This window comes from Lygodium microphyllum, chromosome 2 (genome assembly GCF_053477565.2).
Source record: "Lygodium microphyllum isolate KBCC chromosome 2, Lygodium_microphyllum_v1.1.10, whole genome shotgun sequence".
Taxonomy (NCBI): domain Eukaryota; kingdom Viridiplantae; phylum Streptophyta; class Polypodiopsida; order Schizaeales; family Lygodiaceae; genus Lygodium; species Lygodium microphyllum.
Genome location: NC_141136.1, coordinates 131,319,733 through 131,608,090, shown reverse-complemented (window position 1 = coordinate 131,608,090; position 288,358 = coordinate 131,319,733). Strand labels below are relative to the sequence as shown.

Genomic DNA, 288,358 nt, shown 5'->3' with positions numbered 1-288,358 from the left:
CTTGGTTCATGGGAGAATGGAAAACGGGAGGGATGAGAAGGTCAACCTCTCTACCATATGGCATAGTCCCATTCCTTTTCCCTAAAACAGAATAAATCGGAAATTCTACATCTACTATCTTATTATCTCATCATTTGAGAAAAGTTCCCAGCTAACCGGGGCCACCCTTCCGTAGGTCGACCTAAGTCAAGTCCACCGCACTTTCCTCAGTTTGCTTTAGTTATCTAATTACCTAACACATCAAGTTTTGACATACAAAATTCAACTTCCTTAATTAAACAAATTAATCACGGGTTCCTTCACGTAACTCAGGCATTGACACAAAAACAATGCCAAGCAAGTTCCTTTTTCTCCAATAACTGCTTTTTATTTATCAAAATCCTGGAGTGCATCCAATATCATGCCCGAAGGCTATCCCAAAAATCTACAGGATTGCTGCCCCAAGTTCCACCTGTTGACTAGTACACGGGCCTCGAGATCCCATCTCGAGTCATGTCGGCATCTTGCGCCGGAGGCAAGGGATTTACAGCCAGAGCCTCCCCTGGCACCCAAGCGTCCTCCCGCTCCAAGCAGTACCCATGGAGAGACCTCTCATGGCGGGTTAGGTCTATATACTAGGCGCGGCTAACAACCCCCTTGGGGATAGGGCTAGGCAGACAGTTAGAGGTAATTGTTCCTGCCTCTCCCTCCAGGCTTTCAACATGAAGTATTAAGGGATTTCCTTGAACTAGTTCCTTGAGCAAAGAGATCAATTAATGTACCTAAGTACAAGCACGAACATTTCGGAGGTCATTTGTACGATTGCTAAGCTGTGACTTCTTTTCTCCCGGATGCTCGCAGCATCCGATCTTGGGTCTTTTCGTGACTTGGCGAGATCCCAATAATTTCAAACAAGATACGCAAGCAAATGGTCTTGGTAAGTTGACTTATACTTGCCATTTTCCCCTAGGTTTTTCCTTAGGGTATCCTAGTCCCTAACTCCCTAACTCAAGCATTAGCTAGTCAGTCAAGGCAATGGACATGCCTTATTCGCAACCTAACCAAGGGTTTTTTTAATCTCTAATTCCAACTAAGCTTAGTTAACACACATGGCAACACATGATTCTTCGTTTAGAACTTCAAGATGCAGTCTAGATGCATGCGATCCTTCCAGTTCTCTTAGTGCGGTTCTATGTAGGATTTCCCAATCAGCCTTAACCATCGGGTTAGAGCTAAATCTTCTAATCTTTTCTTCATTCTACCATTGCCAAAATTTAGCTCCAATGGAGAACCAGTTTTAGTTGCATGAAATTTTCCATCTTTTCAAAAGATGAGCTTTTGTGCTTCAGCCTCACGGAAGGTAGAACATTCCCTCTTGTCATGTTGTTGGCTGTCACATCAAGTACAATGCCACTTATAGCCTTCTCTCATGGGTCTTTGAGTTGATGATCATCCTCGTTCTTCAACTTTGACATCCAGCTTCTCCACCTTGGAACTAATTTTTGTAAGATTTAGATGAAGGTCATGCATGCTTTTAATGAGTTCATCCATGACATCATTTTTAGAAGGAACAGAAGAAGAAAGAGTTGGTTGATTAGTCAAAGGAATAGGGGATTTTGAAGGTGGAACAAGCTCCATCAATGGAGTTGTTGAAGTTGAAGTAGAGCCCAATCTTAGTCTCATCCGCTCTCTTTGAGCAATCATGTTAACTGCATCAGTAACATCTATCCATGCAGTCTTGACTCCTGATTTGGAGGTAGCATCTTAGTAGAGCCCAATCTTAGTCACATCCTCTCTCTTCAAGCAATCATGTTAACTGCATCAATAACATCTGTCCATGCAGTCTTGACTCCTAATTCAGAGGTAGCATCTTCTAGGCGATCAGCAATCTTCTCTTGCAGAATGGGATCTACAGCCTTAAGGAATAATTCAATCTTCTGACCTTCCATACTTTGTTGGTCACATCAGTATTAAGTTGTCCAAATTTACTTTCAAACTCATGGTATAAAGTTGTTGCAGCTAAATCTTTGTTGTGAAACTTTTCTTTGTCATTAGGCCAAAGTCTTCTAAGAAGAATTCTTCACGTAGGGCTTTTTTGAATGCAGTCCCCAAATTTGCATCTCGTTGAAAAAGAGCATGGATTCTTTCTTGAAGACCATGCTTGGCTAGTCTGGCAAAATAGCGGCTCCATGCATATTGCGGTACACCAAAGAAGAGAAATTTCTCAACATACAAGTGAATGAAAACATAGATATTTTGACTATTAAATTGTTTTAATTCCCGTCCAACTTCCTCTAGGGCCTTGATAGCTATGGAATCAGTCTTCTCTTCATCTTGCCTTTGTTGTTGTTGTTGTAACATTTAGATTTGTTGTTGCTGAGTCTGTTGTAGTATGCACACCAACTGTTGTAGAGTATCTCTTGAAGAATCCCCCATCTTGGAGTTCTCTTACACTGACCTTCACGTCAAGTTCACCAATGTCACATCACGTAGAGTTGAAGGTCACCACAAGGGTTTGGCAAGAAAATTGGACAAGATAGATAGAGATGTGTCTTCATGAGATAAGTAGATTACATTGAATGTTGAAAGGTTCAAGAGGTACTTCATGGTCAATCACAGAGGTTTGAGAGAGAAGAATGTATGGGGGTTCAAGAGCTTAGACTCCGAAGATGGTAGAGATAAGAGAAGGGTTGAAGGTTTCAAGCCAAGTTCTTGAAGATGTTAATAGAGCTTCCAACTGCATCTTCTTAGTAAAGATCACAAGAGTATTATCTCATAAGTTCTAACTCAAATCAAGCTTGTTTTCTTGACCGTAAGAGCAATCACAAATTATAAAATCAAGTACAATATGCCGTCATGTATCATAAACAACTATGCATCCCACCATTCATACATGATGCCATATCATGAATCAACTTTGCATGATTCCATTCAATGTAGACTGTTAGGGACAAAAGATTATGAGTCAATTACAAGGCTTGTAGGGCAAAGAGCCTTGCTTCAACAGAGCTTCAAATTGAGTTCCTGATAAGGATAAGTTACCACAGTCAAGAAATGAGAGAAAAAGCTCCTCTTAATTCAACTCAAAGCATCTATGAATGATCTACAAACATTGCCCTGCCATAGGGGCACATAATACTTGCATATTTTGATAAGATGTCTTCTGTAGAGTAAGAAATGAATTAAAAGAGCACTACTATAGCTAATTCTTTGAATATGACTGAAGATATCAGCCCTAAATTAGCCGAAATATATTTTGAAATTCACCTCTAATGATAGCATAAACTTTCCCTAACACGGTGTCGGTGCGTTTGATGTTGAAAGTCTACCACGGGGGTAAGAGACAGTAGGGTGAAGGGAGATTCAGGGAGAGGAGTAGATGGAAGAGAAGGGGTTCAATGAAATAGAAGACGTAGAAGAATACTCATAGAAAGAAATAGAAAATGTAGAAGAATACTAACAGAGATGAAGCCTGTTAGTTTATTTCTACATTATGAGAAGATAAAACTCTTGTAGACAAAAACATGTATAAAATAATACCTTCCTCTATGCTACTCAAATTGCCAATCTAATGCTTCCATTGGCTCCAAAAGGGGGGTAAAATACTAGCACACCTGGCCAGAATTTTGCCAGATCACTCCCTCTTCATCTCCCACTTCTTCAGAGTGTTGTTCATTTCTTGAAAACAACAATCGCACATTGTGCAATTTCGCTAATCTTTCTTTTTACATAAAATCCTCTCAAAATAGCTGAAAGCTACATGCTTTCTTATACATGTTATCCTAATCTAGAAGTTGTCTACAGTTTTATGGATTTTTACAAGAGATAATATCTAAAATATCAAAAATTGGCTAAAACTTGTCCAAAAATCTAATATTTTTGAGCCATGGACACTAACACTAAGGCCTAAAGTGGCATTGGCTCTATAGATCTATAAGGAAGCTACACTCTAGAGTTTTTCACACGATGTGCACGTAGCAGCACGACAATAGGTATTGCCAGAGATATAGGAGTGCTTGAGGTTGCCGAAGTTGCCACTATCAACAGGAAACATCAGGTGTGGCAAATGCAAGCGCGAGCAAAGTCAAAATTCCCAATATTGTCGTACCAAACCAAGTTATTCATTACTAGGTTATTATTTCTCCATATAAAATAATAAGATTTATACCGAATTTCTACAAAAAATAAATGTTAGCCTTTGCATCAAACGGTACAAGAGCTACTTGTTAGATTGCATGGACAACATCGTATAATAATTAATTATGTAAAATATTAATTCTATATTTTACACTTACATGAATTGACAGTTTCATCTAGAAAGCATACTAGTACATGCATAAACAATTAATTGCTATGATTTGTAGTTAGATTAATTTAGATTCTAAATCGTGGAATCATGATGGAAATAGTTACAAGAGGTTATTGCACATATGAATTTAGGCGCACTCAAGACTAGTAAAATAACTCAATATAATTATTGTCAAACATGACACCGTTAAGTGTTGACTAACACTTAAAAAGTGAAACTCTATTTAAAGGATCTGTAAGTCATCTCATTAAGTTATTGCCATAATATATTTCTTTAAGGAATTTCACTTATGTTGGGTAAGACAACCCAAATGGGAAATTCATGCCTTGCTTAACATGTTGTAAGAGATATACTTAACACTTCTTTATGGGGAGGAGAATCCTCATTAGAATATAAGGTTATCGGAGGATAAGGTCTACCTTGGCTATGGAAGCTGTGAATTGCATGATGGTTGATTGCCATTGCGTCATTTGATATATGTTTGAAAGGACTATTTGTGTTTGCTAGAATCTAGATCTTTGATTGAAAATATTAACAAGCAGGATAAAAGGAAGGATCGCACTAGGCTACCCCCAAGCTAGTTGCGAGACCCTACTCCAAGGGGGTCATAGTTATCACTTCATGAGGCTTCGATCGGCTCCATTAGCGAAAGGTCTGTCCATAGGGATAGTCTCGGGCAGTAGGAAATGTGGGTGCTAGGGGGGTTCTGGGCGTAAATCTTGCATCGTTCCTAGAATCTAACGAACCCCTTCATGACCCAGGTTGGGATGGAACATAAATGTACTGTAGGTAATTAGAAAAACTAAATATGATTCCATCATCAAAGGAAAGTGGGTGGGCGTAACCCCGGACGGGTTCGTCCAACGGTAGGGTGGTTCGGGCTAGCTGGGAGCTTTTCTAAATCGGAAATAGAAAAAGAAAGACAATAAATTGACCAACTAGTTGTTAGGTAGAACCAACTTGCATTGTTTTAAGGGGCCGGAATGGGATTTTGCCTTATGGGCAGGAGGGTTGACGTACTGCACTCCCCTCCGTCTCACATTCTCTTTGAACCAAGTGCAATGGCAAGTCCGCTTCAGATTGAGTAATCCTGTAGAAGTTGGAACTAAAAATTACTGATGCTAGCTGGTTGCTAGGAGACCCATCTGATTTTAGAAACCGGGAAATTCAGGTCGATCCTAGTGGGGGTTTGGCCGGAACTCTCCCGTTGCGAAGTAGACTCAGTAGGGCCTAAGTGACAAACCCCACGACATTCCAAGGGAGCACCAAGCAACATCATTTTTGGAGAACCTACTGATGGACTACTGAAAGGTGTGCCATGGATTAAAACTGGTGGACAACTCACACTTTCAAGAAGTCCAAGAGCTTCATCAAGTCCAACTTACTTGTAGGTATATGGTAGGACATGCTATCTTGGTGTGGGGTGCCATCATGCAAAAAAGAATCAAAGGTGGTGTTTGGTTTAAGGCATTCTTAGTTTCTCCTTATTTCTCCACAATAGTGGCTATATCGACTACGCCCTTCTCTATTCCCTCCATTCAAGCCCTTCTCTCTCCACCCATACCCTCATTCAAGCCCTTCTCTCTCCAACCATATCCTCATTCCCTTCTCTTCCCCTATCATCACCACAACCATGCCCCAACCCCCACCATAGCCAACACCTCTTCCTAACTCTATTGCCACAAAGAAGGAAAATAGTCACATGCCTCCAAGGAAGAAGCCATCATAAGAAGAAGAGCACCCATGACTATCATCGCAAGTGGAGTTGTTGTTGGAGGACATAAGCAAGGAAGAAATAAGGGGCTACAATCAAAGGGCTATGATTAGTTAGAGGTACTACGAAGTTAGTTGTGCCCTTTTAATTTTCTTGACTGGTGACTGCTTGGGAAATTGTGAGAGATGAGGAAGGTGGACAACAAACAAAGAGCATGTCAGTGTGAGTGGGGGAGGAAGTGGAGCACTTAATGAGTTGGTTGTAATAGAAATTGGTTGCCTCAAGGTGTCACTTTGGTCTTACTTTATCTTTCTTGAAATATTCTAAGAAGATTCTATATAACTAAAGACATGCCATTTATCAATTGTCCAAAACACTAACTCATCAATTGTCAATTGTCAATCACCAATTGTCAATTGTTAACCCACCAACTCATCGATTGTCAACTCATCAATTGACAATTTGGACATACAAACCCCAAGATAGAACTCTTCAATTTATCAATTGTCAACTTACCAAATCATGAATTGTCAATTGACAACGTATCAATTCCCAACTCTTAAACCCATAACCCATCAATCTTCATCAACTCATCAATTTTCGATTTCGTTAACAATTTCTCAACTCATCAATCAACACTTGCACATCACAAACTTGTCAAATTATAACCCATCAGTTTTTAACAACTTGTCAATCTCAGCCTATTAATCATCAAGTCATCCATCCAAAGCCTATCAATCACTAATTTGTCGATCACCAAATCATTGATTGCCAACTGCCAATTGTTAACTCATTGATTAACAACCTATCAATCATTATCTCATTGAATAACAAGTTGTCAATTAACAACTTGTCAATCGTCAATTTCTCAACTCATTGAGCATCAATTTGTCGATCATCAACTGTTCAATTGTCAACACATCACTACGTGAAGATTGGTTTCTCTCACGACTTCTTATGGTTATGCCAAGCAAGGTCAACAATGCAACTTTCAGGACTAAGAGAGTATTTATCAAATAGGTATAGACAAGTGGGACGATAGTTGTGTTAATTGGTAGAGGTTCCAATTAGCTGACAATTTCATGCTAACGGTTGATGAGTTTTTGAGTTGACACTTGACAAGTTTATGCATCCAAAAATTAATCCATTGACAAGTTGATGTGCTGACAATTGACAAGTTCCAAACTGTCAAGTTTTGGTTTCAAGATGACTAGTTTAAGCCCCTAGTGATTCGATCAGGTGTTAAGATTTCTATGATAAGTTTTCCAGCTAATAACTCTTCCAATTGACAAGTTTATGGATCGACTAGTTATCAATTGATGAGTTCACAATTGATGAGTTTATAAGTTGACGATTGGCAAGTTGATAAGTTGGTATTCGATGAGCTATGCTTTGATGATTCCCATGGGTTGACAATTGACATGTTGGCAATTGTCAATCAAAGGGTTGATGAGTGGATATTTTAGGGTTTGATAAGTTTTCTAGTGATAAGTCATGGTTTATTGGTTTGACAATTGATGAGCTTCCAATGGTGTCATCAATTGAGAGTTTGCACAAGTGAGGATAGATGAGTTGGAAATTGACAAGATGTCAATTGATGAGTTGATTTTGTAAGTAATGAGTTGAGAGATTGGTGATTGAGAAGTTGGGACATTGAGAATTGAAAAGTTTAAGCTTGATAGTGATGGATTGAGAAGCTGATCAATTGATGGATTGGGAAATTGTCAATTGGCGAGTTGCCAATTGACATGTTGTGATTTGATGAGTTGATGTTTGATGATTGACAAGTTATCAATTAACGAGTTGACCAATTGATGATTTTCCAGTTGATAAATGATGGGTTGTGAATTGATGCATTGTGGTTTTAGAAGTGGTTAATTGTTATAGGTTGACAAGTTGATGATTGACTATGAGTAGGTGATTGACAAGATGATTGATGATTGGTTAGTTTGATGATCGACAAGTTGGGGGTCGATGAATTGAAAATCGACAAGTGAGGGTTGATGAATTGAAAATTGACAAGTTTAATCCTCAAGTAGTGATTAGTTGAGAGGGTAGCAATCAACGAGTTGAGAAGTTATTAATCAATAAGTAATCAATTGACAAGTTGATCCAGTACTAAGAGCACCACTACTGCTCCTTAGACTAAGAAGGTTGCAACCTAAGTGTAAGGGAGCACCCAATGTTGAGTGATGGTTGGTGGACATAATTGACAAGGTCAAAAAGTGGGTTCAAGGAACCCAAGAAGCTTAAACTCTACATTTGACATGAGTGCCATTGGGTTGCTGAGTACCACATCATGGTCATACCCAAGACTAAGAACTAAAGCCAAAAAAGCCTCCAATCCACTTTGGAATCAGAGCAAGCCAAAGTCTCATGATCCAAGGGAAAAGTGGTAACCAATCAAATCATTAATTTCAATCTAAGGTGTGAAACTCAACCTCATCACCACATTGGCTTTGATTAGTGTAGCAATGCCACTTATGTTATTGTTGGCATAGTATTCCTAACTTTTAGAAAGCGTTTAAATGAATAGAGGTGGGGGAAAAACCATAGGAACAATTATTCCATATGTAATTCAAGGGCACAAGGCAAGCTTTGAAAAAATTAACCCTTCACCAAGAGCTCTTGGAATTGATACTTTTTGGGAAGAAGCTGAGCATCACGTTGTTCATCTTATGGAAGCTCTAAGAGACTCCCCAATGAATGAAATCATTGATAGATGTACCAAAGTTAGCATAGTGAATCAATTAGTGCTAGAATCATGGGGAGATCTACCCATTGAAAATGTTCACTTCAACCTAACAATGGTGATTGATAGCTACAAAGTCCAACCACTAGGTGTATTGAAAGATTGGCTGATTAAAACTATAGGTGTTAAATTCACCGTGAATTTTGTGGTTTTGAAAGAATTGTATTATAACTTGCTTCTGGGTAGCCCTTGGATGTGGAATTCCTGATTAATTGAGGATTGAAGTAATTGACTAGTCTTCTTAGGGAATATGCAAGATGGAGTAAGGGTGGAAATGGAAAGTTGGAAAACTTCACATGTGGATGTTATCACTATATTGAACGTGCTTAAGGGTAATACAAGTCGCACTACCAATGCAAAGTCATTGAATAAATATAATCCCTGCCTTGATGATGAACAAGATTTGATGCGCATCTTTCCACAACTGATCTACCCTTTATGGAGAAAGAAGAGTATAGAAAGGCAAGCAAAACATTGAGTCAAGGTATAATTAGGTATAGGTTCACATTGACACAACCAACACAAAATTGACTTCAACACAGAATGGAGGGTGTATGTGTACATCATTATGCCCTTTGAATTAACAAATGTGCCCACAACATTCCAATGCCTAATGTGTATAATCTTTAAGGACATGCTTTGGCAACATCATGAAGTTTTTGTTGGTGACCTCTCCATAAATTCCTTATGGGAGGAATATCTAGAGAAACTTTGATAATTCTTTCAATGGTACAAATAATATCAACTATCCTTAAATCCACTAAATTGTCAGTTTTGGGTCAACAAACATGGAATCATTCCAGATGGTGTCAAAGAATGGTATCACAAGTGACCATCAAAAGTCCAAGTTATCTTGGAACTTCCACCACCAAAAAACATAAAGGGAGTGTAGTGCTTCCTCTGACATGCTACTTACTATATAGACATTTTATGCTTAACTATGCATCCATTGCAAGAACCTTGTATGAGCTCTTAGTCAACGAGGACTAGACCAAAAAATGCCAATGAGCTTATGAAGCTTTGAAAATGGTTGTAATTGGAATGCCTATTTTATGAGCCCCTCACTAGAAAGTAAGATGCCATATAAACATGGATGCATCCAAAATTGCCATGGGAGCAATGCTTTGCCAACTAGGAGAACACAACATGAATTTTCCTATCAGCTTCACAAGTTAGCAACTCACAAAAACTAAAATGAATTACTCAACTACTATTGAAGGTGAAGGACTTGGCATAGTATATGTAGTCAAGAAATTTCACCAGTGTCTCCTTGCCACTCTTATCACTTTCTTTGTGGACCATCAAGCTTTATTGTTATAGTAAATAAGGCGTGCGCAACAGGATGCATTGCAGGATGCTTACTCCTATTATTAATATTTTATGTCAACATTTTCATGAGAAGAGACAAGCAATATTAAATTGCAAACCATCTATGAAGAGTGAAAAGTGCAAAAAAACTAATTGGGATCAACACGGTTGCTTGTTCTACGACAAGAAGCTCAACTTTTTAAAGTTGACCTAACACCTTATGAGCCCGATGATATTGTTGATATATTAACTAATGAACTACCTAAACATCCAATAGAAAAGGCTCAGCTTGCGTGCTTGCCCATAAAAAGAGGCCTTATTAGCTAATCGTAGGATAGTTGTATGGGCTAGGGCAAGATAGATTGTTGGGAAGATGTATATGAGTATGAGGTTGAGGACATGTTGCAAGAAGCACATGCAAGAATAGTTGGAGACTATTGATGCCACAAACACATCACGAAAGGTTTTGCAATCACAACCATTGTAGCTAACACTATTCAAGGACGCAACAAAATTTATAAAACATTGTGACAAATGGAATGCACAAAGGTGCCTACCAAAAAGGATAGAATGAAACTTGTAGCAATTCTTGTCTATCAACCCTTTCAGAAATGGAAATTTGACTTCATGGGACCTGTCAACCCTACTACATAATAAGCTAAATATACCATAGTCTCCATAGACTATATAACGAAATGACTCAGGCTCAAGCCATACAAAAAAATGATTCAAGAACAACATAAAAATTCCTATGGAAACAAGTGATATCAAGGTTTGGATACCTAATAGAAATTACAAGCAATTGAGGAAATCATTTTATAAATGAATTACTAGAGCATCTACTCTTTAATTCCTAATCATCCATAGAAAGTCAACATGCTATTATCCAAAGGCAAATGGCCAAGTCAAATCGACAAACAAAACCTTGATCAACATACTAACCAAAATAATAGATTGAGGCCTTCTTGTACTCACTTTGTTGATCTATCAAATGGCCACAAAACTAGTTGGTAAGATCAATCTTCTAGATGTGGATTGTTTCATCCAACTTGATAGTACATTCAAAATGCTTGCTCATGCATATGAAATGATTGATCTAGGAATTGTTGGCAAATAGATGATAGATCTTGTCTCCCATTGGATAACTGCATGGGAGGATAGATATGCACATTTTTTGTAGAAATGGAGCAATTCATAATATTCTCATGACGCTCCTTGAAAAAAGTGCTAAACCTATGTGTCTTGTCTCCAATTGGCCACCACTCCCCACCATGAAAGCAAAGGACCCTACTAAAGTGGCCGAGATGACCAAAGTGTGAACTGAAATGTCCTTTCCTGATAAGTTGGTACAATCACAACCTCAACATTGCCCATAACTTCAATCGATTAATGACCAATGCAAAACAATGATGTGCCATAAAGATCCTATAGTATGACCCAACCTATTACAATGGAATTTCACTTCATGCAATTCTCATCACATGTAATTTGCCTTACCCCTCCAAATTGTAGCAATATCCCTTATTTGATAAAGTCTTTCTCAAAGAGGAACTTCACCTCGCAAGTTTTCTTGAGGGCCCAAACTTGTTAATGGACCTAATGAACTATCTTTGTAAACTTCCATGCTAACCATTTGATTTGGAGTGGTTGTTGTTGAGCTCCGATTTAATCCCAACTTTTTTGAATTGTGACTATCATGAACCATAGTGTAAACAATTGCTCTTAAATTTGCTAAACCCTTATACCTACAAACAATATACAATCTTTCAAAAAACAACAAAAAAACAAAACCAAAAGGGACAAACACACACAATAAGGAACCAAGTTATAGTTAGGAAGTTGTTTACCATCATTTTCAGAAATGAGGGAGGAACTATTGAATTGCTTGTTGACTTTATGAGCCATTGAATTGTATGTTGAGTTTGTATTCATAAAGTTATTTAAATCTAAGAGCATTACTTTTGTTCCCATAAAAGCATTACTTTTGTGTTCATCTCTTGGTCATTTTGAAAATTGTGCAAATGTTAATGCTATCCGTTAGAATGACTGATCCTAGATTTCCAATTCTAATCAATGAACCCAAAAACAAAGAAAAAACTTGTCCTCACCATAAATCAGTGTAAAAAGTACAACTTACAAACCACCATGTGGAGCCTGAGGAATCTTAAATTCCAACAAATTAAACTTTGAAGAGCTACTCAATGACAATGGAATGGAGAAAGACCTTGGTGAATGTTGTGGGCTACAACTTTATGCTAAATTGTGTAGTGAACTAGCTAGCTCACATAACTACATGCATGCGTGTTGGGGGTAAAGGCACACATGCCTATGCCACCCATGTATTCACTACACTTATAGTACGAGCATGCATGTATACTACAGGTAACAGGAACCCATCACTGTCACTTCATTCTTTATTCTTTCAATGACTAATAAATAAGAGAAGGCCGATCACAGATTGTGACTATTGGAGTTCCCACATCTCTCTCTCTCTCTCTCTCTCTCTCTCTCTCTCTCTCTCTCTCTCTCTCTCTCTCTCTCTCTCTCTCTCTCTCTCTCTCTCTCTCCATAGTTTGCACCTCTCTTGCTTCCACTTGCTCGTGCTCCTACTCGGGTTTCTCCCTTCAACTTGTATGAGAGTTGAGATTGAGGAGCTTAACCCACTATTGCCTCAACTCAAGTTCAAATATCTACAGTCCATTCATTTATGGTAACCATGCCCGAGGAATCCACTATATGTATACCCTCTATATCATTTCATTCAATGCCTATTTATTAAGTAACCCCTTTATATGGGATCCTTTTGTATGTAAAAAATGTGTAAAAATTGTATTTTTAAAATCTCTTATATTGAACCCAAGTGATACATACATATATTTATGACTAATCTCCATAGGCGACCATGGCTTCAATTTCAAATGTATGCATTTGATCGTCCATGCTTAACCAAGGCTTCTTTAGGGAATTATAAGGATTTCATTGAGCTCCCCTTGAGCTTTCTTATGCCACATTTGCTCCATCTATAGTAGTAGCAACCTTAGTAGCAATAGTGTGATTTGCAATTGCTGTTGCTAGTCCCATTTTAAATCTTGTTCACCACTCCTCGAGCTCTTGGATACATAGGTAACCATCTTGGAGACTCCCTGACATTGGCATTTGCTCCCAAAATTTTTCGTGAGCTCCCTGAGAGCGGAGTTTTGACGTGCCTAAAATTTGCCAAAAAATCCAAAATTTAGGGGAAAAATATTTAACATCGAAGGCGGCGGCTGCAGCTAGGACGATTTTAAGCACCAAGTGAAAAATGGCTTTCAAAAGGCGCCCGAGCGACACTTGTGGATTTTTGATAATTTTTTCGACTGCCATGTGGGATGCTAGGAGCTGCCAGTCAGTGCGAGACGTCGAGACGGATGCCCAAGATTTTTCAGAGGTTGAAACGGAGCCCGGACGAGGAAGAGGCCAAAAATTGGCAAAGATTTGAAAAGGTGGACCAAAACTTGGACCAAAGGGCACCCCCCCCCCCCAATTGTTATGAAGATTTTCGTGAGGAAGCGTGAAGAAATGGCGTGGAGCAGCACGACGAAAAATGCGCCCTCCCCCTCATGGATCATGATGTCGGGCTGTGGAGCAACCCATCTAACAGAGATTGGGCATCAACTTCTTCCTCTTGGCTAACTCTATCGCCAATCTTTGTGCAGGATATGGCTATCTGGATGAAGAGATCAGAATCTAGTCTTTCTCTCTCCTCCCTCTCTCTCCCCTTCATGTGCACCATCTTGAAGGAGGAACCATGAAGGAGAATGAAGGAAATGGTAATGGAGATTGATGGAGATGCTGAAGATTGATGTACAACATTGGATTGAGAGCAATGGAGGCTCCGTCTACTGGTTATGCAGTCATTCAAGGCATCTCGGGTTACGTAGAAATACGGTATGATCATTTTTATGAAGAAAATGAAGGATTTTTGATAATTTATGATGATAATTATGTTCTTATTGGATGAAAATTTGTTTGTGTGTTGGTTGCATCATGAGTAATTGCTATTCATCAGAAAATCTTGATTTTACAATGATTTACATGCTCTATTTAATTCCCGTAAACCCGAAATGCGGTTTTTTTAGCGGTACAATGGTAGTTTTTCCGTTTTGGGTGGGTGAGAGGTGTTCCCATGGGGGGGAAATGGAAGATAAATTGAATGTTAGTATGCTGAAGTGATTGGAACAAGAAAAACCAAAAAATAGCATATTTTATTGCCAAATAAATCAAGAAAATGGAAAAAATAAGGAAAAAAATAGAAATACGTCTTACAAAAATAAGGAAAAATATAATGATTGTTTGTGGATGTATGGTAGTGGCAAAGCATGAGGTTTAGTCTCAGTTTGCCCTATCTCTTTATCAAAGGTTGTGATATATCGCTTTTTAATACATCAAAACATGACAAAATGAACGTGCAACGAAAGTAATACCTAAACGTAGGGGGTTGGGATGTTTGAATGGTGTGGTTTGCATGCTGATTGTTGCTGATTCTCTGATGCATATCATGACATAGAGTTCGTGTATTTTAATTAAGAGGATAGTAGCACGAGTATTGTCTCGGTGCTATCCTTACATCGCCGCAACGGGTTAGTGAATAAGCATTTGAAAGCCTGGTTGTGCACAGCACATGTTTCATTGAAAATTATGTTTGAGCACTTTAGGATCACCCACCTTTGCATGTGCATGTAAACCATGGTATCAGGAAAAAAGGACTGGATGCATAGCACCTGTTTTCAATGACCATGACCTACGCTTGAGTGTGGAAAGGCATCCTAAGCAGTAGGATAGATGTTCGTTTCTTGGGGAATTATTTGGTAAGGACACATGGTATCTCTTGGGGTACTTTCGAAATGAAAGAGTGGAGTTTGTTCGTTTGTTCTATATGTTGAGCAGCGCATCAAGGGGCCAATCCCTATGATGTAGGAGAGCTGCAGTGGGGCCGCGGTGTTTCTACCGAGAGGTTGCCTCCCATGTATGTGATTATCGTGGCATTTACTGCCAAAGTGTATGGGTTCTCCCTCTGAGGAGTTTATGGAAAAGGAAATGTTGGACTACAAAACTATAAACGCATAGATTAGGCTTTAGGATAGTTTGTCCTTTAGCAACAGATTGACGCTCGTGGCCCGCGAGGCCATGAGGGTGTGCTTGTCTGTTATGAGCATGAGGTCTGGCTAGTGCCATAGCCAGGGCCTGCCCATTTGAGGTCCCATCAGTGGTGCATCTGCCAGGAGTTGCCAACAAGTGATGATTCTCGAATCCAGGGTTTTTAGGAACCAAAAAAATTGGTTTATGTCCTCTGACAAGGACCGCCAAGCCGAAATACAAAAAGCAGAACGTGCTGAGAGGGCTAGACGGCGGTTGGAGATTGTGAGTCACTATTCTCCTCAAAGGAGTAGCCCGATATGCATAAGAGGCAGTGCTCTTAGTAACCCAACTGCTGCACATAGTCCTTTAGGTGCAAAAGGAAGCGCAAGTTCTTCCTCTCTTCCACCAAGTCAACCCACTTCAAGTGGGGGTGTGATCTCATCAGTTCAAACTCCTATTGTCAATCCGATTGTCGTCATGGCACAACCCATTGCAATTCCTGCAGGGATGCCGGATCTACCAGCTTTAGGAGTTCCTTTGCCCATTTTTAATGGGTTAGCCGAAGAAGATGCAGAGTTTCACATTTGTGAATTCCAAAGATTAATGTTTAATTACCGCATCCAAGATGAGGGACATCTTATGATGTTCTTTAACATGACATTAAAAGGAAGGGTTGCAGTATGGTATCATAGCATAGAGACTGGAACCATTACTACAATCGACCAATTTTATGCAGCTTTCCGAGGAGAATATGCCCCTGAAAGAGGTGGCCAATACTGGTTGGGTGTTTTGAATGTAACACGAGAAGACCCCCATGAGAATGTGAAAGCCTATGCCAAGAAGCTTAAGGAAGTGTTTCGTAAGTTACAAACTTACATTCCTATACTTCTTGCATGGATTGGATTTCAATATTCAGGTACAATTGAGTAGTGTGGCTTTGGCTGATATAGACACCGCCATCACGCGGGCAGAAGGAGTAGAGTCACGAAAGGAGTAGAGTCACAATTACAAACGGCCTACTCCTCTCGAATAAATCTTAATGCGGGTCTAGTACCTGGAGGAAATTTACCATTGATGAATGGAAGTCAAGGGATGCCTATGAATAACCCTAATGGGAGAGGAAGCATGGTTCAAAATGTACCTTTGCTGCCAGCTCCTCCCAGTGTGACTATGCCTATGGCTAGTCAATTGGCTCCACCAAATGTTGGAGGCCAAGCTTCAAACCCTAATGTTGTTCCTGTGAGTCAACAACCAATGCCCAATCAAATTGTTAGGCCAATGGAACGACGGATATACGATCAAGGCTATGAGTCGAGTGCCTCCAATGTCCTTGGCGAAGTTAAGGATATGATGGACACTTAGCCGCTACCTGTTGGAGTCAATAACCAATGATTCTTGGACTTTAGGGTAATAAGATTTGCAGGATGTCCTAGCTATCGAGTCTTACTAGGTAGGCCTTGGATCTTACGAACAGACTTTCAAGTCGATATACCTGCCAGTCGAGTGGTCCTAGGTAGAGGTGCTAATCGAGTAATAGTCGATGCTTACCCTGAGTCTCCTCAGAGTGAGAGAGCTCCTTTATCCTCTACTGAATTAGAGACACCAGATGATCCATCTGGTAGTGAGACATCATCCAGTGATGAATTTAAAGAGGGGTCCACTACATAGGATATTTATCAGATAACTCTAAATGAGCTGATAGAGCCGCAAGATAGGATAAGAGACGCGGATGTGATTGAGTTGGACCTTGGCACGCCAAATGATTCGCGGCCAATTAAATTAGGTTCCAAGCTTAGTTCAGCAGAAAGGGAGGACTATGTGTCCTTGATTCAAGAATTCTGCAATATCTTTGCTTGGAGTTATGACGAGCTGAGAGGCATTCCTCCCAGTCTCGCTGTTCATACTATTCCTGTAAAAGAAGGCATCGTCCTATGCGTCAGAAAGTAAGGCATATGCCTTTTGAATTGAGGGACGGGCCGTTTGAGAAGTTACAGAAGTTACGAAAAGTTGGTTTAATCTTCTCTGTACAGCACACAGAATGGCGTTCACCAGTTGTCATCAGGAAGAAGAAAAACAACCAGATCCGACTTTGTGTAGATTTTAGAGAGCTGAATAAGCAGACGGTTAAGGATTACTACCCGTTGCCATTTATTGCCCAGATTTTGGATCAATTAGCGGGTAGGGAAATATATTTGTTCATGGATTTCTTTGCGGGTTATAACCAGATGGCAATTGTAGAAGAGGACAGGTTGAAAACGACTTTTATTACTGTCTTTAGTACTTCTGCGTACCATGTGATGGCTTTTGGTTTGTGCAATGCACCTGGATCATGGCAACGAACAGCGGACAAGACCTTTGGTGACATCTCCTCAGATGAGCTAAAAGTATTTATCAATGATCTAGGGGTAGCCACTATAAGGGAAAGGATGTTGATTATCTTAAGAAAGTGCTTTGAGCGTTGCACACAATTTTCTATCGCTCTTAACCCACGGAAGTGTCTTTGGAGTGCCTTATGGGCTATTGCTAGGCCATGTGGTCAGTTCAGTAGGGATCGCAACTGACCCTGAAAAGATCAAGGTTATAGTCGTTATGAGTCCACCACGCACTCCAAAAGAGGTACATAGCTTTCTGTCATCGATAGGGTACTATCGGAGGTTTATAAATGCCTTGGCAGAAAGGACATTGCCACTAACAAACTTATTATCCTTTAGCTATCTATTTGTATGGAGCGAACCTTGTAAGGTAGCTTTCGAGGATGTGAAACAGGAGCTAGTAAAAGCACCAGTTTTAAAAGCACCTAAAAGAGGCGAGGTATTTTACATATTTTTAGCAGTCACCATGCATAGTATCAGCTTTCTGCTGTTTAGCCCAAATCTGGGAGGAAAAGTGGTATCATCCGATAGCTTTTGCTAGTCGAAAATTGGGCATATCAGAAATTAACTACACCTACATGGAGAAGTTGTGCTTGCGATGGTCTTTGCGACTAAAAAATTCATGCACTACATCCTCTATGAGAAGGTAGTTTTCTATACGAAGGCGGAAGGGCTTAGATTGCTTATGAACAAGCTACAACTACCTGATCGGTCTGACAAAGTGGTTAATCACTTTGCAGGAGTTCGATTATGAGATTAAGAGTAAGCCACCGAGGTTGCAGGGGATTGTGGAATGCCTTGTGGATTTCGGGTAGCCGAAAGAGACTTTGGTTGAAGGAAGTGATATTGAAGAAATGTTTAAAATTGATACAACTTCTATCCCATCTTGGTATGCTGCTATCATGCATTATCTATCAACGGGAGAGACTGGAGCTGGTTTATCAAAATTAGAAAAGAGGAAAATTAGACAACAAGCCTTGAAGTTTTCCTTGATCATAGAAACACTATATCGCCAGGGTGTTGATGATATCTATCGCCAATATGTGATGCTTGACGAGATTCCTTTCATCTTGGAGGAGTGCCATGACTCTGCATGTGGAGGGCACTTCGCTGGACGGTTGATGGGACAGAAAGCTTTAAGAGCTAGATATTGGTGGCTGTCCATCTTCCAAGATTCCTTTGAGTACGTTAAGAGGTGTGATACCTGTCAAAGACATGACAGCAAAGAGAATAGGAAACGCCCACTTATGCCTATCATGGCTATCCTTCCATTTGAGAAGTGGAGTATTGACTTTGTGGGTCCTATCACCCCGTCGTCTACTACTCAGAAGAGGTACATTATAGTAGCAACTGATTATTTTACAAAATGGTCAGAAGCGCGGGTGACGAGGCAGGACAATGCAAAAGAGACTGCAAGTTTTCTTTTAGAGCAGATTATCTACCGTTTTGGTCCACCGAAGGAACTAGTGTCGACCGTGGAACCCACTTTTTGAATAAGGTGATTAAAAGCCTGGCAAATCAAGCACAACAAAATGACCCCCTATAATCTGTAAGCAAACGGACAAGTCAAAAGTAGTAATAAGCAGCTTGTGGGTATCTTGTCTAAAATAGTCTTTGAGAAGAAACGAGACTGGGACAGGAAGTTGTATGTGGCAGTATGGGTGTACAATACAACGTTCAAGCGAGCTACCAGCCATACTCCATTTAAATTAGTTTATGGGAAAGAGTGCATGTTACCCCTCGAAATCGAGTTGCCAACCATACGGTTTGCAATTAACCACTCTTTGGGAGATGAGGATGCACTCTTTGAACGGTTCACGACCATAGCCTACCTGGATGAACTGAAATTGCAGAGCCTATTACACCAGGAGGTAGCTAAACGTCAGATGAAGCATTTGCATGACCTTAAAGCAAAGAAGTATACGTTTAAAAAAGGGCAATTAGTTCTGTACTATGATGCGCATAGGGAGCTGTTTCCAGGAAAGCTGAAACCTAGATGGGATGGCCCCTACAAGATTGTTAGGATAGGGAAAAATAGGTCTACAGCTCTACTAGCTGATCTGCAGGGAGTAGAATTTAAAAGTAAGGTTAATCTTAATAAGATTAAACCTTATTATTTCTAAGTATGCTAACACGGAAAAATGCATTGCAGATCCATGCTAGGGCTAATTTGAGACCTGCAAAAGAGCTTAAAGCTGGTTGATGGGGCAGTTAATTCCTTATTTAGAGCACCCATATCTAGAGCAGAGATACCATCAGGGGAAACTTATCTGGTGGAGCAAAGGATACAGAGTGATTGAGCAAGAAGATGGAACCTTTGTGTGGGAGATCAAAGTCTTCTGCCATCACTGCTTACGAATGTTGACAAGTATCCCTGTTGAGTTTAATGAAGAAGGTGGGATGGAGCCGTCAGTTCACCCTCTAAACATGTTAAATTTTGACTATCATAATTACGAATAGAGGAGTTTGTGATGGCAGGCTATGTAAACCCATTGTGGACGTACACATTGTATTTTGATTGAGCGTCCAGGGGCCCTAATAAAATAGGGAGTGTTGGAGTAGTAATCCGAGATCCCCGACGTAGAGTTACGATGAAGTTAGCTGCTTATCTCGGGGCAGGATTCACTAACAACATGGCGGAGTATAAAGCCTTGATTATGGGACTGCATATTGCCAAGAAAGGTGGTATTCGGCAATTGTTAGTAAAAGGGGATTCCCAGTTGATCTTGAATTAGCTAGATGGGACATACACAGTGCGGAATCCCATCCTTTGTATGTATCATCGAACTGTCATGACCCTACTTGAGGAGTTTGAGAGAGTGTCTCTTCAGCTGATTCCACGTTACTGGAATCAGTTTGCGGATTCAATGGCAAACCTTGCTTATGAAGAAGACCTTTTCTTCAACTGTGGTCCTAGTTTGGATATTGCTATCAATAATGAGACAGGACCCGGTCGCTTGTGGGGAATGTTATCAGAGTATGCAATATATGGCAGGCGATGGTTGATATGGGTGATGCAAAGAGTAGCTGAGACCAATCTACCATTGTTATCCTGGACCCATAGGTTGATTAGACAACATATTATGCGTACACCTCTTGCTATATATGCAGGAGGGATGGGTCATAACCTTATGCATTTAGCTTAGGGCTGCGAGCCCTATTTTTCCTCCTTGGAACGGAGCATATTATTGTATATTTGTACTATTTCGGGGAGGGATGTATAGGTGCTATTCTGTTTGATCTCGTTTCCAAGAGGGCCAGTTTCGCAAGGTTTTAGAGTTTTATTTCATTAGGCCAAGAGGGCCAATCAGTTTTGTAGTGAAATGCTTTATTTCATTAGGCCAAGAGGGCCAATTTCGTAAGGTTTTAGTGTTTTATTTCATTAGGCCAAGAGGGCCAGTTGTCTGTTTAGTACAGGTGCGGTTAATGGTTTCTTGTTTTAGTCCTGTGCTAGACAGGTTTAAAGAAGAGCTTGGAAGGAGCCTATGTCACGTGGGAGCTTCTCGTGGCCCTATCCAGGTGATATCTCTCCTTTATGAGTACCGTGTTTTTATGCTATATGTGTCTGTTTACTTGTAGGGGATTTTCTTTTCTTGATTGGGGATCGGCATCCAAGGCATGAAGTCCCAGGTTTAGGTTAGGTATGTCTAAGGGAGGACTGAGTAGTCGTTGCCTCCTGTAGTGACATTGCCAGGCCACCGAAAGACCTATTTCAGAAAGTAGTCCTAGTGACCCTGTTCTGCTGGCCTGCTAGGCAGCCGTTCTAGGAGTTCTTGCTTAGTTGTGAGGCAGTTAGAGAAGCCTGCCGAAGGAAAATGATGATGAGAGAGGGAGAAATAACCTGAATATCTCAAAGAAAATAAATATATACAAAGGTGTGTAAAAAGGGGTTCTAACCCCTATAAAAATAGAAAAGAAAGAAATGAAAATTTATAAGCAGTTGATCATCACCTTGCGAAGGCCTGGTAGGTTCCTGGGGACGAGTCAGACCTGGGGCCGATGCCTTGTCTTCCTAGGGGTGGCATCTTGCTGGAAAAGAAGAAAGGAAGGTTGGAGCGAAAATGAAAAGTGAGCGTCAGAAAAGGATTAAGTGTCGCCTCGCGAGGGCTTGGTAGGTTCTTGGGTACCGAGACAGGACCTGAGGCCGATGCCTTGTTCTCCTTGGGTCACTATGCTCAGCTCCCTCCTTTTTACACGTTTGAGTATGGGGAAAATAAAAACCTAAAAGAAGAAATGTGCTAAAAGAAAATACTTCTTGATCAGGCTATAGGAGTCCTCGCCTAGTAGGAGCTCCTGGTTGTGTTGTCCTTAGTTAGGTAGGTAGTTCAGACCATCACTTAGGGCGACCTCTTTAATAGTTCTTTTTAGTTTAGCCGTGTTGGAGGAGTCGGTTAGTGACTAGCTTCGGACCTTCTATCAGATTATGCTAAGCCTATTCCTTGTGGATTTCATGCCTTGGTTTTGTCAGGGGGTAGGGTGAGCATTGTGCTGTGTTTTATTATGTATCTATTTTGTATCAGTTTGATGCTTCCTTTGGTTGGTTTTGTGCAGATCTGTTGTGGGATTCGACGGGCTGAGTCACCCTATCCCGTGGTCACCAATTAGAGCGGAGTTTTGTGCCTGGGATGTGCCTAAAATTTGCCAAAAAATCCAAAATTTAGGGAAAAAATATTTAACATCGAAGGCGGCGGCTGCAGCTAGGATGATTTTAAGCACCAAGTGAAAAATGGCTTTTAAAATGCGCCCAAGCGACACTTGTGGATCTTTGATAATTTTTTCGACTGCTGTGCGGGATGCTAGGAGCTGCCAGTCAGTGCGGGATGTTAAGATGGATGCCTAGGATTTTTCAGAGGCTGAAACGGAGCCCGAACGGGGAAGAGGCCAAAAATTGGCTAAGATTTGAAAAGGTGGACCAAAACTTGGACCAAAGGGGGGGTGCCCTTTGGGGACTTTAGCCCCCCCCCCCCCCCCCCCCCCCCCCAAATTTTTATGAAGATTTTCGTGAAGGAAGCATGAAGAAATGGCATGGAGCAACACGACGAAAAATGCACCCTCCCCCTCATGGATCATGATGCCGGGCTGTGAGCAACCCATCCAACAGAGATTGGGCATCAGCTTCTTCCTCTTGGCTGACTCTATCGCCGGTCTTTGCGCGGGATATGGCTGTTTGGATGAAGAGATCAGAATCTAGTCTTTCTCTCTCCTCCCTCTCTCTCCCCTCTATGGGCTGTTCATGTGCACCATCTTGAAGGAGGAACCGTGAAGGAGAATGAAGGAAATGGTGATGGAGATGCTGAAGATTGATGTACAGCATTGGATTGAGAGCAATGGAAGCTCCATCTGCTGGTTATGCAGTCATTCAAGGCATCTCGGGTTACGTAAAAACACTGTATGACCATTTTTATGAAGAAAATGAAGGATTTTTGATAGTTTATGATGATAATTATGTTCTTATTGGATGAAAATTTGTTTATGTGCTAGTTGCATCATGAGTAATTGCTGTTCATCAGAAAATCTTGATTTTGCAATGATTTACATGCTCTATTTAATTCCCATAAACCCGAAATGCAGTTTTTTTAGAGGTAAAATGGTAGTTTTTTTGTTTCGGGTGGGTGAGAGGTGTTCCCATGGGGGGAAAATGGAAGATAAATTGAATATTAGTATGCTGAAGTGATTGGAACAAGAAAAACCAAAAAATAGCATATTTTATTGCCAAATAAATCAAGAAAATGGAGAAAATAAGGGAAAAAAATAGAAATACGTCTTACAAAAATAAAAAAAAATATAATGATTGTTTGTGGATGTATGGTAGTGGCAAAGCATGAGGTTTAGCCTCAGTTTTTCCTATCTCTTTATCAAAGGTTATGATTTATCGCTTTTTATACATCAAAACATGACAAAATGAACCTCTACAGCTATGCAACAAAAGCAATACCTAAACATAAGGGGTTGGGATGTTTGAATGGTGTGATTTGCGTGCTAATTGTTGCTGATTCTTTGATGCATATCATGACATAGAGTTCGTGTATTTTAATTAAGAGGATAGTAGCACGAGTATTGTCTCAGTGCTATCCTTACATCGCTGCAACGGGTTAGTGAATAAGCATTTGAAAGCTTGGTTGTGCACAGCACGTGTTTCATTGAAAATTATGTTTGAGCACTTTAGGATCACCCACCTTTGCGTGTGCATGTAAACCATGGTATCAGGAAAAAAGGACTGGATGCATAGCACCTATTTTTAATGACGATGACCCACGCTTGAGTGTGGAAAGGCATCCTAAGCCATAGGATAGACGTTTGTTTCTTGGGGGATTATTTGATAAGGACACATGGTATCTCCTAGAGTACTTTCGAAATGAAAAGAGTGGAGTTTGTTCATTTGTTCTATATGTTGAGCAGCGTATCAAGGGGCCAATCCCTGTGATGTAGGAGAGCTGCAGTGGGGCAGCGGCGTTTCTACCGAGAGGTTGCCTCCCTGTACGTGATTATCATGGCATTTACTGCCAAAGTATATGGGTTCTCCCTCTGAGGAGTTTATGGAAAAGGAAACGTTGGACTACAAAACTATAAACACATAGATTAGGATTTAGGATAGTTCATCCTTTAGCAGCAGATTGACACTCCTGGCCCGCGAGGCCGTGAGGATGTCTTTGTTTGTTATGAGCATGAGGTTCGGTTAGTGCCATAGCCAGTGCCGGCCTATTTGAGGTCCCATCACTCCCCAACCTTTGTGTGTGCTGTAATAAGTAGTAGACTGGTTGTTCACACATCTAAGACATCATACTCTCAATGTCTGGCACTCATTCATGATCAATTTGATGCCTATTTTGTGATGGCATTATTCAAGATGCTTGGGTGATGCCTTGAGATGCTTTGTGGGTTGCTTTGAGATAAAATATATTGGGTTATGCATAGATATTCACTACTATAATAAATAAGACAGTAAGCCATTTATTAAAAAATCTCAATGATTATTAGTACTTGATGCTTTGGAATGTATTGATGCTTAGCCCTGAGCCACTTACTTGGATATGGTCTTAAGAGCTTTTGAGATTGGTGGCATTCATCTTGGAAGTGGTTACATGCTTTGGTTGCTATAGTGGCTTACACAGTACAAGCTTGAAGACTTTGTTGGATTTTATGCTTCCAGCTTATGCTTCACGTATCTTGGATGCTCGAATGTCATGTATATGATCTATTGAGCTTGTATTGCTGAATGGGCATTGTTCCAATAGAAGTCACTTAACACTTGGATATTTTCATTGAGCTTTGGATTCATACAGTTGAGCTTGAGCTTCTTTGATTGAGAGAATGGGACTCATTAAGCTATGCACATGCTCTCTTGATACTTATTGGATGCGGTTACTCTTCAGTGGGCTGATTTGATTACATGTCTTGGATGTCGACATTGATCTCTATCACCATGATGTCAGTATACATGCTTCCTAACTATGTATTGAGCTACATTACCTTTTTGCTCAGTTGGTTGTGCATTTGGGAGTTCTCTTCTATTACCTAGGAGGCTACTACATGCATGATGTCTATGCAAGCTACTAGATGTATGGTTTACTAGCACATTGAGGTTGTGACAAATTTGGGTACTAGTTGCATGCATATTCACCACTAGTTGCTCTTACGTACCCTATTTGTTGTAGGATCTACCTAGCGGTATGAGCTTGGATTTTCCTAATCAATTGTCCACGATTGATTTTTGATTCATTACTCCATTTATTATAGCAGTGCTCTAATTGCAAGTTTGTACATTCTTTATGAGAGTAGATGCTTGATTTGACAACTCAGTTTTGGCTCAGTTATTAGTGGACAATCTTGCACTTTTGTGTTTTCTTCTATTTAGATCTTGACTTGGCTATGATTTGGGGCTAATTTGTAGTCATTTGCAGTAGCATGTCTTCTTGTAGTATGGTTTCATTTGTTAATATGATGGCTGGTGGATCAAATGGCAGTGCTATCTTTAACATTGACAAATTGGATGGCACTAATTATAGCTACTAGAAGGCACAGATATGGCAAGTTTTAGTGTAGAAATTGTAGATTAATCCATGGAGATATGAGGTGTAAAGCCCAAAGGCTTTGGTGAGGAGGATTGGGTTGAATGGGATGACTTACATAAATCTACAATCATTTTGTCACTCTCTAAGAATGTATTCTACACTGTTATCTCTAAAGGGCAGATTGCATGAAAGCTATAGGAGTAGATCCATGATATCTATGATAAGTAGAGCCATGTCTCTTTTGATGTATTGGTTGAAGAAACTCATGGAACTTCATATAAAGGAGGGGACTTCCATGTCCACCCACTTAAATGAGTTTCACTCTATTTTCAACCACTTGTCTTCATAGGGGAATGACTTTAAGGAGAATCTTCCACCATTATTCTTGTTGACTACATTGTCTAAATCATGAGACACATTTCATATTGTTGTGTGTGCAAATATTCTTGTTGATGGGTTGAAATTGCAAGATGTAAAGGGTGCATTATTGAATGAATAAGTTAACAAAAAGAATGTTGATGCTTCTCGTAGCTCTTATGCACTGACAATCATAGGCTGTAAGGATGCTAAGAGTGGTAATGACCGACTGTGTGAGAGACAGTCTCGCAATAAGTCCCATGGTCGTAAGGCTTCATTGACTTGTTATTATTGTGGGAAGCCAAGTCATATTCAGCCATAATGGCATAAAAGGGGCAATGGCAAGCACAATAAAAGTGTAGGAAAGAATGATGATTGTAGCATTGTCCTCAATAAGTCCAGTATCAAGATTAAAGAGATAAATGTAGTGTAGAGACTGATTCAGATGGTGATTACATACTTGCATCTTCTTCTCTTGATGTTTCACAATTGATTGATGTCTCAGCTGCTTATTCTTAATGTTAGCCAATTGATTCAGGGGCTTCATTTCATGTTACCCCTCATTGAGAGTGGTTTTGCCACTCTGCCAATCATAGCATGACAGGATCTGTCAAATTGATTAATGACTTGCTTGTTGGTATTGGAGATGTTTTCCATGAAGAGAAAATCCATAAGAAGCCTAATCATGTAGTTGAGGTACACATGTGATATTTCAAGAGGAGCCTCTTGCTCCTATACAACTATTAGACAGCCTACAACTAATGCTCTAGTGGTCCATAACCATTATATTAGATAAGACATACATATCCCATAGTCGGTTTTGAGAAGTTTTACTAGAGATATATATCCTCCTGAATGGTTTGAGTCCTCCATTTACTATTTTATGGTGATAGATGTTGGTGACCCTCTTACTTATGGTGAGGCCATGTGCAGAGGTGATACTCCCTGTTGAGAGGCCCATGCAATTAGAGTATGACTCGTTGAAGAAAAAACATACGTTGGATTTGGTTTCTTTGCCTAGTGGAAAGCATGCTTCACCATGCAAGTTGGTGTATCAGTTGAAAAGTACCCATGCATGCCCCAAGCCGACATATAAGGCTAGATTGGTTGCTAAGGGTTTTAAGCAAGAGCATGGTGTTGATATTGAGAAGGTCTTTTCTCCTATTGTCAAGATAACTATGCAACACTTGGTACTAGCTTTAGTTGCTCAATTAGATCTGAAACTTTATTAGATGGATGTAAAGACAGCTTCCTTATATGGGGACTTACACGATGAGATTTATGTGTAGTAGCCTGGCACCAAGCACATCTCTAAGACATTGAGCCCATAATGGACAAAGGGCTGCAAGACTTGTCGACAATGAGGACATCTGCTTCTCCTACCTACACGAGAGTAGAAGAGAATTCCAGGCCCAATGCAACTCCTCTTCAAGCAAGCAAAGCCATAGCTCAACATCAACTACACAATGACCACCATTGGAAACAAGACATCGATGAATATGTGCATGAGAAACTAGATGCTAGCTTGCTAGCTACTTTGACCTCCTCAATGCCGGTGTCCCTACTATTAGGGTTAATATTGAAGCAAAGCCCTTCAACCTTGAATGCATTGAAAAAGTATATCGAAGGACCAATGCAACTGGAAGCACCAATCCCCCGAGACAACCCCATTGACACATACATACCTAGTTTAATACTCAATCCCACAATAGAGAACCTGTTGCAGTACTTCCTATTGTTGCATTGGGAGTTGCAATCTAAGGGGATGGAGAAGGCTAGGAAGGAGAGAGGTGTTCTCATGTGGTTACATGTTCAATGAAGGAAAATGAAGGAAAAGACTCATATATACTTGTGATGTCCCTCACTCTCTCACTTTCCCTATTTCACATGCTCTCACTATCACTTTGCATTACATTTAGTGAATAGATTGAGAAGAAGAAGGGAAGGATGCAAGAGCTCCTCACATAATGCCTCTCACTTTGATCCTATCTTCCTCCCTCTCCCTTACTCTCTCACTTGCATAAGAAGATAAGAAAAAGCAATAGTACCATAAGTTTTCACACACATGAATGGCTTCTTCCATTATCTATCATCATGTTTATGCAATAGTTCTAGCCTCCCCCCTTTTGGAGCATGTAGGTTGTATGTGCCTAGATGCCTACATTTACTTATTTATAGACATGCATACCTATACATTGCAGGTGGCATGCACCCATCACTATTATTTTATTCTTTATCCTTTTAGTGACAAATAGAATAAGTGAAAGCATATCACACATTGTGATTGTTGGAGTTTCCACACACCGGTCTCTCTCTTCTTGCTTAAGCCTCTATAGATCTTGCTCTCTTCTTACTTTTGTTCCTACTTCTATCTTTTGCTCACCTTTCCAATTGGCATCATAGCATGCATTTGAGGAGCTTCACCAACATTGTATTCAATCTGGAAAAAGAGCTTGACTTATAGCTTTCATGGAAACCCCATTTTAGTCCATTTGAGGTATGTATTGGCTTGCCTACCTTTTCGACACGTGTTTCAAGTTGGTTGAGAAGCTTCCCATGGCTTAGCTAAAGCCTGGTTGAGTGCTTATTGAGCTAAGAAGCAGCCATTCTATCCATTTTGAGTGGATATAGAGCATGCTACAAAAGTCATGGGCAGTTATGGCAGCTTGACATTACTTTTGCATTTTGGTCATAACTTTTGCATATGATATAGGATTTGGGTGTTCTATAGCTAGAAACAAAGAGTACCACAAGAACTAAAGATTTGAATGTCCATAGAGTTGATTTTGTGAAGCCTCTAGTTCTCTATTTTACACAAAAGAGAATGGTTCTGGTTTGGATAGCAAGCTTGTAGGTTACAGAGCTTTATGTATTACATACCTACATGCCATTTGGATCTTCCATATACTTATGTTGATGCTTGACTTCGATACTTATGCATGGATCTCTTTATGGTGACCTTTCAAGTTTTGGACTTGAGCTCCGTTGGATGTATTTGGTTATTAGCCATTTGCTTAAGGGAATCTTCACTTATGGGTTGAAGACATATTAGATGTATATGTTGTCGAATGTATCAATGATATGCTTGGGATTTGTAGGTGTTATATGCTTGATGCACTGAACCTTGTTATGCTCTTGAACATTTCTGATTCACTTCCAATAGGAGACACTTGTATTCACTTGTAGTAGAGCTTGGTTCTTTAGAGACAGTGGGAGTTTCTTGCTCATGTATATGGTCAGTTATGATTTATGTATACACTGTTCTTGTAGATATTGACTCTTGAGGACTAATTTGCTTTTGAGAATTTGGATACTCATTACATTTATCATTGTCAGTGGGTTGTTAGTGGTGGATACTTGATGCGCATTGGGTGTATGCATCTATGTATCTGGCATTCCATATGCTTTGATAGTTCTTGGCACTTGGTTGCTACATTGCTAGTTGCATTCTATATATCTCAGATTGCTACCTGGATATTCTTAGTAATGAAATCTTACTCTTTTTGACATTTTTCTATTGATACATGGTCATTTACTATAGCTTTATGGAAAACAATGCTAAACATTACTTACAAGTAGTTTCTTTGAGTGTAGACGCCTTGTCTGAGCACTCTACTACCACAACTATATACTTTTTTGTTACCCACCTTTTGCCCACCCTTTTTAGCTCACATTTGGGACTATTTTGTTGTAATTATAGTAGCCTATACTATTGTACTTTGCAATCATTATGGAAGGTGCTTCTCATACATTAATCGATAGTGCTCTTTTCAACATTTATATTGGTTGAAGATGCTTGGGGACTTTTGCATGAAGGAGGGCACCCCTACATGTACTCATTTGAATGAGTTCCACTCTATTTTCGATCAAATTGTCTCATGGGACATTAAGTTTAAGGATAATATAAAGTATTTATTCTTGCTTGTTATACACTAACAAAGCCATGGGACACATTTTGTACTATAACAAGTGCTAATCCTCTTGAGGGTGGTTTTAAATGTAGTGATGTAGAGAGTGCTTTACTCACAAAATAAATAAATAGGAAGAATATTGATATAGCCCACACTTCTTATGTACTTATTGTTTTAGAGATAGAAATGATAAAAATGGTAATAACAATCATGGTCATAACCCAATAGGTGCAAGTCTCAGTCTAGTGGGCAGTCTTGTATTAAATCATGGGTCATAAGTCCTCTGTGATGTGCCATTATTGTGGGCAACAAGGTCACATTGCAGTGCCATAAATGCACAATGATAGGTACAATGAGAGAGGGAAGGGAAAAGTACAAGAAAATGTGACGTCCACTGAGATTGTACCTAAGTCTAATACGAAGATAGAGGAGATTAATGCATTGGAGTATAGTTCTAATGATTACATTCTTGTAGTTTCATCTCTTGATACTACTCATTTGACTGATTCACTTACTCTCAATGTTGGGTTTTTGTTTTAGGGGCTTTATTCCATGTTACCCCGCATATTGCTATTGGTTTCATAGCTACCATACTAATATAAATTCTATTAAACTGCGGGATGACATTGCATTGGATATCGTTGGTATAGGTAACGTTAGACTCCCGACGAGTCTACCTATAAGAAATCATCTATATAACGTGCATTCAAAGGATATTAAGAAATACCCTTTCTTTACATGCTATAAGGCCTTAAAATGACCCTTTTTACTTTACTAAACTTATGGATTTTTTTTCAAATTATAATTAAAAAAACCCTTTTTGTGAATATAATCTTGTAAATTTTACTAAATATAATACCCTTTCTTTTGAACTCACGTGGTGTCTTACATGTTCTATAAGGTGGACTACCTGGGAGACTGTAGTTTGATATTGGTGCTTCTTTTATGCTTTATGATGATGTCACGCCTCGGCTTTGATGAAAAGCATTATTTCAACTGGACATTTGGATGATGACAGGTATTACCATGTATCTTTTGTGATTCTTCATGGAAGATCACCCATGGAAATTTTGTTTTTGCTATAGGTGCTAAGGTTAGTAACCTTTACCCTTTGCTTGTTTGTAGATCTAATGACCATATCTTGGCTGTGACCGATCTTCCACATGTATCGTTATGGTATCACTATCTTAATTCATGTTTTAATTCATGAGATCATTGTCTTTATGGCAAGCAAACTCGTTATTCACATCAAAAGTTTGGTTCTACGTGTGTAGATGAGCCTTTGGCTCTTATGCATTCAAATGTTTGAGGCCCCATACCTTGTCAGTCCTTGGGTGGCACAAAGTATTTTGTTATGTTCATAGATGATTTTTCTCATAAGATTTGGGCTATCCTATTAAGAAAAAATCTGATATTTTACCTACATTTTAGCACTTTATCACCACCATGGTTGAGAACTAGTCTGGGTATAGGCTAAAATGCCTACGATCTAACAATGGAGCTGAAAATGTTGTTAAGGATTTTGAGAAACTATGTGATGAGAGGGGCATTAATGTTAGTTGGCTGCCCCATACACCCCATCCTAGAATGGTATTGTAGAGCACATGAACATGACTATTTAAGAAAGAGTTTGTAGTATGCTTAGTCGGACATGCTTACGACAACATTCTTGGGCTGAGGCAGTTACTACTACCATGCATCTCATTAATAGATCCATGTGCACTGTTCTTGGTGGTAGAGCTACAAAGGACATATGACTTGGAAAATCTCCCTCATATTTGGATATGAGGCTTTCTGCCATATTCCCAAAGACAAGCACAATAATTTGGATCTAAAGTTTGTAAAATACATCTTTGTTGGATATGGAAATGCATGTGAGATAGACTATCCTCTTTGGGATCCGTAGGCTCGAAAGGTTATCTGCAGCCATGATGTTATCTTCCATGAGAGAGGATAAGATGCATATGAGACTAGAGTAAGTGATTGAGATACATAGGGTGACCTTTCAAGAGGATCCCTACTATCATATAACCAACCTAGTGAGACAGCCTGCTATAGTTGTTGATGATGCAGTAGCCTAGGATCTAACTATTGTGCAAGATCATGATGTTAGATATAGAGAGAATAGACCATACACATCACATTGTGCGTGCTTAGGATGCATTTGATTTTCTTTAGCTTCGATTTCATTCACCCATATTAAATAGGATTTGCTACCTTTTCGTAATGCATGTTTAGCCTGTGTATGACTAAGCAATGGAAAATTATCGAAAGTGTGCATACCATGCAATGTGATTTGTTTCCCATTAGAATGAATCTTCATTGAATGCGTGGAATAATCTATATCAAGATTGTACTGATGACACCAAGGCATTTCTAAGATAATGTCACTAGACTACAAAGGCACAATTAAGAAATTTCTACGTTCAACATAATCACCAATTTTAATTTCTAAGTCATGCACTTCTTGTGTTCCATTGTATCTAGCTAGGAATGCAGCCTTGATGCGATAATATGTCGAAACAGTATGTAAATTCAATTCTTTAACCAATTTTGCAAAAATAAAGTCGTGTGTGCTCCTTTCATCATGTAAAACAGTCTTTTCTTTACCATGTACAAGACATTTCATCGTTAATAAAGAATGGAAATTTGGCATACCTGGTAAAGTATATGAAGTAGTACCAATATTGTCATCGTCTTCCGTGAAATCTGGCATTTCTTCATGTTCTTCATCTTCTGTCGCTCCCAAATAATTGATGTGTACAGTTGGCTTTTTGGATTGATAATTCACTGATAGATGTCCAGGTTGATGACATTTGTAACATACTATGGGTTTGGCTTTAGATACATTATTGGTAATAGTGAGAAGTTTAGGAATGCTGAGATTTGGTTGGAGAGATGGCTTAGGGTTTGGATTTGTGTTTGATGGTAAAGCAGGTGGTCGTGTCTAAGATTTACGGAATGAAGATGGAAGGAAATGGTTTTGATTGAATCTTCGAAAATTTGAATTGAATTGTTTTGAACCAAAGTTACCATTATTTTAAAATTGTTGCGGTCGCTTCTCTCATCCTCGAATTTTGTCTTCAGTGTCATGGGCCAAGGAAATTGCATCTTCGAGAGTCGTGTCTAAGTAAGCCAGACATAAACTTGTGTTTATGGGTTGCTTCAGGTATATCTTCGAGCATTCGAAGTTGCAATAAAGCATTCCAAAAACGCTCGGTATATTGTGAAATAGGCTCACGATCCCTCTATTACAGAAGATCCCATTGTTTGATTGTTTTTTCGTGGAATTGGGGTGGAAGGAAATTCGGCAAAAATTTCTTAATACTAATAACTCAGATCACATTGATTCTCTTGATTAATAAGAAGTCGGATGATGATGCATTCTATACTTTTTCACACTGTGTCCTCATAACATCACGATAACGTGACCCATTGAAAGTACGAAATTTGAAATTTCTTTTACTTATCTTTGTTTCTTTCCGAATAGATTGCGCTTCAAGTATTGCATCGATCGTACATCGTATAAGATCTTCAGATTCCGGTCCATCTTGGTCGGTGGTAGATCGTTGCAGATTGGCCAATTGAGCTTGCAAAGTTTGACATGCTCTTCATTCCTCTTGAAGCTGCATCATAATCAAATCCAATTTTTGCTCCATCGTCGGTTCGGGTAGGTCACCTTCAGCCATAAAATCTTCCATGGTTTGATTGGACATCCTACAAAATTCCAAAAGACCTTACTCACTCAAAATCTTGTTAGCGGGATGAGCGTAGCTCAAAGTCGGGTTTACAAGGCTCTTTTTTTTTTTAAATGGCTTTTTGTAGTATTTCTTCTCTGCGGATGTAGAATTTGATATCACGGCCGTCTTCCAAGAAGATAATTCGTGCGAATAGATTGCGTATAGCAATCTGCTTGCTGGAATTTGGCTCTGTCAGTCCACAGGTGTGAACAGGGGCTTCGATGGAAGTAAAAACCCGTCCAGGACTAACTGTATACGAACAGTCGCTATGGGAGAGATTGAATCTTGAGATTTTGACCTTTGTGACTTAGTAGACTTGGAGCTTAGTAAGCTTAAAGCTTTAAGCTTTAACTTAATCGTTTTTTTTAAAACCAGGACGTCGAAATGTTTTAAAGGACGTCGACTTCAAGCAGTACATCCTACCGTCACGGACGTCGAAATTTGTTGAAGATAAGCTTTTTTTAGAAAGCTTATTAAGCTCTCTAATGAAACTTTATGAATTGAACTTATCTGCTTCTCTGGTCTTTGAAAAAAAAAAGCGTTGATGAAGAAGCTTCCCGCGTGGTCCTTCGTGATCCAACAGTGTAGCAGGGGGTTCTTCACTACCAGGAACACGCTGGTATTGATAGATTGCCACGAGACTGACTGTAGAGCTCAATCATTCCAGGAGCGCTGCCTTCGCGTGAGATAGTAAGCGATTGTAAGCTCTCAATCTCAGCTTCGCTCTAATACCACTGATGTGCAGATCGAATGCTGTATGCGCACGTAGTGAGCGCCGGAAGGTCCCCAAGAACAAAAGAACTCTACTTTTGCACAAAAAACAAGAGAAAAGACTTGCATGACATGAAGCAAAAGACTAATTGGGTACAATCTCCCCCCATGCCCTGTGTGAGTGCTCCACAAAGCATGTATTTGATATATTATTCATCTCCAAGCTCAAAAAATAGCCCAATTTACAATTAGCACGCTTTAGCTTTTGTGTTTGCTTTTGTCCCACTAAAGAATTAAAGCTATTGGGCACCCAAAGAGTCGGGCGGTGCCCAAATACAATGTCCAATAATAAATATTTAAATCGTGTGCCCATACACATACAAAATAATAAATAAATGCCAGGTGCTTCAATAAATAAGCACGTCAAAATAAACATTGGCGCCATGCCTAAGATGCACGCCCATCAAAAATGATAATTTCTTCTAAATAACTTGAATACACGCTATCGCCCAGTGCTTCCCAATGCCACTGCTGTGCCTGCTCTACACATCAGCTGAAGCATTCACAATTGTTAGAAAATAATAAAATTAAACTGACAAAAGTAAATACCTAGCAGTCTTCAACTACAAAATAAATAAATTGGTTAGAACTCAATCCTAACCTTAATTTATTACAAGTGTGCACTCTAAACTCATAAACGTCTATTAATTTAAATATGTATTTTGCGGAATCACCCGCTATGGAATCACCTACTTGCACATTAAATTAACAAGACACCCAAAAAGGACAAGCATACCCATCGACTTTTCGCACAAGGAATCCACCTTGTGTATGAGCCTCGGCAATAAATATAATTTTATGAAATCCACCGCAAAACCTCATGGAATCCACTGTGGAATATGTCTCTTGGCATCATCTTTTGTTCAGGGGTAAGTACCCCCTTTTACACACCTCCGTATACTATAATTTGCAGATATAGACATTGTTTCTTCTCTTTCTTTAATTTAGTAAGCTTCTCTAGCTTCCTTTTACAACTAACAGAAACTTCTAGAAACAATTGCCTAGCAGACTAATATGACATGGTCACTAGGACTACCTTCAAAAATAGTTCTTAGAGTACTCGACAATGTCTTTATAGGAGGCAAGCAATTGCTTAGACCTCCTCAGATATATCTAACCAAACCGTGGAACTTCATGCCTTGGTTACCAGTTCCCAACAAAATAAAAATCCTCACATACATATAACCATTCAGCATAAAGGCAAAGACTAATAAAGAAAAGATATCAACTGGACTTGACCACAAGAAGTATCGGCATAGCAAGAGACTCACTCCAGGGTATTTAATCAAATCTATTTGGTACAGTACTAAAATAAGAAATATTAACTATACCCGCACCATACAAATACATGGCCCTCTTGGCCTAATGAAATAAAATATTAAACTCCATGGAAATGGAGCTCTTGGCCTAATGAAATAAACCATTAACCACATCATTCAGTTGACTACTGAAAACAAACCCTTGGTCCCCACATAACTCTACTAAAGCACGAAACTAGACCAAGGATATGGGCTGCTCAAGCCCTACCCTAAGTGCATCAAATTATTGGCCAACCCCCTACATAATTGGAAAGGTGTGTTCGATGGCTGTGACATTGAACGATCCTATGAGTCCACGATAAAATAGGAAGGTGATCAAGTGCTACCTGACTCATAACCCAAACTAGCCATCGGCAACCAAAATAGAACATGTCACCAAGAAGTCTCCATAGTAGTCCTGGGCTAATATCTAAAGGCAATTGTAAGAGCCCCTAAGGACCACAGTTGAAGAAGATATCTTCAACAAAAGCATAATTAGCTAGGGAATCCACAAAGTGATTCCATTGTTGAGGAATCAGCTAGCAAGTCATTGTCTCAAAAATTTGCAACATATCCAAGGTTACATGATGGTACATCCGCAAACTGGGACCCCTCACACTATAGGTCCCATTCAATTGGTTGATCATTAGTTGGAAGTCACCTTTTACTAAAAAATGGCGGATACCGCTACATCAAGCTATATTCATCCCCATGATTAAGACCTTGTATTCTGCCATATTATTAGTAAAAGAGTTTTCTAAATATACTCCCATTTTCATAACAATTCTACGTCGAGGATCTTTAATGACCACTCCCACACTCGCATGTTTAGTGGGCCCTTGAGAAGATCCATCAAAATACAAAGTATAGATTCAGTCTTCATTGATAGGCCATGCCATATCGATCAGCCTACTCATACTTATGATAATCAAAGTCGAGTCAAGAGAAAGGATGTATAACAGGTACAATTCTCCTTTCTCACCAAACTCAATAGGGACGCTAACAAGAACCTTGTGACAATGGTGGCAATAGATTCCAATATCCCAAGTAAAAGATCAGTCTTGCCACTGAGTTATATGATGACCTTTACTCCACCAGATCACTCGACCTTGGTGGTAATGCTACTCTAAATATAGATATTCAAGATAAAGAATGATTCTACCCATCTAATTGTCTTAGTACCCACTACAGTTTAAGATGAATCCTGAAGGACTTGTAAAGGCACCAAGTCTGGCATCAGCCTTTACACATAGTAAGGCTTCAACTTATTAAAGTTCACTTTCTTTTTAAACTCTACACCCTGCAAATCCACTAAAAGGGATGTAGAGCCATTCTTTCCTATCCAACCGATCTTATATGGGCCATTCCATTTAGGTTCTAGCTTGCCAAGGAATAACTCACAATGAGCATCATAATATAGCACCAACAGACCCTTCATAAATTTATATCTTTTAGCTCGAAAGTCATGGAGTACTTTCATCCTCTTTTTCCCTACTTCTTGATGTAACAAAGTCTGTAATCGTATTTCATCAAGATGCACAAGAGAAGTGAACCTTTCTTGCAATGCTTCTGTCTTACCTAATGAATGATTTAGAGCAAACCTCATAGTGGATAACTCAATTTCCAAGGGTAAGTCATGCTCCTCCCCATATACTAGCTTGAATGGGGTGTGGCTTGCTGCTCTCTTAAATGTCGTGTTATAACCTCACGGTGGATAATTTGATCTCCAAGGGTAAGAGACACTCCTCCCAAATAGCCACATGTGCTTACCCTCAGATACTGTCTTGGATAAAATCCCCACAAGCTGTTTATTGGTACTTTCTACTTGTCCATTCGCTTGGGGATTATACGGGGTAGTTTTTTTGTGTTTAATTTTTAGTGGTTCCTTCAAAGCTTCTATGACCTCATTCAAAAAGTATGACCCACGATCAGATACTAAATTTTTCAGTGGACCAAAGTGGCACACAATTTGTTCCATAATAAAATTGGCCATCTCCTTGGCATTATCCTTCATCGTAGCTCAAGCTTCAGACCACTTTGTAAAGTAGTTGGTCTTGCCACAATGATATAACGCTTCCACGTAGTTGACAAATGACATATATGTTCAACAAAATCAATGCTCCACTTCTCAAATGGTAGTATAGCCACGATAGGAGTCAGTGGTGGGATGACGAAAATACCATATTTCCTTTAAAGATATGCTTTTCGAGTTTTCAAAAATTAATAACTCATAATTACGAGTACAAATTCTGAATTTTACAACACATAGCCTTCAAACATGTTGCAACCAAGCATCAAACAAATTTTTGTGGAAGATAAACAAGAATTGTATCATGAATTGTCAAAAAAGATTTGAATTTCCATTGAAAAAGGGCTTACTGCCCTTTCTCAGGTTTTGAGAATTAATATTTGCATTTTCGAGTAGCGAACCTACGATTTGATTCTCAAATTAGGTTGGCCATGATTCCTCGACATCCAGATGATCCCATCATGATCGAGTATAAGCTGGACAACTGGTCTTCATTCCAATCTATTTCCATTTACTTGCGCATGAACCAGCTTCAAGAGGAGAGAGAAAGAGTGATTTTTGAATTCCCTCTAATGTCCACCATTTATCCCATGGAGACAAGCAATTGGGAGCGAATAAATGGAGAAGGAGGCTAGCATGGTCAAATTAGTGCATTGTTTTTAGCCTCCCAACTCTCCTCTCCCCCAAATCGTGGTCATTGACAGGGCAGCCCTCTCTTTTTTTTTCCACGAAAAAAAAAAAACGGTCCCCCCCCCCATGATTCGTCAAATTTTGGTTGGGGGTTAGCCTAAGGGTCATACCCTCTCATGTCTCCCCCCCCACCCCCCCCAAGTCACTTTCACAATCTTCCTTGGTCCTTTGTCCGACTTCCGACTACTCATGCATCCAATGCTCGATTTCACTTCCAAAAAATTTTGTATGTTCCTCTTTAAGTCCCGAACCACTTGGAACTTGTCTTAATTTAATCCAATACTTGAAAAATTTATGAAAAATCCCCAACCACTACAAGGTCTGTCTTTTGAAGTAAATTGAATTCATGTCTTCCACAGCCACTTAAAATTGTTGGATCCACGTCTTTTGCTTCTGTCGAACTTTGAATTTCACCTTAAATTCTCATCATTTCGCACTTGTCTGGCATTTCCCCGATGTTTAAATTTGGCTCTCACATCTCTAAGATGTAGATGTACATATCTTTTAAACAGAAATATTTGTACCTATACTTCTTTGGCAAAAATGCAACAGATGAAAGGGCCCATTTCCCAAGAATACTCGTATAAATGTCTATGCTTATAGCTCTTAAACCAGATCATGTGAAGACATGCATGGATGTGGGGGGGCCAGAGACTAGCCTACTGAGATTGACGAGAGAGAGAGAGAGAGAGAGAGAGAGAGAGAGAGAGAGAGAGAGAGAGAGAGAGAGAGAGAGAGAGAGAGAGAGAGAGAGAGAGATCAGAGGTGAAGGGGGTTGTTGAATAGTTTGAAGCCCTTGATCTTTCACATAGAATTGTGAAACTCACTCACTCATAGTTTCTCTCAATGGGAGCGTATATTAGGAACCAACAACAACCTCACTAATTATGAAGCTAACCTTTGCTTCTCAATCTACATTGCACATTACTTTCTATGAATGAAGAAGGAAATCATCAAGTTTATAACCCACTCCAATGTATGATTAGGAAATGAGGACCAAATATTTATTGAATGTGAGAAGACTTCAACATTTTGAACCTAAAGGTTTCTCAATACAAGCAAACTAATAAGATAATTAAGCCAATCTTTGTTTGTACAATTGGCAGACTCACTCGTAAGTTAATAGTGCAAGTGTTCACAAAATGGTGCATTGACCCCCTTACAATCACCCCTCTAATTTTAGCTACACACACATACACACACGTACGCACTAGTAGAGCACATTATTCTAACCTATACATGCAAAGAAAACTCCGAAATGAGGGTCTTTCCAGTCATATTTAACTTTAGGTGCTACTTATTGTAAAATTGAGGTGATTAGCCCGATTGCTGATCAAATAGCATGTAATTGGGTAGCTAGTTGTTCATGTTTGTAGGATCACCAATATTAGGATAAATATTTGGCTTGGCTCTTATTTGTATGTAGGAAACTTCACTTTATGGTTTGTAATACTATGGCAATACTCTCAACTTTATGATATGATGATAAATTTTGAAGGTGGCAATGAGTTTTCAACATTTAATGTAGTGTGAAAAAAGGGCAATTGATTTTTCTCACACTAATATGAGTTACATACTTCACACATGATTTCTAATATGTAATGGACTCATACCTTGCACCTTTATGATTAAAATTTGCATTTTGATACATGTATATAGCACATGCAATTTTTCTTAGAGAGAGAGCAAATCTCATATATATCTTACATATTAGGAAGAAGTTTTGGGGGGTTTGCCATGTGGTGCATGCACACTTCTCTCTCTCTCTCTCTCTCTCTCTCTCTCTCTCTCTCTATATATATATATATATATATATATAAATATAACCTTGTATGTCGATGACGCTAGAGGAGAGAGAGAATATGATACGTTATGTGCGTGTGTGTATTATTAATGACATTATTAATAATATTATTAATATATAATATTGACATGATTTGGTATTATATATATTATTAATAGTTTACATATACAATGTTAATATTATTTATGTATATGCTCGCCAATTGCCACACATGTACTCTCTCTTTTTCACACATTTCAATGTTTTTTTCTTATGTATTAATTTTGCTTATTATAGTTCTCTCTCTCTCTCTCTCTCTCTCTCTCTCTCTCTCTCTCTCTCTCTCTCTCTCTCTCTCTCTCTCTCTCTCTCTCTCTCTCTCTCTCTCTCTCTCTCTCTCTCATAGATTCAATATTTTCTCAAATTCAATATACTTTAATATATATGATGGTGTGAAGCATCACCCTAGAATTAGTGTGGAGCACATGGATAACCTATACACATTGCTATAGCCTTCTGATGGATAGAATAGTTGGTCATTTCATGCTTCAGTGAGCTTCATATTGAAGATTCTTTAAACCAATAGTAGTAGTGGTGCTTCAAAGTTTGGTGCAAAGCACCAAACATAAGTTGGCATGTAGCACCAACCCTGACGCGAAGCACTGAGAGGAGACTTAGTGCAAAGCGCCTCTAGGCACAGAGTGCCTAGTATGTATTACAAGGCACTATCCAAACCCATCGTAACAAACTGAGTGATTATAGATTTGTAATGGTAGCTCCACAATTCAATATAAAAGCGATTTTGAGGCTAATGGCATAGTGGCTCCTTTTCATCTTGCCTTACAATGGGTTTTCAAGGAGACACTAATGTGACCTCAAATTCAACACAAGAAGCAGCCAAAATTGTATTGATTTTGTTTGGGGCTTTGGGGGTGTTGGAGGTGCTAAAGCTTTTGTTTGCCATATGCAAATAGAAGCCAAATGTTGTTGTTTTTTGTGTTGGCCTTTTATGACTGTCACTAAGGTAGGCTATAGTTTCTCATTTGTCAGCAGTGTAGTGTAAAACAGCTTCTACACTTACCATATGCTTGTGCTAGTAGACGCACGATGGGAGTTGGCAAACTGTGCGGTCCATTCCCTCTTTGTTTGAGTAGGCGGGAGTTGTGTCGGGTTGTGTCAAACTATACTTTGTAGGAGTCTTACAAGTAAAGCGAATATTGTGTGACATGTTTTCTTGCCTCCTAATTTATCGATAATATGACTATCTTTACTTTGAAAGTCTGGTTGAGACTTTGGCTATCCCTTTTTGTGTGAGCAGGTGGGAGTTGTGTAGGGGTGTGCCACGTGTAGCTCAGGCTATAATTTGTGGGAGTGTTACAAGTAAAGCGAACATGGTGTGACATGTTTTCTTGCCTCCTTACTTACCAAAAATACGACTATCTTTACTTTGAAAGTATAGTTGAGACTTTGGCTATGGCACTACCCTTGCTTCATTCATCCTCTCCGATGTCTTGCATGGTGTGACGTGGCTCTAAAAACAGTGAAAAAGGTCACATCATTAGCAACACGATATTGGATGCCATCTAGATATTAAGATGTCCACGTGGAGGACATGGAGATATTTCCACGTGGACTCCACGTGGACGGCAGCTTGGTTACATGTGTTGCCTTCTGGGTAAGGTTGTACAAAATACAGTGGCTAAGGTTTATTCACTCACAGTCTCACGCTCTCCTCTCTCTCCCTCTTTCTCCCCCGCCCGGCCACCCCCACCAACTCTCTCTCCCTCGCTCTCTCTGTGTTTCATGATCTGCAGATAACGTACACAGGTTTTGCAGCCATTTTTCAGAGCAAGGTGCCATTGATTTGCTGTCTTAGGCGCCGTGAATTGTTATCTTCATGGAGGCGACTCTCCTTCTCTCATCTCTCCCAGCTGCCGCTTCGTTCTCGCAGTCTTCTTCCATCTTGTCACTCGCTTCTTCTTCCTCGGGCACTTCTTGTTCTGCATCATCAGCTAGTGCTTTGGTGGCGAGAAGGAAGTTGCCGATATGCTTTGCAAAACAAGAAGACCAGGACTCCTATGTTATGTACGACGAGAAGAAATCGTAAGTGATCACAACACAGACAAGGGGGGGGGGGGGAGAGAGAGATAGAGAGATTGATTTTCGATTCTTGAATTCTTGCAGAGTCTTTCCTGCAGAGGCTTGTGAGGAGGTAGGAGGAGAGGCCTGCGACGCGCTGGGAGTAGGGCCCGAGGTGAAAGGCAAGTCATCGTCTACCGCAAGTAGCAAGGCTTCTTCTTCTTCTCCCTCCCCGGCGGGCCAAGATCGGGAATATGTGGAGTACAGCAAAGAGGCCAAAACGTGAGATAATACTCTTCCTTGTGCTGTGCTGCTGTATTTCTAGGGTTCTGCTGTATAGCTAGGGTTTTGCTTTTCTGTTTCCCTTGCCGTTTCACCGCACAAGGGATGTGTTACCTCTTTATTATGGCGTTTTACTGGATGTTGTAGGGTTTGGTTGTGCGGCTGCGCGACAATTTTATGTATTGTCATGCCGTTTGACTGCAATTCTGTGCGTGTAGGGCCATGTCTTGCCTCTTTGCTGTGTTTGTAATCTTTCTTGATGTATTGCTGGTATTACTCTGTGATTTTATGGTTGGCGTTGCGGCAGCATCGTATCCTTTAGGGTTTTCATAATGTTTTCTACCTGGCATTTGCAGTGTGTTTCCGGGAGAAGCTTGTGATGAGCTTGGCGGGGAGTTTTGTGAACCCGAGTACCAGGCCGGGGTGTTCCCGGAGAAGGCCAGTGCGTCGTCGAAGTAAATTGTACCTCTGATAAGGGACATGGCATCCTTGTGATCATGAAAGAGCCCCTTAGACGCACATCCTTCGGTCTGTATTGTATCATAGCCCCCTTTCTCAGTGAATTCATCACACACATATAGTAATTCTGGTAGACATCTCAAACATGAGAGCGCAAATGTTAAGTTTGTCAAAGCTTGTAAGCCTTGATCTTATGTTGCTGTAATATTATTGCAATGGATACCAGTGCGAGATGATTAAAGAAGAGTTCGTTTTACAAATCTACAAAGAAACGTATACTCTCTCTCTCTCTCTCTCTCTCTCTCTCGCAAAGAGGGCAATCCATTGATTTATTTATTAGTTTCCAACGAGACAACTCCCAAGCCTATGTGCACAAGGAGGGTAAGTTTGGTATCCAAGAAATATAGAGGGTTATTTAAAAATGAGGAGGGTTATATTTATTTTGTCTCTCTCTCTCTCTCATCCACATACATTTTCCCTTTCTCTTTTTAAATTGAACATAGCTCATGCTCATGGAAAGGTGAAATGTACGTCTTTGAAAAATTGTATGTGGCTCTCTCTCTCTCTCTCTCTCTCTCTCTATATATATATATATATATATATATATATATATATATATATATATATATATATATATAAGTTAATTTCTTTTTTGCTTAGATTTGTAAAATGATGTATTCTCTCTCCATCTATAAGAGATGATTTTTTTTGTTTGGATAATATAAAATGAAATTATATCTGAATGATTGAATATGTAAATACACTTTGGAGATATTCTTTTAGAATATTCACCAATGCACATATACTATTCAAAAATAGTTGATTTTTTTTAAAAAAAAATGTATATAGAGGACTAGAACTCGTGAACAATACAAGCATATACATGTACATTTGCACACATAGATGTAAACAAATACACATGTTATACACACAAACATAGATATAAGTATGAACTAATGAAGATATAAAGCTGTATATGTAAACACACACCCCCCCCCCCCCCCCCCCCCCCATATACGCACAAATACATAGATGTATATATGTAAACACACACACACAAACACCCCCAAAATCAAGAGGAAAAAAGAAAACAATGTACAAGTGTGCACTATCATTTATTCACACACACACACACACACGCAATGTATGTCCCTTGTTGAACTTAATGGTGGCAATTGCGGTTTATGATGTTGGCTCATCTTATCTTTCGTGTTTAAGGCTGACTTTGTTGACGCTTCTTTGTAACACACTCATTTGGAAGAGAGTAGTTATCAGCTCATCCTTGCAACTTGAAAACCCCATGACGATAATCGAGCTACTTAGCAATGAATTTCTTTTGTGGTCTGCAATATGGCACCTTGAGCTCATTGCTCTAGGGTAACTTGAACCATTGCTACCTCCTTCTATGTTTGTGCAAGGCATAATGTGCTGCATCAACTCCATGAAGTTACACAAAACCATCACAAGACATCAACATGTTTGCATTGCAAGGTCTTTCTGATTTAGAAAGTCCACTTTTAATCCAGCTGGACATATCTAATAGGCCAAAGACCTACCATATTGCACTCACTTGTGGGAGGTGTAGCTGCAAAGGTCACTTTTGCTTGACAACTTGGATACACTTATCAAAGAAGATGAAAGCAACCATTGCCAATTGATGGAGTCTTCCAAAGGCATCATTCGGAATCTATTTCCTCTTACTAATATAATGTTTGTAGAGGAGAATCCTAGACCAAGGAAGTCCATAGAAGTGGCTACCCCTTCTACAATGGATCCTACCCTTAGACTTCTTGGTAATGCCTATTTCAATGGAAATGTGGCTTCTAATGCTTGTGTTGGGGGAAGCTGCCAGTGTATCAGCTACATTAAAAGTTTCCAAGTACCCACACACCTATACACTACAGATGGTTGGCGCCTGTACTGTCACTTCATTCTCTCTCTCTCTCTCTCTCTCTCTCTCTCTCTCTCTTCCACCATAGCTCTTGATTTCACTCGTTGCTTCCACTTCAAGACTCGCTCCCTTCAATTGGTATCAGAGCCATTGCATCAGCATTGAGAAGCTCAACCTGACATTGCTTCAACTTGCATTCGAAGGTTTCTTCACTTGATAGCCATGACTTCTCATTCGAAGGTATGGCTTTGATACTTTGTGTATTCTAGGCTAAGGCATGCTTTTTGATACTCGGAGTCTTCTAGGCTACTTCCAGCTGCATTGGACCTCTTCCTTGGCAACCCTTGGAGCTTGCATTGCCCCCCATTCACCCCATTTCACCCAATAGAGGCAGCAAGAGTGGCTAGTAATTCATCATGAATTGCACTTGTTTGCTACTTCTCTTCCCTGACCAAACTACTTCATCTTGACTCAGTCTTGGCATTGCTCCCGCCCTTTGGGCAATCACTTGGCATTGTACCCAACATCTTTGGCGTGAGTTTGGGCATCAATTGGGGCTCTTGGGTTCAGCCATTAGCTCACTATTTATGATACTTTATTGTATTACAATTTTGGATAGCCCTTCACTCATTGTTTGGAGGTCACTTATGCTTCCCGAGATGTCTATTTGATACCAAATCATTTTGGGTTGTATGCCAATGTATTGGAATGCTATGGGACAGATTTGAGCACTCTTTTGCTCAGTTTTTATAGAGGTTTTTTATTGTTGTAATAAGTAGAGTTGAATGTTATTTTATAATTGAAAGTATATGCTTATTGCTCTTGGGTGCTTACTGATTATTCAAGGTGATGTGTCAATGCTTATGGTTCATGTTACATACTTGGTTATCCTCCCAAATTGCTTTAGAGCTGAGATTGGAGCTTTGAATCTTGACATTGGTTGTCACTCTCATTGTTTTGCATGGTTATTTGATGCTCCAATAAGCAATTTGCAAGTTTGTTGGGTCCAATGCTCCCAGATATATGCTACTTGGATCTTGGATGTATGGATGCCTTCAACATGATGTTTTCAACTTTTTTTGCTCCTCTAGAATTCGAATTTTGTTCTAGTAGGAATCACTACTTAACACTTGGATGTTACATTGAGCATTTGGTTACACACTTAAGCTTGAGGGTCTTCTAGTGAGACTCTGGGACTTGGTGGCATGTACATGCTCGTCATGTTTTATGTACACAGTTGATGCTTAGTGGGTTGATCTGACATTCCTCTTGGGTCAACACCCATCTCTATTACGATATTGTCAATGATGTATGCATCTTGATTGGTTATGTATTGAGCTTTTGTTACATTGCTCAGACCGTTGTGCCTTTAGTTGGTCTCTTCTATTACCCATGAGACCCACTCTATGCATGACGGTTATGCCTATGGAATGTATCTCAGTCTTACACACTAATCCTTTAATAATTCTCGATGCCAGTTGCATCTTCACTCACTACTAGTTGGAGCTATTTATTGGCATTTTTGAAGCCTACCTTATGTTAGTGATTGCCCTTCTTTTGCATTGATTTCATACTAATGTGCTTCATATTTAGAATGTTGTAATTGTAGTTTATTGTATTTTTAATACGAGCAATCACCTCCATTTGACAGTTCTTTGCATTTGGTTTGTGAACAGTTCATTGCATGGTCAATACCCCTTGCTTTCAGCCTAATGTAGCAGTGGTTTTAGGGTTATTTGTAGTAATTATAGAAGCTACTTTGACACTTTGTGCACTTGTTTTCCTTCATTATGGCTCATGGCTCAAGTGATAGTGCTATCTTTAATATTGACAAGTTGGATGAAACTAACTACAACTAGTGGAAGGCCTAAATCTAGCAAGTTTTAGTGCAGAAAATGCAGTTTAGGCCTTTGAAACCTAAGGGTGTCAAGCCTGAACTTATTGATGTAGAGGTTTATGCTCAATTATATGAGTTATGTAAGTCTACCATTATACTATCCCTCTCTAAGAAGGTGTTCTATAATGTTGGCTCTCTGATGGTGGGCAGTCTGCATGGAAATTATGGAAAAAGATTTGCAATGTCTATGACTAGTAGAGCCCTGCTTCTCAAATGTATTGACTGAAGCAACTCATGGACCTTCGCATGAAGGAGGGCACTTCTATGTTAGCTCACTTAAATGAGTTTCATTCCATTATTAGTCATTTGTCTTCGCAGGGGATTGAATTTAAGGGCACTCTTTTTCCCTTGTTCCTCTTAGTTACATTATCTGAATCATGGGATACCTTTTATACTACTATGTGTGCCAACATACCTACTAATTGGTAACAGTTTCAAGATGTAGAGGGTGCACTCTTGATTGAATAGGTTGATAAAAAGAATGTTGATGCTTCTCACACCTCTCATGATTTGGTAGTTAAAGGCAATAATGGTAGGGGTAGTAACGATCACCATGGGAGAGACTCTCAATAGTCTCGCTCTCAGTCATGTGGACAATCTCGTAATAAGTTCCATGGCCATAAGTCCTCATTGACTTGTCATTAATGTGGGAAAGCAAGGCATATTTGGCCATAGTGCCATGAGATGCGCGAGGACAAGGACAAAGAAAAGGGCAAGGGTAAGGTACATGACAAAACTAATGATCGCAACATTATCCTTAGCAAGTCTAGTACTAAGATTGAAGAGATTAATGTTGTGCAGACTAATTCTGATTATGATTTCATACTTGCAGCTTCTTCTCTTGATACTTCATAGCTAATTGATGCTTTGTCAAGTGTTGGCTCATAGATTCAAGGGGTTCCTTTTATGTGACCCTCAAAGAGAGTGGTTTTACTTCTAATGTAGTTTGATTGGATATGTCCGTTTGGATAATGACCTGGCACTCAAGATAGTTAGTATTGGTCATATCCATCTATAATTTGGTTTAGGTCGCATGTTTACTCTTCATGATGTACGTCATGTACCGACTCTCAGGAAGAGTCTTATCTCTACTGATACTTTGGATGATGCAGATTATATAGTGCCTTTTGGTGTTTCCTTATAGAAGATTACATGTGGGAATCTTTTCATTGCACGTGGTGCTAAGTTCAATACTCTCTACCCCTTGCTTGTATCTAGGTTAGTTGACCATATTTTGGTAGTGGATGTAATTTCACATGTATCTCTTTGGCATCGTCGCCTTGGGCACATGTCCTTGAAAGGAATGAAAATGCTTACTCATTTGTAGTGTCTTTTGCCCCTTGACTATAAGTGCTTTCAGTCCTTTAATTATTGTTTATATGGCAAGCAGACACGTAATATGCATAAAAGGTTTGGTATGATATGCATGGATGAACCATTGGCTCTTGTTCATTCCGATGTATGTGGTCCCATGCCCTACAAGTCGTTAGGTGGTGTGAAGTATTTTGTTACTTTCATTAATGACTATACGCATACGGTCTGGGTATTGGCTTACTTTGGCTAAGAACCGGTCTAGATATAGTCTAAAATACATAAGGTCAGATAATAGGGGTGAGTATGTCTCTAAAGCCTTTGATAATTTTTGTGATGAGAGGCGTATTAAGCATCGGTTGATCGCCCCATGCACCCCACCCCACCCGAGAATGGTATGGCTGAACTCATGAATCGGACCATTCAGGAGTGAGTTAGTAGTATGCTTAGCCATGCAGGCTTACACAACACTTTTGGGCTAAGATAGTTACTACTATCGTATACTTGATAAATTGGTCCTTATGTACTACTTTTTACTATCAAGTTGCCAACGAGGTATGGTCTTGAAAATCTATCTCATATGCTCATTTGCGTGTCTTTTGTTATGAGGCTTTTTGCCCAAGGACAAATGCAAGAAAATGGATCCTAATTCTAGAAAATGTATCTTTCTTGATTATGTGGATACAAATGAGATAGGCTATTGCTTATGGGATCAGCAGGCTCGAAAGGTTATGTGAAGTTACATGATGTTGTTTTCCATGAGGAAAAATGCATAAGCAGCTTGAGCATGTCATTGAGGTATGTAGGGTGATGTTTCAAAAGGAGCCTCCTACCACTATACAACTAGCTAGACAACATGTCATAGCAGTTGATGCCCCAATGGCCTAGGTTCCTAATGCTCCATAGGATGTATAGGCCCCGCAGCTAGTTTTGAGGTGGTCTACTAGAGACGGATGATAACCTGCATGGTTTGAGCCCTCTATGGATTATTCTATGGTGATAGATGCTAGTGAGTCTTTTACTTATGATGAGGCCATGTATAAAGGTGATAATCACTCTTGGGAGAGGGCCATGCAGTCAGAGTATGACTCACTGTAAAAAAATCATAGGTGAGATTTGGTTCCTTTGCCTAGTGCCAAGCGTGCTTTGCTATGAAAGTGGATGTACAAGTTGAAAAGTACCCCTGGATCCCCCAAGTCGAGATATAAGGCCAGATTGGTTACTAAGGGATTCAAGCAAGAACATGGTGTGGACTTTGATGAAGTCTTTTCTCATATTGTGAAGATGACTACCCTATGCTTGGTACTGGCTTTGGTTGCTCAGCTTGACTTGGATCTTTATCGGATGGATGTCAAGATGGCTTTTCTTCATGAGAACTTGTATGATGAGATTTACATGGAGCAGCCTAAGGGCTTTGGAAACATGGAAGGGAACACCTAGTGTGTAGATTATGAAAGTGCCTTTATGGCCTTAAGCAGGCACGTAGGGAATGGTATCACAAGTTTGATGCCTCTATGCATTCATAGGGATATTCTTACAATGATATGGATCTGTGTTTATACATGCAGAAGGCTTGTGATGGCAACCTTATGATTTTGATCCTCTATAACACTATATTAGGGAGCTTGGAAATTTTCATATACTTTGAGAATTTATATAATGATCGTTATTTGGTCACATGATCAAATTATTACCCTATTTTTGAAGGTGAAACTTTTTCTAGATATTATATGGATGATAGTACCCAGTTCCATCTTCAAAAAAGGACTAAGATTTAGCCACATGGTCACATCTTTATTTCTAATTTGAGAGTGGAACTTGGGAAATTCCCAATTTCTCTAATATAGTGTTCTCTGTGCATGATATGTTGATTGTTAGGAGTGCTCATGATGAGTTAGATGCCTTGAAAGGTAAGGATATGGGATAGACCTCCCATATTCTTGGGAGACGCATTATGCGCGGTCGCTCTAAGAGGCTCCTCTACTTGTCACAGAAGGATTGCATCCATAAGGTCCTTGAGTGGTTTCATTTGTAGGATGTTAAGCCTATTGGCTATCCTTTACCTTCTCGGGTGAAGGTTAGTCAAGCCGATTGTCTATAGTCTTATGAGAACAAGGCCAAGATGGCCAAGAGACCCAGGAACTTTGGATCAATAAGTATTACTACTTCTGTACCACATAATTTTAAAAAAAGGGGTTTTGTTGGGTGATTGTAGCAACGATTTAAAAAATGATGTTTGATTAATGGTTGCAAATAATAATCATTCTGCCACATGGACTGAAGAGTATTTTTCCAATGAATTTAGATGTTAGAACCCTACACATATCTCTTTTTGTAATGGGTTATTGGACCTAGTCAAACCAAAGAATTGCTTTAAGGAGTATTCTACCTAGTTAATTGATAATCGACTTCTAGTCCCAAATCTTTTTGGCAACCTCATCCTTGGATGGAATTTTTTTCCATCTCTCAAAGAATTTCTCTATAATCCCATAGATACTTTTTGTGGTGTTTCCACTTTTAGTTGTCATTCTCACCTTGTTAATAGTGATTTCCATTCAAGAACACACATCATGTGGGTATCTTAGACCTAAACATTATCATGGGCAAGAATGTTAGGCTCATTGTCTCTAAAGGTTTAAATCATATCCCCTCTAAAAACTCTAATGTGAAGGAGGCAAATTACGCTTTGCTTGAGGGTTTCATAGAATTCCTATACACTTGGTATTGGGAAGTAGGAATATGAATAAAAATTCTCCTAGGCCCAACAATCTCCTCCACCTGGTCAACCTATGGGCTTAAAGTCAATCAAGATGAATTCTCTAATTTACTCAAGGATTCAATATACTTTTTGAATTGATGAATCCCCTAACACTGCCCCATTCTTCTACAAGCAGTTAGTTACTTCCCTTGCAAGGGAAAGATTCAACAAAGAAGACTTTGAGCATTGTGACCTAGATGCACGCATGATTAATAAGAAGCAACTAACTTCACTTCATGTCCTACAACTGAAAGAAGAACACTACCAAGAGCATCTACCCTTCTTGATGGGCATATACAAGGCACACAAGCAAGACTTTAGATGGATTACTAATTCTTCCCACTGCACATACTCTCAAAGTTCATAAATCCTCTCTTTGATACTCTCCTTATGCAAAATTGAATTAATGAGACTATGTGTTAAATTAAATAGAAGAGTTACTTTCATTACTAGAATCAACATACAGTCCTTCTGGATAGCCAATTCAAGCCAGCATGTCTTTATCAGCATGCCTAACAAGTTGTTTAGTGTTTTTTGGCTGACATGAAAAGTGATATGAGAACATCTCATGCAATGGGCAATTTGGCATCGTTAATGTTATCAACAATGATTATAAAATGGGCCTTCCAACATGCTTAAAAAAGCTCTCTCTCCACCATCAACAAGACCTTAGTAATAGAAGTATTGGAATGTTGCTCCATGTATTGCATGAGGATGCGCTTACACTACCCAAGATCATGAACAGAAAGCCCCCACCTCTTACTGTGATCCAAATAGCTCACGCATCCAGTGAGACTACACCGCATGCAGTTTAGCAGGGCAATGGTGGCGTTGCTAATGTTTATTTATTCGTTATTATACTCTAGTCCGTCTCCCTCACAATGCCATGACGTATGCCGTCTACGCCTGATCAATCCACACACAGACTGCGATGGCAACTGCTGCAATGCTGTATACTTGTTGTGTGCGACAAACTATATACTCGTTGTGTCATGATATTTAGATGTGTAAATCATGAACATAATAGACATATGATGAAGCCACGCCTTCTCATTCCTTTCCTTTCTTGTTGCTCATTTTTAGGCCTTAGCAATGCTCTAAATATCCAAGTTTGATTGTGCATGTATATCACATGTACACATTGGATCATTTACGTGTCCAAAGTATGCTTTATGGGGTCCAAAGTGTTGATGTATGTAAGTTGTATAGTTTTCACAACCATCTACTTCATCATTAGGGCCGAAAAACGTTAAAAACGGCACTTTTGTTAGTCCATGAATTAAGGAAAGGGCCAAAGAGATTTTGTCACGTGGACAAAAATATAGTATTCTTGTCTCCTCTGCTTTTAAACTCAAGATGCCTGATGAAGCAACAATGGAGAGTTTTAAACTCAAGATTGCTCAAGATTTTCAAAAGGCTATGACTCCAAGAAGGATCTCGAGTAGAGTACACTTATCGTGGTTTTTACCTTTGCATGTTTTTATAGCTTGCTTTAAAACAACATATTTACAACGGCCGAAGGTTTCATGGCTAAATAAAAAATTTTCAGAGGAAGATTGGGACAAAATTTTAGGTCTATGTTGGAAAGTCAAGGAATCTGACCACAAAGATGACTTTATAAGGTGCAATGTGTGCCCTCAATCATTGGGTTTATCCGATAATATATCTCGACAATCTCTTATCATAGGTTTTGATTACAGAAGATACAAACTTAGATTGGGTGATTGGGTGCCTTTAGATTCAGATATTGATTGTAAGACATTGAGACTTACAATACAAGTTACCACACAAGAAGTAAAGGAGGTGAACATTACTTCAAAGTGAAGTCTTAAGGATGTAAGAGACACCTTGGAGCTTCTAGAGAATGTTACTCCTGGATATAAGTTCAAGGTAAATGGTGCTATAATTGGAAAAAGAGCTGACAGCTCTATATCATGTATGAGTTGTTTGCCTCCTAGTGTTGTGAGTTTTGGACCATAAATATGCATGTATAAATAATTTTGAATCTTTCTTTTGCTCACAAATATTGCTGCTAGAAACATGGAATTATACACATTGATAGGTACTATTTAAAAAAATCTTGGTATAAGCTTTGCAATGATTCTGTGAATAACAAATCGTCGTTTGTGGACTAAAATGATTTCATTATATCATGAGTTACAAAATTGCAGTACAATTTAATAGGAAAGACTTTGTACAAGCTTTATAATTCTCTATGATTCTATGAACAAAAAATCATCTTTCGTGGGTAAGATCAAAATGACATGTCATTACATTTTGGGTTAGAATATTGCACTATAGATGTATACATAAGGGGAATGTTACTTCAGTACAAATAGACAAATATTCTTAGTTTCTCTTTGATCTTTGGCTTTTCCATCCTCGAGCTGTTCTTTAGCTTCTCCATCCTTAAGACTTCTCTCTTTCTTTGGAAAAGTGGCTTCATCTTCCATACTTTCATCCGTTATCGCTAGTTTTCTCTTAGTAGGTGTTTTCCTTGGTCGCTCAAAGAACTTAATTACCTCAGGCACTCTTTTTTCCTTGGGCTTTAGAGGGGATGGACTAAATTTCAATGGAGAAAGCTCAGGCATACCCTTCATTTTGGGTCCCTTTTGTTATGTATGACTCAGGGTAGTCTCTACACTGTATCAAAGCACACAAGTTATTTGAAGTAGCAAGAGACTTTCACTATAAAAAGGATAAAGCATAGGAAACTTACATTCACCCCCTCTACATTTAGTAACTTTGAATCTATTATCCTCGAAGCATTTGAAACTATTCTCCAGCCACCACAACTATGTACATCATTTTGCAATGGGACCTCTTGAAGCAGAAACTTGAAAGGTCTCTGAGAATCAACAATGCTTTGAAAGCTGGTGCCCAAGTGAGTAGTAACAAGTCTAGCAGCACTGCACATATTAACTTATTAGCGAATACTATAAACTTTATCCAATAAAAGATAAAATGAAGAGTGTTTATTGACAATATATCTTTGATTGGCCATGGATTCCTGAAAGAGAATTCATAAAAATGACCTCTCTTGTAGGAATGTCGATATAGATTAGGCTCCAGTGTCCTCTACAAACCAAAACACAAGTGAGAAATGATCTTAAAGACAAATCATCAAGAGATAGAATGTTGAAGAAAGTATCTTTCAATCTATGGAAAAAAAAATATGACGGTTTGTGACACTATCGAAGTCCTTCAAAAACTTTGCAATATTTGAATCAGATTGAAAACAAATCCACCGAGAGAAGTGGATCAATAACAAATATACCCTTAGCAATATCAATGCTAAGAGAAGCAAGATATACCCTTTATACAAAGTAAAGAATGAATAAGAGAATGACTGTAATATAAGGACCCTTGGAAAAATTCATTATAAATAAAGAGAAGCAAAAGACCTTACCTCAAACAACAATAAACTACTGAATCTGTTAGTTGAGTATCATTTTTCTCAAATAGGATCTTAACCTCTGGAGAAATGCTGATGTAGTCTTCTTTCTCAAGACTAACAGAAACATTCACGACCATTTGGTCGTACACTTTTCCCATCCTCTCGTAGTTCACTTGGCCAAGAAACAAAATATTTTTCTATCAGATCAGATCCTCATTTTCTATTACCTCTTTCCTTTTCTCCTCCAAGACAACCTCCTACTCACTTGCAACCCTTGTAGGATACAAATGGGTAACCTCTTCAATCTTGGGTGTGCTGGTGGCTCTTTCTGCTTTCTCCTAGGTGGAACATTGAGGATTTCAAATGCCTTTTGATCAGTTGATGGAAGGGGCTTCAAAACTTTGTCAAATCTATATCTGAGTCTGCTAACCATACTAAAGTCTTTATTCATTAATGTAATTTGATACGCATAGGCAGCTGCAATATAAGCATCATTCATAAAATCTATTAGAAAATCCTCTGCTACCTCTTGCAAGCATAGCAGGGTAGACAGCTGCCATCTCTTGTTGAAGTCATCCACAGAAGCAACAGAGGACAATCTATCAGATATCTCCTTGACCAGTCTTAAAAATGTAGCCTTAGGAATGAGGTGACTAGTTGACTTTTGAGCTTTTCTTATCTCTGCAAAACATCTCTGCATGTAAAACCATCTCGACTTTCTCTTTTTCCTCATAGGGGCTTCCTTGGGAACCTGAGAGTGAGGAGAAGCTGAGGGCTCAAACTCACCAGATAACTTGTTCTCTGAGGATTCACCTAAACAAACTTTACCAGCTGGTGTAATAGGGACAACAATTTCTTCGATTGTCTCCTCAACAGTTAGCTTAGGACCTTCTTCAGAAGATTTCTTCACCAAGACCTTCCTTGCAGTTTGTTTTGTCTTGGCCATCGAGACCCACATGGCATGATAAGGAAGCTAAACACGAAGACAATTGACTCCCATCGCACCATAACAGAGACTAGATGGAAGCCTTGAACTCCTCGCTTTGCAATAAAGGCAGGAACAATACAACGCAATAGAGAAAATTTGAGTTTCTGCTTTACCCTAATCGCTTTGTATTGGCAAATTCTTACGCAATCGAAAGAACGAGTTCCCCGGTCGCAATAGTGAAGTCTGATACAATGCGATTGAGGATGTTGCAAAGGTGCTGATGAATGATATCGTGATGTTTCGGAGATTTGAGGACCATACAACGTGATGAAGGTTCATGCTTAAGCTGCTGAAGTATTCTATCACGTTGTTTCAGACAATTCAATAGCTTTCGACGTCACTAACGTCGAACGTACGACACCTCTGTCGGTCGGATACGTCAGAGCTGTCGGACAAATAGCAGTCGTGATGTAAGGTGTGAAATCGCGTTTGCGCCAACCGAGAAGTTCTTATATACTCGCGGGTATTGATCTCCACATGTCATGTTCTCATTGGTCGTTTAATTAGGGTTTCTCGAATATTCCTTGTTCCCGCCCTCGTGCCTATTTAAGGAAACCCAAAATTTTTTGCACACTTTTCTTCTCCATTTCCTTGTGTATTGAACCGTCTCCGTCAATCCCTGCATCACCCCCTCTGTCTCATTGTTCATCAACGACCCCCTCCATCACCCCCTCCATCACCCCCTACATCACCTCCTCCGTCACCTCTTGCATCACCCCCTCCGTCACCCCCTACATCCCTCCGTCACCCCCTTCGTCCATACTCCGTCACCCCCCTCCGTCAAGATCGTCCTCATCGTAGGCACAATAATATCATGTCATATTCCTAACTCATCCTATTCCTATATTGTCCAACATAGCGCAAGAAAATAAATAGAAAGCTTTTGATTTTCTTCCTATCGTGTCGTAGTGCTGACTCATCCAGCACTAGTTTTCCTACTCTCGTGGAAATGGCATGATATTGGTGTTTGGAGATTCCAAAAGGCTCGCATTCGCATCGTATTCCTAGATCCTCCAACACTGAGCGAGTGCACCACTTCAAAAGGCTTATACCTTGATATTCGCGTTGTATAGACAAGCAGTCTTGAGCTATTGAATCTCAAGAAGATGTCTGGTACAAAGATGTCACACATGTCTACCTCCACATCTATGAAGAGGAAAAGAGTCCTTGAGCCCACAATGACAAAGGAGTCAGTTGCCTCAAATGTTTCAATAGCATCTCGTATGTCTGTGACAACTAAAGGTTCAAGCAAGCATCCAAAGAAGGGAAAGGCTTTAAAGTCTCCTGTGAGGATCCCAGGGCTGTCTCAAATTACAGATGTCACAGCCTCTGAGAAGCTTTTGGATTTTCTCATAGAAAACAATATTGACATTGGTTTATATCCAACAGCTAGGGAGATTTTCAATCTAGGGTGGGACCTTGATCAAGTTCTCAATTTCTCAAATGAGTTTATCAAGGAAGATTTTGTAGAGTTGGAAGATTTTGTAGAGTTGGATTCCAAGGAGTATGTTCACACCCCAGTTGGAAGGTCAGGCACTGAGAAGTCCTTGTTTACCAAGAAATGTGGTTATCATTCTCTTGATAGATTTTATGCACCTAAGTTATGTTGTTTACACCCAAAAAAACGCAAGCTTATGCTTAAGTCTACTGCATTCATTGTATTTGCCCTTGTGAAATACCCTCTAAGATCTGATGAAAAGCATAAAGAAACCTCAAAATTATCTAGTTGTTTCCTTCTTGAAGAGATTGTAGATGAAGTTGATGTTGAGGAGCAACTAGACACCCAGAAGCATTAGTTGATGTTGTTGAATTCAGAGTAGAGACAGTAATTGAAGAGACCACTATAGAGGTTGATGAGCCATCTGACACTCCTTCAAGCCTTATTGTTCCATCTTTGCCTACTTTCCCAATTAAAGACAAGGAGTACATAATATTGTCTAATCTCCAAATTCTTTTCAATTTGAGAGAAGATTATTGCTTGGTAGTTATTGCAGAGGCATCTATAGATGCAAAAGGCATAGTGGATGTTGAAAATGAGTCCAAGGAGGACTTACTCAAATTAGATACTCAAATGTCTGATGATAAGTTTATAGATGCATCAAATGCTTTTTCCCTATGTTTAAGCAAGGTTAAAGATGCTGAGAAAGAGTTACAGGCTGCTGACAAAGAGTTTGACCAATTTCAAGAGAAGCTTGGAATCTCCAATTTCGGAAGGGAGGAGTCAGAATATGTAAAGGAGCCCAAGGATGTCAATGAGACATGAATTAGCTTATGGAATCCAAGTAAACTTGAGAGTGATGAAAATCAAATGTTAATGCATTCTTTTGTCTTTGTGGAACCACATACATATTTTCATTTTTTTCATTCTGACTGTTGCTTTTACAGTTGGAGATTGCAGATGAGGATAATTTCTTGGGAAGAGCCAAAGGATCGATTGTTGATGGTAGTTCCCTAAAGGATGTTACACTTGGGCATTATATATCGAAGATTGATCCAAATATTCTGTTGGTTTTGCATAGCACTTTCTCAGAGGAGGCCTCGTGGCCAATTGTCTGTGTTAAAGCACTTACAAGGATTCTTGGATACTCAGGTTTATAGTACAATACGTAGAAAGTTATGTTTTTGGAAAAGACAGAAGCCATCCGAATATTTGGTTATGGTCCTAGCTTCTCTGCCTCAAGGGCTGGATACTTCTTAGCAGACTCATCTTATGCTTTAGCATCAAACAAAACAGATATCAAATCCATAGCTAGATACAAGAGAAGAAAGTTTTTACGTTATAGAGGAAAAATGCCTAAGGAGGATGAGGGTGTAAAGGCTCTTAAATCCTAGCCACGTATATAATATTTTGAAAATAGTATCGGTACTTTAGATTCCACCGCACTTATTGTGTTCTCGATCTTTGAAGTTATCTTCGAAAAAACCAATTGAATAACTCCTGAAGGGCATTGGTTTTTATTGATCCTCCTCCATGTCTTGTGCTCCGAAAGAAACACATATGTGCTTGGTAGTGAGATTTATCCATACCTTGGCTACTGTAAGTTGCTAGGGACCCTTGTTCTTCCACAAAATAAGGCCCATGAACAAGAAGAATATGATGTGACAAACCAACAAGAAATAATCAATTTAAATCATTAAACCTTGTTTTCAAAGCAAAAAGGTTCAAATTTATGTCTATCTTACCAAGTAGAAAGTAATATCCTTTTCTCCCCAAGCTTTCTTAATTGCTCGAACAAGATTCACAATTGAATGTTTGTACTCTTTTGAATAGTTAGATGCTATCTTTTGTTCCCTGAGCATTTTTAAAAATATGTCAAGGTGTCTCCAAACCTCCATTCGTAGGAATGCAATTCGTTGTGTGCTAGCCACATTTGTTCTGATTGCACACAACTCTCTCCAGCACTCCCACAATGCGTTCATTTGTTTACCAGTATGATTTCTTAGAAATCGTCTAGATTTTGCACCCCCCATAGAGACATCTGCTAAGACCTCTCTTGTTTTCCCTGAGGCTATTGGATCATTTCTTAGGTGAACTTAACCTCCATGAAAACCCATTTTTGGTAGTAAAGCCTCACGTTTATCAATGCAGTCATCTGACAAAGATACTAGTTTTATTGAATATGTATAGTCAAGATGCAATCTAAGCAACTTATCAATTATTCTAATCTATGCATGTAATGTACAAATATAAACCTTCTTTAGAGAGATTGAGAGAATAGGATCCCACAAGCCATCCATGTTTTTGAACTTGCTCAAATCTATAGAGTTCCGAGTCAGGGCTCTTCTTGCTAGCTGCAAAGTACTCCATTCTTTGGATCCCAAACTCTCCATGCAATAAATACAATGATATTTTGTATTGGCCCCATTACTTAATCCAAGCATACATTTGATACTTTTTAATTCAGCACTCATATTCCATTCAACATTAAAACTACCAACACCATTGACTATCAACATTTCACCTTCACTTTGAGACTTTATAAATCAGGAATACCTATATGAGAGAATAACCATTTCAAGCTTTCATGACTTTCAATTGGTACTTGGGCCGCACCAATCCACCAAATCTCCATCTCGGATTGTATCTTAAACTATTGTTCTTGCCCCCTACCAGTACTGTAATCCAATGCCCTGTTCATGATACAGATGCTTACTCTTTCTATCTTTTGTTCCTTTTGAATCTGTGCTTCATCCAATTTTAGTGTGAACTTCAAAATACCACCACATTCTTGGATAGTAAATTTATACATATGTACCATTGCAATCTGGACTCTTTTAAGATCAATCCAAATATTATTAAATATGTTGTATTCAAAAAAAGCATTTGCTTTATGTTTTTCATAGGGCATAGATCCTTCTATATGGATATACTCTCCAAAAACATCTGGAATCCTACGATTCATAGCTGTCCTAGCAAATGAAGCTACAAGAGGCCGAGGCAAACCAAATGCACTTATTCTATGATATTTAAGATTTGTAAACCACAACTTAGAGAGAGCACGATAACCTCTATGACTAATACCCATACTGTCACATGTCTCCACTATTTCATTTGGTTTAACTGTTCCTTTTAAATATTTCACTGACTTTTTCAGAGTTTGGCTTCTCAAGTCTACATTTTCAAGTGATTTAAGAATCCTTATAATGTCCTTCTTTGTCATGGTTTATTTAATAAGCGTAATTCTCTCATCATTCTCTTGAATATTAATACCTGAAATATTAGAGACACATCTCTTTGCAAGATTTAGTCTCCTTTTCTTCACCCGACTACACAAGTCCATTATATTTTTAAGTGGTCTTTTTCTCTGTCTAAATCCTATTGGAGTTTCTTTCAAGTGCAATAATTTTTCTTGCAATGACTAATTAGAGTTTTCTAGATTATCAACCTTGTACGTTAGCTCAGAAATAGTTTTTTGTGCCAATGTTAATGCTTCCTTCATTTCATGCATTTGTTCTCTAAATGTAAAAGATGTAGAATATAGCCTCATGCAATAGCCAAGCATCCCATCACCACCATCCCTAACATACCTTATGAAGTTGTGAATATTGTAAAAAGGAGGATATTTACCTGTAGAAGGGTCTAGAGGATAAATATTTCCATCCATCCATAAGTCTACATGCTTCTTTCCTTGTAATTGTAACATGTTAGCTTCATCCTTGTCCAACAATGCTCGATGGTGTATACTCCTCCAAGATGAATAGACAGGATCTAACTGAACAGTAAGTTTATACTTGCATGGTGGGGCTGCGGTTGTATTGCTAGAAGAGGTACTGGTAAACATTTTGGTAGGGAACCCTGACCATGGCAACAATATCACAGAGAAGGAAATAGAACCACATGAAAGAGAGGTGAAGAAAATGAATGTCGAGGAATAAACGAGCGACATCTTTTGGTGCAAAAATTCAAAAATACAAGATTTTGCAATTTCCAAGAGAATAAGACTGAAAAGGTGACACTTAACGTCCATTAAAGATTGATGATATGTAATACCCGACCTCTTAAATGAATCATACATTCTCTCATTAACCACATTCAGGAAGCCAAATTTGGAGGGTTTTTCTCTTCTAAACTTCTTCTAATTAGCAACTTAATCATTTTCTTACGAATGCCGCTTTGAAACGTTTTTGGCCCTAATGTGTGTTTGCATGCATGGACTATGCATCCATATTGTTTCACAACTAAAGATATGTAAATTTGGATGTTTGCATGTTGTAGGCACATGCATACACACAAAGGGAGGAAGATAACCTTATCTAGCTAGGAAGGTTGTCTAATTTCTTTTGTAGACAATCAACTTTTGAAAATGGAAATTTGTATTACTAAAATTTCCCTTTAAAGTCATAGAAACACATAGAGGGTATTGGTAAGCATTCTAATAGAGCAGCTTGCATCATTAATCAAGTCATACCCCTTACCTTTGCCTTACCTTACCCTTACCCCCCTCCCCTTGGAATTGAGAAGAATTCTTCCTAGGATTCAAGGTAAGAGTGTAAGGACGCGTTGCGCATGGGTATAGTGTGTTACTTCCGCATGAGCCAAGCATAGAAGTTTGGATTATATTCCATGTGAGCATATCGGTCCATGTCGAAAACTCGGATGCCGAATTGGGTGATGTAAGTAAGGACATCGAGTAAGAAGTCATCGGAGTCCATGCAACTAGCAATGTGCAGCTCCTCCTCGGTAAGGATACGATCTAAGTAGGGATGTCCCTGAATATTCTCTTCCATGGGTCAAGCACACGAATGGTCGTTAATACTCTATAAGAGGTTGGAGCAACATAAGTTGAGTCGTATTTCAATGTTTTAATTGTGCGTCGTTGCTCAGCATTTGTCATTACCTGACATCCCTCGAGCTCCTATTGGAGGCGAAGAGTGTACCATTTTTTCAAGAAATGGGAGTTGTTGGCTACAAGCTATTTCAAGTCTTCTATCTTTTGATCGTTGGCACAAGCTATGCATTTGTCATATGAAGTGATGAGGCATTGTCGCTGCACTTGTTCACGAGAAACCTCGATGGCAATCAACTCCGTAGCTGCTTCAAAAGCTTTGACAAACACCAATTTTGATTCTTCCCAAGAACAAGGGAGCGTCTGTATTTATGTCGCTACAAGTTTTTCCAAGAGTCCCAAGTCTAAGCGGTCATAGCTCTTAGCAAGGGACATGAAAGTTGTGTCTAAGCGTTTAAGGCAAGCAACCAAGTCATCCCCCATATTTTTAGCTAAATCAACGCCCAGAGTTAGAATTGATCACCGCTCATAAGAGGGTCTAAGGCTGATAGGTGGTTGAGGTTTGAGAGAACTAGAGAGTTCAACAGCAAATGGTCGCAGCCTGGTTTGCCTATTAGGTTGTAGCTCAGCAGCATGTTTGATGAGTTGGTTGTGTTTGCGGTTGTCATGCTACTAGATGTTTCTGAGGTTTCAGAGGTACCATCAGCCTCAGATTTGGGCAGTTTGTTAGTATCAAGTTGCGATTTTAGGCAATAGATTGGTTTAAGCACTATTGATCTAGGTTTTGGCAGTTCTATAGACTTGGCAGCCCAATTCTCTTGTGGCCCGAGTGTCTCTAAATCACTATTTTGTGTAGCCAAGCTTGAGGGTGGTATTTGAGTAGGACTTTTGGTTGGTTTGGCTTTAGGGAGCCAAATCGAGGCATTACCCTCATAGTAGCCTTGCGCTTGCAATAAGGCTTTGGGGACCCATCGCGGTTTTTTGACCATGCATCAATGTTTACTATTTCATCTTGGGTTTCTAGGTTTCGAGTGTGGGCCCTTAGCTCTGTGAGGGCGTGGGTGTCTGCTTCGAGGTGGTGGTCCTTGACATTTAGGCACCCATTTGAACTGGGGTCTCTTGCCTTCAGTATTGGGTTTAGCTGGTTGTCGACATTGAGGTTTGGCGAGTTGTGACGAGGCATAACCCCCCTCCTTAGACTTGACAGTGGGGCTCTCTACCAGTGGCCTTACGGACTTGGAAGGAGTCACGTTGCCCTTGCTCAAAGATGTAACCATTCGGACATTGCCTATGGATAGGTGGATAAGTTGCGACTCATACACTCGACAATACAACGAGCTTGCTTCTTGAAGGTTTGTCCTTACAGTGATTTTATGCCTACATCCTTAGTGTTGGGCAATACATAGAAGATTATTGGCATGCTTTTAGACTCAATAGAAACTACAACCTGGTACTTTTCCAAAATTGTGTAGGGTTGGTCTCCATAAGGGCTGAGCTTAGCATTAATGGGCTGCAATTGCGGTTTTCCAATTTGGGTCCAATGGTCATGGGTTAAGACATTAAAATTAGCTCCCTCATCGATCAACACATTGATGGTGCATGTGTGCTTAGCAGCGATTGTCATGCTTAGGTAAGCTGGTTCTACTGGTTCCTTATCCTCATTATCTATCTTAGTGATAGTGACTACTCGTACATGGACAAGAGGTGCTAGCATTGGGGGCTCATGCAATGGGTGCGTGGGAGGGAAGTACTTCTTTATGTGACTACCATTGAAGAAGCATATGCCCTCACCCTCTAGGGTTTTGATTTCCACGTTGCCACTTCGACTGATGGTTCAAACCTTAAAGGGTCCTAGCCCCCAAAACTTCAGCTTTTGCTTATGTCCTTTGACTGAGTACAACAGTACTAAGTCACCCTGTTCGAAGTTGCACTGCTTGACATGCTTGTCAAACCAGCTTTTGTGTCTTGCCTTCTCGCATATTAGCGCATGGGTGGCTAGAAGCCAAGTTTCTGATAAGTATTCGAGCTCAGTTAGGTGTTCTGTTCATGCCTCCTTCCCATCCCATCTTTCTTGTAGGGCTATCCTAAGGCTAGGTACAAAGAACTCCAATGGTAGAATTGCCTCCGTACCATAAGTCAATCTAAAGGGGGTCTATCCTACAACCATCTTGTAAGCCGTGGGATAGGCCCACAAGACCGCCATCAACTTGTTATCCCAGTCACACGTGAGACAAAGATGACTTTGGTCACAACCAGGACATTTACTAAGATTTTATTTGTGGACTTAGCTTGACCATTTGCATGAGGGTAATAAGGCAAAGATTTTTAATAGATGATTAGGAAGGAGGACAAGAGGTGAGCTATCACTTCATTGATGAAGTGTGTGCCTTGATCGCTGACTAGTTCGATGGGGCAGTCGATCACTTGCTCCCATAGGAACTTGGTAGTGGTCCTAGCATCATTTTTTCTCATAGCTCGTGCTTATGCCCATTTTGTTAGATAGTCGATGGCCACAATGATGTATTTGGCTTGTGAATACTATGTCATGGGACTAGTCCAATGAAGTCAATTCCCCATTTCTCGAAGGGTTATCATGCAATAATTGGGGTTAGCTCCATGTGATATTTACAAATAGGGACTTTAGTTCATTGGCACTCATCGGAATGCTTCACAAATTGTGATGCATCTCAGAAGAGAGTAGGCCACCACAGTTGGGACTGCAACACTTTGTGGGCTGTTGTGTCTCTACTGAAATGTCGTCCTGCGATTCCGCCATGTGTCTCTGTCAATACATCATGCATCTCATGATCATACACGCATTTGCAGAGTAACCAGTCTTATCCCAACCTGTAGAGTTTGCCTGTTATCAACTAATAGGGTTGGATCTTCAAGATGAGCGACTTAAGTTGGGCCTTTTCTATTGGTCATTCCGGTAGTTTGTACTCAAGTACTTGAACTATGTCATCTCCCCAATACGATGTCATGTCAGCTCTAAACAAATCCCTTTCGTTGGACAAGCTAAATAGATGTGCGTCTGGCAGTTCATCTGCAATGCCTTGCCCAGTAGGTTCTCCTGCGGAGATGCGAGACATATGGTCAGCCATGTAACATTGCTTCCCTTTACGCACCACCACGGAGAAGTCGAACTCCAAAAGCAGAAGTAGTCATCTAGCAATGCGCCTTGTAGCACATGGTTTATTAACCAGATACAACAAGGCTTGATGGTCAACAAAGAAGGTAAAAGGCATAGCTAGAAGATAATGCTGAAATTTCTTTATAGCAAACACCATGGCCAAGCCCTCTCTCTTCGTTGTTGAGTAATTCATTTCTGTCTCAGTGAGTTGTCTGCTAGCAAAGCTCACTGGGCAATCCAAGTTGTGTTCACCAGGTTGGCACAACACCGCTCGTATGATGAATTTCAAAGCATCAATGTTCACATGGAATGTGAATGCCCAATCTAGGGATCGGAGAATTGCTGCCATGGTCAAAGCCTTTTTTAGTTCCTCATATGTGCATTTGCATTCCTCGGTCCATTCGAATATGATCAACAACTTGTATAGAAGTTTAGCAATCAGTGCATAGTTTAACAAAAATTGTCGATAATACCCTATATGTCGTAAGAAGCACTAAACACCCTTGTAATTAGTTGGGGGTGGAAGGTCGACAATGACCCTGATCTTTGAGAAATCTGTGGCAATGCCATTTTTCGACACCACATGTCCTAGGATGCATCCATGCTTCACCCAAAATTGGCACTTCAACGGGTTCAATGAGAGACAGTATAGTCAACATCATTCAAAGATTGCTCAGAGTCTGTGTCTAAGTGCTCTCTCCAAGTAGAGTGAACACACAAGTCATCCACGAAGACCTCTAACTCCTTCCTTGGCATGTCTTTGAATATTATACACAATAGTCGTTGGAAGGTGGCTGGCGCATTAGTCAACCCAAAAGGCATGACTATGTAGGCAAAGACTCCCCATTCAGTGGTGAATGCGGTCTTATGCATGTCATTAGGACACACTTCCACCTAATTGTATCCAAAGAAATAGTCCAAAAAGTTGTAGGCCTCTTTGCCAGCCACTCTCTCGAGCATGTGCTCGGTGTATGGAAGTGGATAATTATCTCTCTTCATAGTTGCGTTTACCTTCTTATAATTGACATACACTCTAATCTTTCCATTCTTTTTTAATACGATGACTATGGGGGAAACCCAGTCTGTGTGTTCAATTCCATAGATGAATCCTGATCTCACTGGCTTGTCAATTTCTTCCTTGATGGCATGGGCGTGCTTTGGATTCATGGGATATGGTCGCTACGTAACCGGTGTTGCAGCAGGTGTCATGGATATGTTGTGAGTCACCACACTCGGGTCTACCCCTTTGAGCTCTTCTAGGGACCAAGAAAAGATGCCTATATACTCTCGCAAGAGAGTAACGAGACTTGCTTCATCTTGCTCAACCAAGTCACCGGCTATAAAGACAGATCATGGAATCTCCTCTTCCTTGGCTAAATTGACCTCTTTGACCATGGCGAGTCGCTCGATTGGTTTGCTTGCTTGCCCCTGTCATTTGGCTCCCAGCAAGATCACCACCCTATCTCCCTTTTTGAACTTCATGAATCACTTTGGCAAGTCTTGCAGTTTTCATTACTCTTCTGTCTACGTTTCTTTAGGTAGCTTCCATCATTCCTCCCTTAGCCATTGGCGTCTTCGATGGACGAGTAGGTCCCCCTTGGTGCATCTAGTCTTGGGAGGTCGAGATATTTTAGGATCACTATCTGAGATGACTTTTTACTCAGAATCAAACTCTCTGTCTTCGCTAGAAGAGGGGCTCTCTTCATGTGGTCATAGCTCAAAAGGTGAGTCTGTCCGCAGCAGTAGTGTGTCACTCGGTTGGGTTAGGCCTACCTGCTCGTAGTCGATTGCGCCTGTGTGCTCCAACCAAGTTTGATTGCAATCCTTGTGTTTGACTCCTTTATCTACTCTAAGGGCGCTCTGCTTGTGCGGTATGGGGTGTCCACTCGTATTTGTTTGATTATGCATCCCCCAATGTCGTATTCTATAGTATCGATTTCCCTTGAACAACAGTCCTCGTATTCATCATCAGAGTTGTCTCTGTCTCTGGTCGCGCTTCATTCTCCAAGTTCTGACATATCTCTTCTTGCTGTGGTCTAGGATTAAAGCCCAATTGTACCTCAAGTTTAAATCGTGCACCTTGGACTATCGCCATTTAGACTCGTCTAAGAGATCTTGGAGTGGCTTAAAATTCATTGCTGGATTGCCAACCAACTTGTCGGTCAAGTACAAAGGATCTCTAGGAGCTCTCGTCTATTGTTCGGGACTTGGAATGCAACAGGGTTGGGTCTTCCACGTAGGCTTTCAGTCATCATGCAGATTGGCACTGAAGGTGTGTCCTTGGGCTCGGCAATTACCTTGATGGCTTATTCGTACTCCTCCGTGTTTGAGAACGGTAGGTCGATAGGTAGTAAGAACATGCATCCAATCTCGCTCGTTCTCAGGGCACGGGATGTACTTGGTAAGGGCCCCATAGGATCCCCTAATCTAGCCGTTAGCCTTCAACATGGTGGAGATGGCATCTAGGTCAACTGCCGTATTTTTCCAAGTATCCATCTCTACTCTTACAGCCTTCATTCGATTGCCTAAGAAGATGAGACCATTGCCCCAATCTTCTACGACTCTCACGTTGTCATCCAGGGTCAGTCTAGCAGGATGTTGTAGTCCACTCCCTTCATGACTATAAAGTAAATAGAGAATTGGATTCCTGCAATATTCACTTGCCAATTTTTTAACACTCCGAATGGTTTCACCTTCATTCCGTTAGCCAGTGTGACGTTGAACCTAGCAGTCTTGACTGGGGGGGTTACCCCAAGTTTGGAGTACTGCATGGCTTAGCACACTCACTCCTATCCCCATGTCTACGATTCCCTTTCTTGTGACCTCCCCTAGAGCTAGGATTAGCAGGACTGCATGCATTTTCCTGCCTTCCCAAAAAGCATTTACATCCAAGGATTTAGGCATGGAGTGTAGCATCAGACTCAGTATTTTCTTTTTTGTGTCGTGCTTAGGCAAGTCTGTGGTAATTGGCTCATCTGATTCCTCGACCAACTGTTTCAACTCCTGCCATAGCGTTGGATGTTGCCTAAGAAAGTCCCCTAAGCTTAGAGTCACATGGGTGGTCATGAGTTTATTAAGGAGGTTGCTAGCCACTTGCCTTTCTCCTAATTGTACAGTTCTTGGCCAATGGCCTTGACTGGTTTGCTAGATCTCATCTTCTAGTATAGGCTCAGTGTCTTTTAGGTGCTCCTGGGCCTCCTTCACCCACTCTTTCACCTTCTTGATTGCTTCAAGTTGGTGCTTCAGGTTGGGGTACTCCCCAATCTTAACACTTGCCTTTTCAGCAATCCGTGGAGCCGACGTTTCTTCCTTTGTGTCAATAACTTTCCTTCCAACAGGCAGTGTTGTGGCACTTTCGGTTTTGAGGGTGACCTAGCATCTGGTCGTTTCTTCCTTTGTCTTCGACTCTTCTCTTCAACTGAGTTTGTGTCAAGGTTCCTAGGCCCTAGCAATGATATGCCAGCCTGCTTCATCTGCACGTGGGTCATGACATGCAATGGGATAAGCATGGCCTCCTCATTGAGTGTCTCAACACCGAACAACCCCAATGGAACCGATGGCTCATTTTCTGAACTAGAGGATGGCCTCCGTCTAGGGCAATCAACAAAGAGATGAGTGATTCCACACTCATCACATCTCAAGTCATAGCCTTATCTCTATTTGCTTGCTCCCTCTCGGGCCAGCGGGAAGAAATGTGTCCTGGGTGATCGCAAGTCCAACACACGAGTGGCACTTGGGTCTATGCTCCTAGGCCTCTGCCTCTCCCTCTACCTCTAATGCCATCATCGGTACTGATCGATAGTCCATAAGAACTGCATTGCCTTCCTCATTGTATGACATGTATGGGTTTACATAAGGCTCGCCGCCGCTAGGCTCGTCCACATAGTGGACTAGAGTATCACTCAGTGGGTGGGTCACTAGGGTCCAGGTGGTCTAGGGATACCTATAGGATTTATTTCCATCCTATGGATGGACGGCTTAGCATCATTAGGCGCAGGGAGGGCCAATGGGGCTCCCCTTCTAAAGAAGTTCGATGGCCTGCTTGCAAGGTAGGGTTGACCGTAAGGCTGCGGGTATGGGAATCTCCGAGGTAGTTGACAATGCATGGCAACCTGGGGGAACCTACCACAATTAGCGCAAGGTTGTGACCTAGGGTCCTCACACTCGACTGGCAAGTGGTTTCCACCACAATGCATGCATTGGACATGTGGGTGTGTTGGTCGTCTCATCATCTCCTGTAGTTAGGCTATATCCATCCTAATCTCTGTTAGCTCTTATCCCGAATCAGTGCCCTTCCCTTTGTCCTACGCGCTCGGACCTGCTCTCTCACTCGGCGTTGAGGCCCTCTTGAAACTCTTGGCATTGGACTCTTCTCAATTCGATCATCTAGAGCTTCTTTCCTTGAGATATTCATCCACTCTAATAGCTTCTTCAAAGACCCTTGCCAATGCATCTTGCTACAAGCTCAAGTTGCCAGTCAAGGCTTTGTAGAGCTCTTCACTTCGTATTCCATTTATGAATATCGTGGATACCGCTCTTCCGGTTGGTCTCTCACCATAGGGATTCTCTTGAAGAGGCTCCTCACATGGATCACATAATCTCAAATATCCTCTTTCTCTCATCAAAGTACCCAGGCTTGGAAAATCTCTTAATGAAGAGAATTTTCAAGCCATTGAAATTGGAACACGCTCTACAGCATCCAAACTCATGTACTAGATCCAGCCCTTGTCACCTAAGCATACTTCGAAATCTTGGGAGCGTTGAGTAGGATTGGTAAGGCCATTGGTCTCATAGACCTGCTCGAATTGCTCCACAAAGTTGTACGGGTCATCGTTTGCTTGGTATTTTTCCAGATACTTCGCCACCATAGGAATTTTTTATTGGCTCTTAGAGCCTTGGTTAACTCCTAACCCCACTAGCAGTGATGTTGCTAATGCTGCAACACTTTGATCTGCTGTCGTGTTATCTAGCAATCAATCAGTGTGAGGTATCCTTCTAGTACTCTCTCACTCTCTGACCGATTTCTACTTGCTAGGGCTAGCACTCTATGGATCTTTTGCATTTCCATGCTCTGGCACAAGCTCCTAGTTTGCTGGTCCTGGTTGTATGCAGTTAGGCCTTACAAAGCCTTGTGTGCCAACTTCCTCTCCTCCTCGAGATCTGCCATGATGTCCTCTACAGGTCTACTGCGGTGTTCTAGTCGGCATGTTTGAGCATCTATTTGTTCACTAACTATTAAACAACCTCAAGAAAGTCCCCTAGGTCAAGTTCTTCATTTTTTTTACAGCCTGAGCTGCCCTCTTCCATGTCTAGGACTTCTTGTTGCACCAAGTTATCGATCAGGTCGATCCACTTCCTTGATAGTGTCGGTCTTCGCTGTGTCAAGCTCTTCAGTCACATTTCTTGCCTAATCCTACTTTTGGGGATTTGATCACCCTTCTATGTCTTGGGATCTTCTTCTATTGGTGGGTTCCTTCAAGGTTTTATATTGAGTAAGTTTCTTGTTAATTGCAACCAGTCCTCAACTTACTCTCACTCTATGCTTGTGTATGCGGGTGTATTCTTTTCAGTGCATTCTGTGCAACCAGGCTCTTTGCTCTCTTTAAGTGTGTTGTTTTGAGTGCTGGAAATCAGAGTGAGTGAGAAAACAAAGGGTCTGCACAGCTTTAGCACTCTTGTCTATAGGTTTTGGCTTGATGGGGTATGTGTTTAGTTTCTAGCTGCCCTCACCAGCTTATGGGGTTTTCCGCCGCGATATTTTATTTAGCTCGTTCAGGGTCAAGTTGGGGTCTTACAACCAACCCACAACACACGACACGTCAAGCTTGCAAAAATGTGCTGCTATACAATTCTTGATTGCTCGGTCATGATTTCTAGGTATGTAACTACTTGTGACACGTTCGATGGATTCTCCCGGTGCGGGTCACGCTTCTCGTTGGTCGAGGTTTGTCAAATTTCTAGATTTTCTCTATCAAGTTGTGTCTAATTTACCAGAGTTTGATTTTGAAAATCGGATGTCTGATTTACCAGTGCCTGATTCTAAGAATCGGACAGGGTCAGGTCCGATTGTCACAATCAGACAAGGTGTGTCCGATCAGATGGCTTGAGTTGGTCCAATTGGGATATGTCCGATTGTCAAAATCGGACAGGGGTGCTTGGTCTGATTCGCATGTATGTCCAATCAGATCGATCACTAGGTCCGATTCGAATGTATGTCCAATCGGACCGGTCACTAGGTCCGATTCTGTGGTCTGATTGTTGTGATCAGACAGGCGATGATTAGATGGGGTGGTGTATCCGATTGTTGCGATTGGAACATGGGGTGGTGTGTTTGATTTCTTCTCATTTGATTCTCACAATCGGAAGGAGGTGGTGTGTTCGATTATGAGTTGGTTCGATTTTCAAAATCAAATGTGTATGTCCGATCGGACTAGTTGGGCTTGTCCAAGTTCGATTTTGGGAATCAGACCATCCAAGTCCAATTCTCAAAATCAAACATTGTGGAAAGCATCCGATTTTGCCAGTTAAAAACACACGCATCGATCATGTTCTGCTAAAAATCTCCACTCTAATGTCGCCACCACCCACAAAAACTTCCAGGAATCAAGCAGGGGTGTAGGCCAAGGGCATTCTATACCTGAATCTTGCCAAAAGCTCCGAGACACTCCGATCGATCCAAAGTAGACTCATGACCTACAATCTCTCTCTCTCTCTCTCTCTCTCTCTCTCTCTCTCTCTCTCTCTCTCTCTCTCTCTCTCTCTCTCTCTCTCTCTCCCTCCCTCCCTCCCTCCCTCCCTCCCTCCCTCCCTCCCTCCCTCCCTCCCTCCCTCTCTCTCTCTCTCTCAACCAGGACTGCAAATGAGGCTCTCCCTAGTCCCCCAAGACCTTAAACCCTTGCTGTGTACCACCTTAGCCTTCTCAATCACTCCCCTTGCGACTCCGACACATCTGAGGACTCTTTTTTTCCGTTTTTTCCCTGTTAATGCCTTGTTTTTGTTTTATAGTAGTGAACCCTAAGCTTTCCATCCTAATTTCTCCCTCCTATCCTACTCTAAATGCAACAAAAATCAAAAGCAAAGTACTAAAATGATTTTTCCTACTCAAGTAATCATCAAAAACCAAAAATACTTACTTGTAGCATGGATTAAAAACCCAAAACCTCCTATCTATCTCAAGCTTCGGTTCGAATGAAACCCTTACTTCGATGCTCGATTTGAAGTGCACAAGCGCTCAAACTTGAATCCATTGGTCCCAACAACAGAACCAAAATGTAGAGGTGAGCTCAAGCTCAACCACTGAGAACCACTGACCGCTTATTGTTCAAGTATTTCAAGCGAGCACTAATGGCTACCTCTCACATAGTCGATGCACTATTCCTCTCTATGAGTATAGTGAGCTTACCTTGATGCCCGATTGAGTTGATTCCTCTCTCAAGTACTCCGATAGCTCCATGATTCGTGATGCACGCTCAAGCATCCTCAAGCCTCTTCCTCCAAGATCCATCCTCCATAGCCACACACGAGACGAGAGAAAATAAGAGAAGAATAAGAAGAAGAAGAGTGGAGATTGTGGAGGGCTTCACCTCCAAGATCCTTCACCCTCATACACTCACTCCCTCACTCACTTACACTCCCTCCCTTAAGCACTTATAAGCAAACAAGTGAAGAGAAGAAGAGAAGAAGAAGAGTCCACTTTGCCACACATCAAAAGAATGAGCTCTTATTCACTTTTTGAACTTTATATACAAAATCATCTTTCCCTTGGACGGTCATCCCCTTTTTACATGGCTGGCCATGGCCTAGGTCCTTTTTTCCATTGTTCTCCTATCTTCCTAGCTTCCTTCCTACCGCCCATCTACCTTTACAATTTGCACGGGCGCTCTTAAAATAAATCATGATGTGCCTTGCCCTGTTTTACAAAAGTATTGACTTGTGCTTTTTCTTGTGCGTCTTTCTCCTTGATTTAGGACTCTTTTGTACTTCTTGTGTTTCCATATTTTTCTTGGCATGCCTTCATCTTCTGCTTTAGATCTTTCAGATTTTCCACCTTGTTTGTCTGAGGGTTAACACTCTATTGGTAAGATTTCTTTAGTTCCATAGGTCAGCTTAAATGGTGTCCATCCTATGGCCATTTTATAGCCTATCCTGTAAGCCCATAATGCTACCATTAGCTTATTGTCCTAGTCACTGCAAGAGGCAGAGACCACCTTGGTTAGGACAGCCACTAGGATTTTATTTGTGGCTTCAGCTTGACCATTTTCTTGAGGGTAATGGATTTTTTTATGGATTATCAAAAAAGTGGATAACAAGTTTTCCTACTTGCAAAGCTCACTAGGTAATCCAAGTTATGTTCTCCAGGTGTTGGCACAAAACTGCTCCCATGGCAAACTTTGATGCATCAAGGTGCACATGGAAGATAATGGACCAATCTAGGGTTCCTAGAATAAGTGTGGTCATCAGAGTCTTTTTCAATTCTTCGTAAGTGCATTGGCACTCTCAATCCACTTAAATACAATCAACACCTTGTAAAGTGGTCATGCATGTGCATAATTTAACACAAACTGTTGATAGTATTCTGTATGGCCAATGAAGCACTGAACTCCCTTGTAGTTGCTTGGTGGCGGTAAATCAACAATCACTCTAACTTTGGAAAAGTTAGTCACAATGCCATTTTTTGAGACCACGTGCCCTAGGATATATCCATGCTTTACCTAGAATTGGCATTTTAAGGGATTTAGTGAGAGACTATATTACCTACACCATTCAAAGATTGCAAAGTTTGCTTAGGTGCTCTTCTCAATTGGAATGAACACACAAATCATCCATGAATACCACTTCCTAAGCATGTCCTTGAAAATGGCACACATGAGACGTTTCAAGGTAGCATCCGCATTAGTCAATCCAAATGGCATGACTATGTAGGCAAATAGACCCCATTCTATTGAGAATGCCATTTTATGCATGTCATCTGGGTGCACTTGCACTTGGTTAGCCAGAGAAGCCATCTATGAAATTGTAGGCTTCCTTCCTTGCCACTCTCTCAAGCATATGCTCAGTGTATGCTAATGGATAATTGTCTCTCTTTGTCGCTATGTTGACCTTTTTGTAATTTACACACACTCGAATCTTCCCATTCTTCTTCAAGATAATTACTATGGGTGATACCGAGTATGTGTGCTCAATCTCGTAAATGAATCCCACATTCAATAGCATGTATATTTTCTCATTCATAGCATGAGTGTGCTTTGGATTCATTATGTATGGTCTTTGTTTGACTGGTGCCACGTCGGAGGTCATAGGAATGTTGTGAGTCACAATACTCAAATCAATTCCTTTTAGCTCTTTTGAGGATCAAGCGAATACATGCACATACTCTCATAAGAGATCAATGAGACTATTCTCCTCTTGGGCAATTCAGACGTCAAGTATGTACATAGGTCAAGGCTTGTCCCCTTCCCTTATCAAGTTGACTTCCTTAACTTTAGCGGGTTCTTTAATGGATTCACTAGCCTATCCTACTCATTTGGCTCCTACTAACACCACTATGCAATTGCCCTTCTTATACTCAGTGAAGTGTTTGGATAAATCATGTGGTTTCTTTTATTGTTTAGCTTCAGAGGACTTGGACTATTTTTGTCTCTCTTCCTTGAGCCTCTTACACCTTAGATGGACTAGGAGGTCCCCTTTAGTGCATTTGGTCTTAGGTGGTCAATCTAACTTAGAGTTTCCCTTGGTGGTCGTAGCTCTCCGAGATTGATTCTACTCTAAGCAGTGGTATAGCGCCTGATTGTACTAATCCAACTTGCTCATGGTCCATTATGTCCAAGTGCTCTAACCAGGAACGATCACAATTGACCTTGATAACTCCTCTTTCTACTCTAAAGGTACTAGCCTTTCCGGGTTTAGAGTCTGCTCTTACCTGCTCAATCACTTGTCCCTCTATGTCATATTCTATGGTTTTGGCTTCTTCCTCACTGTCCTCACCACTAGGGCCGCAGTCTTCATACTCCTCATCAGAATCCTTATATGAGGCTATTCATCGTTCCTATGGCTCTCATTTGTAGGAATTTCCTCATTTGTAATGAGGCCCCAATTGTACAATAAATTTAGGTCATGCATCTTAGTCCATTGCCACTTTGGGTTCTCCATGAGATCCTCAAGAGGTTCAAAGTTTGCAATTGGGTTACCAACTAGCTCTCTTGTTAGGTACCCAAGAATTTTATGGAGCTCTAGTCTATTAGTCTGTGGGAGCTTTCACTCAATGCCAAGACCCATGGACCGCTTATTGTTTCAAGCATTCCAAGCCGAGCACTAATGGCTACCTCTCACATAGCCGATGCGCCATCCATATCTACAGGTGTAGTGAGCTTACCTCCATGCCGATTGAGTTACCTCCTCTCCCGCGCACTCCGGTAGCTCCACGATCCAAGTGCAAGCTTCAAGCAAGCTCCATCCTCAAGCTCCACGCTCCAAGCTCCATCGCCACGAGCAAGAGAAGAGAAGAGAAGAGAAGAGAAGAAGAGAGGAGAAGATGGAGAGCTTCTCCTCCTCGGTCCCTCACCCTCACACACTCACTCCCTCACACTCTCACACTCCCTTTCTCAAGCACAAGCTCAAGCAAGCAAGAAGAAGAAGAAGAAGAAGAAGAAGAAGAAGAGAGCCACTTTTGGCCTCACACAAGAATGAGCTTCTCATTCACTTTTCAACTTTATATACAAAACCCTAAATCCCTTTTGGGAGGTCATCCCCTTATACCCTTTTTTACATGGCCGGTCATCCCCTTATACCCTTTTTTACATGGCCGGCCGTGGCCTAGGCCCTTTTTCCCGTTTTTCTTCTATCTTCCTAGCTTCCTTTCCACCACCCATCTACATTTATAAATTGCACACGGCGCTCCTTAGATTAAATCATGATGCGCTTATGCTCTTTTACAAAAGTATTGACTTGCGCTTTTCCTTGTGCGCCTTTTTCCCTTATTTAGGACTCTTCTGCGCTTCTTGTGTTTCTAGATTTTTCTTGGTGTGCCTTCATCTTCCATTTCACTTTTGACTTGGCCTTATCTTCTGCTTCTGCTTTTCTGGATTTTCCACCTTTGTTCATTTGAGGGTTAATATTACCCCCCTCCTAGACGAGTGCCAATCCCATGGCTCTCACCGTCGTAGGTAGCAGGCTTTGGCATGCACTGAAGACGTGGGTGAAAGGGATAGCGATGGTTGTCGTGGAGGAGTGTTGGTGGTGGTGTGGAGGAAGGTCATTGGGGGCACATTGGTGGCCTAGGTGGCTGGTGGTAGGATTGTTGGAGTTGGTGGTAGGGCTGTTCTTTGTTGGGGATTGCACTGATGGGCAGCACAAGTGTTGGTTTGTTGGGGATTCTGCACATGCCGATTCTTGGCGGGCTTGAAGGATGATAAAGGATAAGAGTTCAGAGTTAGGTGTCGATGAAGAGCGAACGACACTTTCATTGGAGTCTTCAATACCTGCAATTGAAAACCTCTCATAGGTGGTCTCTCCCTAGGGGTAGTGCTGGTCTTCTCTATCGTGCACAAGACATAGTTCAATTAGTTTGTGAGACAAGTCGAACTCTAAGCAAGCTGAGAGTATTGTCTTGCACTTAAGGACCCAAGCTGTGTATATATTTCGGTACAGATATTATGTGAGTGCTCGTGCATACTTAGATATTACGTAGTTAGAAGACTGCGGGGGCTGGTTTCTCGTAACAATGTGTGGATGAAGCAAAGTTGTCCATGTTGAGAAGAAGTACACGTGAAGGTGTAGGAGATATCCTTTGTGTTGTGACTGCACGACGTAACATAATTGAACACAAGGACACCGCACTTTCAGTAGTTGGGAGCTATTTGACTTGCTTGATGAGGATGGTGTACTTTTCATGGCCATTCGTGCGGTGCTTACCACAATTGATTGCATTGGTATTAAGGCAGAGTGCAAGAGGGAATTGTGCGAATGGGTCAGGGTGACAGGTCTAATCATAGGCGAGACAAGCTCCCTATGTATGTCCTGCCCTTGATGTGCCCTGAACAATTGTGGGTGATGCTAAAGGGCTAGGGGACTAGGGACGGAGCCAACCGACCAAGGTCATTGGTCATACCTAATTTGAGGACCCCTAGGTGTTGTGCTGTGATTGTGGATGCTTCTTATTTTTCATTCTTTTCTTTTGTTTTTTCCCCTCTTTTTTTGTTTTTTTGTTTGTTTTTTTTCTTTATTCTCTTTCCTTTTCTCTCTTTTTTTTTTTGGACTTGCCTGAGTACAACCATTGCAATATGTCGAGGCTATCACCCTTTCAGTGGGTTGGGAAATGTCAAGGTTCGAAGGCTTAGGAAATGGATATTACAGTGATGAGAGTGTGTCCTAGCCTCGTTATTAGAGAAGTAGTTGTTGAGATGGGAGATAGACATGAGATATTGCAACCCTCTTTGGAACGTGCGATATTGGTACAACTAGGGTAACAGCTACCGTGAGTGCCTAGCGTAGAGTGTAACCCAGAAAGAGGAAGTGGTTAAGCTCATGCTTTGGGCCATGCGACGTGGGCACTCACAAGGGTGATTTTTGCTTTCGGCAGCGTGGCTTTGTCACGGCTCTTCGTGGGGTTGGCGGTCTTGTGGTGTCTTGGGTATTGAACACTTTCGCACAAAAACCTGCGTCATCCTATATCCACTTGTCACTTCATGAGAGTACATGCACGGCTCATGCCACAATTATAATAAACCAATGCAACACAAGAAGACATCACTTATCTAAATTCCATGGTGTTGACTTAGATACTTATCACATGCGCTTGATTATCTTTTTCTTTTGCTAAAGACGTGAAACATAGTAAACACAAATATGAAAAGTTTATACAATCGGGAAACATGTCAGTATGTAACCCTTTAGAGACAAAAAGTCATGGCCAAGTAGCATTTGATAAGCCTTTTTCATAACGTGGGGCTACTCTATTTGTGCGAGGTGGGGCGAGTCTGGGTGGTCAAGCGACTGAGGCTCTGCTAGTGAGGGGCTTCTATGAGGCTGGTCGGAGGAAGATGTCGGCTGGGACCCAGATGGTATAGTCCCTGGCCGCAACTATTTCCAAGATGCTTTTAAACAATGCGTCAAATTCCTGCTTGTCCCGAGCTGCCCTCTCCTCTTTCGAGCACCTGGTGCCTAAGCATCTGGTGGGAGCCTACACGGCTGGTGTTGCCACACCGTGTGTGCTCCCTTGAGCCCTCGTCCTCTTGGCTTGGGGGGTCTTTGGCCTGTGTCCTGGGCGGTGTCGTTTAGGGCCTCTTTTCGGCACGTACCTCTTTAGAGTATGCACGTAGCGTTTTGGTGGGGGCGCTTGTGCTGCATGCTCTCTTCGACGGTGAATAGCATCCTTGCAATCCAATTGCATTGGGTACTCTATGTCGGCTACCATAGGGGGACCTACAATATGTAAACCGAGGATTAGGCCTTGAGGCAAGATAAAATTGTTCGCATGGAAGGGATTATACAGTGGGTTATCAAGTGCACATGACGAGAAGGGGAGAGGTGAGGCATGCAGTGTTTGTTGTAGAGGGATGGCCCCCATGATTATATTCATTTGGCCTCCAGCCATTAGCAAATCTTGGCTCATGCTAAGTTGCGTGGACTGGTTGTTATGGAGTGGGATAGGGCTCATCCTCGGAAGGATAGACCGGAAAGGGGGAAAGGTGTATAGAAAGGGACGGTACCTGTCTACACCATAAGAGATGTTGGTTAAGGCTTCCTATGTTGGTAATGAGGGTTGCATGCCCTCCCCTTGGAGGCGGGAATGGTCACACAACTTCTAAATGTGTGGTGAGAGGAGGACCTGAGGAGCTTAGCTTATCAAACCCAACTCTTCTCCCTGCACTTGACTATCATTGCTTGTGTGTGTTGATATTGTCTATACATGGTCACAAAATTCATTGTTTATTTATGTATATATTTACGAATCCATGTCACTTCACGAGGATAAAAGCCAATTGTAGAACTCCTGATTGTACTGGAGTGTGGCACATGCATCCACTACTCGTGGCAGCTTACTCAATACTGAAAGATATTTTGCAATATCGAGTAGCATGGAACCTTGTCCGAGTCTACTAGCAACATGTAACTCCTCCTCAATGAGAACCTTATCAGATAGAGAGTTCTCTTAGCTAGTTTCAGCTAAGTCCGTACCTTGAATGGCAGTCAGCACTTGAAAGGAAGTTGGTGACACATAGGTTAGGTCTCTTTGAGACCTCCATTTGGCCAACTGCTCCTCTGAGACTGTCATGATCTGGGCCCCTAGTTCGGCCATTGCAACGCGGTTTTCACACCAACGTTGTTCAAATTGACTTGATCCTCTGATTGTCGCTTTAGTTGCTCTATCTCTAAGAGATTTGGTTGGCAGAGCACATCATTGAATGTTATAGTTAAGTGTAGTTCGTCGGCTTCCTCGTCAGAGATGAGTCGCATGCGTTCATGTAGGAGCCTGTTATAGTGCTCATCAAGATGTTCTTGCTCTTCCCAGGATAAGGGAAATGGCAAGTATTTTTCAAGCTGCTCTTTAGGGAATGCGCCCATGTCTGCCAGGACGTAGAAACGTGCAAACACTTTGAGCTTAGCATCCAACTCGGTTAAGCATTCTACGACACTTATATGTTCAACGAGGGCTTGCTCAGTTGCTATCTCATGCAAGGTTCTAGGAGTTTGCCTAGGCTTTAGCATAGCTAGGGGCTCAGGCAGCCTAGACGAGCAAGATTGGTCAATGCTAGGATTTCTTATGCTCTTGGGGTTTCCACGTTTCTCCTAAGGCTTCGTTATTGCGTCATGGTTCTCCTTGGATGTGACTGGTATAAATTTGTCACCTTGTTGTGACAGCGTTGTATCCACTCTTGATTGGTCAATGCGAGTTCTATTGTCGGTGGATTGAGTGTTGCAAGCAACCATTGATGGTAACGACTACTTTGATTTTTCAAAGCACATAGATGTGTCTGAGGTTTCACTGGAACCCGTGAGCCCACAATCAGAGATGAAGGGGTGAGCTCAAGCACCCCAGTTCTAGAATTCGTGCCACCTATAGTGCAAGAAGGCAAAGGAAAGACCCCAATCGCCCCCATTCCCACTCTCCTGATGCCCGCCACCACCGCCACTATCTCACTCCCAGTTCTATGACCCAGGTGGATGCCATCAACCTAATGGCTTGGGTCCAATACTTTGTGAATAAAGAAATGGACCAAGGAGCAAAAGAAGGAACCCCGTGGTAGGAACCAAAAGGCCGGCTATGGCAGACACCAAGTCGAGGCGAGACCCTAAGAGGTAAAAGGTGGCAGGCTCCACAACCTCCATCCTCGCAATAGAGAGGCCGCTTGAAGACTACGACGAGTATGTCGAGGAGCTCCTCTCTCAATTAGAGAGAGCCAAGGAGGAGAAGAGAATCATGGTAGTAGAGCTCGAAGCTAAAAAAGAGGCATTGGCTACATCCCAGTTGGAGAGAACATGCCAAATGGCCATGGCCCGAAAAGGGAAGACAATGAGCTGAAAGAGCAGCTACAAGCTAAGAGACAAAAGCAGAATGGCAGGTGCACTTGAACGAAGAAATCGAGGCTACACGATGCCTATGATGACACAATGAAGATATTGTGTCACGCTACAAATATCTACAAGCAAAAATGGACAAAATCACTAAAGCCATAGAAGAGCTAGAGGAGTTGAGGGGGGAAAGAGCTTGCAGGTATGAAAGAGAGATGGAAAAACTAACCCAAGAGGCTGCCGCAGCACAAGAAGAGCAACAAAAGCTAAGGATAGAGATGGAAGACCAAGAACACAGACTGATAGTGCTAGTTTGGAGACAGGGGGAAAGCCTTGAAGGTATGAAGAAGAGGGCAAAAGAATGGGCTAATTAGAACAAAAAAAGAGTTAATGCCTTGGCACGCCGTCTCGGTCAAGTAGAAAAAGAAAAAATACTTGCTGAAAGCACAGTAGAGGCCGCCCAAGTGAGCTTCCAGACCCAGCAAAGTGCCTTCTTGGATACCCTATTGGACGTCACCCAAATAGAAGAGGGAGAGTCCATAGAGCCAATGAAAAGGAAATTGGGAATGGCTCGTAGAGCGTTAAAAGCAGGATTGTAGATGCGCCACAACCTAGCGGGGTTGGCCCAAGCCTAGAAGAGCAATGCCATTATCTCCTATTGGTAGTCTTTAACCTTGCAGGAAGTGGATGCACTCGGGTTCATCAAAGGAGAGCAGCAAGAGCCAGCTAGGAAAGAGAGGTGGATGTGAAGTTTGAAATGGGACCATGCAAAGAAGAGCTTGTCCTACCACCTCCTTCCCCACGGCTTGAAGAGCAACAACATGCAGACACCTCCCCAAAAAGAAAGGCGACACTGAGGAAAAAAGAAAACAAATGGTGGAGGAGACAAGGAGGAAATGGAACGCCAAGGAAGTGAGGGCACCCTAGGCACCTATCCCACCATGTGAGGACAATGCCCCAGCAAGCTTCCACGCCGACCTTGTAATCAGGGAGAGGCAAGAAATGTCTAGGAGCCCCTTTGATTTTAACTTCTAGTTTCCCACCACCTTGCGTAGGATCTTGCCCATCAAGGTGGTGGAGGAGGTAATTAACATCAAAGCAAGCTCGGACAGAAATGGCTGGATGAGAGGGAGAAGAATCCCACCTTATGGGCCAGTGAAGTTGTCAATTTTTCGTAGAATAAGGTTTTTGAAGTGCCACGGTCTGTGTGGCCGACTATGAATGTCAACCTAAATGGAGAAGAAGGGTCTGTGACTCCAACCTGGACACTTGGATGGCCTTTTGCAACACTCAACCCTTCGAGCAGAATGACCCAACCTTTATGCCTTACCCTCGAATGGTGGGAGTGGATTTTGACTCCAATTTCCACGACCGCTACAAATTTCCTTTAATCTATAGCCCTCATTGTACTACGTATGAAGATGCCCTCATCTTCACGTCAAAGAACTTGTATGATAACCTAATCCAATTCACTAACAAATTCTCTTCATGCCCTAACCTTGCCTTTATTACTACTTGTAATTACCTTAGGTTGCTTAAGATACTCCTTAGGCAAGCTTCCCAATACTCCATTTTGATCCAAATGCCATAAATAGTTGCGTGATGGCTCCGACTAATGATGCAAGCTGCTCTATTGCCTTCATTTTTCTTAGCTCTTCTAGAGGACATGAATGATAGCCACTTCACCCACTACAATCATCCATTCCTCTCCACCACCACCCTTCAAGTCCTAAACCTCAAGGGGTATCTCCAAAGCTGCCAATTTCTTAAAAAATCTATTAAGCCCCCTTCTCCACCTCACTCTGATGACGAAGACTAACTTCTGTCATGACTATGTAACTTGGGTTTAATTGTTTTTATTTTGTATTTTAAAAGAGACACCGCAAGCTGCACATCAATCATAGTCATTGCACATAGGTTTCTCAAGTTAGGTGCATCCAGTGGCCCCAGTCGATGGCCGGCTCCGTCCCTATCCCCGTAGCCTCACTTTGATTCCCCAATCCATGCTTAGGACACATCAAGGGTAGGACATACCTAGGGAGATAATGCTCGCCTATGGTTAGACTTGTCATCCTAAACCCCTTGCACCGCACCTCCCTTATGCACAAACTGAGTCCTCAAGTGGGGACACACCGAGGACTTGATTGGACCCATCTCCTAGTGCTACAAGCACTAGCACCATGCACTCCCCATGGTAAGGCAGACATACCCCCAGGTAGTGCACCTTCTTTTCTTTCCAAATACAAATAGAGGCCTCGACCACCATCCCCACAAACCCCATCATCCACACAATGCACTCCCCATCTTATGCAACATGCCACCATGTAAGCATGACAAATCAAGGGGCAGACGTGACAGCCCTAATCAAAAAGTAAACGAAGGATCTCACTTGGAAAAGCGCAAGAGAAGGAGACCGTAGAGGGCCAGGCGACGGATCCATCCAACACAATATTCAATTTCAAAGATGGATCTGCTTATTAGTCTCTCTCCCTGCATGGATTCATCCAACTTTATTTTCGATTCCAAAGGCATAAATCCCTCCAACACACTTTCCACCAAGGTTCATATAAGGGCCTTTCAAGTCCATAAATCCCTCCAAGACCAAGGTTCATTCCAAACTCAAGGGCCTTTTAGTTCCATATATCCCTCCAGCATGTCCATAAATCCCTCCAACACCAAGGATCACATCCAACGCAAGGGCCTTTCAATTCCATAAATCCCTCCAACATGTCCATAAATCCCTTCAACACCACAGACCATATCCAATGCAAGGGCCCTTCAATTCAAGTCCATAAATCCCTCCAACACCAGGACTCATTCCCAACTCAAGGGCCTTCCAGTTCCATAAATCCCTCCAACATACCTCCCAACATGGCTTGTGTACAAACTCAAAAAGTCACATGGCTACCCCAACAACATCGTCCAACTCACCACCCAGTAAGTGCCATGGGACTGGCACTCAACTAGGAGGGGGTAATGTTAACCCTCAGACGAATAAGGTGAAAAAGTGAAAAATTCAGAAAATCTAAAGTAGAAGACAAGGCCAAGGAAAAGTTGGAATGGAAGACGAAGGCACGTCAAGAAAAAATAGGAAAACACAAGAAGTGTGAAAAAGTCATAAATCAAGGAGAGAGGCGTGCAAGAAAAAGTGCAAGTCAATACTTTTGTAAAATAGCACAAGGCGCACCATGATTTATTTTAAGGGCACTGTTATCCGTGCAAATTGTAGAGGTAGATGGGCAGTAGGAAGGAAGCTAGGAAGATAGGAAGACAATGGGAAAAAGGGCCTAGGCCACTGCCATGTAAAAAAGGAGATAAGGGGATGACTGCCCAAAAGGGATTTAGGGTTTTGTATATAAAGTTCAAAAAGGGGATGACTACCCAAAAGGGATTTTGGCTTCCACCATAACCGAGCCTGGCCAATTAGCTTAAGTTTGGCTATCATTGCTTGATTTATGAAGGCAATTTTCGAAGCAGAGAAATAGTCATCCATTGACTCAATCCATATCTCCACCTCTACTATGATGTCTATCCCTTCTCCATCAAACTCAGATGCCTTAATTTGCTCAAGAAGAAATTTCTTCTCTTGCATGTCAACATTCGTGGGTGCAAAAGGTACCTGACAATCAAGCCATACCACTTAGGTTATTTCTGTTTAGGATATGTCTATGAACCAAACATTAATCAATCACGTGTCATCATGAAGTTTCGTTTTGATATCAACTATAAGGCGCTCGCCCATCGGCTATCCAGGCACCCTTTTAGCGGTCTATCGTCGAGAAACGAATCTAAGTGTCATTTCCTGGCACTCCCATGGAATGTTCCGAGTTTTGTCGCCTATGGTTTCCCAAATCCGCCTCGCAACGAAATGTTCACGGTTGAAACCCACTAGGATCAACCTGAAATTTGGGCTCCTAGTGGCCAAGGTCTCCTAACAGCATTCTAGCATTGGATCCTGGACATCCTACTTTACGCAAAGAAACCCATGCCGCACTTGGTTCAAAGAAAATGGAAAACAAGAGGGATATGCCGCTCAACCTCTCTGCCCGTAGGGCATAGTCCAATTCCGGTCCCCTAAAACAACATAAATTGTATTTTAACCTAACAATACCTAAAGGTCGAACGATAGTAAAATCTTGTGAGAAGCCTCCCAGTTCTCTAGGACCACCCTGTCATAGGACAGACCTGTCGGGGGTTCCGCCCACCTGCTTCCCTTAATAACTTTAGTTTTCTAATTAGATCCTATCACATTTATGTGTGACACTTAAAGTCAGCTTCATTAATTAAGCCTTTTAGGGAACAGGGTTCGTGTTGAGATATCGAGCTCCACTCGTGATATGCCAAGGTGACCGTTGTGCATTTATATCACCGACTTGTCAGTTGCAGATGCGGTTGGTACACCATCCATGAATAATAGCTAGATGACAGGTATCCTTATCTACTCTAGTTCGTGGCTCAGTTAGTATGCCACCTTAGTTAGTTGAGTTTGGTTTGAGACCCATATATAGGGTTCTTCTATTTCTATATACTTGAGTTCTTTTTGGCTTACACAACTAAGAAGAGAAAAACTGTTTTCAGCCTCCACCTGTGTGTGTATTCCCCCATTGTGCAAGCAAGAAAGCTACAAGTGAGACTCCTTCCTTCTCTCCCACAATCTTGACATGGTATTAGAGCCTTGTTCGTGGTAAGGAGCTCGCGGTGTTCTGGTAAGAGGACCAGTGTTGCTTTCATTTTTCTGTTTTGGAAGCAAGTCTCTGCAGGTAGCTAAAGACTGTGGTAAAATGGGTCATATGGCTAAAGACTGCTATAAAAAGCAGAATGACATCATGAATGGAAAATTGCAACAAGGGAATTATGCATCTTCTAGTAAACAAGGTGATGACAGAAATGAGCATTTGTTTATGGTACAACACATGAACAATTCTGTGACAAGTGTAGAAGAAAGCAACGATGTATGGTATGTTGACTCAGGTGTATCAAACCACATGACAGGTCATGCAGAATGGATGGAGGATGCAAGGAAAATGGAAAAACCAGGATTTGTGGAGACTGGTGATGATATTGCACATCCTATTGTGCAGATTGGAAAATTTCCTTTGTCTATGCAGGATGGGAAAAAGAAATACATGTCCGATGTATTTCATGTCCCGAATATCACCAAGAATCTGGTTTCTATTGGTCAAATGGTTGAGCAGGGCTTGCAGGTCAGATTTCATCCTCATGGATGCTTTGTTGAGGATATGAAAAATAAAGATCGCTTAATAGCAAAAGAAAAGAAGAAGGGCAGAATGTTTACGTTGGATGCAGACATGCCTGAATTGAGTGTAGCAATGTTTGCACACGGGACCGGTGTAGTTGCAGATATTGATATATAGCATAAACGCATTGGTCATGTTAATGTACAGCGACTTAAATCAATGCAGGCCCAAAATATTGTTGCAGGATTGCCTAAATTCAAGGTTGCAGAAATGCATAAGGTATGTGAAGCCTATCAATTTGGAAAACAGGCAAGGAAACCACTTCCTAGACATGTTCAAGAGAGTAAGAAGCCATTGGAATTAATCTACTCTGATGTGTGGACTATTAAAGCTGCATCTCTTGGAGGCTGTCATTATTTTGTCACTTTTATTGATTACTATAGCAGAAAAGTTTGGGTGTATTTTATGAAAAAGAAAAGTGAAGTTTTTGGGCATTTCAAAACTCTTAAAGCTATGGTTGAAAAAGAAACAGTCCTGCAAATAAAATGCCTAAGGTCAGATGGAGGGGGAGAGTACCTCTCAAATGAGTTTGCAAGGTTCCTGCAGGAGCATGGCATAAAACAGCAATATTCATGCAGTCATACCCCACAACAAAATGGAATTGCAGAAAGGAAAAGCAGGCATATTGGAGAGGTATCTCGTGCCATGCTCAATCAAAAAGACCTGCCAAATTTTTATTGGGCTGAGGCAGTTGCTACAGTAGTCTACATAATGAACAAGACTCCCACTGCAGCAATACATGGGATGACTCCAGAGGAGAGGTATACTGGTAGGAAACCAGATATTTCTCATTTGAAAATTTTTGGTTGCATTGCCTATGTTCATGTGCCAGATGAGTTGAGATCCAAGTTGGATCCAAAAGCTGAGAAGTGCATCTTTATTGGTTACTCTTTGCAGCAGAAAGGGTATAGATGCTATAACCCTTGTACTCGTAAGTTTACAGTGAGCAGAGATGTTGTTTTTGATGAGATGAGTAGCTGGTATAAACCAGTAAATGAGATTGATAATGTAGATGCACAAAATGGTAATGATGCACAAAATTCACAGCAACAGTCACAAGATATTAGTGGACCTGGAGCGTCCTCTAGCAGTGGTTCACATTCTTCGCCATGGACAGGCAGATTGAGATCAGGAGAATCTTCTCAAAGAAATGCAGATAGTGGTATGTAGGTATCACGAAAAGGAAAAGAGAAGGTAGATCAGCCCATATTTGATGTGAATGTAGGTCACTCTTATGTGGATGGTGAATCCAGTGGCTCAGAACAGAGCATTGATGATGAGTTGGGTATTCCTTCTATTGTTACACTTGGAGTAAGGAAGACCAGGGATGTTTTGAGAGCACCTGGGAGTGAATCTACTTTGCGCAGGTCTACCAAAGCTAGGTATCCTATGGATAGTCTGAAATATGATGGATTTACAGCCATTCACTATGCCTATATGGTCAAAGTGATACATGAACCAGAACCCACTTCTTTTGAGCAAGCCATGGGAAAAGAAAAATGGGAGAAAGCCATGGATGAAGAAATGGATGCCTTAGAAGCAAATGCTACATGGGAATTGGTACCTTTGCCTAAAGGTAAGAATGCAATTGGCTGTAAGTGGGTTTATAAGGTGAAGCACAATGCAGATGGTTCTGTGAATAGATACAAGGCAAGATTAGTAGTCAAGGGGTATGCACAAACATATGGCATTGATTATGAAGAAACATTCAGTCCGGTTGCAAGGATGGCAACCGTAAGAGCAGTCATTGCTATGGATGCATTAAAGGAATGGTCTTTACATCAGATGGATGTAAAGAATGCCTTCTTGCATGGTGATTTGCAAGAAGATGTATATATGGAGCAGCCACCAGGTTATGTGCATGATGTTCATCCTGAGTTTGTTTGCAGGTTGAAGAAAGCATTGTATGGCTTGAAGCAAGCACCTAGAGCATGGTCTGACAAGATAGGACAGTATCTTGTCACTATTGGCTTTCAGATTTTCAAGGCTGATTTCTCACTTTATGTGAGAAAAACAGAGAAAGGTATTATGCTACTTGTCATTAATGTTGATGATTTGATTATGACAGGTGACAGTGATGAAGATATCCTTCATGTGAAAATGCTATTGAAGCAGAAATTTGAGATGAAGGATTTGGGAGAGCTGCGTTATTTCTTGGGCATTGAGGTGATTAGATCACCAAGTGGGATACGGCTCTTGCAGAGGCAGTATGGATTGGACATGCTGTCCAAATATGGGATGACAGGCTGTAAGCCTATTTCAGTTCCTTTGGAGCAGAATGTGAAGCTAAGCGCAGATGTAGGTGAGCTTCTGGAAGACCCTACTATGTACAGATGCATAGTAGAAAGTTTGATTTATATGACTATTACCAGGCCAGATTTGAGCTATGCTGTTGGATTAGTAAGTCAGTTTATGCAGGCTCCAAGGAAACCGCATTTGGATGCGGCTAGACGCATACTCAGGTATGTGAAGTCCACATTGCAGTATGGACTACTTTATGAGACTGGGGTTCAGATACAGTTGCATGGATACACTGATGCTGTTTGGGCTGGTAGTATTTCTGATAGACGATATACCAGTGGATATGTGTTCTCTTTTGGGAGTGCTGCAGTCACTTGGAGCAGCAAAGAAACAGCCTACAGTTGCCTTGTCGAGCACAGAGGCTGAGTACAGGGGCACAGCAATGGCTGCATGTGAGGTAGCTTGGTTGCATAAGCTACTTTATGATATGCATCAGCCTTTCCTATAGATGGGCTAATTGTCATTTATTGTGACAACATGAGTAGTATACACTTGGCAAATAACCCAGTCTATCATGCTAGAACAAAGCACATTGAGGTGCATTATCACTATGTGCGGGAGAGGGTTTTACTAGGTCTTATTGATCTAGTTTATGTCAGCACAGAGGATCAGGTAACTGACATATTTACGAAGGCATTGGGCGCAGAGAAGCTGCGCAAGTTCAGAGACCTACTTGGTGTGCAGGAATTGGGATTGAGCTCGAGGGGGAGTGTTGAGATATCGAGCTCCACTCGTGATATGCCAGGGTGACCGTTGTGCATTTATGTCACCTACTTGTTAATTGCAGATGCGGTTAGTATACCGCCCATGAATAATAGCTAGATGACAGCTATCCTTATCTACTCTAGTTCTTGGCTCAATTAGTATGCCACCTTAGTTAGTTGAGTTTTTTTTTAGACCCATATATAGGGTTCTTCTATTTCTATGTACTTGAGTTCTTTTTGGCTTACACAACTAAGAAGAGGAAAACTGTTTTCAGCCTCCACCTGTGTGTGTATTCCCCAATTGTGCAAGCAAGAAAGCTACAAGTGAGACTCCTTCCTTCTCTCCTACAATCTTGACAGTTCATTCACATAACTTATAGCACAGACATGAAAATAGAGCAAAGCAATCTATTGACAAACAAGTTTCTTAACTTATCTTCAAGTTAATCTTTGTCTCCTGCCCATACAAGAGAAAGTATGTATCCCTTCTGTCCAACAGAAGTATCCCTTCTACCCTGCAGAAGTAACTGGTCCAAATCACATGGCACCACAATTTCAATCCTTTATCTAGAATAGGATCTCCCAACATGCCCAGATGTTGGGGGCCACGAACGTCTTCAACTCCATTCTAGACCTAGCAAGGGGTATCCAGAGCTCCACCTACCCTGCAAGCTGTCTAAGAGTGAAACATCATTCCCATGGTTAGCCTTTTCACCATTCGACCTTCGGCCCATGAATCAAGTAGTGCCCTCTCGGGTTAATCTGCGGTGCGATCTATCAAGATTGTGGGAGAGAAGGAAGGAGTCTCACTTGTAGCTTTCTTGCTTGCACAATGGGGGAATACACACAGAGGTAGAGGCTGAAAACAGTTTTCCTCTTCTTAGTTGTGTAAGCCAAAAAAACTCTCATACAAAGAAATAGAAGAACCCTATATATGGGTCTCAAAAAAAACTCAACTAACTAAGGTGGCATACTAACTAAGCCACGAAGTAGAGTAGATAAGGATAGCTATCATCTATCTATTATTCATGGGCGGTATACCAACCGCATTTGCAACTAACAAGTCGGTGACATAAATGCACAACGCTCACCCTGGCATATCACGAGTGGAGCTCGATATCTCAACACTCCCCCTCGATCTCAATCCCAATTCCTTCACACCAACTAGGTCTCTAAACTTGCGCAGCTTCTCTGCGCCCAATGCCTTCGTAAATATGTTAGCTACCTGATCCTCTATGCTGACATAAACTAGATCAATAAGACTTAGTAAAACCCTCTCCCGCACATAGTGATAATGCACCTCAATGTGCTTTGTTCTAGCATGATAGACTGGGTTATTTGCCAAGTGTATACTACTCATGTTGTCACAATAAATGACAACTGGCCCATTTGTAGGTTGATGCATATCATAAAGTAGCTTATGCAACCAAGCTATCTCACATGCAGCCATTGCTGCACCCCTGTACTCAGCCTCTGTGCTCGACAAGGCAACTGTAGGCTGTTTCTTTGCTGCTCCAAGTGACTGCAGCACTCGCAAAAGAGAACACATATCCACTGGTAGATCGTCTATCAGAAATACTACCAGCCCAATCAGCATCAGTGTATCCATGCAACTGTATCTGAATCCCAGTCTCATAGAATAGTCCATACTGCAATGTGGACTTCACATATCTGAGTATGCATCTAGCCGCATCCAAATGTGGTTTCCTTGGAGCCTACATAAACTGACTTACCAATCCAATAGCATAGCTCAAATCTGGCCTAGTAATAGTCATATAAATCAAACTTCCTACTATGCATCTGTACATAGTAGGGTCTTCCAGAAGCTCACGTACATCTGCGCTCAGCTTCACATTCTGCTCCAAAGGAACTGAAATAGGCTTACAGCCTGTCATCCCATATTTGGATAGCATGTCCAATCCATATTGCCTCTGCAAGAGCTGTATCCCACTTGGTGATCTAATCACCTCAATGCCCAAGAAATAACGCAGCTCTCCCAAATCCTTCATCTCAAATTTCTGCTTCAATAGCATTTTCACATGAAGGATATCTTCATCACTGTCACCTGTCATAATCAAATCATCAACATTAATGACAAGTAGCATAATACCTTTCTCTGTTTTTCTCACATAAAGTGAGAAATCTGCCTTGAAAATCTGAAAGCCAATAGTGACAAGATACTGTCCTATCTTGTCAGACCATGCTCTAGGTGCTTACTTCAAGCCATACAATGCTTTCTTCAACCTGCAAACAAACTCAGGATGAACAGCATGCACATAACCTGGTGGCTGCTCCATATAGATCCTTCTTGCAAATCACCATGCAAGAAGGCATTCTTTACATCCATCTGATGTAAAGACCATTCCTTTGATATAGCCATAGCAATGACTGCTCTTACGGTTGCCATCCTTGCAACCGGACTGAATGTTTCTTCATAATCAATGCCATATGTTTGTGCATACCCCTTGACTACTAATCTTGCCTTGTATCTGTTCACAGAACCATCTGCATTGTGATTCACCTTATAAACCCACTTACAGCCAATTGCATTCTTACCTTTAGGCAAAGGTACCAATTCCCATGTAGCATTTGCTTCCAAGGCATCCATTTCTTTATCCATGGCTTTCTCCCATTTTTCTTTTCCCATGGCTTGATCAAAAGAAGTGGGTTCTGGTTCCTGTATCACTTTGACCATATAGGCATAGTGAATGGCTGTAAATCCATCATATTTCAGTCTATCCACAGGATACCTAGCTCTAGTAGACCTGCGTAAAGTAGGTTCACTCCCAGGGGCTCTCAAAACATCCCTAGTCTTCCTTACTCCAAGTGTAACAATAGAAGGAATACCCAACTCATCATCAATTCTTTGTTCTGAGCCACTGGATTCACCATCCACATAAGAGTGACCTGCGTTCACATCAAACATGGGCTGATCTACCTTCTCTTTTCCTTTTCATGATACCTGAATACCACTATTTGCATTGCTTTGAGAAGATTCTCCTGATCTCAATATGTCTGTCCATGGCAAAGAATGTGAACCACTGCTAGAGGACGCTCCAGGTCCACTAATATTTTGTGACTGCTGCTGTGAATTCTGTGCAGCATTACCACTTTGTGTATCTACATCATCAATCACATTTACTGGTTTATACCAACTACTCATCTCATCAAAAACAACATCTCTGCTCACTGTAAACTTACGAGTAGAAGGGTTATAGCATCTATACCCTTTCTGCTGCAGAGAGTAACCAATAAAGATGCACTTCTCAGCTTTTGGATCCAACTTGGATCTCAACTCATCTGGCACATGAACATAGGCAATGCAACCAAAAATCTTCAAATGAGAAATATTTGGTTTCCTACCAGTATACCTCTCCTCTAGATTCATCCCATGTATTGCTGCAGTGGGAGTCTTGTTCATTATGTAGACTGTTGTAGCAACTACTTCAGCCCAGTAAAAATCTGGCAAGTCTTTTTCATTGAGCATGGCACGAGATACCTCTCCAATATGCATGTTTTTTCTTTCTGCAATTCCATTTTGTTGTGGGGTATGACTACATGAATATTGTTGCTTTATGCCATACTCCTGCAAGAACCTTGCAAACTCATTTGAGAGGTACTCTCCCCCTCCATCTGACCTTAGGCATTTTATTTGCAGGCCTGTTTCTTTTTCAACCATAGCTTTAAGAGTTTTGAAATGCCCAAAAACTTCACTTTTCTTTTTCATAAAATACACCCAAACTTTTCTGCTATAGTCATCAATAAAAGTGACAAAATAATGACAGCCTCCAAGAGATGCAGCTTTAGTAGTCCACACATCAGAGTGGATTAATTCCAATGGCTTCTTACTCTCTTGAACATGTCTAGGAAATGGTTTCCTTGCTTGTTTTCCAAATTGACAGGCTTCACATACCTTATGCATTTCTGCAACCTTGAATTTAGGCAATCCTGCAACAATATTTTGGGCCTGCATTGATTTAAGTCGTTGTACATTAACATGACCAATGTGTTTATGCCAGATATCAATATCTGCAACTACACCGGTCCCATGTGCAAACATTGCTGCACTCAATTCAGACATGTCTGCATCCAACGTAAACATTCTTCCCTTCTTCTTTCCTTTTGCTATCAAGTGACCTTTATTTTTCATATCCTCAACAAAGCATCCATGAGGATTAAATCTGACCTACAAGCCCTGCTCAACCATTTGACCAACGGAAACCAGATTCTTGGTGATATTCGGGACATGAAATACATCGGACAGGTATTTCTTTTTCCCATCCTGCATAGACAAAGGAAATTTTCCAATCTGCACAATAGGATGTGCAGTATCATCACCAGTCTCCACAAATCCTGGTTTTTCCATTTTCCTTGCATCCTCCATCCATTCTGCATGACCTGTCATGTGGTTTGATGCACCTGAGTCAACATACCACACTTCGTTGCTTTCTTCTGCACTTGTCATAGAATTGTTCACGTGTTGTACCATAAACAAATGCTCATTTCTGTCATCACCCTGTCTACTAGAAGATGCATAATTTCCTTGTTGCAGTTTTCCATTCATGATGTCATTCTGCTTTTTATAGCAGTCTTTAGCCATATGACCCATTTTACCACAGTAGTAGCATTCAACATTACTGTTTGCATTTTGGCCTCTTTGCCATCCACCATGACCTCTTTGGCTCCCCCTGCCTCTAGAGTTACCACGTTCTCCTCCATAGGACTGGTTTTCTTGAGTTTGCTGCATATTCTGATTTCTACCACGGTCTCCAAATCGGCCTCCTCTACCTCTGCCTCTACCTCTTCCAGCATTTGAGTAGAAGACAGCTTCTTTTGAAATTCCTCCTGAAGAAGATGCACCACCATTTCTCTGCTCCTCAGAAATTAGAAGAGCAATCAACTCCTCAAAATCAGGAAATCTTTCACGGACGGAAATGGATGTTCGGAACTGTGCATAATCCTTTCCTAGACCATTCAAGGTCACTGAGACTAAATCATCATCTTCCACTAGCGACCCAATGGAAGAAAGTGCATCTGCAATCTTCTTCACCTTCATGTGGTAGTCATTGATGCTCATACTTTCTCTTTGCACATTGTGCAACTCTTGCTTGAGCTGCATTTTCTTGGCTTGCGTATTTGTGCTATACATTTTTGACAAAGTATCCCATGCCTCCTTTGGCGTACTTGCATCCTGAATATGCACAATCATAGAGTCTGAAATGCTGATAGACAGCCAATACATAACTTTCCTGGCTCTCTCATGCCATGCTTTAAATGCCTGCATTTGCTATTGATTGGGAACATCAGGAAGAACTGGTTCTTCTTCATTTCTTGCAACAAATTTCCAATATCCTTTTCCCATAAGGAAATTCGTCATTCTAAACTTCCATGCCTGGAAGTTGTTCTTGTCAAGCTTTTCAGTTACAATCTGTGAAAGAGAATTAGACGCCATTATAGAACACTGCAAAAAATTATATCACTGCAAAAAACACAGCTTCACCCTCACAAGGGCAAATCTGCAAAACTGGCGAAAGTGGTATTTGACCACACAGTCACTTCCTAGTGACGATTTTGCATAAACAGGAACCAAGGATGATTCTGTAACTCCCAATGTCTCTGCGCACATGCATATGATACAATTTCTACATTAACTTTTCACCGACCTGTAGAACAGTGGTTGCACAGCATAAAACTGGGCCTTTTCCTGAGTGCGTGCAGAAAACTTTCGCCTCCAAAACAGGCCCTGAAATGGCCTCAAATCAAAAAAACAGGGTCACTAAGGGCTTAAACCCCCTCCCGCAGCATATACTGCCCTCTTGCTTCACCGCGAAGGGCGTCTCAACCTGAGACAATGCACTCCTGCACTTTTCGGCTGTGTTACCTGCAAAGACTTACTCCCAAACCAGAAAAATGAAAGTAACACTGGTCTTCTTACCAGAACACCGCGAACTTGGCTTGCTTTCTTGAGCTCCTTACCACGAACAAGGCTTGGATACCATGTCAAGATTGTGGGAGAGAAGGAAGGAGTCTCACTTGTAGCTTTCTTGCTTGCACAATGGGGGAATACACACAGAGGTGGAGGCTGAAAACAGTTTTCCTCTTCTTAGTTGTGTAAGCCAAAAAAACTCTCATACAAAGAAATAGAAGAACCCTATATATGGGTCTCAAAACAAACTCAACTAACTAAGGTAGCATACTAATTGAGCCACGAACTAGAGTAGATAAGGATAGCTGTCATTTAGCTATTATTCATGGGCGGTGTACCAACCGCATCTGCAACTAACAAGTCGGTGACATAAATGCACAACGGTCACCCTGGCATATCACGAGTGGAGCTCGATATCTCAACACGATCATGGAGGTGATCCACCCGTACAACATATCCTTCCTTAATTAAATCCTTTAGGAATCCAACACAACAAGGCATTCAGCCCTAATATCAGTTTCTAGGAAAATATTCTTTTATCTCCATGGCAACTTGTCATCACAGACCCTTGCCATGAATTTACCATAAATCACAATCACTTGGAACAATCATCCAAACAACAAACTAACAACCACTTGAATGTAAAAGCATTTAGGATGTTGTTCGATCAACCAATTTTTTTAAAAAAATTGTATTCTTCACAAACAATGCAAGAATAGTTGTGATAGTATTTCCACTGCATATATGCTCTTCCCCTTGGGATCAAAGAGCGATTCTATGTAAAATTTACTTAGCTCTTGTATGCACAATTTTTAATGTCATGATTATGCCATGCATAACCCTTGACCGATTCCTTCTTTGTAATTGCTCTATCAACGATCAAGCCATATGCAACTAGGTGCAATTAACTTTCCTTAATACATGCACTTTACAAGCTTGATCTTTTGAATATGTGAGATAAATTTTATCCCTTCCGATGATCTATACTCGTGCATCATAGTATGGGCCTAATGTATCTCATACGAGACTCAAAACAAGCATTTATCAATTTGGAAATACATTACTTATGACCAGAACCGCAGTTGGATTGACAATGATGCCTTTGCATGAAGCTTCGTTGTTGGTTGTGGGATTGCCATCCGCATGTGACATTCTTCGCTTGGGGGCCATCGGTCGCAAGTAGACTCGTGAGATTAAGAAGGAATAGATTCGAGATGGGAGAGTGTAAGAGAAGATAGTTAAGTCGAGGATCAAGATAGAGGGAATTGAGCTAACTCTTTCCCTTGTAGTCTCTAGTGGTAATTACTCTCTCTCTCTCTCTCTCTCTCTCTCTCTCTCTCTCTCTCTCTCTCTCTCTCTCTCTCTCTCTCTCTCTCAAGCTCTCTTTCACAATCTCTTGGAGGGGTATCCTTCTCTCTACCTCTCTCTTGCAGCCTCTCGGGGTTTCCTTATGCTCCCTTGTGCCTCCCCATGCCTCATATTTATAGTGAATTAGAGAAGAGACTTGTGGCTGAGAAGAGGAGCTATTTGTGGAGGGGGATCTTGGAAAAATCAATGATCTGATGCTCAGATCATAAATCTAATGGTTCCATTGGCTCCAAAGAGGGATAAAACTCCAAGACTCTTGATTAGAAAGCTCTTAGTTCACTCCTTATTTTCTCTGTTCGAAGTGTTGTTTTCTGTCTGTAGACTCTAATCGCGGCACGCGCAATTTCACCAGACACTTTTTTTATTTTTCTTTTTATAAAATCTCCAAAACTAACTAAAACATCACTTGTCTTTTCTTTTAAATGACTTTCAGTTCTATCTTTTTAGGATAATATCTAAAATATACTCTTTTTTTTTGCCCAAAAATCTAATATGTTTGTACTATCCAAACTATACACATTAATACTAGAGATTAATATGGCTCATAAGTCTCGTTCACGTTGTAACTTCCGTGAAGGGTGGCTATGGTCCTTGTCAATTTGAGAAAAATATCAGATTTACGAGTCTCGGTTTTTTTAAATATATTTTTAATTAAGCCAGTTCCATGCTTTACTCAAGAACTTGACTTCACAGGACATCACTTTTGCAGAGGATGTCACTTCTCTTTTCTTGCTTGGTACTTTTAATAAGTCATGGGATGTATTCCGCATTGCATTATGTGCCTCTACTGCTACCTTGAAATTATCTGATGATGTTGAGAGTGCTCTTCTGCAGGAAGAGGTTAACCGTAAGAATTTGGATGCCTCTCATGTGTCGCATGCTATGACCGTTAGAGGCAGGAATGATAGATATGGAAAGCATGGCAGTGGCACTGGCATTACTTGTCACCATTGTGGAAAAAAGGGCCATATTAGGCCACAATACCATGAACTGCGCAATGAAAGGCGCAAAGATAAAAGGAAAGACAAAGTGTAGGATAAGTCTTCTGATCGCAGCATAGTGCCTGCAAAGTCCAGTGTTAAAATTGAAGAGATCAATGTTATGCAGCTTGAGGATATTGATGATGATGATTATATCCTTGCAGTTTCTTCTAGTGCTTCACAGATGACAGAGATACACTCTATGTATGCACAGTGTTGGCTCTTGGACTCAAGTGCGTCCTTTCATGTGACACCTTGCTAAGAGTGGTTTCATTCATACCATACTGTTTCAGGTTCTGTGCGCTTGGGTGATGACAGCTCTCTTGATATTGTGGGCATTAGTGATGTTAGGCTGCAGTTTCCTTCTGGCAGCATTTTTGTTATGCAGGATGTACATCATGTACCTGCTTTGGCACGCAGTCTCCTGTCAACTGGACAGCTTGATAACATAGGTTATCATGTAAATTTTGGAGACTCTGCATGGAAGATCACTCGTGGCAGACTTGTAATTGCGAGAGGTGCCAAGCTGGCAGCCTCTATCCCTTGATTGTATCCGCTTCTTCCCTTGATCATGTTTTGTCTGTGGGTTCATCCCATATGTATCTCTTTGGCATGCCCATTTGGGCCATATGTCTTTGAAGGAAATGAAAATGCTTTGTGGTTTGCAGTACTTACCGCCCCTTGATTATGCATGTTTTGATTCATGTGAGCATTGTCTTTATGGCAGGCAGACTAGGTCTACGCATAAGAAGTCTGGTAGGCCACGCATGAGTCAGCCCTTGGCATTGGTACATTCGGATGTCTGTGGACCCATGCCTTGTCAGTCTATGGGTGGTGCAAAGTATTTTGTTATGTTCATAGATGATTTTTCACGAAAAGTTTGGGCTTATCCCATTAAGCTGCAATCCGATATCTTGGTTATGTTTCAGAGATGGCTTGCATTGGTTGAGAACCAGTCTGGGTACAGGCTAAAATGCCTAAGGACAGATAATGGGGGTGAGTATGTCTCACGTGCTTTTGAGCAGTTATGTGATGAGAGGGGTATTAAGCGGCAGTTCACCGCCCCCTACACCCCCCAAGAATGGTTTGGTTGAGCGGATGAAAAGAACCATCTAGGAGTGTGTACATAGTATGCTTAGCCACACAGGCCTACCAAAGAGCTTTTGGGCTGAGGCAGTTAGTACAGCTGTGCATGTCATAAACAGATCACCTTCTAGTGGTTTGGATTTCCAGGTTGCAGAGGAGGTATGGACTGGAAAACCTCCCTCTTATGCGCATCTCCGCGTCTTTGGATGTGAGGCATTTTGCCATGTGCCCAGGGACAAGAGAAGTAAGCTAGATCCTAAGAGTGTCAAATGCATTTTCCTTGGTTATGGGGATGCAGACAAGATGGGTTACCGTCTCTGGGATCCGCAGGCACGAAAAGTCATCCGCAGTCATGATGTACTCTTCCATAAAGACAAGATGCATCGGCAGCCTGAGAGAGTTGTTGAGATCTGCAAGTTCATATTTCAAGAGGAGCCGAGAGCTCCTGCACAACCAGTTGGATAGCCTACAGCTGAGTAGATGCTCATGGTCAGGGTGTTGAACAGACAGCTGGGCAGGCAGCAGAGCCTGCCGTTGAGACAGTCTACTAGAGACAGACGTCCACCTGATAGATTTCAGCCCTCCATGCATTATGTCTTGGTTATAGATATGCAGGAGAGCCTTTCACTTATGATGAGGCTATGCGCAGGGGTGACAATCACTCCTAGGAGAGGGCTATGCAGTCTAAGATAGACTCCTTGCATAAGAATGACACTTGGGATTTGTTTTCCTTGCCTACAGGCAAGAAGGCTTTGCCACGCAAGTGGGTATACAAGCTGAAAAGTACCCTTGGACACCCCAAGCCGACATACAAGGCTAGATTGGTAGCAAAGGGTTTTAAGCAGGAGCATGGTGTGGACTTTGATGAGGTCTTTTCTCCTATGGTTAAGATGACCACCCTGCACTTAGTCTTGGCTTTAGTTGCTCAGTTTGACTTGGATTTATACCAGATGGATGTCAAGACAGCTTTCTTACATGGGGACGTGCATGATGAGATTTATATGGAGCAACCTAAGGGCTTTGTAGAGCCTGGCAGGGAGCACCTAGTGTGCAAATTGAAGAAAAGTCTTTATGTCTTGAAGCAGGTGCCTAAGGAGTGGTATCATAAGTTTTATGCCTTTATGCAGTCATAGGGCTACAGCAGGAGTGCTATGGATCCGTGTCTTTACACAAAGAAAGCCCGTGATGGTTCTTTATTTATTTTGGTACTCTATGTGGATGATATGCTGATAGCAGGGAAAGCTCATGATGAGCTAGATGCTCTTAAGGCTCAGCTCAAGAAGAGCTTTGAGATGAAAGATCTGAGATAGGCCGCTCATATACTTGGTATGCGCATTAGACGCGACAAGCATCAAGGACTCCTCTACTTATCACAGAGGGAGTACATTCATAAAGTCCTTGAGCGCTTCCGCATGCAGAACGTAAAGCCTATTGGCTAACCATTGCCTTCTTATGTGAAGGTATCACAGGCTGATTGTCCGCAGACAGATGAGCAAAGGGCCGAGATGGCCAAGATTCCCTATGCATCCGCAGTGGGTAGTCTTACATATGCCATGATAGCCACTCGTCCAGATATTGCCTTTGCAGTTGGTGTTGTGGCATGCTATATGGCTACACCTGGTAAGAAGCATTGGGATGCCGTGAAGGGTATCATGAGGTACCTGAAGGGCACTGCAGATATGTGCATATGCTATGGCAGCCAAGATACAGGAGTCATGGGGTACACTGACTCTGATTATGCACGACATGCAAATAGTAGGAAGTCCACTTCCGGCTATGTATTCACATATGCTGGAGGTGTTGTTTCTTGGATGTCCATGGTGCAGAAATGCACGGCCCTTTCTACTACAAAGGCCGAGTATACTGTTGTAGCCACTAAGGCTTGCAAGGAGGCCATTTGGTTGGGTCATTTGGTTGCTAACCTTGGTATTGATGCTATCCCTACACTGCATTCGGATTCTATGAGTGCTATTTAGTTAGCCAAGAATCTAGTCTTCCATGCGAAGACGAAACACATTGAGGTGAGGTATCACTTCATACATGGGGTCGTTGAGGACAAGTCTATTGATCTTGTCAAGATCTCGACTGAACAGAATCCTGCAGATCTGCTCACAAAAAGCCTCTCTATAGAGCGCTTTGCCTTCCTCAGGAAGTTGAAGGGCATGGGATGAGATCACATCTTTCCTCATCCTGTTGTACATGTGTACATGTTGTACTGTCTTTTTCTTTTTCTTTTCACTCCTCACTAGGGCAGATTTGCCTTTAAGTGGGAGGTTGTTGGGAGTAAAGGCGCCTCCACTTAGCCGCCCATGTATTACTACACTGACAGTCACCGCCACTACACACTGCAGGTGGCGGGTGCCTGTCACACCGTCACTTTATTCTTTATTCTTTTAGTGACAATTTGAATAAAGGAAGGCCTAGTCACACATTGTGATTGTTGGAGTTTCCATTTATTGTCTCTCTCTTTCTTGCTCTTGCTCTCCCGCCATAGCTCTCAAGTGCAAGCTTCGATCCTTCTCACCTTTCAATAACAAACAATTCAAAAAATCAAATACTTTATTTCATAGTAACACCTAGAATCATCACTCTGCAGAGTGGTACAAAACCGTCTTTCCGTAAAAAGACACCGTCCATCCTAAGATAGGACCTTCCAACCCCTTGGGATTGGGCTGTATGTGATCGCACTCCATTTGCGGTCAACAGGGAATTTACTAGCTTGGAGCCCCTCTAAGCTTCCCTAAGCCTCTGGAGGTGTTCTACATAACAAGGGCACTTATCACTCAGCCCTTTGCCCTCTCAGGTGCTTGAGTGATCAAATATTAAAAACACATATCTCCCTCGAGAGCATAGGATCCCAATCCACAAGTGAGTTTTTCCACACTCTGCAAAGTGTTAGAAAGCATTGGGTTGGGGATCCCAATGTCCCAAACCACCATAATCCATAACTCGTCCGGATGTGCAAGCCTGAAATCATAAGAGCCATAACTCATCATTCACAAATCCAAAAGCAATCATAACCATAAAACATTTTTAACACAGTTGTCAATGTATACGATGCATAGAATCTATCACCTTCATCAATTTTCGTGTTCCTTCCTAAAAAGCAATTGATAACACTAACATGTTTTTGGAAGTTTAAATACATTCTAACTTATCGTACGTATTGGACTAGCTTATCCCTCATTAGAAAATTATAGAGTTAATAGCTTTAAAAATAATCCTTTTTTTAAATATACTAAACTTGATTATCTCCATTCGAACATCCATCATGATTACGGTTTATGGTCACAACCTCGATTTGTTATGGGATGGCTGGTTCTTCAATTTGAATGGGTTTGGGGTTAACTTTCTCTTGTGCGTCAGCATCGTGTTGAGTTCCCTTAGTAGCGGCAGCCACTTCCTCATGTTAGGGAGCTCTTTGAGTGTGACCTTGCTCAGTATCTCGACGTCTCTTGGGAGCCATGGAAAAAGCTGATGGATTCGAGCAGTGCTTCTGTGTAGGTGTGGAGAGAGAGGGAGAGATTCGGCTTATTGCAATAGAGCTTCGTCGCATCAATAGTAGAGAGACTTTTGCACAGGTCGTTGTTCTTTCTAACATGACGCTCTACCCCTATTTATATAGTGGGGGGAGGGGGGGGGGGGGGGGGGGGTAAAGAGAGGGCACTTGCTTTTTAGCATTTTCGATAACATCATCGATGATAAAGAGAGAACGCTTTTCTTTTAGCATTTTTGACAACGTCATTGATGACGTCAAGTAGGGGGGCTCCGTTTTTGCAACGCGAAGATAAACATTGGCGAATATATGGGTGAGGACGCACCGCACATCGTGTCCTTGGGTGGGTGTCACTCCAAGGCATATGACCAAGGCAGCAACCAAGGCATAAACCTTGGCATCTTGGCCTTGGCATACTTGGCAATGGGCTATGAAGGCTTCTTTGGTACGGTTGGCTGTGCATGAGAAGCTTCCACTAGCTTGTAGGAAAATCTTCCTGGGAGGTCACCCATCCAGGCAGTGTCGTCACCCAAGTGCACTTAACTGCCAAGTGTCCACTAGGCTAGTTCTTTTTGTTGTTCTATACTACAAACATAGTTTTAATAAGCTAGTCTTGGGAAGGTTTCCCAAGTCTTTCTTCCATGAACTGGCATATAATACCTTATTAATAATAACAAGTATCTTCATAAGTAGAGCTAGTTTCATAATTAGAGCTATTTTTTAAAAAATGTGCAACATAAATCAATTTTCTTTGGAATGTATATGCACATTGTTTATTAAAATAAATTAAGTAATGGGGACATTATAAGTAGACCTAAACATGAGGCAATGATGATGGATTGAAGTCTTGCAAGAATATGACTTTGAGATCAAGTACATGCCAAGTAAGGAGAATGCTATTGTAGATGTTTGTATATATTTTACATTTGTATTTGTATATTTATTTTTGTTATTCTAGCCCACATCACACATACAATTGCAACGGCATCACATCATTGAGATAAAACTTTGATTTATGCTAATTTCAACAAGACTCAAGCCTGGCATTTTTCCAACACTCTTCTAGTTCCTCTCCCTTATAGTGTTCACTCAAATCTTTGATTGATGCTAGATTCACAACAGGATTCAAGCTTGTCCATGGTTTAGAAGTTTGGAAAATATTTGTACAATGCTAAGGTTCAAACTCTTTTTGAAAAAGTTGCTACATTTTGAACCATGAGCTATTTGTTTGTTTTTACAAGATTGAAAACTATTTGGAGGTTTTTAGTAGATCCTTGGCATGTTTTTGGTTAACATTTGTAGTACTACTGGCCCATTAGAGATGTCAATCTTTTTCTAGGAAGTTTTCTTAGATAAGGCTAAGTGGAAATATGCCATTAGAGTTTTTGGTTTACTATTTAATGAAATTCTAAGTTGTTAAGAGTTCTCCTATCACAAAATAGTACAATAACCATAAAGCCTTTGGAAGATGAAGATATTTGAATAATCAAGCATAATGTTGCTAGACCATTCTTGTGCCTCTATAATTTATCAATTTTTTTATTTTGCCTTCTTCTGCACATTCCTTGCTTGCACCTTCGTAGGCGGGGGTTAACAAAGACATCGACTTGCCCTATCATTGTATCAAGAGACACTATAGTGGTAGAGAGCACAAAAGGGATTATTGAAGAGACAATATTGCAATCCGTTCAATGTAAAAATAGAAGCATGTAATTGGTAAGGTTTAATGTGCGATAATCAAATTATGTGTGATTTTTTAAATCTATTTCTTTCTGATATGATCAATAATAATGTTTTGACAACTAGAGGAAAGGAAAGAAATCAGAAGCATAAACCAACAATGCTAGAGGAGGGAACACTAGATGTAGATACACAAGCATGGCTTTTAAGCTTTATGTATGGCAATATATCAAGGATAATATTTAGCTTTGGTTGTAGAGGGCTATACTATTGTTGATGTGGAAGCACCCTCACTACCTTCCACCCTTTAGTTATGACAAAGTTGGAGGGGTGCATTGTCCTCTATAACCCATTTGAAATAGGAAATACAATAAAAAGTTATCAGCTAAGTAAATCATTCTCTCAATTAGTGGAAGTATTGGAGGAGGTCAATCATTGCAAAATAGGTAAGGTTGATGAAAAAACTACAAAGAGTGCATGTGATGGCATGATAGTTTGTCTATCTAGTGACAATGTTGTGCATGGATTGGAGGAAAAAATTCCATCATGGAACTTTGACACTAAGGCTAACATGATAATCTGCTTGATCACTTATTAAAGGACACAAGGCTCTTAACTTTCATTGACATTATTATGCCTTCCATGCTCAAGCTCATTGACCAGGTCGTGGAGGAGGACGATTGATGAGGAATTGAGTTGGGACAAAGATGTTGGACCTTGTGCATGACACATGTGGTCCACAATGAGACAACTATATGAGTTGTTACATGGTGTCAATTTGCAATATAGTCAATGTCAATTGTGTACAATAATATTAAATATTGTCATTCTTTTTTTAGACTACACTTGTTAATATCAATCCTTGTATTTGAAATGTAGCTAGATGTGATGCAAATACTAGTATAGATGTGCACAAATATCAACTATGGAGGAATCATCCCTCCAAAATTCATGATAGATGATATTATTATGGATAAATAGATACAAGATACAGTGAGAGCTCCCATGAAAGGTTAGTATGAGATCCCTTGTTTTCAAAGCAATAAAGAGGTGATTTTGAACCTTTAATATATTTTTAGCTCCTTAGTATCAATAATGCATGTCGTAGGTGGCATGCAATGTGGCATAGCTTTTTGGAGGACAATCTAATATAGATACACAAGAGAAGGGGACACAATCTTGGATTACAATGTGAGTTGTGATGACCTTGCTTTGATAACATTGGATTTCCAAAGACAAGTCGCATTCTTGTAGTACCGCTCTACTGAATAGGGGAGATTTTTAAGAGCAAAGGTGACATAAGTGACTAAACATCTATAATAACAAAAGCTACTACCACTCCTTTTTTTTAAAAACATAACAATACATATGTGTTCTCACATTTTCCAAAGTTCACTTTCAGTTACCCCCAACAACAAGGAAGCTTATTGTGTTTGTTGTAAATGGGATGCTTCTACATATATAACTCAAGAAAAATAGATCATTACTAGTCCTTGGAGCTAGGTAGATATTGGGTCATCCCATGGGGCCAAGCCTCATAAGTTTTTAGTGAACATGCATATATTGCTCAATATTGCCATGTGGAGCTTGATAAAGAAGGAAAACTTAAGTAAGCTACTTCAAGTTATAAGAAGTAATTGTATAAGCAAAATGAACAAGTACCATAATTTTTCTTATAGCTTGATCAAGGCAAGTGTAGGATAATTCCTAAAGATGTATCCTTTGGAAAGACTCTGAATCACACTTCCTAAATTGTGTTGATGATATTGAGCACCCACACTTTAGCCCTCTAATGACACTATTTATGAATGATAGCATAGAAAAGATGCAAAATAACCCACCTAGCTCCTTTATATATCGACCTCAATTTGATGAAAATCCTATGGATATTGTCTTCTTCGAATATATGCTTGTCTACTTGAGTCAGTAAGTTTTCATATGGGTATACAAGTCTTTGTTGGAGAACACAATTTTAGCTGCCATCAATGGAGTTGGTTGACATGCAAAAAACCAATTTATTTACTGTATGTATTGGAGTTTTTCAACTTGTAACAACACTACACATTCTATTATTCTTGTATAATATATTTGTGTAATGCAAGGTGCAATACTTTTGTTTAAGATACACATAATATTCAATTGCTAAAGTTTGGAGTGTGATAGTGTGCATTCATGTAAGGAATATTTGATGTATGTAATGAATCAATATGAAGCTATATTTGAAAAGCTTTTTAAACAAATGCAAGAGTCTATTGCAAATGGATATATGAGTTCATCTTAAATGAGAGTGAGAGAATGAGATTCTTGATCTTGATTCATCATATTTTCTCCCTCTTTCTCTTGCACAGAACATGCCTCAGCATGACATGGTCCCCTTGGATCTCAAGATATCCATGCCATGTTAAGCATGAGTAAGGTAGTGGGGCTAGGATAAGCATGGTGGTAGAGAGCATAGATAAAGACGAAGACAATGATGGGATAGGGATTAGTGGCAACAATGGCTTTGACAAGGATGAACTATGAGCTCATATGTAAGATTAGTACTTGAGGCCTTTGTGGCATGTTTGTCATCCTAATGACTTTTAGAATTGACATTATATTTTTGCACTATTCTCATTTTCTATTTACAGATTCAGCTTTCTTTCTTTTTTGAATTGCATTAATATATAATTGTAGAGAGCAAACTCACCGCTCTACCACCAAGACCCACGGACCACTTATCTCTTCAAGCATTTCAAGCAAGCACCTATGACTATCTCTCACCTAGCCGACACGCCTTCGATCCTACAAGTGTAGTGAGCTTACCTTGATGCTTGATGGAGTAGCCTTCTCTCCCAAGCCGTCCGATATCTCCACGATTCAAGATGCAATCTCAAGCATTCTCAAGCCTCCACCTCCAAGCTCCATCCTCCATAGCCGCACATGAGACAAGAGAAGAAGAAGAAGAAGAGCTTCACCCCCAAGATCCCGTCCCCTCACACACTCCCTCCCTCAAGCACACACAAGCAAGCAAGGAGAAGATAAGAAGAGAGGAAGATGAGTCCACTTTTGCCACACACCAAAGAATGAGCTTCTCTATTTACTTTTTAGTTTTTATACATAATCTTAAATCCCTTTCGAGCGGTCATCCCTTTTTTACATGATTGGCCATTGTGGCAAGGTCCTATTTTCCATTTCCTTCTATTTACCTTATCTCTTTACCTATGCCTACCTACTTTTTACAATTTTACAGGAGGGAGCCTGGCGCTTCTTTACAACAATTTTAGGGGCTCCTTGCATTTAAAAATGCGCTTTTGCCTTTGGCTTGATCTTTAAGGCCGCCCTTGCACTTTCGGCCATTTCCCTTCTTGCTTTTTCCGTCGTGTCCGATTTTCTTCTAGGTTACCTCTTTTAGGTTCCAACTTGCACTTTTCCACTTTTTTCATTTTCTTCTTGTGCTGAGGTTAACATTACCCCCTCCTAGCCTAGTGCCAATCCCATGGCACTTGCAAGGCTTTGCTGATGAGGGCTTAGTGCTTGGAAGGGTGGTTGCCGAGGCGATAATGGGCCTTATGTGGGTGGGTACCGGGTGACAAGCTTGGCAAATGATTGTGTTGTTGTGGTTGCCGAGGTGATAATGGGCCTTTTGTGGGTGGGTACCGGGTGAGAAGCTTGGCAAATGATTGTGTTGTTGGAGGTCGAGGATATGTTGCGTGGATGGCGGGGTCTCCAATGTTGGTGGTTTACAGTATCCGTCATTACTTGAAAGAGAAGAAGTGTGCTACCTAGGGGGTGTGTCTTGTTTATCATGTGGTGCATTATGCTCATGCAAGTGGAACTAGGAGCTAGGTCTTACCATAGGCAAAAATCATGGGTGGTGTCCCACACTTGAGGACCCTGCTCGTGCATAAGGGAGGTGCGGTGGGTGCGGCTTAGGGAGACAGGTGTAGTGGGGAGTTAAAAGGGCTAGGGGGTTAGGGACGGAGCCAGCCGACTAAAGCCACCGAACACACCTAACTTGAGAACCCCTAGATGCAATGCTTGTGGCCGATGTGAAGTGAGGTAGTCTACTTGCTTTGCTCGTGAGGTGCTTCTCTCTTCTTCTTCTTTTTTTTGAATTACATGGTCACAATGAGAGCTAGTCTTCATTATCTAAGTGGGTTGGAGATGGGGAGGTAGGGGGCTTCAATGATATACTAAGGAAGTTCCTACTTAGCATATACCCTTTTTGGCATATCCTAACATGGAGAGGAGTGGTGGATAAAAATGGATGGCAATAGCCGAGGTGAAATAGATGTCATTCATGTCCTCAAGGAGGGCCATGCAAAATGACAGGAGTAGTGCAGCACGCAACATTAGCCGAGTCATGGCACAACTATCTATTCCCACATTAATATCAAAAAAGAGCGACGAAAGATGGTACTCTGCCGATGCGAGGGGTTGCTTGAGGAGTGTTCTAAGTAATCTAATATAGTTACATGTTGTTATGAAGGCAGGGTTTAGGCAGGAAGAGAATTCGCCTAGGAAGTGGGCCATGGAGTCCCATAAATCTTGTTCGGAGAAAGTGAGTGCTCCCTTAGGCTTTGTGGCATTGATGGTGTAGATCTTGGGGAAGTCATATCAGCCATGGATGTCAAGATCAAAATCTACTCCTACCCTCCTAGGATATGGTAGGTAGGTTGGATCATTCCATCAAAGGGCAAGGATCCGCAAAACGACATCCAGGCATCTACATTACTGCTCTAGACTCCTCCTCCATTTAGGTTGGGATTCATAGCTTCTCATCGTGTGGGGCACCTCCTCAACCTTATTTTCCCAGTAGTCTAGAGATTCCATCTCCTATGTGGTTGGATTCTTCTCTCTTTCGGTGAGCCATCAGTCACCAAGCCTTCTTCCCATGGCCATCACTTCCTTTACCACTTCAGTGGGATAGCACTTTGCTCAGGGCCGTTGGGTATCAAAAAGCAAAATTAAAGGGATGGCAGTGGTTTTTCCACTACTCCCATAATGATAGCTCCATGTTCTAGTTCATGGGTGAGCAGTCTTTCTTCGATGGGATAGGAGGCTTTGGGATTGTAGGCGGTTGAGCCTTTACTCTTTTGCATGCTTGTTCAAGCATTCTAGCTCTTTTCATTTTAGCCTCTGCTTTCATTTCCACTGTGGTATCTTGCTCTTGAGGGGATTCTGGCTGTGGCGAGGGAGGTGGTGGAACCCACTCCTCATCTCGTTGTGCCCTGTCATGGCTTGATCCTACTTCTGTTTCATGTGGTTGTTCCTCTTGGAGTCTTAATGTGTCAACCTCTTACAGTGTCAAACCCTCTCTTAGCAGATTTTCTCGTTGATCTCACCAAGTCAGATTGAGTCTTGTGTCATGGATTTGGGAGCACAGCCCTTGTTTTATTGCCTTGTGAGCTATTTTTAACTTTCTTTTAAGCGCATCAATTGCCTCCTCCTCTTCAAAGAGTGTGATGTCCAAGATTGTGCTAAGGAAGGCTTGTTGCTGAGCCTCTAGACTTGCATGTTGCCCTACTTTCTACTATTATTCTACTTCTTTCCAAAAGGGCCAAATGGCTCGCCATGTCTTTCACTTTCTTCTCACTCTTGGCCTCCCATTCCTATGCCTCCTTTTTCATTTCTTCCAAGCCTTCACTTTGCCTTTGTGACAAGGCTGCTATCGTCAGCTCCTGCCCCTTCCATTTCTTTGCCATTTCTTCTTTCTCCTTTATTAGGTGCTTGATATCTCTTTCCAATCTCCTTTGTTCTTTTATCTCCTTTTGCACTCTATACTCCACTTCTTGCCTTTCTCTTTGACATTTCTCTTGTTCTTGTGCTCTCTTTGCCTCTAGTGCGGTGAGCTCTTCCATGTCCTCCTGTAGCCTTCTCATCTATTTTTCGAGATGCGCCTGCTATAGGACTAGGGGCTTGTACTCCCTTTGCATTCCAACCAGCTCTTGGTTCTCTTCTTCTAGTCTTTTTTGCCAATGTTCCTCCTTATTTTCGTTGGCCTTCAGCTATGCTTTTAGCTCCTTGATCTCTTTTTGTTTCATGGCCACTTGGCATGTCTTTTCTAATTGGAAAGCAACTGACATTTCTCTTTCAACTTCTAGCTTTGCCATCGTGACTTTCTTCTCCTCCTTTGCTCTTTTCAATTGAGCATAAAAGCTCATTGGCATGCTCATCATGCTCAATGGTGATACCCTCGACTCTTTGTTGCTTGTGCCCCTACTAGGATTCAGCATCTGCAACAACTGCCGGTCTTTTCATTCATGTCATTGGGGTCCCTGCACTAGAGTCAGGTGTTGAGCTATGTGCTTTGTCTACTAAAAACTGCACGCCATGTGGTTGCTGGCATCAACAATGGTTAGGGTGCCTTGGGTTGCTGCAACGGTTGGGGTAGCTGGCAGCATGGTGGGTGAGATCGGATGGAGTGTGGCCTTTCCTTTTCCCTCTAGAATAGGCGAAGGCAAGTCTTCTAGCACTTGACTAGTGGTCCCCATCTTGTCTTGCCTTGGTGGGCTCATTGCTGCCAATTCCTCGTATTTGCTATGTGCCAAGTCGTCTTCTTCTTTCCTCCTAAACTCTTCGTCTTCCTCTTCTTACTTCCTTCTCCTTTCCTCCTCTTCCCTTTTTGATTCCTATGTTATTCTTTGTAGTTCAATCTTCTCTTTGTTTCTTCTCTCTTCTTCGTCTTTCTTGGACTTTCTTTGCACTTTTAGTAGCTCTTCCTTCTCCTTCTTTGTCATTCTTCCTTCCTACTTCTCCTATGTCATCCTTTTCTTAGGATTTTTTGGTTTTCTTTTGCTGGACTGGGCTTTTGGTTCTCCCTCCTCCTCACTAATTGTTCTCTCACTTGACTACTCTCATTCGTGATGGGAGGTGACCTTCTAGGTGTTTCATCAACTCCTTTCTCTCCATCCTACGCCTTCTTCACAACTTCCTAGATGAGAGTAGTCAAAATTCCCCCATACCCGATGAATGAGGCTTTGGATGACGGCTTCTTTCTCTCAGCTCCCTTTGATAACGAGGATTCCCCACTTAGCTAGATTACTTCCCAGGGCTAGTACCTTAGTGGATTGATCGATGGTTTTCCACACATAGCTGTTCCAGTCTATTTCATCCAACGAGCGAGCTGCCAAGCTCTCCAGCATGGGCACACTGATTCTATGCATAAGGGAGTTGTATATTTGGCTGAAGAAGAGGGAATGGACAACTTTTGCATGCATTCTGATTTCTAGGTCAAGGATGTCTTGAATGCTTATGCCATCATTTGTTAAGACTTGTTCCTTTTTCATGTTCAGTATGGTGTAAACATCCCACTTCTGTCTCCTTTCCACCTTGGATTCTAGACCTAGTGCCTTCTCCACCAAGGCCTTACTGAGCTGAATCTGCACTTGCTTAGCTCCTTCTTCGGCATGATCCTGTTGCGATGCCATATTCAGCTCATGTCATGAAACCATGGTTCACCATTAGTGTTCTTAAGACACTTTCTTACTAGAAGATAAACAAGAGTTGATCATGCTTTTATGAAAGGAAGAACATGCTTAAGCACAAAAATAGAATTTTCCTTCGAGCAGTTCTATTCATTTCCAAAATTGTATGACACTTTCCCTCAATCACAAGTTAATTTTCATCTATTTTGGATGTTGATTGAGACTTTAAATTTTTCCTTGCATGTTTCATTCCCCTTACATGTTTGATTTCACCTCTTAATTTCATGTTACTTCATTTTGTCAAGATTGTGGGAGAGAAGAAAGGAGTCTCACTTGAAGCTTTCTTGCTTGCACAATGGGGGAATACACACAAGGGTGGAGGCTGAAAACAGTTTTCCTCTTCTTAGTTGTGTAAGCCAAAAGAACTCTAGTACAAAGAAATAGAAGAACCCTAGATATGGGTCTCAAACCAAACTCAACTAACTAAGGTGGCATATTAACTGAGCCACGAACTAGAGTAGATAAGGATAGCTATCATGTAGCTATTATTCATGGGCGGTGTACCAACCGCGTCTGCAACTGACAAGTCGATGACATAAATACACAACGGTCACCCTGGCGTATCACGAGTGGAGCTCGATATCTCAACACTCCCCCTCGAGCTCAATCCCAATTCCTGCACACCAAGCAGGTCTCTGAACTTGCGCAGCTTCTCTGCGCCCAATGCCTTCGTGAATATGTCAGCTACCTGATCCTCTGTGCTGACATAAACTAGATCAATAAGACCTAGTAAAACCCTCTCTCGCACATAGTGATAATGCACCTCAATGTGCTTTGTTCTAGCATGATAGACTGGGTTATTTGCCAAGTGTATACTACTCATGTTGTCACAATAAATGACAACTGGTCCATCTGTAGACTAATGCATATCATAAAGTAGCTTATGCAACCAAGCTACCTCACATGCAGCCATTGCTGCACCCCTGTACTCAGCCTCTGTGCTCGACAAGGCAACTGTAGACTGTTTCTTGCTGCTCCAAGTGACTGCAGCACTCCCAAAAGAGAACACATATCCACTGGTAGATCGTCTATCAGAAATGCTACCAGCCCAATCAGCATCAGTGTATCCATGCAACTGTATCTGAACCCCAGTCTCATAAAATAGTCCATACTGCACTGTGGACTTCACATACCTGAGTATGCGTCTAGCCGCATCCAAATGTGGTTTCCTTGGAGCCTGCATAAACTGACTTACCAATCCAACAGCATAGCTCAAATCTGGCATGGTAATAGTCATATAAATCAAACTTCCTACTATGCGTCTGTACATAGTAGGGTCTTCTAGAAGCTCACCTGCATCTGTGCTCAGCTTCACATTCTGCTCCAAAGGAACTGAAATAGGCTTACAGCCTATCATCCCATATTTGGACAGCATGTCCAATCCATACTGCCTCTGCAAGAGCTATATCCCACTTGGTGATCTAATCACCTCAATGCCCAAGAAATAACGCAGCTCTCCCAAATCCTTCATCTCAAACTTCTGCTTCAATAGCATTTTCACATGAAGGATATCTTCATCACTGTCACCTGTCATAATCAAATCATCAACATAAATGACAAGTAGCATAATACCTTTCTCTGTTTTCCTCACATAAAGTGAGAAATCTACCTTGGAAATCTGAAAGCCAATAGTGACAAGATACTGTCCTATCTTGTCAGACCATGCTCTAGGTGCTTGCTTCAAGCCATACAAGGCTTTCTTCAACCTGCAAACAAACTCAGGATGAACAGCATGCACATAACCTGGTGGCTGCTCCATATATACCTCTTCTTGCAAATCACCATGCAAGAAGGCATTCTTTACATCCATCTGATGTAAAGACCATCCCTTTGATGCAGCCATAGCAATGACTGCTCTTACGGTTGCCATCCTTGCAATCGAACTGAATGTTTCTTCATAGTCAATGCCATATGTTTGTGCATACCCCTTGACTACTAATCTTGCCTTGTATCTGTTCACAGAACCATCTGCATTGTGCTTCACCTTATAAACCCACTTACAGCCAATTGCATTTTTACCTTTAGGCAAAGGTACCAATTCCCATGTAGCATTTGCTTCCAAGGCATCCATTTCTTCATCCATGGCTTTCTCCCATTTTTCTTTTCCCATGGCTTGCTCAAAAGATGTGGGTTCTAGTTCCTGTATCACTTTGACCATATATGTATAGTGAATGGCTGTAAATCCATCATATTTCAGCCTATCCACAGGATACCTAGCTCTGGTAGACCTGCGCAAAGTAGGTTCACTCCCAGGTGCTCTCAAAACATCCCTGGTCTTCCTTACTCCAGGTGTAACAATAGAAGGAATACCCAACTCATCATCAATGCTCTGTTCTGAGCCACTGGATTCACCATCCACATAAGAGTGACCTACATTCACATCAAACATGGGCTGATCAACCTTCTCTTTTCCTTTTCGTGATACCTGCATACCACTATCTGCATTGCTTTGAGAAGAATCTCCTGATCTCAATCTGCCTGTCCATGGCGAAGAATGTGAACCACTGCTAGAGGACGCTCCAGGTCCACTAATGTTTTGTGACTGCTGCTGTGAATTCTGTGCAGCATTACCATTTTGTGCATCTACATCATCAATCACATTTACTGGTTTATACCAGCTACTCATCTCATCAAAAACAACATCTCTGCTCACTGTAAACTTACGAGTAGAAGGGTTATAGCATCTATACCCTTTTTGCTACAGAGAGTAACCAATAAAGATGCACTTCTCAGCTTTTGGATCCAACTTGGATCTCAGCTCATCTGGCACATGTACATAGGCAATGCAACCAAAAATTTTCAAATGAGAAATATCTGGTTTCCTACCAGTATACCTCTCCTCTGGAGTCATTCCATGTATTGCTGCAGTGGGAGTCCTGTTCATTATGTAGACTGCTGTAGCAACTGCTTCAGCCCAATAAAAATCTGGCAAGTCTTTTTCATTGAGCATGGCACGAGATACCTCTCAAATATGCCTGTTTTTCCTTTCTGCAATTCCATTTTGTTGTGGGGTATAACTGCATGAATATTGCTGCTTTATGCTATGCTCCTGCAAGAACTTTGCAAACTCATTTGAGAGGTACTCTCCCCCTCCATCTGACCTTAGGCATTTTATCTGCATGCCTGTTTCTTTTTCAACCATAGCTTTAAGAGTTTTGAAATGCCCAAAAACTTCACTTTTCTTTTTCATAAAATATACCCAAACTTTTCTGCTATAGTCATCAATAAAAGTGACAAAATAATGACAGCCTTCAAGAGATGCAGCTTTAGTAGTCCACACATCAGAGTGGATTAATTCCAATGGCTTCTCACTCTCTTGAACATGTCTAGGAAATGGTTTCCTTGCCTGTTTTCCAAACTGACAGGCTTCACATACCTTATGCATTTTTGCAACCTTGAATTTGGGCAATCCTGCAACAATATTTTGGGCCTGCATTGATTTAAGTCGCTGTACATTAACATGACCAATGCGTTTATGCCAGATATCAATATCTGCAACTACACCGGTCCCATGTGCAAACATTGCTGCACTCAATTCAGACATGTCTGCATCCAACGTAAACATTCTTCCCTTCTTCTTTCCTTTTGCTATCAAGCGACCTTTATTTTTCATATCCTCAACAAAGCATCCATGAGGATTGAATCTGACCTGCAAGCCCTGCTCAACCATTTGACCGACAGAAACCAGATTCTTGGTGATATTCGGGACATGAAATACATCGGACATGTATTTCTTTTTCCCATCCTGCATAGACAAGGGAATTTTTCCAATCTGCACAATAGGATGTGCAGTATCATCACCAGTCTCCACAAATCCTGGTTTTTCCATTTTCCTTGCATCCTCCATCCATTCTGCATGACCTGTCATGTGGTTTGATGCACCTGAGTCAACATACCATACATCATTGCTTTCTTCTGCACTTGTCACAGAATTGTTCATGTGCTGCACCATGAACAAATGCTCATTTCTGTCATCACCCTGTCTACTAGAAGATGCATAATTTCCTTGTTGCAGTTTTCCATTCATGATGTCATTCTGCTTTTTATAGCAGTCTTTAGCCATATGACCCATTTTACCACAGTAGTAGCATTCAACATTACTGTTTGCATTTTGGCCTCTTTGCCATCCACCACGACCTCTTTGGCTCCCCCTGCCTCTAGAGTTACCACGTCCTCCTCCATAGGACTGGTTTTCTTGAGCTTGCTGCATATTCTGATTTCTACCACGGCCTCCAAATCGGCCTCCTCTACCTCTGCCTCTACCTCTTCCAGCATTTGAGTAGAAGACAGCTTCTTTTGAAGTTCCTCCTGAAGAAGATGCACCACCATTTCTCTGTTCCTCAGAAATTAGAAGAGCAATCAACTCCTCAAAATCAGGAAATCTTTCACGAACTGAAATGGATGTCCGAAACTGTGCATAATCCTTTCCTAGACCATTCAAGGTCACAGAAACTAAATCATCATCTTCCACTGGTGACCCAATGGAAGCAAGTGCATCTCCAATCTTCTTCACCTTCATGTGGTAGTCGTTGATGCTCATATTTTCTCTTTGCACATTGTGCAACTCTTGCTTTAGCTGCATTTTCCTGACTTGCGTATTTGTGCTATACATTTTTGACAAAGTATCCCATGCCTCCTATGGCGTACTTGCATCCTGAATATGCACAATCATAGAGTCTGAAATGTTGATAGACAACCAATACATAACTTTCCTGGCTCTCTCATGCCATGCTTTAAATGCCTGCATTTGCTGTTGATTGGGAACATCAGGAAGAACTGGTTCTTCTTCATTTCCTGCAACAAATTCCCAATATCCTTTTCCCATAAGGAAATTCGTCATTCTAAACTTCCATGCTTGGAAGTTGTTCTTGTCAAGCTTTTCAGTGACAATCTGTGAGAGAGAATCAGATGCCATTACAGAAGACTGCAAAAAATTTTGTCACTGCAAAAACCACAGCTTCACCCTCACAAGGGAAGATCTGCAAAACTGGCGAAAGTGGTATTTGACCACACAGTCACTTCCTAGTGACGATTTTGCATCAACAGGCAACAGGGATGATTCTGTAACTCCCAATGTCTCTGCGCACAAGCATACAATGCAATTTTTACAGTAACTATTCACCGACCTGTAGAACAGTGGCTGAACAGCATAAAACTGAGCCTTTTCCTGAGTGCGTGCAGAAAACTTCCGCCTCCAAAACAGGCCCCGAAATGGCCTCAAATCAAAAAAACAGGGTCGCCAAGAGCTAAAGCTTTCTCCCGCAGCATATACTGCCCTCTTGCTTCACCGCGAAGGGCGTCTCAACCTGAGACAATGCACTCCTGCACTTTCCGGCTGTGCTACTTGCAGAGATCTGCTCCCAAAACAGAAAATGAAAGCAACACTGCTCCTCTTACCAGAACACCGCGAGCTTGGCTTGCTTTCTTGAGCTCCTTACCACGAACAAGGCTCTGATACCATGTCAAGATTGTGGGAGAGAAGGAAGGAGTCTCACTTGAAGCTTTCTTGCTTGCACAATGGGGGAATACACACAAGGGTGGAGGCTGAAAACAGTTTTCCTCTTCTTAGTTGTGTAAGCCAAAAGAACTCTAGTACAAAGAAATAGAAGAACCCTAGATATGGGTCTCAAACCAAACTCAACTAACTAAGGTGGCATATTAACTGAGCCACGAACTAGAGTAGATAAGGATAGCTATCATGTAGCTATTATTCATGGGCGGTGTACCAACCGCGTCTGCAACTGACAAGTCGATGACATAAATACACAACGGTCACCCTGGCGTATCACGAGTGGAGCTCGATATCTCAACACATTTTACCTTACTTCACCTTACCCCCTCCGGCCTTGGGAATGAGAAGAATTCTTCCTAGAATTAGAGGTTGAGAACTCAAGGGCATTCAACACGTGTTCTTGGTGCTTTACTTCCGCATGAGTCAAGCATAGAAATTCGAATTGTATTCTAGATCAGCATAGTGGTCCATGTCAAAAAGATGAATGCCTACTTGAGTAATGTAGGTGAGAACATCCATGAGAAAGTCACCGGAGTCTACTCGACTTGGCAATGTGTAACTCATCCTCAGTTAGAATTCCGGATGGACCTCGAGAGGTGCTCTTCTAAGGGTAGATCATGAATGGTGGTCAACACCCTATAGGAGGTTGCAGCTACATAAGTGGGGCCATACTCAGAGATTTTGATGGCACGTCATTGCTTAGCATTAGTCGTGATTTGGTAGCCCTCTAGCTCCCATTGAAGTCGTAGAGCATACCATTTTCTCAAGAAAGAGGAGTTAGTGTTAGCGACTTGTTTTAACTCCTCGATTTCTCGGTCTGTGGCAAGGACAGTGCTCTTGTGATAGGATGTAATGAGGCATCGGTTTTGTGCATGTTCTTTGGAGATCTCAGTGGCAATTAGCTCCTCAGCTTCTTCGAAAGCCATAATGAATAAAAATTCTAATTCTTCCCAAGAACAAGGGAGTATACGCACTTCCATCGCTATAGGCTCATCCAAAAGACCTAAAAAGAGCTTGTCGTAGCTTTTGGCAAGTGTTATAAAGGTAGCATCCAAACATCTAAGGCAAGCAACCAAGTTGTCACTCATATTCTCCGCTAAGTCTGCGATGACCAAGGTTAGAATTGATCTCCACTCATAAGAGCATCTAAGGCTGAATGGTGGTTGGGTTTTGTCTGTACTAGATAGTTCGGCATGTGATTGTTGTAGCTTGGGTTGCTCCTAAGGTTGTGGCTTGGCCTCTTGTTCGACAAGCTTAGTTGTTTGGAACTGTGGGTGTTGCACTACTAGATGCTTTTGATACCTTAAGGGCACATGTGGGATTAGGTTGAGGCAGCTTGTGAGTAGCAGGCTGTAGTTTTTATCAATACCTCAATTTAGGCTCTGCTGGCTTAGGCTTTTGAGGTTCTATGGGTTTCATAGCCTAAGCCTCTTGTGGCATGTGTGCATGATTCGTCTTGATGCTTTTGGTGGTCAAGCTTGAGGGGGATTTTTGAGTAGTCCCCTTGGCCAGCTTGGCTTTAGGTACCCATATCCATGTATTACCCTCGTAAAAGCCTTGAGCTTGCAATAAGGACTTTGGAGACCCATCACGACTTGATCATTCGTTGATGTCGATAGTTTCAGCTTGGTCTTCTAGGTTTCGAGTTAGCCTTATGGGATTGTGGGAGTCTGCTCCTAGGTGGTGGGCCTCGATGTTTAGGTATCCATTGAAGCTTTGGTTCATAGGCCTCAACTTTGGCTCTAGTGATTTGCATGTCTTGAGGTTTGGCATGTTGTGATAGGTCACAACCCCCCTCCTTAGACTTGACAGTGGGTTTCTCTACCACTAGCTTTGAGGACTTTAAAGGAGCCACACAATCCTTGCTGAAAGCGGTGACTATATGCACATTGTCTATGGTGAGGTGAATACGCTAGGACTCATAGTCAACATTGCAATGAGCTTGTTTTTTAAATGTGCATCCTAATAGCGATTCCATACTTTCATCTTTAGTGTTTGGCAACACATAAAAGATCATTGGTATGCTCTTAAGCTCGATAGAGATTGCTACTTTGCACTTTCCCAAGAGTGCATATGATCGGCCCCCAAATGGGCTAAGTTTGGCATTAGTGGGCTGTAAGTGCGGTTTGCCAATTCGGATCTAATACTCGTGAGTTAGGACATTAAAGTCAGCTCCCTCATCGATTAGTGCATTGAGGGTGGTCGTGTGCTTGGCAGTGACTGTTATGCTTAGGTAAGCTTATTCTACGGTTTCCTCATCCTTATCTTCAATCTCCATAATGAAAGTGAAGTGGAACCCAGGAGGAAGAAGCTTGGTGGTGAGAGCTATGGCAGATGGAGAGCAAGAGCCAAGAGAGAGAGAGACTCAAAAGTGGGAACTCCAACAATCACAATGTGTGGTCGGGCCTTCCTTTATTCAAACTGTCACTAAAAGAATAAAGAATAAGTGACTATGACGGGCGTCCACTACCTGCAATGTGCAGTGGCGAGTACTATCAGTGTAGTAATACACAGGTGGCTTTTCCCCCAACAACCTCCCACTTAAAGGCGAGTCTGCCCCAGTGAGGGAGAAAAAAGAAAAGACAGTACAACATGTACACATGTACAACAGGATGAAAAAAAGACGTCATCTCATCCAATGCCTATCAATCTCCTTAGGAAGGCAAAGTGCTTGGTAGTGAGGCTCTATGTGAGCAAGTCTATAGAATTCTACTTAGTCGGAATCTTGATAAGGTCAATAGACCTATCCTCAATGAATTCACGAATGAAGTGATACCTCACCTCAATATGTTTCGTCTTTGCATGGAAGACCAGATTATTGGTCAACTAAATGGCACTCATAGAATCTGAATGCAGTGTAGGCATAGCATTTGTCACCAAGGTCAGCAATCAAACCGCCTAACCAAATAGCCTCCTTGCAAGACTCTATGGCTGCAAGGTACTCGGCCTCTGTAGTAGAAAGGGTCGTACACTTCTGCGGCCTGGACATCCAAGAGATAGCCCCTCCAACATAATTGAACACATAGCCAGAAGTGGACTTCCTACTATCTGCATGTCCTGCACAATCAGAGTCAGTGTACCCCACTACTCCTATATCCTGGCTGCCATAACAAAGACACATATCTGTTGTGCCCTTCATGTACCTCATGATACCCTTCATGGCATCCCAATGTTTCTCGCCAAGTGTAGCCATATAACGTGCCACAACCCCAACTGCAAAAGCAATATCTGGATGGGTGGCTATCATGGCATACATAAGACTACCCACAGCTAATGCATAGGGAATCTTGGCCATCTCGGCCCTTTGCTCATCTATTTGTGGACAATCAGCCTATGAAACCTTCACATGAGAAGGTAATGGACAGCCAATAGGCTTAACATCCTGCATGCGGAAGTGCTCAAGGACTTTATGAATGTACTCTCTCTATGATAGATAGGTAGTCCCTGAGATCGATCGCGCGTAATGCGCATACCAAGTATATGAGAGGCCTGTCCAAGATCTTTCATCTCAAATCTCTTCTTGAGCTGAGCCTTAAGAGCATCTAGCTCCTCATGAGCTATCCTTGCTAAAAGCATGTCATCCACATAGAGTACCAAAATCAATAAAGAATCATCACGGGCTTCCTTCGTGTACAAGCACGGATCCATAGCACTGCGGTTGTAGCCCTGTGACTACATGAATGCATCAAACTTATGGTACCATTCCCTAGGTGCCTACTTCAAGCCATATAGACTCTTCTTTAGCTTGCACACTAGGTGTTCCCTGCCAGGGTCTACAAAGCCCTCAGGCTGCTCCATGTAAATCTCATTATGCAAGTCCCCATGTAAAAAAGTTGTCTTGACATCCATCTGGTACAAGTCTAGATCAAGCTGTGCAACCAAGGCCAAGACGAAGAGTAGGGTGGTCATCTTGACCACAGGAGAAAAGACTTCATCAAATTCAACACCATGCTCATGCTTAAAACCCTTAGCAACCAATCAAGCCTTGTATGCCGGCTTGGGTGTCTAGGGGTACTTTTCAGCTTGTACACCCACTTGCATGGCAAAGCCTTCTTACCCTGAGGTAAGGAAACCAAATCCCAAGTCTGATTCTTATGCAATGAGTCAAGCTCAAACTGCATAGCCCTCTCCCAAGAGTGACAATCACCCCTACGCATAGCCTCATCATAAGTGAGAGGCTTTCCTGCATTTGTAACCAGTACATAATCCATAGAGGGCGCAGAAGGTCGTCTATCTCTAGTAGAATGCCTCAACCTAGGCTCTGCTGCTTGATTGACATCCTGTCTAACATCAGTATGTCTAGCATCTAAGCCATGAGTACCACGTGATGCTGCACACTGTCTAGCTGGTCGTGGAGCGGGGGCTAAACGAGAGCAGGTGGCTCCTCCTGAAAGATGTGTACCTCAACCACTTTCTTAGGCTGCATATGCATTTTGTCCTCATGAAAGACGACATCATGGCTGCAGATCACTTTCCACGCCTGCGAATCCCATAGAGGGTAACCCATCTCTCCTGCATCTCCATAGCCAATGAAAATGCATTTGATAGTTTTAGGATCCAGCTTATTGCGGTTGTCCTTGGGTACATGGCAGAATGCCTCACATCCAAAGACACGCAAATGATCATAAGAGGGGGGCTTGCCTACCCATACCTCCTCTGCAACCTAAAAGTTAATGCCACTACTAGGCGGCCTGTTAATGAGATGCATTGCAGTAGTAACTGCCTCAGCCCAAAAGTGCTGCGGTAAGCTAGCCTGGCTAAGCATGCTACGGACCCTTCCCTGAATGGTCTGATTCATGCGTTCAGCCATACCATTCTGGGGAGGGATGTAAGGGGCGGTCAACTGACACTTAATACCCCACTCATCACAAAACTGCTCAAAAGCACATGATACATACTCATCCCCATTATCTGACCTTAGGCATTTTAGCCTTTTCCCACACTGGTTCTCTGCCAATGCAAGCCAATGCTGAAATATGTCTAAGACATTGGATTTTCTCTTTTATCGGATAAGCCCAAACCTTACATGAGTAATCATCTATGAAAATAACAAAGTACTTTGCCCCACCAAGTGACTGACAAGGCATGGGCCCACATACATCTGAGTGCACACAAGAGCCATAGGCTTACCCATGTGTTTCTTACTAGACTTTTTATGCGCATTTCTAGTCTACCTGCCATACAAACAATGATCACAAGAATCAAAATGCAAGGAGTCAAAAGGTGGAAGATACTGCAAAGCACGGAGCATTTTCATTCCTTTAAGAGACATATGCCCCAAACGAGCATGCCAAAGGCATACATGGGGGATAGAACCCACAGACAAAACATGATCCAATGTAGCTCCAGATACAAGTAAGGGATAGAGGCTGCCAGACTTGGCACCTCTTGCAAGAACAAGCCTGCCACAAGTAATCTTCAATGGAGAGTCTCCAAAAGACACAAAATATCCTGCATCATCAAGTTATCCAGTTGACATAAGGTTGCGAGTCAACGCAGATACATAGCGTACATCATGCAAAACAAAAGAACTACCGAAAGGAAACTGTAGCCTAACATCTCCAATGCCCACAATGTCAAGAGACCTGTCATCACCAAGACGCATAGAACCAGACATGGTATGATAGGTATGAAACCAATCTCGACAGGGTGTCACATGAAAGGACGCACCCGAATCCAAGAGCTAGCACTATGCATACATAGAATGTATCTCAGAAGCCTATAAGGCATCGCATGAAGAAGATGCAAGTATGTAATCATCATCTGAATCAATGGCCTGCATGATATTAACCTCTTTTATCTTCACACTGGACTTTGCAGGTACAATACTGCGCTTAGAAGACTTTTCCTACACTTTTTCTTTTCCCTTTTCCTTGCGCTTATCATTGCGCATTTTATGGCAATGTGGCCTAATATATCCTACTTTCCCACAATAATGACACGTAAGATCAGACTTCCGTCCATGAGACTTACTGTGATCACGTGACCTGGATCTGGACTTCTGAGAGTCCCTGCCATTATGATCATTATCATGCCTGCCATGTCTGCCACCTATAACTGTCAATGCATGTGAAGAGCGGAAAGCATCATTGTTTCTCTTGTTGATTTCCTCAGTCAATAAAGCACTCTCAACATCTTTGATTTTCAGCCCATCAAGCTTGTTCATGCATATGGCAGTACAGAAGACATCCCATGATTCAGGCAAGGTGCCAAGCAGAAACAACAGGTGCAAGTTGTCTTTGAACTCAATACCCTGTGATAACAGACTCTTCATGATAGCATGAAACTAACTGAAATGAGATGAAAGGGAGGTTCCTCTTTCATGTGAAGGTCCATTAACTACTTCAGCCAATACATCTGTGACACAGGACTCTGCTGTGCATAGAGCTCCTGAATCTTCTCCCATAAATCCCATACCTCTAATTTTCATCTTAAGCAACATTATGATGGACCTCTTATGAGAGTGGCAAAATAATGGTAGACTTGCATAGCTCATCAATTTCCATCCAAATATCATCATCCATATCCTTAGGTTTAACACCCTTGAAATGTAAGGGTTTAATTTGCAACTTCTGCACCAAAACCTGCTATATTTGGGACTTCCAGTACCCGTAGTTGGTACCATCCAACTTGGCAATGTTAAAGAGAGTTGTATCTTTCAGATGACCAACCATATTGTCCCAAATCAAAGCAAAAAAGAAAAATTGCAGGTTGCTGTAATTAGCAAAAAATACACTAAAACCACTGCTAAAACTGGGTAAAAGAGTGGATATCACCAAGAGAAGCACATGTCCAAATATGACCAAGATAACATCAAATAGTAAGCATTACCCTCATAGAAGTGCTCAAAATCTGCAGATTTCAGCTTGTTGTAATAAATGACAGTAGTACGTAAAACTGTCCCAAAATGAAGCAATCACTGATACATATGTCATTGCAATTGCCAAGTAGCAAGATACATCCAACAATGAGTGTCCAGGGGCAAGAAGGTACCAAGAACTGACAAACCAATAGCCTGTCAGGCAAGAGACATCTCGTAGGTCTAGAAGTCATGCATGTAATGGGTCTCAAGGTAAGAGAAGAGACCAAGTACAAGCACAACTGATAAAGCAAGAAGCTCAATGCATAACCATCCAAGATGCATACAAAACTGACAAACATGTGACAAAGATAGGTGCCTTGCCCCAATAGGCATATCAAGTTAGCCCACTATAGACTAACTGTAGACATAAAGCTCTCAAGAGAGCAAATGCATGTAACTATCCCACAAGCTCAAGTTCAAGTGTAAATAAGAATCTATGTATATCTGAATATACCAAGAGGCTCCCACTGGAAGTAAAGTCACATGCAAAGAGAGCAAGCAATGCTCTAATACATCGAATACATAGCATTAGACATGCCAAATCCCAGTAGGGTACATCAAGAGCATGAATCCCAAGCTATCTCAGACCCGTAAAGCATAAGCCTGAAAGCATTCAAAGAGCATGTAACTGACAACCAAATGTAATGCCCAGTAGATCCAAAATGCTCAAATACATCTGAAGATGAAGCTCCAAGTAACTGTCAAGCATGGGCAAACCAAGTGGCATCCATATCTGACCAAAGCATAAATGCAAGAAGCCGAAATGCCAAGCACGGACAATAGGCATAGATTGGTCCAAAGCATGCCAACTGAAGCCAAATGCTAGTGAAAAACAACCGATTCGGAGCCTAATCCAAGCTCAAAAGCATTTGGGAACCAAGAAGAAGCATTTGACAATCTCCAAATACATCGGTATGATCATTCAAACCTCCAATAAGCACCCGATATCCATGAACCAATGCATACACCAAGTAAATGAGCTTCATCCCACTGTATTACAACAGTATATTTACTATTAAATGAAGCTCAAACGGTGCTCAAATCTACTCCAAATCAGTCCCAAAGCATAGACATAGCATCCCATAACATCCGGGCATCACCGGGCGTCAATAGGCATCAAACGGGCAATGCCAAGAAGCATCAAACAGTAAATGTCAAGTGCTGCCCTGTTTTGACAGTCATGGGACTGTGTATATAGCAAGGGATGAAGGGGGGAGCACTCAAATTGATCACTAGGAGCCAAGCACTAATGCCAAGGAGTCCAACAATGATCAAGAAGGTTGCCAAGAGCATTGGGAAGCCGAGGAAGAGTAAGAAAATGCCAGGAGCAGGTCAGCCCACCCCCCTAAAAATGCACTGAAATTTGCACTGGCTATTCCTAGGGGCTGGGGGTCTTCAATAGTCCTCGGGGGCACTTGGCAATGTCGAGGGGACTCCAATGCAGCCCGGGAAGAAGCTAATGAAGGTCGCTTGGGGAGGAGACGCGAGATCAAAACATACCTGCAAATGAAGGTGCCATGGCTGTCATTGAAGCTCGAGTTGAAGATCTTCAAATCCGGGCTGAAGAGAATGCCACGAAAGCACCAATGCCTTTGCTCTGATACCAGTTCAAAGGGAAGTGGAACCCAGGAGGAAGAAGCTTGGCGGTAAGAGCTATGGCAAATGGAGAGCAAGAGCCAAGAGAGAGAGAGACTCAAAAGTGGGAACTCCAACAACCACAATGTGTGTCCGGGCCTTCCTTTATTCAAACTATCACTAAAAGATTAAAGAATAAGTGACTGTGACAGGCACCCACCACCTATAGTTGCAGTGTGCAGTGGCGGATACTGTCAATGTAGTAATATACGTGCAGCTAGGCGAAGGCGCCTTTACCCCCAACACGTAATTGTGGCCATTCGTACATTGGCAAGGGACTCTAGCACTACAGGTTCATGTAATGGGTGCATGGGAGGGTAGTACATCTTGATGCGATTGCCATTGAAAAAACCTATGCCCTCTCCCTCTAGGGTTTCAAGTTCCACATTACTGGTTCTACTAATGGCACAGACTCTGAAAGGCCCCAGCCCTCTAAATTTCCTCCTGTTTATGACCCTTGACTAAGTACAAGAGTACTAAGTCTCCCTATTCAAAATCTTGCTGCTTGACATGCTTTTCAAACTAGCTTTTGCATCTTGCCTTCTCACATATCAATGCATGGGTGACTAGAAGTCGACGAGTTTCCGATAGGCATTTGAGCTCAATTAGGCGCTCTGTGCATGCCTCCCTTCCATCCCATCTCTCTTGAAGAGTGATTCTTAGGGTAGGAATGAAGAACTCTATGAATAGAATTGCTTCAGTCCCATAGGTCAACCTAAAGGGAGTCTCTCCTATAGCCGTTTTATAGGCTACACAGCGGTAGGCCCACAAAGCTGCCATCAATTTGTTATCCTAGTCATCACTACACAAAGTAGAGACTACTTTGGTCAGACATTCACTAAGATTTTATTAGTAGACTTAGCCTGGCCATTCGCTTGAGGATAGTAAGGCGAAGACTTTTGATGGATGTTTATAAAGGTAGATAGGAGGTGAGCGATCACTTCATTGATGAAGTGTGTGCCTTGGTCACTAACCAGTTTGATGGGCTAGTTGCTCGTGAGACTACCTACTCCCATAAGAACTTGGCAATGGTTCTAGCATCGTTCTTCCGAGTTGCTCATGCTTCAGCCCACCTCTGAGATAATCCATGGCAACAATGATATATTTGGCTTGTGAATACTGTGTTGTAGGACTAATCGACCCAATGAAGTCGATTTCCCACTTCTCGAAAGGTTGTCTTATGATGATAGGGGTTAGCTCCATTTGATCCTTGCGAATCGGGACCTTGATCCATTGGCACTCGTCGCAATGTTTTACGAATCATGCTGCGTCTCGAAATAGAGTAGGCAACCGCAGTTGAGATTGCAACACCTTCTTGTGGGTTGTCATGTCTCCACTAAAGTGTCCTTTTGCAATCTCAACGTGTGCCTCTGCTAGTACATCATGCATTTCATGCTCGCACACACATCTATGCAATAACTTGTCTTACCCCAATCTATAAAGTTGGCATGCTATCAATTGATAGGGTTGGATTTTAAGGATGAGTCGCCTAAGTCAAGCCTTCTCTCGATAGGTCAATCAAGGAGTCCGTGCTCAAGCACTTGGACTATGTCGTTTGCCCAATATGGCGTTAAATCAGCTCTAAATAGATCTCTCACACTAGATAGGTGAAACAAATACGCATCTAGCAATTCGTCCAAGATGCCTGTCTAGCGGCTTCTCCTATGGGTATGCAAGACAAATGGTCATTCAGCCATGTAATGCTACTTTCCCTTACGTACTACCACATAGAAGTCAAATTCTAAAAGCAAAAGTAACCATCGAGTAATGTGTCCCATAGCGCAAGGTTTATTACCAAGATAAAGCAATGCCTGAAAGAAGGTAAAAGGCGTGGCCAAAAGATAATGCCAAATTTTCTTTATGGCAAATACATGGCTAAGCCCTCTCTCTCTATTGTTGAGTAATTCATTTCTGTATCTGTGAGTTGTCTACTAGCAAAGCTCACTAGATAGTCTAGGTTGTGTTCACCAAGTTGGCACAACACAGCTCCCATGTGGACATGGAAGGTGATTGTCTAGTTTGGGGCTCTTAGAATTGGTACAGTGGTTAGAGCCTTTTTCAATTCCTCATGCATCGGTCCACTGGAATATAATCAACAACTTGTATAGAGGTCTAGCAATCAATGCATAGTTCAAAACAAAGCAACAATAGTATCTCGTGTGGCCTAGGAAGCATTGAACTCCCTTGTAATCGAATAATGGTGGAAGATCGACAATAACCTTGACTTTCGAGAAGTCCATGGCAATGCCATTCTTTGACACCACATGCCCTAGGATACATCCATGCTTTACCCTGAAGAACTGGCACTTCAAGGGGTTTAGCAAGAGGCGATATACCCGACATCGTTCAAAGATAGCTCAGAGCTTATCTAAGTGTTCTTTCTTAGAGTTAGCACACAAATCATCTACAAAAACCTTTAACTCCTTCCTAAGCATATCTTTGAAGATGGCACACGTGAGCCTCTAGAAGGTAGCTGGTGCATTAGTCAACCCAAAGGGCATGACTATGTAGGCAAAGACATCCCACTCAATGGCGAATGCAGTCTTATGCCTATCATAAGGATGCACTTGCACCTAATTGTATCTTGAGAAGCCGTCCAAGAAACTATAGGCTTCTTTACTAGCCACTCTCTCGAGCATGTGCTCAGTGTATGGCAATGGATAATTGTCTCTCTTCGTAGCAGCATTTACCTTCTTGTAGTTGATGCACACTCTGATCTTTCCGTTCTTCTTCAACATCATCACTATGGGTGAGACCCAGTCTGTGTATTCAATCTGGTAAATGAATCCTACTCTCAATAGCTTATCAATCTCTTCTTCCATTGCATGAGCATACTTGGGATTCATTGGATACGGTCGAGCTTGACCAACGTTGCATTAGGGGTCATGGGTATGTTGTGAGTCACCACACTCTAATCTACCCCTTTTAACTCATCGAGAGACCAAGCAAACACATCTATATACTCTCGCAAGAGAGCAATGAGACTTGCTTCCTCTTTCTCAGTCAAGTCATCAGCCATAAAGATAGGTCGAGGTGTCTCCTCTTCCTTGGCCAAATTGACCTCCTTAACCTTGGCAGGCCCTTCTATTGGTTCGTTGACTTGCCCCTAGCGTTTGGCTACCAACAAGATCACTACCCTATCACCTTTTTTGAATTTTGTGAATCGCTTTGGTAGGTCTTGTGACTTTCTTTGCTCTCATCAGCATGTGGTTCCTTGGGCTTCTACCTCCTTTCCTCCTTTAGTCTTCGGCACCTTAGGTGAACGGGTAGGTCCCCTTTGGTGCATCTAGTCTTAAGAGGTTGAGGTACTTCAGGATCACTATCTGAGCTTACTTCCAACTCAGAATCAAACTCTTTGTCTTCACTAGAAGAGCAAGTCTCTCTGGAGGTCACAGCTCAGAGGGTGAATCCATCCTGAATAATGGTGCGGCACTTGATTGGACTAGGCTTGCTTGCTCGTAATCTATCGCTCCCATGTGCTCCAACCATGTGCAGTCACAATCCATGCGCATGACTCCTTTCTCAATCCTAAAAATGTTCCTCTTGCTTGGTTTGGAGTCTGCCTGTATCTATTTTATCACTCATCCCTCAGTGTCGTATTCTATGGTATCCATCTCTCCTTCACTTTGGTCACTAAAGGAACAACAGTCCTCGTATTCATCATTAGCAATATCTTTATCCAACTACTTGTCATCTCCTAAGTCTTGATATGGCTCCTCCTTTTCGTCGGTGACTAAGGCCCAATTGTACATCAAGTTTAAGTCGTGCACTTTGGTCCATCGCCACTTAGGTTCGTCCAAGAGATCTTGGAGAGGTTTAAGGTTAGCAACAGCTAGGTTGCTTGCTATCTTGTTTGTCAGATGCTCTAGGATCTCAATGAGTTCTCGCTTGTTGCTGGGGATGTGGAATTTGACAGGGTTGAGCTTTTAGCCATCATGCGGACTAGCACTGAAGGTTCATCTCTAGGCCTATCGACTACTTTAGTAGCCTACTCGTACTCCTCACCGTTCAAGAATGGCAAATTGATAGTGGCTAGTACGTGCATCCAATATCACTCATCTTCTGGACAAGGGATATACTTAGTCAACGGCCTATAAGATTTTTTTATCTAGGCATCACCTTTTAGCCTGGCTGAGATGGCATCTAGGTCTACTTGTGTTTTCTTTTAAATGTCCATTTCTACCCTCACTGCTTCTATTCTGTTGCCTAAGAAGATTAGACCATTACCCCACTCCTCTACGACTCATGCATTGCGCATCCAGGGTGGCCTAGCAAGACGTCATAGTCCACCCCCTTCATGACTATAAAGTCAAGGACTCCTGCAATCCTCAAGGGCTAGTTCTTTAGTACTCCAAATGGCCTTACCTTCATTTCATTAGCTAGCATGACATTAAACCTAGCATTCTCAACAGGCGGGTTACCCCTAGCTTGGAGTACTGCATGGCTAAGCACACTAACTCCTGCCCCCGTGTCTACAATTCCCTTTCTTGTGGTATCTCTGAGAGCTAAGATCGGTAAGATAACATGCGTTTTCGTGCCTTTCCAAAAAGCATTGGCATGCAAGGATTTGGGCATTGATTGCAGCATCAGACTTGGTGTGTGTGTCTTTGCATCATCTTTGTGCAAGTCAATGGCAGCTTGCTCCATTGAACATTCAACCCACTGTTTCAACTCTTGCCACAGTATCAGATGCTACCTAAGTGTGAGAAATGCGGGATCTAGAGCATGGCAATAACCGGAAGCTATGGAGGATGAAGAAATAAGTGTAGACTCATGATGGAAAGGACATTGTTTGTTACACAAGTGAATTAGGTTCCAAGATTGAGACTTGGACTCATAAACACAATCTTGTGTATGTGGACAATGACATTGACACTTCACTGAAAAGAAAAGAGTACTATCATTGCATTAAGAAAGGAAGCAAGTACAATGCTTTATAGGAAAGTAGGAAACTGCAGTAAGCACCATTGTGCATATGGGATAAGTTAGCCTGCATGTCCTTGACCCTGAGACTCCATACAAAGAGGCTGTTTGAGTGTGATTGCTGATTCTCAACACCCCTCCTCAATCACAACTAGGAAAGGCACAAAGTGTGTAGAGGCTATAATGAGAACCACCTGCAAAGTGTGGGCATACCACAGACATGGCAAAACACCAGAGGCTGTCGCAGAAAAAGCTAAGTGTGGGTACCATAAACATGGTGGACATCCAGAGGCTGTAACAGGGGCCTCACAAAGTGTACAGGGACTGAAATGCCAAGTTACATAAGGAGTTTTACAAAGCTTATGGCAGGAAGCATTAGGGCAAGGAAAATACAAGGCTATTAAAACAGTCTATCAGAATTATGAGAGTACAAGGACTGATGAGTCTTGTCCTTCCGATCCTGGTGATCTTCATCTTCATCTTCTTCTTCCTTTGCTCCATTTTCTTCTTCTTCTTTGACTGCAACTAGATAGGCCTTTTGGGATCTCTTTCTTGCGTGGCAGAACTTCTCGGTGTGTCCGGTCCTTTTGCAGAAGTCACAAAAGAGCTGATCTTTCTTGCCTTTGTACCTGTTGCCAACATATAATGCATGCTCATCTCTAGAGGTACTTGGTTCTTCTTTAGTTTTTAGCTTCTTTTCTTCTTCTAACAATGATGCCTGGATATCAACAAGTTCAGGATTTGGCATGTTGATTAAAGTTGTTGATACGTTATTATATTCAGGAGGCAAGCTCTTAAGTAGAACACCGATGCAAACATCTTCATCCATTTTAATGTTGATTCCTGCAAGTTGGGTTAGGAGTCCTTCCATGTAATTAAGATGTGTGGCAAGTGATGTGCTGGACTTCATTTCAAGCCTGAAGAATTCAATTAGGAGACCATACTTTGATGATTTAGATTGTGCACCGAACAGGGTGTCAAGTCTTTTCCATGTATCCTGTGAGGTCTCACAGTTATCCACATGGTGGATATAACTGTCGTCTAGCTCCAGTTTGATAATGGCCTGAGCTCTGTCATCATTCTTTTGCCAAGTAGTTGCAAGGTCCGCGTCCCGAGGTTTCTTCTCTTTGCCATTTGTGATGGCCCAGAGACCCTTCTTCATCAGGATGAGCTTGATGCGGGTTTGCCAAGTGTGAAACCTGACTCCTTTGAATCGAGCATTTGGAGAGTCTTTTCCCATGTTAGATTTACGGGAACAGTAGCAAATCAACTTCAGACTTATTAGATTTGAGCAACAGAAGAATTGATTGAGAGACACAAGTGCTAAAAAACACTAACTGAGTGTCAATGAATACCAAATCTGCAAAAGTCTTTTACTCTTTTAAAATCCAAGTGATCTTCCCCTTCTTGATTTGATGCTGATGCCTTCAGATCTGAGTGACAGTACTTTAATGAACTTCAGAGAGTATTGCTCAGTGATTAAAATCACTGTTGATAACTTCAGTGAGAGAAACAGTGAAAAATGTCAAGATTTTGAAGCTTTGGCTATGGTGGAATTAGGGTTTCTGAGACAGGGGCCTGGTTTTTTGCTGATTGCAGGAGCTACAGTGGATCATTTTCAAAAATTTTTATATGCCTAGGAAGATGATTTCATGGGCTACAAAAGCCCTATCATAATCGTCAAAATCGTGGACAGTATGCAGCACGCAGGGGGCGCGAACAGAATCGGCGCAGTCTGGGGCAGCGACGTCGAATTTGTGCAATGCCAGAGTTGTAGCTTGCCAATGTGGTTATTTGTTGTGCCAGGATGAAGCGCCTTGAGCAGAGGAACAACTCCCTAGAAGAAATCGTGGGCTGAAATGGCCTGGTTGAAGAGTTATGGAAGCTCCAAGTGAGGTAGGTCATGTCTGGCTATGGCAGACACAGAGCAGAGATTGGGGATTTTCACAATGCTGAGCTCCAGATGGTCCAATGTCCTGGATTGATGTGATAGAGGGAAGCTTTGTGAGTTGGGGAATACTTTTCCAGAAGGAAGCTCCAAGAGATTTGACCTGTGGAGTGAGATGTAAGCAGCTCAATCTGACAGGGTGCTGCTGGCTATGGCTGCCATGGAAGCTTCAGTGAGAGTAGAGTTGGGAGATGAAGTCATGAGCTGACATTGAGCTAGACTGTGGTTGAAAGGAATCAAGAGAGGCTAGACAAGCAATGCCATGCCCAACTGTGCTCTGATACCATGTGAGAAATGCGGGATCTAGAGCATGGCAATAACCGGAAGCTATGGAGGATGAAGAAATAAGTGTAGACTCATGATGGAAAGGACATTGTTTGTTACACAAGTGAATTAGGTTCCAAGATTGAGACTTGGACTCATAAACACAATCTTGTGTATGTGGACAATGACATTGACACTTCACTGAAAAGAAAAGAGTACTATCATTGCATTAAGAAAGGAAGCAAGTACAATGCTTTATAGGAAAGTAGGAAACTGCAGTAAGCACCATTGTGCATATGGGATAAGTTAGCCTGCATGTCCTTGACCCTGAGACTCCATACAAAGAGGCTGTTTGAGTGTGATTGCTGATTCTCAACACTAAGCAGGTCTCCTAGACTTAGCATCACAAGGGTGGTCACTAGTATAGTGAGCAGGTTGCTAGCCGCTTACTTTTCTCCAAATTCTGCATTTCCAGAACAATGGCCTTGATTGATTCGTTGGCCCATAGCATTCCAGCTCTGTTTAAGTGGCACTGCTTGTGGTGCGATCGTGTCTCTCAATTTTGGTCGTGGTGGTGAGATTGGTATGCTTATGCTTGAGAGATCATCGATCTCATCTTCCAATATGGGCTCCGCGCCTTTTAAGTGCTCTTGGGTTTCTTTCACCCACTCCACTATCTCGATGGCTTTGAGTTGGCCCTTTGGGTTGGGATACTCCTCTACTTTTGCACTTCCCTTCTCAGTCGTCTTAGGAGCCAACGTTTCTGTCTCTGCGTCTGTCACCTTTTTTCTAGCAAGCAACATTGTGGCACTCTCCGTTTTTAGTGTGACCTTTGTGTTTGGTTTCTTTTTCCTTCGCCTATGACTCTTTTTCCCAATTGAGGATGCCTCTAAGTTGCTAGGCCCTGGCAATGATATGCCAGCCTACTTTATTTGTGCGTGGGTCATGACTTGCAACGGGATGGGCGTGACCTCCCCATTGCCCAATACTTGTCTCTACCATGTCAACGGTCTCTCTCTCCACCACCAAGTTATCGATGAGATTGATTAAATTGGGTAGATCCACTCCTCCAATGGTGTCTATTCTTGCTACCTTTGGCTTCTCTGTTTTGCATCTTCCTCTTGGTCCTACGCTTGGGGTTTCGATCACCCAACTATGCCTTAGGGTTTTCTCCTAGTGGTGGGTTCGTTCTAGGGTTATGTTTGAGTGTGTTCCTTGTTAATTACAAATAATCCTCAATTTACAGTTACTCAATGTGTGAGTGTGCACTCTCTTCCATGCATTGTGTGCAATTAGGCTTTCATCCTTTCTTAGGTGTAGTTCAAGTGTTGGAAAACAATACTAGTGCGAAGTTTCTGGCCATTCTCACTGGTCCTAGGGTCTGCGCTGCATCAGTCAGCTCGATCGAGATCTAGCTGGAGATCTATGACTCAATCTAGTGCTACTAGCGACTTGGACTACTCGTTGGTCGGCTAGAGTCACTTCTAAGTCTGTCTTTTACTAATTTTCCTGTTTCTCGTGCCAGAAAGATGTTTTAAGCATATGTATGGCCTTCAAGGGTTCTCACGGCAATGGTCTGGGTCAGTTAGGGTCTACATGTTAAAAATTTGAAAATATTCAAATTCGGTCCAACAACAGGTCCGAATTGCAGGGGCCAAATGTTTGATTCAAACCGTTCAAATGGACGAGTGCAGAATGGGAAAGGGCCAAATGCAACTTTGCCAAATGTCCAATTCAGACTGTCTGAATGTGGTTGTCCGAGGGCCGAGTCAAAAGGGCCGAATGCCAAGTTGGTCCGAATGGTTAATTTGGTCGGGGCCAAATGTCTGCTTGTCCGAGTGGGGTTGGGCCGAGCGGTGAATGTTTGAATGGTGTTGAACCGAATGGCCAAACACACAAGGGCTGAGGGCCAATTCTAGGGTTCGTCGGCCCAAAATCGTCGTCACTCAGACGCAGTGCAATTTTGACAAATACAACAACGAATCAAATCCAATCATATGATTTCGGTCACTACATGTAGCACGCACCTCTAGATCAAAGCTATGGATAGAGAGGAAGAGTTTTCTATACTTGCAATGTGCAAAAAGCTCCTGGGTGAAGCGATCGATCCAACACGAGCAATGGGTCTCTCTCTCTCTCCCTCCTTCTCTCTCTCTCTCTCTCTCTATTTTTCTCTCTCACACAATGCTACAATTGCAAATGAGCTCTTCCTTGGCCTCTTGCATTATAAACCCTTCCTCGGACAAGGCTTTGACCTCTCCAATCACTCTCTTAGTGACATAAATCCATTCAAGCACTCTTTTTTTCCCTTTTTTTCTTGATTTGTGCCCTGTTTGGGCCCGTTTTACAACAGCAACCCTAAAGCTTTCCACTTCGATTTCTCAATCCTACCTACTCAAAATGCAACAAAAATCAAAAGTAAAGTATTGAAATGATTTTTTCTACTTGCCTAATCATCAAAAACACAAAATACTTACTTGCTTCAAGGATTAAAAACCCAAAACCTCCTATCTATCTCAAGCTTAGGTTCGAGGATGAACCCTTACTCCGATGCTCGAGTTGAGGCACACAAGTGCTCAAGGTTGAATCCATTGGTATAGGCAATGAAATGAAAATGTAGAGAGCAAACTCACCTCTCTACCGCCAAGACCCACGGGACCACTTATCTCTTCAAGCATTTCAAGCGAGCACCTATGGCTATCTCTCACCTAACTGATGCACCTTCGATCTTATGAGTGTAGTGAGCTTACCTTGATACTCGATGGAGTAGCCTCCTCCCCCAAGCTCTTCAAGAGCTCCATGATTCGAGATGTAAGCTCAAACATCCTCAAGCCTCCACCTCCAAGCTCCAAGCTCCAAGCTCCATAGCCGCATGCAAGACAAGAGAAGAAGAAGAAGAAGTGAAGATGGAGAGCTTCATCTTTAAGATCCCTCACCCTCACACACTCCCTTCCTCAAGCACATATAAGCAAGCAAGGAGAAGAGAGGAAGATGAGTCCACTTTTGCCACACACCAAAGAATGAGCTTCTCTATTTACTTTCACTACAAGGGAATGGGGTAATAGTGACGGTCATTTGTGACGCAAAAAAGCGGTGTCGCTAAAAGCATCGCTATATGCATTGCTATTAGAATTTGCAATGCATATAGTGATACTTTTAGCAATGCACAGAGTGACGTCGGTTTGAGAAAAAAGTTTCGAAAACCCGAGGCATGATATCTGTCGAGAAAACATTTGTGAGAAAGAATGAAAGAGAGAGCGAGAGAGCTTAAAGCTTAGAGAGAGAGAGAGAGAGAGAGAGAGAGAGAGAGAGAGAGAGAGAGAGAGAGAGCTCATCACCACCGTCATCGCTACCGCCGCCACTGCCGCTATACAAGAAGAAGAAAGAGAAGTGTGCAAGGGAGAAGGGAGGGAAGGTGCAAAGAGGAGGTACAAAGGGTTTCATCTTCAGGCCTTTGAGGTAGGTATATTGCCTCTTCTTATTTTATTTTTGTGTTCTCTTCTTTTCAATTTTTGTATTTCTTTGCAAAGAGATACATGAAAAGAGAGGGAGGGAGGGAAGGAGAAGAAGAAAGTGAGAGGAAGAGAGAAAGAGGGAGAGAAAGGGGAGAAAGGAAACAAAGAGAAAGAGGAAGAGAGAAATGAGAGGTGAAGGGAGGGAGAGAGGGGAGGAGAAACAAAGAGAGAGGAAACAAAGAAAGGGAATAGAGAGAGAAAGAGAGGGGGAGAGAAATAGAGAGTGGGAGAGGGAAGGAAGAGAGGAGAGGTAGAAGTAGAGAGAGGGGGAGAGAAGGAAAAGAGAGACGGAGAGGGAGAGGGAGAGGGAGAGAGAAGAAGGTAGAAAATAAGGGTGAGGTAAAGAGAGGAATGAGAGTGAAAAGAAGAGAGAAATATGAAAACAATGAGAGAATGAGAGAGAAGGAAAAGAAAGAAAAGTAAAGGGAGAGAGGGGAGAGAGAGATAAAGAGAGGTGGGGTGACATTGCTTTCAATAGCTTTGTTTTTTAAGCTTTTTATTTTCTATCTTTGATTGTGTTTGCAACAAGATGCATTGAGTGAGAGTGGGGAGGGAAGGAGGGAGAGAAATAGAGAGAAGAAAGGAGGGGAAGGAAGAGAGAGATAGAGAGAAATAAAAAAAGGGGAAAGAGAGGGGCTTCATAAAAAAGTATCAAAACCCGAGCGTGGCATTTTACAAGTTTGTAAACGAGAGAGAGAGAGAGAGAGAGAGAGAGAGAGAGAGAGAGAGAGAGAGAGAGAGAGAGAGAGAGACCGCCACCATCGCCGCCATCTATGAAAAGGGAGGAGACAAGTGTAAAGGAGAAAAAAGGAACTCACAAAGAAGAAGAAAAAGAAGGGAAGTATGAAGGGATTCTTCTTCAATCTTTGAGGTAAGTGCATTATCTCTTCTCTCTTTGTTTTTCTCTTTTCTTTACTTCTCTCTTTCTTTTTGTTAATGAAGAGATATATAGAGAGAAGTGAGAGAGAGAGAGAGAGAGAGAGAGAGAGAGAGAGAGAGAGAGAGAGAGAGGCCGTTGCCGCTGCCATTGCCACTACTTATCCACCACAAAAAGAGAGGGGACAACTACAAAGGAGAAGGTGGGAACCTGTGAAGGAGAAGAAGAAGAAGGAGAGAAGTGCAAAAAGGATTCTTCTTCATGTTTTGAGGTAAGTGCATTCTCTCTTCTCTCTTTGTTTTTCTCTTTTCTTTCCTTCTCTCATTCTTTTTGTTGATGAAGAGATGTATAGAGAAAAGAAAGGAGAGAGATCAACGCAAGGGAGATTGAGAGGGAGAGAGAGAGAGAGAGGCCGCTGCCACCACCATTTCCATCGCCATCCATGAAAAGAGAGGGGACAATTGTACCCAAAGGAGAAGGAGGGAACCCGTGAAGGAGGAGAAAAATAAGGAGAGAAGCGCAAAAGGATTCTTCTTCAAGCTTTGAGGTAAGTCATTCTCTCTTCTCTCTTTCTTATTATTTATGAAGAGCTTCACAGAGAGAGAGAGAGAGAGAGAGAGAGAGAGAGAGTGACAAAGAAAGAAATGAAGAGAGGGAGGGAGGGAGGGAGGGAGGGAAAGGAGTGAAATAGAGAGAGAGAGAGAGAGAGAGAGGGGGGAGAGAGAGATAAAAATAAAGAAATAGAGAGAGAGAGAGAGAGAGAGAGAGGGAGAGAGAGAGAGAGAGATGCAAAGAGAGAAATAGATGGAGAGAAAAATAGAGAGAGGAAAGGAAAAAGAGAAGAGGGAGGAGGGAGGGGGAAGGAATGGGAGAAATAAAGATAGGGAGGAGGAGAGAGAAAGAGAGATAGATAGGGAGAGAGAAGAATAAAGAAAATAGAGAGAGAGAGGGATAGAGAGAGAGAACATATACACATACATACATACACATGCATATATATAGAGAAAGAGGGAGAGGTAAAAGAAAAGTAGAGAAAACATAGAGAGAGAGAGAGAGAGAGAGAGAGAGGCTCTTCTTTCATGCTTAATTGGCAAAAGAAGAGCCTACATGATGTACTACATGTACCTTTTATTACCAAGAATCTACTATCAGTTGGATAGATGGCAGAACAGAATCTACAAGTCAGATTCAACAGGGATGGTTGTTTTATTGAAGAATATGGCAATGGCTAAAAATTGATGCCAAAGGCAAGAGAGATGGCAAAATGTTTACCTTGGATGCATCTATCCCGAAATTGAAGTCAACCATATTTGCCCATGATAATGGAGCAGTTTGGGATGTCGAAATTTGGTGTAGATGCATTGATCATGTTAATGTATAGAAGCTGAAAAATATGTAGCAAAAAGAGGTTGTACTTGGCTTACCGAAGTTTAAGTACACTGATCTTGGACATGTATGTGTGAGGTGCCCGCCCATCGGCTTTCCAGGCACTCTTTTAGCGGTCTATCGAGAAACGAATCTAAGCGTCACTGCCCGGCACTCCCAAGGAATGTTCCGAGTTTTGTCGCCTAGGGTTTCCCGAATCCGCCTCGCAACGGAACGTTCACGACCGAACCCACTAGGATCGACCTGAAATTTGGGTTCCTAGTTGTCAAGGTCTCCTGTTAGCATTCTAGCGTCGGGTATTGGACATCCTACTTTACGCAGAGATATCCAACCCGAAGCAGATCTATGCCGCACTTGGTTCAAAGAGAATGGGAAACGAGAGGGATACGTTGCTCAACCTCTCTGCCCATAGGGCATAGTCCCATTCCGGTCCCCTAAAACGGCATGAATCGGGTTCTGACCTATCAATATCTAAAGGTCGAATGACGATAAAAACTTGTGAGAAGCCTCCCAGTTCTTTGGGACCACCCTGCCATAGGACGGACCCGTCGGGGATTCCGCCCACCCGCTTCCCTTAATAGCTTTAGTTTTCTAATTAGGTCCTACCACATTTATGTGGGACACTTAAAATCAGCTTCATTAATTAAGCCTTTTAGGGAACAAGGTTCGTTCGCGTAAATTATAGCACAGACACGAAAACAGAGCAAAGCAATCTATTGACAAACAAGATCAAACAAGTTCCTTAACTTATCTTCAAGTTAATCTTTGTCTCCCGCCCATACAGGAGAAATTATGTTTCCCTTCTGTCCAACAGAAGTATCCCTTCTGCCCTGCAGAAGTAACTGGTCCAATTCACATGGCACCAAAACTCAATCCTTTATCTAGAATAGGATCTCCCAACATGCCCAGATGTTGGGGGCCACGGAGGTCTTCAACTCCATTCTAGACCTAGCAAGGGGTGTCCAGAGCTCCAACTGACCCACAAGCTATCTAGGAGCGAAACATCATTCCCATGGTTGGCCTTTTCACCACTCGACCTTCGGCCCATGAATCGAGCAGTGCCCTCTCGGGTTACTACGCGGTGCGACCATGGAGGTGATCCACCCGTACAATATATCCTTCCTTAATTAAATCCTTTAAGAATCAAGCACAAACAAGGCAATCAGCCTAATATTATTCTCCAAGAAAACATTCCTTTAATCCATGGCGACTTGTCATCACAGACCCTTGCCATGCATTTACCATAAATCACAAGCACTTGGAATAATCATCCAAACAATAACTAACAACCAATTGAATGTGAAAACATTTAGGATGTTGTTCGATCAATCAACAAAACCAATTGCATTCTTTTCAAACAATGCAAGAATAGACGATATAACATTTCCATCGTATATTTGCTCTCTCCCTTGGGATCTAAGAGCAATACCATGCAATCATGTTCTCAACACTTCCTTCCTTCGGCTAGGGCATATGTTAAGGGTTCAAACACTATTCATGATGTAAGTTCTATAGGTCACTTACCTTGATTGATAACCCAACCCTGAATTTGGATTGGTAAAAGTCATCCTTATCCAACGGATCTCAAGATATCTTAGTTTTAACCCTTATGATTAATTTCTTGTACTAGCTCTTAGTCAAGTCATGAGGCAAATAGAAATTTATCCTCAAATATCAAACATGTTATAGGCATAACATATAAATACTTGATAAGATAAGTGCGAGATGATCTCAAGTAATTAGACTCCTAGGCTCTTAGGCTAAGTACTTTTAAAGTATCTAAACTTTAAACTAGTACTTCTCTATTCATGATTCTTAACGTCATATTCTTTTAGCAATCAAGCTAGTTATAACCCTTGACTATACTTTAATCTAGCACTTGTATGCCCAATCTTTTAATGTCGTTCTTTTGACGATTATGCCATTCACAACACTTGACTGATTCTTCCTTGTAATTGCTCTACTAGCAAATAAGTCATATGTAACTAGGTGCAATTATCTTCCCTTGATATATGCACTTCACAAACTCCATCTTCTGAGTAGGCGAGATGAAATTTATCCTTTCCCATGACCTATTCTCATGCAATAGTATGGGGCCTAACGTATCTCATATGAGAATCAAAGCAAGCATCTATCAATTTGAAAATACATTACTTACGACCGAAACCGTAGTTGGATTGACAGTGATGCCTTTGCCCGAAGCCTTGTTGCTGGTTGCAGGATTGTCATCCGCACGTGACATTCTTTGCTTGGAGGCCATCGTCCGCAGGTAGACTCAAGAGATTAAGAAGGTGGAGTAGATTCAAGATGGGAGAGCGTAAGAGAAGATGGTTAAGTCAAGGATCGAGATAGAGGGAATTGAGCCAATTCTCTTCCTTGCAGCCTCTCGAGGTGACTCTTCTCTCTCTCTCTCTCTCAAGCTCTCTTTCAAGCTCTTCCTCACAATCTCTTGGAGGGATATCCTTCTCTCTACCTCTCTCTCGCAGCCTCTCGGGGTCTCCTTATGCTTCTTATGCCTCTCCCATGCCTCATATTTATAGTGAATTGGAGAAGAGGGCTTGTGGTTGAGGAGTAGAGCTCTTTATGGAGGGGGATCTTGGAAAGATCAGTGATCTGATGCTCAGATCATAAATCTGATGGTTCCATTGGCTCCGAAAGGGGGGTAAAACTCCAAGACACTTGGTTAGAAAGCTCTCAGTTCACTCCTTCTTCTTTTCTCTGTTCGAAGTGCTGTCTACTGCCTGTAAACTGCGATCGCTGCGCGCGCGATTTCGCCAGTCACTTTTCTTTATTTTTCTTTTTATAAAATCTTCAAATTAACTAAAATATCACTTGTCTTTTCTTTTTAAATGACATCCAGTTCTAAAAATCTCCATATCTTTTTCTTTTAGGATAATATCTAAAGTATCTATAATATACTAGTTTTATCCAAATTCTAATGTTTTTTTGGACCTTCCAAACTATACACATGAACTTAATGATTAATATAACTCATAAGTCTCGTTCACGTTGTAATTTACGTGAAGGGTAGCTACGGTCTTTGCCAATTCGAGAAAAACATCGAATTTACGACTCTTGATTTTTCTAAATAAAATATCTTTAAATTAAATAAAAATTATCAATAATTAATGTTAGTTAGTTTTTACCTTAGTTAGTCTTTAGTTAGTAATCTTACTAACTTATTAATTGACTAACTAACTTATGAACCAACCAACTAACTTTTATTGTGCGGAGATATTACATCCTCCTCCCCTTAGAGAAATCGAGATGTCCTCATCTCGAGAGAAACAGGGGGTATCATCTTGGAATATGTGGGTTATAGAACACCATGCTGCTGCTGCGCTACTCTGATCTCTCACAGACATACGGTCTTTTGGAAAAAACAACCTATGGTATTTGATATGTTTGAGTCTTGGTTACAATAGAAAAATTATTGTAATTACATCTCATGGATATCTTTCTAGGTTTTTCCTAAGCACTTGGTATATTCTAGATCATTGGAGCTTGTACGGCTTATTTCTTGTAAGCTTAAGTTCTCTTTGAGCTCTGTTGGGACAATTGATATAGTTATGTCCAATGTTGTGGTACTCGGAGCTTCGGTGTTTAGGGTGCTTTGGACATTCCCTTTTGAAATGACCTAACTCCCTGCAATAGAAACATCGCGGAGCTTTATCACTTGTGGTCACAAGATTTTTGGTTGTCCTTAGTAAGATTTTCTTCTTTAGACAAAAGTGTTCTAGGATTCTTTTAGCAGATTGGAGTGGTCCTTTATCTTGGAAACTACATTTCCAGATTGTCCTGCCCTTAGTTCGGGACTGAGCTCCATGGACGATTGGCTTTGCTTGTAATACTAAAGAATACTTCCAAGCTTCGACATTCTGGTAAGACCCAATCTGTATTAGTTGAGAAGAAATGACTTAAGAGAAATTCATTGCATATTATGACTATCATTCCTTGCCAGAGTATCTCTAATCATTTGCAAGTTCTAGGCTCAAAATAGACACAACTCATATTACTCAAGTTAACTGTAGTTACAAGAGTAAAGTTTATTCCAATACAAGTTGTATTTCATGTCGACAAAATTTCTAGGATTTCTAATAATCCTAAAGTGGTGTAGTAGGTTCTAAGTATTCGTCTTCATCTGATTCTTCTATATATCCGAAGACTGCACTTGTGTAACTTCGTTTTCTTGGAGACTCCGTATATTTTGGACTTAAGTTAGGGCAGTCTACTTGGACATGTCCTAGCTCATTGCAATGGAAACATTGACGGTAGGGACATCTCCTACGGATGTGTCCTATCTCTCCACATGTATGGCATCTCTTACCCAGATCTCGGGAGTCATCTTTACTAAAATTTTCCGATTTAAATTCTTGGACGATTGGATTCGCTCGGAGTAATGCGTCTTGCAAGTCCGTTGGACGCATTGCTTCAAGACGGTGGTTCAGAGGAGTGTTTAGGCCATGGCAAAACTTGGATACTTGCTGCGCAATATCCATAGGTGGTGCATATTTTAGTAGGGTTACAAACTTTGAGTAGTAAGCTTCCAAAGTTAATTCTAGTTGCTTTAGCCTGAAGAATTCATTCATCTTCAAAGTCTGGTAGGTTGGCGAAAGGTATCGTCCACGTACAGCATCTTTCAGTTGAATCCAAGTAACAGCGGCTTCAAAAACACCTTGATCTTTGCACCATTGCTTCCACCATAATCGAGCCTGGCCAACTAACTTAAGTTTGGCTATCATTGCTTGATTGGTAGAGGCAGTTCGCGAAGCAAAGAAATAGTCATCCATCGACTCAATCCATATCTCTGCCTCTGCTGCAATGTCTATCCCTTCTCCATCAAACTCGGGTACCTTAATTTGCTTGAGAAGGAATTTCTTCTCTTGCATGTCAACATTCGTGGGTGCAGAAGGTGCCTAACAATCAAGCCATACTGCTTAGATTATTTTGTTTAGGATATGTCTACAAACCATTCATTAATCAATCACGTATCATTACAAATTTTTGCTCTGATACCAACTGTGAGGTGCCCGCCCATCGGCTTTCCAGGCACTCTTTTAGCGGTCTATCGAGAAACGAATCTAAGCGTCACTGCCCGGCACTCCCAAGGAATGTTTCGAGTTTTGTCGCCTAGGGTTTCCCGAATCCGCCTCGCAACGGAACGTTCACGACTGAACCCACTAGGATCGACCTGAAATTTGGGTTCCTAGTTGTCAAGGTCTCCTGTTAGCATTCTAGCGTCGGGTATTGGACATCCTACTTTACGCAGAGATATCCAACCCGAAGCAGATCTATGCCGCACTTGGTTCAAAGAGAATGGGAAACGAGAGGGATACGTTGCTCAACCTCTCTGCCCATAGGGCATAGTCCCATTCCGGTCCCCTAAAACGGCATGAATCGGGTTCTGACCTATCAATATCTAAAGGTCGAATGACGATAAAAACTTGTGAGAAGCCTCCCAGTTCTTTGGGACCACCCTGCCATAGGACGGACCCGTCGGGGATTCCGCCCACCCGCTTCCCTTAATAGCTTTAGTTTTCTAATTAGGTCCTACCACATTTATGTGGGACACTTAAAATCAGCTTCATTAATTAAGCCTTTTAGGGAACAAGGTTCGTTCGCGTAAATTATAGCACAGACACGAAAACAAAGCAAAGCAATCTATTGACAAACAAGATCAAACAAGTTCCTTAACTTATCTTCAAGTTAATCTTTGTCTCCCGCCCATACAGGAGAAATTATGTTTCCCTTCTGTCCAACAGAAGTATCCCTTCTGCCCTGCAGAAGTAACTGGTCCAATTCACATGGCACCAAAACTCAATCCTTTATCTAGAATAGGATCTCCCAACATGCCCAGATGTTGGGGGCCACGGAGGTCTTCAACTCCATTCTAGACCTAGCAAGGGGTGTCCAGAGCTCCAACTGACCCACAAGCTGTCTAGGAGCGAAACATCATTCCCATGGTTGGCCTTTTCACCACTCGACCTTCGGCCCATGAATCGAGCAGTGCCCTCTCGGGTTACTACGCGGTGCGACCATGGAGGTGATCCACCCGTACAATATATCCTTCCTTAATTAAATCCTTTAAGAATCAAGCACAAACAAGGCAATTAGCCTAATATTATTCTCCAAGAAAACATTCCTTTAATCCATGGCGACTTGTCATCACAGACCCTTGCCATGCATTTACCATAAATCACAAGCACTTGGAATAATCATCCAAACAATAACTAACAACCAATTGAATGTGAAAACATTTAGGATGTTGTTCGATCAATCAACAAAACCAATTGCATTCTTTTCAAACAATGCAAGAATAGACGATATAACATTTCCATCGTATATTTGCTCTCTCCCTTGGGATCTAAGAGCAATACCATGCAATCATGTTCTCAACACTTCCTTCCTTCGGCTAGGGCATATGTTAAGGGTTCAAACACTATTCATGATGTAAGTTCTATAGGTCACTTACCTTGATTGATAACCCAACCCTGAATTTGGATTGGTAAAAGTCATCCTTATCCAACGGATCTCAAGATATCTTAGTTTTAACCCTTATGATTAATTTCTTGTACTAGCTCTTAGTCAAGTCATGAGGCAAATAGAAATTTATCCTCAAATATCAAACATGTTATAGGCATAACATATAAATACTTGATAAGATAAGTGCGAGATGATCTCAAGTAATTAGACTCCTAGGCTCTTAGGCTAAGTACTTTTAAAGTATCTAAACTTTAAACTAGTACTTCTCTATTCATGATTCTTAACGTCATATTCTTTTAGCAATCAGGCTAGTTATAACCCTTGACTATACTTTAATCTAGCACTTGTATGCCCAATCTTTTAATGTCGTTCTTTTGACGATTATGCCATTCACAACACTTGACTGATTCTTCCTTGTAATTGCTCTACTAGCAAATAAGTCATATGTAACTAGGTGCAATTATCTTCCCTTGATATATGCACTTCACAAACTCCATCTTCTGAGTAGGCGAGATGAAATTTATCCTTTCCCATGACCTATTCTCATGCAATAGTATGGGGCCTAACGTATCTCATATGAGAATCAAAGCAAGCATCTATCAATTTGAAAATACATTACTTACGACCGAAACCGTAGTTGGATTGACAGTGATGCCTTTGCCCGAAGCCTTGTTGCTGGTTGCAGGATTGTCATCCGCACGTGACATTCTTTGCTTGGAGGCCATCGTCCGCAGGTAGACTCAAGAGATTAAGAAGGTGGAGTAGATTCAAGATGGGAGAGCGTAAGAGAAGATGGTTAAGTCAAGGATCGAGATAGAGGGAATTGAGCCAATTCTCTTCCTTGCAGCCTCTCGAGGTGACTCTTCTCTCTCTCTCTCTCTCAAGCTCTCTTTCAAGCTCTTCCTCACAATCTCTTGGAGGGATATCCTTCTCTCTACCTCTCTCTCGCAGCCTCTCGGGGTCTCCTTATGCTTCTTATGCCTCTCCCATGCCTCATATTTATAGTGAATTGGAGAAGAGGGCTTGTGGTTGAGGAGTAGAGCTCTTTATGGAGGGGGATCTTGGAAAGATCAGTGATCTGATGCTCAGATCATAAATCTGATGGTTCCATTGGCTCCGAAAGGGGGGTAAAACTCCAAGACACTTGGTTAGAAAGCTCTCAGTTCACTCCTTCTTCTTTTCTCTGTTCGAAGTGCTGTCTACTGCCTGTAAACTGCGATCGCTGCGCGCGCGATTTCGCCAGTCACTTTTCTTTATTTTTCTTTTTATAAAATCTTCAAATTAACTAAAATATCACTTGTCTTTTCTTTTTAAATGACATCCAGTTCTAAAAATATCCATATCTTTTTCTTTTAGGATAATATCTAAAGTATCTATAATATACTAGTTTTATCCAAATTCTAATGTTTTTTTGGACCTTCCAAACTATACACATGAACTTAATGATTAATATAACTCATAAGTCTCGTTCACGTTGTAATTTACGTGAAGGGTAGCTACGGTCTTTGCCAATTCGAGAAAAACATCGAATTTACGACTCTTGATTTTTCTAAATAAAATATCTTTAAATTAAATAAAAATTATCAATAATTAATGTTAGTTAGTTTTTACCTTAGTTAGTCTTTAGTTAGTAATCTTACTAACTTATTAATTGACTAACTAACTTATGAACCAACCAACTAACTTTTATTGTGCGGAGATATTACAGTATGATAGGTTATACAGATGCTGATTGGGCTGGTTGTGTCTATGACAGGAGGTCAACCAATGGTTATGCTTTCAATTTGGGCAACAATATGATCAGCTGGAGTGGTAAGAAGCAACCCATTGTTGCTTTATCTAGTACACAGAGGTAGAATATAGGGGTGTAGCCTTAGCAGCATGCGAAGTAGTTTGGCTTGTGAAATTGCTACATGATTTGGGTATCAAGTTGGACATCAAAGTCACATTGCATTGTGACAATCTCAGTAGTGTGATGCTGGCTAACAACCCCATCTATCATGCTAGATCCAAACACATAGAGGTTTATTACCATTTCATCAGGGAAATGTTACTTGTAGGATAGATTGATCTACTTCATGTGAAGACAAAAGACTAGGTAGCAGATATCTTTACCAAATCACTTGTGGTAAAGAGAAATTTGTTCGTTTCAGGGAGCTACCTAGAGTATAGCAGCTAGTCTGAGCTTGAGGGAGAGTGTTGAGACTTCAAGCTCAACTCATGTACACCGACATGATAGCTAGTGTCCAACTGTCTCTAGCATGTGAGTTATAGTTAATAAGTCGGGTACACTTAACTCTGGTAGAGTTAGTCAGTGTGAGTAGTCATCAGGTCACTTAGACCTAGTTCTTTATAGTCATTCAATATATGTGTGAAGTACATGGAAGAATGAAGAATATGGGAGTTCATTGCTCTTCTTCTTCTCGGGCCTAAGCAAGTGATGAAAAAGCTCCTTGCATAATACCTTTTTGAATTGATTATATATAGCTTTTGCAATCAGAGGATTTTTTTTTTGGTTGAAAATTTGATGCACAATTTTTAGACATTAGGTGTACGTGACATTAGCAAATGAATTATATAAGAATATTTGGTGCATATAGCTAGAAGGGTGGCAGGGCTGCATGCCCTACCACTTAAATTTTTCCCCCTTTGTAACTGTCGCTATTTGCATCAAAAATTTGCTCAACAACTGTCGCTATTAGCATCGCTATTTGTGTCGCGACGTTAATAGAGACGCAAATAATGACACTAATAGCGATGAATTTATCGCAGCGCTATTACGACGCGAATAGCGAATAACAGGGGGACAATTTTTTTCATGAATAATTCTGTCGCTTTAAACGTCGCTATTGGGTCCATATGTTGTAGTGTTTTTGGTTTTTATACATAACCCTAAATCCCTTTCGGGCGGTTATCCCTTTTTTACATGACTGGCCATTGTGGCAAGGTCCTCTTTTCCATTTCCTTCTATTTTCCTTATCTCCTTACCTATACTCACCTACCTTTTACAATTTGCATAAGAAGGAGCTTGGCTCTCCTTTACAACAGTTTTAGGGGCGCCTTGCATTTAAAATGCACTTTTGCCTTTGACTTGATCTTTGAGGCTACCCTTGCACTTTCGGTCGTTTCCCTTTTTGCTTTTTCCATCGTGTCTGATTTCCTTCTAGGTTATCTCTTTTAGGTCCCAACTTGCACTTTTTCACATTTTTCACTTTCTTTTTGTGCTAAGGCTAACAATAATTAAGGTACCATATGATGCCCCATACAAGTAGGCTAGCCTTGATCTGCCCCTGGCCTTGATCTGCCCCTGGGCTTGAACTCAATACCTCACCAAACTCACATACCCATTTTACCAATTGGCATATTTGCTACTAGTTCACCTTGCATCAATCCATGTCATTTTCTTACTTTTCACATTTTATATTTATATATTCAATTTATTCAAAACTAATCCATGAATACAAGGATTTAATTTGCTTGCTTGCCATACTTTGTCGAAGTCGTGTGGATGTAATCCAGTTTGTGGTAATTTAACTATTCTGAATGATATCTACATGCTAATTTGACCATCACAAACAAGATATACATGCTAATTTGATTCTCATGAACAAGATCTACATCACAAACAAGATATGTGTTCTATTTTGTGTTGAGATGTGTGCGCGCACACACACACATACACACAGAGAGCTCTATATGCACCAAGAGAGAGACAGAGAATAAGAAAAGAACAAGACTCATAGTCTTGGCTAGTATAATAGGCCATGGATAAAGAAAATATATAGAGCATTGCACAAGTGATGTTTATTGTTGCTAATGTGTCACAAATCATCTTAGGGTGCAAGCATGACATAAATGATCATTATGTTACACTAAATATGTAATTTTCTGGGTACTTATGAATACTGATACCTATAGGGAATAAAGCATGGGTCACCATAGCCTATAGGAATTGGGGATGTATTCATTAGATCCAAATTGTGTCTTTGTAGATATCTTGTAGTCCTCTTCTTGTTGAAGAGGTGAATTTGGCAAGGATATAATCTTACACTTCTCTTTGTTGTTGTCACATATCCTTTACTTAGAAATATATATCAAATGATTCTTGGTGGTGATATTGAAGGTTCACATTTTCCTAATGGCTTAGTCCTTGGCAACAAATGTTTGCCAATGTCATGCAAATGGATAGTCAACTAATATCTAACCTTTATATGGCTTATGATATGTCTTTTGAAATTTTAGGGTTTAAAGGTTAATTTGGTTAAACAATGGGTTTTGAAGGTGTAGTTGATTGGTGAAGTTAATGTGATTGTGTCTTCATAGATATCTTCTGTTGGAGTTGCAAGGACAATGGAGATTATATAAATATATAAAAATAAATAAATGTGTGTGTGTGTGTGTGTGTGTGTGTGTGTGTGTGTTCTCCTTGTTGTTACCTACCCTTTTCTTAGAAATGTATATCATTTGATTGCTAGTGGTGATATTGAAGGTTTACTTTTTCCTAATGGCTTAGCCCTTGAGGATAAGAGTTTGTTAGTATCATTCAAATGGATAGTTAGCTAATATCTGATCTCTTTACATCTTATGATATGTCTTTTGTAATTTTAGGGTTCTGATATTAATTTAGTTAAAACAATCATTTTGATGTTGTAGTTGATTGGTGAAGTTGACGTGATTGTCAGTTTTGGCCTAAGAGATAATACATCTAGTAAAATCATCAATGTATCTTATTTGCACTATTGGATTGGGGGACATGTTTAACCAAAGATTCGTAAGGCTTTTTCTTAAAACCGAATTGAAAGTATGTGATGACAAAAATAATAGTCTCTACTTGGTCTCTCTTTAGCTTGTGGGAATGCTTTTTAGAGATATGCCATGGTCTCCTAGTGACCCTTCAAGTTGGCAATTCTTAAGGTGGGATCATATTACCTCTCCTACTAGTGTTCCCTGTGCATGAAGCATGCAAGAAACAATGGTGTATATTTATTCAATTTTGCTATCAATTTTGGGCTCACATGGGTTCTCTTCAACCTTGTACTATGAAGCTCCAACATTGGATTTCAACAACTCTATCAAGGGCAAAAATTAGAATGATGTTTTGATGGTAGGATAGATTACTGGTGAGACCTTGGAAGCTAAAGATGAGGAAGTTGAGGTGGGAAATATTGTAGATGTTTTGGTCACTACTTAGATGCAAGTGGTGAAGGATTGCTAGTGGAATGTGTTTAACATCAAAGGACATACCTCACTTCTTTGTTTGACTTAATTTAGTCTTATGAAGACTTCTCTATCATTACCTGAGAAAGGGATATTATAACACCTCAACACATTACATAAGATCGCTACATTGACCGATCAATAAAATTTAAAGAAATTCAAGAAAGAAGCCTCAAAAGGATGTGGCCCAAAATCTAAAACATGTTCACTATACCTCACAAGCCATCAAATCGCACCATTCAAAGTGGTTAAGACTAATCTTTATTATCCTTTATTAACCTTAAGGACTTTAGTCGAAGAAGGGGCTTGCTTATGTTTATAGCTTATTGAAATGCTTATTTTACGATTCTCAGATTTTATTATGGCGATGTCGAGGTTGATATATCAGTTATCCGACAGAAGGACGACGAGGAGATGGCGGGCGAGTACCATATGACAGGTAACGACGATTCATCTTCCCTCGTTGCATTGTTTGCATGAATATATCGAGAGAGAGAGAGAGAGAGAGAGAGAGAGAGAGAGAGAGTAGGTGTGTGTATGGGGGAAGGGGGTGTGCCTGAAATGCCAGCATTACCTATGAGACCAACACGAATGAATGAATGAGAGAGAGAGAGAGAGAGAGAGAGAGAGAGAGAGAGAGAGAGAGAGAGAGAGAGTGTGTGTGTGTGTGTGTGTGTGTGTGTGTGTGTGCGCGCGTGCGCGAGTGTGAATGTGTGTCAGCCTGACTCTATGGAATGCCAAAATGACCTGTGAGACCAAAGTATGAATATAACTGATCCATAGCACATCTGTTCATGTAAACAAAACATGAAAATAACTAGTAAGAGGTTTTATCAATCAAGGATCTCATCGCTCTCCTACTATCCTAAGAGGTCCAACATAGGATTATTGAGAGATCTCAACACATCTAGGGTATCCCTCTTACTGCTATAGTTCTGTTCGCTAAAGTCCTCTAGTGATGGGAACTGATGGTCGGAATCCTCATGTGGTAGTGTGGACAGCATCAATCAACCTGGGGGGTCAAGTCTCCTAGTCCTACAGATCTCAGATCTCTATGGCTTTATCAATAGTCACCCTAGGTTGTCATTTGATAGTGGTCTACAGGTTTAGTGGAGCTGGTACTAGTGTTCAATTGTTCTTTTTGCAATTGAAGCTCATGAAAGTCCTTTGGTGATGGGAAATGATAGCCTAAGTCCTCATGTAGTCTTGTGGATGACACCGAGTAACTAAGGGGTAGAGTCTTCTATCTCTAAAGACCTCAAGGCCACAATGGTCAACCTAGGTCATCCTTTACTAGTGCTCTGTTGTTGGTGTCTATTACTCATTTTATTCTTGATGCTCCTTGTGGATCCACTCGTGCAAGGTATTACTATTCATGGTGAGTACTTTGGGACTACTCCCAAGTGTACTTCACACCTCCTCCTTACACTATGCTTGGCACTCACATTCCTGTTGCTATGACCAAGAATGCTTTTAGTGATGAGACTCACTTCAAGGGGTTAAAGTTCACTAGTTGGTTGAATTTTATGGATTGATTGCTAAAATCCTAGGATCTTTGGGAACTTGCTAATGTTAGTAGATATGCTAGCTCATGGCTAAGTTTGTGCATGTGATTCAGGAGGCTGGAAACCATGATATTCTAGGCATTTTATTTAGCCTTTTCTTTATGTGTTTTATGGCAATTTATGCCAGTTTAATGCTAGACGACCAACCCACATTTATGGCTGATATTTGGCCTATTTATTGTCAGTCTCTCCTCCTCATTCATTCATCATCTAAAAGGTTCTTGTGGAGAGACAAGCTGGTGCCAGTGCCTCTATAACTAGTGACTCACATTGGTTCTCTATTGTTTCATGTCTTGGTATATGGATTCCATTTCTCAAGCATTTTGAGTTTCTTCTTTTGCAGTGTTCTTCTATTCTCTCTTTCCTTTCTCTTCTATCTTGTGTTGTATGTATATACTTTTGACATGGTATCAGATTATAGGATTTAGGTTCCCATTGCTGTTTTTCCTACGGATTACAGGTCCAATTTACCTCTTCTGATCAGGCTACCTGTAACCAGCCTGTTCACTAGAAAGGGCGGTAGTGTACAACCAAAATACATAAATGCTTTCACCCAATTTATAGTCGTCCACTTTACCTGAACTTAAAGACACAGAAATAAGAAGAAATACAGGAAGCTAGAATGCTCCTGTTGCCACACAGACACCTTGTTGGCCCCTAAGTTAGGCGCCCCTTGCGGTATTTCTTTATCTTTAGAAAGAGAGAAAGTACAATGGGCTGTCTTTCACCTATTCTGGGTGAAATTTGACAGCATAACAGTACAATTACTGACCCAAATCAAGTTGGTCAGGAGGGGAAACTCTGCCCAAGTCTGAAACTTCTGGTTGGAGTGCAGAATTGACCACTTCAGCCTGCTGTAAATACTGGTTCAGACCTGTTCTGAGACCTGTTTACAACTCATACTGTTCCCTGTACTGTTGAGCCCACTGTAATTACTGGTTCGGACCTGTTCTAAAACCTGTTTTCAGCTCATATTGATCCCTGCACTGTCCTGCATCATCTGGGTAAGTGCCCCTTGATTCTGACATCAATTGGGCTCTGAAATACCCTCTGAACAGTCCAGAATCAGTTCTGGTTTAGTGCTGTTTCAGGCACTTGCTCGGTGAGGTTAACACCCTCACCTGTCCCTGCTTGTGGGCAGCAAACAACTGCTCCTGTTCCTGGAGAAAAGAGGTTCTTGCCTCATGCAAAAACAACATATTCCACACAGTTGTACCTGAATCAGAAGAAAGGCCCTTGATTCTGCAGCATAACCATTGTCAGGGAGAGAAAGAGAGAAAGTAGAAAGCAAGCTCAAGCCTCTGTGCATCATAGACAAGATAGACCAGCTCTCAAGAGCTCTCCATCTGCAGCAATCCATCTCCCTTTCACAAAATGAGCCCCCCATGCATTGAAACTCGTTTTTGTGCTGCCCTCTTTCTCTCTTTTGGGAATTTATGCCCAAATTGTGACATACATGTAACAATTTTCCTGTTTAAACCTTTCGGTCTAAAATTCTCCATCCTCGGTTCAAAATTTGATCTCGGCACAGACCAGAGGATTAATCCTTGTACAAAAACGAAGATAATGACGCGAACAGATTCTGGGGTCCAAAAATAGTAACTCCCTAAATTTTAGGAGTTGCTTCCATTGCATCTCCACTAGTCTTCTGACCATCTTTGCAGACTATGGCTACATCCAAATTTGTAATGTAGCTCAACTGAAAGTGAATTTCCACTGATGACCCCTCATGGACTAATCTCTTGAAGATTTGTCTATCTTCACTTTGAACTAGTCTCTTCCAGGCTAGTTCTTCAATACACTTGTCCATATACACTTTCACAAGTCTCTTCCAGGCTTGTCAATCTACAGTGCCATCAGTCTCTTCTAGATTTATATTGGACCTTAAGTGTCCAGTCTTGACTTACTAGACATTCCTGTCCGTTTCACAAAATGGCCATGCAACTCAGGCATCTAGATTTCAAGAGGGATCCTTCCAAAAAGAAAAACCAAATAAAATATGTAATAAAGAAATCAACAAAAAGGTAATAGTTGTCACAGTCTTGTGACCACACTACCTGCTGCTGCTTGATTCCAGTCTATTTGTCATCCATTGTTATCTACGTTTTGTGCCTAGCACCTTGTGTTTTTAGGCTGCAACAACCGACTGTAATTGTTATATTATCTCTATGTATGCCTTCTATTCTCTATCTTCTCTTCCTATCCTCTCTCAATGGCTCCTTCGTGCATTTCTACTGATGATAAGTTACATGAATCTGACTATCTAACATGGAGTGTTGTTATGAAAGCCTGGTTTGTGTAGAAGCTGTTATGGTACATTGTTTGTGGAGCTATTCCACGTCCTCCATGTCCTCTTTCACTTCCTGAAGATTTTGATGAGGTTAACATGAGGAAGCTGTGCTTATATGGGATACGGATGATGCATTGTCTATTTTGCTCTTCTTGGATGTATTTCTAAAGAAGTTCTACCGGCGGTTACCTCTTGTGGGATATCTTCAGAAGTACGGTCGAAGCTTCAGATATTGTATGAGGCACCTTTCACTATGCGTGCAACGACACTTTATGGATAGCTTGAGCAGATGAAGTTTGAGCCAAAGGACACCGTTCAGTCATTTTTGCTCCATGTTACATAGGCACAGGATTAGCTTCGACACATGTAGTCTATTCTCCAGAGGCACATCTTGTGAAAATGATACTCTATAAGCTCCCCTTGTAGTTTAATGAAGTGGCAAATGCTTTGAGGGCGTGGATATCATTTACACCTATGAGCTTTACATATATGTCCTCAATGCTGCTTGAGCATGAGGCATCTTTGCATCTACACGGGAGGCTTCTATCTCATTATGAAGATTCTAGTGAGGTTTTTGTAGCTTTAGAGAGGGGTGACAAGAAGAAGAAGTTGAAGTTGGGTTGAAGTTGAGTGTTATCATTGTGGTAAGAAGAGCTAGTTGTAGAAGGAATGCAAGGAGTTAGTTTCACAGAATAAGAAGGAGAAGACGAAGAAGCGGGATGCAAACTCCTCCGATGAGTCATCGTCTTCCTTAGACTCTAACTCCGATCCTCCGCCCAAGAAGAAGTTCAAGATACAAAAGGGATCCGCTTCTGTAGTAGGGAAGGGCTTGGTAGCTCCTTCCTTTGCTGCTTTCTAGTGCAGGTGATGTAGTCATCCCTGAGGACTCTTCAGTGCCAGAGACGGTGTGTGAGAGGATGGTGAGCCTCATCTATACAAGTATATTGGTGCATAAGCTCTGGAGAGGGACATCCTTAATGCATCGATCGAAGTTTGACAGGTTTAAATTATCGAGTTGGAATTGATATCTAGGTTCATGATGAGCTAGTTTTGTGACAGAGAGTAGAATTGGCTCCTAGTCTAAGATCACATAAGGCGACACTTGGGCAGTTTGGCCAAAGACCGGGAATCCATGTTCATATATGTTCAAAGGCATGGTTGTTTTGACAAGATGGTCTTGTTTGCTACTGCGAGACATTATTGACAAACATTGAGAGCTGCTATGATTTTTCTCTATTTTCAAGAGTTCGTAGTACGATTGAATCGATATCAAATTCTCTTCGAGGCATCTTGGTGGTGGGTTGGCTACTCACTACTTAGCTATCCATGATTCCTTTTCGGTATTTCTTGTTGCATGGATTTTAATGGGTTCTCATCATTGTCACATTGTATTGTATTAGATCACTCCTAATCTAAGAGAGGGTGTTAGCAGATATGTCAATTCATGGCTAAGTTTGTGCATGTGATTCAAGAACTGGGCACCTTGATATTTTAGGATTTTATTTAACATTTTCTTTCTGTGTTTTATTGTCTTTTATGCTAGTCAACTAGTATTTAATGGTGGTTGACTAGCCCACATATATTGGTTGATATTTGGCCTATTTATTGTCAATCTCTCCTCCTCCTCATTCATTCATTATTTGACAGGTTTTTGTGCTGACATGTACTAGGTGGTACCTGGTGTAAGATTTTGGCTTAGACCAATTTATTGGCTACTAATGTCAGTGATGATGACATTAGAGACTGAGCATTAATTAATTAATTAATACCAATCTAAGGGAAAATAACTACTTAGGGATACTTGGAAGACAAATTAGGCTAATCAATTTAAATATTAGTTGATGGAATTATTTTTCTAAACACTAGTATAATCATTAAATTAATTTCAACATTTTTCACTTGCACCAACCTGTTGGGTTCATCTCATTGATCGTTATACAACTTGGGATCACACTAGGATTTAAATTAACTCTAAGAGCTTACTATAAACAAAGGGGATGATTTGACAATCAAGATGCCTAAGTATTGGTGTTTACCTATTGATTTTGTCATCCTTGGGCCACCAAAGTAAGATGATGATATGTCACATGTAGTTGCATGACCACATATGTTCTTGCACCTTACGGTGCTGCTTCCCGAGCTGACAGGCTTTATAGACATCTTGAGTTAGCTTTAGACGTGGAAGGCCCTCAATCAGCTCACGGCGTGATAACTCATAAAGTGAGTCATAACCAAGATGCCCTAAAGCAAAAATGCCAAAGACGCTCATTGTGCGTAGGCTCCTGAGATGTGGCTAAGGCGTGGAAGCTATGGAACACGGAGCCTTCGGCGATCGGCTCGACTATGCCTCACCGTGAGCAATCACTAAACTAGTCAGAGAGTCAAGGACCTTGATTGTGGTCGCTGTAAAGAAAACGGCTCGCCCCAACTGGCAAAGCTGCTAAACAGATAACAAGTTCACAAGCTGAGGGACATGATATACATTGTCCAGCGAAGCCAGATTCGGACACTTGTTAGTGGCAAAATTGACGCAACCTTGAGCTTGAATCTTGATCGAGGAGTTGTTTCCTACACGGACCCGCCCGGCTGCAAGGGCTCGGGTACGGAAAATGTCCTCTATAGGAGTCATGTGATGTGTAGCTCCACTGTCCACAATCCAAACTGGAGCTGAAGTGCTCGGTTGTGACGAGTGGGCCTCTGCAGTAACCTTGTCGGGAGGCAACTCACAGATGTGGACGAGACTCGCATTTAATGTCTCTATGGAGACGATATGGGTCTCTGCAGACCAGTCAGACAAGCCCTCTGGAGTTGAGAACGTTGTCGACTGAGATGACTGTGTGGTGGCAGTGTGAGTCTGACCTTTAAACTGCCCCTTACCATCACCCTGCCTCCCCTGCTAAGGGTTTGCCCGACTGAGGGGCGGGGGTCTGAGACTTAGGTTTTGGTGCTGTGCCTCGTGCCTTTGATCGACACTCGTCATCAAAATGGCCAGCCTTTTGACAATGTTGACAATACCTATTCTTTTTAGGTACATTCTGCCACCCAGGTTTGAGTTGTGACTGGGAGTCTCCTTGAGAATCCCCAGATTGATTTAGCTTTTGAGTTTGATGTTGATTTTGAGTGGAGGTTTGGTTTGCTTCGTCCTTCCCTTGTTGCCCTTTCTGAGAATGAGCAAGAAGAGCCCCCTCTGAAGAGGAATTCATATGAAATTGATCGAACAACCGTGCGTAACACAACAGCTGACACTCAAATTCATGGAATGTAGGCATGGTAGGCTTTAAAACTATTCCTTCCACAAAATTGAAGTATTTCCTGGGGAGTTTATTTAGGAACAATGTGACTTGATCGTCAGAGGACTTGGGAGTCCCCGTAGTGGAGAATTCAGCGAGGAGATGTCGATACTTAGTCAACTTGACTTTCAAGTCATCCCGGTCAGTGATTTTGAAAAGCTGAAGCTCATGGTCAAGATTAATACGACAGGTTCTATCTCGAGCTGCATAGTGGTCAGTAAAGTGTGTCCATTGCTCTGACGCTAAGTCAAAATGTTGAAGCTGAGAATGAAACTCTGGCAATAAGCCCTGCATCAGCTCGACAATAGCGGAGACATTCCTAGCCTTCCATGAGCGGACGACCTCGTATGGAACAAATGCGGGATCGGGTTGGGGTTCCAACCCCTGTACTAGATCCCATAGGTTGTGTGAATCAAGGACATGTCTCATCAAATTCGATCAAGTAGTAGAGTTTGACCCGTTAAAATGAGTCTTGTCATTAAATGCGTTCTTGGCAAAAGATGAGCTAGAACCATGAGGTGTCGGGTAGGTGGAGTAAGATGATGGTGGGAAAGATGGTGGAGGTGAGAGTGTTTGATAAGAGTAAGATGGAGGGGGAAGAGATGGGTAGGCAGAAGTAGGCTGTGAGTGTCCAATGAGTGCCGATTGATGCGGAGGCACTGGAACATGAATGTTTCCATAAGGTGCTGGTGTAGGTGGAGGCAGTGGGACATAGTAGCCTTGTCCAAAGTAAGGCTGGGACACAACATTATGACCAGAAGGTCCACTAGGCAATGCCATGGAGGCAAACTGTGGAGGCAACTGATCCACACTCGGGAGGGATACCCAGGCTGCAATGATCCCAAAAGTGTGTATGAGGTAGGTGCAATGCCACCCGACTGAGGGAAGGATGAGGTTCTAAAAGATGTGCCTATGTTTCCATAACCCCTCGGTGTGATATGCGGTGCGACATGAGGTGTCTGAAATGGAAATGTAAATGGTGTAAATGGAAGTGGTGAAGCAGCGGAAAAATGTGGTGGGATGGGTGGGTTTTGAAAGTGCGGTGTATGAGATGCAGATTCTTTTTGTTCATTTTTATCATTTAAAGACTGAAAATGAAACTGTGAAGATGATGATACACCGTGTAGTGAAGTGAAAGGAACACCAAATTCATTCTGATTGTGTGAAGTAGATGGAAAAGAAGGAAGGACAGAAGAAGAGTTACTTGGCTTTTTCTTATAATCCTTGCGACGTGCGTTAACATACAAGAATTGGTCCTCTAAAGGACCTTTTCCGTAGTCAATAAACTGGACTCTTTCTTCCACATGATCTCTACCAGTATATTGCAAAACAGAAGAGATAAAAGAATAAAGCACAAAAGACGAATCAAAAGTACCTTGCACCGGAGAGGACGGAAGAGTCTGAAAAAATGAAATATACTCCGAATCTTACTCTCCAAGAGGGGGGCCCATCCTTGTTGGAGGTCTCGATGGCCTTGCAACATCATCAGACTTACGCGCAACATCTAAAGAGTGAAATCCATACATACCTTCATTTAGAAGCTTTTCTTGAAGGGCAATCCTTCAGTCGAGCTCCTCAATCTTCTTTTGTCGATAGGCTATGAACAGTTTATATTCCTCAGAGGTCAGCTTGCCTATCTTTTCTTCCATGTACTCAGATGTTTCTCCCACCATGTCGGAACTTTGTAGAGCAAGCTCATCGGCCCACTCTCGCTCGGTTCTCGGCATAGGCTGATCTGGAGACTGAATCGGTGTTGATGTGTTCGAAGTCATTTGAACCTATTGTTGTTCTTGCTTCTTGCGAAGAGCTTTCAGATCAAAGGCCTAGGTTTCTCAGAGAGTACCAGGCTCTGATACCATGTAAAGAAAAATACCCTAACACAGAAGCATTAACAGAAACCGTACGACAAAGCATAGACTGATAAAAAGAACGCAGTTAGGGTTAGGATTAGAGTAACTCAGAGACAATGAACACAGTGAATAAATGAAATGATATGACTACTAATAATACGATGCTCATGCGGCAAACACACTATGCAGTGAATGAATACTGAATCTTGAACTCCTGTATCTCTAGGATCAAGGCAGAGGTAATGAGCTGGAGAGTGTGTTGTACTCCGAATGGATCCCGAATCGCAGCAAGGCAGCCTCTGGATGTCGAACACTAGCAAACGCAGCAGTGAGAAGCTGGATCTGATGCAGACAGCAGTGAGGAGAGAGAAAGACTAGAAACAGCTGGAAACAGGCGCTAGACTGTAGGAAACAGTTATGGACAGCAAGGGCTGAGATGTCCTCCGTGACTGGGGTGTGGGTAGCAAGCTGGTAACACCTGAAGCCTGCAAAAACGAGATTCTGAAAGAGTGGAGGGCTGGCTGCCAATTTATAGAAAATTAGGGTTCTAGATCCTCTCCCATTTAACTTTCTCGATCTGCTTCCCGTTTTAGGGTTTTGGCTAAATTAAGCATGTTTTGGGGTTGTTTAAGTGGCTAAGTACATTTCTTAGCACAACAAGTCTATCATTAGTGATTGAGACCCTTAGATAACTAGTTTATTTTGGAAGGGTGTAATATTTCCGTTTGAATAAAAATATTACTAGACCAACCTCCCGTGCACCGTAAATTCGTGAAAAGATTATCTCCAGTGCCGGCAGTTGATCTATAACCGTACACGAGAAATGGTGTACTCTGCATTGGTCAACCGCGACCGAGGATCAAAAACCGCATCATCTGTGGGGAAATATCCTCTTGGGAGGAGGTTAAGAGGATAATGATGGAATTATTGCAATTTTTTTTTTAAATTTACCTTCCCCCAGCCGATGCGTGGCTGAGGAAAGGGGATGGGCTATTATGGGCAACTTGAGAAGGTGGAAGGGAAGAAGCCATGCGAGGGGCCACGTAGGGGGGAGGTCCTCTCTCCCCCAAGTCTATAAAAATCCCCTTTGGGGGGGGGGGGGGTAAGGTAGGTGTGGAAGAGGGAAGAGCTGTGACAGGCTGCACGAGGAGTGAAAGAGGAAGGGAGAAGCTGCGTCTGTCGTGGAGAGAGAGTGGAGGTCGCCGCCTGCTCACGCCACCAGCCGCCGTGCGTGCCGCCATTGGCTATTCCGACGCCATCTTCACGCCGCTTTCCACGTCCACTATTGGTTTCCCCCCTTTCCACGTAGGTAGCGGCCCAGAAGCTTCTTAGAAGCTTCTAAGGGGGCTTCTCTAAGCCCCTCTTCCCATTGGATTCCACACAAGCCATTTCCCTAGCCCGGTTTTAAAGTCCCCTTCCCATTGGATCCCACACAAGCCATTTCCCTAGCCCGGTTTTAAAGCCCCCTTCCCATTGGATCCCACACAAGCCATATTAACCCCGGTTTTAAAGTCCCCTTCCCGTTGGATTCCCCCATAAGTCCATCCCTAGTTTTTCCCCCCGGTTCTTGTAAAGAAGAAGAGGGGTTTCTCTAAGCTCCTTCCCACTCGATTTCCCCCATAAGCCCATTGAAGAAGATTTCCTTAAACCCCCGGAATTTTTGATGAAAACAAGTGCAAAGCCTTTCCACCAATCATCCACAAGGCCCTAGGCCTTGGATTTAAAGTCCCCTTTTTCCGCAAGGCCCACAAAACCATTCCCCGGGATTTTTAGGAGAAGAAGATTGTATGAAGTAGGTTAACTCTAGCTTCAATTGGCATAAATTTCACTGTGTAGTAGTTAGGAAAGGTTGCATAATGCTCATTCAGCATATGAATATTTCATTCAGAAATGTAGTTAGGGAAAGGCTGCATGGTTCATTTTAACATAAAACCTTAAAAGCTTAGTAGCATGAATCGTGAATGCATGTCCTAGTAGGATCAATGGAAGTTATGCGAATTTTAACATGTACTTGGTCTTAACAAGAAAAGTTAGGGATTGCGAATCTAGAGGAAATGAATCGCATGCTTATATGAATTATGACGTAATGCAACTAGTTTTTCCCCTCTTAGATCAAGACAACCTCTTTAGGAATGGCTCGTTCTTGTCGTAAGACAAGTAAATTGGTTTACCCAAAACACCTGAACCGCAAAGGATTCATTTAGGATGGTTAAATCGATACAATATACCCCAAGTGCTAACTAGGGTTTAGCACGTTAAGGACTTGACCTATCGCACTTATTGCCAAGTTGAAACTCTCATACCCTAAGTCCTGCCCACATTCATGGAATGTAGGGACAAGTGGACATACTTGCAAGAAACGAACTAGGGTTTTTGCCCTAAGGACCACTCGTTCAAAAGATGAAACTCGGATTGAGTTGGAAACCCTAGGACCGAACGATGTCGGCCTAGTGCAATCGGGAATGGATTGGATATGAAGACACCCTAAACCCTGTTTCTTATCTAATCATGATTCCGTGATTAGAAGACGCCGTTCGATGGGTGAAATAGTCCCATGGATTAGATGCGACACTTGTGCAACAAGTTGCAACGTCGTATGATCTTGTGGTTTGATCACAAGAGAATGGCCAATTCCTCGGAATGAGATTGGCAGATTCTTGCGCAAGTTTATCTCGCAAGAGGATGAGTAGTCATCTTGTTATAAAATTGCCAAGATAAGGGAATTAGGTATTTGCTTGGAAGCAAAGGACCAATCAATAATTTGGAGCAACATATTCGCCATGATTTTTCTGTTGATAAAACCTAAGGTATTGGTTTCGTTAGGTTAATAGGGCACGGCCTTAACCCAAGGACATAAGGGATTAACAAATAAACCCTTGGGGATCTTAACTGGTCACAATTGATCCCGGATCGAATGCTGGATGCATTCGGAGAGAAGGATTCACTCCTAAGTAGTTGGCCAAATAACGACCATTGGATATGATTGTGCTTGTAACAGTTTAGAGGACACTGTTCTGCGTAAAGTAGTTTGCTCGGGGTTCGATGCTAGTTGCCGTTTAGGAAATGACCATTAGGGAAAACTATGATTCAGGTCGGTCCTAAGTGGGAACGGCCAGAATACTTCCGCTACGTGGTAGACGCGGAAAATCCTAGATCGCAAACCCCGTGACATTCCATGGGAGTGCCGGGCGGAGCTTTCTAGACCTTCTTTCCGATGGACTCCTAAGACGTGTCCTGAAGGGAACAGGTAGACACGTTACAAAGGGGTTGTTTGAGAATATGAGTACCATGCTGAAATTCTCATCATCCTTCCAAGCCAATTCTAGTGTCGGATCTTTTGAGGTGCTATGTTTAAGACCACAAGACATAGTGGGAGTACTATTTGCCATTAGTTGAGTTTGCATATGCATAGTTCCACTGGCAAAGCTCCATTTGAGATGGTTGAGGGTGGCAAGAAGGTACCACCTACTGTGTAGACTAAGGATAAGATCTTTACAAAAGAAGATAGCTAATCGCCATAGACGTGTTTTGTAGTTTGCAAGGGCGATTATGTAGTGTTGCATTTTGAAAAGGCAAGATAAAAAAGATGAAAGGAAGAGGGAGGTTGTATCTGAAGTCGAGCATGAGATACTATGGGCCCTTCCAAGTGTTGGAGAAGATTAGCAATGTGGTATATCAACTGAAATTACCTCCATGTTGGCATATACACAATGCCTTTCATGTCAGTTTGTTGAGGCCTTTTTGTGGTGATGTGCTAGAGGATATGTCTGCTGAAATTCAGCTTGAGCTTAAGGAGCTGGATGAGATTTAGATACCTAAGTAGATCTTGGCACATAAGGAAAGAAAGCTTAGAGGTAAAGTTTCCAGGAGATACTTGGTGAACTTTCAGAATTATTCACCAATGGATGCAGAATGGATGGAAGAGGATGACTTGGCAGACCATCCTCAGTTGTTGCAGCTTACCTAGAAGCCTTTCAGTTAGAGCGGATTTCAGTCCCCAGGCTTAGTCAGGTTTAGTAGAGTAGGGGCATAGAAACATGAAACGGGGAACGAGGATGGTGACGGTGATGGGGATGCCAAACCTAGGGAATGGGGACGTGGAAACATGAATGGCATTTAAAAAATTAAAATTCATGAATTTTTTTAAATATTTCACTCATAATCCATGCGGACTCAAATTATTTTAATTTTTAACTTTAATATATCATGCATCATTCTAAATTACTCATTAGAAATTGAATTGCAACTTACAAGGCTCAAGAGGTAAGCTATTCAATTATAAAATGCATAATACATATGCCATAAATGATAAAACAATGAACAATGAACTAAACTTTAAAGTCTAAGCTGAAAGAATATGCCTATGGTACCATTGCCAAAAAACTTAAAAGATTACAAATATGAAGTCTAAATTCTAATCTTTGAAAGAACATGCTCATTGTTCCAAAAAATACTACAAATATAAAGTCTAATCTCTAGACTGAAGCAAAATGCGGCATGCCAAAATAGCCCAAAGGGCAACTGCAAGACTGCAAGTACAAATATAATATCGGCATGGCACAACAACCCAAGTGTCACGACTCACACTACCATCAATGATCATAATATCATATACAATGTACATGTGTCATGTATCATGAGACTCATGATAAGTAAACTAAATCAAAGATCATTATCATGATCTGAGACTGCTCTAGCTACTCTTGAAGTGCCAGTCTCATCATCATGTGTACCATGAATTGCTGCATCTCCCTCAACATCAACATATGTCTCCTCTTCTTGCTGCATCTCCCACTCTATGAATGGATCGGGCTTTGTTGTCATACTGTTACATAACATCCTCAAATTAGCACTGACGAATACTAGATTATTTGCCCTCTCCACACCAAGACGGTTCCTCTTCTTTGAAGCAATGTGAGCGCATGTACTCCACAATTGCTCCAAACAAGAGGAGCTAACTAACTGACTCAAAATACAGATGGCTAGTTGCTACAACTCAGGACCATTTGAACCATAAATTAAAATCAATAAAAATTCGAAATACAAATGCTCAGTTCAATGGATTACCTTGTTTGCTCCACTAATTCGCTTGTATGGGCAAAGCTTGCAAGTCCATGGTTGAGATCCTCCACCACTCAATGGGCGGTCAACATTTACTTCTTTCCACCATGACCAATCACCGGACCTTCTTCCTCGACCACCAACCTGACGAGCGGGGCGGGAAGATGAAGACATTTCAGGCTGAAAATTGAAATAAAAATGGCTCGAGAGAAGTGAGAACTTGAGTCTTGAGAGAAGGGAGAACTTAGAACGCTCAAGAGTCAAGAGTCAAGAGAGAAGGGAGAAGGAAGAAGAGAAGAGGAGAAGAAGGAAGAGAACTTAAGAAGGTTCAAGGGAGAAGGTCCAAGGAAGAAGGAAGAAGAGAAGGGAGAAGTGAAGAGAAGGAAGAAGGAAAAAGAGAAGGAATAGAAGGAAGAGGCGAGAGGAGACCGGGGGATTGGCGGTTGGCGGATTGGTCATCGGGGGGATTGGCGGCTAGAGCTTGGCGGACTGGTCATCGGGGGCGGGAATGGGCAAACGAAGTAGGGGGATTGGCGGTTGGCGGATTGGTCATCGGGGGGATTGGCGGCTAGAGCTTGGCGGACTGGTCATTGGGGCCGGGAATGGGCAAACGAAGTAGGCGGAAATGCACAGTCACAGTCTGCAGACTATCAGGCAGGAGCAACGGCCGATCGAAGGTATTTGGAGTATTGCTTGATGCTCAAGGGGGAGGCAGCATTTCCACTCCTCTAGTTGTGGACAACTCTTGTATGCAGTAGATCTTGGATGTATTCAGCATGCATCCAAGGTACTGTGTTGACAATATGTCAGCCATGGGGTTGCTACTCAGTGTACTAGTCACTGTGAGATGTGTGTAGATGAATATGGTTGTTACCGTGGCTCTAAGACTATACTTTTGCATCGGTTTGGGATCAGTTCATGATCATTTGGGCATGAGCTTTTGCCTCAGTTTTGAGATCAAATTTTGGTAAGTTTGAGCTTAGTTTTTGATCAGTGTGAGAACCGTTTATGGTCACTTTTGGGGTCAGTTCTGCATCAGTTTTTGCATTACAGTCTTTACAATGATTTTGTGATTAGTTTGGGGTCACATTTGTGATAATTGTGATAAGTTCTTAGATTAGAAAATGATCAATTTATGATCAGATTGTGCTCAATTTTCAATGGTTTACAGCTGGTTCCATGGACAACAGCATGTTAATAAATGCCATGACAAGTTTTAGCCATGGTTTATGCTGAGAATATGCTTTATTATGCTTGTGAAGTCAAAATAGTTGAGAAACATGAGCTATGGATGCATCCAATGGGTTTCTAGCAATAGTTCTAGATTGTTTTTTAGATTTATATTATTATTATGCTGGTTAGAAATTTTCAGTAGGTTTGGGGCATGTGGCATGGTTGGACAACAGTAACCAATATTGTGACTATGATGCTTATGGAAATTCTAGTGCAATATGCCTTTCGATAGGTCGCGCAGGTCACTCCGGTCACTTGCATGCAGTGCAGGTCATGCAAATCAGGTGACAGGTCAATGGCTGCTCACAACACGTTTTTAATGGTAGATTTGTCAAAATTTTTAATATTTTTGCAAATAGGCCCCCTATTTACTGATGAGGGTTTGTGCATATAAGCACAATTCAGATATTTGTGCAGATTTGTGCCTGAAATTTGGGGTTTTTCTTAGATTTGATGTTGTTCATGCATAACGGTGACATTTGACCCGGAAATTGGAAACATTGTGCACATTGGCTTTGGAAAATTTGGTGCTTTTCATGTATCAGTGAAATTCTGTTGGGTATTTCACTCACGCCTCACTTATGCCTATGCTCACATCGGAGTGTCAGTGATCAGTAGGACACTGGGGCACTTTTTACTCTCGGTAGGAGAGGTTTTTTCCCCCTGACTTATGGTATTATTTCGTATGTGCTTATGACACACTTACGGGCACTTACCGTGTTCAGGTGTGAACACCCCCCTACAACCCTAAGGTTTAAGGGTTGTACCTTGTACTTTCAGTTTACACTCTTTCATACTATTGCATTGGGTGTCGTGCTTCACTCTCTACTGTCTAGTGTTTTCTGTGCTGAGCTTTGATCCTACCATCCTCTCTCACATTTGGTATCAGAGCAGCATTGGCTCTGTTCAGCTGAGGTTCCATTTAGCTCAGCTAAGCTCTGTTCAGCTCAGCTCCCAGCCAACACCAGTCAGCAGAGGAGCTCATCAGCCAGGTCGTCCTGCACCCGACAGGTCCACCACAACAGTGCTCAGACTCAGCGGTAGCTCCTGCCTTTACCTTGCACGCTAGCGCCAGAGCTGGCTGTCTTCTGCAGCCTTTCCCAGTGCCAGCAGCGTTGCCATGCCTGCGCTGCTTATTCTCTGCTGCCCTTGCCTTGGTCTAAACCCGCCAGTTTGTTGGGAGCGCCGCCAACGTGTGCCCATCCGCTTGGACGCTGCCCCTTGTCGCTTGGACCTTAGGCGCTTGCCTCTCCCTGTGCTGTTTCGACCTTGCGTCCACAGCTCGTCCGTTTGCCCAACGCCGCCCCCTGTGCCCGTCACCAGCGACGCCTGCCTGCTGAGTGCTGCCCACCCGTTTGTCTAAAGTGCTGCCTTTGACATCGCTTGCGACCTGACCAACGTTTGTCCTCTCTGCGGCCACCGTCAGGCCCTTGCATCGCCCGTCAGCAGCACACGCTGACTACCCCTCTGACTTGACAGCCGCCTGTGGTCAGCGACAGCCCGTCATTACTAAGGTATTAAAAAAAAAAATTAAAACCTTTTTTATTCCAGAATAAATTTCTGGAAGAGGGGGTTTCTACGCAAGGAGGGAGACTTTTGGAAACGTGTCTAGGACACATTGGATGCAAATTTCTGAGCACATTCATAAAATTTTTTGGGGCTTTTATGTTTTGCGAGGACATTGGCATATGTACTGCACTTACAGTCATTGATAGACTGTTTTGAACAAATCTGGGGCAAGAAATTTTGGGATTTTGCTGGTACAGTGTTGCTGGACACTGATTGCACGTTGGACTGCGTGCATAAAGGACAGTTTTGATAGAGTGCATCTCTATACACTAATTGCAGAAAGTTATTTCCTGCAATTTCTGGAAATTTTTAAGTTTCCAATGAAATTCTGCTTCGACATTGCTCTTTTGCATTTTTTGGTAATTGAAAAATCATGGCAAATCAGGGAGGAGATGTTTTCACCTATGTATCCAAAGAGGACAGATTGGATGGAAATAACTATTCACTTTGGTCCTTCATGATGAAGAATGTACTTGTGGCAAAAAATCTTTGGGATTATGTCAGTGGAGAAGAAGCTTGACTTGGAGTTGTGGCTCCAGCTACTCCTTCTCAGGGGGACGTGCACCACGGGCACCTCAGTCTGCTCCACTTCAGCCACTTTCCCAAAGAATAGCAGCTCAAAAAGCATGGGATACACGGGATGCACAGGCTTTGTCGTTGATTGCTGCTGGTAGTTCAACAATCAATCATTTCCCATATTTGTTCAGTAGCTTCTTCACGAGAAGCTTGGCTAACTTTGGAGCAGATGTTTGCAAGTAAGAATGAGACTCGCATCTCTTTCTTAAAAAAAGAGCTAGAGACATTGAAAATGGATGAAGGTGATTCTATTCAGGATCACTTGAACAAAATTCAGGACTTGCGAGAGCAACTCATGAATGTTGATGAGTACTATTCGGATGCACAGATGATATCTACCACTTTGAACTCATTACCTCACCATGAGGATTGCTGCGCAGCCAATCACTTTTCTTCAGCTAGTCAGTTTGCTTCTAGAGGAGGAGCAAACACGGAGGAATAGTGGTGTGGATGCGATAGCCTTTGAGTAGGCTTTTATGGCTAGACAGAAGGGCAAAGGCAGCCAAGTGAAGAATGCTCCGCAGAGTTCTGGGACTTCTGGCATATCACAGGCAAACAAAAAACAAGGGGGTACGCAAGCCAAAAAGGACAAATGCCATTATTGCAAGAAGCCAGGCCACTGCATCATTGAGTGCAGCAAGCGCATTGCCAAAGAGAAGAAAAAGGAGTCAGGAGTGCCTGTTTCTGATGCTCCTTCCATTGCTATACTGAGTCCGCGTCCTTTGTTGCAGATAGGGATTAGGAAGAAAACCTGGACTTGTGGATTTGGTGAAATGTCCACATGAATGCTAGGAGATGATCCTCCTGTGATTGTGCCTTGTGCCTTCTTAGGAGCCATCGTGAATTCGACCTTCTTGCCTTGGCCATAGACTTATGATCTTGGCCCGTCTCCCTCGCACGCACAATTCCTTTTGACTTCTAGAATGTCCATCCCGGAAGCAATTGAGCTGAAGGAACAAATCAAGCAACTGCTAGATTAGGGCTACATCCGTCCTAGTAGTTCACCATGGGGAGCTCCAGTACTATTCCAGAAAAAGAAAGATGGAATGCTTCGACTGTGTATTGATTACAGAGGGTTGAATCAATCAACTGTCAAGAACAAGTACCGTATTCATACAGAAGGTGACGGCCCTGGCTGACCGCCTGCCAGCAGAAAGCTCCCCAAGAGATACATCCAAGGCTGGGTGCTATGTGGTGAAGGACGCGGCATACTCCTCTCCACACGAGCTGTGTCGCCTCTCACATGACCAAAGGCAATGCTTTAGGGTTTCCATAGATTGCTGTGTGTAGCGCTTACAAACTCCCTTCTTCTACATCTGGGCAAGCTAGCTTCCCACCGCCAAGCCTCCATGTGCCACGAACCATAAAAAATACGATACCCTCCTCGGCCTCCAGCTGTCCCATAGGCGGCTCCAGAAGGTCTGTCAGAACAGCTCCGCGATGTTGTGCTCCGCCCAGTGCCTGCTACGTGACGGCGCCCAATCCATATCCTCGTGCATCAGTACGCGTTTGCCAGTCCTGGCGGTGTACTCTAGGAACCTCAATGGCTTCTTGGCGACCACAGTTGCTGGCCAAAGCCACTCTCCCGGATCCCGCTCTGGCTCATCAAGTGGCATTACTTTCCAGATCCAGAGACGCTACTCCCTGAGCTCCTGCCAAATGACCAAAGGGTCCAGTCGCCATGTCTTCCCCTGAAGGCGAATCACCTGGATTCTCTTCCATGAAAGGACAACTATCCCCTTGTCCTGGTGCCCTCTGTCAAGAGCCAGACGCCCCCCCTCCTGCACTGTGAGAAAGATCCTAGGTGGAGCGCCACCCACTCTTCCTGCCACCTGTAGGGGGATGCCTGCTGGTGAAAACCTAGTGGCCCATACCTCCTCGGGCTCTATCGGCTCTCATAGCACTGGAGCAAGCCATTCCTGAGGTATTGCTGCATCTATCTCCCTTCTCCTCAGCTCCACTCCTTGTTGGCAGCCTGATACTTGTTGCAGCATCTCCTTGTCCGCCATCCTGTACACCTTCCGCCATGTCCTGATGGTATGAGCCGGGCGAGCCTCCCAACCAGCCCACTGGATGTGAGGGCGCTCGCCAATTTGTGCCCCTTCCCAGTCCTTGACTTGGGGGTTCCAAATTACCGGTTGACGGTCTATCTCCTCCTGGCAGACGGGAGGGCTCTGGATTAGGGCCTTACGGATGCCCTGCTATACGCGGAGCAAGCTGCGTAGGAAGGGTGATCTGTGCTGACGTGAAGATCCATCTTAGGGACCGCCTCCACTCACCACCAAGCCTCGGTCTACAGTCTTGAAGACCCTTCTGCAATAGGACCTTCCAGGTCTGCCCTCCTGGTGTGAGGCCGCGGATAACTAGCTTGCCCAAGAGGGCCATACTCTGATACTCTGGGTCTATGATCCCAAGCCCTCCCTCTGACCGATGTTGTATGATGGTCGCCCACGCCACCTTGGCCCTGGAGTCCCTGGAGCCGTCTGAGCGAAGCTGCATTACGCAAGAAGAGGAGAAGCACCAACACTAGGCGATGTACCAGACCGTCGCTAGGAGGACTTGGTTAACCACCAGGGCTCGGCCGGCTAGTGAGAGGCGAGCCGTGCTCCAGTAGGTTAGCTTCCTTCGAATAGAATTGAGGGCTGGAAGAAATTGCTGGGCAGGAGTGATGTCGAGTCCCACCTAGAACCCTAGGTACCGGACGGTCTGTCCTCTGCTCACCCATCTAAATCTCAAGTGAACGCCCCACTCTGTGCTAGAGTCCGGGTCTGTGAGGAAACCAACCGACTTTCGCCAGTTGATTTTTGCTCCCGCTGCAGAACAAAATACCTCAAGAGCCAGCCTCACTCTCTCCAGCATCAACTCGTCGTCCTCTATGTAGAGCGCTGTATCATTTGCATACTTTGAGTCTAACAACTCGGTCTTCTCTCTTACTAGAAGTCGGAGGCTACGTAATCCGCTCATACATGACCTGAGGAAGTGAGACATCGCCTCTGCAAAGAGAAGGAACAGGTACGAGGCCAGGGGGCAGCCCTGTCGGACCGATCTCTCCAGCCGAAACTCCTCCCCTCGCCTACCTCCTATGAGAACCCTGCTGGTGGCTGACCTGTAAAGTGCAGAGACCCAGCAAATCCAAGCCTGGGGGAAACCCAATCTCACCATGGTGCCCTCTAGGAAATCCCAGTCCACCCTGTCATAGGCTTTCTTAAAATCCAAGAGTAGTACGGTCAGTCTCTGCCCACTGTGCTGGGCCCACTCTGTCGCCTCAAAGAAGATGAATACAATGTCCAGGATGCTCCTATCCTGGACAAAGCCTATCTGTGTGTCATGGATGATATCTGGAAGCACGAGGCGTAGTTGCCTACCAATCATCTTTGCCAGCGCCTTATAGGCCACAGGCAATAAGGTGATCGGTCTCCACTTGGAAAGCTCCAACCGGTCTCCCCCTTTGGGAAGAAGACTGATAAGGCTTGCCGAAAGATTCCTTGGCATCTGTCCTGAAGTGAAAATCTCCTGAAAGGCCATCAGTAGGGGGTCCTTTACTACTTCCCAGAAGGTAGTGAAGAAAGCCTTAGAGAGGCCATCCTCTCCCGGGCATTTTTGCCCGTCCTTTGTATGGAAAGCCTCCTCTAGTTCCTTTTCTGTGAAGGGGGCTAGGAGGGAGCATTCCATCTCCTCTGTGATAAGGGACGGGATGTTATCCCAGACCTGCTATCTATATTGCTGTCCTCTAGCTAAGGCTATCTCCTATTGGAACGTCTGGGCTAGAATGGGTCCTCCCATACTGATCTCAGAGGCTGCGTATTTGCTCTCCTGAGGTGCAAGGCTGGTGCACCTGGAAAAACTCCCTGCACATCGTGTCCCCCTTCCGCGCCTAGAAAGCTGTTGAGGTGCAGAAAGAGAACTCTGAGCGCCTGTTCTCCAGGCCAGCAATGGCTGCTCGTGCATGCACCTCCTGTGCGTGGAGAGTGGGATCCCTTGGTGCCTCCTGTAATAATCTCTGCGTGGCTGCAAGGTCCCGCCAGAGTGGTCTTTCCTCCTCCCAGCTCTGCTGCCTGGCCTGTATGATTGCCTCTTGGCAGATTCTGCTCGACTCAGCTAGGACCTCTGCAACCTCCTCTGCGATCCGGTTCCTTCTAACCCACTCTTTGGTCCAAATCTGCTCTGTCTGTCTTGTCATCTCCTCCCTCCTATAGATCGAGTCAGGGATCCGACAAGATCGTGTATCTAGAGCAGATGCTAGGGGATCTAGTGTCAGGAGAACCGGGCAATGATCGGACAACGTGGTACCCACCGATTGCCCAATTTGGCCTTCCCGAGAGCCTCCCCACTCTCCCACATAAAACCTGTTCAACCGCTCCAGCAGGACTCCACCTAACCGCCTGTATTCCCAAGAGAAGTCCAGTGACCTCTCCCTCCTGTGGAAGGCAGGGTCTCTCCAGGCATTGCGTGCTCCTACTACTAGTAGAAAGACCTCCCATGCCTCTTGCTCCTCCCCGGCCATGCCCTAGTAGTTTTTCCCTTTGCCCTGCTGGTCCTCCAAAGCCTCCAGATTGTTGAAGTCTTCTCCAACAATCCAGGAGTCCACCTTTAGGAGTCCTTCCACGATCTCCATCCAGAACCTGCGGCGTGCCCTAACCTCCGTAGGGGCATAGATATTAAGGACTCCAAGCCACGAGTCCCCAATATCCAATCTGATCCATAGCACCCTCCTTGCTACTATCGACTTGTGGTCTCGCACACAAGCGGTAAGACTCGGACCAATAGAGGTGCATCTGCCTCCACTCCTGCCGTGGGCACCTATGACGTGCTCCCAGTAAGTGTGCAAGCTGCCTGGGAGTACCTTCCCTATGTGTTGAGCCTGGGTGGGGGTGAGCTTATGCTCCTGTAGAAGTAAGATGTCGATCCGTCTGGCAAGGGCAGGCTGCAGCTCCTGCCGAACAATCAATTTTCTGGAATCATGTGCCCCACTGTAGTGGAGGCTATTTACATTCCAGGATGCAAGGTGTAAGCTCATGGGGAAACCTGTGACTGACCGAACAAGCATCTGTGCGGTGTGGAGGCTGCTGATGAAGAGGAGAAACTATGAGGTATGCAAGTACGCTTTGCCTCCAGTCTCGACGGCAAACTCCAATCCCCCATGGTGGCCCTCGGCCGGACCATAGGTGTGATAGATGTTCTAGGTGGTACTATCAATGCATCAATCAGCCATACTGAGAGTCCGGAATCTGTGCACTGGTAGAAACGGGCTGCTTGTGCTAGGGGCCCCTCGATCACATCTCTCGGAGCTCTCCATTGTGGAGGGGCTCGAAAAATAATGCTCAGGTGAGGGACCTTAGCACCGGCCCACCAGTTAATATCCATCATGCAACCAGGCCACTGCTGTGCAAACAATGCTAGTCCTTCTTCTCCCATCCACTGGGAGGTGTGGTCCGCCACTTGACTCTTCAACTCTTCCTCTATCTGTGTTGTCATCCACTCCCCTGAGTGAAAGGACTGAAAAAAAAAGGCGTAGTTTGGTCCATCTGGTGGTGCTAGTAGATGGACCTTGCCCCTCCTTGACTTACGAACCATGAAGATCCCCACCTCTAGAGGTAGTGGGAACTCTCTGCGCTCCGCAACTCTCAAGTAGGTCCATAGGCCACTGCGGAAAAACTCCTGTGGTAACAGGTGTGCCTGTCTCGGGAAAGTGTGACGGGCGGCAGGGGTGGATGAGCTGGTGGCTGTGTGGGAGGGGGAGGACTGCTGGTGTGAGGAGGATGTAGGCGTGTGTGGCTCATCATCTCTTGTGGGAGGAGGGGGGGAGGGTCTGGGGGGGATCACTTGAACCAGGTGTGGATCAAGGGGGGGTGCTCAGTACATGGGGTGGTGGGGGGGAGAATGATCGAGGGATGGTGGGATGGACGGAGGTACATGGCGGGTGTGGGGGGGCTGGTGGCCCTGGAAATCGGGGGCTGTGGGCCAAGGTCAGTGGGGGGGTATGGGATGTGGGGGAAGGTGGGTGTGGGGGCTGTGGGGACTCAGGAGAGGTAGTTTGTGGCACGGATGGTGGATGTGGGGAGCTGCGGTCCTGCCGGGTGGGGCGGGCTGTGGAGTGCTTTGCCGAGGGGGCGTTGCTCGCCCACTAGCTCTCTCCTGCCGAGGCTGGGTCTGAGACGTTCGCTGCGCCCCCCTTGTTGTCTCCCTCTCTGTCGTCTCTAGACCCGTGTGAAGCCGTCAGCGTCCACCCGTGGGCCTATCGACGGAGCCACCTTGGCTCCGAAACGCGTGCAACCTGCTGCCTAACGCCCAAAGTCGTGGCAACGCAGGCACTGCCCTGGCTGCCCCGTCACAATGACCTGCTGCCTAAAGGAGTGCCCGCCCGCCTCAATCTCTAGGAACTGTGGGATATTCTTGACCTCTTTCACTGCCACCCGTACCTTTGGGACTCCTGCAGTTGTCACTGCATCTGCGAAGGACGCGGGAAGGATAGTGCCGAAGAGCTGTCCAAAGTCTTCCATCAACTGTCGATACTCTATCACCAGGCCGGGGAAAAGAAGGGTGATCGGGTGCCAAAGAAACCTGTTGTGGAGTGCAAATGCCTCCACAGTAGAGCCACTGTACTAAGGGACCATGTATATGACCCCCTTCATGGACGCATATAGTGAACTGGCAAGCAACTCGCGAGCTGTGTTTGCCAAGTTGAGCCTGACCATGAAAATCCCTTGGCCCATTAGGACTGCCTCCACGATCTGTGTTGTGTCGATGCGCAACGTGGAGTGAAGCCAGTCTCGAAGCCGGGCCCTGGTTGGGGAGTGTCTTACTACGTGTCCATAAATTGTTGTTTTCTTTAGCTCCAGCTCCTTAGCTCGGACGGCTAAGAGCTGCTCCTCAGAGAGGATGACACGCAAGGTGTTTGACTGGGGGGCACTCGCTGAGTGTGCCGGCGTCTAACCAGAGGTTTCCATTGCTCGTCCCTTCTGAGAAAACTACCAATCACGTTGCGGTGGTACCTGAGGGGGGAAAGTTGCTGCAGATAGAGGGAACAACTAGAGGGTGGGGGGGGAACAATGGCGAGGGGGGGGGGAAGCTGTTGTTTTTGGCAGGGGGTATTGAACACCGTGGATGAAGGCAGCGTGCCGGGGGTGGGGGGGACAGTAGGGCGGGGGGTGGATATGGCAGGGACAGCAGGGCAGGGGGGTGGATAAGACGGTAGCAGATAGGGCGAACTGTCGGGGGTAGGGGCGAAAGACAGGCAGGCAGGGAGGGCGCGGTTTGATGGGGCGGGGGCGAAATGGCAGGATATGGCGGGGGGGGGGGTGAACTGTCAGGGCGGAGGCGAAAGACGGGCAGGCAAGTTATGGCATGCTAGGATAGGGCATGTGAACTTTGGCAGCTTGATGATCTTATAGCATACACAGATGCTAGATGGATTACCTCTACTGGAGAGACCTCCTGAGCACTTGTGCGAAGGATGTATTTTGGGAAAAATGCATCGTTTTTCATTTCCTCGTGATATTGCTTTTAGAGCAACAACTAGGTTGCAGTTAGTGCATTCAGATGTATGTGGACCTATGCAAACAAAGTCATTGGGAGGATGTTACTATTTTGTGACTTTTATTGATGACTTTACTCGATTTTGCTGGGTCTACTCTTTGGTCAAAAAGTTAGAAGTGTATGATGCCTTCTTGGCTTTTATTGCACTGTTGAAAACCAGTTTGGTTGTAAAATAAAGGTTCTCCGTTCGGACCGAGGGGGGGAATACATGTCCTCTATGCTGAATTCCTTTTTGAAGCAGAAGGGCATTGTCCACCATCAGTACACTACTGCTTATACTCCACAGCAGAATGGGATTGCAGAGAGAAAGAATTGGTAACTCATGGAGATGGCCAGATGTATGCTGAAGGCAAAGAGCTTGCCTCACAGTTTCTGGATGGAAGCCATCATGTGTGCTTGCCATGTTTTGAATAGATGCCCCACCAAAGCATTGAAGAAAATTACACCTTTTGAGGCTTGGAACAGCCGGAAACCTTCTGTTGGACACTTTCGTACCTTTGGGTGCCTTGCATATGCACATATTCTAAAGGTACTCAGAAAAATGTTGGATAACAAGGCTCCTAAATGCATTTTTATGGGATATAGCGGTGAGAGCAAAGGCTACAGACTCTATGATCCTGTTTCGAAAAAGGTGTTTGTCAGTAGGGATGTACTATTTGATGAAAAATCAGAATTGTCCTTGGCTGGTTTAGACACATATCAGGCTGCCCGTGATGTATTTGAAGGGCTGCAGCCCATTACATTTGGTGATTCAGCTAGAGTTTCAGCAAGTGAACTCAATGTTCTGCCAGCTACTTCTTTGGAAAATGCAGAAAATCAGCCATTGGCTGATCTGAATATTCAGCAAAGTGCTGAAACTGAAATTCAGCAAGAGCTTATGCACAGTTAGGAGGCAAGACAAATGTCTAGATGGTATTTACAGACTATGAAAGATAGTCATTTGGATGCACCCATGGTTGGTCGTACTAGAAGGCAAGCTCGTATGCATGATACTGCACATACCATGGAGTTTGTTATGGTAGCAAGCACCCTTGATGAAGAAGAGCCTGAATGTTTTGAAGATGCACAATAGAGTGTGCATTGGATGGCAGCAATGAAAGCTGAATTGGATTCTATCACTAAGAATCAAACATGGGATTTGGTGTCTTTGCCATTTGGGAAGAAAGCCATTGGAACAAAATGGGTCTACAAGCTGAAACGGAATGCAGATGGATCCATTGATAAATAGAAGGCAAGGCTTGTAGCCAAAGGCTATGCACAGAAGAAAGGCATAGACTATGAGGAGACATTTGCTCCTACTTCCCGTATGACGACCATCAGGTCTATGGTTGCTTTGGTTGCTCATTACGGATGGACTGTGCATTAGTTGGATATTAAAACTGCATTTTTACATGGGGAACTTCAAAGGAAGTATATGTACAGCAGCCCATTGGTTTTGTAGTTGAGGGCTTGGAACACTTGGTCTGCAAGTCGAAAAAAGCTTTGTATGGTTTGAACAAGCTCCTAGAGCTTGGTATACAAAGATAGATGCTTTCTTGCTTAGCCAAGGGTTCATAAACAACTCATCTGAGTCTATCCTTTACGTATGTAAAGAGGGGGGATCCATGCTGATCATTTGTCTTTATGTTGATGATCTCTTGCTTACAAGAACACATGGCGATCAGATTTCAGCATTTAAACAAAATTTGCAGCAAACTTTTGACATGTCAGACTTGGGATCTTTGCATTATTACTTGGGCATTCAATTCATACATGATGCTAGAGGTATTGGGTTATCACAGTCAAGATACATTGGTAAACTTCTTGAGAAGTTTGGCTTATAGGATTGCAAGCCAGTTTGTGGACCAATGGAACTTGGACTTAAATTGTGATTACATGATGAGAGTGATTTATTTTATATACACACATATGCTCCAGCGGTTGGATGTCTTATTTACTTATGCAACACTAGGCCAGACATATATTTTGCAATTTCAGCCCTGAGCAGATATATGTATGAGCCACGCATGTCACATTGGCAAGCTGTTAAGCGTGTCTTCCGTTATTTGTAGGGTACTAGATCTCTTGGATTGCTTTATGCCAAGGGGGGACCACTGCAGTTACATGCTTACAGTGATTCTGATTGGGCTGGTGATTATGATTCACGTCACTCCACTAGTGGCAATTGTTTCTTTCTTGGATCGTCTTGCATATCTTGGCTTAGTAAGAAACAGTCCACTGTTGCCACATCGTCATGTGAAGTTGAATACAAGGCAGCTTTCACTACCACAGCTGAATGCGTATGGATTAGACACTTGCTTGCTGATTTGGATGTATCTGTTACGGAGCTTACTCCTTTGTTCACTGACAGTCAGAGTGCCATTGCAGTGGCACGGAACCCAGTATTTCATGCGCGCACGAAACACATTACTAGTGGTAGGACAACAGACAAGGCTCATGTCACCTGCATGTAGTTTCACGCACGCACGAAACACATTGAGATACATTATCACTTTGTCAGAGAGAGGCTACATGCAGGTTATATTAGCCTTGTCTATTGTCCTACCACCAGTAATGTGGCAGACATCTTTACCAAAGCTCTTCCGAAATCAAGAGGTTTGATGGCATTGGCTTTGATTTGTGGAAGGACAGGATGCAAGGTATTTTGTTTCTCAAAGATTGTGATGATGTGCTTAAAATGGTTGTATCCAATGATATACTTAGAGACATTAAGTGTCTTGATACAACTTATGCTGTATGGAAAAAGTTAATGATACTTACGAAAATACAACTCCAATGAATCAAATGCATCTCATGTACAAGCTTGTGAGCATGGAGTTAGATGAGTCTAAGCCAACATCTGAGCATTTGAGTGCTTTCACAAGGATTTTGAGTTAGTTGCGGGACTTTGGCTTGTAGCTCTTTAGTGATAAACTGAAGGCTATTTTCTTGTTGATGACTTTGCTTGATAGTTGGGAGGCTTTGGTTGTTTTGCTTAGCAACAACATTGCTTTAACCTTTGATGGTGTTAGACCCTCTATTCTTTATTGAGAAACCCTTCACCCTTCACCCGCAGTTTGCGTTTTTGTGTTTCTGCGTTTTGCGTTTAGGGTTTGCAGCCCCAAAAAGGGGGACCATCCTAGACTGATTGTGCCTATTTATAGGCCACTCTCTCATTCATTCCTTACGGCTGATTCATTCAGTCCGTCACCTCTTCTCTCCAGCCTCTCCACTACCCTCACACCCCTTCAAGAGGACATTGCGGTTCGTGGCTCGTGGCTGTTTTCATCATCTTCCTTGTGCTACGGCACCCTTGTTCCCTTGTATCACATTCACTCCATGATTCGGAACTTCATCATTCCATTCATCAGAGTTTCTTCTCTCTTCTCTTCTCCTCTCCATGCTTGCGGAGCTCACTCCGTATTCCTCCCTGCAAACCCTACTGTGTCGCTGGTACGTCATCTTTTGACATGGTATCAGAGCCAGTTCTACTCAAACTTGGGCAACAACTATACATGTGAGATAGAGCCTGTAGGTACCATCCATTTAGTCTTTGAAAAGAGCCAAGAGTTGATCTTACAGGATGTCAAATATATACCTGGTATAAAGAAAATTCTATTGCCAGTTGGGCAGCTTGATGCAAGATGATATTTTACTACCTTTGGTGGTGGATCTTGGAAGATCCACAAGGGCTCTATGCTGATTGTTAAAGGCAGCAAAAAGGGAACTTTGTATTATCTACATTGTAAAGGATTACCTAGCAAGTTCTTGGTTGTGGTTGAAGTTCATTCACAAATGGAACTTTGCTACAAAAGACTTTGGCCATATGAGCCAAAAAGGCCTTTAGATTCTCTCCTTTTTAGGGAGATTTGATGTAAAAGGCTCTAGTCTCGAATTTTGTAATGATTGCATATATGAAAAACATGTGAAGTCTCCTTATTACTCTGGTGTCGTTAAGAAGTCCAATGCTCTTGATTTAGTACAGTCTGATGTGTGCACTATGCCTGTTAATTCATATGGGGGTGCACGGTACTTTGTCACTTTTATTGATGATTTCAATAGAAAGTCATGGGTGTATGTGTTAAAGAGCAAAAAGGAAGTGCTGGATACTTTTAAAAGGTTTCATGCTTTTGTTTCCCCACGGAAAGGGCTTAGCTTAAAAAGCTATAAGAACAGATGATGGGGGTGAGTATGTTTCTAATGAGTTCAAAAAGGTTTGTGAGATGCATGGCATTAAGAGAGAGTTGACAACCCTTTATAATCCTACATTAAATGGGTGATTGAAAGATATAATCGCACACTTTGTGAGAGATTCAGATCCATGCTGTCCACAACTAATCTCCCGCAACAGTTCTGGGGAGAGGTTCTTAAAATTGCAGTTCATGTATGCAATCATTCTCCAAATTGTGCATTGAAAAGTGGCATTTCAGAAGCGGTTTGGTCTAGCAAACGTGCTTCATATGACCATTTGTGAGTCTTTGGTTGTGATGCCTTTGTGTATGTACTTGTAGATCAGAGGACCAAACTAGATATGAAATCCATCAAGGGCATCTTTATGGGATGGAGATGAGGGAGAGATGGGTTATAGAGTTTGGCTTCCTTAGGACAGGAAGATAGTACGCAGCTGAGGCATAGTTATTAATGAGGCAAAATTGTTGAAGCATCATTTTAGCATGAATAGCTAGCCATTCAACAGTCGTTAGCTGAAGATTTTGTTTCTTTTGATGCTGAAAATGAGCAGCAACCCATTGTGCTACAGCCAGAAGATAATGGATAGCAAATAGATGCACAAGACGAAATAGGATAGCAAGAAGAACATGCTGAAAACAGGTTACAACAGCAAGAAATGCTGAAAATCAGCAACCTGGTGATGATGTGCACATACCTGAGGATGTAAACCCATTGCTTGACAATACAGATTCTTGGGTAAGAAGGTCTACACATGTCAGAAGGCAGCCACAGAGGTTTCAGCCATCTTTGGATTGCATTTTGTCGGTTGATGAGGGTGAGCCTTTGACATTTAGAGAGGCACAGTCATGTGAAAATAAGAGAAAGTGGGAGCTTGCTATGCAGGAAGAGATGAAGTCTCTGTATGTAAATAACACATGGGTGCTTGTATCTTTGCCCAAGGATAGAAAAGCTATCCCTAATAAATGGGCTTACAAAGTGAAATGTATTGATGGGAAGCCCAAGTACAAGGCATGGTTGGTTTTTAAGGGCTATACATAGAAAGAAGGCATAGACTTTCAAGAGGTCTTTTCTATCACTAGTGGTGAGGATGACTATGCTCCGTGTTTTGTTTGCTCTCACTACATCCTTGGATTTAGAGTTGGATCAGATGGATGTGAAGACTTCTTTTCTTCATGGAGACCTGGATGAAGAGTTGTATATGAAACAACCAGAAGGTTTTGCTATTCTAGGAAAAGAGTATTTGGTTTGTAAGCTGAATGCAGCTTATATGGGCTGAAACAAGGCCCTAGATAATGGTACAAAAAGTTTGATACCTTCATGCTCAGCCATGGGTTTAAACACAGTCATGTAGTTCACTACTTATACACTAAAAAGGCTGATGATGGAAGTTTTATTGTGCTGGTTTTTCATGTGGATGACATGTTGATTTCAGGAAAGCATAAGAGTACTTTGAATGCTCTTAAAAGGCAGCTGAGTTCAGCCTTCTCAATGAAAGATTTGGGGGTAGTTGAACACATTTTGGGCATCTGCATTAATAGAGATAGAGGGCAACACTTATTGTTTCTCTCATAAAACAAGTACATTAGCAAAGTACTTGACAGGTTTAATATGGCTGATGTTAAGCCTCTTGGTGTGCCTTTAGTGCCACATACAAAGCTTAGCAAAGCTGATTGCCCAAAGGATGATGCAATTGCTAGTGCTATGAAGGGCATACCTTATGCATCATCTTGTGGATCTTTGATGTATGCTATGGTTGTAACTTGCCTCGACATTGCTCTTATAGTGGGAGTTGTTAGTAGATTCCTGTCTAACCCTGGCAAGCCACATTGGGAAGCAATGAAATGTATTTTCAGATACTTTAAAGGTACACAAGAGAAGTGTATATGCTATGGAAAGGGTACACTAGAGTTGCAGGGATTCTATGATTTAGACATGTCAGGAGATCTTGACACTAGGAAATCTACCAGTGGATATGTCTTTACTTTGGCTAGTGGGGCTATCTCTTGGTGTTCAAGGTTGCAAAAAATTGTGGCACTAAGTACTGCAGAGGCTGAATATATTTCAGCCACAAAAGCTTCTAAGGAAGCTATTTGGCTTGGCTGTCTGGTCAAGGATTTTGGTCCTTTTTCATGTATTCCAGTGATTGGATGTGATAGCCAAAGTACACTATGTTTGGCTAAGAATGCCATATTTCATGCACGTACCAAACATATAGATATTCGGTACCACTTCATTTGACAGGTCTTGGATGATGGTCTTGTCACACACACTAAGATCAAAACCCAAGATAACCTTGCAGACATTCTCACTAAGAGTCTTGCAAAGGCTCATCATGAGCATTGCATCCGATTAGTGGGAGTTGGTTAGCTTAAAGGTACCACTTCGGGCCTTTAAGTGGGAGGTTGTTGGGTATAAAGTCCCTTCGTCTTTGTGTAAAGTTATACGGGTGTGAACACACCCTTATTTGTACCCTAACATATAAATACATTCTTTATTCTTTGTGTACCATCACAATTTGGTACACCTATCTCTGAGTTCACTCTCTCTCACTCTTCCCTTCATTTGGGGTCTCTTGAGTAGCTGGGGAGAGCATTAAATGCTTTCTGGTACAGGCAGCAATCAGATTTCAGGTTTTTCTTGTGTGAAAATGAGAAATTTCTCTCTCTTTTGGCATTCTCTCACCTTCTCTAGCTTGTGCTTAGCCATTCTCAATATCTCTCAACCATTTGTAGCATATCTCAGCTATATTTGGAGGATAGCAGGAGAATTTCTTCTATAAACCATAAATTTTTGCAGAAATTAGGGTTTGACAGGCACCTTAGGACCCATGCCAACAAGAAAAGGCATCGTAAACTGAAATCAGCTTCTGAAATTCGTGGAATTGATAGGGATTTCCAATGCTATGTCATCCAATGTAAATTGGGGCAGCATTTGACCAGTTGGCGGTTTCATTTGCGCAATTCTTGCTTGTTGATTGTATGTACAACAAAGGAGATTGTGGAATCTCAAATTGTACACCATCCATTAGCAATCAAAGTTAAAGAAATACGGAAAAGGGTGCCAGTTTTGGGGCAAATTAGGTGTCTATTGTCCCAGATTGTTAAGGTAATGTGTGCGTTTTAGTTTATGCTAAGTTATTAATTGGTGTAATTAGTGTTAAATTAAGTTATTTATTTATCACCCTATCTGAGAAGGAAGGCTGGTTTCAGCTGCCCTGCATGTCCACCTACCTAGGCGGTGACCTCTAACATCTTGTGGAAAGAGGGAGATTGGAGGCACTCTAGCGGTCAACTATACTCATATAGTTTGCTCTCATTGTTGTCATGCTTTGATATATGGATTCCATGGCCCGTTTATTCATTCTCGAAGTTCTTGCATTCTTGCTTCTCATTGTTCATGTCATTTAGAGTTCATCACTTGTGTTCTCTTTTTTCCATTGCATTTCTTATTCTCATAGTACCAAGCGTGGAAAGTAGTGATGTCTAGGATTAGGCGAAATTTGAGACTCCACGAAAAACGATTCTCTTTGAGAAGCATGCTTTTTGAACCTTGTGATAATCAATAATCATGCAACTTTTACAACATAGAGGTACACGGAATAAGTTGCATCTATGTAATCATGTTAACCACAACAATATGTTACCGTTTTTGATTGCATGATTTTTTGAAAGTTGGCCATAAAGTGCATCAAGACTTGTCATAAGGCCATTCCTTGATAGGTAACGACTCCACTTAGATACTTTGTTTAAGACCAGAATGTCCTTAACGATAGCTTCACCTTTTGAAAATTCACAGATCTTGCACTTTAAGAACTAGGGCCTCACCTTTTGAAAAATTTCAACAGCATCATCTCTTGAAAATTCATAGATCTTGCACTCTAGGAACTAGGTCCTCATTGTGCTTCTCGATTTGAGAAGGCCTTTTACGAAGTAGTTGGGAGTTTCTTGGGGGCATCATGTTGAATATTGGATTTCTAGAGAAATGGGTTAGAGAGTTGCATTGTTTTACTCTGTAGCATAGAGGTAGGTTCTAGTTGGTGGAGCTGGAGGAGAGAGGTTTAGCAATTAGAGATTAGTGAGATAGGACTTCTCTCTTGCCCACTCCTTTGTCTTTTCATGGCATGGGCCATTAGTTCTTTTTTGATAGATAGATTTACATGTACCTAGGGGATCAAGTTATCTATGACAAATTTTATGAATTTTTAGATGTGGTGTTTCTAGATGACACATCTATTGACTTGGATGGGGATAAGGGAAACTTTTGGGCCTTAGTAGCTGTGAGGGGGATCTTTTATAGGGCTTCAAGTATCGCCGTTAGTTGTTGGCATAAATGTTTTTGGGTCTATGACACTTGATAGTTGAATTGGAGACCTTAGTGGTACTTGGTTTCCAGTGGCACCTGAGTGAAGTACCTTGGACATTAGTGGGTATTGACATCTTTTTAGAGCCTAGAGGAGCAGTTAGCACTATTTTTTTTGAGCATTAGATGGAAGCTCCTTTATTGGAGCACAATTAGACCCTCTTTACTAAGGAGGATAGTGGTTGCTCACTAGGTTCTACTAGCGGCCATGTGGTTTACTTCTTGTTCAGGTTTTGCACTGGTGAGGTGAAGCATCCCATTAGGAACTTTATTTAGTCAAGAGGAGATGGGAACCCAATGAGGTGAAAGTAGTTTAACTTGTCATCCTTCGACAGGAATTGGTCTAGATTCTTAGAGTTCACCTATATAGGTGAAACTCATTGCTGGAGGTTTGCTTCCAGGAAAGGACTAGGGAAAAGTAATTGCTATGGGGACTATAGACAATCACACTAGTAACTTGGAGGGCCGTGGGAGTCTAGCATTCACTTGACTTTTCAACAAATTAGAACCAAAGATCTTGTTTGTTGTTGGGGGGAGGGGGGTTTTGAGGTCAAGTTTGTAGCTACCATTGTTCAATCTTGGAGATTAATACCTTTTCATTTGCATTAGCTTGCACTGACCATTGCTGAATAGTATTTTTGTCAATCACTTGAGGTTAGAATCCATCTTTAATTTAGAAAAAAAAAGTCCAACCATACTATAGGGGAGATTGATCCACCTTTCTTGATCTCAAAGGGACTTTTACAGGTGGTTCTCTACTATGGGGCAGATAATCCACCTTTCTTAATCTCAAAGGGACTTTTACAGGTGGTTCTCTTTAGAGGATCAGAGTACTAGCTCATTGGGATAGGAGATTCTATGTAGATCCAAATGTGGTTGCTTGCATGATGGACGAATGTAGACATTGATTGGGCTTGTCAGAGGAGACCCTTTTCTAGGAGAGTGGAGATATAGAGGGACCCTTTTCTTGAAAGACCTTTTGATGTCTCATTCTTTTGATATACTAGTTGAGAAGAGGATTTGGATGAGCAGGATAAGAGCTGTCCATCCAAACATAGTCATGGCATCTCTTCGAGAGAGACTAGATGATAGCTTTAGAGTTAGGAAGATTTCACTCTTGCTATGGTTACTAGCACAAAAAAGAACAACAATTGACACGACTTGGCTATGGTAGACTCCTAGTAGCTTGTGATTGATGTAGAAGACAATGGCACATCTTATGGGATTGCCCAGGGGAGCGAAGCTATGGAGGAGAGCTGTCATGACAGTCTTCCATAGTACAATTGAGATATGATAGTGACTTGGAGACCAACAGATGGGTTCTAGATGGAGGTCCACTAGCATGTGGCTACGAGGATATTCAAGGGAGTTATTCTTTTCTTATTTCTAAACAATACTAAGTATAATTCCCACACCAAAGTTCTCACAGATGGTGGATAGAGGGACACTCACATAGAGGAGCTGATTGGTAGCATTATCACTTGGTTCATATGGACAACGAGATGCATGATGCCATTGAGCTATAGGGCACATTTATAGCAGAGACCCTCTCTAGGATCTAGATAAAGATCATTTGTATGCTTTAGGGGATGGGAGAGACTACAGGGTTACTCTAAGCACACGTGGAGGAGCAAAGATACTTTACTTGATACATGGGACTTTGGCACTTTCTTCCATCTAGAGACACGTGGTTTGCATTATGAACCTCCTGATTTACTTCTCACAGAGCCCTTCTATTAGACTACCTATTGTATTTTATTTTGGTCTCTTTTGACTGAGGTGGTTACTGATACACATTTGGAAATACCTTGTCTTGTACTTTTCATGGCCTCATTTGGACGCCTTAAATGTATGGGTGGATGCCTTCATGTGTGGCCAAAGATGGCCTTGAGAAAGTTTTTGAACAGTTGGTCCCTCTCCTTGATGCCCTGCCCGTTGTTGCTGCATCATGGGCCTCTTGAAGCAAGGTAGTCCTGTATGATCTTGCGGATACAATACACTATGTAAGCTATAACAGGCCACTAGAGGCAATTCCATCTACTCGTATTTTTCATCATAGAAAGGTTTCTTGTTTGGAACTCAAAAGTCTGTGCAACAGTTGGTTGATGTATCTCTATTTGCATATAGAAAACCTAAGAATACAGGAAAAAGAAAATAATGCATACAAAAGAAATGTTTCTCTGAAATATTATTGTAGAGTTAATATCTTAGCTCTGTGTCCTTTGCAAGTGACGTGTCATGTGCAAAATCCTATATTGTAAGATTCTTTTATTGACTTTATGGTTGTTTGCAGGAAGGAAAGCAAAGTTGTTATAGTCAATGTCTACAACCTGGAGTGCACATGGTAGGCTTTGTTCCTTAAAGGGGGGACTTATTTCCTCTTTCATGTAAATTTCTAAGCCTGCTGATCAGTAAGCTGGAACCTCTTGTATATGACTACTTAGCCCAACCAGGGCCACTACTGTTAGAAGCACATATCATACTATATAACATAGATATAGTAAATAATCAGCAGCAGAACCCCAGTTATAGAGCTGCCATTTGTAGACCGTGACTGTTGAAGAACTGCTTGAAGCTGGCCCCCCACCCCCACCCCCACCCCCACCCCCACCCCCACCCCCATCCCTTTCCCCTCTGTTCGCCAAAGCAAAAAACTCAAGTAGAGAAAGAAATTTACCTCAGTGAAAATTATCACGAATGTAACTTATGAAGTACAAGATTCCTTATCAAGGATTCCAATAGTAGTAAGAAATCAAGGGAAGCAACAGTGACCTACTTTGGAAGAACTGCTTGAAGCTATAATTGGGTTACATTCTAAACAATGCTCTGTCTAATCAGCTGCCTAAATAAAGGCTCTAATCAACCACTATCCCTTTGTATACTTCACTAAAATCGAAAAGACTAAAAAAAGCAAACATTGTAAGATGGTGCATAGCCTGTAGGCTAATAAGCACTCCACAATTATGTAATTACATTGTGACTTCCCTCTATGTTAATGTTTTCCTATGTATGATTCTTATTTCACGAAAAAAAGCCTAAAGCTTTAAATGCGGGCCACTTCATAAAAGATGAAGGTTATGGCGTCAGGACTTTCTGACCTACTGTCTACATCTAATACTCGCCCTTTGATCTTGAAGGAGAACAACGTAAGATCCTTTTCCAAAGAATGCTCTCTATGAGCGAAACATCTGCTGGGGCTGGGCTACACGGACCCATGTCCATTAGTAATTTATTGGTGCTAACTATTTACTTTTGTTGTTAGTTGTTCATCACGTCGAGCCACCAAAATTAGGGTTTGCACTTATTACAATGCACTACTTTTTGAACAGTAGGACAACTGCAATAGAGTACTCTATAGATAGAGTTAATTGTGGGTATCTGATTTGTCCTTGATTTACTTCCCTCTCCAGCCTTTAGCTATCACCCTTCAGCCTTGACATTGTTGCCCACACCCCATCCAGAGCTGGTACGGGTCATCACTTAAATGTTGCCACCATTCCTACCTGCTACCATCTGCTTGGAGGACATCGCCATCAGTGGAGAGCTTCATCCAGATTCTGCTCAGCTGAGAGTATCAGCAGCTCTTGCTGTACAACTTGCTGACATCATCATCCATATTGGTAGAGCAGGGTTTTCAAGCCACCTGCCTTGTATTTTGTTGATGCATAGCTTTTCGGCATCTGACTAACTAGGGAGGACTGCATTTTGCTTCCTTTGCAGCCTTCAACAAGATCATCTAGTGTGATGGACTGCTTTTGCTGTGTTTGGGATCCATCATGAGGATGACACACTCTTGGAGTTGTTCCAGGCATCTCCAATACCACTCTCAGCTCACCTCTTCCCCTTTCTCTGAGACATTGAGGTTTCAAGGCCTCTTGCATTATATTCAGCATATTATTCATTGGTTCAGTCATCCATGTTCTTGTTGTACAGTTAAAGCATTTCTCTATGTGTGGTTGAGCATTTCTTTACATGGTATCTTAGCTAGGTGCTTATATCGACTCCTAAGCTTGATGAGAAATCTTGGCACTAAAAGCAAGTGAGAATGGAAGAAGAGGTGTCTCAACCATCATCACCAAAGCAGTCCCCCTTGGAGCCTATCTCTTTGGCTCTGATATCCCCCTCCATGGAGGCTTTGAAGGAATGGTATGAAACATCTCCATCCCGAATGCAATATCTTCATGAGATTGTTAATTTCCTACACATTGTTTCACCTGGCCACCAGAGAAGAATACATTGAGGTATTCAAGAGGAGAGAAGAGAGGAGGCACTCAAGGAATGGGTATATCTCAAAACACACCTCATACTACTATCCCTTTGGCATACCATCTTGTTGGCTATCTATACAACTTGGAGGCATCCAGTCTATTGGAACCCATTAGAATCAATGAAAGCTAAGTTTATATTCATCTGGTCTTTCTTTGGTTAGCCCTGTTGATATGTAGGTAATGAATTTTAAGTACTTGTAATAACCTTGATCCATACTAGTATATGAATGCTAATTGAGGTGGGTCAAGAGGAAGAAGAAGTCAAGGTAACCTCTCTCGTTTACTCGCTGATTCATAAAATTTTGCTTTTGGTGCATGATAACTCTTCATTCCCACCCATCTCACCTAGTTCATGTTCTGCTGCATAATCACCAATCGCTTTACCCATGCCGCAATACACCACACTGGGGGTACACAACCTTTAGGCATGTTTGCCATAGGCTCCTATATCCCATAGCCAATCGGTGGAGGTGCATTGACAGTGGGGGCACATCACACAATCCATGCATCCATGGGGACCTATATAAGTTTATGCACATACCAATGTCTAGTGCGCCATCTGACTTCGATTTTACCTTCTATTGGGAAAGTGTCATGAGTCACCATGCCAAGCATGTTGTTGCCACATGTAGCACTGGACCCTGCATCTGCCTTCCCAACACACCATTCCTAGGTGACACATGAGCACCTCATATTTCTTTCCATCCATTCCCAAGACTTATGGGGACCTTGTTTAGGGATGGAAACCCAATGATACCCTTATTGGTCTTCATACAAGGCTGTCTCCTCTTGGAAAAGCAGAAATGCTATGGCCACAGTCGAGCTGATGTAGGGTTTGCTACTTGAGTTTCACTCCCAAGTACAACATTTTGATCTAGAATTTGATAGATGGGTACAACTGACCAACCATTATGTGGCTTATGATAGGATCCACTGCATAGGCCTTGACCATGAGCTCCAAGAGTTCAAGATATGAGACCAAGATCACCTTAAGGTCAAGATGGCTGAGTATCAATGTTTACACGCCAGTTTTCCACCACCAGCGGACCCGCAATGTCTGATGATGACCAAACGAACATCATCATCCACATCAATCTGAGCTGGTTTTCAGCTGTCTGCCCTGCTCTGTTGCCACCCAGCTTTTTGGCATCCGGTTGACTATAGGGGACTGTGTTTGCTCCCTTTTCTGCCTTCAACATCATCATCCAGCATGGTGGACCGTTGATGCAGCTACATTTCAGAATCTATTACAAGTAAGACATACTCTCGGAGCTGTTTGCGGCATCTTCGGCACCACTCTAAGGCTTAAGGTCACCTCATCCCTAGTCTATGAGACATACAGGTTTGAGGCCCCTTGTATCATATTCACAATATAATTCATCCATTCTTTCATCTGAGCTCTCTACATCTTGAGTTACCCACACAGTGGTTGTATTTACACTTCACATTTCACTCTCCCAGCTGGAACAGTTCTTTACACATCACTTATCCATGAGCAGGCTTATTTGATAATGAGAAGGGCATACAATGTTAGGTAGTGACCTGATATTTTCCATTTCTAAATTGAGTGACTGAGAAGGAAATTGATCCAGCTATGTGGGTGCTTAGATCTTGGTTGATAATATTCGTAGAAAAATTGCTGGTGCCAATTCGATCTTCAGGGTGAGTTAAATCCTATTCAAACATTGGACAGGTATTACACCCCTTAATAACACAGAAAGAAGGTGGAGATTATTAATAAACTTTGAAGTTGTACTTTCTCTATCTGCTCTGCTAAAAGCTTTGAATGGCCACAAGCAAGCGCCAAGAGCAAGGTTTTATAAGATGCACCCTTCTGATTACATTGCGGTTTCTGATGATTAATGCACTTTAGTACAGCATGCCGAATTTCAATGATGCCTCCCCTTCTGGCCATGTGCTGCTGACTCTTCGTTGTATATTGATTTGTCTGACAGGCCAGTTTTGGCCTCTAGTACATGTTCATATATCTTTCTTTCCCATGATGTTTCAGGTCAAGGTCACGTTCACCTTTTGAAAACCAGCAATCTAGCTTCTTCCTTCCTTTCTTTCTTTCCTTCTTTCCTTCTTTGTTCCTTGTGTGCAGACCATGGATGTGAGACAAATCTTCCAGTGGATAAGACAGTAATATCTGAGGACTTCTGATTCCAAATACAAGAAACTCTAGTATGTGCTGAGAATCCAACATACTAAGTAAACTGCAATGATCCGAAAGGGAAGTAGTGAGGGACTGGTGAACCAGTGTTACTGAATGTTTGGTTTGTGCTGGAGACCATGCAACCACCTCGTTCCACTTTGCTGCCCATGGGCACTGGTGGCCCAATGGTCAGGTCGGGTGGCGAGGAGGGAAGTGTGTGGTACTGAACTTTCTCTATTGCATATCCTCTCATTGTGAGTCTCACACTGCATAATTGGGGATCTGCATTTGCTCAATGACTTCGATTTCTTTTCCGATTGCACTCACATTATTATGATCAGTTGGCAATCTAGTCTTCTCCATTTGTCCTAGAGTGCTAAAATTTTTGCAACTCATCTTTGTTTTGGGGGCATTGCATCATTATGCAAGAATTTGTGGTGTCATGAGGTGGCAAAGCTACTACTCATTAGTGTATCAAAGTACTGGCAACTCTGTACACTGAGCTCAGCTTTTGGACTAGTAATCTGGACTGTTGGTATGGATGTGTTCCTTATATGTTCAAAAAGAAGATTGGCGTTGCCAATGACAACGCATATATGTGACATGTGAGAATTAGGCCTCGTGGGATTGGCAATCAATCAGCAGTTAGGGCCATATAAATCTACAACAAAATGTATCAGATAATCTCAATTGAATGCATTTTGCTTTCAACCAATCTTGCTTGGTTCTATTCTAGTGTTAGAAGATATCAGCCATGAAAGCTAGAGCAGAGAGATGAAGCAAGAAAAGACTTGTACTATATCAAAACTGGTTATAAAATAATTGGTATTTCCACCTTTTATACCTGCACCCTATGTACCTTATTTCCTATTCTTTAGAAGTCAGAGTACTACTCTGTTACAATTGGCTACAAAAATAAGGAAATCACTAATATGTACCAAGTAATGGATGGAATTAGAAGTGGACAAACCAAATAGACCATATGTCCATCCATTCTAGATGATAAAACTATGAATTAGATCACCATAACTCCAAGAAAAGACACTTGCAAACAATAGGCAGCATGCTGTCTACTACAGACCCTGCTGTAGTAAAACTGAAATATCTTTGGATGGGCTTATCCAAATCAAGCATGCTATGGGTCAAAAGAAAGCTTATTGGACATACTTTTAGCCATAAAGGTGTTGCTCCTCTGTAATCAAATTAGAATCAAAACTGAGCCAAAACAATAAGCTGTAAAAATTGTCTGTAGTAGAACAGGTATAAAATGACTAGTTTTCAACCAAATAGACCTCTTAAAGATAAATATTTTGATCCAATATGGATGATGGCCTAATGAAAGTGCAAAAGCCATCCCATAACCTCTCGGATCAAAAGGTATACCATCATAATAATGATCCAGAATAAGAAAATTGTTATTAAACTCATAATCTTGACCATTCAGGTCAAATGGGTTGGAAGAAGTATCCCCATAAGCACATCCATCATCCGTCAAATCATAACCATTAGGAATCTTATGTACATCCTCATCATCAGCATACCAATTGTAATATTCATTACCACAGTCTTCATAATCATAATCATATGCATACTGCTGTTCTTGTGGCTGGTCTAGACCTTGGTTGAGTGTGCGCTAATGCATATTCTCAACTAATCCATCATAAGAGTGATCAAAGACTTCAGATTCTTCATTTTCAGAATACTCATATCCTTCCACAAATGGTCCATAAAGTTGCTCAATTACTAAGTGATTCTTATATGCATTATCATTTTCTAGGTAATCCTTTTACTGGTTATCTTGGTCATCTTCTTGTTCTTCATCTTGCTCATTAGCCTTTTGTTTTTCTTTATCTTGCCCATCATATTGTCCATTGTCCCTTGCATTATCATCAATATCTTGAACAAACAAAAAATTTAGTATTATATTTGTTCGATTTCCATTGATATGCTATCCAAGATCAATGGAGTAATCCTCTCCATTATGACATTGTACCAAGTATACATGTTTCCCATGATCTATTTTTGTACATTAGAACATGTGATCAGCATCATAATACACTACATATTCTAATTGTTGCTGAGATGACTAATTAAGCAATGATATAAGCAAATGTAATACATCCCTGCCTTGAAAAGATTGCAAAAGAGTAGTACTACTAGTGCAAAAATACTTCAATGATGCCAATAAATTAGCTTGAACCTCTAGATTGACCATGATTAGCAATCCAACCAACATTTTTTTGGCTTCCACATTACACATATATCCTTGTAAAACACTGTTGTCATAAAGATTGATGAGAGCTTGCATAACACCTCGCTGTATCAACTGAAAAACATGAGGTTTTAACTGGTAGTCAAGTACTTGCTCTATCATAACCACATCATCTACTACCTTTGTTGCCATTTTAGAGTCATCAAAAGTCATAAATACATGTGCCAAAGTACCCATTATGTCTACCAAAGGAACATCCAACCTACTAGAACCAATCTCTTTGATAAGAATCATAATACTCTGTTTCCGTGCCTTTGGAGAGTGCAGTTCTGTAGTACCTACAATCACTAAATCAGCCACAATTTTTGCTAGAAAGCTCCGATTGATGAACTTTTTGATTCAAATCAAAGCTAACTTTTCCCTCTTCGAACGAGTACTTAACAGTAAATTTCTGATCAGGACAAAAAAATATATAACAGCCCAAAGTTGACTAACAGAAACTGTCCAGAACCTGTCCCTGTCTGGATGAACCTGTCAGAAACCTATAGATCCAACTTTAACCCTGTTTAATCTTGTAGACTCACTAATAGAGCTGAGGGCATCTGTAGGATACCAAGATACCAATTATGATCTATGGGAAGCAATCAAAGACCCGTACCACCCATCTTAATGAACAGTAGTGAGTAAGTGATGTCATGTAAATCACTATGTGGATTGAATCACTATCCAGATGAATCAACCATTGCCAACAGGATCAATTGCATTGTCAACATGACCATCTCCTTACTGCCACTGCCAACAGAAGCAAACATTGTCAAAATCCACTGCCATAGATATATTAACATAAGCATTCAAGTGTCTTCATAAGCAATTTTATGCCATCACAAGCATGCCATCAACATAACCAAGGTGCCAAACAATGTCCTATCATCTAAGAGCTCACTTAGAAAAGAATAATGGCTTCCTAGCTTGTTGCCATCAAAAGCCCCAAAATATTGCTTCTAGATTGAACTCCATAGCTCCATAATCTCCAAATCTTGCCACGATTGAAGAGCCTTGTTGTAGGTAAAATGCTTAATATAAGAGAGGCGAAATGCTCTCCCTGGAAGCAATTCTCGGTGAAGAATTAATAGGCCTTGTTGTTCATACTTAAACATAGAAGATATGAAGCTCAAGAGGTAAAGTGTTAGTCAAATTTTGACTTGAATGAAGTGGATGAAGGATGTAAGTGATTCTCAGAGACATTTTGAATGAAGAAGAGCCTTGAATCACTGAGATTGAAGTAACATCTCACTGCTGTCCAAAATCCACCATACCTAGGGTTTACAAGCTTCAAAATAGAAAAAATACTTTCCTTAGAGAGGAATATTGGAGTGTTCAACTTGTAGCTATGGTTTGAGCTAACATTGAGCATTAGAAATAGCCTCTTGGTGCTCCAAATGTTGAAGAAGAGAAGAGTATTTGGTGTTGCCTTGTTTGATACAACAAGAGAAGCTCAATGTTGCTTCAATGGAAGAAGAATAGCCTTCAATCTTCAATGTAGGAGCTCCAAATGCACCAAGACTCCTGATAGGATGAGTATAAAGTTCAAATCCTTGACAAAAATCTGAAGCAAACTGTTGCTGCCCTGGTTATTTCAGCCCAATGGAGCAACCTCTTGCTCAAAGGAGTCAAATAAGCCTCTAATGTTGAGTATTAGAGCTTATCTTGAGCCTTGAATGAGTAATAAAGCCAAACAAGTTCAGATCATGCTGAAGAATAGTTGTTTTCTGTTGTCTAGGATTGGTAAGATGAGCCATGAAAAAAGATTCACCTTTAACCTTGCTTACTCAAGCAAGGGAAAGACAAAAGAAGAGAACTATTATGCTACTTAGTAGTAGTAGCTCCTTATGAACCAAAATGTGGCAGCAACAAAATGAATCTGATCAGGCCTTCAAGATATGTTGATGGTGCAGGTAGGGCAAACTCGACTTGAGGGCTGGAGTGGATCATGACTGCCAAGGCGGCAATTAGGTGCTCTATAAGTTCCTTAAATGATAGAGAGTCAAGCTTCGAGGTTTATTGATGGAACAATGGCCATGGTCAAGAGATTTGAGGCTCTGAGCATCCATGAAGCTTGTAGGCAGCTTGGAGAAGAAAAGGGAAAAGCTCTTTTGCAAAAAGTAGTAAGAACTTAGCCTTCTCTAAAGTTTGTAACTCTACTTTACCTTGAGGCACCTTCAAAAATGACTAAAATTTGACTACGATGTGCTATCTTTGGGTGATCTGCCTCTAACTTGCCCAAGACTCCATTAATGAAGCCTGTCTTCTTGTCTTGAAGGTCCACTGGTTAACGCACTACTCCCTAAAAAGTTTGTACCACCTATACTTTGTTGTCATTGATGATTTAACTTACGAAATAGAAAGATTTAGTTGAAATGTCACCAAACTCGGATCAAAGAACCATGCTCTGATATCACTTGTCATGAAGTGAACTCGGAGAGAGGAAGATAGGAGAGAGAGAATGTTGAAGGAAAGAGAAAGACTGCAAGAAGAGAGAGAAAGAAGGAAGAAGTGTGAGAAACGCTAGAAGAGAGGGAAACACGGAAAAGGAAAGATGTCAACCGTGAAAGTTGGAGGAGAGAGATGAAGCAAGAAAAGACTTGTACTATATCAAAATTGATTATAAAATGATTGGTACTTCCACCTTTTATGCCTGCACCCTATGTACCCTATTTCCCATCCTTTACATAGGGCGGGTCAATCAATCAATCGAGTTGTGAACATCAGTCAGATTGCTCTTCAATCTTTACATTCTCCACCTTTTCGAGCATATGCACATGAAATGCATAGAATATACTGCACCTTTATTTGTAGCTGAGGTGCACACAATGCATTTGGGCCTGCTCAACTCTCAGTCATACAAGGAAGATGAGAGACGATTTTCTTGGGATTTGGGATTCTAGCTCTTTCTTTCATTTTCAGCCACACATGGTCTAGCATTATAGACCTTCTGATTGGTTATTCATTCATGCATTGTAAAAGACTCCCCTTCTTGTTTTATATTTGTTATTTTTTGGAGGTACCTTATAGGGAAAATTTTGTATTTTGCCTTGGGATATTTTATCCCATGGGGATTTATTAATAGAATATTATTTTCTTTGGAAAAAGCTCAAGTTTCATACTTTAGCTTTGTAGTCAACACTATATTATGCTTTTTTCACGACATGCAACTATACAGTGAGAGGTGAAACCTTTTGTATAGGTCATCTGATTTATAGCTTGTGATTTTCAAATTGTTCTCTTGTTATTTTATTGCCAATAGGTTTTCAAGCCCCACTCTGGCATATAATCAGTGCACACATATGCTAATCATCCTTGATCAAGTATCTTGTTATTCAGGCTCCTCTCATGCATAAAATTGTTAAGCTCTAAATGGTCCACAAGAAATGAGAGTAGTGCCAACCTAAGATTTAGATGTGTTCTCAATGAGAAGGAATATTTGTAGCTCAGTATAAAATTCTGTTTTGCAGGCCAAGGCTTTACTTTGGCGTGACCTCTTAGAATCACAAATAACCTGCATATTAGATGAATGTGAATCGTCAGAGAGTATAAGGAGGTATATTTTTGAAACTTGGATGTGGAATTGTACTGTTCTCTTCCTACCAAAACTAAGTTTCAAGATTTAGTATTGTGATGCTTCAAGGCTGTTTTTATTATTTATGCGCTGGCCTTGGACCGAAAACATGCCTATTGAAACTAAGATTCAGGCTTAAAAGCTCTGTGTCATGATGCTTTGAGGCTGGTTTTATTTTTGTGATGACCATGCTATAGCTTCTAAAAACATGTAGTTAAAGAAAAAAATTACACTGTTCTGACATTAATTGAGCTTAATGTTCAGTGCCATGATCCTTTCAAGGATATTCTGAGTAACATGATGACAATGATACTGTGCTTACATAGATAATGTAGCTTCCAAAGCTGGGCATTAACCAATCCATCACTTACCTGTTAGTTATTTGGCAAGTCAGTTTCAAAGGATTTCTTCATTGTGTTACAGACAGATTGTTTTCTGAAAAAATAACTTTCTGATTAAAAACTGCAAGGATCTTTTGAAGATGACCCTCTCTTTTCTTCAAATCTCCATTAGGTAAACTCCAAGTACAAGTTTATTTCAAAGTGCACCAGTCACGCTTGATTTACTTTTGCAACCTCTTGACTACTATTCTTTGGATTCCTCAGATACCTCCAGCTATATATGAAACTGGAAGATCAAACTTTGCATTGTGAAATTCTACTGGACATGTATTTGAATGCCTTCTTGTATCCTCAGTCACTACATACAAGGAGATCGAATTTCTTTGCAGTGAATGCTTTTCCTTTTCTGATTAAACAATTGCTACTGGATAGATCTCATTCAATTAATCAATTTCTGAGTCTTAACTAACAAAAGATTTGCTCAGGATCAATGCTTCACCACAGAAAAAATATCTGTGCTTATTTCAATAATGAACGACATTCATTCTCAGGCTGTTGGTAAACTGCTTGTTACCTTATCTTTCTTGTAAACATATGGTAACATTCTTTCTCTGCAAGCAAGTGTACAGGCTAGCAAACAAATCAAGGAAGTGTAAGTGCTCAATAGTCTGGTTGATGCTGAATTCAATTCAAATCATATATATGCAAGGCCTCTCAAGGCAGTTTGGGGGGATGGGAGAAAGAATTCATGGTGGAGTGTAACACCACTGGGGTTTGCTGTCCTGTAAGATGAAAAACAGGCTATGGCAACCCAAGTGTGAAGGAACTACTGCTGAAGCTCCATTAATGGCAAGGTCGTCCTATAGCTACTCCTTGCAGCAGTGGAGCGAGTGAATGGGTGGGAGAAATAATTCATGGTGGAGTGTAACACCACTGGCATTTTCTGTCCTGTAAGGTGGAAAACAGGCTATGGCAACCCAAGTGTGAAGGAACTATTGCGAAGCTCCACGAATGGCAAGGTCTCCCTATAGCTACTCCTTGCAGCCTTGGAGGGAGTGAATGGGTGGCTAGAGCTTTGTCAATGTGGCATATATTGAAAAGCTTTCACCACTAAAGACCAATTGGCAATAGGCCCACCAAATGTGCCACCCTTTAAGGCTGCCATTCCAGAGTACGCGTTCGTAGTTGGTGATCGTCTTCCTGGACTGTGGGACTATGCCACGGCCCTCGACAACTGTCCTTCACCTTTAGCATACCTTCGACATCCTATTGTCTGGAGGAGTGCATTTCGCTCCCTCTACAGTGCAGGGTTCCTATAGGTGCTGCAACTTGTATCATGATAGTACAATTATCTTCAAAGCTTCAGCTTCAGTCTCTGCTGTATCAATTTTGTTCACTTAGCATGATGCAGTGCTTCATCATCTTCTTTGTGTTTTCTGAGTTTCCCTCCTCTCTCACTGTTTGCCATACAAACTCTGTGTTTCTCCCTGCAAACCCTATTGTCTCTTTGGTTTGCTTTCACAAGTCATTTCTTGACATGCTATTAGAGCCAGAGGTGCTTAGAGAGCTGTAGGTCCAAGAGGCCACCTCTGGGAGCTACCCATCCTTTGTTATATTGGAGCCCTAGATACTTCTTCAGCACCACCAGTGGCATTTCCTTTGTCTTTAGATGTTTTGGAGGCCATGATCCATGAGTTTCTTGATTCCCTATCTCTCTCTGAGGGGGATTTAGTGGGGGCTCATCTTTCTTCACCTTTTGAGGGGATCCCATTCCCTGAGCTCAGAGGGGGTCCCTACTCCTCTTGTGGTTCTTCACACACCCTATACCTTCTTGGGATGGTTGACTTTCATGCCATTTGACCCACCCATTGATTTTCCTTCCCCTTTATTCCCAATGATATCCTAGATCTACAAGTTTTTTCTTATTCGGGGCTTTGGATGTTTCAACCATGGCTTGGTGGCAAGGCCTACATATACCTTCCAGCATGGAGTAACGGAGCTTGTGGCTTCTCTCTCAATGTTGAGTTTTGGGTCCTATCAGCTCATCATTACTGTTCTTCACTACAGGTTACATTATAGGTGGAATACTAGGATTTTCAGGTTGGGTGGTCTTCTTCTCTCTCTCACTCTCCTCTTTCGTGCTCCTTTTTGGACCTAAGAGGAGGTGTTCCATATCATTTAGTACCATTTCCCTCCATTCTTGCTTTCGGTTTCCATTTATAGCCTCAGCGACTTCCGAGAGAGTCCAAGCACCACCCGAGAGCCTTTAGTGGGTGACACTCTGGATAGTGTATGCCTATATATATGGCATTGACTCCACAAGCGACTTCCAAGAGAGTCCAGGTACCACCCGAGAGCCTTTAGTGGGAGACACTCTAGATAGTCTATGCCTATATATATGGCATTGACTCCACCCATTCATCTATCCCATATTCATTCCTTCTAACGTTCTGTCACTCTCTTTCTCTCCACTACTACTTGCTACATCTTTCCTCGCATAGAGGCATCCTATCTTCCACACCTTCTAGGCTGCATTTTGGATTGTAATTCTCTTCCTCCACTTGGCGGCCTTCTCCACCACTTGGTGTTGGATCGTACTTGTGATTTTGGTTGTAGATTCTCTTCCTCCACCTAGTGAGCTTCAGCTCTCTTGTATTAGCTTTGGTCACTTAGCATGATTCAGTGCTTCATCATCTTCTTCTATGTTTTCTAAGTTTCTCTTCTCTCTTAGTGTTTGCCATACACACTTTGTGTTTCTCCCACAAACCCTACTGTCTCTTTGGTTTGCTTTCACAACAGTCATTACTTGATATGGTATCAGAGCATACCTCTTTTCTTGATAGGTGACATATACTAAAAGGATCTCACTATTGAATACCAATTGACCGCAAGCCTTCCAAATGTACCACCTGTTAATAGTTATATGTGTCTTGCATAGTCATCTCTTGATTGTGATTCTCAGTCTCAGTCAGATGGGGACATTAGGAGCTTTGACATTCAATCTATCATGTGTTTTGATGAAGGAGGGAGCTCTTTCTAGAGCATGCATTACAATGCATCTCTTTTTCAGTTGGTTTAGGTGTGTTCACACTTGCAAAAGATAGTTTCCAGCCCTTTGCATTTCTTTTTCAGTGGTGGCTGGCGAGCTTGTTCATACTAGGCTGGAGGTGATCTTGATTAGTATGCTGTGATCAGCATTTTCTGGCTGCTGCATAATTTATCATTTTTATGCAGGTCACCAGCATTTTGGCATTTTCCCTAATCAGGTTGGCCAATTTTTGGGCTTCTCTGCTATATATAGCAGTTTTGGTTGTTGGCTGCATCGAGTGCCCTCGATGATGCCTTCGGCTGCATGCAGGAACTGATGAATCCTCTTTATATTCAGCTTTCATTCAGTTCAGTGCAGATTTCTCTTCTTCCATTCTCATCTTTCATTGCAGTCTCTCTCTTCCCTTGTCTTTGTGTGCTTGTGTTTCCTCTTCTGTTGTGCACTCTCACATGGTATCATCGCCAAAGTGGGGACTTGGAAGTTCTATGAAGAGAAGACCACACTTTGCTTGCTCTTTGGAGCAGATCTGCCATGAAAAACATAGATTTTCTGCCTTATTCAGGCCTATTATGAAGTGGCTCCATTTCGGAAGTCCTACATGTTCTGGACTTGGGCTTCCTCTCAGCCCTTGACTCAGTACCCGAGTTGTCTTCATTGAGCAAGGTGTCTTTGTTTAGGATTTTTATGCACGAGCCATTCTAGCGATGTGTTGGCGAGAGAGACAAGGTCCTTTGAGGTAGTCTTCCATAGCTGCATACATTTCTGATTCTACACCATCTATTCCACAAGGGGACAATATCAGCGATGTGGTTGTGGATTCCTTGGCCCCTTATGTTTTAGAGGGGGATTCGTGGGATTGTGAGGAGCTTCTTTATTGATGGGGACTTCATCAATGGACCTCATTAGCATTGGCACTTCTTTTGCCACCCTTTTTTGTCTTTTTTGGCCCTTGCCACCTCAACAAGTGTTAGCAATCATATGTGCCGTGCACAATCATCTCCTACCTGTGAGCCTCAGTTTGAGTTAGATGGGGACACTAGGAGCTCTAACATTCAGTCTATCATGTGTATTGATGGAGGAGGCAGCTCTTTCTAGAGCATGCATTACAGTTCATTCCCTTTTCAATTGGTTTTGGTATGTTCACATTGGTAGAAGATAGTTTCTAGAACTTTGCATTTCTTTTTCAGTGGTGTTTGGAGAGCTTGTTCACACTAGGCTAGAGGTGATCTTGATCAATATGCTGTGATCCGCATTTTATCTGGCCACCTGAATTATTTTATCATTTTTATGCAGGTCAGCCAGCAATTTGGTATTTTCCTTGATCGGGTTGGCTAGTTTTTTGGCTTTTATTGGATGCTATCACTATGCTTTTAAGTTTTCAGCACGTTTAGGGGCTCTCCTCCATCTTTGGGTGGTGCCTTTCGTCATTAGCTTAATCTAGTGCCCTCGCTGATGCCTCGGCGTGTGTGCAAGGACTGATTAGTCCTCTTTGTATTCAACTTTCATTCAGTGCACTACAGATTTCTCTTCTTCCATTCCGTTATTGCATTGCAGTCTTTCGCTTTCCTTCTCTCTTCTTGCTCATGTTTCCTCTTCTATTGCGCACTCTCACACAGCCATGTAAGGTTACCAATAATCTCCCATATCTCTAAACATGATGCAGTAGGCTCTAGTACTTGGCAGCGAGTTAGAGCCTCTAGGCCCATAGCGACACATAAGCCCCGCAGTGATAAATATCGTGTCATGCATCGTTGGAGTATGCTGTAGGTTGGAGTCTCACAAGACAGTAGACAATGCTTCGGGGTCTCCATGCAATATTATGGGCAATGTCGGCAAACCCCCTGCTATATCTTAACCAACCAGTTGTCAACTTCTAGAAACATTTGAAACTTTGCGGCAATGTCTGCTATGTGCATGGCTCAATCCATGTTTATGGCAACCCCAAGTGTGAAGGAACTCCTACTGAAGCTCCATAGATGACGAGGTTTTTCTAAAGCTACTCCTTGCGATCCTCCAGGGAGTGAATGGATGGCTAGAGCTCTACCAAGGGGGCATATACTAAGAGGGTCTCATCGCCAAAGATTAATTGGTAGAAGTAGGCCTTCCAAATATGTCACCTTGTAAGGATAATCTCCCATACCTATAATCACAACACGATAGGCTCTAGTACTTTGTAGCTAGGTAGAGTCTCTAGATCTATGGCTGCACACAAGCTCCTCGATGATGAAGATCATGTCATGCATCTCTGCCTCGTAGAGTAGATGACATTGGTAACCCGTTTGATTGTCAACAAAAAGCACCTCAAGTGACACACCCAAGGCTAGGCTCTTCTTGACAGAGTATGCCACATGCCGCAGCCTCACAATACCATAGACAACGCTTTAGGGTCTCCATGCGTTGTTATTGGCATTGCTGGCAAACCTCTTCCTGTTGCATATCAACCAGCCAGTTGTCAACTTCTAGCCCCCCATGTGGCACTAACCAGAGGAAGTACGAGATTCCTCGGCCGCCAACTATCCCATACGTGTGTCCAAAAAGTACATTTGAAAGGATCCATGGTGCTATGCTTTGCCCAAGGGCTCAATTCATATAAACTTGCATCAAAACATACTTGCCAATCCTCCAAGGCTTAGTCGTCGCAAATCTTTAGTCTTAAATATCTCCAACATATCATGGTGTCCGACTTCCCTTGGAGTCTTATAACTTGGATCCTCCTCCAAGGGAAGTTGGGAAAGCTAATCCCTTTTACCAATTGCTAAGTAGTCACCACCGGGCACGATGATGATAATGTTTTTTTGCGGGAGGAGGGTTTCCTTTGACTCTACTTGCAACTTGGATGGGGATACCTAATAGTGAGAACTAGATGAACCATTGATAGCTCTTGACTGCATAGGCTCACAAATGGGACACGCAAGTTGCTCCTACGGAATCATTACATCAATCTCCAACTATCTAGCCTCTACACCTTGCTTGCACCCCATTCAAGCTCCCCCAAGTCCATGCAAATATGTTTCCAAATCCTCACAGAGTGGTAGGTTGGGCCTCCCATACAACCCACTAAATGTGTGTGTGTTGCCAAGCTATCAATCTTGGACTTGCAAGTTCCAGATGGCTATTTATTTATCAATCTTGGGCTTTGCTTCAAAATCCTTTATAGACTTTACCAAACTTACATAGAACTACAAAGGTAAGATAATCTAGGGAGAGTGGTCTGTGCCATGGTAATGATCCATCTTAAAGATGGTCTCCAATTCCCTCTAAGAGGGGACAATATTCCTAAAAGCCCTCTTGGAGGAGAATTGAGGTTTTCCACCTGGTGTGAGTCCTTGGTTCACCAACTTGTCCAAAAGGGCTTGGCTCTAGTCCTTTGGATCAATAACTCATTAAGAATCCCCAAGCCTCTCTCCGAATGGTTTCTAATCATGGTCTACAAGGCCAACTTAGCTTGGGGATCCCTAGACCCAAGAAGTTTAAACCAAGTATCATAAAAAATAAATATAAGATGGACAGAAGCATTAGAAATAACTAAGCCATCACTAGTAGGACCTAGTTGACCACTAGAGGTTGGTCTGCTAGGGAGAGGCAAGCTTTTCTCCTATAGGTTAGCTTTCACTAGATGGAATCTAAAATAGATATAATTGGGCTGTTGTGATGTCTAGTCCCACCTAGAATCCAAGGTATTTGAGCGATTTCTTCTCCAATCATTCGAACTAAAGATAAGACTTTTGTTATTGATGAGTTTGCTTTAGATTTAAAAACGATCAAGTTCGAGCTACTATCAAAGTTTCCTAAAAGTGACAAAAGAAGTAAGGAGATAAACAAATAATATATTTGACTTTTGAAATTGGTCAATATATCTTGCTAAAATTTAATAAAAGCAGGCTAAAACAAAGCTTCAACTATAATTCATATTTTCCAAAGCTCTCTACTAGATATTTTGGACCCTTCAAAGTTGTTGAAAAATAAATGAAGTTGCTTATCAACTTGAGTTTCTTGCTCATTGAAAAATACACAATGCCTTTCATACAATTTTACTAAAGCCTCACATAGTACTAGAACTAGAGGAATCCATTACTAAAGATTCTTCAAAAGTTGAAGAAACAAAACAACTCTTAGTACCTAAATAGATTTTGTTTAACAAGGATCGAATCATAAGAAGTGGCCTTGTGACAAAAAAATTCTTGCTAAAATTAAAGAATTTATTTGCAATAAATACACAATGGGTAGATGAAAATTTTATGAAGGACTACCTAAACATTCTTCGGCTATATGAAGAAGCTTTTTAGTTGAGGATAGTTAAATAAAAGTCTGAGTATTATCATAACACAACAAAAAAAGAAATTTTATCATTTCTATTATGTTGTATATTTAATCATTATTAAATGTATTTTCTTTTCACTTACTAGATTTTAAAAAAAAGTACATTAGAGCTAGCAATTGACGAGTAGTCATTACAAGTTATAGTGGACACACGTAGTGGATTAAAGAAAAGATAATACACACTTTTACCCATATGACTTGATTAGGTGCTTATGACTACATCTCAAGCTTACTTGGGTCAAGCTTATATATAAAAATGATTAATGCCTTGAAGTGTGGGCTAGATTTGCCAAAACAAATTGTTATAATCAGCAATATGGAATGATCATGAAATGTTTATACTGTGTATATGTGTAGGTTGAAAGCTTAAAATGCACATATCTTTGTATAAAAGACTTGTATAAAAATTTCAAAATTATATTTTCAATATACTCGTAAAGAGCTTTCAAATGGCATCTATATTGCGGGGAACCCTAAATTTTAGACATCCCTAAATTTAGGATATTCGTAAAATTTAGGTCCCTTGGATTAGTTTAGAAATGCTAGTTCTAAAAAAAGGAATGACATTCTAAAAATAATAAGTTTTGTATGCTAATAGTATTTACTAAATTTGATTGTTTCTGTTTTGGTTAGTATTCACCCCAAAAAGGAAGGCCATAGAGAAGAGAAAAGTGTCAAGACGCTCCCCTTTTTGCACTAGCTCTCTTCTTTTCCCTGTAAAGAGAGCTCAGTTTTCTTGGCTGTAAATTCTTGCACAGTAGCTAAAGATAGCATAAAGTTAGCCCCATCTATCTATATTATCATTCTCCACTCCAGCACCATCAACTACCTCCATATTCCCTATTCTTTTACTGCTATTTCATAAGATAGCAAACTTGTAAATTCATTACAGTCCTTTTTTCTTAAGCTTTGCTTCAATTTCTAAAACAAGAACCAAGCCATATCAATGTATTGTTGATCAACAATGGAGAAAGGCTGATTGCCCTCTTTCTACTCATATATTGTAAAGGACTCTCTTGTTTTTATTGCATAGTAAGTGAGGTAGGTGTGTATGTATATCTTTTCACGATCTTGTGAGAGTGAGAACTACTTCGCCTCACTCTCTGCATGAAAGCCATCTTCAATCCTCAATCTTATCTTTATTACTTTTACATTCCCATGGCTGTAAATTGTTGTATTCAGCTTTAAGTATTTGTTCTCTCCATTTCTTGAAACATTAAATCTTGAAAAGAAACGAATAGTATAATTGTTGAGAGTACTATGTAGTTTGGGCCGTTTACATGGAATTTGAGATAGTTTGCAAACGAATTTCAAATTGTAAGAAAATTCTGTGATAGACTTTGAGCGTACATTTTGAGACGGGAAATGACTTAGGGAGAATATCCCAATGTGAGCTTTCTGCAGCATGTGGAAGCCTTAAGGGGAATCTGGGTCTTTTGGATGGCCTATACTAAAGCTTCTGAGTGTTGGGTTAGAGACAAACTCTTGTTTCTAGTCTCAAACCCACCAACAGGGCATCTCCCTATTCCTCTTCTTCAAGTTAGCATGTGTTCCTCCCCATGACCAGAGAAAATCTTGAAAGTCTCAAGAAATATTTTTTGGGGTTAAAGGAGAATCTAGTTCAGATACCCTGTGAAGGTGGGCTTTATGTTTATACTAATTTAACTTCAATAACAACGTATATATAGAAGCAACTGAAAAATAAATAGAGTTGAGGCATGAACACTAGCTATGGGGGTTTGGTCCAAGTGTAGGGCTGTGGATTCTGCTCTTCATACTCCAATTTAGCACATGGGTTGGGTCTACCTCAACTAAGATTGAGCATGGGTTTCTAATCAGTCCATGCAAGAATAGGGCCCAGCTCATTTTAGTTCGAGCTCGAGGTTCTTATTCTGATTCTGTTCTAACTCAATTAAACCCAAGTCTGGATCCATCAAACCCTTTCTGTTCTAACTCAATTAAACTCGGTTTTGGATCCAGCAAACTTTTCCAGATCTTGGGTGTTATCTAGCTTTGGCCTTATCCCCATTCCTCTATGTTTCATTCCCAGCTCAATCAGACCTAAGTTTTGGTGTTGATTCTATTACAGAGATCGATAAATTTCCATTTAGTGAGAAAAACTTGTGTTCAGGAAACAAAATGAGTAAGCACAAAACGTACCACATACAGATATTGACATTGTGCAGTATACTTGATGCAACTTAACATTCCTCCCTTCCCCACTGGCCGAGAAAAGAAGTCGTTTCAGCCATGATGCTAGCTTGTTTTTGTATCTTGTTGGGGAGTTCTCGTTGGTCGCTGGGACTTTCTCATAGTCTGATGGAACTTTCTTACGTAACAGAGGGATCATTCCACAAACTAGATAGAATATGAAGGCAAGAATAAATTACAATCAATTTTCTGAAAGAGGAGATGAAGAGGTTGAATAGTATTATGATCCTTTCAGTATCACTGGATATCATGGTTCCAGTGCAATCAAGCTTGTGTGTTCATTTGGCTTGTGAGCCATCCTATTTGAGCTTGGGAAAAATGCCAGCATGGACAAAAAATATGTTAAAGAGTATAATCGGCCCTTTCAACATCATTGAAAATCAATAATATGGCCAGGTTGTAGCTATCACATTACTGGAAGGTATATATTGCCTTTCATGCCAACTTAATAGAGCTGTTTTAAAGAATTCTTGCCAACAAAATGCTAGGCAGCTTCTAGTTGCTATATCAGTGCAGACTCTCAATTTGATCATGTAGTCTTTATTATAAAAGGAAGTACAACTTCCGATTATAAACTGATAAGCAGGGTTTTGATGAACTGTCAGCAATATATACTCATAAATGGGTGGATGAAGAGGAGCCGAAGGATTTTATGACATTTTACACTCATGTGGATGACACTGTTTTCTTTCTTACTGTTAGAGTAGGCTTTTAACTTATTGCAACTATTTTTTGAAACTGTTTGATTTTAAAGGTTAAAGAAATCACCTTGATGTTTCAGGTGAGTGCTTGACTTTGGAAAGGAGTTGGGAAAGAACCAAGGGTCTTTTGCTCATGCACAGTGTGCACAGACCACCATTCTCAATTCAAATATTTTCTTGGGCAGATCTACAAGCTATTACAAGCTATTTCCTCAACACGTAACTGTTCTACTGCTAGATCAGACTTTCTTTCTTCACGTGCACATTATCTATCTGAACATCAATTGACATTAACAAGTACCTTACCATCGAAGCAGATATTACAGACATTACAAGATGTACCAGCATGCTTTCTGTCCAACTTTGGTTTTAAATCTAGAGATGTATAAGGATGATATAGAAACACCTCCCAACCTGCCAGCACTAAATGAAGCAGTCACTCAGGAGCAATGGGATGCTGAGCAAGAAATATTGCAGAAAAAGAAGGCAGTAAGACATCACTGAGTGACCAGATTGCAAATTGCAAAAATCATCCTACAACTTCTATTATGCTGAGTTGTCTACATATGTAACTTGAACTACCCGAAAAGAAAAAAAAGTAACATGGTTGCATTTCCCTTTTCTTAGGAGGAGGAGGCAAAAAGACTAGCAGATCAGGCATTAGCAGATGAGGCTGCTATGCAGGCTAGTATAGAGAAGGCTTATAGGCGTAAGTCCCATCTCAAAACAGTTGCTGTAATTCAGTCTTATTTTAAAGTAATGCATGAGGATGTGCTCTTTGTTTTCTTAAGGAAAAACCTTTCTGTTGGGCAACAGACAGCTGTTTAGTCAGTAGTTTTCTTGTTGTAAATTAAAATGGCCAGTTGAAGAAATGAACATCCTATGGCAAGCGAAACAAGTCTAAGAGATCACACCAACATCCCTCTGCAATACAGAAAAAGGCGAAAAGAAAGGTGCTGCCAGGCTGTGCCTGCTTTCTGAGTAGCATCCTCATACAAAAATGGGGGCAAGGGGAAAAACCAAACCATTGATAAGACTTGTCTTGAAATGCAGATGAAGGTGTCTTGGCTTTGCTCACCCCCTTTTGTCTTCACAAAGCTTCCCCTAGGGGTTCTCAACTAGTGGATAATATTTGTTCAGATGACTAAAATAGTCTAAACTGTAGAAATCTTCTGCTGCTCAGTGCTTGTCCATATCTCTCATGTTCTGGACATGCCAAGCCATTATAGGCAATAATCTCCTTTTTGACAATGGCAGACTCGGTCAGAAATTTGGGCTGGGAATGAGAGTCATTATCTAGATACTTTGATAGTAGTTGCTTGGATAATACTTGTAGCCTAAGGCTAGCCAAGGCTCCCACAGTAGAGAACCATACCACTACTCAAATGGACTATTCTTTTTTATTTCGAGAAACTAAAGTTCTATTGATAATACCTCGGAGAACATCCCCAAAGATAAAATACAAAGTACAAGGAATTGTGTAAGGAGTATCTAAGTACATCACAAATACAATGGTTGTGTGAACAACCAATCTGGTGGACTAATAGTATGAGACCATCTGAGGGGCAGTATGGAAAAAGGTGCCTGAGTCCCAGGTCTGTAGGAAGGCCTCTCTCCTCCTTCTCATCCTCCTAGAGCCGATATGCATCCTTTCCCATCTCTTGTGGACAATGAGGATGATCTTTGCCCAAGTCCTTGAAAAATTCTTCACTGTGGATAGGCTGCACCTTGCAACCCAAATGTACCAGGGTATAGTACTAGTAATCGACTTTCATGCTTGACAATGTCCATGGGTCCATTTGGCCTCTGAGTAATCATTGGGCTTGTGAGTAATCTAGAGTGGAGATCTTGCTCAAATGCTGTCAAATATTAAGGAAAGAAAGGCTCCCCTGAACATCCTCATAGCCACATACTAGACCTTTGTTTGTGACACAAGCTATAGCTCCCTAGGTTGTCACCATGGTCTCTGCTATGCCATGGAATATCATATTGAGGGTTCTCCTCAATACCTCCTGAGCTTTGGGACAATCCTGTAGGCAATGTCTTTGTGTCTCCTCTAGCTTACACATCTCATGCATGCCATTGGGTCATGCTATATCCAAGCCAAGCATGATTGCTAAAGCCTAAGCTCCTATGAGCTAATAGCCATAGGAAGAGAGATGTCTTCCTAGGCCTAAAGTTGCGATCGAGCCTCCTCAAAAAATATGATAGCAAATGGTTTGAGATTCCTTGTCACAAACTGGAGGTGGCTACTAGCTGTGCTCTACTCATGCTTATTTGTGTCCTTCCTAGCCTAGTATAGCCAAAGAAGGCCATGCCACATAGCCTATGAAGGAATGGATCCCTCCACACCCAATCTCCTAGATTCCATCATAATTTTTGGGAGGCCTCCTTCGATAAGCCCAATATCTCCATCCATCTAATAGGCAGGTGGCTAGATCTTCGTCTAGGTCAATGTTTTACTTCCTCTTGTAGTGTAACACTACTTGGATTCTCTATTTGGAGCATCCTCCTCTGAACTATGTCTAGTCCAAGTCCTCTTGGAGGTAGCCGTTCTACTCAATCATAATAGTGAATGTCCTGTCTCTGCTAGTCAGAATGACTGCTAGAAGGATGTTCTCTTTGGAGAAGCAACCAACCTAGGCCTAAGAAGTGTCTATATTCGTTTGCCAATTGGGAGGTACTCCCTCTGTCATGGCTAGGATTGTAGCCCTGGCTCTCCTAAGACCCTATAGTCTTTGCCTTGAAATCTCTCTTGTGCTAGCTCCTAAAATGCGAACCAATCTCCCATTGGAGCAGCAACGTGTATAGAGAAGCTTACTTAGGATAGGCAAGATGTCTGCCAAAGAGAGTGGCCAGACTTTGATCTCAAATAAGAGAAGAGCTCTAGTACACAGTTCCATTTTGAGAGTCAAGTTTACTATTTTTCAATCAGTCTACTAATCTCTTATACTTCCATTTTCAACTTTGTAAAGTTGCAAGCCTAGTTGTATGGCACTCACTACACCTAGGGATCCTCAAGCTAGGTACGTTCATGATTATGGTTGGTTGGATCCATCTAACCCCCTAGATCTTTTCCTAGGGGTTGTTGACCCGCCTTGGTTAGACATGTCTCCCTAAGTTACTTGCATTTTTCACTTCTTTATTTTATTCATTCAGTGCCTACACATCAACTTGAAAGCAATTTAGAAAGGAACAATCACCAGGAAGACCAAGTACATCAATTATTAATTGCAATGATCCAACAAAGAACCTTGTTCTTCAAGAGCTCATTGGATTGGACTCCAACACATTTGTCCATCTTCCCTTTGTGGGTTTTCCTATGATCTTCTTCAACAACTTCCTTTTCCCTCGATGACAATAATTCTTCCCATCTTCATCAGTTCAAGTTACCTTGCTTTATCAACCCTCATTACACAGAACCCATAGAGCAGTGTTCTAACTAAGTATTAGCCTATGTAAGGATGTGCATTCACATAGTATTTGCATAATAACCTATATATAGATTTGGGTCTCTAACTATGGGACAACACTTCAAGTTTGTTGAGTTCGACCCATCTCCCAAAACCAATAACAATATATGTCATGTACACGACTGAAGACTAACACTCACCCCTAGGAAGTAAATATGCATGAGATTTTTCTTTACAAGAATAGAAGTATATGAAGAATTACGAGTTTCTACAATCTCCAGTTTATATTTCATGATCATTCTAGTTCTGTCCACCAAAAGGATTAGCAGTCAAACAACAACAACACCGACTTTTATCAGTTTTGTTACCAATAATTATCTTTATCACATGCTACCTTTGATGTGAGTGCCATGGGATTGACACTCGTCCATGAGAGAAATGAATATTGATGGTAAATTGTGAAGGAAAAAGTCAATGTGCAAGTGCCAAATTTACTTTTGGAGTTGTATTATTTTTGGATCTTTAGTGTACTATTTCTAGGCATAATGGATACATAATAATTATTGATGTATTATTTTGTGAGAGTCGAGATTACTCCTATGCACATTATATTATTTCTTGAAATTGTCTTTGGCACGCCCATAATTGTTGTATGGGTTGTGCCCATGAAAATGTGATTAAAATAGTCCAAGCTAGGTCCAATTAGGCTGAGCTAGAAACATGCATCAAGGAGGACTTGCCAAGAGCCCATAAAGTGGCTAGGGCACCCTAAACACATGTGGAAATCCTAAAAGGAAAAGTGGGGTGCAAACCCTAATTCGCAAGGGGCCTAATCCTAATTCTAATTTGGTTTATATAAGGGTGGGAGATCTCAATTGAAATCATCCATATTGGTGCCTTCATGCTATTGAAGCTTATATCAATGCAATCTTTGAGCAATCATTTCTTAAATTCTATCATCTCATGGAGTCGTGTCACTATTTTTGAGAGTGAGGGAAAGAGAGAGATTGAGTGTCTGAGTTAAGTGAGGGATTGGGATTAGTGAAGTTCTTAACCATCTTTTTTCTTTTCTTCTTCTTCTTTCTATTTGGTAAGAGGTTTGAGTTTGAGGTTATGCATGAGGTTGTGAGATGACGAGGAAGTGAGGAATTTGGTGAGGTGAAGCTCTTCTCTATATATCATTTTTCTCCTTATTCTTCTCTATCTTCTTCTCTCGACATAGGCATATTTGCTCCATATTTGATGGTGGATGCAAAGGAACGAAGGCATTGGATCATAATGTTCGGATCATAGAACCATGATTGTGCCCTCAAGGTAAGATATCTGAGTTCACTATACCTTGAAGTTATGTTCTTGCTCTCTTGGGTAGGAGAGAAGGATGCATGGTTAGTTAGAGCAGAGTGTTGAGATGGCTAGGTGAGAGATAGTCGTTTGAGGTGAGTTGTAGCTTTTGAGATAGTCGAAGTCTTTCCAAATTCTTGACTATTGTATGTTGAACCCAACATGGAGGATGTATTTGGGATTGTCACTTGATCATAGACAAATCACATACTTATGGGTATAAGGACTTCCATGGGAGCATGGCCTTTCACATGTCATATCAAGAGTTTAGCCATTTCCACTCTTGACTTTTCTTAGATGAAGTGACTATTGGACATCATTGCAAATGGCACCTGGAGATGAACTCATCGATGACATCAAATTTTTATAACTTTGAGCAAGATGCATGAGGTTAGATTAGCAGCACATGTCTACTTCTAAAACCTCATCCTTATATGGAGAGTTCATGCTTTCTTAAAGGCAAATGGGAGAGATTATAGGGTGATTCAGAGTGCATGAGTAGAAGGTGTGATGCCTTCTTATACACTCCGATTTTGGCACGTTCTTCCACTTAGAGAAACCCATATGGTTTGGCATTGTAGACCACTCGATTGGTTAACTTATTAGCCTTGCATTAGACATCGCCCTTGGGTAGATAGCTGGAGAATTGTTGACCTACTTGAATTATCATTGAGGTGTTATTTGACATGGATATGGCTCTGCCTTCCTTAGGTTGATATGATCTTGTGCTTGTATAGGCAATGGTCTCAAGTCATGCACTTTGCTTGTGGATGGTGTTTCATTTGAGAACTTGATTTAGGACCAGTTGTTGAGAAATATAATCTCCAAATTGTACAACAGTGTAGTGCAATTGGTTGAATAAGCCTTTCAGCCTAGAAGAAAGACCAAATCTGGGAAGTACCACCTGAGAGACCCTGTGGAGGACATGGCTATGTATATACAGTAAATATTTCAAATTTTGAGGTTAATTGAAGTGTGGTTTTTCTCCTCAATGTCGATGTTAATATAGGCTTGGTGGATCATCACAACTCCATGCTCATCTAGGATGAGACTTGGTGGATGGTGTAGACCTTGCATCACCCTTGGCAGCTTGAGTTCCGCAAGTCACACCTCCAAGTGAAGAGGGCAATTCAAAAAGTATGCTGTACTATGATGTGCAACCATTTGAGGAGGAAACTTCTCCGCCCTCTAGGCAAGGAGGTGTGGATAAGTTAAATCAAAAGTGCAATTATATACTCCTTTATGAATCTAGCATTGCTATGAAGCATTCACTTTTTTTAATTGGACAAGCTCCCTTGGGGTTTTCCCAATCCTAATTGGAGCTTTTCACCATCGAGCTAGTTTCAAGTGTAGAACCTCCCTTGAAGGGACCCTACTACATGAGCCAAAAAGATCTGGAGGAGCTCATAACACAATTTGAGGGTCTCTTAGAGCGGCGCTTGAGGTTTGGTGCTCCTCTATTATATGTCAAAATAAAGGTTGCTTGAGCTTGTGTATAAATTACAAGGCTCTCAACAACAAGTTTAAACTTTACCTTCAAGAGCAAGTTTCTCTTCTTGTGGATCGTTGAGTTTGTTGGATGAGCTAGTTAGGGCAGTAATTTCAAGCAAGCTGGACCTGAAGTCAATGGCTACTTGCAAATCAATGCCCCAGAGGACATTCACAAGATAGTGCTCTAGACACCTTTTGGATTGTTCGAGTTTGTGGTGCTTCCTTTTGGGCCGTCCAATGTACTAACATACTTTTCCGAGCTCATGGCATGGGCAATGCAGCCTCATTTAGGGAAGCATGTTATTGTTTTCCTTGATGAGATCTTGGTTTTAGTAGATTATAAGGGGAGCATTTAGTAGAAGATATATTATTTATTGTGTTCTTCTATGTACATCTCCTGCTCGTTAGCCTTAATTTGAGTCAAATGAGGATATTGCAAGCTCTATCATTGGCTAGTCTATCAGTCTATCCTGTGTGCTAGGGTTCTCGATTTTAGGCAGATTACATGGGAACAGGGTAGCCAACAATCTATCTGATCCATCTAGTCCGTGGACTTAGTACGGTACTGAACGTACACAAAAAAAAAGTCAAATAAAATCCGATGTTTTGTATAGTCATTAAAAAATACATAGAAAATTAAGGGTTAGACTAGTGAATATTACTTGTTTTAACATAAGAGTGGCTGCCAATGAGATGAGAGTGTCACAAGCATTATTTAGATTCCAACCAGTACTAATACAGTTTACAAACTGCAAATGCCTTTGTTTCAATTTTCAACAATAAATCATGAACATGATGAGAGATTGAGATAAAATGTAAATCCAAGACTCTAGTCGCAAGTAATTTCCAAGATCCAATTTCATTTATAAGATTGAAAACATGTACAATGGATAAAAAAAGGAAGCTATCTGCAATGATGGATTATGATGCATGGATCATGGTATGGCAAGTCAGAAGTGCCAAGTGGCAAGTACAAAAAGTAGTAGATACAAAAAGAAACTAAAGGCGAAGACCTAGGGTGAGCTATGTGTAATGTGAAGGTTTCATGAAGAGGCTTAGGCATAGTGATAGGGGTAAGAATATAGAGATATAGGTAGAGGCAAGGAAAGGGAAAGAAGAGGAGGTAAAGGAAGAGGAAATAGAAATAGAGCTACACATGAGGGATGAGACACAAGAGGAAGAGGAGGATATAGAGGTAGAGAGAAGTGGATGGAGGAGATCTAAGAGAGAGTAGAGGCGCTTGTAAGAGAGGTAGAAGAAGAGGAGGTGGTAAATGAGGTATGGGTAGGGGCCAGTGAGTATAAAGAGGAAAAGGTTAAAGCCAAAAACCACTTTTCTTTTAACACCAACTCCCCCTAAACAAAAGGACATATCATACTATATGGATTTGTCCACAGATGGAATGCAACCATGCATGGGAATTAGATTTTCTTCTCCTTTTTATCCACTAGTTCATTTTAGTTTGTTCACACTACACACTGATCTCACTGTCTTCATCTGGGCAGCCATTTTCAGCTGGCACCATACTTTTGGCATTGGGTATAGCCTAGTCATGCTTCTATTGCGCATATAAAGGTAGTCCAACACCCATGCCTCTATCATTTCTTGATCATTCCTTGATCATCATTTTAGCCATCATCATTTTCACCCATCTTCCTTAGTCAAATTTTCTACCATCAATCAGGCACTTCACTGATGCACCTCTGCAATGTGTAAGGGCTGATTGTGTACAGTCTTGTATCCGTGTTCAGATCAATGTTGCTATCATGAGAACATGTATTTTTGAAACCTCACTTAACATGTGGATTAATTTCTAATCACATGATTAAGTAAATGTTGCACATGTGAGGTGCAACTGGGGTTAAAGTAAACTTACGAGCCCGGGATCCAAAAAAATCACGGGATGTCAAAGGCAAAAGTTGCTATAAGTTATGCCGCATAGGTACTTGCTAGTATCTGGCCTAGGTCATCCATTTGGCCATAAGTGTCAGTTGGTAACACTACAGAAGTGGTGTTTAATGGTACCTAACACCAATCTGATGGTCAAAGATGGCGCAGAGACACTTGGGAATGGAAGTTGCCTAGCCAATTTAGTTATTGGCCACTTAGATTATTTTTCAGTGCACCGAAATAATTGTTAGATTAATTTTCAGTATTTTAAGGTGAAAATTAAAAACGTCTTTAGAGGCTGGAGAGAGGCATTTATATAAATTTAGCTTGCAAGAGAGAGAGAGGAGAGACTGCTAGTCTGATTTTGCAGCCATTGGAGGACCTTTTGAGGCAGCGAGGGGCAAAAGAAGACCAATCAACAGTAGAAGACAGCATCTACAGGCTGTTGAGGTAGGGCAGCAGCAGTAAATGATTGATTTTCTTCAGTTCTTTGCATCTACATGCTGTTGTGGCAGGGCAACAGCTGCATTTGACTGATTTTCAATCATTCTTCGTGACAAAACTCTGAATTTTCTCTCTCTACAGCTTTCCCTCGTATCTCCCAGCCATTTCACAGCCTTGCTCCGAAGATCTCAGCATTTGGACCCTTAGAGGCTGAGAAATTTCAGATTTCTCAGCTGTAAACCCTAATATGCAGCAGAAATTAGGGTTTAGCAGAAGCCTCGAGAATTGTACTAGGAATTGGAAGCTCCAAGACTTGGATTGAATAGGATTGAAGCTGTTTTTAGCCTATCCAAGTGGAGGCACCAGCAAATAATTGAATTTGGGACATTTTCCATTTCCATCAAAGCGGGTGAAGGCCAATTGATTGTCCGAACCAAGGGGCAAATCGGATTAAAGACTTGCTAGTGATTCATCACAGCAAGGGGAGTTGGAATACCGAAAGGGATTTGGAGAATCCCATTGTAAATCAACTTATTCTTCAATAAAGCTAAAGAGATACTGAAAGGGGCGCCAATTTTGGGGCCAATCGGGTGTGCATTGTCCAAGATCAGTAGGTAAATGTGTATTTTCAGATTTGCATTTATTGTTTGCTGCTGTAGTTAAGTTGTAATCAGGAGTTTACCACCCTATCCGAGGAGGAAGGTTGGTTTTAGTTGCACCTCCACAATGTGCCGGGGCTGATTGTGTGCAGCCTTGTATCAGTGTTCAGATCAGTGTTTTCTCTTTGCATTTCTTCACTCTTCTCTTCTCTTTGTATCCATGCTTTTGTTGTGCACTTTCACATGGTATCATGGCGAAATACAATGTCAGAGAGCCCTTCTACTGCAGCGTTTTCAATCTAACTTGCTGCATATGGACCTGTACTTTCTAGCAACCTGTGTTGAACCCCTTTGCAGCTTTTTTCAGTCTCATTTCTGATGTTATCAGAATGTAGGTATTTTCCAAGGAGCAATAGGTCGTTTTCATCATTTAGCAGGTCACTTTCATCATTCTGCAGGTTTTCTCCCCAAAATGCCAACGAGTGTCCCTCATCAAGAACACAAGCTGTTGTAGCCTTCCTAGCAGTTGTTTTGTCTATCCAGGAAGTCGCCTTCACCCAACAGGGCCAGTTGGCACCAAAACCCAAATTTTGGAGCAAGCAGCATGCCATTTTTACTCTTTGGAGGCAGCTTAAGTCAAAACTCAGCAGTGAGCAGAGTGCCATCCACTCTAGGAGTCAGTCCCCATCAAAATGTAACATCTTTCCTTGATATTTTGCAGGCCAAAGGATAAAGATGGTAGATAGGTATGATTGGTAAAGGTTGGATCAAAAGGGCATCCCAAAGTGATCATGACGAGTGTGAAGACTAGTTGTTCGACTGCCATGACCATGAGGATCATCATTTTCCCACAAGATTACCCTCGAGATGAAGTTTCAATAGCTTTCTATCTTAGATCCTTTGACCATGAAGAATCACATCACAAGATGGAGGGGATTTATAATGAGCTTGTATCCCTTGGTTAGCACGTCGCCTTGAAAGACTTGGTTGTGACTCCTCTATCACATGTACCATCCTCAAAATACTATGTCTTCTACACCAATCCTCTCATTTCTTGTGCTTGGGACACCCTCTCAAGGTAGGAGTTAGTACCCATGGTACTTGAGCAAGATGACTAACATCAAGAGACACGATTTATTCATTGAGCCTTTGTGGCCAGCACATCAAAAGATGAGAATAGTAGAAGAAAGAAGGATAAATTGGAGTCATCCTCCTAATTCAATTTTGACAAAGAGGACAAGCATGAAGGGTTTCACAAGTTTCCACATTGTGAAAAGACCTCACATACTAAGGAGAAGTGTTGAAAGAAGTATCCTCACCTTCATCTTCGTGTGAAGGAGCCTACCTCTTCATCCATGTCTGCTCTAGCCATTACAACCTTTGTTTACATGCATCAGATGGAGGACTCTCCTTTGGCTATCTCGTCTTTCAAGATGCCTAGCTCGTGGATAGTGGTGTTTTGAGTCACATGGCTTGCAAGTGTGATTGACTCCAAAACCTCATTCCCGTGAATGTACGTCACCGTAAGTGACATCTCATCCATGCATATCAATGGTATTGGTACCATCCCAATTCTACTCACTTGTCCATCTTGAGGTTCTATAGCAAAGGTCCTCCCTGTTTTGGGTTTGGGATTTCAACTCCTGTCAGTATATGGCCTTACTCATCTTGGGACTGGGGTTACCTTCATCAACTTGGTGGTCTTTGTAGAGGATGCTACCTCAAGAGCCATTCCTTGGACAAATTGTGAGGAGTGTGGGCTTTACTGGCTCCATTCTCCTTCTCTCATGTAGGGTCCTTCTCAACCTCTTTCCATTGCCTCACCCATCAAGCTTCTAACCATCCCATAGGTTCTTACCCACACCCCCCTTCCCTCGAACTCCCTATCCTTTTTAAAGGGGAGATCCCATAGCTATGATACGGTTGTGGATTCCCTAGCCTTTATATTTGTTTCAAAGGGGGATTTCCTGGATCATGAGGAGCTCTTTCAAGGATGCACATCTTCATAGTGCATTACATTATGGACTGGTTACTTTCCCTCTTCTCTGAGCCACCCTTTATTGCTGTTAGCATGCCCATCCCCTGCTATTTGGCCCTTAATGTCTATCTTTGTGATGAGGAGTGCTTTACAGTGCCTTCAGTAGCTCCTTGCTATTGCCTTTAGCATCTTCTTGCTACCCCTATCAACTGGTTAGAAGGGGTCATGCTACTTGGTTGGACATCTTCATTGATTAAATTCATCAACATACACGGTTCAATCTTCCATTGGAGTTTTTACTTCTTGTGCTTTTGACCACACCCAAGATTTGGGAAGGGGGTGTTAGTAGGCATGCTATTCATTTTTTTCTTGTTGCTTGTGAGCCTCAGTCTGAGTTAGACAGTGACATTGGAATCTCTATGTCTCTTATAGTTTGTTAGTATATCTTGTGTGTCAGCCTTCTCCATTTCATGCACATTAGCTGGAGATGAGGGTTTCTTCTTGATTTCATCCACCACTTTATTCAGCATGTTCACAGTGCACACTGATCTGTTTAGTGGAGTGCATTTGTTGTTTAGCCACATGGGCAGCTGGGCAGCAACTGTGTTCATCTAGGTGGGCTTTCAGCTGGCACCTTCCTTTTAGATTAGGTCAGCTTGTTCATGCTTTGATTGCCTAGATATAGGCAATCCCACACCCATCCCTCCATCATTCCTTGATCATCATTCCATCCATCATCTCTCTCACTCATCTTTTGTCATCAGTCCAATACCCTCACTGATGCAGATCGGCAGTGTGCAAGGGCTGATTTGTGTGCAGCCTTATGTCAGTGTTTAGGTCAGTGTTTTTCTTCTGTTTTGCAAAAAGAGATTCTGCTGTTGCAAAGAGAACAAGCTTTTGTTTAATTGGAAGAAGTGCATTCTTATTTGAGGCACGTTATTCTTGAATGGGTCTTGCCTCAAATGACTAATCAACTCATGTTTTGCTAATATACTATGATCTGCAGCCTAGGCCACCAAGTAGCTTACAAAACCTCACCTCTTGGGTCATAAACCCTTGCCTAACCAATGAGTAACCCTCACATAACCAGTGAGTAAGATAACGTCATCTAAGTAACAAGTCCTAGTATGGATCCTGAGATGGTCAAGGGGAAAATTGGATGTGCTTAACTTTTTAAAGGAGATGACAGAGGAGCTTCTTAGGTTTGACAATGTTCTACATGCACTTTGTGGAGCAATATGCAGAGTGTGGTTCAATGTGCACATATGACAATGTGATTGGAGAAGGGGATTCCACCTTATAAAAAAGCTAAGCGATGTGTAATGTGACTTATTAATTGGAGTTACGTCTAATTGGAAGATGGATATAATGTTTTGTGTTAGTAATCTTGTGATACCATGGTAATACTCCTAGTGCAATCTTATGTTTCATGTTAGTAACCTTATGAAACCGTAGTAATACTCCTACCCTAGATTAGAAGGAAGCAGAGTTAGTGGATGTTGCTGGACCTTAGGAAATTTTGGTGGCGGACGAGGTATTACTTACATAGGTACCAGAAGGATATATGAGGAAGGAACTCTATTGCTAAAGTTCAAGGAGTACCCCACGTGTGAAGTGTAGTTGGAAGGGTCTCAATTTGGCAAATTGCATTTGCTATGGGCCTACCAATAGGCCATGTGTTTGGGGACAGCCACAATGCTAGTGCGAGAGAATGTAATAGACCTAGGCACCTATTAGTAGTCATGTGTGACTTGTGTGGTCATCTCTTGCTTGTGAACCTTAGTCTTAGTCAAATGAGAACATTAGGAGCTCTAACATCATATTTTTTTGTCATTTTATGTATTTTAGACACTTTAGATGGAGAGCACATTTGTGTATTTCTTTTTGGGCATTTTTGGCTATTTTTAGGGGTTTTGCCATTTTTTACCTATATATAGGCTGCATGCCCTCCCACTCTCATTATCCATCATTGATCCTTTGTGATTAGCTAGCCCTCCTCATTTTCTTATCCCCCTGTTGTGAAGGTATGCTAGGGTTTGCACTGAGGAAACACAGCATGTATAACCATGAGTGAAACAAGAAGACTCAGATAGAGACAAGTAAAACTCAAATCCTAAACGCAAAATGCAAAAAATCAAAACTCAAACACAGAGACAAGAAAACTTTGAAGTAAATGAATATAAGAGTGTACAGAATGCCCAAGGGCAGAGCAATGCAGTATTGGAGAGTGACATCCACCGAAGATGGATCCTAGGTTGTGATCACCAATCGGAGAGTTGGAGTGTGGGGAACACCAAACACTGATCATACCAGTGTCAGGGAATTGAGGCGACAACAAGAGAGGTGTTTGCTGATGTAGACAACTTGCTGGACAACAAAAACGCAGGTACTGTAGTAGTCGCCTGGTGGGAGAGATGGCAGTAGCCTATCACTTGGCAGTAGATGCTGAAAATGCAAGTTGATCAGGTGCTATGATGACATAGCAGATGGAGACATCTAAATAGCAAGGCGATGGCTGAAAAATAGGTTACCTAGGGTTGTTGGATAGTGATGGGCTACAGTCGGTGATGGTTGGACAGCAGATAATAGGTAGCTAATGACTGAAATCTGCACACAGTAGAGTGAGAAACCTACACAAAAGGATGACGTTGAATGGTAGGTAACTTGTCTATTTATAGATGTTGAAGGGTAACCCAAAAAATTAGGGTTTTGGGGGACCATTGAAACTCTCTTGAACCGTGTACCAAATTTGCATTTTTCATTAGTTAGGTGTGTTTTAGGGCTGTTTAAAAATGCTAATCAGCTGTAAAGCGTGTTTTAGCTTAACACCCTCTCTCAGGCCCAAAACTGACCATAAAAGAGAAGGTCGACAATGTTTTCCCCAAGGTGTCCCACCCCAAAGTAGCCAGGGCATTGGACAAAGGGTGCATGTGGATTGCCCATGGTCTACCAAGACTACAGAGGCGATGGTTATCTTATCAAGGAAGTCCAAGTAGTCAGCCTAGAGAGGACAAGGCATCGAACAAAGGGTGCTCGTCGGCTGCCCAGTGGTCTACCAAGCCCTACAAAGGCGGATGGAACCACATTGAACTTTTAAAAAAAAAAATGGAAAGTTAATTTTAGGGGTGGCGGCTGATTAAGTGACAGTGAGCCAAAAGACGAGAGTAGGGATGGTGCATCCAACACATCACAAAATAGTATAAGCTGAACCAACCACTTGAGGATGTCAATGAGGAGGGAAAGGTGATGAAGTATCATGTAAAGAAGGATGGTGGTGTAATTTGTGGAAACAACTTAGGATTCGTCTAGTGGTGCTTTGCACAGTGGGATGCATAGAATGCTACATGCCGAAGAATGCTCATGCAATAGGTGCCACTTGGACAGTGTCCATCGTGGAAAAATTGTTCACTTGCCCAAGTGCCTTTGTACAAAGATGATGAAATCATACAATGCAAAGGGGAGGGTACAACGGGGGGAGGGCCGATGTTGAAGACAAGTGCGGTAACTTGTCGAACACCAAGAAGGATAGGAACTCTCTCTCAACCTAGATATTGATGCCGAAGGAGGAAGAGGAGCCTAAGGATGTTGGTCTTTGTGTGGTGCCGAGAACCATATGGATGAATATGATGAAGCATCCCTACTAGAAGAGCAAGGATAGAAGTCACTACCACCCATGATAGCATTAAGAGAAATACTATACAATCCACTGCAGGAGAGGAAGCCTCCATGCTGGTAGAAGAGAAAAACTCCAAGTAGAGGGAACTATGAAAGGAATGGCATGCATCTTCTTTCTCCAGCGTAGGAAGGACTAGTATAAGCTTGCATGGTAGCCCTATACTTTAATATAAAACCCTGCAAAAGAGATAGAAAATTTGTAAGTACAGAGGTGAGTAGTGAGATGCTCCAAAAACAAAATTGAAAATAAAAGAAAGCAAAGCTAAGTGCAATGCAACGAGTATGTAAGTATGTAGTGGAAGTCTTAAAAGAGAAAGGTGAAGTGTGTGGCTACCATTGCATATGGTGAGGTGGGAAAGTGATCCTAGAAGCATAGAAACAGGGAATGGCCTAACGTGTTCCAAACCCTCCAAGGAGGTGAAACGCCCAAGGAACGTTCCCTCCCATTCCCAAGGCCATTCCCTACCATTCCCTGCGGTTCCCTGCCATTCCCCCTGCCATTCCCTATTTGGAACGGCCGTTCCAGGCTTGTTGACCGAAAATTGACTTTTTTTCTGGTTTTTTCTTTTTGCTTGGATGACACTCCTTCTACCACATGTTCACCCATCTCCATTGCCTAATGTGCACACACTAATCTCTCTCTCTCTCTCTCTCTCTCTCTCTCTCTCTCTCTCTCTCTCTCTCGGGTTGAAGATTCAAAGTGTCAAGACAATCCACAAGCTAATTAGGAGTCCATGCAAAGTTTAAATTTGATGCATTATCAACTCTTGCAAATCACAATCCAGCCTATCCTCAATTCCAAGGTATTCATCCATTTATATTGTCTAATCTCAAGAGAAATTGGGATAATCGGGGCAATTCAAGGCAATTTGGAGCTATGGGGGTAATGGAGTCAATTTTGGGACATTTGGGCCAATTTCAAGCATTGAGGGATATTGGGACAATTAGAGGGACATTCTTTGGGGCAATTTGGGTCATGCAAGGCATATTTTGGACACTGAAGACATGTGTCACTCCCCCTGTTCTTGTTCCCCGACCTTGGACGTTCCCCCCGTTCTAGGGGGTTCTGTTCCCGTTTCCCATTCCATGTAACTATGCCTAGAAGGTGTAGTGGATGCTTTTGGAATGGATGCATACAGTGCAATGGGTGAGCCAGCAGCAGACTAATCAGCCAATCCTTCAAGAGTAGTGAAGGAAATAGGCTACTGCTGAGGCTGTTCACGTGCCGCATATCGAGTAGCCTTTGGGGTAGATGGAGTAGATGGTGCAGCAGTAAGAGGCGTAGCTCCATTGGACTGGCCAGCCGAAGTGGAGGCAATCGTAGCAGTTTGCTATGGTTTTCTAGGGGGAAGACCTTGGGCCTTGCTATGACACTCCTCATCCATATGGCCCCAGTGTGTGCAAAACCTATTTTTCTTAGGAATTTTTTGCCGAAGGAGTCGTGTTTCTCTATTTCCATTGGAGGAAGTGGTGTCATCCTTATTTTGGCTTGCCTTCGCATCTTGCGAGCTCTTGCCGCTGTTGGTTTTCCCTCTCGAAAAAGAGGCAACCAACCCTCGCCCCTTTAAATAGTAACACAACAATTGACACTCGAACTCATAGAAGGTCAGCAATCTAGGTAGTGAGATAATATGTTGGATAAAATGAAAGTATTTGTAGGGTAACCTGTTCAAGAAGAGCGTGACCTAATTGTCATGTGACTTTGGGGAGCCAATAGTAGCAAACTTGGCAAGTAACTATCAATGTTCGGCCAACTTGACTTTCAAATCATCCCCTTCCTTAATGGAAAACTCCTGAAGCTCAAAATCGAGAGTGATACATTGAGTGCGATCTCGAGTTGCATAGCGGTCAATGAGATGACTTCAATGCTCAAATATGAGGAAAAAATGCTGTAATTGAGAGTGGAACTCAGCAAGCAATCCCTGCATTAACTCAATATTGGCCGTGGCCTTACGGGCTCTCCATTGACGGAGATGTGATCAGGGTGAGCTGTTGAGATAGGCTCGATCATTGGTACCAACAACGAGGTCCCAAATTCCTTGAGATTCTAGCACTTGTTGCATGAAGTTCGACCAAGTGGTGAAATTCGACCCATTAAAACGAGTCTTATCAATGGCGGCATTCTTGGCCATTGCAATAAGAGTAGTAGTGCTAGGAGATGGAGAAGGTGTGTAATGGGGGTAGGTTGGATAGGGAGATGGAGTGGAGTACACTTGGGAAGTAATCCCAAAGTGGTCACCATGCATATGAGAAGTGTGCATAGAAGATCCAAATGTGGACAAGGGCAGAGTGGATATGCGCATGGTAACCGCCTGTGGAACCCAAGGTGGAGGGATAGAGGCATGGGGAGTAGTGCATGGAAATCCTTGCGTACGAATGACCCAAGGGATGTGTGACAATAGTCCATAAGTAGAGGATGGATATCCTTGCGAGGTTGTGTGGGGGGTTTGTGAGTGTGAGGGGGTAGTGAGGGGGATTTCCATTACAATAGTCCTAGAATGGAAGGATGTGGTGAAATGGGGGCATGTGGAAGATACAGTGTTAAAGGGTGCCATTCCCCGTAATGATGCACCAAGAGGTGGAGTGAATGGAGGATAGGTAGATGGTGGAAAATCCAACCCCTAGTGTGCTTTGAGTGGAAGTGGAATGTAATCTAAGATTTTGGAATGAGAATGTGAGCAAATTAGAATGTGGAGAAGATAGTGGTGGGATGGGAGGGAGTTGAGAAGTGTGGTTTACGTATTCAAATGAAATAGATGGTAGAGATATACTTGACAAAGGGTGTTTGCTCCGAGAGTCTCCTCTATTAAAGTTAACATACTGTGAATCATCTGGGTCTTGCACAACAAAAGAAGAAATAGGAGAGGATTTTGGCTCATATGACTCAAAAGGGTTATACGAACCTAACATAAGGCCTGGTAGAGATAAAGGAGATGGATTGCCAAACGTGCCAAATGTCATAATCCCTCCAAGATCAAAGAGATGATCAGTCTCACCAATCGATTTAGATGGAGTAGTAGCACTCGTTGGAGGTGTGTAAAACAAACTATCCGTGATGCGCCAGTACTCTTCAGACTCTTTATCTGTAAGATAACCAAAACAAGAAGAAGAAGATGGTAAAGGTGAAGGTGTGTCTACCTCCTCCTCGAGACCGTGATGCCTTCTCAAAGCCTCCAATGATGGAGAAGTCTAATAGGGCATCATAGGATCTGAAGAAGAAGGTTTCTGAGACATTATGAGTCAGCATCGAGTCGCGTGTGAGTCTTGCACAAACACTAGCCTCCACAATCACCGCAGGATACTCTTTATAAGAGCACCGGCTCTAATACCATGTGAAGGTATGCTAGGGTTTGCATTAAGGAACACAATATGTGCGACCAAGACTGAAACACAAAGACTCAGACAAAGACAAGCAAAACCCTAAACCAATGCAAAAACTCTAAACTCAAACACAGAAAGAAGAAAACTCTGAAGTGAATGAATGCTGTAAATGAATGTAACAGTGTACAGAATGCCCAAGGGCAGAGCAATGCAATATCATAGAGTGACGTCTATTGGAGACGGATCCCAAGTGGTAGGACCACCAATTAGAGTATCAAAGTGCGAGAAACACCAAAAGTTGATTACACTAGTGTTAGGGAATTGAGGCAACAATAGGAGAGGTGTTTCTTGATATAGACAGCCTGCTAGACAACAAAAATGCAGGTGCTGCAACAATCGCTCAGTGGGATAGATGGCAGCAACCTATTGCCTAGCATGCTGAAAATGCAAGTTGATTAGGTACCATGATGACGTAGTAGAAAGAGACCTCAAATAGCAAGGCGATGGCTAGGAAACAAGCCGCTTAGGGCTGTTGGATAGTGATGGGCTGCAGTCGGTGATGGTTGGACAGTAGATGGTAGGTGGTTGATGGCTAAAATCTACATGGTAGAGTGAGAAGCTTGCATAGAAGGATGAGGTTGAATGGTGGGTAGCCTATCTATTTATAGATGTTAAAGGGTGCCCCAAAAACTTAGGGTTTTGGGGGATCACTAAAACTCTCTCGAATTGCGCACCAAATTTGTGTTTTTCATTAATTAAGTGTGTTTTGGGGCTGTCTAAAAATGCTAATCAACTGTAAAGCGTATTTTAGCTCAACACCTGCTATTGTCTAGCACCCACATTGACACATAGAGTTGTGTGTTAGGGCTGACTGTTGCAGCCTTATATCTTCAACCATTGTAGTCACATTGTTCCTTCTCTCTCATATGTTTTCTCTTTGTCTCCTTCTCTCCATGTTCACTTTCCTCTTTTCATTGCGCACTCTTACATGGTATTAGAGCCATGTATGGGAGCGAGAGATCTTTGAAGAGGAGTACTCTATTTATGTAACCAACCATTTTGATTACTAGTTTGGGGGCTGCAAACCTGCATTCGATACTTAGGCCGCTTGTATCTTTACCTGCCACAATTGAACACCTTGCATTTGAAGAGGGCGGTGTTCTTTCTGGTAGAGATGTCATTCCCTGGATAGTGCAATAGACGGGCCATGTCAACAGCCACATCAGCGCCACATCAGCAGTCTTGCGCAGGTGCCACGTGGCAGTCAGGGGCCAAGCTGTGCAGTCGGACAGATTTTTTTCAGTCGGTTGCATTAATGCAGCCGACTTGGTCATTTTTTGCCTTTTCTTTTTTGCTATTTATAGCAATTCTCCAACACATTCTGATTACTTGTATTTGACAGAGACAACTTGCTGGTGACAAACAACACGTGGGCTGATGGAGATTGAGGTCCTCAAGGTGGAGACATACGCAGATATTCTCTCTGCACCCATGTATATTTTTGCATTTCTATACAGCATTCTACATTGCAGATTTTCTGCATTTCACTCTCTTTCTCTCTCTCTCTCTCCTCTCTCCGTGTTCACTCTCTCTCAGTCTTGGTCCCACGCTTCCACATCGCTGCACTTTGACATGGTATCAGAGCGATGAAGACGGATTGATTGACTGAGTCAAGAACCTACCTGAAGAGGATATTTCAGCGTGACACAAGGTTGCGTTTCTAGCATTCGAGGGCAAGCGGGAAGGCTATGCATTGGATCAAGGCTGAAGCGAGCATGGGTGTGCGGGAAAGGAGTCCAGCTGGTGAATTCACTATAGGTTGTTGCTGTTTGAAGGGGAGGAAGGCTGCGTTTTAGGCCTTCCATTGCTAATTTTACCTTTTCATCGCCTCCAATGACTAAAGAAAGGTCAGGAAGTAGAGAAAAGAGCCTTAGTAGATTGAGTCTTCATAATGAGAGGGGGCTGCTTTTGCGTTTGTGCAGGCATTGCATGTGAAAATGTCTATCGAGAAGGACTTGGAGTTCCAGGCGATCATGGACTGCCTGTCCTACCGGCTCTTCCATCAGATCAGAAGCTTGATGGTGACAATTACCGCATCTGCCGCGTGATGATGTTGGCCATTCTGGAGTCTTATGATTTGGCGAAGCTTGTGATGGAGGAGATTAACCGGCCCTCGGTGAGAGATGAGTCCAAACTCTCTTCCAATGCTCGTGCAGAGTTGACCAAGGCCCAGTCTCATTGGGACAAACTGAATGCTAGGATTCGTTCTTTTCTTTTTCTGTCTCGTACTACAGCCATAATAGCTCACATCAAGCACTTGACGGTGGCTCGAGAGATATGGTTAGAGTTGACCAGATGTATAACTAGATGACCATGATGAAGAGGGTTTCGTTGGAGGTCCAGATGCGGACCTTGTTCATGAATAAGTATTCTTCGCTTCTGGAACACATTAACAAGCTTCGGCAGCTTCAGATGTAGGTTCAAAATGCGAGGAAGCTTATTTCCTCCAAAGACATGGCGATCACTTTATTGTCCCAGTTGCTACACGATTCGGTACTTTTTACTCTGCTCTTATTGCATTGGGGCGGGAGTCGACTCTTCGATGGGAAGAGCTAGTTCCTATGGTCTTGGACCAAGAGGAACAGTTGAAGGAACAGAATGCTTCCAAATCGGAGACATTGGTTGGTCAAGCTTCTTAGAAAAAGGGAAAGAACCAAAAGAAGAAGAAGGAGGATAACAAATCCAAGAAGGACAAGGAGAAGGAATCGACCTACCATATTTGTGGTAAAACCGATCATTGAAAGAAGGATTTCCCTGACAAGGACAAGGACACTAAGAAGGACCCGAAGGATTCTGGAGCGGTGGCTGCATCCTCATCAGCTGTTTTTCTACACTTAGTGGTCATTGAGGATCCTACACCAAAGACTTTTGATGCTATGATGATAGCTCCCCAGGCTCGAGAGTGGATTGTGGACAATGGTGCCTCCCAGTACATGACTCCTTCTCCCGTTGGTGTTGCCCATTTTCAACCTTCACTTGGGCAAATTCTCATTGGAGACAGCTCTTCTGTGTCTATTGCTATACGGGGTGAGATGCAGCTGATTCCGTACCCACACTTCCGAGGTATTGCATGTACCAAGTTTAGGGTATTATTTGCTTTCGGTCCATAAGATTTGTTCTCTTGGCCTCTTGGTGGAGTTTGACAATGATGCTGTTCGAGTTCTTGATCGTAGATTGAGGAAGGTTCTCTCTTCAGGGTATGAGGAGAACGGCATTTACAAATTGAAGTCTTCTACAGCTCTTACCTCTCACACACAGTCCAAGCTATGGCATGCTCGGTTTGGCCACCTGAACTATGAATACCTTCAGAAGGCGTCGTGAGGATCATTTGTTTGAGGTTTGCTGGACATAGTGGTGAGCCAACAACCATGTGTCTCTTGCATTCGTGGGAAACTGCATCGGGATGCGATTCCCAACAAAGCTTTGAGGTAGTCTACTTCACCTATGGAGCTTGTATCTACAGATCTTTGTCGCCTGATGAGGACCGAGTCCCTGAAGGGGAGCTTGTACTTGTTGACCGTAGATGATTACAACAAAATGACATGGGGCTATTTCTTGACGTTGAAGTCGGAGGCTTTCTCCCACTTCAAGGATTTGCTTCTCTTCGAGATAACTGATCTAGCCAGAGACTGAAGACCTTGTGATCAGACAAGGGTGGTGAATTTGCGTCTAATGAGTTTGCTCGTTTTTGTGCAGATAGGGGCATTCACCAGGAGTTTGCTAATACCAACACTCCTCAAGAGAATGGCATTTTTTGGAGCAGAAGAACCGAATGTGATTGGGATGGCGCACACCATGATGGAGCACCAACAAACACCTCAGTTTTTGTGGGTCGAGGCAGTGGCTACGACAATTCATATCCTCAATCGATCTCCCACTTTGGCCATTGACAGGATGATACCTTTTGAGGCTTACTTTGGGACTAAGCTTGATGTCTCTTATTTCAGGATCTTTGGGTGTGACGCCTATGTGCACATCCCAAAGACGCAGCGTGATAAGTTTAAGGCAGCTTCTCGGCGACAAGTTTTTATTGACTACAGCTCCCAGTCCCAAGGTTATCGGTTGTTTGAGCGCGTCAAGCAGGATGTCTACACGAGTTGAGATGTGCAGTTCATGGAAGTTCCGGCCATAGAGGGGGATGAGGAGCACCCCGTCCTTGGAGATCCAAGGGGGAGTTGGGCTTTCGAGACAGTTTCTTTGGAGCCAGAGCCTCTTGATGGAGATCCTTCTTCTGATTCAGAGTCTTTCCTTCCACCAATCACCCCAGTGGAGCTTTTGCCGGTGGATGTACCCGAGTCTCCAGCACATGGAGAGCGACGAGGAGAGATCCAACCTTCTCTTTGTTGGCCCCATGACACGCTCCGAGATTCAAGGATCGAGGGGTTCTCTAAGGAGTGGGAACCGCAGGATGGCCCACGGAGGTCACGAAGGAACCATGCATATTCTACGAAGCTTGTTTGCTCTTGATGACCCATGTTATACAGGATCGAGAGCCCACTTCCGTGAAGGAGGCTTTGTAGTCTGACCATTGGCAGAAAGCTATGGAAGCCGAGTTGGAGGCTATTGAGAGGAATGGCACTTGGTACCTTGTACCTCATTCCTCTCACAAGAAGGTGATTGGCTTCAAGTGGGTCTTCAAGACCAAGTATCTTAGCGATGGTTCTTTGGACAAGCACAAGGCTCGCCTTGTTGCTAAAGGTTTTGCTCAACGCCCATGCATTGACTTCCATGATACTTTTTCCCCCACTCCTCGTATGGCGACTATTCGAGCTCTTCTTGCCTTGCTTGGCTATAGGAAATGGCCTGTCTATCAATTGGATGTAAAGTCGGCCTTTCTCAATGGTGACTTTGTGAGATAGAAGGATCGAGGTGCAGCTGAGATTCAGTAGACAGTGTGAGAGTGAGAGACAGAGTGAAGCACGACACCCAAGAGAATAGACTGAAAGAGTGTTTCTAGAAAGTACAAAGTACAACCCTTAAACCTTAGGGTTGTAGGGTGTGTTCACACCCGACACACACTAAGTGCCCATAAGTGTGTAACATAAGCACATAAGCACATGCGACAATAAGACTATAAGTCTGGGGGAAAAAACCTCTCCTACTGAGAGTAAAAAGTGCCCCAGTGTCCTACTGATCACCGACACTCCCATATGAGCGTAGGCGTAAGTGAGGCGTGAGTCAAATACCCAACAAACCCCCCTGGAGTTAAGAGTGATCAAGAGTACAAGGATCATCCGCCACCAAAGGATATCAAATTTAAAGCATCGCGAAATGCTTCAAATTTGTCACGAGGAAGAGATTTGGTGAAGATGTTTGCCACATTACTGGTGGTAGGACAATAGACAAGGCTGATATCACCTGCATGTAGCCTCTCTCTGACAAAGTGATAATGGATCTCAATGTGTTTCGTGCGAGCATGAAACACTGGGTTCCGTGCCACTGCAATGGCACTCTGACTGTCAGTGAACAAAGGAGTAGGCTCCGTAACAGATACATCCAAATCAGCTAGCAAGCGTCTAAGCCATACGCATTCAACTATGGTAGTGAAAGCTGCCTTGTATTCAGCTTCACATGACGATGTGGCAACAGTGGATTGTTTCTTGCTAAGCCAAGAAATGCAAGAAGAGCCAAGAAAGAAACAATTGTCACTGGTGGAGTGACGTGTATCATAATCACCAGCCCAATCAGAATCACTGTAAGCATGTAATTGCAGTGGTCCCCCCTTGGCATAAAGCAACCCAAGAGATCGAGTACCCTGCAAGTAGCGAAAAACACGCTTGACAGCTTGCCAATGTGACATACGTGGCTGATGCATATACCTGCTCAAAGCTGAAACTGCAAACTGTATGTCCAGCCTAGTGTTGCATAGATAGATAAGACATCCAACTGCAGGAGCATATGTATGTATATCAAACAAATCACTGTCATCATGTAATGACAGTTTCAGTCCAGGTTCCATGGGAGTACAAACTGGCTTGCAATCCTGTAAGCCAAACTTCTCAAGAAGCTGCCCAATATACCTTGACTGTGATAGCCCAATACCTCGAGCGTTATGTATGAACTGGATGCCCAAGTAGTAATGCAAAACTCCCAAGTCAGACATGTTAAAAGTTTGCTGCAAATTTTGTTTGAATGCTGAAATCTGATCAGCATGTGTTCCAGTGAGCAAAAGGTCATCAACATAAAGACATATAATCAGCATAGATCCCCCTTCTTTACATACGTAAAGGGTAGACTCAGATGAGCTGTTTAGAAACCCCTGACCAAGCAAGAAAGCATCTATTTTTGCATACCAAGCTCTAGGAGCTTGTTTCAAACCATATAGTGCCTTTTTGAGCTTGCATACCAAATGTTCTGAGCCTTCAACTGCAAAACCAATGGGCTGCTGTACATAAACTTCCTCCTGAAGTTCCCCATGTAAAAATGCAGTCTTGATATCTAGCTGATGCATTGTCCAACCATAATGTGCAGCCAAAGCAATCATAGACCTGATGGTCGTCATGCGGGAAGTAGGAGCAAATGTCTCCTCATAATTAATGCCCTTTTTCTATGCGTAGCCTTTAGCTACAAGCCGTGCTTTGTATTTACAATGGATCCATCTGCTTTCCTTTTCAGTTTGTAGACCCATTTCGTTCCAATGGCTTTCTTCCCTAATGGCAAGGACACCAAATCCCAAGTTTGATTCTTAGTAATAAAATCTAATTCAGCTTGCATAGCTGCCATCCAATGCACACTGTGTTGTGCATCCTCATAACATTCAGGCTCTTCATTATCAAAAGTACTTGCTGCCATAATAAACTCCATGGTATGTGCTGAATCATGCAAACGAGTTTGCCTTCTAGTACGACCAGCCATGGGTGCATCCAAAGGACTATTTTGCATAGTCTGCAAATACCATCTAGGTAGCTGTCTAGCATCCTGACTGTGTGCAAGCTCTTGCTGAATTTCAGTTTCAACATGATGCTGAATATTCCGATCAGCCAATGGCTGAATTTCTGCACTTTCCATAGGAGCAGCTGGCTGAACATTAGGTTCATTTTCTGAAGCTCCAGCTAAATCACCAAAAGTAATGGGCAGCAGCCCTTCAAAAACATCACGGGCAGCCTGATATGTGTCCAAACCAGCCAAGGATAATTCTGATTTTTCATCAAAAACAACATCCCTGCTGACAAAAACCTTCTTTGTAACGGGATCATAGAGTCTGTAGCCTTTGCTTTCATTGCTATATCCCATAAAAATGCACTTAACAGCCTTGTTGTCCAACTTTTTTCTAAGTACTTGTGGAATATGGGGATAGGCAAGACACCCAAGGGTACGAAAGTGACCAACAGAAGGTTTACGGCTGTTCCAAGCCTCAAAAGGTGTGATGGTCTTCAAGGCTTTGGTAGGGCATCTGTTCAAAATATGGCAAGCACACATGATTGCTTCCATCCAAAAACTATGAGGCAAGCTCTTTGCCTTCAGCATACATCTGGCCATCTCCATGAGTGACCGATTCTTCCTCTCTGCTACCCCATTCTGTTGTGGAGTATAGGCAGTAGTGTACTGATGGACTATGCCCTTCTGGTGCAAAAAGGAATTCAGCATAGAGGACATGTATTCCCCCCCTCGTTCCGAACGGAGAGTCTTAATCTTGCATCCAGATTGATTTTCAACAAGTGCACTGAAAGCCAAAAATGCATCATACACTTCTGACTTCTTTTTCAAGCAGTAGACAAAGCAAAAACGTGTAAAGTCATCAATGAATGTCACAAAATAATAACAACCACCCAATGACATGGTTTGCATAGGCCCACAAACATCTGAATGCACCAACTGCAATCTGGTTGTTGCTCTGAAAGCAACATCACCAGGAAATGAGAAACGATGCATTTTCCCTAAAATGCATCCCTCGCATAAGTGCTCAGGAGGTCTCTCCAAGAGAGGTAAGCCAGCATCTGAGTATGCTGCAAAAGCATCAAGCTGCCAAAGTTTACATGCCCCAAATGAGCATGCCATAACTCCGCCTATATCATAGCAGGAGTAAGAGTGGATGTCAAATATGCCGACTGATCTACTGAAAGAGCATCCAACTCATATAAACCATGACACAAAGATCCTGTCAAGACCAAAGTCATGCGTTCTTTATCTCTAACCATGCAACGGTCATCATCAAATGTGACCTGCAAACCACAAAGTGCCAAAGAAGAAATAGAAAGCAAATTCTTCTTGATTCTAGACACAAACAAAGCATTCTGCAGGCGGAGAATAGAGCCATCAATGGCTGCGAGCTGAATCTCCCCAATACAACGAACAGGGTATGATGCATTATTGGCACACTGTACCAATTTCCCAACGGGAGGTGCACTAACTGAAGCAAACAAATCTTTGCGAGATGTAATATGTCTAGAAGCACCATTGTCAAAGAACCAAGTGTCAGCATCCTCTGTAGAGCTAAGTGCTCTATCGGCCCAAGAGATGTCATAACTGCAAGTGTAAAAACAATAGTCCCTATCCACAACAAAGGACGCGGACTCACTAGCAGTGGAAGGAGTAGTAGAAACAGACATTCCTGACTCCTTCTTCTTCTCTTTGGCAATACGCTTCCTGCACTCAGTGATATAGTGGCCGGGCTTCTTACAATAGTGACATTTTTCTTTTTTTGCTTGCGTCCCCCCTTGTGTCTGATTCTATGATGTGCCAGAAGTGCCAGAACTCTGTGGAGCATTTTTCACCTTGCTATTTTTGCCTTTTTGTCTTGCCACAAAAGCCTGCTCAGAGACTATAGCATCCACACCACTATTTTTTCTTGTTTGCTCCTCCTCTAGAAGCAAACTAACTAGCTGAATAAAAGTGAGTGGGTGCTCAGCAATCCTCATGGTGAGGTTCAATGCAGTATGAAAAGACAAGTACGAAGGAGGTAAGGAATTCAAGGTGGTGGATATCAACTGTGCATCCGAAAAATACTCATCTACATTCATGAGCTGCTCTCTCAAGTCTTGAATCTTATTTAAGTGATCCTGCATAGAATCACCCTCATGCATCTTCAAAGTTTCCAACTCTTTCTTCAAGAAAGAGATCCGAGTCTCATTCTTTCCTGCAAACATATGCTCCAAAGTCAACCATGCATCTCGTGAAGAAGATGCCGAACGAATGTGAGGGATGATGGACCGCTGAACTGCCAGATCAATCAGCGAGACAAGGCCTGTGCATCACGTGCATCCCAAGCTTTTTGAGCTGCAGTTCTTGGAGGAAGTGGCTGAGGTGGAGCGGGCTGAGGTCCCCGTTGTCCATGTGCGCCATGGGGAGGAGGAGTAACGGGAGCTACAACTCCCGGTCGAGTTTCCTCTTCACTGACATAATCCCACAAAATCTTGGCCACTAATACATTCTTCATCATGAATGACCATAGCGAATAATTGTTTCTGTCCAATCTGTCTTCCTTGGATACATACGTAAAGACATCACCTCCCTGATTTGCCATGATGACAAATTTCCAAAGACAAAATGAGCAATGTCAAAGCAGTATGGACTGGAAATCTGCAAATTTCCAGAAATTGCAGCAAACACGCTTCTGCAATTAATGTGCAAGGGCGTTCTCTGTCAAAAAACTGTCTTTTAATGCACGCTTCCCAAGGTGTAAACAATGCTCAGCAACACTGTTATATCAAAATCCCCAAAATTTTTGCCAAAATTTCTATCAAAACAGTCTTTTTGTGACTGTACCAGCAGTTCATATGCAACTGTCCTCAAAATACACAAAAGCCCTAAAATTTATGATGATCCAATCCAAAAATTTGCATCAAATTTATCGCATGTATCCTGTGTTGTGCTTGCCGCGTATGAACCTCCTCTTCCAGAACTTTGTTCTGGGCTAAAATTAAAAATTTTTGTTTTAAAAAAACAACACACCTGACGTGGACTGCAGCGGGCGGATAGGACGTGATGGCGCTGGCGTCGCTTCAGACAGATGGCGCAGGAAACGGGTGGCCGTGGCTGACGTGAACACTGGGGCAGACGGGCGGCTGTTTGGGCGCTGACGAACAGGACGACGGGTGGCAAACTGACGAGCAGGATGGCTGCAACTGGCGAGCGGACGTGTGTCGTGACGTCTGCGCTATAAGCTGGAGGCAGGAAGCGACGTCTGACGAACAGGACGGCGCTTTAGACAGACGGGTGGGCAGCGCTCAGCAGGCGAGTGGCTCTCTGATGCTGGCGACTGTTGACGAACAGTACTGGCGTGCTGAAGACTGACGACTTGGAGCAGACTTTGAGCAGAGGTGGCTCAGGTGCGGTCAGGACTGCACACTGTAGGCAGGAGCTGAGCTCTGATACCAAATGTGAGATAGAAGGATCGAGGTGCAACTAAGATTCAGTAGACAGTGTGAGAGTGAGAGACAGAGTGAAGCACGACACCCAAGAGAATAGATTGAAAGAGTGTTTCCAGAAAGTACAAAGTACAACCCTTAAATCTTAGGGTTGTAGGGGGTGTTCACACCCGACACACACTAAGTGCCCATAAGTGTGTAACATAAGCACATAAGCACATGCGACAATAAGACTATAAGTCTGGGGGAAAAAACCTCTCCTACCGAGAGTAAAAAGTGCCCCAGTGTCCTACTGATCACCGACACTCCCATATGAGCGTAGGCGTAAGTGAGGCGTGAGTCAAATACCCAACAGACTTGAAGGAGGAGATCTATGCAGAGCAGCCTCCTGGCTTTGGATCCTCAGATGGGAAAGTATACAGGTTGAAGAAGGCCTTGTATGGCCTAAAGCAGGCTTCGTGTGCATGGAACGACAAGATTAACTCGTTCCTTCAGTCAAAGTTGGGATATCGGCGCTCCCAAGCCGATCCGCAACTTTATGCGCACACCTTCAAGGCTTGTCGTGTGTTGTTTGTGTTGTATGTTGATGATTTGATTCTTACAGGTGACCATGCACAAAAGGTCCAAGAGACAAAGACAGCTTTACATTAGACGTTCGAGATGACGGACTTGGGGCTTCTTCATTTCTTCTTGGGTTACGAGATTTATCAGTCTCAGAGGGGGATTTTCATCTCTCAACTGAGATACATTTAGGAGCTCTTGGTGACTTTTGAGATGGAGACTTGTCGGACCTTTTCTACTCCTATGGATCTGAACTGGAAGGCCATTTCACACTCAGCTTCTCCCTTGACGGATGCTTCCCACTACCATCAGCTAATTGTCTCCTTGATTTGGCTATTCAATACTCGTGTTGATCTTTGTTTTGCTGTAGGTCTTTTAATTGGGTTCATGAGTGAACCCAAACAGGTGCATTGGCAGACTGCCCTAAGGATTGTTCGGTATTTGAGAGGGACCTCTGACTTAGGGATTTCTTATACGGTAGATACAGATGCTTCGGTTCTTGTTCTTGCAGGTTGGAGCGACTCAGATTGGGCTGGCGATATGGACCACTGGTGGTCTACTACAGGCTATTGTTTTACTTTGGGTTTAGGTGCTATCTCATGGAGTAGCAAGAAACAGTCCATGGTAGCCCTTTCTTCTACTAAGGTGGAGTATTGGGCCGCGTCTTCCACCACATGTGAGGTTGTGTGGCTTTGGTGATTGTTGGAGGAGCTTGCCTGCCCCCAAACTTGTCCTACTCTTCTCTGTGGTGTGACAATGAGAGTTGCATTGCCTTGGTACGGAATCCTATATTGCATTCCTGGACAAAGCACATTGAGATCCACTACTACTTCATTCGAGAGAAGCTTCTAGATGGGACCCTTGATGTGGAGTATTGCAAGACGGAGGATAATCTTGCAAATTTGTTCACGAAGGTGCTTTCCCAGGCTCTTCTTCGGAGACATGCTAGATCCTTCAATCTTTTGACCTATCCAGGCTCTGAGAGGGGGTGCTAGAGATGTCATTCCTTGGACAGTGCAGTAGGCAAGCCACGTCAACAGCCATGTCATCGCCATGTCAGTAGCCAGGTCAGCAGTTTGCGCAGGTGCCATGTGGCAGCCTGTAGTTGGCCAGGCTGTGCAGTCGGACAGATTTTTTGTCAGCCGAATGCATTTAGTGCAGCCGACCTGGTCATTTTTGGCCTTTTCTTTTCTGCTATATATAGCAGTCCTCCAGCACATTCTGATTACTTGTATCTGACAGAGACAGCCAGTTGGTGACAGACAACACGCGGACTGATGGAGATCAAGGTCCTCAAGGCGGAGACATACGCAGATATTCTCTCTGTACCTATGTATATTTCTGCATTCCTATACAGCATTCTACACTATAGATTTTCTGCGTTTCACTGTCTCTTTCTCTCTCTCTCTCTCTCTCTCTCTCTCTCTCTCTCTCTCTCTCTCTCCATGTTCACTCTCTCTCAGTCTTGGTCCCATGCTTCCGCATCGCTGCACTCTGACACTTTCCTGGTTGGTGACCTCATTTATTGTAGGACATGTCCCTTTGCTGCCTGCATTTTAGTTCAGAGGGCTTTACTCATCTGTGTTTCACAGCAGGGTTGTCTTTCTCTACTAGGCGGCAGCTCCCCTCTGCTAGGTGGCAGCTTCTCTCTGCTGGGCGACACCTTCATTAGGCTAGGTGGCATTTTTATGTAGGTTCTGACTTGCGTTTCAAGTAGGCAATATCCCCTTTTCCCCTGCCCGTGCATATGACCGTGCTTATGTAGGATGCGCATCATTCAGCCAAATTCTTGCAGGCCCGTGCATATGGCCATGCTTATGCAGCTTTGCTATAGGTACAAGACATGCCAAGAAAAAGAAAGGAAAGAGGAGGAAGTTGGAGTCATCTTCCGACTTTGATATAGATTTTGTGGGGAAGCATATAGGATCTCCCATGTGTCCTCATTATGGGAAGACCTCGCACCCCGAGGAGAAGTGCTCTAGGAAACACTCTCACCTTCGTTTGGGAGCGAAGGGTGGATCTATATCGGAGCCTTTGTCTGCCTCTTCTTTGTCACATGCTATTATCACCGAGTCAATGTTTCTACACATTTATGAAGTGGAGCAGCCTTCTTTGACTATCTTATCTTTTGAGCAGCCTTGGCTCATTGGCAATGGTCCATGGAGTCATATGACTCCCTGAGGTGGTTTGTTATAGGATCTTCGTCCATCAGAGGGTATCGTCATTGCTTATGACATTTATTTCGTGCCTATTAGCGGTATTGGCACCTTGCCTCTATTGTCTGACCATCCATTGAGTTTCGTTTCTAAGGCCCTACATGTTCTAGACTTAGTTTATGGCCTTCCTAGACTCAAAACCTGTGTTGTCTTCATCGAGTTGGTTGTCTTTGTTGAGGATTCTTCTATAGAAGCCACTTTTGTGATAGGCTGGATGGAGATGGGACTATCTGTGCTCCCTTCCCCTTCCATTGTGTAGACCCTTCCAAGGTATCTTTCTATTGCCACACCTATTCTTGATTATGTACCATTTATCCCATAGGTTCCATTCCATCTCCCACAATCTCTTCTAGTGGTTTCCCCATACCTCCCATCTCTTTCAACGGGGGGGGGGGGACGATATTGGTGATGCGATTGTGGATTTTTTGGCCCTTCGTGTTTTAGAGGGGGCTTCTAGGATTGTGAGGAGTTTCTTCAAGCTTTCCTCGCTACTTTGGGCCTTTCCTTTATGGGGCGACCTCTTTTCTTCGTCACTGAGCCTCTATCCCTTGCCGCTTGGCCCTTGGTTCTCATTGTTTCTATATAGCGTATGGCACCTTCGATAGCTCCTCAAAAATTGTCTCCTAGTTGGGTTAGAGGCTTGGCTCACCCATCCCCGACTAGAGTTTCAGGAGTGATCCATATGAGGCCTCTCTGTTTCCATCGCCCTTTGGTGGCCTTCTGTTTGATTGGATTTCAATATGCAGAGGGGGTCTTCAACTTTCTTTATCACGGACTTCAACAACATTCAGACTCTTTATGCCACCCTCAAATTTGTATCTCCTTTGGCCTTCCGCCACATCCAAGATCTGAGAGGGGATGTTAGCAGCCATGTTTATCTTGTGTGGTCATCTCCTGCATGTGAGCCTCAGTCCGAGTTAGACAAGCACATTAAGAGCTCTAACATTTTATTTGTCTGTCATTTTGTGTGTTTTAGACACTTTAGATGGATAGCACAGACATGTATTTCTTTTTGGGCACTTTAGATGGATAGCACAGACATGTATTTCTTTTTGGGCACTTTTGGCTATTTTTAGGGGTTTGACCATATTTAGGGTTTTGCCATTTTTTGCCTATATATAGGTGGCTTGCCCCCCCCCACTCTCATTCCATCATTGATCTTTTGTGATCAGCCAGCCCTCCTCAACCCCTTGTTACTATCTGGCATCCACATTGACATGTAGACTACGTGTCGGGGTTGACGATTGCAGCCTTGTACCTTCAGCGATCATAGTCACATTGTTCCTTCTCTCTCTTGCATTCCCTCTTTGTCTCCTTCTTCTCTCCTTGTTCACTTTCCTCTTTCCGTTGTGCACTCTCACAGCATCCATATCAAAGTAGTAATCTTTTGTTGGATAGGACATGGGATGGGCAGACGATGTGCAGGTATCATGACAAGAGCATTGGATGGCGGAGACTAGCATGTAGTGGCCAATTGGCTAGTCAGATATTTCGAACTTTGACAGGTCAGACGTCATGTCAAGACAGGTTGAACTGCTTCAAGCACCTATTTAAGGAAACCTGTTCTCATTTTCAGGTATCAGTAGCCTTGTAGTCCTCATTCACTTCCTTAGAGGGCATTGCACCTACAAGTACCAGACGGTGCTGAGAATGTGACTATGGAGGCTTTGGAGGTTTGTGGTACTGGACTGCTGGAGGATGATTGGAGGTCTGTCTGCGACTAAGCAGCAGGCTACTTGGTGGATATGGAGCGCAGGAGTGTGCAGGATTGGATATGGTTTGGAGTGCAGCATGGATTTGCTGCTGGAAGCCTTTAGCCTCATATACATCATCGTTATTCGTGTTAATATCTATAAAGATCATATTTGTCTTGGATTCTCTTAGCCCTGCAAAGTTGTGCGGTTAGGAGACTAGTGTCTTACATCTTCTGCAAAATTGCATGCCCAACATCCATCTTTTGATTTCCTTTCCTTGGACCTGAATTAAATGATTGTTAAGCTTATGGAAATCTAATTAGGCAAAATTTGTGCTGGTAACAAGCTACGCTTCTTCCAGTGTAAGTCAGTTTCTGAGGTGCATGATAGTCAGTTGCCCATTTTGAGGACTGCAAAACTCTATTTATGTGAACTCGTGCTATCTTTGCTTTGAGAGGTCTCCTGTAGTTGCTTTTGCCAATGTAAAACATTTCAAACAGACGTAGATTGTGTGAGTGCCCAAAAAGCATTATAGACTATTCATATTAACCCTATCAATCTTTTTTTCAAGCAGATTCTGTACCTGAGGAGATAGCACAGAAGACTAGGGAGCTTGTAGATTACTATCTCAATCAAATGAAATTGGATCTTAACAATATTTTACAGGAACAAGAAAAAAGACTTGAAGAGAAGTTCCTATCCCTACAGTCTCGTGTAAAAAGCAAATAAGAAGCAAAGGGATTCCTCCTTGGCCTGACTTTTCAGGACCCCCCTTTTCTTTGGGTAGGCTCTGGAATTTTTAATGATGAGTCTCCCCTCCTCTCAACCTAGATGCAAAACTGCTCACATGTTACTTGGATATGAAGTCACATCTCCTTCTGTTTCTCTGATCTTTGATACAGTAATGAATTATGAAGGTCTTGTTGTTGGGAAACTAGCTGAATAGAGCCTATAGTGTTGTTTTCCTGCTCTTTTTGTCTGGACATTTTTCTACAGATGGGGTTCTGTTTGGACAGCAACTAAGAGTCATGCTGCACTTTACTCTTGTTGCCCTTGCTACTGTGTTCATGAAGGGCTGCTGGTAAAGAAGGGCTTTGGAAAGGCTATGCATCCTTTGTATTGCGCTCCTTTTGCTCTCAGGTTTTCTATGGTACAGGATAGACCTGATTTACATGTCAAAACTGCAATTCACACATCAGTCTCTAAAGTGGATGTCATCCTCATAAATGACAGCTTTACCGATCTTTGCGTGCGCGTGTGTGTGCATGCATTTATATATATAGATGTCATCCGCATAAATGACAGCCTCTTGTCTCATTGATGAAGAAACAAGGTGTAGATGTTGAGGAAGCGACTGACACAAATGGTACTACAAACAAGGCAGCTATGTTGTTGTATAGTACAACATATTGTCTATTGATGGTCATCTGAAACACAAGCTTCTAAGCATGCTATGGAGCTTTTTAGGTCATGGTTGTGAGCACTATTCACGAAAAATCGAGGTTTAATGTAAAATGAATCGCAAATTCATAAAAATCACCTTTAAAAATATAGGTAAAAGGTTTAGTGAATTTCATAAAAAAGTGAATAGAAATTATTTGCATGTAAAACAATATTTGAAACAATAAATAAATGAACAAATTTATCAAGTATAAATTTTTTGACTTGATACTATATTTCTAAAACATATTTGAATGATGTCTTATAAATATATTTTTTAATTATTATTATTTTATTTAATATATAATTTTAAATTATTAAATAATAAAAACTTGAGTCATGAGTCATGACTGCATGTAGCATAACTCATGAATGAGTCATGACTTGACAATTATGAGTCACATGTGTAAGATTCAACTTTCAAGAATATTTAGTGTGACTGTCAATTGAGCAAATTTTAATTTTTTAAATTGTCCCTTGAGTGTTCATCTTGACAAATTTTGAAAAGGGGTAGTTACTAGTCGTGGCCTTCATCTATTCTTCTTCTTTAACTCCATCCCTCACTTCTTCTTCCACTTCATCTCTGAGCAGTGACTCCCCCTCCATCTCCCACTCCTTCAACTCCTCCATTTCCCCCCCATTCCACTACTCCATCTCTCTCCCCCTCTTTCAAACACCCGCCACTCCTGTGATCTCTCTCCCCCTCCTTCCACTGGACCACTACTCCATCTCTCTTTCCCTCCTCCAGGCAGTGGGCACCTCCTCCAGGAGTCCGCAGTGAGTGCTAGTCCTGCAGTGCTTCTCCAGGCAGTCGGTAATCTTCCCCTCGTCTAGGTAGTCGGCATTGCGTGCCTCCTCCAGCAGTTGGCAACCGCGGGCGCCTCCTACGGCCAGTTGTAGCAAGTCCTATGGCTCCTTTAGGCAGCAAGTGCCTCCTCCAGCCAATCGACAACAGGTAATGGTATGTTTGTCTAGCATGGAGTTCATGTTATATCTAGTATGTGGGCCTTTCTTCATGTGTTGCCTATGTAGTGGCACATAAAAGTACATCCATCCATTATTGTGTAATGGTTCATAAGTCTAGAATGTAGCTCATGGTATTTGAGATGGTATTACATCTACCCTATGCACCTCCTCTTCTTGCATTGCCTTTGACACACATACATCCATCATTGACAAATGGTATATGTGCGAAGGATCCAACTCAATATGCTATTACACCATCATAGACTAACGTGCATACCTCTGTGTTTGGCCATTTTTTATACAACCCACGGATAAACCGAGGATTGTGTTATGGAGAGAGAGAGAGAGAGAGAGAGAGAGAGAGAGAGAGAGAGAGAGAGAGAGACAATGATTCTCCTTTCCCATGGTAGGAAATGGTAGCTACGGTGAAAGAATGATCTATGCAGCATGGTTCTCCCGAAAGCATAGCATGCGGGTGATGAGAGCCCCTAACTTCAATATAGGAGAGAGAAAGAGAGAGAGAAAGAGGGGGGGGGGGAGGGCTTGTACCACTTATACCATGAATTTTGCATAATGAATTGCTTGAGTGAAAATAAAAAACTCAACCGGTACGTCTTGCTACTTGCCCCCCCGCCCCGACTACGCGCCATCTGATTGGTCACCCATCCAATCGTGCCACCCGTCCGTTTGTTTCGCCCGCTGTCCGACGGTTGTGCCATCCGTGTGTCTCACCCACTGTCCGACAGTCGCGCCAGCTGGCTGGTCATGGCCGCTGTCCAACTGTCCTGCACACTGTCCAACTGATCGGGGCAGCACTGCTCGCGCCTCCCTGTTCTGTTCGTGCGCCCTCACCAAGTTGTGCAACGGCTGCCTGTCGGCCATTTCCCCCCCCCCCCCCCCCCTTCCCCTCCAGTTGCTCCCTCCCCCTGTAGCAACTCCCCATTCAACAGCATAGCAGCGTGATAGGTAGGTTCTCCTAGAAGGGACGGGCAATGGAAATCTTTGGTCAGACGCTGGCGTACTCACCGAGTGCCCCCCAGTCGAACACCTTGCGCGTAGTCCTCTCTGAGGAGCAGCTCTTAGCCGTCTGAGCTAAGGAGCTGGAGTTAATGGAAACAACAGTCTATGGTCAGGTAGTAGGACATTCCCCAGCTAGGGCCCAGCTTCGGGATCTGGCTCCACTCCACGCAGAGTATCGGCTCGGCGCAGATCATGGAGGCGGTCCTGTTGGGCCAAGGGATCTTCATGGTCTGCCTCAGTTCGGCAGACGCAGCTCACGAGCTACTCGCCAGTTCACCTTATGCATCCACGAAGGGGGTCATATACATGGTCCCTTGGTACAGTGGCTTCACGGTGGAAGCGTTTGCACTCCACAACAGGTTTCTTCGGCACCCTGTCACCCTACTCTTCCCCGGCCTGGCGATTGAGTACCGCTAGTTAGTGGAAGATTTCGGGAGGCTCTTCGGCATTGTCCTTCCCGTGTCCTTCACGGATGTAGTAACAGCGACAGGGGTCCCAAAGGTACGGATGGCAATGAAGGAGGTCAAGGACATCCACAGTTCCTAGAGATTGAGGCAGGCGGGCATTCCTTTAGGCAGCAGGTCATTGTGACTGGGCAACCAGGGGAGTGCTTGCACTGCCACAACTTTGGGCATCAGGCAGCAGTTTATACACGGTTTGGAGCCAAGGCGGCTCCGCCAACAGGTCCGCAGGTGGACACTGATGGTTTCACAAGGGTCCAGAGGCGATAGAGAGGGAGACGGCAAGGGGGGGCGCAGCCAGCCCCTCAGGCCCAGCCTCGTCAACAGGGTGCTGGCGGACGAGCCCCCCCCTTTCGACAGAGCACCCCACAGCCCCCCCTGCACGCTCCACCTGGCAGGACCAATCCCCCCCATTTTCTCCACATGAGCCACAGACTGCCTCGTCGGAGTCCCCCACAGGTTCCTCACCCACCCGCCCCCACATCCCATCCCCCCCCTCTCTCCACTGACCATGGCCCACAGCCCCCCCTTGCTAGGGTTACCACCCCCTCCCCACACCCACCATGCATCTCTAGCCATCCCACCATAGCGCGATCCACTCCACCCCCATCACCCCTCCTACCGAGCAGTCCCCCTGACCCGCACCTTGGTCAGGTGAGCCTCCCCAGACCCAGTCCCCCTCCTCCCACAGGAGGTGATGAGCCACACACACCTACCTCCTCTGTACACCATCAATCCCCCCCAAACAAACCCCCCCCCCCTGCCCCCCGCGTCCACACAGTTACCAGCTCATCTGCCCCTGCCACCCGCCATACTTTCCCAAGACATGCACAACTGCTGCCACAAGAGTTTTTTCGCAGTGGCCCGTGGTCTTACCTGCGAGTTGCGGAGCGCAGAGAGTTTTCACTACCTCTAGAGGTGGGGATCTTCGTGGTTCGTAAGTCGAGGGGCAAGGTCCACCTACTAGCACCACCGGATGGACCAAACTACGCTTTCTTTTTTCAGTCATCCTTCTCAGAGGAGTGGACAACTACACAGATTGAGGAGGAATTGAAGAGTTAGGTGGCAGATCACATCTCCCAGTGGATGGGAGATGAAGGACTAGCACTGTTCGCACAACAGTGGCCAGGTTGCATGATGGACATTAACTGGTGGGCTAGCGCCGACGTTCTGCACTTGAGCATTATCTTTTAAGCCCCCCCCACAGTGGGGAGCACGGAGGGATGTGATTTAGTGGCCCCCGACACAAGCGGCCCGTTTCTACCAGTGTACAGAGTCGCGGTTTTCAGCATGGCTAATAGATGCATCGATAGTACCACCTGGAGCATCTATTACCCCTATGGTCCGGCCGAGGGCCACCATGGGGAACTGGAGCTCACCATCCAGACCGGCGGCAAAACATACCTGTATGCTTCGCAATCTCTCTTCCTCATCTGCAGCTTCCACGCCGAATAGATGCATGTTCGGTTAGCCACAAGTTTCCCCATGAGCCTATACCTTGCATCCTGGAATATGAACAGTCTCCACTATAGTGGGGTGCGTGGCTCGAGGAAGTTGATTGTCCGGCAGGATCTGCAGCCTGCCCTCTCCAGACGAATAGACATCTTGCTACTGCAGGAGCACAAGCTCACCCTCGCCCAGGCTCAGCGGGTTGGGAAGGTATTGCCGGGCAGCTCGCATACTTATTGGGAGCATGCCATAGGTGCCCACGGCAGGAGCGGAGGCGTATGCACATCTATTGGTCCTAGTCTCACCACCTGTGTACGAGACCACGGGACGATAGTGGCAGGAAGGGCTCTATGGATCAGACTGGATATTGGGGACTCGTGTATTGGAGTCCTCAATGTCTATGCCCCTACGAAGGTTAGGGCACGCAACAGGTTCTGGGTGGAAATTGTAGATGGACTCCCAGAGGTGGACTCCTGGATTGTTGGAGGAGATTTCAACAATCTGGAGGCTTTGGAGGACCAATAGGGCAGGGGAAGAAACTACCAGGGCATGGTTGGGGAGGAGCAGGAGGAATGGGAGGTCTTTTTGCTTGCAGTCGGAGCACGAGATGCCTAGAAAGACCTTGCCTTCCACAGGAGGGAGAGGTCGTCGGACTTTTCTTGGGGTTACACGCGGCTAGGCAAAGCCTTGTTGGAGCCGTTGGACAAGTTTTATGTGGGAGAGTGGGGAGGTTCTCTCGGAGGCCAGATTGAGCAGTTGGCAGGCACCACACTATCCGATCACTGCCCGATTCTCCTGGCACTTGATCCCCCAGCATCCGCCCTAGATACACGATCTTGTCGGATCCTTGATTCAATCTATAGGAGGGAGGAGGTGTCGAGACAGATAGAGCAGATCTGGACCAGAGAGTGGGTGAGGAGGGACAGGATTGCAGAGGAGGTTGTAGAGGTCCTAGTCGAGTCAAGTAGAATTTGCCAAGAGGCAGCCCTACAGGCAAGGCAGCAGTGCTGGGAGGAGAGAGCACTCCGGCGGGGCCTGGCAGCTATGCGGAGATTGTTGCAGGAGGCACGAGGGGACCCCATCCTCCACGCATAGGAGGTGCGCGCGCGTGCAGCCATTACTGGCCTAGAGGACAGGCCCTCGGAGTTCTCTTTCCGCAATTCAGCAACCTTTTGGGCGCGGAAAGGAGACACGATGTGCAAGGAGTTCTTCCAGGTGCACCAGCCCCGCACCGCGGGAGAGCAAATATGCAGCCTTAGGGACCAGTATGGGAGGACCCGTTCTAGCCCTGATGAGGTGATGGAGATTGCCACCGACTATTACACATGCCTCTTCCAGCAGGAGACAACTTCAATTAGAGGACAGAGATGCAGACAATAGGTATGGGATCACATCCCATCCCTCGTCACAGAGGAGACAAGACACGCCCTCCTAGTCCCCTTCATAGAGAAGGAACTAGAGGCGGCTTTCCATACACAGGATGGGCAAAAATGCCTGGGGGAGGATGGCCTCTCTAAGGCCTTCTTTACGACCTACTGGGAGGTGTTGAAGGATCCCCTACTGAGGGCTTTCCAGGACATATTCACCTCAGGACAGATGCTAGGGAGGCTCTCAGCAGGCCTTATCAGCCTCTTTCCCAAAGGGGGAGACCGGTTGGAGCTATCCCAGTGGAGACCGATCACCTTATTGTTAGTGGCCTATAAGGCTCTGGCAAAGATGATTGGTAGAAGATTACGCTATGTGCTTCCAGACATCGTTCATGGCACACAAACAGGCTTTGTCCAGGATAGGAGCATCCTAGACAATGTATTTACATTCTTTGAGGCAACAAAGTGGGCTCAACACAGGGGGAAAAGACTGGCAGTACTACTATTGGACTTCGAGAAAGCCTACGACAGGGTGGGCTGGGATTTCCTAGAGGGTACCATGATGAAGTTAGGATTTCCCCACGCTTGCATTCGCAGGGTCTCCGGCCTGTACAGATCAGCTACCAGCAGAGTTCTCATAGGCGGAAGGCGAGGGGAGGAGGTCCGGCTGGAGAGATCGGTCCGACAGGGCTGCCCCCTGGCCCCATACCTGTTCCTACTCTTCGCAGAGGCGATGTCCCACTTCCTCAGGTCACGTGTGAGTGGACTACGCGGCCTCCGACTTCCAGTGAGAGAGGAGACTGAGTTGTTAGACTCAGAGTATGCAGATGACACAGGACTCTACATAGAGGACGATGAGGTGATGCTGGAAAGAATGAGGCTGGCTCTTGAGGTGTTCTGTGTTGTAGTGGGTGCGAAAATCAACTGGCGAAAGTCGGTTGATTTCCTCACAGACCCGGACTCTAGCACGGAGTGGGAAGCCCACTTGGGATTTAGATGGGTGTGCAGAGGGCAGACCGTCCGATATCTAGGGTTCCAGATGGCACTTAATATCACTCCTGCCCAGCAGTTTCTTCTTGTTCTAGAGTCTATTAGGAGGAAACTGACCTATGGGAGCACGGCTCGCCTCTCACTAGCCGGTCGAGCACTGGTGGTTAACCAGGTCCTTCTAGCGACGGCTTGGTACATCGCCTCGTGTTGGTGTTTCTCCTCATTGTGCATAGGGCAGCTTCGCCGCCTGGTGCGGAATTTCCTTTGGTCGGGGTCTGATGGCTCCAGAGACTCTAGGGCCAAGATGGCGTGGGCGACCATCATACAACATCGATCAGAGGGAGGGCTTGGGATCATAGACCCAGAATATCAGAGTATGGCCCTCTTGGGCAAGCTAGTTGTCCGCGGTCTCACACCAAGCGGGCAGACTTGGAAGGTCTTACTGCAGGAGGGCCTTCAGGACTGTAAACTGAGGCTCGGCGGGGAGTGGGGGCTGTCCCTGAGATGGATCTTCACTTCAGCCCAGATTACCCCGCCCAGATCACCTTTCCTACGGAGCCTACTCCGCGTGTGGCAGGGCCTCTGTAAGGCCCTAATCCAGAGCCCCTCGGGTTGCCCCCACATCCAGTGGGCTGGGTGGGAGGCCACCCAGCTCGTTCCATCAGGACATGGCGGGAGGTGTACAGGATGGTAGACAAGGAGGTGCTACAGCGAGTGTCAGGGTGCACGAGAGGAGTGGAGTTGAGGAGAAGAGAGATAGACGCAGCAATACCTCCGAAGTGGCTTGCCCCCCCAATACGAGAACCAATAGAGGCCGGGGAGGTATGGGCAGCCAGGTTCTCTCCAACAGGCATCCCTCTTCAGGTGGTAGGTAGAGTGGGTGGCGCCCCCTAGGGGACCTTCTTTGCCGTTCAGGAGGGGGGACGTCTGGCCCTTGACAGAGGGCAACAGGATGAGGGGATTGCCACCCTTTCATGGAGAAGGATTCGGGTGGTGGGTCTTCAGGGGAAGACTTGGTGACTGGACCCCTATGTTTTCTGGATGGAGCTCAAGGAGTGGCGCCTTTGGATTTGGGAGGGTAGACCACTTGATGAGCTGGAGTGGGATCCAGGAGAGTGGCTATGGCCAGCCTCTGTGGTTGCAAAAAAGCCACCCAGGCTCCTAGAATACACTGCCAGGATTGGCAGACATGTACTGATACATGAGGATATGGACTGGGCGCCGTCACACAGCAGGCACTGGGCGGAGCACAGCATCACGGAGCCCTTCTAACGGACCTTCTGGCGCCGCCTATGGGATAGCTAGAGGCCGAGGAGAGTGTCGTATTTTTTATGACTGGTGGCACATGGAGGATTGGCAGTGGGAAGCTGGCTTGCCCAGATGCAAGAGGAAGGTTGTAAGCGTTGCACACAGCAGCTTCTAGAAACCCCAAAGCACTGCCTTTGGTCTTGTGAGGAGGCGCAGCTGGTGTGGAGAGGAGCATGCCGTATCCTTCGACATATTGCCCCCAGCCTCGGGTATATTTCATGGGGAGCTTTCTGTTGGTAGGCAGTTAGCCAAGGCCGTCACCTTCTGTATGACGCCGGGATGTAGGACACGATTTTCATGATCGAGACAGGGTCATGCGCAGTGGTTGGTCTGGATGCTTTACCTATCCCACAGGTACTGGAGCCCACAGCAGACCGCTCAGAGATATGGTTGGTCTGGATCGAGATATCTGGAAGGCCCAATGCCAAGTGGCCTTCGGCGGTGAGAGACTCTCAGCACCTACAACCTTAGCAGAGCTATGGACCTCCATCATTCACTCCCTTCGCGGCCGATGGGGTCAGGTGCAGGGCGAGTCCAGGGCTCGTCAGGAGCTCCGTGGTCACTTCATGCGTACCTGGGGAGGCCAGGGCCTATTCTTCGTGATGCAGGCAGGCAGTCCCGTTTGGCGATATACCCCTCCCCCATGGCTTCTTGCCCCCATCCCCCCTAGACCACCTTGAGAGGCTTGTATATATGATGTAGTGGTGACTTTGCATCAGCTCCAGTTTATTCTGTTGAGCATGAGCACTCTGTTGTAATCAGTTTTTTTGAGTAATATAATCAACCACATTCTACTTGAAAAAAAAAAATGAATTGCTTGAGTACAAGCAAAGTTCCCATTACCCACCATGCACAATCATTTGCTTGAAAACAATAAAAATTTGTATATCTAAGTTTGGAACACATCATTTGGCTAGGAGCTCTTTTTTGCTTTTTCATCTTCCTCTCTCATTTGATCAAGCAACAAAGCAAGCATTGTTGATTTCATTGGGGGCATGGATAGAAGAATGGATGAAAATGTTACTAAGTATCAATTAATCTAAGTTTGTATAATAGCTTACACCCCTTTTGCAATGGTCTCCGATGATGTTACGAGGAGGCCTTAATACTGGTGGGGTAAACCTTAAATAAAAATAATAGTAATCTTAATATTTTTTGTTTAATTGTAGAAAATGAAAGATACTCAGCAAAAAAACAAGCAAAGGCAAACATCACTCTTTACTATACCATGCTTTATATCAATGAAAGTAGATAACTCTAAGGACTCGAATGTTGAAAGCAATGGTAGTACCTCAGAGGTAGATGCATGTATTGTAGAGAATATGGGTGAGGAAGAGGCAATTCATATTAAAAGAGCACGGCGTACATGGAATGAATCTTGGGCAGTTCTCTTTGAGTGGGCATGTTTTGATAAATCACTAGAAAGAGTGTTTTGTAACGTATGCAAAAATCATAAGTGTAAAAGTGAATATGGCACTACCGGGTCCGTTAATATTCAACTTAGTGCGATAAAGCAGCATGCAGACTCCAAGGCACATAAGTTTGCAGCTTATGTGCAATGACACAATCATAAGACATTTGAAAATCAGTTACAAAGACATCAAGATAATGCAGATGATAGTGTGCTATGTCTGTTTAGAGTAGATTATTTCATTGCAAATCATAATATGTCTTTTTTGAAAATTTCTCCACAGTTGGAACTATTGCATTGTTGTGGTGCTGAAAACGTTCTAGAATACATGTATAACAACGACAAGGCTATAGCCATGTTTATGTCTTTTATTATTGATTCTATGAAAAATGATAATATTGACAAGGTCAAGCAATCTTCTTTCTTTGGGCTATATGTAGATGAATCTACAGATATCTCAGCTACTTCTCATATGATTGTGTATGTCAGCAACATGTGGAGAAATGAGCAACATGTTTCTTTTCTTGGTTTGCTAGAAGTATATGACAAGTCAACAAAAGGATTGTATGCCTTGCTTTCAGAATTTTTTGCAAAACATGGATTTGATGTATCAAAGATGGTCAGTTTTAGATCAGATGGTGCATCAATAATAGTGGGAAAAGAAAATGCCCTTGGTAGTATGCTAAAGAAAGGTAGTCCAGTTTTTACTACAATTCATTGTGTTGCACATCGAGTGCATCTATGTGCAAGTGATGCAATGAGGGGAAGTGATTATGCATGCAAAGTAGATATGATTCTTAATGAAATTGATATCTTCATAAAATGAAGTCCTTCACATATAAAAATGTTAGAACAATTAGAGTAAGAGTTTGATTGTTCTACACTTCATGTAAATAACATTCATAAAATTAGATGGCTAAGCCGGCACAAAGTTCTTCAAACCATTTGTGAGGTTTTTGAGCCACTTTTGGAATTTTTGCGCGTTCAAAATCCATCTCTTTATGAGCAAGTATCATGCTTTGAGTTTGTTTACAGCGTGCATTTTCTTGCTGATTTGTTGGAACACGTATCACATTTGAGCTACACATTTCAAAGTGATTTTGTGGATGTCACAACCATTCCTAGTATTATTAATGGTGCTATTGGAGCCATTGGGTTAGAGTTTATTGTTGACCTAGTTGTGGATGTTAATGCTTGGAATCATGATACCAAAGGATATCCTACTATTCCTAATTATGGCTCTAAGATAGATCACTTGGCATCTTTGAGATCATCTATGAAAGGTGATTGTTTTCATGGTGTGAATCTACAAAGATGTGCAATAGGGATTGATTTGCAAATTACTCTTACTTTTCAAAAAGAGTATTGCTCTCAATTGTTGGGTGCTTTGAGAGAGAGGTTTGAAGACAACTCCATCTTAAAGAACTTAAACATATTATGTCCCTCTTCCTTTCCCATTGGACAACTTTTTAAGATGTATGGGATTGAAGAAGTGAATGCCTTGATTGACTTTTATGCATCTCCTAAAACAATTGATAGTCATGTATACAAAGGTGTGATTGACGGTAATAGCTTGAGGAGGGAATTTCATAATTTCAAAGTCCAAGAGGTTCCTTAGATTGGAAAAACCTAGCTTTAAAAGATACTTGGACTCAAATTAGCTTCAATCCAGTGTATGCGAGAAGTATCAAAACTTATTAAAGCTTAGTCAAATTGTACTATTGTAGTGTTCAAGCCCTGCCATTTGTGAAAGAGGCTTTTCATTCAAAACCTAATCACGACATGTAATAGAAATCAGCTAGATACATCACATATGGAAGCTTTAATGATGATTTCTATTGAGGGCAGTACTCTACAAGAAATGGACTTTAACAGAGCAATTGAAGCATGGAAATTTGCAAAACATCAAAGCATATCTATGGTGCTCCTCAACCTTAATTTGTAAGGTTTTTAATGCTCTATATTTTGTTATATTTACTTTCATGTTATTTTAAAGTATACTTATGTTTGAACTTTCAAATTATGTATTTTACAGGTGTGGACTTGCTCACCGATTGGCTTCTTCATCTCCTACTTAAGGAGTTGAATCTTGCCATTCTCTTTACATATGATTGAGATATTTAAAAAGTTGTTTTGAAGCTAACATAACCTCTCTTTTTTATGTGCAGGTGATGCTTTTTTGCTTGAAGATGGCTCCTAACATGGAAATTTGGGACAGTTGCATGTCTTACTTTGTAAAAGAAAATTTACCTAGTGTGACTCATCCAATGTCAAAGGACAATAGTTAAACTTACAGTATGCACTTGATATATCTTCAAGGTAGTAGCTTCTTTTTGTAGTATGAATAGAGCTACCTTGTATGATTCATTCACTTTCTCTCTATTATCTTGGATCCCTATTTATCATTGAGAAAGCCAACTATAATACAAAAACACCTCATTTTGTGACGATCAACTCTATCTTGCAAATTAAAATTTTTAGAATGCAAGATTATTTGGTACAAGGTTATTGATAGTTAGATTATTAACTTGAATGTAAAATACCTTAAAATTTTAAGGAATAAATTTGTGAATTATAAATTTTGAGAAAAAACTACATTTTTACATGTTTAAAGGTTTTTGTATTGCCTATAAAAAATGGTTTTCGTGAACACTGGTTGTGAGCTTTAGGCAATGACTCTTACTGCACAAAGATTTTTGTCAGATCCAAATGGTTTGCTACATATGTCATTCCAAAAGGAACCATTAATTTGCCTCAATGGCGGAGCAAACCCTGTAATTGCCTCATTAGGCTTGACTAGATAGCTGTGGGAAAAACTTCCCTAGCTTAAACACACACTACAAAGAAAGCCTTGGGGAGAGTAGTTAAGTATATCATAAATACAATGGTCAAGTGAATAACCAATGTGGTGGGCAATCCTTGACACTATCTCCCACAAGGGTCTTTAAGGGCCTCAAGAGTTGGGATGATCAACAACCCAAACTGCACCTTAGGCACGTAAAAGATCGTGATTGTTACTTTTTTCCAAAGTAAATTCTATTAGAAAGTAAAGCTAGCGCACTATGTAAACCTAGCTTGTCGAAAAATGAGCCCTCCCTTAGAATCTTCCACGGAATTTTTAAGACCCTCCAAAGTTCCGATCAATAACCCAAAGTGCACCATAGGTGCGCAAAAAATTATAACTACTACTTTTTGCAAACGTAAACCTAGCCTAAACAACAAGCCCAAACCACTATGCAAACCTAACTTGTTGAAAAATGGTTGACATGTGCATAGTAGTCATCATAATACGTGTTGAAAAATAACTTCAAAAAATAGCTTGATGAAAAATAAGTTAAGTTAGCTTTTGTAACACATACATAGTATATAGTCTAATTATGGTTTAAAATGTTATATTATATCCTCTTTTAAAAAAAATTAAAAAATAATACGGTGGTTTGATTGTAGAAGCCTAAACCCCTTCCAAAAAAGTAAAAATTTTAAATATGGTAGTTTCTTTCTAGAAGTCTAAATCCCTTAGCAAAAAAATTAGGAAAAAAAACTTAAAATTTTAGAGAACTCTAAGAGATTTGAACAAATGATGTCATAAGTATAATAACCATTAAACCATATACTATGCACATGTTATGAGGCCGGCTACCATTGGAACTATCTCCCATGAGATTTCTAAGACCACCCTCGAGAGTTGGAATCAATGGTCTAAAATACACCTTAAGTGCACAAAAAATCCCAAACACTACTTTTTACAAAAGTAAATGTAGTTAAAAAAGTAAACCTAGTTTAGTATGTAAACCTAGCTGGTCAAAAAATGGTTGGCATGTGCATAGTAGCCTTCACAATGCATAATATATAATCAAATGGTTTAAAATTTTGCATTATATTCACGAGATCATATGTTCAAGTCCCTTAAGAGTTTTCTCTTTGTTTTTTCCTTAAACTTTTATCTCTCTTTAAATTTTTAAATATTTCAACCCAAACTATTACAAGTTTAACTCTTTTTTCTTAAACTCCATTTTCGAGCTTTCAAATCCTCTTTTACCAAGTTTAACTTTTTTGTTTCAAAAATCTATTATAAGTTTGTAAATTTTTTTGTCTTTTTTGTTAACAAAATCTTAAATTCTAATCATTCATATAAGCATAAACTCCTTCTAAATAATAATAATTTTTTAAATATAATGATTCATTTGCATAGGCTAAATCCCTTCAAAAAAAATTAAAAAAAAACTTTAATGCAATAGTTTTTTTTTGTAGAAATCTAAAATCATTTCAAAAAAATTAGGGAGATATAAAAGAACTTAAGGAAATAAGAAATTGAGAGAGATTTGAACCAATGATCTCATGAGTATAATATAAAATTTTGAACAATTAGACCACATGCCATGCACATATTATGAGGGTTGCTTTTAACTTATTTTTAGGCAACCATTTCCAACAAGCCCTTTACTACCACGTCATCTCAATCATTTTCTAGAAAGATGGGTTTAGATAGTGGGCTAGGTTTTTGGACCAGATTTTCTTTTGCCAAAAGTAGTTGTCGTGATTTTCTTAAAGGACCCCATGGGAGAGAGACTTGAGGATCTTCCATGGGGATCTCAATTTGGTTTTGATAATGATAGTCCACTAATAAATTAATTATTGTTCATTTGGCAAGCAAATGTACTAGTGCATATAGATTAAGATGTTATTTCTTGCAAATTGATGTGGAAGAGATTGACATTGGGATTTTTTATCTTGCAAATATTGGCATAATTGTCTTTGGATCACAAATGCAATATTTTGCATACATTGATAGCAACTACATACCATATATTCTTTGTTATACTATCTTGTTGATTACCTCACAATATCTGCTCAATTATATCAATTGAAACTTCTAGGTGGTTATACTTTTATGGATCAAGCATATGGAGATGACTCTTTCTTTCTCCCTACAAATAACTACTTGTAAACTTGCATTTTAATTTTTAAACACTTATATTATTTGTATAAATATTGATAAACCACAAATTATTAAGGCTAAAAGAAACTCTAAATTTGCATGTTGTTTGCAAATATTTGGGATATCTTGTGGATTGAGATCTCACATCTAAGAAAGTATCCTTATGTTTATTGGATAAAGCTTGTTTAATCCCAAGAAAATACAAAGCACACAAATTGTGGGAAAAGGTGGAAATTGAGATGTTTATGTAAACGAATGATTTATAGAAAATTAAGAGATATAAGCAATGAATTTTTGGATATTCATAAGATTTGTTTTCCAAAATCACATGGTGGATTGAATATTATTAGCATTTGTTATCATGTCTTACCTTGCAAAGTAAATTTGTTGAGGAAACACAATCTTGGAATAAAGTCTTGGGTTCTTTGTGCACTAATCGTTGCATGAATGCTTTGGAAATTAGATCATCCATGCTAAGAATTGGATTTTGAGGTTACATACATGAATGCCCTTTGCAACAAATTTCATTAAGGGTCACTCTATTGCATCCTATAAATATGTAGGATTGACACTTAGGGTAGGATAATTTCATTCACAATTCTTTGTTCATATGGGAATTTAGATTTAGGGTTGGATAATTTTATATGGTGCAGCGAACTATTCTATTCATGACATGATAAGTAAGAGAATGCATGTCATCTTATAAATTGTGTATTGGATACTTAATTATGTTAACTCATTTTGAATTTCCTAAAACCCATTCCAATATGGCACAAAAAAATCTCAAAGATCTTAACTAATAAGCTTGATTAAAGAGGGGATTTTCTCATGGACATTATTCAATTAGATTCTATGCTTGGTAAGAGAAGGATGGCTCCTACTATGTAGGAAAGAAAAATTCAAAGGAACACATTGAATTTTCTTGAATGTTTATAAGTTTTAGGGAAGTAGCTTGAGTTATAACTTTAACATTTTTTATTCACCTACATTTCTAAGGTATATCAAGGTTATGAAGGCTCATTCACCATTCATGTGAAAGAAAAAATCAAAGGAACGTGTTGAATTTTCCCGAATGTTTATAATTTTTAGGATATATATAGAAAGATTTGCCACATTGTCTTATACTTAAGTTTTCAAGTATAGATATATAGAAAGCCTTTTTTGGGGGGGAAGGGGAAGGTGGGAGGAAAGAGGGAGAGGCTTGAATGGGTCTGGCGGGTAGAGAGAATGGGATGGATTTTGAATAGTGAATCCATAATAGTGTCCTAGAGAATTCACGATGGACAATGTTGGGGTTGACAAAATTTTGTACGTGTGTGTGTGTGTGTGTTAAGTGAGGTGTGCTTACAAAAGCATAAAAAGTGTCCAATGAGGTTTCAACATTGAATGCAACAAAGCCTACCAAATTTGATCAAATTTATAGAAAAGCTTAGCAAACAGACCAAAGAAAGTTGAAAAGAGGAGACATAGGAAAAAAACTAGAGGAAGCAAGAAGGATTGCCTCATTATAGAAATGGAGGGAGCTTAAAGCTATAGGTATTGATATAAGACACAGGTTGAAAGCAAAGGGGTATAGGTCACAATGTTAATGTACCTTTTCTAGAACAAGCCATCTCAAAGTTGAGCAAACGGCTAAAGGCGTAACAGAGTTCCTACCACCCATTGAAAAAGAGCACATCCTTCTGAAATATATGTGCACATTCTTGCACCAAATTCAAGTCCATTAAGGATGGTTTGATGGCATATTGAGAAGAGCAAGGGTTTCCATTGAAAGTGGTCATGCTTCAAAAGCAAGGTATAGGCTAGTTAATGATAGTCCCAATTTTTTTCCCTCTATCGCACAAAAGAAAAGAGTAAACATGTTAGGCAAGTTAGATGCAGTATCTATAGTTGCAAGTAGAGAGAAATCATCAGGTTGTGATAAGAGAATTTCATGAAGTAATGAAGAAGTGTAATAAACTTTTTTGTGGTGTACAATTCTCATTTTGCAAGTGGAAGTATATGTTTTCCAAGTATTAAATGTAAGCTCTCCGTGATGCTAATAATGTTGGCTCTCTTTGATTTTGTGCCTTTGAAGCACATAGATACTCCTAGATTGTTCTATCATTGAAATAAAAAGACCTACTATTAAGTTTATATACCAATTATACCAAGGGTATATAGGCCTAATTGTACTTTTACACATGTTATATCTACATACCAATTAGATTTGTGTTGCCGTAATAACATTCGAGAAGGAAAAAATGTAGGGCTGATTTTACCCCTTTATGACAATACCTATGTTCCAAATGATGTGGTCCCCTAGAGGCTAGGGTCTTTAAGGTATTCCTAAATCTTTCTCAAAAGGTGTTATCCATTGTGAGGAGCTTAGTTTCCTTTTAAATCAAATTTTAACCTTTTGAAGGAATGCTCTATTTTATTATCTTTTGAGTTCTCATACCTTTGACACATGCCCAAATAATTGGCCTATTGGTGCAATCCTCATGTGTGATTGCTTGAATATTTTGGAAAAGTTTACAATGAATTTTGATCACTTAAATATTGTTAAAGAGATTTTCAAGACATCAAGGGTTTATCATGTTCCCATGTCATTCTTGGCTTTGTTAAGTGCTTGATCTATCCAAGCTAACTTTACAAAAGTTTTTGAGCTTGTATCTTTGATGAATCATCAATTACCCAATGAAAAAAAAACTTAACAGCTTAGAATTTGCATACTAACATCTAGCTAAGTATATATTCACTAAGGAATCAAATTCTAAGATCCAATTAAGTATATATTCATTAAGGAAATAAAAAAACTCTTCTCTTAACATTATGTACATGGTGCAAACTCTTCTAGATGAAATAAACAAAATCATAAAAAGTACCCAATTGAAATTTCAAGTTATTGTAGTTGGAGATATACTAGGTGATGCATGTTCACTTAACAACATTTATAGTCCCCATGAACCTATTGCATTGTGTAGAATAAAGGACCTTGCAAATATAATTGATGAAGCTATCAAGGTTACACCTCAAAAAGAATAAGTTTATACTAGTAACGATCATTGTCTAAACATTAAGAACCATTGAAGTGAGTCAAGTATGACATCTTCATCTTGGATACAAAAGATATCAACCTCCATTTGTCCAAAAATTAGATTAGAGAGAGAGAGAGAGAGAGAGAGAGAGAGAGAGAGAGAGAGAGAGAGAGAGAGAGATTATGAGAAGGGGCTACCAAGCTTATTAGATACGTACAAATGATTATGCACATGAAACATTTTAATCCTTATGCATTGAGATAAAGATACCAACCACATGGAGCTTTTTAATCCTAACTCTCTAACAAAACAAGCACATCAAATCCATGTGGGTATATATCAATCAATAGAAGAATACCCTTTCTAAAAACAAGAAGTTGAATATTCATTTTCAAAAAGATAGCTTGCAATACTATATCAAATCCTCCATCTCACAAGTGGCCAATGTAAGTACTCACATAAGTCACAAGCGGCCGTTCTAACTATTTCAAATAAGTTACTTTTACAGTGAAAGCACTATTGAAAAGAAGAATATACCATCAATCACAAAATGTTGTATCAGTTTCAAGAAGATAGTTTGCAATGTTGTATCAAACCCTCCATCTCACAACTGGTTGTTCCAAGTACTTCATATAACTTGCTATTACAAAGAAAACAATATAGAAAAGAACAATCCAAAATCAAGCACAAAATGGGTAGTGTTAGTGAGACTATTTTCAATTTGTATCATGTACAACATTTACCTTGGAAGTTGCATCCGAATCAAGGCGCGCTTGTATAGATACCCTCTTATACTTTGGAGGAATTGAAAATGGTGTCACATCTTTGGGTATTGTGCTTGCGGTAGTCTCTTGGAGAGTTGTCTCTCAATGAATGGTTTGGCACGCTAGATAGAATTACCAAATCCATAATTGATCCTTTGCAATGGAGCTAAGGGATAGGGACTTTGTCCTTGCAAGCTAGACTTGATTTGTTTCAAGGAGGCAAGCAAATGACTACACAAGCGCTTGATATGCATTGCTTATTGAAGATATTTCTCTATCATAAAGAGAGCATCTTTATATTAGTATATGTTTTGATACTTCAAATATAGGAAATCAAGGTGTATTCTATTGTAACTATATTTTACTTGCTAAAGCCATTGCTTCACAAAACGTTTCTTTAGCACCTTGCAATGCTTGGCCTGAAAATTAAGATAGATGTGATACACATATATATCCAAAAAATAGCACATACCATATATACCAAAGGTTTGATTGACTTACCATGATCTTGTATATCACTATAAGTGTCGTGTAGTATATCTGCATCATTTTGTATATGTGTAAGACTACTTTCAACAATGTTGGTAGGTTGTTTCATATTCATATTTAGAGAAGATCCTATTTGATAAGAATTGATATTAGCATTGAATAAATGTATTCACAAAAGATGGCTCACAAAATAAGTCAATGTACCTTCAAAATTATTGTAGTATATATCCATGTTCTTTGACACAATGGTGTGAATATCAAAACTTGATAATATTAAGACCTTCATTTGATGTTTGCATATATTTCCTTGCATGGCCCAATCACAGTTGCAGCATGCCCACTCACAATGTGCATTGTATATCAAAGCTTTGCATTGCTCATGCTCTTGACCTTTGCAACACTATGATCATCTCCAATAAATTTAACAAATTGATCTGGAATACCTCTTGCACGCACAAGAGATGATAATACAATCTTTGGACATTGAAGTTTTGTCTAAAGCCTACCTCTTTCATGGCCTCTAGATACCAATAATATGGATGTAAAAATGTCAAGAGCTTGACATGGATTAGCTAATCTACTCTACAGCCATGAATTCTATTGTGCACCTTCTAATCAAGAAAATCAAAACTTGAGCAATCCTCCATGGTAAGATTCAATCGATCCATTTGTGGCATGTGGAAGTATTCATGTGGCTCTAACCCACATTCCTATAATGCAAAATAACTTATAGGATCAACATTCATGTGAATTCAAAAATAGATGAATTTATAAATTAGAAAGCCTTGCCTAGTTTGGAAACCCAATTTTTCTTGAAGTATGTGAGGAAATCTTTCTCGCTAGCCTAAGTTTCATTTATCTGATCAATAAGAGATGTAACATCCTCCTTTTTTTTGCCTCACTACTCAAACCTCTAAACTTCGTATTCACAATCTGACCAAGGTCTTGAAACATATTAACCTGAACTTGATGATCTGGAACTTTCTTTATCAAATATTTTAACCAACATCTTTTAACATGCCATATACAAATATATATAAGAGATCCAAAAATATCCCTGCAATTTGACCAATGATTCATTTAGCTTTAACATTGAAAAGAAGCATTATAAATTTTCCAATGCAATTTTTAGTTAATATAGTGAGAAGGATGTATACTATATGGCATTAACTTTTGCTTGTGCATCATCTACCATCCATGCACTTACCTCCCAAGAAGAATTAAAATCCAATATGCACTTTCGAAATGCTTTTAGCCAAGTGATTAAGCAGGTAGCGTCCATTGAGAAGGCAATTATCCAAACTATTAGCACCCCATTTCTATGTGCATCAAATACAAGTATAGAATATAGAGAGAATTGCATTCAAACATGTACCAAATCAAACATAAAGTAGGAGGGTGAAAAATATGTATTAAAAAAGCTCTAATAATACCTTGTATGTGCAAATATAAAAGTGAAAAAGATATAAACTTCTTACCTTGTATTTATTAGTACCAAATGTAGCATCCATATCAAGTATACTATATCCTTTCCATACTTATTGAGCATGTGTAACTACCACTCTATTTGGATACCCAATATGAAAGGTTGACCAATGAAGCATTATATTGCTGGTAGATGAAAGTTCTACAATTGTTCTCTAGCACCCATTTATGCACATTGCATGCATCATCCTTATTGGACTTGAAGGTAAGGATTGATTCCATCTTTGATGCTATATTCAAAATATTCCACATTGTCATAAATGTGTGCCTTTCCAACCTTATATTCAAGTTTTGCATTGCATGTCTCTGCCAATGCAATGTGCTGTTGGAATACTTATGGCAAGGTAAACCCACTACGAAACAAGTTTTTGATCCATGTTCTCTTCTCTTCAAATAACCAAGGTGCAACAAGAAACCTTCAATCTAACAAACCTTCACAATGTATCCCATGGAAAATGTGGCATTCCTAATCCATATGATTATGCTCCACGTAATTTATTCAAGCTATATTTAGCCATAAATAGTGTGTACACATAGAAATGACATTTGCAATCCACTAATTGTTTTTCACCTTTAACATTTAGTCACTTTTCATGAGTGGTCACTTGCGATTATCATGTAAGCCTTTTGATCCAAAGGCACACCAAAACTAGACATATAAAGTAAATAATATCTATAAGAATCAATTTGTACATATAAATAATCAAGTCTCTAGAAGTTAACAAGAACATGATATTTGTAAAAGATTATACATACCACATTTACTCTATCCATGAGAATTCAATGGGTTGAACTAAGGTTCCTTGTCCTCGCCTTCGAGAAATTTGTATCTTTCTCTTAAGTTTGTGGATATACCTTTTAAACTAATCTCCTAAAAAATAAAGTTACTCGCTCAATCCAAGTAAATGTGTGCATATGTTTGAACATGGTATTGTCTTGTTGGATCTAATTTGATCATTCATGTTAGAGCCGATGCATTAAAAGGTCCAAGCTGGACAATGTATTTTAAAAGGCACATCCATATTTGAAGACACTTTGAGAGTCCAACTGAAATGAAAGGAAAATGTACTACAAAACACATAAGAGTCAACATTCCTCTTTTTTTTAAACATTGTACATAAATTACAAATTAATTTTCAATCATTGACCATTCTAAACAACCCATAAATTCTGCATAGAAATAATCACTACTACGAATACACAATTGTTTGCCACCTACACTATAAGATACATGCTTATACAAACATTCAAAGTGACGAAAATGTTCATAAAATTTTTACCCCCGTCATCGCAAAAAACGTCGGTATTAGTGACACCATAGAACATTCGCTACTATCGTTGTTATATGCGTCGCTATTTGCATTGATATGCGACGGTGATAGTGATGCAAATAGCGACGATTTACAATGCTAAATACGATGCTAATAGCAATGTGTGTAATAAATTTACGACACTAATAGCGACGGTTACAGGGCAAAAAATTTTACCCTCCCACCACAAATAGCACTATGTGCTTTATTTGGGTCATATAAAAGAGTTACAGTAAAGTATACAATGCTCGTCTCCATGAAGGCAAAGCATACTTGAATCCATAAGTTTGATACATAAAATAAATACAAGATCGCATAATGAAAGCGATGGTACAATCATGGTAAGGTACAAATGATGATAATAAGATAGTATATAGAAAATGCCCACATAAATCACATGACCAAAAAAGAATATGTACGCTTTACGGATCCAAGGGCGAGCTATAGATCCTCGCCATCCGAAAGCTTGTCTTGCCACAAGGAGCATCGAACGGACTATGTAAAAAAAGAAACAACTACACATCAGTCCACCATATAATAATGCATTTTAATTAAATTTAGTAATTACGGATAATAAAGATGAGTGACTTACTGGGCCGCCACGTCCATACAATCGGCCGATCAATGCAGTGAGACCGTGTCTCTCTGCATATCGAGTCTCTAGGCCGGTGGGATCGCGGTTTGTAATGGAGTGTTGCAAAGAAAATAAAATACAATTGTTAAAAACATGATTATCACTAAATGGATATTGCAAAAAAATAAGCAAACATAACAAAAGAAAAACTTACAAAGTCCTCCAAATAAGTCATGTGACCGCCACTCCCAAGATAACGGACCACTCATGCCTCCAGTCATGCCCTCGCCGCCTTGCGTTGCTGTTTCCAAAATCTTAGAGAATCTATAACCTCCTCCTTGAGTCGACATCAGATATCTACGTTTAGCTTCTTGGGCTTTGAGGCCCCACTCTTAGGTGCCTTGCGTGCGTTCGATCGTCTATGTGACATGTATGCACGCATGCACTTCATCATCCCAGCCTGTGAAAAACCTATCTACTACGGTGAGTACCGAAAACTCCTCATACAAGGATGCTACTATGTAGTCATTGCTCCTCTCCGGTATGTTCTTCCAATGATCTAAGACGTACCGAAAAACTTATTGATACAACTCTCATATGAGCCATCACCCTCTCCCCTCATCATTCATAATGATGGCTCATGTCCTATCATCTACAAAGTATCTATACCCCTTTGGGATATGCCTAAGATTCATTGCTCCTCTCCGGTATGTTCTTCCAATGATCCAAGACGTATCGAAAAACTTATTAATACAACTCTCATATGAGCCATCACTCTCTCCTCTCATCATTCATAATGATGGCTCATGTCCTATCATCTACAAAGTATCTATACCCCTTTGGAATATGCCTAAGATGTGTCTTCTTCCACCTACGACCATGCTCCAGGACATATTCAAGAGACCCCTGTACATTTGGTATACCTACAGAGTAGTATCTCTTGGAGTAGCACCCATAGGGATGCCACTTGTGGACGGCTAGAGCAAAAGTTGGAGTGATTGGAGTAGACGTCTCTGCAAGTGTGACAAATCCCATAGGTGATGCAACTCCAACAAAATGACGAGTCGGAGACACTGCATCGGTACCTCCACAACAACCATCTGAGCTACGCTCTCTCGAACCTGCAAGAGAGCGAGTAGCACATGTATCTCGAGCCGACCGCAGACTCACTGCATCCACATCTCCGCAGCATTCCCTAGAACCACTCCCTCCGTCCAACCCAAGTCTGAAGCGTCAACCTCAGCTACTGGAAACTGAAGTATCAGAGCGCACGGAAGTAGATCTAATAAAACGGCCTGATAGTGTCAAGACAACTCCTAGTCTACTATATCTCTAAATCGAGTCATCTGATCTGGAAACATACGTGTGAAGATCTATAGCTCCTCGTCACTCATCCCTCGACTTATCATGTGGATCCAAATATCCCTAAGGACGTTCATTCGTACTGGAGGTCGCCCAAGAAAACCTTCCCTCAATTCATGACCCTTTCATAAGAAAGCAATGTGTCTTTGATATGCCATCTTCTTCATGGTTCATGACCTTCGAGAGTCTAACTCTGGCCCACACAATGAACATGTATGATAACCTGAGATAACCAAAACTGTCCCAATACCTCTATCCAGTGAATACAAATTTGAATGAGCTATAATAGATATTACCAATGAGAATGGAAGCCTACTTACCTGAGCACTCCTCGAATACCGAAAATTCATGCATGGTCCACATGAGAATGACTCGAATATTGGCGAACCGTTGACCATCACGCTTGCTCATATCTTCCATGACGACCCCCTCCTTCCACAAAATCTTAAGCTCATCGATTAATGGACGAAGATACACATTCATATTCTTGACTTTGTAAAGGCCAAGAACGAGCAAGCTAAGGATGAGGTGTCCTTTCTTCATAGAAATCCATGGAGGGATGTAGTTAACAAGGACTACAAGCCACACATTGTAAAAAGTTGAGCACATACCAAATGGGTTCACGCCATCCATAGCAAGACCAAGCCAAAGATTCATTGACTCTCGAGCAAAGCCTGGAAAGGTAGTCAATGTGGCTCCATGCGCATGAATCCGCTAATATTGGTTGGACTCCATATGTGGATCTATTCTGCACATGCCATGTCAAGCTCGCTATGCCGAACGTACGAAATATATGATGTATACAAGGGATAAGTAAAAAGTGTCTAAGAACTTTTTGAGAGATGGTTTGTCCTTGCAAGTCTTGTCGATACCTGCGAGTACTACACTTTGAACATGTCTCTATAGTCTCGTATTCTCCTCGAAACAGTACGCAATTGTGTTGACACATGCATGGATGCTATTGTAGTCCATACCAAGCTTTCATAAAATATGTTGCGCATCATCACGACTCATGTATAGTATTTACAAGTGATAATATATGATACTTTAGTAACTTGAAAAAAAAAATAAAACATCTTGAAAAAACACAATTGTTTTTTATGATCGTGCCGAAAAGAAATTAATGAAACATACGTAGAAGATACCTGAACAACTCGATCACACTCGCATCGCTCCATCCGTATTTTGCTTGCACACTTAGGAGTGCAAGCAATGTCTTCAAGCAAGATACTCGACACCCATTATATAATGGTATGAATGCTTTCTCTCTAAGCAGATTAGATGTCGACATCCATGGACATCAATGCATCGATCATTGCCTCCATGACGGTATAGATTGGGTAATACCTTTCAAGTGTAGTGGATTGGCTCAAGCACTCCATCCATCGCACGCCCACGAACTCTTCTTACTGGTCGCAAAGGGTGTACTCCTTGAGATGAGACGTCACCTCCATGTAATAAATTTTACGATCATATCTAATATTTTTGTATATTATATTTAATTATTTTGCCAATACAATACACGATTAATATACACTTCTTTGCGTTTGCTCAAAATCTGAGATCGCCTGATCAATGAGCTCTGATTAAAACTTGCTAAAGCATCGTATGTGTTCCATAAATAATCGACGTTTTCATCTAATTGCCAATTTACATTGAGAATAAGGATATAGAACACACTGATTAAGATACACCTCACGATCTTGAATACCACGACCTTTATTATTTTCCATTTAGTCTACGTTATGACAGACAATTTATTTTTGCTATCATTCTTTTTTTTCTTAAATTTTTAGAGAATATTTTTTTTCTCTTGTAACTTAACAAAATTAATGTATGTAAAGTCTCCACCTCGAGTCTACAGCATGTAAAGTCTAATATGCTATGCATGGAAATGAGGGAGTAGCTACTCTATGTTGGAGTGTTTCTCATTCCGTGGTATTATACCGGACCACTACTACTACTAATACTCGCCTTCTCGTATACACCAAAGGTGCACCTTTAACAAAACCTCTCTCTCTCCCTCTTTACTACTACCACCACCACCACCACCAGCACTGCTACTACTCGCCTTCCCCAAGCATCGAACCTTTAACAAAACCTTTCTCTCTCAACTACTACTAAAATTAAAAATTAAAAATTAAAAAACTACCACTACCACAATAACAATAACAAAAAAAAACTACTACTAAAGAAATTAAAAAACTACTACTACCACTATTACTACAAACAAGAAATAAAATTAAACTATTACTACTACTACTACCACTATAAACAAAATAAAAAAAACTAGTATTACTACTACTACTATTACCACCACCACTACTACTACTATTAAAGAACTACTACTACTACTACTATTACAAATTAATAATAATGTAAAAAACAAGATCTTACCATCTCTTTGTTTTTTATCCATTTATTCTCCTCTCTTCCTCTCTCTCTTTCTCTTTCTTTATTATGTTTCATATTTATTTTCTCTCGTTCCTTATTTCTTTCTCTCTTCCTCTCCCTCTCTTATTTTATCTCTTTCTCTCTCAGTACACATCATTTTTAACAAAAACAAACAAAAGAAAAAGAGAAAACTACAAGAGCAATGCACTCATCGCAAAGATCCGAGAGTAGATTCAGCGGCTCCTCTTCGCCCTTCGTACACTTCCTCCTTTTCTTCGCAAATGGCGACGACGACGATGAAAAGCTTTCATTCTCCCTCTTTCCCTCTTTCTCTTCCTCTCCCTCTCCCTCTCAAATGCATGATGCAATTCGCTCTCTTTTGCTCGCTCTTTTGTGCAAAATGTCGCGGTTGAGTTTTTGCTCGCTTTTTTTCGTCTAAACGACGCCGCTAATTTGCATCGAAAATGTCTGTTGCTATTCTCCTATATCTTTGTAGTGCTAAAATATTTGGTATTTTTTGTGAGTGTCTATCATATCACAATGTCCAAACTTAAATAAAAAAACTTTCATAAAAAGATTCCCTCAACAAAAGTATAAATGATATCATATACATTATTAAAGAGATGCATGAACATTGTAACTATTTGAACCAAAACATAAGACATATAGTAAACACTATACAGACCCCTAGATATGCAACAAGGACATGAAATCGAGAGTCCGTATAATCAATCACATTAGTATGAACATAAGTACACTATTAAAGTAGATAATAACCATGAAAGCGTATGCACCATCCTATGCATTATGTTTTATATATGAAAAACTATGCATTATGTTTTATATATGAAAAACTACAACATTTATTCAATTTCAGGTTTTTGTGAAAGAGCTTATGGAAATCTATGAACAATCGGCTAATGTATATGACTCTATAATCAATAGCAGAAAACCAAGGTATTGTTGCTTGAGTGGAACAACGCTCTTGAGTGGATTGCTCAATTGGGATCTAAGGAGTTTAGGAAAGTTCTTTAGGTACTTGGACTACTAAGATGGCTGACCTTCTTGAGTTGTAGATATCTGCTACTGCATCAGATGATCATCATGGAGACATGGCACCTTGGAGACTGTCCTGTGTGCTACATCCTGTGTGTTGCATCATGCATGGTATGCTGACCTCCTTGAGCTGCATCCTGCATGCCGCGCTGACCTCCTTTGAGCTATCCCTAGCGCTGCTGCAACAACCAAATATATGGCGCTATCTGTGTAAGAAAAACAAGGAAGATATGATGCCCATGAGCTACACTAGATCTATATTAAAGTCATTCTATATTGCATGGTGATCAGAAGAGATGTGGTGCAGGTGATGAAATGGTGGAACAGATGTTTGCAGCATTTTCCCACCTTCCGTTCCGTGAGTGCCCACTGGTGCGATCCGGTGATCATGCCTAGGAAGGCAGATGCAAGGGCTTCTGTCATTGACAAGGACAACAAGACAACCTCCAATATGCAGGTCGATACGGCCAGAGCTCTGACAGCATCAGGCGACGGCTCAATTGTTCAGCCGCCTGTGGCAATGTCCGAGATGAGAAAGAAGACTACAACAGTTTTCTCGCAGAAAACCATGGATGCTGGAAATGCAGACCCTGTAGAAAGTGGTAGAATAGAGATGGTTGAGACGCGTGCACGAGAGAGAGAGTGTGTATTTTTTAACTGCTGACATTCTCGAAAGGAATCTGAGCTGGCTGGGGTGAATCTGAGCTGGCTGGCCGCTGGAACCGATTCTCGTACTGGAAATGCGAGTGGTGGGGGCACCGGGGAAAGGTGAAAACAGTTTTTCATCTTTCATCCGGGGGCGCTGATCAGCAGGCGCCGCCCCCCCCTTCCACGTCGATCAAAGAGGAGGGCCCGTACTGATATCTTTCTCCACCCGCCTGTGCAGATACCATGCCACACCCAGCCAAGACCATCGAGTCCGCTTACACTCGCTGTAGTATAGGCCGCTGCCGAATATTGTAGCCCACCTGTGTAGTAGCATTGCGTGGCCACGTAGCCGTCAACACCCGCCTCGCTACATTGGTGATCACCACCTGTCGTCAGCCTGATCGTCATACCCTCCACGCCGCTGTAGTGCTCTAATCAGCCACGCCAACACCCAGAGGGAGATCCACCACCACTATAGCAGTGCTGCTCCACCGGCTGCAGCATGTAACATCGTCACAACCTGGTCATCAAACCACTACTTCCATCGATTGTAACCCCCTGTGATGCGTAGCAAGTCGACAGCCCTGCCGTGATCGCCCACCACCACCGACACCACCTTGTCCCGTTATAGCTGTGTCGACCGTATCAACACCGCGCCATCGTCATCATCAACATCATCTTCTTCAATACCATCATCTTCTTCTTCTTCGCCTTAACCTCCATCATCTGCATCGTCTACATCACCGCCATCACCTTATTCTCTGGCATCGCCATCATCTTCTTCCTCCTCATTCCGATGTTGGATTCACCACACCGTCGCACACCACTGCCAAATAAGGAAGATCTATTGCAGAAGAGGAGAAGCCGATGTCAGCAACCTGCAAGAGGAGAAGCCGATGTCAGCAATGAGAGGAGCCGTCTTATCACATCATACATGATACATGGCTGTTGCATAACAACAGGTATGCACTAGAGCCACTTTATTCGGCATTGATTATATTGAGTAGGTGGTACATAAAGTGACGAGAGGAACCCCAACAGCCCACACGTGACTCTCTCCCCTCTTGATGGAGAGCCTAGAGGGAATGCATTTCGGGAAGTATGAGCATTGAGATGCCCCTTCTAACTTATGTGCTACACATGGGAGGCTATTAAATGTAGCATGTGTAGCAATGAGGATCTAGAATCATGCATTGAAAAGAAATGATTTAATGTATGTGCATCTACCCTTGTGTGGTGCAATTATTGCTGGTGTGTTTCTATGTGTGGAAGGATTTTTCTTTTTAATCTATTTTGTGTCAATTAAAAAAGATATTTTTTAAAATTATGAACACGTGCTATGTGCATCCATATGCAACCAAGTGTGGTTGTGTGAGCATAGAACTCACCTTCTTGCACATTCAGCCATCCAACCTACTTGGAGAAAGGATTGGTCGAAGTGACAATATAAGATGAGGCTCTAATATACCACTACCATACATAGATGCATGTGAGCATACATGCATCACATTGGTGTGTCTCAATATCCATGTCAATGCTAGCACATGACACATTGAGTAACTTATGCACACTAGTTGCACAGACACGTGTGGTGATGCACCTTATATACTTTAAGTGATGCATCCCATTGTGAGACACATTACACCACATGCATACACACACACAGTTACTTCACAACACATTCTTGCACATATAGAAGCACATAGGCACCCAAATACATTTGGAGACTCTTCTCCTCTCCACAAACCAACATCCAACCTACTAGGAAGAAGCATTGTAGGGGAGTGAGGTAGGAAGACAGTACCCTGTGTCACATTGATACACCTAGAGACATCACATACAAGTGTACACTTAGGAGCCTCACCCCCCTCATTCCCAAATCCTACCTACTATGTAGGAAAGATAATGGGGAGTAAGATAGGAGATAGGAGCCTTGGGAGACACACCTATGTGTGCATCTATGCATGCACAAACATACACATTGTGCAGTACTTACTTACTCGCTCCCATAGTGCACCATGTATCCATTTACACCTATAGTGCATCCCATTGCACGCACTGTGCACTCACCCCCACATAGTAGCACACATACATTGCATTGTGCATCTGCTTACACACTACTCTTGCACTTTACTTCCACCCATACATTGCGTGTACTCAAGTACACACATAGTGCATTAACTTAGTGCATACACCTAGCCCATATGACAAAATACACCTACACATACATAAACCATCAACATTGCATCACAATAGGGATCCTCCTTTAACACACATAAACACACCCTTCAATCTTCATGCATGCCCAAGGATACCCACTACCAACATAAGTGCACATAGACACATTGCACATTGACATACACATATGGTACACCTTTGAACACAAAAAAACACAAGTGACTAGGTGTGTGCAACCATATGCACTAGTGTGCATTCATACATACTTGTGGGTACTTGTGTATGCTTGTGAATATTGTAGTATATAGCCAACACCCACATTAGGACTCGTAGCACTTAGAGGTTTCTTGCACATAAAGACATCATGGTGCACACATAAGTACACTTACCTATTCATCAGGTACCCATAAACAACGTGGACTCACATTGTAATGCTAAAAGCTTAGCACAGATAATCATACTTAGTACAATTCATCTAGCACCCTAGGCACTTACAAGCATTGAGGTCAATTCATAGGCACAAGTAAACACAAGTGAACACTAGTATACATGTGTGGTGACATGTGTGCTCTTGTATATCCTCATGAGTATCAGTGCATATGCGAGTTTACCTATGTGTATTCATGTACATGTATGTGCATCTACAATTAGTCATTGTAAACCCACCACATCTTAGGACACATCGCATTTTATTTTAGCCTTGTAGACCTAGGTGCACGTACATCATAGCACTAACCTACAACTACTTATTGCATGACACACACACTTACACTTTGCATGCCATCTTCAAGGGTTTTATCTTTAATTTCTTTCAAAACAAACGAAAATAGCAAAGAAAAAAAAAGCCACAAAACTGATAAACAAAACAAAACAAACAACAAAACCAACCAACATACAAAAAGAAAACTCGCACATTTCGATACATATGATCAAATTGTGAACCAATGCACTTTTTGACCCATGAACCCAAGGATTAGGACGTGTGTAAGAGTTACATGTTCTTAGGAAGTGGTCACGAGCTTCATACTCTACCTATCAATAGGGACCCAAGCCCTAGTCATACTCTTGACCTACAAAATACACCTATGTGTAACCTCATAAGTCACATCATCAGTGTAGTCAACTTAGAGACTATGGGAACTATAGCCAACACTATGGATGGATCTAGTAACTTAGGAGGTAGTTTTGATCATTTCCAAGTCATAGTTAATAGCTTCCGGCATCAAGCTATGAGCTTTGATATTTCAAACACGATCCTTAAAGTGTTGCAAAGAAAGCTAATATAATTGAGAGGATAGGAAACACTTATCCTTAATCGCTTGGTTGATCTCAATAACGATGCCAAACTGCAACTTGCCAATATGCAAGCAAAAGTGGATAGCATCCGTAGGATGTTGTTCAATGCAAGAGTGATTGGTTTATCACAAGACTCCCTCTATGATCTTATGCAAAGAAGAGTATTTGACTAATTAGACATGCTCCAAGTTGGAATGCACATTGCACTGTCAACCCCAGTTCAAGACAGAGAAAAAGAAGTCCAAGAAAACTCTAAATGCGGACACAAAGAAAGAAGCAAGACGGCCAAAAGCACAAGGGTGACCTCAAAAGCTAAGTCAAAGGCCAAAGCGCATTGTTAAATGCAAGGCATCCCTAAAACTTTGTAAAAGAGCACTAGACTCCCTCCTATGCAAATTGTAAAAGGTAGAAGGGCATATGCAAAGAGAAAGGGCAACTAAAAGGAAATGGGAAAAGAGGACCTTGCCACAATGGCGGGTCATGTAAAAAAGGGGATGGATGCCCAAAGGGATAAGGGTTTTGGATATAAACTCAAAAAGTGAATGAGAAGCTCAATGTTCTTTGGTGTGTGGCTAAAGTGGACTCTTCTTCTTCCCTTCTTCTCTCTATCTTGCTTGCTTGTATGTGCTTGAGAGAGGGAGTGTGAGAGTGTGAGGAAGTGTATGTGTGAGGGTGAGGAATCCTAGAGAAAAAGCTATCCATAATCTCCTCTCTTCTTCTAGACTTCTCTTCTCTTCTCTTGCACACGGCTATGGAGGATGGAGCTTGGAGGTGGAGGCTTGAGGATACTTGAGCTCGCATCACAAATCGTGGAGCTACTAGCTTGCGTGAAGAAGGAGGCTACTCATTTGGGTATCACGATAAGCTCGCTACACCCCAGTAGGATCGAAGGTACGTCAGCTAGGTGAGGGATAGCCATTTGCGCTCGCTTGACATGCTTGAAGCAATAAGCGGTCCGTGGGTCTTGGCAGTTGAGCGTGAGCTCCCTCAATATTTTGGTTCCATTGTTAGGACCAATGGATTCAAGCTTGAGCACTTGCATGCCTCAAATCGAGGAACGAAGTAAGGGTTTCATCTCCGAACCAAAGCTTGAGATAGGTAGAAGATTTTGGTGTTTTAGTCTTCACAACAAGTAAGTAATTTGGTTTTTTGATGATTAGGCAAGTAGAAGGAATAATTCTAGTATTTGGGTTTTGATTTTTGTTGCATTTAGAGTAGAATAGGATTGAGAAATTGAAGCGAAAAGATTTAGGGTTGTTGCTACAAAACAGGCCTAAACAGGGCACAAAACGAGAAAAAAAGAGAAAAAAGAGCTCTTAGACGTGTTAATGTCACAAGGGGAGTGATTGGAGAGGTCAAGTCTTAGTGGGCAAGGGTTTAAAACCCAAGAGGTTAAGGGAGAGCTTGTTTGCAACAATAGCATTGAGAGAGAGAGAGAGAGAGAGAGAGCTTGAAGAGACCAAACCTTTGTAGTGGATCAATTGATTCATTCTAGAGGTTTTCAAGCACATCAGGTATATGCAAACCTCGATCTTTATCCATTGATTTATTATGGAAGTGCCTATGACCTGAGATGCTAGGAATCGATTGATTCGAACCAAAATCGTCGCCCCTACCAACATGTGCCATCGCATTTGGCTTGTTTGAGTCCTAGATTCAACGCGGACAGCCACTCTAGGTGGGCTAAGCCTCGGAATTGGCCTTTTTAACTACTTTACATTTGGCCCACTCGGCCCAACTAGACTCAACCACCTAAAATTCGGCCCACACAATTCGGCCTTACATTTGGCCCTTGAGTATTAACCTTGCCCACTCGGACCACTATATTAAGCACGACCAAATCAAATGATTGAGCACTTTCCCACCTTGCCACATGGCATTTGGATGACCTTACGTTTGGCCCTCGGACACTCGGCCCTCAGATTTGGCCCTAATATCATTCGGCCCTAGGACCCTCGAACGAGCCAAATCTGACACTCGGACCTTGCAATTTAAACCATCTTTGCCGAATCTAGAATCTATCAGATTTGACATCTGTAGACCTTGGTTGAACTAGACCATAGCCGTTTGAACGCTCGAGAGCAATAAAGATGAATAGAACACCTTTTTGGTGCAAGAAACTAGAGAAACGCCATCCAACCTGCTAGATGTCAACCTTGCTAAGAGCGCCAAGTTGAACCTTAGACCTTGAGTTGGACCTTGACTGAGTGGAAAGATGTAGCGCAGACCAATGAGAGTGGTCAGCGATGGAGCTTAAAGCCCTATTAGGCCGAGAACATAGACGGGAGTGCTGAAGATGCTTTTACCATTTTGAATTGCACCCCACATTGTTTTTCGACACTTGAAGTGCACCTAAAGAAAAGTTGAAAGCCTAGTTTCGCACGGTGCATGGAAAAGAGCACACACACACACACAAACACAGAGTGACGGTAAATTGAGGATTGTCTGTAAATAACAAGAAACTCACTCAAACTTAAGAAATTGAATGAACCCAATAGTCAGAGAGAACCCTGAGACTTAGACGGGTAATCAAGAACCCCAAGTTGTAGGACCAAGAGGAAGATACGATACAAGAGTTAGATGTATCAATGACCTACATCATTGGGAAAATGAATCTACCCGACGTGATCAACCTCATTGACAACTTGGTAGAACAAGAGATCGCAAACCTGGAAAATACTAGCTCAAACTGTAGATGCAACGAAGTGCTCGATCTAGGGGATTTCCCGTATGGAATCCAACAGATGGTAAGCAAGTACGACTTGCAAACCCGGATGGACCACCACGGTAGGCCATGCAAGGATATCGTAGTAGACCTTGAAGAGGAGAGAAAACTAGCACAGAAAGCTTTGCAAGGCAAAGTGGCATACAATCAGGAACAACAAGCTAAAAGCTTACAATAGAACGTAGAAATGGGAGAGATCCACAACAAGTGTTAGCCTTAGCAAACATAAATCGACAAACAGGACCTGACGCATAGAGAGAGAGAGCATTAGGAGACCTTACGCTGAGCGAGCTTCTCATGAAGTGACTATTAGATAACACATCCGCAGAGCAGAGTGCAACAGAACTTGTGACCTCATTATTCATAGGGCTAGGAATCAACCAAGGCTCTAAGAGCCAATCGAAAATCCCACCAGTTGTGAAGCAGTTAGACAAGTACTGGTCATACAGCTTCGTAGAGCAATTCGATCAGGTTTGCGAGACCAACGGCCTCGCCGATCTCACCTAGTGCTCGCAAGCCTTCGGCCTATGCTTAAGCGATAAGGGAAGGATTTGGTACACTAGCTTAGATGCAGCATAATGTAACAATTTCAACCATCTCAAGAACCACTTCATTAAGAGATTCTCAAAGAGTGGGTACTTAGACAATCTGATAGTATGGCTCATGAATGTGAAGCAGAGAGAGAAGGAAGATATTAGGGATTATGTGACCCATGTGAGGAGTCTCTTTAAGAGAATCCCAATAAATGAACGACCCACGAAAAGAGTGCCGTCCACGGTCTTTATCAATGGAATACGCAATGAAGAGCTCTACAAGGCCTTGGTAGGCAACTTAAGCTTGTAGTGAGATGACCTAAAACTAGGGTCTTTGAAGAGGCCATAAGAGTGGATGACCAGCTCAAGGAGAGGAGCTTGAGGAGCTCAAGCCGCGATGAGACTAGCTCTACAAACCTTGGAAATGGCAATGACATCATCCTGTGAACAGCCAATTCCAAGTAGCCAAGATAAGGGAAAGAGTACTAGCCAAAACTAGGAGCTAGTGGAAATAAAGATGAAGCTAGCAAGACTACAAGAGACGATGAGGAGACATATGCGCCCACACGTCCAATGCGTGTATTGTGGTGAAAACCACCATCCAGCTGGACGGTGGCGAAAACCACCATCCAGCTAAGTGTCAGGACCCTAGCTCCTAACCATGCGCCAATCGCAGTAGGTTCTGGCCATGATGTCATGCATTGCAGATTGCCAAGGAGACTCCCATACTCGCAACCTTACAATTAGCCTTACCTAGGAAATAGGCCACCAAATTTCTTTGAGAGGGAAGCCCCGTTGGCTCTCTCAGCATCTAATGACGCTAAACTAGCCATTCCTAGGGTGGAGATAAATCCCACATGCATACCTCAGCCACCCATACTTTTGTAACCCATCCACCGAGCGAAACTCTAGTCCACTATGTGGAGGAGCTGAATGATGATGAGCCCTATGTGAAACCTTACGTCTCGTATGACAAAGAGGAAAATCCAATCCTCATGGATTATTGACCACTATCGGATGGCACTAGGTAGAGATAGAGGCAGATGCTTAGGAGGACAGACCCAAGTGCCCATGGACATGCGATCACCCACGACACATCTCCTCACGTTGCCCTAAAAGGGAACAAGCCAATAGAGAAAATGCTGATCTTAGATGCACTGAGTGTGGAATCACACATCTCTTTGTTGATTGCCTTAGATGAAAACCATCCTCTAGTTTGATAATTGTGCCATTAGTCCCATTGGGGTTGTTTGGTGTCTAAACACTCGATGGTGAGGCCACAACCATCCCGTTGCTGCAAAGGTCACACTTAAAATCGAGAGTGCCATAACACTCGATGTCTAAACACTCGATGTTGAGGCCACAACCATCCCGTTGCATGTCATGACCCGAGCACAAATAAAGCAGGCCGGCATATCACTGTTGTCAAGGTCTAGCAACTTAGACGTAGCCTCAATCGGAAAGAAAAGTCGTAGGTGAAGAAAAAAGAAAACCGATGCAAAGGTCACACTTAAAATCGAGAGTGCCACAACACTGCGTGTTGGAAAGAAGGTCACAAATGTAGAGGTAGAGACATCTGCTCCAAAGACTGCTAAGAAGGGGAGTGCTAAGGTAGGGGAGTACCCCAACCCGAAGCGCTAACTAGAAGCCATAGAAAAAGTGAAGGAGTGGGTGAAAGAAACTGAGGAATATCTAAAGGACGTTAAGCCCATCTTGGAGGACGAGATCCATGATCTCTTGGTGTAAGCATACTAGTTTTGCCTCCATGACCAAAATCGAGAGACGCAGCTACACCACAAGCAGTGCCGCTTAGCATTATGGGCCAGCAAACTAGTTAAGGCCATTGACCAAGGAGCGCAGGACTAGGAGAAAAGCAAGAAAATAGCAATCTTCTTACACTGCTAATGACCACCCCAGTGACTCTGAGCTTAGAAGATCTGCTTAGGCAGCATCCAACACTATGGTAAGAACTGAAGCAGTGGGTAGAAGGATCGATAGAGTAGGCTGCAATTGACTTACACGAGCATGACATAGTAACACAGATACCAAGTCTGACGCTGCACTCAGTGCCCAAGTCCTTGTATGTTAATGCTTTCTGGGAAGGCACCGAAATGCATGCAATCTTATTGGTCCTAGCTCTAGGTGATACCACAAAAAAGGGAATCATAGGCACAGGGGCAGGAGTCAATGTGGCTAGCCACGCAGTGCTCCATGCTTGGGATAACCCGCCTGTCAAGAATGATAGATTTAATGTCATATTGGCTAACGGAATGAAAGTAAAGCCATTTGGAGTACTAAAGAATTGGCCATTGAAGAATGTGGGAGTCTAGTTCTTCGTAAACTTCATAGTCATGAAAGGAGTGGAATATGACATCTTGTTAGGCCGACCCTGGATGTGCAATGCATGAGTCATAGAAGACTAGGGCAACGGTCTAATCTTCCTAGGCAATCAGATGGAAGCGGTAAGGATAGAGATGGATACTTGGAAGACTACACAAGTCGACTTAGATGCCATCCCAGCCATGTTGAAGGGTGATACGCAAGTTAGAAAATCATATGGGCCGCTCACCAAGTATATCCCTTGTCCTAAGGATGAGAGAGATTGGATACACATGCTAGCTACGATCGATTTGTCATCCTCAGATAATGAGGAGTATGAGCAAGCCGCTAAGGCAATTGATAAGCCTCCTAACACACCTCAGTACCAGTCTACATGATGGCTGGGAGCTCGCATAGACAACCCAACCCTATCATATTCCACATACCAAACAACAAACGAGAAATCCTTGAGATCTTAGAGCATCTTATGAACAAGCTAGATGGCAATCTAGCAGCCAATCTCAAGCCTATCAAGGATCTCTTGGATGAACCCAAGTGGCAATGGTGGACTAAGGTGCACGACTTGAACTTAAACTACAATTGAGCCTTAGTCATCAATGAAAAGGAAATGTCGTATCAAGACTTAGGAGATGATGAGTAGTCAGATGAGGATAGTTCTAACGATGAATACGAGGACTGCTACTTCGTCAGTGACGAGAGCAAAGAAGTAGTTGATACAATAGAGTACAACATGGAGGGACACGTAATTGAGCAAATATGGGCAGACTCTAAACCTCAAAAGAAAAACACTTTTAGAATCAAGAGAGGAGTCATGCACATGGATTGCGATCACACGTGGCTGGAGCATATAGAAGCAATTGAATATGAGCAAGTAGGCATGGTCCAACCAAGTGCTACATCATTATTCTCAGGACAGACTCACCCTCTGAGCTACGACCACCAGGAGAGACTCCCTTTTCTAGCGAAGATGGAGAGTTTGATTTTGAGTCGCAAGTAAGCTCAGATAGTGATCCTGAAATACCTTGACCGCCTAAGATCAGATGTACCAAAGGAGACTTACCAGTCCACATAAGGCACTAAAGGTTGAAGGAAGAATGAAAAAAATAGCCTAAGGAACTGCAAGCTAAGAAGCAAAGAAAGCCGTAATACCTACCAAAATGATTCACAAAGTTTAAAAAAGCTTGGTGGTAACCCGTGCAGACTTCACTCACATGAGGGTTACTACCAATTGATATGGGCACTCTCCATGAGTGGGGGGACCCTCCCTTACTTGGCGCAGTGATCCATGTGGACTTCATAGCACATAGGGGTTGCTACAATGTGATACGGGCTCCATCCGCAGGAGGAAGGGGCCTCCCTTACTTGGTTGCGACTCCTGTGCGGGCTTCACAATATACAAGGGTCGATACCAAGTGATACATGCTTTGTTCACAAGTAGGAGAGCCTTGCCTTACTTGATGGTGATCCATGCAAGCTTCACAGCACATGAGGTTCACTTTCAAGAAATACAAGCTCTCTTAACAAGAGGGAGGCATCTCCCTCACTAGTGATCCATGTAGGCTTCACTGGATATAGAAGAATCGCTAGCAAGTGATATGGGCTCTCTCCACAAGAGGAAGGGGCCTCCTTTGCATATGGTGGTGACCCATGCAAGCTTCATACTACATGAGGGCTAGCTCGGGGTGGTTCACCCCACACCAAAGTCATCAAAGAGTGATATGATGACCCTTTTGATCACCTATAGAAATTCCAACCCTTACTATCCTCAAGTACATGGCTAGACAGAGGCTACAAACAAAGTTTTCATTAGCATCTTGATAAATACCATCTCAATAGCATGCTTAGATTGTATTAACCCCAATGCAAAGAAATTTAAAAAGATACAGGGCAAAGTGGAAAAAGGTGGCCCCACTAAAGAAATAGGAGGGAAAAAGGTCAAAAGTGCAAGGACAACCTTGAAAGTTCAAGGCAAGCACAAAACAGGAAAGGAGTATTTTAAATGCAAAGACGCACCCTAAATTTTTGTAAGAGAGCGCCAAATTCCCTCCTTCCTACGCAATTTGTAAATGTAGATGGGCATGGGAAAAGGCACAATGTAAATAGGAAGGGAATAGTAAAAGAGGACGTAGGCTAAAACGGTCGGTCATGTAAAAAAGGGATGGGTGCCCAAAGGAGATTAGGGTTTGTATAAAAGAAAGTAAATGAAGAAGCTCATTCTTGTGTGTGGCCAAAACTAGCTCTCCTCCTCCTCCTCCTCCTCCTCCTCCTCCTCTTCTTCTTCTTTCTTGCTTGTGCTTAAGCATGAGAGAGGGAGTGTGAGGGAGTGAGGGAGTGAGTGTGTGAGGGTGAGGGACTAGGGTGGAGAAGCTCTCCATATTCTCCTCTCTTGTCTCACACACGTGGCAATGGAGCATGGAGGTTGGAGCTTAAGGATTGAGCTTGCTTGATCTTGCACATTAAATCATGGAGCTACCAGAGTGCTTGAAGGAGGAGGTAACTCAATCAAGCATGGAGGTAAGCTCATTATAATTATATGTGTAAGAGCACGTATGACTATATGAGAGGTAGACATTGTGCTTGGCTTGAAACACTTGAAATGTGGTCCATGAGTCTTGGTAGTTGAGTGAGAGCTCTCAGATTTTGGTTTCATTGTCGGGACCAATGGATTTAAGCTTTGATTACTTGTGCACTCTGAATCAAGCATTGTAGTAGGGTTTACCTTGAACTGATGCTTGAGATAGGTAGGAAGCGAGGGAGTTGAATAGGTATTTAATCTCCTTTGCAAGTTTTTTTTTTTGGTTTTTGATTTTAGATAAGTAGGTTGGATTAGTGTAAGTGGTTGCTTGTGATTTGGATGCATTTAGGTAAGGAAAAAATAAGGAAAACAAAATAGCAAGCCCAAAACAAGGAAAAAAGAGGAAAAAGATGGCTTCAAGGCATTAAGATGTCAAAGAGAGAGAAGGGGGAGGTAAAAGACTAATCAAAGAGGGGTTTAAGAAGCCATGAGGGCAAGAGAAGAGCTCATTTGTCATTTCTAAGTTGAGGGAGAGAGCTTCACACACACACACACACACACACACACACACACACACACACAGAGCTACAGGACTGGAAACCATTTCGTGCTTGGCGATCTTTACCATAGTTCCTTCAAGCCCCGCAGGTAAGTTCTAAGGATGCCTTTGTGTTGGATAATTGCTCCTAGGGTTATAATTGAGAGATTGATCAAGGCACGTGTGAGATTTGTGACCGTTCTTAACTTTCAATGTTGTAGTCGGATGGAGTCACAATCCTCTGAGTCCCACTACTGCTTAGATAATCCGAGTCCTTAATCCGCTTGGATAAACCATATCAATCCAAGTCATAGGCTCAGACTTAGACAAGACACTCGGCCCTCAGATGGCCTCAGATGGCCAAAATTTGGACTCCAAAAATAGTTTGCTCAAACACGCAAACATTCATGGCTCAAACAATCAAGCACCCATTCACTCGGGCCACTCAGACTCAAATGGTTTAAGTTAGTCACTTGGACATTGTCACTTGGACAAACTATGCCGAATCTAAATTCTGGAGAATTAGACCCACCCCAAGATAGGATGAGCCTAAGCCCAAGGTAGACGACACCCCCATAGGCCTCCAGATGCATAGAATGGCTGATAGGCCCCCCAAACTCACAAATCACAACCTAATGGTCAAGAAAATGACTATGGTCATTAACCGTTAGCAATCGCTTGCATTGATATAGACCCAAACTAACTTATCAAACTTACTACCCCTCATACCACACATCTACAATGCCGTAGAGACCAGAATGAACCAATTAAAGTGGCCATCACCTGCAAGAAAGAATTAAAAAAAGTGTGTGCTACACTGTATTGTTTTCATTGAAGTTTCACACTATATCAATTAAACATTTGACGTGCACCAAGAAAGCTGAAAGCCTGATTTCATGCAATACATTGAGGAGCATCCCACTAGTATTTGAGTGCCCATAATATTGAGAATTGTTTTGAATAACAAGGAATTCATAAAGATAAGATAAGCTAAACAAATCTACTAGTAGGAGGAGACCCCCAAACATCGAATAATGGACAAGGACACCAATCACCGAATACTGGGAGACTTGAATCGTTGAGCCACTTAGTGAGCAACAACGATGTGCACGATTAGGGATGCAACTCTACCCAACTTGATCAATCTGATCAACACCCTAGTTACTCAAGAAATAGGTAACATGCCAAGAACCAGCACCAACCCTGAAAATGATGAGCTTGACTTGGGAGAATTCTCGATCGACATCCTGCAAATGATAACTCGTATGACTTGCAAACTAAAATGGAACATCATGGTAGACCAGTCGAGGATACCATAGCCAATCTTGAGGAAGAGAAAAAGTTGGAGAGGAAAGCATTGCAGGGCCGGCATAGTTGCCAACAACCACAAGCAACAAGCTCAAAAATTGAGGCAAGACATAGAAATGAGTGAAGTCCAACACATCTTAGCACTTGCCAATCAAAATAGGATATGACCAAATGCTGAGAGGGAGAGAGCACTAGAGACTGATATTATGTTTTGAGCAAGCTTCTCACAAAGTGACTCTTAGACAACATAGCTGTAGAGCAAAGGGAGCAGCCCTGACAACTTCATTGCTTTCAAGACTGGGAAGCACCTCAATTTCTAAGAGCCAGATCAAGATACATGTGGTTGCTAAGAAACTTGAGAAGTATCAGCTTGATAACGACTCCTATAGCATTGTGGAGCAATTCAAGCAAGTATGGCGAACGACCTCACAAACCTTTTTCTCAATGTGCATAAGCTTTTGGACTTTGCCTAGGAGACAAAGGATGGATGTGGTACACTAGCCTAGGCAATGCCGAACACAATAACTTCAATAAACTCAAGAGTCTCTTAATCAAGAGATTCTCTAAGGCAGGATACTCTGACAACCTCATCGTCAAGATGATGAATGTTACTCAAAAGGACAAGGAGGATATCCGAGACTACGTGACCCATGTGCGAAGTCTCTTTAAGAGAATCCCAACTATAGAGTGACCTAGGGATCAAGCAGTATCCACTGTGTTCATAAGCAGATCCAAAGCAAAGAGCTTTACAAGGCCTTGGTGAGCAACTCAAACCTGCAAAGGGACATGCTAGCTAGGTTCTTCAAAGAAGCCATATGAGTGGGTGACCTTCTCAAGGAGAGAAGCTCAAGACCCACAAACCAAGACAACACTGCCTCTAGAATCTCAGAAAGAGCTATGATCGTTATTAGTGAAAGATCTAGCCAGAGCACCCAAGACAAGGGAAAAAGTGTGGACAAGAATCGGGAATTGGCAGACATAAAGTTAGAGTTATCTAGGCTTCAATAGATAATGAGAAAGCCCACACGACCTCACGTGCAATGCATGCATTACGGAGCAAACCACTTTTCGGCTGAGTGCATGGATCCTAGATCCAAACCCTTGTGCCAATTGTAGTATATTTGGTCATGATGCAATGCATTGCCGACTATCGAGGCAATTACCATACTCACAGCCATGCAATCAACCTTACTATCTAGGGAATAGACTGCCATATTTTGGAAGGGGAGCTCCACTAGCTCTTCCAGCACCCAATGATTCAAAGCTAGCTATCCCTAGAATGGATATCAACCCCACAGGGATACCTAGACCACATGGACCCATTGTGACCCATCCACCAAGCAATGCTCTGATACATTACATAGAGGAGACAAATGAGGACAAAGCATAGGTGGACCTTACATCTCGTACGACAAAGATAGCAATTCCATCTTGATAGATTTCAGACTAGTGCTAGTGATGGTGTTGGGTAGGGGGGAAGAGGTAGAGATTTAAGAGGGCAGGATCAAGAACCCATCGCATGCTAGACTTGCGGTCACCCAAGGCACATCTCATCTCTCAATGCCCCAACAGGAAGCAAGCCAATCAAGACAAGGCCTACCTGAGATGCGGTGAGTGTGGGATCACACACTTGTACGCCGACGAGTGCCCTAGGTAGAAACCTTCCACTAGTTTGGCTATCATGCCATCCATACCATTGAGCCTATTCGGAGTTGAGACACTTGATGGTCGAGCCATGCCAATTCTATTGAATGTCATGACCTGAGCACAAGCAAAGCATGTCAGTATTTCATTACCTGGACTTAGTAACCTCGACACAGCTTCAATAGGGAAGAAAAGCCATAAAATAAGGAGAAAGAGGGTTGAGAAAAATATTATGCTTAAAATAGATAGTGCCACCACATTATCAAATGGAAAGCAAGTCATAAACGCAGAACCAGAAACATATGCTCCTAAGACAGTAGAAAAGGGAAGTGCCAAGATTGGAGAATATCCCAATCCAAGGCACCAATTAGAAGTGGTTGATAAGGTCAAGGATTGGGTGAGAGAAGCCCAAGTACACTGGGATGATGTAGAACCCATTATCGAAGATGAGATCGATGAGCTCTCTAGCATGAGCACACCAGCCATGCCTACTCGGTTAAGATCAAGAGACACATATACACCCCACATATCACTACATAGATAGAGAGCCTAGATGCCACAGGTAGGCAAATTGCCCCAAGGTCATTGGCAAAATAGTGTAGAGCCTAATGAAAAGCAGGTAGTTGGGAACTTGCTCCTCACGATGTTGATATTAACTCGTGTGACTTTGCCTTTGGGACAACTCCTTAGGTAGAATCCAACCTTATAGCAAGTGTTGAAGCAATGGATAGAAAGACCAAGTGAGCTTGGAGGGATCGACTTGCTTGACTATGATGCAGCCATGCAGATACCTAGCTTGACCCTAAACTCAGTGCCTAAGTCCTTATACGTGAATACTTTTTGGAAAGGCACAAAAATATATGCACTCCTACCTGTCATAGCATTAGGAGATGCCACAAGGAAGGGAATCATAGATACACTACCAAGGTTAGTGTGCTTAGCCATACAAACCTGCAAGCTTGGGATAATCCACCTGTGGAGACCGCGAGGTTTAACGTCACACTAGCTAATGGAATGAAGGTCAAAGTGTTTGGAGTGCTAAAAGATTAGCCCTTGAAGATAGCGAGAGTCTAGTTCTCAATGAACTTCATAGTCATGAAGGGAGTGGACTATGACATCCTGCTAGGCTGACCCTAGATGCGCAACATATGAGTGATAGAAGATTGGGACAATGGTCTCATATTCTTGGGCAATAGATTGAAGGCTGTAAGAGTCAAGATGGATACTTGGAAGACCACGCCAATTGATCTAGATATGCCAACTTCACTATCTTGAAAGGAGATTCACAAGTTAGGGATTCTTACGAGCCACTAACGAAGTATATCCCTTGCCTCGAGGATGAGCGGGATTGGATACGTGTGCTAGCCACCATCAATCTACTATTCTTAGATGATGAAGAGGATGATACGTAGGCTTCAAGGACAGCTAGTGAGTCGCATAAAGCCACAACATCTTAGCTGGCGAAGGGTAAGACCCCGCCATCAATACCACTTTGCATGGTGGCCAAGAGCTCTAGCAGGCAACCAACACATGTTCCTTTCCACATTCTGTCTAGTGAAGTGGCAGTGGACCAAACTGCACAACATGAACCTAATGTATAATTGGGCATTGATCACACAGATGAGAAGAGGACTGAAAACAGAAACCTAGGAGATAATGAGCAGTCAGAAGGTAACAATTTTGACAATGAGTATGAAGATTGCTACTCTACAAATTAGAAAAGTGAGAAAGAGGCCAAGACAGTAGAGTATGACACGAATGACCGAGTGATTAAACAAATATGAGTAGACTCCAAGCCACGGAAAGCTAATATCTTTAGGATCAAAAGAGGAGTCTTCAGAGCAGAATGTGACTATCATACTTGGTTGGGTCACCTAGAAGTAATAGGCTATGAGTAAGTCATTAGGGCCATAAATGTTTCAAAAATGGCACTTGTAAGAAAATGATTAAGTTGCTAATTAGTTGAGGTTTTATAAGAATGAACCTTTCAAATTTGGCCATTCAGACGTGATTAATGAGAAAATATATTATTCATTTAAGAGGTCATCCATTAAATGCCTAAGGACATTAACTCATGTCAGGGGTCACTTTTCGGCCATTATTCTTTCTTTTCAAATGGTTACATATTCTGCCATCACATTTTCCACCAAAATTAGGCTTTTTTTTTCATCTACATTCATTTGAACCATCATTCTCTCCTCTTCTCTTTGTTTCTTAGTTCTTAAAGAAGATTTTACTTTGCCGTAAAAATTCTCACCAAAATCATGTCCGATTCTTACCAGCAGTTTGCATTGGTCTCCCTTCGTCTCCTTTCACAAAATCTTGAGAAGGTGATCAAGAGTCAAAAGAGTCTCTACACAGAAGACCAATACCACTTAATTGTTGATTTGAGCTATAAAGATATGGTCGTCCATGGATCTGAAACAAGATCAACTTGTCTGTTTTTAGCAGACCCAACTAGGTTGGGACATCCAAGCCACATCTTTACTTTGTTCCCTAAGACATCCATTATGTAAGATTTTGTTTCAACCAAATCCAAGCTTTTTCTTTCATCTCTTCAATTTGATTCATAAGATAATGGTTAAAAGAGTCCATGGTGTTGATTCAAATTGGTAGGGATAGATATATTAAGTATGAACCTCAAGCTAATAGAATAGAAAGTGAAAATTTTCACCTTGATCTTGGCACTTTAAAATAGAATATCTTCATTATACATTGTTGTAATATCAACTTTTTAGCAAGCACTAATGAATAAGACAAGGATAATATATTATAATTAGAAGAAAGGAAGTACTTTGATTTCTGGGAGACAAAAACATTTACCTAGTAATAGATTAAAAATGTTTATGATTTAATTTTAAGTCTATTAAAATATAAAAGACATTAACCTAGTAATAGATAAAAGTATTAGTGATATTGTGTATCATATCAACTTTAGGACTAAGAGGATTTTATGTGTGTAGGATGCTTCAAAGAATATGAAGGATACACCTTTTTACTTGATATTGACTATTGGGAGTCTTTTTCTCATCATATCCTCAACTGTGATTCTTAATAGCACTATATTGGGTTTCAATATTCTTAATTGTGATTCTTAATAGCACTATCAGATTTTAATGCCTAAATGGTGGCATGATGTCATGGGATGATACTACTCATGCTATAATATCTTGACAAATCTCTTAAGCTCTCTTCCCTTGATTTGTAGGAAGAAATAGAAAGGAATTGACTCTATTTCTTTCTCTTAGAACTCTGATTCTAATGCAAACTAATTTTATAATTGAAAGCATCACTACATTATTAATACATTATCCTTGTATATCTTTCTTCAAATGTAATATATCTCACTTTCACAAAAAATGACTATCAAAATAATCCTTGTGATTATAGATCACCTTTACTCTATAGCATTCATCATCTTATTTATTTTTTAAAAATAGTTTAAAGAGTATTATATAATGTTATACAAAGTCCTCTACATGAAATAACATGAACTTTTGACAAGTCAATAGAGTTAGATAAATAAATTATTAGTGGAGTCATTCATATAATAATATAAATCAATGGAGTTGAATAAATAAGTCATTAGTAGTCAAATTCTTACATGAAATCCATGATAATAGATATAATTATTCGATATCTCTTCAATTTTTTCTATAGCTCAAAATGATAGAATATATTATTTAGTAAAGATAAACTATATTCCATAACTCTTCAAAAAGATACTCTCTCTAAAATAAAATATTTTAGTAGATTGATGGAATGATTAGGAAATAAATTATTAAAAATATATAACTATTCAATATCTCTTATATATTTTTAAAGCTCCTAAAGAAGATAAAATTTCTATAGTAGATATATACTAATGCAATATCTATTCAAAAATATAATCTCTATTGGATCCAATTCATGTAATGATAGGTAGAAAAAAAAAAAAAGAATAGCCCAAAAATTTTTAAGCTTTAGGATAATGGTCACATATGACTCTGTAATAATACTATGATATTTATTTCTAGTAAGACCTTACACCTGTAAAAAAATATTTATTTTTTTTAAATAAAAGTATTAGGCTCTAAAAATTTTTAAATTTTTTTAAAGAATATATTGAGCTCATTTTCTATTTTAAAACTATTTTTAACCAAAAAAGGAGAAGGGGATCCTCATTATGCTAGAGGGGATAAGGGATCTGAGTGTAAATGGTCTTAAGGGAAAGGGAAAACCCTAACCCCAAAAAAACACAAAAAAATCATCACAAAAAATAGACCATCATGATATGGTGCGAATAGGGGGATTGTGGGTCATCACGCAACCCTTCACGCTATATCATGATGCCTTATTTTTTTGGTGATTTTTTTTTGTGCTTTTTTGGAGATAGGGTTTCCCCTTCACCTCAAGACCATTCACGCTCAACTCCCCTTATCCTCTCTAGCATAAGGAGGGTTCACATGCATACACTCTCAATACCCCCCCTCAATGCCAAGTGGCATTAGATCACAAAGCATGACAATATGCTTCCCCTTAATCCACAATAAGATGCATTTATAAATCAAGCTACAATAAGATTCAATACATATTCAAAAAGATAGTCTCTTTTGGATCCAAATTATGTAATGATATGTTTTTTAAAAAAAGCAATAGAGTAGCCCAAAAATTTATAAGCTTTAGGATAATGGTCACTTGTGACTCTTTGATAATGTTATGATCTTTATTTTTAGTAAGACCTCACACCTATAAAAAAAATTCTATAAAAAATTTCATAAAAGTATTAAGCTTTGAAAAAAATAAAAAATTTAAAGAAATTTTAGATCTTGTTTGCTATTTTAGAACTATTTTAAGCAAAAAATACATTTAAATGATTTTTAAAAAAAAACTCACCCAAAAATAGATCAAAAAGTATTTAAAAATCACTCAAAATAGCTATTTTTGGGTGATTTTTAAATGATTTTTGGTTATTTAAGGTATTTTTTGCTTAAAATGGTTTATGCGACAGTCATTGAAAAAACATATGCCCTCACCCTCTAGGGTTTCAAGTTCTACATTACATTTCAGCTGATGATGCAAACTCTAAAAGGTCCTAGCCTCGAAAACTTCATTTTTTGCTTATGGCCTTTGACTGAGTACAACAATACTAAGTCGCCTTGTTTGAAATCTCGTTGTTTGACATGCTTGTCAAACCAACTCTTGTGTTGTGCCTTCTCACGTATCACCACATAGGTGGCTAGATGTCGAGTCTCCGATAAGAGTTCTAGCTCGATTAGGCTCTTTTTCCATGCCTCCTTTCTGTCCCGTCTCTCTTTAAGAGCTATTAGTAAAGCTTTAAACAAAGAACTCTACGTGTAGAATTGCTTCACTTCCATAGGTCAACCTGAAGGGAGTCTGTCCTACAACCATTTTATAGGCTGTTTGGTAGGCCCATAAGGCTGCCATTAGTTTGTTATCCCAGTCTTTGTGTGAGGCAAAGACCACTTTGGTTAGGATGTTCAATAAGTTTTTATTAGTAGACTCAACCTGGCCATTTACATTAGGATAGTAAGGTGAGGATTTTCAATAGATGATCAGGAAGTTGGATAAGAGGTGAGTGATCACTTCATTGATGAAGTGCGTGCCTTGATCACTAACCAATTCAATGGGACAACCAAATCATGAGATCACTTGCTTCCATAGGAACTTAGCTATGGTCCTAGCATAAATCATTTTTTCTCATGGCTCGTGCTTCCACCCATTTTGTGAGATAATCACTGGCAATAATGATGTACTTGGTCTGTGAGTATTGTAATACAAGACTAATAGACCCAATGAAGTCAATCCCCCACTTCTCCAATGGTTGTCTTGCAATGATTAAACTTAACTCCATTTTGTCCTTGTAGTGAATAAGTATCTTGGTCCGTTGGCACTCGTCATAGTGCTTGACAAATTGTGCTGCATCTCAAAAAAAAGTAGGCCACAACAATTGAGACTATAGCACCTTGCGGGTTGTCATGTCTCCACTGAAATGTCCTCTTGCAATCCTGACATGTGCCTCTACAAGTAAATTATGCATTCCATTCTTGCACATACATCTTCGTAGAAACCATCTTTCCCTAGCCTATAGAGTTGGCCTGCTATCAGTTGATAGGGTTGTATTTTAAGGATGAGTCACCTAAGTTTGGCTTTTTTTATGGGTCTTTCAAGCAATCCGTGTTTAAACCCTTGGACTATGTCATCTGTCCAATATGGCATCAATTCAGCTCTAAACAAATCTCGTTCACTTGACAGGTTAAACAGATGTGCGTCTGTTTGTAATGCCATGTCCACAATGGCTTCTCCAGTGGATATGCGAGACATATGGTCAACCATGTAATGTTGCTTCCCTTTGCGTACAACCACGGAGAAGTCAAATTCTAAAAGTAGAAGTAACCATCAAGTAATGTGTCCTGTAGCACAAGGTTTATTAACAAGATAAAGCAAGGCTTAATGGTCAACAAAGAAGGTAAAAGGCATAGCCAAAAGATAATGCCAAAT

At 41.9% G+C, this 288,358-nt stretch overlaps 2 protein-coding genes across 5 annotated transcripts; both read left to right on the top strand.

The window, feature by feature from the left end:
• Positions 1 to 41,844: 41,844 nt before the first annotated feature.
• CCL (CCR-like protein) lies at positions 41,845 to 43,266 on the top strand. The gene is made up of 3 exons (XM_087698455.1): positions 41,845 to 42,246; positions 42,328 to 42,504; positions 42,861 to 43,266. The coding sequence occupies exons 1-3, from the start codon at positions 42,041 to 42,043 to the stop codon at positions 42,961 to 42,963; spliced, it is 486 nt and encodes a 161-aa protein (XP_087554581.1). The 5' UTR covers positions 41,845 to 42,040; the 3' UTR covers positions 42,964 to 43,266.
• Positions 43,267 to 149,317: 106,051 nt separating this feature from the next.
• On the top strand, positions 149,318 to 250,889 carry LOC148040333 (uncharacterized). 4 transcript variants are annotated; one of them, XM_087666516.1, is made up of 9 exons: positions 149,318 to 149,404; positions 184,758 to 184,808; positions 194,612 to 194,697; positions 195,321 to 195,401; positions 195,532 to 195,614; positions 205,418 to 205,556; positions 205,655 to 205,826; positions 205,965 to 206,046; positions 250,775 to 250,889. In XM_087666516.1, exons 2-9 carry the CDS (start codon positions 184,806 to 184,808, stop codon positions 250,852 to 250,854), a joined length of 726 nt encoding a protein of 241 aa, XP_087522642.1. In that variant the 5' UTR covers positions 149,318 to 149,404; positions 184,758 to 184,805; the 3' UTR covers positions 250,855 to 250,889. The 4 variants fall into 4 exon arrangements, with proteins under 4 accessions (XP_087522642.1, XP_087522636.1, XP_087522645.1 ...); XM_087666510.1 differs by lacking the exon at positions 250,775 to 250,889 and adding an exon at positions 238,902 to 239,749; XM_087666519.1 differs by lacking the exons at positions 194,612 to 194,697; positions 250,775 to 250,889 and adding an exon at positions 238,902 to 239,753 and having other exon boundaries at positions 149,326 to 149,404.
• Positions 250,890 to 288,358: the final 37,469 nt, after the last annotated feature.

Excerpts from the sequence above, each read along its gene's own strand:
- CCL (XM_087698455.1), top strand. The coding sequence starts at position 42,041 with ATGGAGGCGACTCTCCTTCTCTCATCTCTCCCAGCTGCCGCTTCGTTC. Across the intron at positions 42,247-42,327 it reads ATGTACGACGAGAAGAAATC|AGTCTTTCCTGCAGAGGCTT; the intron begins GTAAGTGATCAC and ends GAATTCTTGCAG. Across the intron at positions 42,505-42,860 it reads TACAGCAAAGAGGCCAAAAC|TGTGTTTCCGGGAGAAGCTT; the intron begins GTGAGATAATAC and ends TGGCATTTGCAG.
- LOC148040333 (XM_087666510.1), top strand. Across the intron at positions 195,402-195,531 it reads ATGTATTTGAATGCCTTCTT|ATTTGCTCAGGATCAATGCT; the intron begins GTATCCTCAGTC and ends AACTAACAAAAG. Across the intron at positions 205,827-205,964 it reads TATTGCAGAAAAAGAAGGCA|GAGGAGGAGGCAAAAAGACT; the intron begins GTAAGACATCAC and ends CCCTTTTCTTAG.